The sequence below is a fragment of the Phyllobates terribilis genome, unplaced genomic scaffold (assembly GCF_046119375.1).
Source record: "Phyllobates terribilis strain yellow unplaced genomic scaffold, ASM4611937v1 Scaffold_2__4_contigs__length_985480577, whole genome shotgun sequence".
In the NCBI taxonomy this organism is placed as follows: domain Eukaryota; kingdom Metazoa; phylum Chordata; class Amphibia; order Anura; family Dendrobatidae; genus Phyllobates; species Phyllobates terribilis.
The window spans coordinates 940,388,834-940,639,583 of NW_027362762.1; the positions used below are offsets into that span (position 1 = coordinate 940,388,834).

At 49.4% G+C, this 250,750-nt stretch overlaps 2 protein-coding genes across 4 annotated transcripts; one reads left to right on the top strand and one right to left on the bottom strand.

The window, feature by feature from the left end:
- Window positions 1–13,856: 13,856 nt before the first annotated feature.
- Window positions 13,857–18,442, bottom strand: HMGN1 (high mobility group nucleosome binding domain 1). 2 transcript variants are annotated; one of them, XM_073668433.1, is made up of 5 exons: window positions 18,178–18,442; window positions 16,894–16,959; window positions 16,314–16,370; window positions 15,512–15,637; window positions 13,857–14,729 (listed from the first exon to the last, which is right to left on the bottom strand). In XM_073668433.1, the coding sequence occupies exons 1-5, from the start codon at window positions 18,190–18,192 to the stop codon at window positions 14,688–14,690; spliced, it is 306 nt and encodes a 101-aa protein (XP_073524534.1). In that variant the 5' UTR covers window positions 18,193–18,442; the 3' UTR covers window positions 13,857–14,687. The 2 variants fall into 2 exon arrangements, with proteins under 2 accessions (XP_073524534.1, XP_073524532.1); XM_073668431.1 differs by having other exon boundaries at window positions 15,512–15,640; window positions 18,178–18,439.
- A 528-nt stretch (window positions 18,443–18,970) lies between these two features.
- GET1 (guided entry of tail-anchored proteins factor 1) lies at window positions 18,971–127,220 on the top strand. Of its 2 annotated transcripts, none has more exons than XM_073668427.1 (5): window positions 18,971–19,114; window positions 22,022–22,187; window positions 94,114–94,181; window positions 121,072–121,210; window positions 126,932–127,220. In XM_073668427.1, exons 1-5 carry the CDS (start codon window positions 19,025–19,027, stop codon window positions 127,003–127,005), a joined length of 537 nt encoding a protein of 178 aa, XP_073524528.1. In that variant the 5' UTR covers window positions 18,971–19,024; the 3' UTR covers window positions 127,006–127,220. The 2 variants fall into 2 exon arrangements, with proteins under 2 accessions (XP_073524528.1, XP_073524529.1); XM_073668428.1 differs by having other exon boundaries at window positions 121,072–121,186.
- Window positions 127,221–250,750: the final 123,530 nt, after the last annotated feature.

Consider the following 250,750-nt stretch of genomic DNA (forward strand, 5'->3'; position numbering starts at 1 on the left):
GCTCAAAGGGAGAACCTGTTAATGCGTTTAGCACCAAGTTTAAATCCCAAGAAGGGACCCTAACTGTAGGGACTGGATTGGCTCTACTACATGCCCTCACGAACCTGGAAATCCAAAGGCAGAGATTTGGACCTTTAAGGTGCTCACTGCTGTTATGCACACGCCCGGGCTGAGCGGCGTGTGCGTGTGATTGTAGTGATTCCACTGGACCGTGCCGGAGAGTGAATGCCTGGAGGGGCTTAACTAGGTATTCACCCGATCCGACCAGGGTCGCACGACGGCATACGACGCCAGTGCACCAAGGAGGAACCGAGCAAAGGGACCAGGTGCTACTCCAGGACAGACCCCGGACACGGCTGTTGACCCACACAGGGGAATACAGGAACAGACTGGTAGGCTGGCACACAGACTGGTGGGTATAGGCAGGCACGACTGGTATGCAGGCAGGCGGGTAAGCAGGCAGGGGGGTACAGGCAAGCACAGCTAGAGTGCAGACAGGGAGGCACTAGCAGGTAGGGACACTGGCGGGATAGGACCCAGTACACACTGGGACTCAGGAACAGAGCCACAGATGTGGCGGACAAACACAGCAGAGTGAGGCCGCCCAGAGCGGTGAGCGAGAACAGGGCAGGACAAGGCCGCCTGGAGCGGTGAGCAAGAGTAGAGCAGGACAAGGCCGCCAGGAGCGGTGAACAAAGGATCAAAGCTGAGCGAGACTGCTGGAGCAGTGAGCAAGAGTAAAGCAGGACGAGGCCGCCTGGAGCGGTGAGCAAGAGTGGAGCGAGACTGCCGGAGCAGCGAGCAAAAGGGTCAGAGCGGAGCAAGGCTGCCGGAGCAGCGAGCAAAGGAGTCAGAGCAGGCTAGAACTGCCGGAGCGGTAAGCAAAGGAGTCAGAGCAGACTAGAACCGCCGGAGCGGTGAGCAAAGGAGTCAGCAGACTAGAACCGCCGGAGCGGTGAGCAAAGGAGTCAGAGCAGACTAGAACCGCCGGAGCGGTGAGCAAAGGAGTCAGAGCAGACTAGAACCGCCGGAGCGGTGAGCAAAGGAGTCAGAGCAGACTAGAACCGCCGGAGCGGTGAGCAAAGGAGTCAGAGCAGGCTAGAACCGCCGGAGCAGTGAGCAAAGGAGTCAGAGCAGGCAAGGCTGAGTAGGGGGGACAGGGCTCTGTTCACACGGAACAGACAGGAAGGGAAAGGCAGAGCCAGACACCCACAGGGTACTTGCAGTGAAGTAGCGAGTGGACCACAAACTCACAAACGGGAGTACAGAGACAACAGGCAGGAGTTAGGTACGAGTTCAGACTCTGCAGAAAAAGGAAAGGAACGGACATAGAGAAAAGACAGATGAAAGATAGGAGAGAGTACAGACTGGAACTGAGTGTACGGACGAGACCGACACAGGAGCAGGACACAGAAGCGGGTCTGGGAATACGGCCCCCAGAGAGGCAGGACGAACAGGCAAGGAGCGTGTTCAGACAGAACAGACAAGATACAGGAGCAGGTCTGGGTAATCGGCCCCCAGAGAGGCGGGACAAACAGGCAAGGAGCGTGTTCAGACAGGACAGACAAGATACAGGAACGGATCTAGGTAATCGGCCCCTAGAAGGCGGGAGGAACGTGTTCAGACAGGACAGACAAGATACAGGAACGGATCTAGGTAATCGGCCCCTAGAAGGCGGGAGGAACAGGCTAGGAGCATGTTCAGACAGGCCTGGAAATACAGCCTCCAGGAAAGGCAGCAGGCAAGAGTACACAGACAGGACTCAGTTCAGACACAGGAACTGATACCGCAAGGCAGGAGACATAGACAGGACTCAGTTCAGACACGGGAACTGATACCGCAAGACAGGAGACAAAGAACGGGACCTGGCATCTTCAGAGTGAAGGCACACACTGAATGAAACACTATGCTCAGGCAGGGATAGATGGGAGCAGCTGAGCTATATACCAGGTGACAGACAGCAATAGGCTGAGGACGCACAAGGGGTGTGACCCACAGCAGGTACAAAAAGCAGGAAGTGATCGGGCGCCGCCCTTAAGCAGCAGAAACAGACACAAACAGACAGCATGGAGGGAAGCCAGAGAGACATTCTGGACTGGAGATCAAGTGCGCGCTCTTGCACAGTGGGAGATGGACCACCATGCAAGGACGCCGCCAGGTATGTTACAGTACCCCCCCCCCCTTACGCCCCCTCTTCTTCAGGCCTGCCAGAATCTTCCGCAGGGAATTCGAGGACCAGTCGTTCACTTCAAGGAGATCACTTCCACTGTCCACAGGAAAAACTGATCTCATCTGGTTAGCTAGGATGCTACCTCCTATCCAGCCATCCTCAGCAACAGACGAAACGGGTGGAGTACCAGGAACAGCACACAAGGAAGTCTCTCTCCACATATTTTCAGGTGGCACCCCAGAGGGTACAGGAGACAACTGGAAGTCCTTCACCGGGTTGGAGGGGGACAGATACTTGGGGGTAATCTCTGCTTCGAGGTACATCTTGTCAAGCTCACGGGAAGAAATAGACGGGTTATCAGGTACATAATGAGGAAAAGTCACTGTCTCTTTGTTATCTGGTGGTACCCCGGAGGATTCAGGAAACAACTGGAGGTCCTCCGCCGGGTCAGAAGAGTGCAGAGGCTCAGAGAAAACATCTGCTTCAGAGTACACTAGGTCGGACTCACTGGACGAAGCAGGCGAGGTATCGGGTACCGAGTATAGGAAAGTCTCTGTCCATTCACCACCAGGTGGCACCCCGAAGGGTTCTGGAGACAACTGGCGGTCCTCCGCCTGGTCAGAGGGGTGTAGAGACTCACGGGTAACCTCTGCTTCAGAGTACACTAGGTCGGACTCACTGGACGAAGCAAGCGAGGTATCAGATCTAGGATATAGGAGAGTCTCTGTCCATTCACCACCAGGTGGCACCCAGAAGGGTTCTGGAGACAACTGGAGGTCCTCCGCCTGGTCGGAGGGGTGTAGAGACTCGGGAGTAACCACTGCTTCGGAGTACACTAGGTTGGACTCAGTGGACGAAGCGAGCGAGGTATCAGGTACAGAGTATAGGAGAGTCTCTGTCCTTTCGCTACCAGGTAGCACCCCGAAGGGTTCTGGGGACAACTGGAGGTCCTCCGCCTGGTCGGAGGGGTGTAGAGACTCGGGAGTAACCACTGCTTCGGGGTACACTAGGTTGGACTCAGTGGACGAAGCGAGCGAGGTATCAGGTACAGAGTATAGGAGAGTCTCTGTCCTTTCGCTACCAGGTAGCACCCCGAAGGGTTCAGGAGACAACTGGAGGTCCTCCGCCTGGTCGGAGGGGTGTAGAGACTCGGGGGTAACTACCACTTTGGGGTACCCATTGTCAGGCTCACAGGACGAAGCGGACAAAGTATCGAGTACCGGGTGTAGAGAAGTCTCTCTCCATTTGTCATCGAGTGGTATCCCGGAGGATTCAGGAGGCAACAGGGGGTCCTCCACCAGGTAGTAGAGGTGCACAGACTCTGAGGTAACCACAGCTTTGGAGCATCCTTGGACATGCACACCGGTTAAAGTGGGTGAAGCATCTGATGCCGGGTGCAGGAAGTTCTCCTGTGTGGAGTCTGGATGGGCAGAAGTCTCTTCGGGCAGGAGAACTGGTGCACTACCCACGCACATTACCCGTTGGGGCTTCTCCAGGATACAGGGAGATGAAGCTTCAGTAGGGACTTCAAGGTTGGGGTCAGGAGGTCTCAGGGAGGACAGACCCTGGCGTGACGGCTTGCCTCTACGTCTAGCACGTCTGGACTGCCTCTTGAGGTTGGGAGAAGTATTCCGGAAAGCGTAGTCACCCTGTGAGGATTCTGGGTGGACAGTAGTCTCATTGGGCTGGAGGACTATTGCGCTACCCACACACATTACCCGTCGGGGCTGCTCCGGGATATTGGGAAGTGAAGCTTCAGCAGGGGCTTCAGGGTTAGGGTCCTCGAAGACCATACGAAAGGCCACCAGGAAGGCCTGCAGGTCAAGGACGACAGGATCCCATGCTTCCCATAGGGGGGTGACCCATTTCAAGGCATCACCCGCTAGGTAGTCAATCATAAAGGCCACTTTAGCCCAATCGGAAGGAAAATAGAGAGGGTAGGCCTTAAAGTGTAGCATGCATTGCTCCACAAATGCACGACACTGTCTTGGATCCCCATAGTAACGTGGCGGATCCGCAGGAACGAGAGCTGATAGATCCATCTGGACGGTGCGTAATTCGCCTGGAACTCAGCTAAGGAAAAAAAAATTTATTTATTTATTTTAATGCATGTATTCGCTGGAAAACTTCTCAGAGAGCGAAGGCCGTGGGGCTCAACGGGAACCATGGCCTGAGCATGCTGTTATGCACACGCCCGGGCTGAGCGGCGTGTGCGTGTGATTGTAGTGATTCCACTGGACCGTGCCGGAGAGTGAATGCCTGGAGGGGCTTAACTAGGTATTCACCCGATCCGACCAGGGTCGCACGACGGCATACGACGCCAGTGCACCAAGGAGGAACCGAGCAAAGGGACCAGGTGCTACTCCAGGACAGACCCCGGACACGGCTGTTGACCCACACAGGGGAATACAGGAACAGACTGGTAGGCTGGCACACAGACTGGTGGGTATAGGCAGGCACGACTGGTATGCAGGCAGGCGGGTAAGCAGGCAGGGGGGTACAGGCAAGCACAGCTAGAGTGCAGACAGGGAGGCACTAGCAGGTAGGGACACTGGCGGGATAGGACCCAGTACACACTGGGACTCAGGAACAGAGCCACAGATGTGGCGGACAAACACAGCAGAGTGAGGCCGCCCAGAGAGGTGAGCGAGAACAGGGCAGGACAAGGCCGCCTGGAGCGGTGAGCAAGAGTAGAGCAGGACAAGGCCGCCAGGAGCGGTGAACAAAGGATCAAAGCTGAGCGAGACTGCTGGAGCAGTGAGCAAGAGTAAAGCAGGACGAGGCCGCCTGGAGCGGTGAGCAAGAGTGGAGCGAGACTGCCGGAGCAGCGAGCAAAAGGGTCAGAGCGGAGCAAGGCTGCCGGAGCAGCGAGCAAAGGAGTCAGAGCAGGCTAGAACCGCCGGAGCGGTAAGCAAAGGAGTCAGAGCAGACTAGAACCGCCGGAGCGGTGAGCAAAGGAGTCAGCAGACTAGAACCGCCGGAGCGGTGAGCAAAGGAGTCAGAGCAGACTAGAACCGCCGGAGCGGTGAGCAAAGGAGTCAGAGCAGACTAGAACCGCCGGAGCGGTGAGGAAAGGAGTCAGAGCAGACTAGAACCGCCGGAGCGGTGAGCAAAGGAGTCAGAGCAGGCTAGAACCGCCGGAGCAGTGAGCAAAGGAGTCAGAGCAGGCAAGGCTGAGTAGGGGGGACAGGGCTCTGTTCACACGGAACAGACAGGAAGGGAAAGGCAGAGCCAGACACCCACAGGGTACTTGCAGTGAAGTAGCGAGTGGACCACAAACTCACAAACGGGAGTACAACAGGCAGGAGTTAGGTACGAGTTCAGACTCTGCAGAAAAAGGAAAGGAACGGACATAGAGAAAAGACAGATGAAAGATAGGAGAGAGTACAGACTGGAACTGAGTGTACGGACGAGACCGACACAGGAGCGGGACACAGGAGCGGGTCTGGGAATACGGCCCCCAGAGAGGCAGGACGAACAGGCAAGGAGCGTGTTCAGACAGAACAGACAAGATACAGGAGCAGGTCTGGGTAATCGGCCCCCAGAGAGGCGGGACAAACAGGCAAGGAGCGTGTTCAGACAGGACAGACAAGATACAGGAACGGATCTAGGTAATCGGCCCCTAGAAGGCGGGAGGAACGTGTTCAGACAGGACAGACAAGATACAGGAACGGATCTAGGTAATCGGCCCCTAGAAGGCGGGAGGAACAGGTTAGGAGCATGTTCAGACAGGCCTGGAAATACAGCCTCCAGGAAAGGCAGCAGGCAAGAGTACACAGACAGGACTCAGTTCAGACACGGGAACTGATACCGCAAGGCAGGAGACATAGACAGGACTCAGTTCAGACACGGGAACTGATACCGCAAGAAAGGAGACAAAGAACGGGACCTGGCATCTTCAGAGTGAAGGCACACACTGAATGAAACACTATGCTCAGGCAGGGATAGATGGGAGCAGCTGAGCTATATACCAGGTGACAGACAGCAATAGGCTGAGGACGCACAAGGGGTGTGACCCACAGCAGGTACAAAAAGCAGGAAGTGATCGGGCGCCGCCCTTAAGCAGCAGAAACAGACACAAACAGACAGCATGGAGGGAAGCCAGAGAGACATTCTGGACTGGAGATCAAGTGCGCGCTCTTGCACAGTGGGAGATGGACCACCATGCAAGGACGCCGCCAGGTATGTTACAACTGCTAGACCCTTTTCTAGCCCATTTTGAAGAAATTCTAAAATGGCTGTAATGGGAACCCCCCCCCCCCCCAGGGAAACTCCCTGAGATGACTACAAAAACTTCTTCCAGACTCTACTGTAAATCTTGGTAGTGATTGGCTTCCTACTCTTTAGAAGAGTAGTGACTAGGTTTGATGAGAAACCCCAACCTTCTAGCAATGACCTCTCAAGTTCCAGGCCGCTAAGTGCAATCCTTTCACCTGAGGATGGAATATAGGCCCTTGAACAAGAAGGTCGGGAATCTCTGGAAGAATCCAGGGGTTCGTGATGGACATGTTTCTTAGCCAGAAAAACCACGGCCTATTGGGCCAGAAGGGGGCTATGAGGACCACTCGAGCCTGATCCTCCCCGAATTTTCCTCAACACTGCTGGAATTAGGCACATTGGGGGAAAGGCATAGGCCAGACTGAAATTCCACCTGCACTGGAAGGCGTCTACTACTAGCGGGTTCTCTAAGGAATTCAGTGAGCAGAACTTCTTTGCCTTGCTGTTCTGACGGGTTGCAAACAGGTCGACCTCTGGAGACCCCCACATGGCCACTAGCTGGCGGAAGATCGAGAGATTTAAAGCCCATTCTCCCTGTAATAATGGCCTGCGACTTAGAAAGTCTGACTTCATGTTGTCCTCTCCTCTGATATGAAGGGCCCTTAACGAGAGAACTTTTCCCTCCACCAGCGAAAATATTCTCCCCGCAACCTGCATTAGTGACCTTGAACGGGTTCCCCCCTGGTGGTTCACATAAGCCACCGCAACCTGGTTGTCGGACAGAATCTTCACGTGATGACCTCCTAGTAGGGGCAAGAAGCTGATCAGTGCTTTCTCTACCGCCCGTAACTCCCACAAATTGGAGGACTCCAGACTCTCCTCCTGAGACCAAGTCCCCTGCATCGGGTGGTTGTCCAAGTGCGCCCCCCACCCCCTGGGCCTGGCGTCTGTAGTAATCACCCTGGTGAATTGGGGAACCCAAGAAACGCCTGTCTGGAACGTGCTTGTCTCCAACCACCAATACAGAGACTGAATCACATTCTGGGGGAGAATTAGCCTGCTTTCTAGATGTCCCCTCAGGATCACTTCGTTTCTTAGTACATCCCATTGGAACTCTCTTGAATGATATTGGGCCCAGGGTACAGCGGGGATGCAGGAGGTGAGGGATCCCAACAGAGACATTGCCCCCCTGAGAGTCATGACTGGGTCCGCTATTGCTGCTGAAACTAGATTCTTTATTTTCTCCCTCTTTTGGTCGGGGAGGCGGAATTCTTGCCGAATTGAATCCAGCGTAAGGCCCAAAAAGATCTGAGTAGTGAGAGGGATCAATTTTGATTTTTCTATGTTTAAACACCATCCTAAGTCTTCTAAGATGGTGCATACCTGATCGACCTGGCCCAGACAGTGATCGTATGTTTTGCCCACTATCAGGAAGTCGTCCAGATACGGAATGACCAGTCTGTCTTCCTCCCTGAGATGGGCTGTAACCTCCGCTATCAGTTTTGTGAATATGCGGGGCGCCACTTCCAGTCCGAAGGGAAGCGCTCTGTATTGGAAGTGCTTGACAATTCCCTGCATATTTACGGCTACCCTGAGGTATTTCTGAAAATTGCGATGGTTCGGCACATGATAGTATGCGTCCTTTAGGTCCAATACTGCCATGTAGCAGCCGGGAAATAGAAGGGTTATAGCTGATTTTATTGTCTCCATCTTGAATGACGGAATGTTCAGGAACGCATTTAGCCTTCTCAGATTGAGGATGACTCTGTATGAATTGTCCGGCTTTTTTTATAAGGAATAAGGGGGAATAAAACCCCCCTCTCTCTTCTTGTGGAGACACCTCTAGCAGGACATTCTTTTGTAGGAGAACTGATATTTCTTCCTCTAGTGCCCGTTGTTCTGGTAGAGAGGATCTTGGGGCAATCAGAATAAGCTTGTCTGGTGGATTCATCCGAAACTCTAGCTTTAGCCCTGATTTCACTAAGTTGAGGATCCACCTGCTGGAAGAGATCTTTTCCCAGGCTGGAAGGGAGAGAGCCTCCCCCCACCTGGATTAGAGTGTCACTTCGGCGGCTTGCGACTATCCTGGGAGGTCCCGCCGAACAAAAAATCCTTTCCCTTTCCTGGAACGATCCTCCCATCTAGATTGTTCCCCGGATGCCCTCCTGCGGCCAAATTTCTTCCTCTGAAAGGACTGCTTGAAGGATGGGATGGAAGGCTTAGGGAACCTTTTCTTACTGTCTCCCACTTTCTATAGGATTGAGTCCAGAGAGGTACCAAACAGAAAATCCCCCTCACATGGAAGAGAGCATAGTCTTCCTTTTGCCTGTATGTCCCCTGGTCAACACTTCAGCCAGACCGCTCTACGGCCGGCGTTAGACAGGGCCGCAGATCTTGCCGCTAGTCTGGCGGAATCTGCCGAGGCATCTGATAAGAAGGCCGCCGCTCCCTTCAATACCGGCAGAGAGGCCAGAATGGAGTCCTGTGACTCATTGCTTTTAATCTGGTCCTCTAACCTGTCCAACCATACCATAAGGGACCTCGCTGTACAAGTTGCCGCTATGGCTGGCATCAATGCCACCGCCGACGACTCCCAAGTACCCTTAAGGAAGGTATCTACCTTCCGGTCCAGCGGGTCTCTCAGCATCCCTGAGTCCTCAAAAGGGAGGGAAGATCTCCTAGAAGCCTTGAATACTGCCACATCCAGCTTCGGGGCCTTACTCCAGGAAGCGGTATCCTCCTCACTAAACGGATATTTCCTTTTGAAGGAGGATGGAAGGGGGCCCTTTTTATCCGGCCTATCCCACTCTTTCCTGATAAGACCCTGCACCTTATCATTAACAGGAAAAACTTGTTGTTTCTTGCGATCCAAGGTGCCAAACATAATATCCTGCACTGACTTCTTTGTTTTCTGGTCAACCAACCCCATTGTGGACCTGACGGCTTTTACTAAGCCATCCACACTTTCCAGGGGAAACCAATGACCTGGCCCTGCTTCGCTATCCGAGGAGGAAGAGTCAGTGGAGTCATCCAACATTCCCTCGTCGGACTCAGAGCCTGAAAGTGGGGGTGGAGTTTTTGCTCTATGGGCCTGGGATGGTTGGGAAAGGGATTTTAACGATCTCTCTACCTCAGACCTAACCTTTAAATTTGAAGAAAAAGTTGGGGCTTCCTCCGCAATTGTCTCTTCAATATAGGACTGGCATAATCTTTTGGGCCAATCATTCGTTAGGCCCCGTTCACAGAGGGCACATACTCTATGCTTGGCCTTCTCTTTACACTTCTTAGGGACATCCTGCCCATTACCGGAGGAAGGAGAGGGAGAGAGAGAGACAAAACAGAAAAAGTCTACATTAATACGTCGACTTTCACGTAGCTCACTCACCACCCAGTAAACCAAGACAGGGTACCGGAACGGAAGGCAGGACGGTATCCGATACTTCTCTGGAGACCGCGGAATCATCAACCCTGCTGGAGCTATGCCGGCTGGATCTGGAATCCTTGGCGCTGCGTGTCCCAGAACGTCCACTGCTCCTACTCTGCGCTGGACGCTGCTCCTGCGTACGCTTCTGGCGCCGAGGCTGCTCCATCTCCCTGGGCTGCTGCAGCTGCAGCATGGATTGCTGCTCATGCGGTGGGGAGGGCTGCTGTGAGGCCATTACTTCACTGCGCCGCTGCCTGGCCGGTGATCTACCCTTAAGTACCTCCATTGTGCTAGGGAGATCACCGCCAGCGTCCCCGCAGCTTCCGGTACCGCCCCCTCACAGGGGTCAGGAGGCCCCGACGCGCGTCATCGGGGCCCGACTTCCGGTTTCGTCATCTCCCGTCGTGCCCTGTGACGTCACATCCAGGACGCGGGGTTGCGGGCCACCATGCTGTGCAGGTGCCGCAAGACCACCGCCCGCACGCGGGGAGACCACATGTTGGCGCCCCCCGCGACACTTCCAGGATTCACGGGACCGGCCGCAGCAGAGACTGTGCCCTGCCAAACCAGACCAGCCCCGGTAAGACGACTGTTATTCTTGCGCCCGACGAGAAGGAAGGTCCCCCATCAAGGACAGGAAACCACTGAAGCGGGGAGAGGCGCCGCCCTTTTTATCTTGAAGGTTTCCTGTCCTTGAAGGGCGGATCCCCTCTCTCGTTGTGCCGTCATGGGTGACAGAAAAAGACAAATCTCTCTGTCTAGGGAACTCTGTCGTCTGTCCCAGGCCGAAAGAATTGTTCTCTGCAGGCCTCTTGTGTGGAACGGACCCCATCGGACGCACGATATTCAGGCTGTTAAGGTTCCAAAGATCTTCTTTTCAGTTGTTATAGAAGCTCGATTCTGAAGGAATAGGCAGATCCTGTTTTTTTACTGCTCTCTGCTTTTCCTCTGGCAACAGCAAGATTCTTCGCCTGGAATCCAGAATAATTCCTAGCCTCCTAGCCCCTGAACCTGATCCAAAGAGAGGGGGGAGGGCTCTACCGCTACACACTTTGGGGTGGCTCCACCGACCAGACTTCCCTTTTCCCACCTCTGGAAGCGGCAGGTCCTCTGAAGGGGGGGGTATCTTTTACTTTTCCTCAGGAAACACTTTCTTTTTGTCTGTTGCACTTTCTAGGATACTGTCTAGAACCGGACCCTGAAAAGGGTATGGCACACAGCTTATTCTTAGACTGATAATCCCCTAAGACTTCATCCAAATAGCTCTACGAGGCACATTTGACAAGGAATTGTGTTGTGCTGCAAATCGCTCAGATTCTGCAGAAGCATCCGCTAAGAACCCTGTTGCCAATTTCAATAAGGGGAGACTCTCTAACGTGTCTTCCCTGGAGGGGGTGGCTACATTGGCAATCACTGCTGCGGATGCCTCACTGACTCTCTTAAGGAGACCATCAGCCTTCCTGTTCATAGGCTCTCTGAGGCTTGAAGAATCTTCAAAGGGGATTGAAGTCTTCTTAGACACTCTGGCCACTCAATCTTCGGGATCTCTTCCCAGGTCCTTATCCCCTCAGGTTCAAACTGTAGACCAAGTCTGAAATCCAGAGAGATGACCAAACTTTTTTCTGCGTCCTCCCACTCTTCCAGAATCAATCTCCGGATGTGGCTGTTTACTGGGAAAACCCGATGACCTCAGGCCCCCAAACATTTTGCCCTGGACTGACTGAGGCGTTAGGGTCTCCATCTACTTTGTGCTCCTTTCTGCCCGAAGTAGTTTGTCAGTGTCTTCTGAAGAAGAGGTACATCTTGCCCACCTCTGGGTGTTCTGAGATAATTTCTCCTTCCTTTTCTAGATCTTTACTAAAACCTCATCTGAGGACTGTTCCATCTCCCACTTTGGTCTTTTGACACGAGGGCCCTGTTGAGGCATCTGGGCCAGTAAGAGGCCTGAGATGGAAGCCTGGACCTCCTCTCTGACCATGGTGCGCATCTCCGTTAGGAAGGAGACCTGCTCATCTTTAATGATTAAAGGGTGCAGCCCTCACATAGTTGTTTAGCCCATGAATCAGGCAATTTAACATTACAAATGGCTTATCTGGTTTTTCCAGAGGATCTGCCAGTCCTGAATGTAGATGTCATTGTGGCAGATACAGACTTGTCCTAATGTAAAGACACAGCATATCCAACCTGTGTTTAACCCCATAATTAATCTGTAACTTAAGGCCACTTACAGTCACTAAGGACTCAGTGGGAATGTCTTTCCTGCATCCTCCATACTGATAAAGAGGTGCCCCCAGATCAAGGTAGCTTTATATATCCTACCTTGTCTTCTAAGGCTATGTGCCCACGTTGCAGAAATGAAGCAGAAAATTTCTGCTTCATTTCCGCATGTCCTCTCCCGGAAAAAAGCATGCGGAATTCCACACGCGGAATTGCCTTGCGTTTTTTATGCATTGGACAAAGGCAATTCCGCTTGTGGAAACACAAAATTAATTGACATGCTGCGGATTTATAAATGCTGCGGCATGTGCATAGAACTTGCGGAATCCCATTGGGGACCATGGTGTGCGTAGTTACCAAGCGTTTTACAAGAGTTTCCGCTGCGGAAATTCCGCATCAAAAACGCTTGTAATCTGCAACGTGGGCACACAGCCTGATTGTCTGTGCCGCCCTGGTAGGATGTCCCCTTCAGGAATCCACCGTATCCCTGCTGCATACGCTATGTGGACTCCTTCCCGGCATCTTCATCCGCGTTCCACTGTGGAACGCTCGCCGGAGACCCAAAATCGGAAGCGCAGCACCCTACGACATCACCCAAAGCACTGCTCTGGCCTCCGACGATTCCTGCGTTCCAGCCTGGAATGCACCCAGAAGCACAATACGCGGCGCCACTCCACCATCACAGGAAGTGACATCTCCGTGCCTGCAGCCGCCTTCTGGCAGGCTGTGGAAGCAGAGAGCCCCCACTGGGAGGGAAGTGGCTCCAGGACCAGGAGCCCCCACTCAATTGGACATGCAGCTGGAGGAACCCACCTTGGGGAAGGAGAGGGTGAAGCCCCCGATCCCACAAAAGGTAACTTCTCTGAGAAAGCTCCCACACGTCTGTCTGTCCTTACAGGGACAGGAAAACCACTGGTGGGGGTGAGGGGTCTTTTAACCTCTCCGCTCGGTAGAAGGACAACCTCCATAATGCTGTCAGGAAGAATGTCCTGGAAAACCAGTTTGCGCTTTTATTTAAATTTTTTTTTAACAAACTGCAGCCCGGGGAGGTTGGGGGGTGGGAAGGCTTTTAACCTCTTGTGCTTGAAACCGCAGCAACTGGAACCAGCTCCAATTGCTGCTGTTTGCACCTTTAAATTCTGTTGTCAAAGGGCTGTAATTGTGGGGTGCAGATGGATTTCCTTCTGAAAACATCCCCCACCCCATAACTGCCATCAAAGAGTCAACTGATCTTTCAAGTACCCAAGTTCTCTAAAGGAGACTTAAAATATTTAAAAAAAAAAAAAAAAAAAAAAAAAAAACAATCACACCCTTTCCCAGATTTGAACAAGCTATAGGCCACTTACACAAGACTGTCTGCTGACTCAGTCAACAAGTCTAATGTATATGGCCACCTTCATGTGTAGAAGTTTTAAAGTTTAGAAAACTTTTAAGTGCCCATCAGATTAGAGATCCTCCCTCCCCCAAACGATGAATTTGTCATTACTTATGCACTAACTTCAGCAAGTCAATTCACGATCCAACAAGTCGCTATAATTTTTTTAAACCAGTTTTTATTGGTTTAGTGATCAGTACACAGACACTATGAACAATCTGTACATTTTTTTTTTTAACCTTTAAACTCTAGTAGAATGGAAATCTAGGAATAAAAACATGAATGAAAGTGAGAAAAATCAGAATCCATAAAAACTAGCGGCTTTTACAACTTTAAGTCTCAAAATACAAGTTGTTCTTGTAAAAAAGAACAGAGCACCCCCCTCGTACCAGTATCTTCAACTCGTTAGCTTAAACACTCCCCTATCCTCTGAAAAGGGGGAGATGGTAGAGAAAGTTCTTATGAAAAAAAAAAAAAAAAAAAAAAAAGGATAATGCTGCTGCCCCGGGGAGTGAAGTGGTTGACAAATTTAACCGCTTTTTTTAATTTTAAGTTCTTTTTTTTGTAACTTCCCAGTACTTCACATCACACTCACTACACACTCGAAGGTTTGTTTTTTTTTTTTTAAAAGATTCACAGCACTTTTACATAGTTACTGAAATGAAAATACCACTACCCAAAAATATAGGAAAAAATATGGTAACATCACAGATAAGTACACAATTTTTTTTTAGAGGGGAAATCCAACACCAGGGGATTTTTTTTTTTTATTAGATTGTAAAAATTGTACGCAAGACAATATGGGTACAGAGAACAGGTAAAATGTTAAGACAAATTAAAAAATTTTAAAAAAAGAAAAATGCCATCCATATCAGCCAGTATGGGAACACTGGGCACTGCCACCCCCACGCCATGTCAGGGAATCCGCCAAGAAAAGTAGAAGGCATTAGATCACAAAATAAGGGAAAAAAATAAAAGTGTTTTGTCGTTTATGCATTTAACCGTCTAGACGGGATGGAAGCTCCGCTACTTCCTAGTGCTCCGGTACAATTCGCAGGACTGATCACTGTATAGAATAATGGGCAGAACGTGTCAAATACTTAATAAAAACCACAACTCAAGAAACAAAGACATGGTGGGATTCCCTCCTATTTTAAAAGTGTGTTTTCTAGAATTAAACTACTAAAAAACTTGCATTTACAAAATAGCTGATAAAAATATTCCTCTGAATTGTACAAGGGAGGTACAGGAACCACTGATAAAAGACTTAGAACAGATGTAGGTTATTCAGATTTGGATTCCTTGTCTCCATCGGATCCTGGGGCCTGGAGAAAGAAGAAGAGAAGAATTAGAATAAAAAAAAATAATAATCCCCACCCCAAAAACCAGCAGTTTTGGAGAGGACAAGCCATGAATTTACTTATTTAATTTTTAGAGACTGAACGCTGAATCTGTGACAATGTAAAGTGCACCCTTGGTGTGGTCAAATATTTGGCAAGTTGCACTGGAAAGTTTGGCCACACTAAGGGTGCACTGAGCACCTGTGCTTGGTTTGAACAATCACTCAGTGCTTAAGAGTCCCTTTAAAAAGGGATATAGGGACTAGCAGAACTTTCTGATCACCGCGAGTCAGACAGCTTGGCAACAACCGATCCCAAAGGCCCAGGGATCTGCAGACTACACCACTCAGCTAATCTTGGATAGATGCAGTTGGACAGCCAGCAAGTTGAATTCACTTTATGGTTTGCAGTGTATAAAAAACTTTAAGGCCCTTTGGGTTTTAGGGTGCTTGTCTTGCAAGTCAGCTTCATTGAAGTGAAAGGCCACAAGTAGCAACTTACAATTTCTTATATAGTTATACTGGTAGGAACTATCAAGATTACAGATCCAGATATACAGTGGTGTAAGTTAGGATGCCACAGGCTGCTGGACCAGGTGCAACTGTATCTCCTGCACCCACTATCATGAAGATTAGAGTTCAGCTCCACCTTATGGGTGGGGAGTATATGCGCAAGCAACAAGCTCTAAACAGATGATCAGTTTATACTATGCGCCATTTGTGCAGCTTGTTTGTTGCAATACTAAATAAATCTATCTAGTTACCCACCTCGTCACTTTTTGTCTCTCCATTTTCGGATGGCAGGTCCTCCTTAGCGTCTTCCTTGTTAGCTTCTTCAGTCTGTTTGCCTTTAGCTCCTTTCTTTCCCTTTGCTGGAACTTTTTTGTCCTCCTTCTCCTAAAAGAATACAGGAAGGATAAATATGGGATCTCTAACAGTTGGTGGTTGATCATGTCCCCTCTAAGGAAAAGAATTTAGAGGGGGTGGCCTGATCAGAATAAACCCTTCTTGAAGGAGAGCCCCACTGAAAGTCACCTTCTACTATCCTCCTGGACCAACAGTCACCTGCCAACATGAAGTCTGCAGCCACACACATGGCAGTCACTTCACATCAGCACTGCAGCCACTCACACGTTTAAGAGTAAGCGCAGGTGCTGATGACTGGTAGCAGCACTCAGGCGACCCGATAGAGATGTTGGTTTTGGACCAGGAAGGAGAGTACAGGATTATTTCATTTAACAAGTAATAGATGGCACCCTAAAGCTGCTTTGTCTGGCCAAACATGTTCTGCTATAGCACAGACTGCAAAGATAAACTACTAAAGAATAAAAGGGATTGGCCAACCCTGACCACAGGCCGCTATTGCACATGAACCTCATTCACTTCAATGAAGTAAAGTTGCAATACCACACAGCACCTGTGGACAGAGGTGGCGCCGTTTTAGACTGTCAACTCACTAGAGATGCAGCGATTGGGCAAGGAAGCAGCTAAATGTAACCTGCCCATCACTGTTTACTGCTTCTATTGATTGTGTGACTGGGTCACTTCTGACCGCTGGACATGAACTCACCTTTACGGCGGCCTTTTCCTTTTTTGGCTTTGGTTCGGCTTTTGGTGGAGCAGGTTTCTAAACAGAAAAGAAAGGCAAAAATCATAAAATCTAACAAACCGATGAGAAATCACAGGTGCCACAGAATTACAATATTAAAGAGGTTGTCCACTACTGGTGCCAGACCCCGGCAGATCAGACATGGATATTAGTGGACAACCTCTTTAAGTTAACTATAAACAAAAAAAAAAAGTTGCAATAAAGTTATTGGTCGTCTTTGCCTGCATTTTTTTCCTAAAGAGGAAAATGCCACGATTGCATTATTTAGACACATTTCATTATTGACTTCAAGCTCTAGATAATCTGTCCCTGCTCCAGTCACCCCCCAGTGTCAGTACCAGAGACCCCCCCCTCCCTTCAGGCATTACCTATTAACCAGTGATTGTTTAGTAAATTAATAGTAATTTCTCTTAATAAAGAGGCGGCTCAGGTCTCATCTACAGCCTGGGAGCCACTTTTTATATTTATTGAAAGTGACAACTTGCGGTTTAAAAAAAAAAAAAAAAAAAAAAAACACCCTTTAAAAATGCAGAACACTTACAGCCGACAACCGTGCCGACCTCCTCTTGGGCTCATCCTTGGCATCTCCAGCATCAGCGGCATTAACCTGAAAGATAAGAGGTTTACAATAAATCATTGCCCCAAGTGTAAGATACAAGTAATCAGCAATCACTCAGTGCAGAATTACAGTAGTCACCCAGCTTTCCCAGGCCCCTGAATCATAAGCCAGTAATGCATGGGAATAGTAAAAACAGAAGTCAGGTGGGAGCCAAAATGCATTATGTAAGAAAAAAAAAGCCAAAAATCCATAAACCAAAGTGCTGCAAATCTAGCAGATCAGCACCAGGAATCTCAGATTGCCTGAATAATGCAGTGTAAACAGCTGTGTAGGCAGAGCCCACAGCAGGAGGCGCTAGGACCTCGCGCTGCAGCAGCCGCTAACTTGCAGGACTGCCTTACACTGCTCTAAGACTGAAACATGTTTAGTCCTCCCAGCACTCCTCCGCCAGTAGATGGCGCTGAGCAGACATGCCCACAGGACATGAAATCCATAGTAAAGAATAAATGGGAGGAGGAGGAGAGGGGGGGGGGGTGCGCGGGGAAGAATGTAAGCTGCCTTATAAACAAACAAGAGCCAAAGCCATGGCGCTGGCCGCCCTCCCCCCACCTGGTGCGCCTGAGTGGAACATGCCTCATCTATGGAGACAGTAGCTCCCCCTCCCCTCAGGGTCATCAGCGACATACAACATACACACACGGGGGAACTTGATGGGCTGTGACGTCACCAATTGATCGTGCTCCTATTGGTTAAAAGCTCATCGCCCGGAGTCCTCTGATTGGCTAAAGCGCGTCGTGAACGTTCTAGAACGTCCGGACCTCCCCGCTTTCTGTGACTGACCAGTCGGCTCAGGAGAGCGCAGAGGAGAACCCGCCACCGAGGGCTGCGGGGCGGGCGGGAAGAGGAGAGCAAAAAAAAAAAAAAAAAACCCCACACGACAGAAGCTGCTGAGCCTCTCGTCTTCCACTGCGCGCCATTACCCCCCACCCCACACCGCCGCCATTAACGGAAAAAAAACCGATAACACCGAATGTGGCAAAATGTATAAAAAAAAAATATATATAAATGATTAGAAATCAATGCAAATATAAATAAATGCAAAAATAAAAATTATGAAAAGAGGAGCCAAATATAAGGCGCAACAATGGCGCCACTTTTTGGCGGTAAAACAGGCGCAGTAAGTTGGGAGAAGGTGCAGAGGTGCTCCCATCGCCTTCGTCCTTGAGGAGGATGCCGGCGGCGGCGCAGCGCGGAGGAGCCGCTTACCTTTCTCTTAGGCATGGCGATTGATTTGTGCTAGAAGAACGATGCTAAAAAAAAAATCCCTCAAGTAGAAAGTGTCCAGCAGAGGCGACAGCAGCAGTACTAATGGCCGAGCTGGGTGTCAGCGCTGAAGTCCCCGCTCTCCTCCTGCAGATGGAGTCCTCACAAAGAACTAGCTGGCTGCACAGCGCTCGCAAGCGGTTAATATGCCACCGCCAGGAGAACTAGTTCAAACCGGATAGGATTCCTCCGCCTCTTTATCTATTCAACCTGCTGGAGGGGGGGGGGGGTAGGTAGGAGGGGCATAGCCACAATCCCCGCCCCTTTACCCCCCACTGATTGGTGGAGGCCGCCTAAAGAGCGCCTTTTAAACCATAACACGGGCACCTGTCTGGGTAGGTTAAGCTGTCAGTCATCTGGTAATTGCCCCCTCCCCCATCTTAGGGGGTGGGGTGATAGTAAATCGGCTTTGGGGTTTTTTTTTTGTTTTTTTTTCCCTCCATTGTTTTTTTTTATTTTTTTTTCCAGGTTTGTTTGAATCACTGGTGGTAAATAGAAGGGCGGGCGCTGATTGGTCAGAGCGCGCAGCGGATGGAACGTCACCAGCCCCAACGTTCTAAGCCCTTTCCCAACGTTCCATTCCTCCTCGCGCGCAATAAAGATGGAGAAAAGAAATTGCTTCATTGTTTTCTCCCCTCATGGGTCTTTGGTGAAGTTGTAGTCACCGGCCAGCCATTTCTTCTTCTTCTTCTTCTTCCTCCTCACTGGCGGATAAGGAGAGGAGGGGGCGGGACTTGGTGATTGCTATTGTGTGTGTGTGTGATGTGATGTGATGTGATCCCGGGGAAACATGGCGGAGAGCTGTGCGTGGTTGTTAGTGCTGATCACTGTGTTTCTGTGCAATCTCTTTAAAATCCAGCTTCCTTCCTTATCCTCAATAGTAAGTAAGCAAGCAAAGGTTTTAAAGAGGGCGACTAGTCGTGGAGGGGCCACTATACAGAGATCTAATGGAATGCGCGTTTTTTTTTTTTTTTTTAGGACCCCCCCCACCCACACACACCACCACCATCACCCCTCCATGTGTTACATAAATGCAGCAACTGCTATGGGAATATTTGCAAGGGCTGCAATGCCCCCTGTGCACACTGAGCTTCCTCCTCACCTGACATAACCTCTCAGATCTGCTGCAGATCTATCATCTCCCCCCATGGATGCAGGACTTTAATGCTCAGCTTATAGCAGCAGACGTGTGGGCTCTACATCCCCAGGTCCTAGCCTGCTGCAAACAAATATGGAGCCCCCCCCCCACCCTCCAGTGGATTGCACAGGAGGAGACATCAGTTCCACCATTGTGCCAGCCATGTCTGTACACTCAGTGCCAGGCATATCCATACAGTGTGCCAGCCTTATGTATCTACATAGTCTATGGCTATAATGTATGCATGTGACCTGTGAGAAGGCTGTATACTGGACACTTCAATGTAAATACTATGAAGGACATTGATTATGCGACACTGTGACCTTCAGGGAATATTAGGTGTTTTATTTGTGGTTTATGTTGATGCAGCAGAGTGGAAGGTGTCATTTGAACTGCAGGAATTGCATTGGAGCACATTGGGATGATCTGATTAAGGGCTCATGCAGACGGGTATAATAATCAAACGAGTGCTATCTGACTTGATGGATAGCACTCATCCCCATGTTAGCCTATGAGGCAGTGTCTGTCCAAGGAAAAAAATCGCAGCATGTCCAAGTTTGATCTGATATTCGGATTGCACTCGGCCATGCAAGTCAATGAGTCTGGAAACCATCGAACTGCACTCGGAGGACATAATAATATTTTTTTTATTTCTATATTTCCAATATGTTCCGCAGCACTTTACATTTTAGAGGGGACTGGTACAGACAGTAAAAGACGTTACAGAATAAGACATAACTCAACAGATACCAAGTGAGGTACCTGCTGCTTGCAAGCTACAATCTATTAGTGATGAGTGTTAGTGCTCCTTACTCGAGTTTGGCTAGGGTGCTCTGTGCACCAAGTATCGAGGGAGTTCGAGTCCCCGTGACCGCATGTTTTGCGGCTGTTAGACAGCCACAAAACATGCGGGAATTGCCTGCCATACACAGCCAATCTCTGCATGTTTTGTAGCTATCAGCCACGAAACATGGGGACACGGGAATCGAACATGTCACTAGAGCACCCTCGATACTCGGTGCGTACCCAAGCACCCTAGGCAAACGCAAGTAACGAGCACTTCTGATCATCACTACAATCTATGAGTCTTGAGTGTGGTCTGATTTCCATGGATTGACCGAATGGAGAAATTATTTTTCTCCATCTTCTCATCCAAGAGAATCGGATCAAACTCTGATCAGTGTGTGATTTGCACAATCGGCCCGAATCTCTCGGATGAGAGAATACACAGTTGTGGGACCCTGGCCTAAAGGGGGTTAATCCACAAAAAAGTGTTGCCTATTCATGAGATAGATGATTAATGTATGATCGCTGGTTTACCACTAATTATTAGAATGGGGGTCCTAATCTGGAGAAGTTTAAATGAAGTGGTAGTCATGCTCACAGTCTATGGAATGACGGAGGTAGATGAGGACAGTGTTTAGCTATCTACATCAGTCCCATAGACCCTGAATGGAGACCACTATTCTAACGTCTTCAAAATGGGTCACGGGATCTATTCTAGTGTCCAGGGGGCTCTTATTCTGTGTATAGGTGACATGTTTAAAAGTTGACTGTAAAGATTCATATGACCTTGGTCCAGTGGCCATATCGGTAGTCCTTTGCCACTGGACCAGAGCCCTGCAAACCTCGCTGGGATCCCTGGCTCTTCTTCTGATTAGTAGGCTTCATCATTGCAGCGTGACGTTGTGCCAGGCCTACTAATCTGATGAGGCGTTGGAGATGCTGTCCAGTAGGATGCGGTTCACAGGCCTCTCTTCCGATGGCTGCTGGACCAGTGTACTGGGAAACATGTTGCTCAACCCTATACATTTTATAAATCTTATCCGTTGAAGCCTCTGCTGCTCCAACGCCCTCTCCCCACTGCTCTCTAAAATTCTTAGTAAGGCGGCAGTAGTGACGTCCGATCTACAAAGTGCGACCAGGGATTGGCTGCAGTGGTCACATGTTGTAGACGTGATGTCACTGATGCAGCAGTGTCAATGAAGATCGACACTGGAGCTGCTGGGGCAATAATAATGCATTTTATGTTATTAAAAAAGTCTGGAGAACTCTAATCTGTCATCAAGTTTTGTCACCTAATTTGAGAGCAGCATGATGTACAGACAGAGATCCTGATTCCAGTGATGCGTCACTTACTAGGCTGCTTGCTATAGTTTTGATAAAATCACTGTTTTATCAGTAGATTATCACTGTTTGTAGTCCTCCATATTCATGAGCTCTATATTACCCCTCTCCCCACCACTGATTGGCAGCTTTCTGCCTATGCACAGTGTACACAGAACTGGTAGATCTGCAGCAGATAAAACAGCGATTTTATCAAAACTCCAGCAAGCACCCCAATAAGTGACACATCACTGGAATCATAGTTTCCGTCCCTACATCATGCTTATCTCAAATTGGGTAACAAAAACCTGGTGACATCATTTCAAAATGATGGTTTACACTAGGGCATTGTGTAATCGGTCTGGGTCTGATATTTGGAACCTCCATAGCCGGTAGGATCACCAGCATGTAACGCAGGGCAGATTTAGCAAACTGTAAAGCCCCTATATGATAACGCTCTCCATTTATCTGCTGTCCTGTGAAAAGCCACAGACGTTGCGTCATCTAAACACGGCTCTGCTACATCTGTTTTGTCCGGTGTAGGTGTCCCGGTTGCTGCAGAAGGATGCTGACCAGGAGCAGCAGATGAGGTCCGATATTCAGTGTATGAGACAGGAGCTCAACAGTATCAGTATGATGGATGAGTTCGCAAGATACGCCAGACTGGAGCGCAAAATCAACAAGATGACGGACAAACTGAAGACGCACGGTAATACCATGAGGAGTATACACCAACACTTCACTAATAAAGCTGCCAAATATGGATCACGTTCAAAGTTTCCATTAGGAAAAAACGTAGATTCATATACTGTACTCTTCTTTTTTTCGTTAGTTCATGATTGCAATTTTACTTCAATTCTTACAGTATCACATGCACTTGTCAGACGTGTGGGGCTGCGACCTCTGGAACCAGCATCTTGTTTCAAAACTGAGTTCTGTAACCCATTAGGCAAGTCTGAGGGTTGGTTTACATGACGCGTTTTTGGCACATGGTTTCACCCTAAATATCGTGTTTCCTTGAAAATAAGACAGGGTCTTATATTATTTTTTGCTCCAAAAGATGGGTTAGGGCTTATTTTCAGGGGATTTCTAATTTTTTTTTTCCATGAACAACAATCCACATTTATTCAAATATCATCATGTCATCACGCACATACACATGTATATATGCACACACTACACATACACATGTATATGCACAAACACTTGACATACACATGTACAGTGCATTGTGAAAGTATATGGCCCCCTTGAACTTTTCTACCTTTTGCCACATTTCTGGCTTCAAACATAAAGATATAAAATTCTAATTTTTTGGGGAAGAATCAACAACAAGTGGGACACAATCGTGAAGTGGAACGAAATTTATTGGATATTTTAAACTTTTTTTAAAAAAAATAAAAACTGAAAAGTTGGGCGTGCAATATTATTCGGCCCCTTTACTTTCAGTGCAGAAGTTCAGTGAGGATCTCTGAATGATCCAGTGTTGTCCTAAATGACTGGAAATGATACATAGAATCCACCTGTGTGTAATCAAGTCTCCATATAAATGCACCTGCTCTGTGATAGTCTCAGGGGTCTCTGCTCTGTGATAGTCTCAGGGTTCTGTTTCAAGTGCAGAGAGCATCATGAAGACCAAGGAACACACCAGGCAGGTCCTAGATACTGTTGTGGCGAAGTCTAAAGCCGGATTTGGATACAAAAAGATTTCCCAAGTTGTAAACATCTCAAGGAGCACTGTGCAAGCGATCATATTGAAATGGAAGGAGTATCAGACCACTGCAAATCTACCAAGACCCGGCCGCCCCTCTAAACTTTCATCTCGAACAAGGAGAAGACTGATCAGAGATGCAGCCAAAAGGCCCATGATCACTCTGGATGAACTGCAGAGATCTACAGCTGAGGTGGGAGAGTCTGTCCATAGGACAACAATCAGTCGTACACTGCACAAATCTGGCCTTTATGGAAGAGTGGCAAGAAGAAAGCCATTTCTCAAAGATATCCATAAAAAGTCTCGTTTGAAGTTTGCCACAAGCCACCTGGGAGACACATCAAACATGTGGAATAAGGTGCTCTGGTCAGATGAAACCAAAATCAAACTTTTTGGCCACAATGCAAAACGATATGTTTGGCGTAAAAGCAACACAGCTCATCACCCTCAAAACACCATCCCCACTGTCAGCCATGGTGGTGGCAGCATCATGGTTTGGGCCTGCTTTTCTTCAGCAGGGGCAGGGAAGATGGTTAAAATTGATGGGAAGATGGACGGAGCCAAATACAGGACCATTCTGGAAGCAAACCTGTTGGAGTCTGCAAAAGACCTGAGACTGGGACGGAGATTTATCTTCCAACAAGACAATGATCCCAAACATAAAGCAAACTCTACAATAGAATAGTTAAAAAATAAACGTATCCAGGTGTTAGAATGGCCAAGTCAAAGTCCAGACCTGAATCCAATCGAGAATCTGTGGAAAGAGCTGAAAACTGCTGTTCACAAACGCCCTCCATCCAACCTCAATGAGTTTGAGATGTTTTGCAAGGAAGAATGGGCAAGAATTTCAGCCTCTCGATGTTGAAAACTAATAGAGACATACCCCAAGCGACTTGCAGCTGTAATCGCAGCAAAAGGTGGTGCTACAAAGTATTAACTCAAGGGGGCCGAATAATATTGCACGCCCCACTTTTCAGTTTTTATTTTTTTTTTTAAAAAAAAGTTTAAAATATCCAATAAATTTCGTTCCACTTCACGATTGTGTCCCACTTGTTGTTGATTCTTCCCCAAAAAATTAGAATTTTATATCTTTATGTTTGAAGCCAGAAATGTGGCAAAAGGTAGAAAAGTTCAAGGGGGCCAAATACTTTCACAAGGCACTGCATATGCACACACACTGCACATACACATGTATATACACACACACTGCACATACACATTTATATACACACACACTGCACATACACATGTAGATAGATACACTTTGCACATACACATGCATATACACATGTATATACACACACTGCACATACACATGTATATACACACACTGCACATACACATGTATATACACACACTGCACATACACATGTATCTACACACACTGCACATACACATGTATCTACACACACTGCACATACACATGTATCTACACACACTGCACATACACATGTATATACAAACACACTGCACATACACATGTATATACAAACACACTGCACATACACATGTATATACAAACACACTGCACATACACATGTATCTACACACACTGCACATACACATGTAGATAGATACACTTTGCACATACACATGCATATACGCACACACACTATAAATACACACACTGCACATACACATGATGTATCACACAGCAGCCTGATACTGAAGCTACAGAAGCAAGGACTTGGGGGAACTATATGCAGATGGGTAAGGAATTGGCTAAATGATGGGAAACAAAGAGTCGTCATAAATTGTACGTTCTCTAAATGAGAGATAGTCCGCAGTGGGGGCCGCAGGGATCTGTACTGGGAGCAGTGGGGGCCGCAGGGATCTGTACTGGGAGCAGTGGGGGCTGCAGGGATCTGTACTGGGAGCAGTGGGGGCCGCAGAGATCTGTACTGGGAGCAGTGGGGGCCGCAGGGATCTGTACTGGGAGCAGTGGGGGCCGCAGGGATCTGTACTGGGAGCAGTGGGGGCCGCAGGGATCTGTACTGGGAGCAGTGGGGACCGCAGGGATCTGTACTGGGAGCAGTGGGGACCGCAGGGATCTGTACTGGGAGCAGTGGGGCCGCAGGGATCTGTACTGGGAGCAGTGGGGACCGCAGGGATCTGTACTGGGAGCAGTGGGGACCGCAGGGATCTGTACTGGGAGCAGTGGGGACCGCAGGGATCTGTACTGGGAGCAGTGGAGCCGCAGGGATCTGTACTGGGAGCAGTGGGGACCGCAGGGATCTGTACTGGGAGCAGTGGGGACCGCAGGGATCTGTACTGAGAGCAGTGGGGACCGCAGGGATCTGTACTGGGAGCAGTGGGGGCCGCAGGGATCTGTACTGGCAGCAGTGGGGGACGCAGGGTTCTGTACTGGGAGCAGTGGGGGCCGCAGGGATCTGTACTGGGAGCAGTGGGGACCGCAGGGATCTGTACTGGGAGCAGTGGGGACCGCAGGGATCTGTACTGGGAGCAGTGGGGGCCGCAGGGATCTGTACTGGGAGCAGTGGGGGACGCAGGGATCTGTACTGGGAGCAGTGGGGGACGCAGGGATCTGTACTGGGAGCAGTGGGGGACGCAGGGTTCTGTACTGAGAGCAGTGGGGGCCACAGGGATCTGTACTGGGAGCAGTGGGGGCCGCAGGGATCTGTACTCGGAACAGTGGGGGCCGCAGAGATCTGTACTCGGAACAGTGGGGGCCGCAGGGATCTGTACTCGGAACAGTGGGGGCCGCAGGGATCTGTACTGGGAGCAGTGGGGGCCCCAGAGATCTGTACTCGGAACAGTGGGGACCGCAGGGATCTGTACTGGGAGCAGTGGGGACCGCAGGGATCTGTACTGGGAGCAGTGGGGACCGCAGGGATCTGTGCTAGGACCGATTCTTTTTAACCTCTTTATTAATGACCTTGGGGATGGGATTGAGAGTAAAGTGTCAGTTTTTGCTGATGACACCAAATTATGTAGGATATTAGAATCTGATCTGGACATTACGATATTGTGGAACGATCTGGATAAGATGACTGAATGGGCAAACACTTGGCAGATGAGGTTTAATGTAGATAAATGTAGAGTAATGCACTTATGACGGAGTAATCCTATTGCTACATACACATTAGATGGGAGTGTACTCGGGACTACAGAACAGGAGAAGGACGGGGGATTCTGGTTACAAGTAAGCTGAGCAGCAGTACTCAATGTCAGGCAGCAGCCGCAAAAGCAAATAAGATTTTAGGATATATAAAAAGAGAGAGAAAATCCCGCGATCCCAACGTATTGTTACCCCTTCATAAATCACTGGTGAGGCCACATCTGGAATATGGGATCCAGTTTTGGGCTCCACATTTTAAAAAGGATATTCAGAAGTTAGAGCCAGTTCAAAGGCGGCAACTAGATTATTACAAGGGATGGAGGCCTCTCATATGATGGGAGGTTGAAAAAGTTGAACTTGTTTAGCTTAGAAAAAAAGACGTCTCAGAGTAGATCTCATTTACATGTATAAATATATGTGTGGTCAGTACAAAGCACTAGCCCATGACTTATTCATATGTATATACACACACTGCACATACACATGAAACACTGGATCTCCCTAAGAGAATGAAGACCTCGGGCAATATACTCCCAAACCCCTAACTTTGGCCCTGACTCTACTTAGGGCTTATATTTCCGGGTAGGTCTTATTATTTGCGGTTTTACATGTGAAACATGTTTATTTTACATTCCACCTATAAAAACTTGCTTTGCAAAATCACGGTGGTTCCCGCTAAAAATCTCATATAAACACTCCCTAGACATCTGCTGGCCGGCATAGATAACAGGTAGCCAATTGTACAAGTACCTGCCATTCCTGTATCTCCTATAGGTGTTTGTGAATAGAGCCCTACGCAGACACCTCTAGATTTGACTGTCATTAGAGGCGGATCAGGATGCACCTTGATTAGGAAAGCCACTTTATGTTTGTACTAATTTTCTTACTGCATATCATTACGGCTGCAGGATTAGGCTCTGGTCAATCAAGGATGCAAACCCCGCAGCAGTGCCCAACCGTGTACCATTGTGCAGAATGCCTTCCCACTATACAGGACCTGCATGCATTGTAATATGGAGGTATAGGTATGCACAGTAGGTCAGCCCTTATTACATTACTGTACAATTATAGCACCATCACACCTCCTCACTTCTCCCAGGCAGCAGGGGTCCAGGTGTCCCTGCAGGGTCTGCACTACTTTGCAAATGATGATGCAAATTGAGCTGATTTATTGCAATGATCGGACATGTTTTCCAATGTAAATTTTAGTTCGCAGCATAAGGTCTGAGAATGATGAAGTTTTTCAAATATTCCTGCTTAGTTTTTCCATTTATTGTGCAAAATGTTTATTAAAACTGTGAAATCACCATAATGCAATTAGGGAATTACTGCAGATTAGATACTGCCCCAAAATGTATCACAGGGGCTCATCCTGAATGATATGTTTAATGAATATTTTTAGACTTCCCCTCTTCCTGGTGTACTGCATACACCACGTGCAGGATTATTAGGCAATTTGTATTTTGGTGATAAAAGGGTTTTTTCCCAAGATAAAAGGTTACCTTAAATCAATAGATCTTGTAATAATAATAAGTTCCACAATTGGATGAGTTTAAATAAAATGTTCCTGTGCTGAGATAATCTTATAAATGTTCCCCTGCTGTGTACTGTGTAATGGCTGTGTCTGACCGTACAGGAACATGGTCTGATCATACCACAGCTCCTGGGCAGGGGAGGAGGCAAAAGAGTATACAGACAGGACAGCCGGGGATCACAGCTGATTCTTTTTTTGAGGTAAAATATTGTTTAAAAACAGGAACGGAAATGTTTTACCTCACAAAAAGAATCATTAGCAATCCCCTGCTGTCCTGTCTGTATACTCTTTTGCTTCCTCCCCTGCCCAGGAGCTGTGGTATGATCAGACCATGTTCCTGCATGGTCAGACACGGACATTATACTCAGCCTCCTCACCTCGGCCTTGTCTCTGAGCATCTTGTACTTCTGTGTCTTCCTCAGTGGTGGTCGGGCTCGGCCTACTCACCTTGGCTTTGTCTCTGAGCTCTGAACACCTTGTACTTCTGTGTCTTGCTCAGTGGTGGTCGAGCTCGGCCTCCTCACCTCGGCCATGTCTCTGAGCACTGAACACCCTGTACTTCTGTGTTTTGCTCAGTGGTGGTCGGGCTCAGCCTCCTCACCTTGGCCGTGTCTCTGAGCACTGAACACCCTGTACTTCTGTGTTTTGCTCAGTGGTGGTCGGGCTCAGCCTCCTCACCTCGGCCGTGTCTCTGAGCACTGAACACCTTGTACTTCTGTGTCTTGCTCAGTAGTGGTCGGGCTCAGCCTCCTCACCTCGGCCGTGTCTCTGAGCACTAAACACCTTGTACTTCTGTGTCTTGCTCAGTAGTGGTCGGGCTCAGCCTCCTCACCTCGGCCGTGTCTCTTAGCACTGAACACCTTGTACTTCTGTGTCTTGGTTAGTGGTGGTCGGGCTCGGCCTCCTCACCTCGGCCTTGTCTCTGAGCACTGAACACCTTATACTTCTGTGTCTTGCTCAGTGGTGGTCGGGCTTAGCCTCCTCACCTCGGCCATGTCTCTGATCACTGAGCACCTTCTACTTCTCTGACTTGCTCAGTGGTGGTCGGACTCAGCCTCCTCACCTCGGCCGTGTCTATGAGCACTGAACACCTTGTACTTCTGTGTCTTGCTCAGTGGTGGTCGGGCTCGGGCCTCCTCACCTCGGCCGTGTCTCTGAGCACTGAACACCTTGTACTTCTGTGTCTTGCTCAGTGGTGGTCGGGCTTAGCCTCCTCACCTTGGCCGTGTCTCTGATCACTGAGCACCTTGTACTTCTCTGACTTGCTCAGTGGTGGTCGGGCTCGGCCTCCTCATCTCGGCCTTGTCTCTGAGCACTGAACACCTTGTACTTCTGTATCTTGCTCAGTGGGGGTCGGGCTCGGCCTCCTCACCTCGGCCTTGTCTCTGAGCACTGAACACCTTGTACTTCTGTGTCTTGCTCAGTGGTGGTCGGGCTTAGCCTCCTCACCTCGGCCATGTCTCTGATCACTGAGCACCTTGTACTTCTGTGTCTTGCTTAGTGGTGGTCGGACTCAGCCTGCTCACCTCGGCCTTCTCTCTGAGCACTCAACACCTTGTACTTCTGTGTCTTGCTCAGTGGTGGTCGGGCTTAGCCTCCTCACCTCAGCAATGTCTCTGATCACTGAGCACCTTGTACTTCTCTGACTTGCACAGTGGTGGTCGGACTCAGCCTCCTCACCTCGGCCGTGTCTCTGAGCACCTTGTACTTCTGTGTCTTGCTCAGTGGTGGTCGGGCTCGGCCTCCTCACCTCGGCCGTGTCTCTGAGCACTAAACACCTTGTACTTCTGTGTCTTGCTCAGTGGTGGTCGGGCAAAGCCTCCTCACCTCGGCCATGTCTCTGATCACTGAGCACCTTGTACTTCTCTGACTTGCACAGTGGTGGTCGGACTCAGCCTCCTCACCTCGGCCGTGTCTCTGAGCACTGAGCACCTTGTACTTCTGTGACTTGCTCAGTGGTGGTCGGGCTCGGCCTCCTCACCTCGGCCGTGTCTCTGAGCACTGAACACCTTGTACTTCTGTGTCTTGCTCAGTGGTGGTCGGGCTCGGCCTCCTCACCTCGGCCTTGTCTCTGAGCACTGAACACCTTGTACTTCTGTGTCTTGGTTAGTGGTGGTCGGGCTCAGCTTCCTCACCTCGGCCTTGTCTCTGAGCACTGAACACCTTGTACTTCTGTGTCTTGGTTAGTGGTGGTCGGGCTCGGACTCCTCACCTCGGCCGTGTCTCTGAGCACTGAACACCTTGTACTTCTGTGTCTTGCTCAGTGGTGGTCGGGCTCGGCCTCCTCACCTCGGCCTTGTCTCTGAGCACTGAACATCTTGTACTTCTGTGTCTTGCTCAGTGGTGGTCGGGCTTAGCCTCCTCAACTCGGCCATGTCTCTGATCACTGAGCACCTTGTACTTCTCTGACTTGCTCAGTGGTGGTCGGACTCAGCCTCCTCACCTCGGCCATGTCTCTGATCACTGAGCACCTTGTACTTCTCTGACTTGCTCAGTGGTGGTCGGGCTTAGCCTCCTCACCTCGGCCGTGTCTATGAGCACTGAACACCTTGTACTTCTGTGTCTTGCTCAGTGGTGGTCGGGCTCGGCCTCCTCACCTCGGCCGTGTCTCTGAGCACTGAACACCTTGTACTTCTGTGTCTTGCTCAGTGGTGGTCGGGCTTAGCCTCCTCACCTCGGCCATGTCTCTGATAACTGAGCACCTTGTACTTCTCTAACTTGCTCAGTGGTGGTCGGACTCAGCCTCCTCACCTCAGCCGTGTCTCTGAGCACTGAACACCTTGTACTTCTGTGTCTTGGTTAGTTGTGGTCGGGCTCAGCCTCCTCACCTCGGCCTTGTCTCTGAGCACTGAACACCTTGTACTTCTGTGTCTTGCTCAGTGGTGGTCGGGCTCAGCTTCCTCACCTCGGCCTTGTCTCTGAGCATTGAACACCTTGTACTTCTGTGTCTTGCTCAGTGGTGGTCGGGCTCGGCCTCCTCACCTCGGCCTTGTGTCTGAGCACTGAACACCTTGTACTTCTGTGTCTTGGTTACTGGTGGTCGGGCTCGGCCTCCTCACCTCGGCCTTGTCTCTGAGCACTGAACACCTTGTACTTCTGTGTCTTGCTCAGTGGTGGTCGGGCTCGGCCTCCTCACCTTGGCCTTGTCTCTGAGCACTGAACACCTTGTACTTCTGTGTCTTGGTTAGTGGTGGTCTTGCTCGGCCTCCTCACCTCGGCCTTGTCTCTGAGCACTGAACACCTTGTACTTCTGTGTCTTGCTCAGTGGTGGTCGGGCTTAGCCTCCTCACCTCGGCCATGTCTCTGATCACTGAGCACCTTGTACTTCTCTGACTTGCTCAGTGGTGGTCGGACTCAGCCTCCTCACCTTGGCCGTGTCTCTGAGCACTGAACACCTTGTACTTCTGTGTCTTGCTCAGTGGTGGTCGGGCTCGGCCTCCTCACCTCGGCCGTGTCTCTGAGCACTGAACGCCTTGTACTTCTGTGTCTTGCTCAGTGGTGGTCGGGCTCGGCCTCCTCACCTTGGCCTTGTCTCTGAGCACTGAACACCTTGTACTTCTGTGTCTTGCTCAGTGGTGGTCGGGCTCGGCCTCCTCACCTCGGCCGTGTCTCTGAGCACTGAAGACTTTGTACTTCTGTGTCTTGCTCAGAGGTGGTCGGGCTCAGCTTCCTCACCTCGGCCTTGTCTCTGAGAACTGAACACCTTGTACTTCTGTGTCTTGCTCAGTAGTGGTCGGGCTCGGCCTCCTCACCTCGGCCTTGTCTCTGAGCACTGAACACCTTGTACTTCTGTGTCTTGCTCAGTGGTGGTCAGGCTCAGCCTCCTCACCTCGGCTGTGTCTCTGAGCACTGAACACCTTGTACTTCTGTGTTTTGCTCAGTGGTGGTCGGACTCAGCCTCCTCACCTCGGCCGTGTCTCTGAGCACTGAACACCTTGTACTTCTGTGTCTTGCTCAGAGGTGGTCGGGCTCAGCTTCCTCACCTCGGCCTTGTCTCTGAGCACTGAACACCTTGTACTTCTGTGTCTTGCTCAGTGGTGGTCGGGCTTAGCCTGCTCACCTCGGCCATGTCTCTGATCACTGAACACCTTGTACTTCTGTGTCTTGCTCAGTGGTGGTCGGGCTTAGCCTCCTCACCTCAGCCATGTCTCTGATCACTGAGCACCTTGTACTTCTCTGACTTGCTCAGTGGTGGTCGGGCTCGGCCTCCTCACCTCGGCCTTGTCTCTGAGCACTGAACACCTTGTACTTCTGTGTCTGAGCACTGAACACCTTGTACTTCTGTGTCTTGCTCAGTGGTGGTCGGGCTCAGCTTCCTCACCTCGGCCGTGTCTCTGAGCACTGAACACCTTGTACTTCTGTGTCTTGCTCAGTGGTGGTCGGGCTCAGCTTCCTCACCTCGGCCTTGTCTCTGAGCATTGAACACCTTGTACTTCTGTGTCTTGCTCAGTGGTGGTCGGGCTCGGCCTCCTCACCTCGGCCTTGTGTCTGAGCACTGAACACCTTGTACTTCTGTGTCTTGGTTACTGGTGGTCGGGCTCGGCCTCCTCACCTCGGCCTTGTCTCTGAGCACTGAACACCTTGTACTTCTGTGTCTTGCTCAGTGGTGGTCAGGCTCAGCCTCCTCACCTCGGCCGTGTCTCTGAGCACTGAACACCTTGTACTTCTGTGTTTTGCTCAGTGGTGGTCGGACTCAGCCTCCTCACCTCGGCCGTGTCTCTGAGCACTGAACACCTTGTACTTCTGTGTCTTGCTCAGTGGTGGTCGGGCTCGGCCTCCTCACCTCGGCCGTGTCTCTGAGCACTGAACACCTTGTACTTCTGTGTCTTGCTCAGTGGTGGTCGGACTCAGCCTCCTCACCTCGGCCGTGTCTCTGAGCACTGAACACCTTGTACTTCTGTGTCTGAGCACTGAACACCTTGTACTTCTGTGTCTTGCTCAGTGGTGGTCGGGCTCAGCTTCCTCACCTCGGCCTTGTCTCTGAGCATTGAACACCTTGTACTTCTGTGTCTTGCTCAGTGGTGGTCGGGCTCGGCCTCCTCACCTCGGCCTTGTGTCTGAGCACTGAACACCTTGTACTTCTGTGTCTTGGTTACTGGTGGTCGGGCTCGGCCTCCTCACCTCGGCCTTGTCTCTGAGCACTGAACACCTTGTACTTCTGTGTCTTGCTCAGTGGTGGTCGGGCTCGGCCTCCTCACCTTGGCCTTGTCTCTGAGCACTAAACACCTTGTACTTCTGTGTCTTGCTCAGTGGTGGTCGGGCAAAGCCTCCTCACCTCGGCCATGTCTCTGAGCACTGAACACCTTGTACTTCTGTGTCTTAGTTACTGGTGGTCGGGCTCAGATTCCTCACCTCGGCCGTGTCTCTGAGCACTGAACACCTTGTACATCTGTGTCTTGCACAGAGGTGGTCGGGCTCAGCTTCCTCACCTCAGCCTTGTCTCTGAGCACTGAACACCTTGTACTTCTGTGTCTTGCTCAGTGGTGGTCGGGCTCGGCCTCCTCACCTCGGCCTTGTCTCTGAGCACTGAACACCGTGTACTTCTGTGTCTTGCTCAGTGGTGGTCGGGCTCAGCCTCCTCACCTCTGCCATGTCTATGAGCACTGAACACCTTGTACTTCTGTGTTTTGCTCAGTGGTGGTCGGACTCAGCCTCCTCACCTCGGCCGTGTCTCTGAGCACTGAACACCTTGTACTTCTGTGTCTTGCTCAGTGGTGGTCGGGCTCGGCCTCCTAACCTCGGCCTTGTCTCTGAGCACTGAACACCTTGTACTTCTGTGTCTTGCTCAGTAGTGGTCGGACTCAGCCTCCTCACCTCAGCTGTGTCTCTGAGCACTGAACACCTTGTACTTCTGTGTCTTGCTCAGTGGTGGTCGGGCTTAGCCTCCTCACCTCGGCCATGTCTCTGATCACTGAGCACCTTGTAGTTCTGTGTCTTGCTCAGTGGTGGTCGGGCTCGGCCTCCTCACCTCGGCCGTGTCTATGAGCACTGAACACCTTGTACTTCTGTGTCTTCCTCAGTGGTGGTCGGGCTCAGCCTCCTCACCTCGGCCTTGTCTCTGAGCACTGAACACCTTGTACTTCTGTGTCTTGGTTAGTGGTGGTCGGGCTCAGCCTCCTCACCTCGGCCGTGTCTCTGATCACTGAGCACCTTATACTTCTCTGACTTGCTCAGTGGTGGTCGGACTCAGCCTCCTCACCTCGGCTGTGTCTCTGAGCACTGAACACCTTGTACTTCTGTGTCTTGCTCAGTGGTGGTCGGGCTTAGCCTCCTCACCTCAGCCATGTCTCTGATAACTGAGCACCTTGTACTTCTGTGTCTTGCTCAGTGGTGGACGGACTCAGCCTCCTCACCTCGGCCGTGTCTCTGAGCACTGAACACCTTCTACTTCTGTGTCTTGCTCAGTGGTGGTCGGGCTCGGCCTCCTCACCTTGGCCTTGTCTCTGAGCACTGAACACCTTGTACTTCTGTGTCTTGCTCAGTGGTGGTCGGGCTCAGCCTCCTCACCTCGGCCTTGTGTCTGAGCACTGAACACCTTGTACTTCTGTGTCTTGGTTAGTGGTGGTCGGGCTTAGCCTCCTCACCTCGGCCATGTCTCTGATCACTGAGCACCTTGTACTTTTCTGACTTGCTCAGTGGTGGTCGGGCTCAGCCTCCTCACTCGGCCGTGTCTCTGAGCACTGAACACCTTGTACTTCTGTGTCTTGCTCAGTGGTGGCCAGGCTCGGCCTCCTCACCTCGGCCGTGTCTCTGAGCACTGAACACCTTGTACTTTTGTGTCTGAGCACTGAACACCTTGTACTTCTGTGTCTTGGTTAGTGGTGGTCGGGCTCAGCCTCCTCACCTCGGCCTTGTCTCTGAGCACTGAACACCTTGTACTTCTGTGTCTTGCTCAGTGGTGGTCGGGCTCAGCCTCCTCACCTCGGCCTTGTGTCTGAGCACTGAACACCTTGTACTTCTGTGTCTTGGTTAGTGGTGGTCGGGCTCAGCTTCCTCACCTCGGCCGTGTCTCTGAGCACTGAACACCTTGTACATCTGTGTCTTGCTCAGAGGTGGTCGGGCTCAGCTTCCTCACCTCGGCCTTGTCTCTGAGCACTGAACACCTTGTACTTCTGTGTCTTGCTCAGTGGTGGTCGGGCTCGGCCTCCTCACCTCGGCCTTGTCTCTGAGCACTGAACACCGTGTACTTCTGTGTCTTGCTCAGTGGTGGTCGGGCTCAGCCTCCTCACCTTGGCCATGTCTCTGATCACTGAACACCTTGTACTTCTGTGTCTTGCTCAGTGGTGGTCGGGCTTAGCCTCCTCACCTCGGCCATGTCTCTGATCACTGAGCACCTTGTACTTCTCTGACTTGCTCAGTGGTGGTCGGACTCAGCTTCCTCACCTCGCCCGTGTCTCTGAGCACTGAACACCTTGTACATCTGTGTCTTGCTCAGTGGTGGTCGGGCTCAGCTTCCTCACCTCGGCCTTGTCTCTGATCACTGAGCACCTTGTACTTCTGTGTCTTGCTCAGTGGTGGTCGGGCTCGGCCTCCTCACCTCGGCCGTGTCTCTGAGCACTGAACACCTTGTACTTCTGTGTCTTGCTCAGTGGTGGTCGGGCTCGGCCTCCTCACCTCGGCCTTGTCTCTGAGCACTGAACACCTTGTACTTCTGTGTCTTGCTCAGTGGTGGTCGGGCTTAGCCTCCTCACCTCGGCCGTGTCTATGAGCACTGAACACCTTGTAGTTCTCTGACTTGCTCAGTGGTGGTCGGACTCAGCCTCCTCACCTCGGCCGTGTCTCTGAGCACTGAACACCTTCTACTTCTGTGTCTTGCTCAGTGGTGGTCGGGCTCGGCCTCCTCACCCTGGCCTTGTCTCTGAGCACTGAACACCTTGTACTTCTGTGTCTTGGTTAGTGGTGGTCTTGCTCGGCCTCCTCACCTCGGCCTTGTCTCTGAGCACTGAACACCTTGTACTTCTGTGTCTTGCTCAGTGGTGGTCGGGCTCAGCCTCCTCACCTCGGCCTTGTGTCTGAGCACTGAACACCTTGTACTTCTGTGTCTTGGTTAGTGGTGGTCGGGCTTAGCCTCCTCACCTCGGCCATGTCTCTGATCACTGAGCACCTTGTACTTTTCTGACTTGCTCAGTGGTGGTCGGGCTCAGCCTCCTCACCTCGGCCGTGTCTCTGAGCACTGAACACCTTGTACTTCTGTGTCTTGCTCAGTGGTGGCCAGGCTCGGCCTCCTCACCTCGGCCGTGTCTCTGAGCACTGAACACCTTGTACTTTTGTGTCTGAGCACTGAACACCTTGTACTTCTGTGTCTTGCTCAGTGGTGGTCGGGCTCAGCTTCCTCACCTCGGCCTTGTCTCTGAGCACTGAACACCTTGTACTTCTGTGTCTTGCTCAGTGGTGGTTGGGCTCAGCTTCCTCACCTCGGCCTTGTCTCTGAGCACTGAACACCTTGTACTTCTGTGTCTTGCTCAGTGGTGGTTGGCCTCGGCCTCCTCACCTCGGCCGTGTCTCTGAGCACTGAACACCTTGTACTTCTGTGTCTTGCTCAGTGGTGGTCGGGCTCAGCTTCCTCACCTCGGCCTTGTCTCTGAGCACTGAACACCTTGTACTTCTGTGTCTTGGTTAGTGGTGGTCGGACTCAGCCTCCTCACCTCGGCCGTGTCTCTGAGCACTGAACACCTTGTACTTCTGTGTCTTGCTCAGTGGTGGTCGGGCTCGGCCTCCTCACCTCGGCCGTGTCTCTGAGCACTAAACACCTTGTACTTCTGTGTCTTGCTCAGTGGTGGTCGGGCTTGGCCTCCTCACCTCGGCCTTGTCTCTGAGCACTGAACACTTTGTACTTCTGTGTCTTGCTCAGTGGTGGTCGGGCTCAGCCTCCTCACCTCGGCCGTGTCTCTGAGCACTGAACACCTTGTACTTCTTTGTCTTGCTCAGTGGTGGTTGGCCTCGGCCTCCTCACCTCGGCCGTGTCTCTGAACACTGAACACCTTGTACTTCTGTGTCTTGCTCAGTGGTGGTCGGGCTCAGCTTCCTCACCTCGGCCTTGTCTCTGAGCACTGAACACCTTGTACTTCTGTGTCTTGCTCAGTGGTCGGGCTCGGCCTCCTCACCTCGGCCTTGTGTCTGAGCACTGAACACCTTGTACTTCTGTGTCTTGGTTAGTGGTGGTCGGGCTCAGCTTCCTCACCTCGGCCGTGTCTCTGAGCACTGAACACCTTGTACATCTGTGTCTTGCTCAGAGGTGGTCGGGCTCAGCTTCCTCACCTCGGCCTTGTCTCTGAGCACTGAACACCTTGTACTTCTGTGTCTTGCTCAGTGGTGGTCGGGCTCGGCCTCCTCACCTCGGCCTTGTCTCTGAGCACTGAACACTGTGTACTTCTGTGTCTTGCTCAGTGGTGGTCGGGCTCAGCCTCCTCACCTTGGCCATGTCTCTGATCACTGAACACCTTGTACTTCTGTGTCTTGCTCAGTGGTGGTCGGGCTTAGCCTCCTCACCTCGGCCATGTCTCTGATCACTGAGCACCTTGTACTTCTCTGACTTGCTCAGTGGTGGTCGGACTCAGGTTCCTCACCTCGCCCGTGTCTCTGAGCACTGAACACCTTGTACATCTGTGTCTTGCTCAGTGGTGGTCGGGCTCAGCCTCCTCACCTCGGCCGTGTCTCTGAGCACTGAACACCTTGTACTTCTGTGTCTTGCTCAGTGGTGGTTGGCCTCGGCCTCCTCACCTCGGCCGTGTCTCTGAGCACTGAACACCTTGTACTTCTGTGTCTTGCTCAGTGGTGGTCGGGCTCAGCTTCCTCACCTCGGCCTTGTCTCTGAGCACTGAACACCTTGTACTTCTGTGTCTTGGTTAGTGGTGGTCGGACTCAGCCTCCTCACCTCGGCCGTGTCTCTGAGCACTGAACACCTTGTACTTCTGTGTCTTGCTCAGTGGTGGTCGGGCTCGGCCTCCTCACCTCGGCCGTGTCTCTGAGCACTAAACACCTTGTACTTCTGTGTCTTGCTCAGTGGTGGTCGGGCTTGGCCTCCTCACCTCGGCCTTGTCTCTGAGCACTGAACACTTTGTACTTCTGTGTCTTGCTCAGTGGTGGTTGGCCTCGGCCTCCTCACCTCGGCCGTGTCTCTGAACACTGAACACCTTGTACTTCTGTGTCTTGCTCAGTGGTGGTCGGGCTCAGCTTCCTCACCTCGGCCTTGTCTCTGATCACTGAGCACCTTGTACTTCTGTGTCTTGCTCAGTGGTGGTCGGGCTCGGCCTCCTCACCTCGGCCGTGTCTCTGAGCACTGAACACCTTGTACTTCTGTGTCTTGCTCAGTGGTGGTCGGGCTCGGCCTCCTCACCTCGGCCTTGTCTCTGAGCACTGAACACCTTGTACTTCTGTGTCTTGCTCAGTGGTGGTCGGGCTTAGCCTCCTCACCTCGGCCATGTCTCTGATCACTGAGCACCTTGTACTTCTCTGACTTGCTCAGTGGTGGTCGGACTCAGCCTCCTCACCTCGGCCGTGTCTATGAGCACTGAACACCTTCTACTTCTGTGTCTTGCTCAGTGGTGGTCGGGCTCGGGCCTCCTCACCTCGGCCGTGTCTCTGAGCACTGAACACCTTGTACTTCTGTGTGTTGCTCAGTGGTGGTCGGGCTTAGCCTCCTCACCTTGGCCGTGTCTCTGATCACTGAGCACCTTGTACTTCTCTGACTTGCTCAGTGGTGGTCGGACTCAGCCTCCTCACCTCGGCCGTGTCTCTGAGCACTGAACACCTTGTACTTCTGTGTCTTGCTCAGTGGGGGTCGGGCTCGGCCTCCTCACCTCGGCCTTGTCTCTGAGCACTGAACACCTTGTACTTCTGTGTCTTGCTCAGTGGTGGTCGGGCTTAGCCTCCTCACCTCGGCCATGTCTCTGATCACTGAGCACCTTGTACTTCTCTGACTTGCTCAGTGGTGGTCGGACTCAGCCTCCTCACCTCGGCCTTCTCTCTGAGCACTGAACACCTTGTACTTCTGTGTCTTGCTCAGTGGTAGTCGGGCTTAGCCTCCTCACCTCGGCCCTGTCTCTGAGCACTGAACACCTTGTACTTCTGTGTCTTGCTCAGTGGTGGTCGGGCTTGGCCTCCTCACCTCGGCCGTGTCTCTGAGCACTAAACACCTTGTACTTCTGTGTCTTGCTCAGTGGTGGTCGGGGAAAGCCTCCTCACGTCGGCCATGTCTCTGATCACTGAGCACCTTGTACTTCTGTGTCTTGCTCAGTGGTGGTCGGGCTCAGCCTCCTCACCTCGGCCTTGTCTCTGAGCACTGAACACCTTGTACTTCTGTGTCTTGGTTAGTGGTGGTCGGGCTCAGCTTCCTCACCTCGGCCTTGTCTCTGAGCACTGTACACCTTGTACTTCTGTGTCTTGCTCAGTGGTGGTCGGGCTTAGCCTCCTCACCTCGGCCATGTCTCTGATCACTGAGCACCTTGTACTTCTGTGTCTTGCTCAGTGGTGGTCGGACTCAGGTTCCTCACCTCGCCCATGTCTCTGAGCACTGAACACCTTGTACATCTGTGTCTTGCTCAGTGGTGGTCGGGCTCAGCCTCCTCACCTCGGCCGTGTCTCTGAGCACTGAACACCTTGTACTTCTGTGTCTTGCTCAGTGGTGGTCGGGCTCAGCTTCCTCACCTCGGCCTTGTCTCTGAGCACTGAACACCTTGTACTTCTGTGTCTTGGTTAGTGGTGGTCGGACTTAGCCTCCTCACCTCGGCCGTGTCTCTGAGCACTGAACACCTTGTACTTCTGTGTCTTGCTCAGTGGTGGTCGGGCTCGGCCTCCTCACCTCGGCCGTGTCTCTGAGCACTGAACACCTTGTACTTCTGTGTCTTGCTCAGTGGTGGTCGGGCTTGGCCTCCTCACCTCGGCCTTGTCTCTGAGCACTGAACACTTTGTACTTCTGTGTCTTGCTCAGTGGTGGTCGGGCTCAGCCTCCTCACCTCGGCCGTGTCTCTGAGCACTGAACACCTTGTACTTCTTTGTCTTGCTCAGTGGTGGTTGGCCTCGGCCTCCTCACCTCGGCCGTGTCTCTGAACACTGAACACCTTGTACTTCTGTGTCTTGCTCAGTGGTGGTCGGGCTCAGCTTCCTCACCTCGGCCTTGTCTCTGATCACTGAGCACCTTGTACTTCTGTGTCTTGCTCAGTGGTGGTCGGGCTCGGCCTCCTCACCTCGGCCGTGTCTCTGAGCACTGAACACCTTGTACTTCTGTGTCTTGCTCAGTGGTGGTCGGGCTCGGCCTCCTCACCTCGGCCTTGTCTCTGAGCACTGAACACCTTGTACTTCTGTGTCTTGCTCAGTGGTGGTCGGGCTTAGCCTCCTCACCTCGGCCATGTCTCTGATCACTGAGCACCTTGTACTTCTCTGACTTGCTCAGTGGTGGTCGCACTCAGCCTCCTCACCTCGGCCGTGTCTATGAGCACTGAACACCTTCTACTTCTGTGTCTTGCTCAGTGGTGGTCGGGCTCGGGCCTCCTCACCTCGGCCGTGTCTCTGAGCACTGAACACCTTGTACTTCTGTGTCTTGCTCAGTGGTGGTCGGGCTTAGCCTCCTCACCTTGGCCGTGTCTCTGATCACTGAGCACCTTGTACTTCTCTGACTTGCTCAGTGGTGGTCGGACTCAGCCTCCTCACCTCGGCCGTGTCTCTGAGCACTGAACACCTTGTACTTCTGTGTCTTGCTCAGTGGGGGTCGGGCTCGGCCTCCTCACCTCGGCCTTGTCTCTGAGCACTGAACACCTTGTACTTCTGTGTCTTGCTCAGTGGTGGTCGGGCTTAGCCTCCTCACCTCGGCCATGTCTCTGATCACTGAGCACCTTGTACTTCTCTGACTTGCTCAGTGGTGGTCGGACTCAGCCTCCTCACCTCGGCCGTGTCTATGAGCACTGAACACCTTCTACTTCTGTGTCTTGCTCAGTGGTGGTCGGGCTCGGGCCTCCTCACCTCGGCCGTGTCTCTGAGCACTGAACACCTTGTACTTCTGTGTCTTGCTCAGTGGTGGTCGGGCTTAGCCTCCTCACCTTGGCCGTGTCTCTGATCACTGAGCACCTTGTACTTCTCTGACTTGCTCAGTGGTGGTCGGACTCAGCCTCCTCACCTCGGCCGTGTCTCTGAGCACTGAACACCTTGTACTTCTGTGTCTTGCTCAGTGGGGGTCGGGCTCGGCCTCCTCACCTCGGCCTTGTCTCTGAGCACTGAACACCTTGTACTTCTGTGTCTTGCTCAGTGGTGGTCGGGCTTAGCCTCCTCACCTCGGCCATGTCTCTGATCACTGAGCACCTTGTACTTCTCTGACTTGCTCAGTGGTGGTCGGACTCAGCCTCCTCACCTCGGCCTTCTCTCTGAGCACTGAACACCTTGTACTTCTGTGTCTTGCTCAGTGGTAGTCGGGCTTAGCCTCCTCACCTCGGCCGTGTCTCTGAGCACTGAACACCTTGTACTTCTGTGTCTTGCTCAGTGGTGGTCGGGCTTGGCCTCCTCACCTCGGCCGTGTCTCTGAGCACTAAACACCTTGTACTTCTGTGTCTTGCTCAGTGGTGGTCGGGGAAAGCCTCCTCACGTCGGCCATGTCTCTGATCACTGAGCACCTTGTACTTCTGTGTCTTGCTCAGTGGTGGTCGGGCTCGGCCTCCTCACCTCGGCCTTGTCTCTGAGCACTGAACACCTTGTACTTCTGTGTCTTGGTTAGTGGTGGTCGGGCTCAGCTTCCTCACCTCGGCCTTGTCTCTGAGCACTGAACACCTTGTACTTCTGTGTCTTGCTCAGTGGTGGTTGGGCTTAGCCTCCTCACCTCGGCCATGTCTCTGATCACTGAGCACCTTGTACTTCTCTGATTTGCTCAGTGGTGGTCGTACTCAGCCACCTCACCTCGGCCGTGTCTATGAGCACTGAACACCTTGTACTTCTGTGTCTTGCTCAGTGGTGGTCGGGCTTGGCCTCCTCACCTCGGCCGTGTCTCTGAGCACTGAACACCTTGTACTTCTGTGTCTTGCTCAGTGGTGGTCGGGCTTAGCCTCCTCACCTCGGCCATGTCTCTGATAACTGAGCACCTTGTATTTCTCTGACTTGCTCAATGGTGGTCGGACTCAGCCTCCTCACCTCAGCCGTGTCTCTGAGCACTGAACACCTTGTACTTCTGTGTCTTGCTCAGTGGTGGTCGGGCTCGGCCTCCTCACCTTGGCCTTGTCTCTGAGCACTGAACACCTTGTACTTCTGTGTCTTGGTTAGTGGTGGTCTTGCTCGGCCTCCTCACCTCGGCCTTGTCTCTGAGCACTGAACACCTTGTACTTCTGTGTCTTGCTCAGTGGTGGTCGGGCTCAGCCTCCTCACCTCGGCCGTGTCTCTGAGCACTGAACACCTTGTACTTCTGTGTCTTGCTCAGTGGTGGTCGGGCTTAGCCTTCTCACCTCGGCCATGTCTCTGATCACTGAGCACCTTGTACTTCTCTGACTTGCTCAGTGGTGGTCGGACTCAGCCTCCTCACCTCGGCCGTGTCTCTGAGCACTGAAGGCCTTGTACTTCTGTGTCTTGCTCAGTGGTGGTCGGGCTCGGCCTCCTCACCTTGGCCTTGTCTCTGAGCACTGAACACCTTGTACTTCTGTGTCTTGCTCAGTGGTGGTCGGGCTCGGCCTCCTCACCTCGGCCTTGTGTCTGAGCACTGAACACCTTGTACTTCTGTGTCTTGGTTAGTGGTGGTCGGGCTCAGCTTCCTCACCTCGGCCGTGTCTCTGAGCACTGAACACTTTGTACTTCTGTGTCTTGCTCAGAGGTGGTCGGGCTCAGCTTCCTCACCTCGGCCTTGTCTCTGAGCTCTGAAAACCTTGTACTTCTGTGTCTTGCTCAGTGGTGGTCGGGCTCGGCCTCCTCACCTCGGCCTTGTCTCTGAGCACTGAACACCTTGTACTTCTGTGTCTTGCTCAGTGGTGGTCAGGCTCATCCTCCTCACCTCGGCCGTGTCTCTGAGCACTGAACACCTTGTACTTCTGTGTTTTGCTCAGTGGTGGTCGGACTCAGCCTCCTCACCTCGGCCTTGTCTCTGAGCACTGAACACCTTGTACTTCTGTGTCTTGCTCAGTGGTGGTCGGGCTTAGCCTACTCACCTCGGCCATGTCTCTGATCACTGAACACCTTGTACTTCTGTGTCTTGCTCAGTGGTGGTCGGACTCAGCCTCCTCACCTCGGCCTTGTCTCTGAGCACTGAACACCTTGTACTTCTGTGTCTTGCTCAGTGGTGGTCGGGCTTAGCCTACTCACCTCGGCCATGTCTCTGATCACTGAGCACCTTGTACTTCTCTGACTTGCTCAGTGGTGGTCGGACTCAGCTTCCTCACCTCGGCCTTTTCTCTGAGCATTGAACACTTTGTACTTCTGTGTCTTGCTCAGTGGTGGTCGGGCTCGGCCTCCTCACCTCGGCCTTCTGTCTGAGCACTGAACACCTTGTACTTCTGTGTCTTGCTCAGTGGTGGTCGGGCTCGGCCTCCTCACCTCGGCCTTGTCTCTGAGCACTGAACACCGTGTACTTTTGTGTCTTGCTCAGTGGTGGTCGGGCTCAGCCTCCTCACCTCTGCCATGTCTATGAGCACTGAACACCTTGTACTTCTGTGTTTTGCTCAGTGGTGGTCGGACTCAGCCTCCTCACCTCGGCCGTGTCTCTGAGCACTGAACACCTTGTACTTCTGTGTCTTGCTCAGTGGTGGTCGGGCTCGACCTCCTCACCTCGGCCTTGTCTCTGAGCACTGAACACCTTGTACTTCTGTGTCTTGGTTAGTGGTGGTCGGGCTCAGCTTCCTCACCTCGGCCTTGTCTCTGAGCACTGAACACCTTGTACTTCTCTGACTTGCTCAGTGGTGGTCGGGCTCGGCCTCCTCACCTCGGCCTTGTCTCTGAGCACTGAACACCTTGTACTTCTGTGTCTTGCTCAGTGGTGGTCGGACTCAGCCTCCTCACCTCGGCTGTGTCTCTGAGCACTGAACACCTTGTACTTCTGTGTCTTGCTCAGTGGTGGTCGGGCTTAGCCTCCTCACCTCGGCCATGTCTCTGATAACTGAGCACCTTGTACTTCTGTGTCTTGGTTAGTGGTGGTCTTGCTCGGCCTCCTCACCTTGGCCTTGTCTCTGAGCACTGAACACCTTGTACTTCTGTGTCTTGCTCAGTGGTGGTCGGGCTCGGCCTCCTCACCTTGGCCTTGTCTCTGAGCACTGAACACCTTGTACTTCTGTGTCTTGGTTAGTGGTGGTCTTGCTCGGCCTCCTCACCTCGGCCTTGTCTCTGAGCACTGAACACCTTGTACTTCTGTGTCTTGCTCAGTGGTGGTCGGGCTCAGCCTCCTCACCTCGGCCGTGTCTCTGAGCACTGAACACCTTGTACTTCTGTGTCTTGCTCAGTGGTGGTCGGGCTCAGCCTCCTCACCTCGGCCTTGTGTCTGAGCACTGAACACCTTGTACTTCTGTGTCTTGGTTAGTGGTGGTCGGGCTTAGCCTCCTCACCTCGGCCATGTCTCTGATCACTTAGCACCTTGTACTTTTCTGACTTGCTCAGTGGTGGTCGGGCTTAGCCTCCTCACCTCGGCCATGTCTCTGATCACTGAGCACCTTGTACTTCTCTGACTTGCTCAGTGGTGGTCGGACTCAGCCTCCTCACCTCGGCCTTCTCTCTGAGCACTGAACACCTTGTACTTCTGTGTCTTGCTCAGTGGTAGTCGGGCTTAGCCTCCTCACCTCGGCCGTGTCTCTGAGCACTGAACACCTTGTACTTCTGTGTCTTGCTCAGTGGTGGTCGGGCTTGGCCTCCTCACCTCGGCCGTGTCTCTGAGCACTAAACACCTTGTACTTCTGTGTCTTGCTCAGTGGTGGTCGGGGAAAGCCTCCTCACGTCGGCCATGTCTCTGATCACTGAGCACCTTGTACTTCTGTGTCTTGCTCAGTGGTGGTCGGGCTCAGCCTCCTCACCTCGGCCTTGTCTCTGAGCACTGAACACCTTGTACTTCTGTGTCTTGGTTAGTGGTGGTCGGGCTCAGCTTCCTCACCTCGGCCTTGTCTCTGAGCACTGAACACCTTGTACTTCTGTGTCTTGCTCAGTGGTGGTTGGGCTTAGCCTCCTCACCTCGGCCATGTCTCTGATCACTGAGCACCTTGTACTTCTGTGTCTTGCTCAGTGGTGGTCGGGCTCAGCTTCCTCACCTCGGCCTTGTCTCTGAGCACTGAACACCTTGTACTTCTGTGTCTTGCTCAGTGGTGGTTGGGCTTAGCCTCCTCACCTCGGCCATGTCTCTGATCACTGAGCACCTTGTACTTCTCTGATTTGCTCAGTGGTGGTCGTACTCAGCCACCTCACCTCGGCCGTGTCTATGAGCACTGAACACCTTGTACTTCTGTGTCTTGCTCAGTGGTGGTCGGGCTTGGCCTCCTCACCTCGGCCGTGTCTCTGAGCACTGAACACCTTGTACTTCTGTGTCTTGCTCAGTGGTGGTCGGGCTTAGCCTCCTCACCTCGGCCATGTCTCTGATAACTGAGCACCTTGTATTTCTCTGACTTGCTCAATGGTGGTCGGACTCAGCCTCCTCACCTCAGCCGTGTCTCTGAGCACTGAACACCTTGTACTTCTGTGTCTTGCTCAGTGGTGGTCGGGCTCGGCCTCCTCACCTTGGCCTTGTCTCTGAGCACTGAACACCTTGTACTTCTGTGTCTTGGTTAGTGGTGGTCTTGCTCGGCCTCCTCACCTCGGCCTTGTCTCTGAGCACTGAACACCTTGTACTTCTGTGTCTTGCTCAGTGGTGGTCGGGCTCAGCCTCCTCACCTCGGCCGTGTCTCTGAGCACTGAACACCTTGTACTTCTGTGTCTTGCTCAGTGGTGGTCGGGCTTAGCCTTCTCACCTCGGCCATGTCTCTGATCACTGAGCACCTTGTACTTCTCTGACTTGCTCAGTGGTGGTCGGACTCAGCCTCCTCACCTCGGCCGTGTCTCTGAGCACTGAAGGCCTTGTACTTCTGTGTCTTGCTCAGTGGTGGTCGGGCTCGGCCTCCTCACCTTGGCCTTGTCTCTGAGCACTGAACACCTTGTACTTCTGTGTCTTGCTCAGTGGTGGTCGGGCTCGGCCTCCTCACCTCGGCCTTGTGTCTGAGCACTGAACACCTTGTACTTCTGTGTCTTGGTTAGTGGTGGTCGGGCTCAGCTTCCTCACCTCGGCCGTGTCTCTGAGCACTGAACACTTTGTACTTCTGTGTCTTGCTCAGAGGTGGTCGGGCTCAGCTTCCTCACCTCGGCCTTGTCTCTGAGCTCTGAAAACCTTGTACTTCTGTGTCTTGCTCAGTGGTGGTCGGGCTCGGCCTCCTCACCTCGGCCTTGTCTCTGAGCACTGAACACCTTGTACTTCTGTGTCTTGCTCAGTGGTGGTCAGGCTCATCCTCCTCACCTCGGCCGTGTCTCTGAGCACTGAACACCTTGTACTTCTGTGTTTTGCTCAGTGGTGGTCGGACTCAGCCTCCTCACCTCGGCCTTGTCTCTGAGCACTGAACACCTTGTACTTCTGTGTCTTGCTCAGTGGTGGTCGGGCTTAGCCTACTCACCTCGGCCATGTCTCTGATCACTGAACACCTTGTACTTCTGTGTCTTGCTCAGTGGTGGTCGGACTCAGCCTCCTCACCTCGGCCTTGTCTCTGAGCACTGAACACCTTGTACTTCTGTGTCTTGCTCAGTGGTGGTCGGGCTTAGCCTACTCACCTCGGCCATGTCTCTGATCACTGAGCACCTTGTACTTCTCTGACTTGCTCAGTGGTGGTCGGACTCAGCTTCCTCACCTCGGCCTTTTCTCTGAGCATTGAACACTTTGTACTTCTGTGTCTTGCTCAGTGGTGGTCGGGCTCGGCCTCCTCACCTCGGCCTTCTGTCTGAGCACTGAACACCTTGTACTTCTGTGTCTTGCTCAGTGGTGGTCGGGCTCGGCCTCCTCACCTCGGCCTTGTCTCTGAGCACTGAACACCGTGTACTTTTGTGTCTTGCTCAGTGGTGGTCGGGCTCAGCCTCCTCACCTCTGCCATGTCTATGAGCACTGAACACCTTGTACTTCTGTGTTTTGCTCAGTGGTGGTCGGACTCAGCCTCCTCACCTCGGCCGTGTCTCTGAGCACTGAACACCTTGTACTTCTGTGTCTTGCTCAGTGGTGGTCGGGCTCGACCTCCTCACCTCGGCCTTGTCTCTGAGCACTGAACACCTTGTACTTCTGTGTCTTGGTTAGTGGTGGTCGGGCTCAGCTTCCTCACCTCGGCCTTGTCTCTGAGCACTGAACACCTTGTACTTCTCTGACTTGCTCAGTGGTGGTCGGGCTCGGCCTCCTCACCTCGGCCTTGTCTCTGAGCACTGAACACCTTGTACTTCTGTGTCTTGCTCAGTGGTGGTCGGACTCAGCCTCCTCACCTCGGCTGTGTCTCTGAGCACTGAACACCTTGTACTTCTGTGTCTTGCTCAGTGGTGGTCGGGCTTAGCCTCCTCACCTCGGCCATGTCTCTGATAACTGAGCACCTTGTACTTCTGTGTCTTGGTTAGTGGTGGTCTTGCTCGGCCTCCTCACCTTGGCCTTGTCTCTGAGCACTGAACACCTTGTACTTCTGTGTCTTGCTCAGTGGTGGTCGGGCTCGGCCTCCTCACCTTGGCCTTGTCTCTGAGCACTGAACACCTTGTACTTCTGTGTCTTGGTTAGTGGTGGTCTTGCTCGGCCTCCTCACCTCGGCCTTGTCTCTGAGCACTGAACACCTTGTACTTCTGTGTCTTGCTCAGTGGTGGTCGGGCTCAGCCTCCTCACCTCGGCCGTGTCTCTGAGCACTGAACACCTTGTACTTCTGTGTCTTGCTCAGTGGTGGTCGGGCTCAGCCTCCTCACCTCGGCCTTGTGTCTGAGCACTGAACACCTTGTACTTCTGTGTCTTGGTTAGTGGTGGTCGGGCTTAGCCTCCTCACCTCGGCCATGTCTCTGATCACTTAGCACCTTGTACTTTTCTGACTTGCTCAGTGGTGGTCGGGCTCAGCCTCCTCACCTCGGCCATGTCTCTGAGCACTGAACACCTTGTACTTCTGTGTCTTGCTCAGTGGTGGTCGGGCTCAGCTTCCTCACCTCGGCCTTGTCTCTGAGCACTGAACACCTTGTACTTCTGTGTCATGCTCAGTGGTGGTCGGGCTCAGCCTCCTCACCTCGGCCGTGTCTCTGAGCACTGAATACCTTGTACTTCTGTGTCTTGCTCAGTGGTGGTCGGGCTTAGCCTCCTCACCTCGGCCATGTCTCTGATAACTGAGCACCTTGTACTTCTGTGTCTTGCTCAGTGGTGGACGGACTCAGCCTCCTCACCTCGGCCGTGTCTCTGAGCACTGAACACCTTGTACTTCTGTGTCTTGCTCAGTGGTGGTCGGGCTCGGCCTCCTCACCTTGGCCTTGTCTCTGAGCACTGAACACCTTGTACTTCTGTGTCTTGCTCAGTGGTGGTCGGGCTTAGCCTCCTCACCTCGGCCATGTCTCTGATCACTGAGCACCTTGTACTTCTCTGACTTGCTCAGTGGTGGTCGGACTCAGCTTCCTCACCTCGGCCGTGTCTCTGAGCACTGAACACCTTGTACTTCTGTGTCTTGCTCAGTGGTGGCCGGGCTCGGCCTCCTCACCTCGGCCTTGTCTCTGAGCACTGAACACCTTGTACTTCTGTGTCTTGCTCAGTGGTGGTCGGGCTCAGCTTCCTCACCTCGGCCTTGTCTCTGAGCACTGAACACCTTGTACTTCTGTGTCTTGCTCAGTGGTGGTCGGGCTCAGCTTCCTCACCTCGGCCTTTTCTCTGAGCATTGAACACTTTGTACTTCTGTGTCTTGCTCAGTGGTGGTCGGGCTCGGCCTCCTCACCTCGGCTTTCTGTCTGAGCACTGAACACCTTGTACTTCTGTGTCTTGCTCAGTGGTGGTCGGGCTCGGCCTCCTCACCTCGGCCTTGTCTCTGAGCACTGAACACCGTGTACTTCTGTGTCTTGCTCAGTGGTGGTCGGGCTCAGCCTCCTCACCTCTGCCATGTCTATGAGCACTGAACACCTTGTACTTCTGTGTTTTGCTCAGTGGTGGTCGGACTCAGCCTCCTCACCTCGGCCGTGTCTCTGAGCACTGAACACCTTGTACTTCTGTGTCTTGGTTAGTGGTGGTCTTGCTCGGCCTCCTCACCTCGGCCTTGTCTCTGAGCACTGAACACCTTGTACTTCTGTGTCTTGCTCAGTGGTGGTCGGGCTCAGCCTCCTCACCTCGGCCGTGTCTCTGAGCACTGAACACCTTGTACTTCTGTGTCTTGCTCAGTGGTGGTCGGGCTCAGCCTCCTCACCTCGGCCTTGTGTCTGAGCACTGAACACCTTGTACTTCTGTGTCTTGGTTAGTGGTGGTCGGGCTTAGCCTCCTCACCTCGGCCATGTCTCTGATCACTTAGCACCTTGTACTTTTCTGACTTGCTCAGTGGTGGTCGGGCTCAGCCTCCTCACCTCGGCCGTGTCTCTGAGCACTGAACACCTTGTACTTTTGTGTCTGAGCACTGAACACCTTGTACTTCTGTGTCTTGCTCAGTGGTGGTCGGGCTCAGCCTCCTCACCTCGGCCTTGTCTCTGAGCACTGAACACCTTGTACTTTTGTGTCTTGCTCAGTGGTGGTCGGGCTCAGCTTCCTCACCTCGGCCTTGTCTCTGAGCACTGAATACCTTGTACTTCTGTGTCTTGCTCAGTGGTGGTCGGGCTCAGCCTCCTCACCTCGGCCGTATCTCTGAGCACTGAATACCTTGTACTTCTGTGTCTTGCTGAGTGGTGGTCGGGCTTAGCCTCCTCACCTCGGCCATGTCTCTGATAACTGAGCACCTTGTACTTCTGTGTCTTGCTCAGTGGTGGACGGACTCAGGCTTCTCACCTCGGCCGTGTCTCTGAGCACTGAACACCTTGTACTTCTGTGTCTTGCTCAGTGGTGGTCGGGCTCGGCCTCCTCACCTTGGCCTTGTCTCTGAGCACTGAACACCTTGTACTTCTGTGTCTTGGTTAGTGGTGGTCTTGCTCGGCCTCCTCACCTCGGCCTTGTCTCTGAGCACTGAACACCTTGTACTTCTGTGTCTTGCTCAGTGGTGGTCGGGCTCAGCCTCCTCACCTCGGCCGTGTCTCTGAGCACTGAACACCTTGTACTTCTGTGTCTTGCTCAGTGGTGGTCGGGCTCAGCCTCCTCACCTCGGCCTTGTGTCTGAGCACTGAACACCTTGTACTTCTGTGTCTTGGTTAGTGGTGGTCGGGCTTAGCCTCCTCACCTCGGCCTTGTCTCTGATCACTGAGCACCTTGTACTTTTCTGACTTGCTCAGTGGTGGTCGGGCTCAGCCTCCTCACCTCGGCCGTGTCTCTGAGCACTGAACACCTTGTACTTTTGTGTCTGAGCACTGAACACCTTGTACTTCTGTGTCTTGGTTAGTGGTGGTCGGGCTCGGCCTCCTCACCTCGGCCTTGTGTCTGAGCACTGAACACATTGTACTTCTGTGTCTTGGTTAGTGGTGGTCGGGCTCAGCCTACTCACCTCGGCCTTGTCTCTGAGCACTGAACACCTTGTACTTTTGTGTCTTGCTCAGTGGTGGTCGGGCTCAGCTTCCTCACCTCGGCCTTGTCTCTGAGCACTGAACACCTTGTACTTCTGTGTCTTGCTCAGTGGTGGTCGGGCTCAGCCTCCTCACCTCGGCCATGTCTCTGACCACTGAACACCTTGTACTTCTGTGTCTTGGTTAGTGGTGGTCGGGCTCGGCCTCCTCACCTCGGCCATGTCTCTGACCACTGAACACCTTGTACTTCTGTGTCTTGCTCAGTGGTGGTCGGGCTCGGCCTTCTCACCTCGGCCTTGTGTCTGAGCACTGAACACCTTGTACATCTGTGTCTTGCTCAGAGGTGGTCGGGCTCAGCCTCCTCACCTCGGCCTTGTGTCTGAGCACTGAACACCTTGTACTTCTGTGTCTTGGTTAGTGGTGGTCGGGCTTAGCCTCCTCACCTCGGCCATGTCTCTGATCACTGAGCACCTTGTACTTTTCTGACTTGCTCAGTGGTGGTCGGTCTCAGCCTCCTCACCTCGGCCGTGTCTCTGAGCACTGAACACCTTGTACTTTTGTGTCTGAGCACTGAACACCTTGTACTTCTGTGTCTTGCTCAGTGGTGGTCAGGCTCAGCTTCCTCACCTCGGCCTTGTCTCTGAGCACTGAACACCTTGTACTTCTGTGTCTTGCTCAGTGGTGGTCGGGCTCGGCCTCCTCACCTCGGCCTTGTCTCTGAGCACTGAACACCGTGTACTTGTGTCTTGCTCAGTGGTGGTCGGGCTCAGCCTCTTCACCTCGGCCATGTCTCTGATCACTGAACACCTTGTACTTCTGTTTCTTGCTCAGTCGTGGTCGGGCTTAGCCTCCTCACCTCGGCCATGTCTCTGATCACTGAGCACCTTGTACTTCTCTGACTTTCTCAGTGGTGGTCGGACTCAGCCTCCTCACCTCGGCCGTGTCTCTGAGCACTGAACACCTTGTACTTCTGTGTCTTGCTCAGTGGTGGTCGGGCTCGACCTCCTCACCTCGGCCTTGTCTCTGAGCACTGAACACCTTGTACTTCTGTGTCTTGGTTAGTGGTGGTCGGGCTCAGCTTCCTCACCTCGGCTGTGTCTCTGAGCACTGAACACCTTGTACTTCTGTGTCTTTCTCAGTGGTGGTCGGGCTTAGCCTCCTCTCCTTGACCGTGTCTCTGATCACTGAGCACCTTGTACTTCTCTGACTTGGTCAGTGGTGGTCGGACTCAGCCTCCTCACCTCGGCCGTGTCTCTGAGCACTGAACACCTTGTACTTCTGTGTCTTCCTCAGTGGTGGTCGGGCTCGGCCTCCTCACCTTGGCCTTGTCTCTGAGCACTGAACACCTTGTACTTCTGTGTCTTGCTCAGTGGTGGTCGGGCTCAGGTTCCTCACCTCGGCCTTGTCTCTGAGCACTGAACACCTTGTACTAATGTGTCTTGCTCAGTGGTGGTCGGGCTCGGCCTCCTCACCTTGGCCTTGTCTCTGAACACTGAACACCTTGTACTTCTGTGTCTTGCTCATGGGAGGTCGGGCTCAGCCTCCTCACCTCTGCCTTGTCTCTGAGCACTGAACACCTTGTACTTCTGTGTTTTGCTCAGTGGTGGTCGGACTCAGCCTCCTCACCTCGGCCTTGTCTCTGAGCACTGAACACCTTGTACTTCTGTGTCTTGCTCAGTGGTGGTCGTGCTCGGCCTCCTCACCTCGGCCTTGTCTCTGAGCACTAAACACCTTGTACTTCTGTGTCTTGCTCAGTGGTGGTCGGACTCAGCCTCCTCACTTCGGCCGTGTCTCTGAGCACTGAACACCTTGTACTTCTATGTCTTGCTCAGTGGTGGTCGGGCTCAGCCTCCTCACCTCGGCCGTGTCTCTGAGCACTGAACACCTTGTACTTCTGTGTTTTGCTCAGTGGTGGTCGGGCTCAGCTTCCTCACCTCGGCCATGTCTCTGAGCACTGAACACCTTGTACTTCTGTGTTTTGCTCAGTGGTGGTCGGACTCAGCCTCCTCACCTCGGCCGTGTCTCTGAGCACTGAACACCTTGTACTTCTGTGTCTTGCTCATTGGTGGTCGGGCTCGGCCTCCTCACCTCGGCCTTGTCTCTGAGAACTGAACACCTTGTACTTCTGTGTCTTGGTTAGTGGTGGTCGGGCTCGGCCTCCTCACCTCGGCCTTGTCTCTGAGCACTGAACACCTTTTACTTTTGTGTCTTGCTCAGTGGTGGTCAGGCTCGGCCTCCTCACCTCGGCCTTGTCTCTGAGCACTGAACACCTTGTACTTCTCTGACTTGCTCAGTGGTGGTCGGACTCAGCCTCCTCACCTCGGCCGTGTCTCTGAGCACTGAACACCTTGTACTTCTGTGTCTTGCTCAGTGGTGGTCGGGCTTAGCCTCTTCACCTCGGCCATGTCTCTGATCACTGAGCACCTTGTACTTCTCTGACTTGCTCAGCGGTGGTCGGACTCAGCCTCCTCACCTCGGCCGTGTCTCTGAGTACTGAACACCTTGTACTTCTGTGTCTTGCTCAGTGGTGGTCGGGCTCGGCCTCCTCACCTCGGCCTTGTCTCTGAGCACTGAACACCTTGTACTTCTGTGTCTTGCTCAGTGGTGGTCGGGCTTAGCCTCCTCTCCTTGGCCGTGTTTCTGATCACTGAGCACCTTGTACTTCTCTGACTTGCTCAGTGGTGGTCGAACTCAGCCTCCTCACCTCGGCCGTGTCTCTGAGCACTGAACACCTTGTACTTCTGTGTCTTGCTCAGTGGTGGTCGGGCTCGGCCTCCTCACCTCGGCCGTGTCTCTGAGCACTGAACACCTTGTACTTCTGTGTCTTGCTCAGTGGTGGTCGGGCTCGGCCTCCTCACCTCGGCCGTGTCTCTGAGCACTGAACACCTTGTACTTCTGTGTCTTGCTCAGTGGTGGTCGGGCTCGGCCTCCTCACCTTGGCCTTGTCACTGAGCACTGAACACCTTGTACTTCTGTGTCTTGGTTAGTGGTGGTCTTGCTCGGCCTCCCCACCTCGGCCTTGTCTCTGAGCACTGAACACCTTGTACTTCTGTGTCTTGCTCAGTGGTGGTCGGGCTCGGCCTCCTCACCTCGGCCTTGTCTCTGATCACTGAGCACCTTGTACTTCTCTGACTTGCTCAGTGGTGGTCGGACTCAGCCTCCTCACCTCGGCCGTGTCTCTGAGCACTGAACACCTTGTACTTCTGTGTCTTGCTCAGTGGTGGTCGGGCTTAGCCTCTTCACCTCGGCCATGTCTCTGATCACTGAGCACCTTGTACTTCTCTGACTTGCTCAGCGGTGGTCGGACTCAGCCTCCTCACCTCGGCCGTGTCTCTGAGTACTGAACACCTTGTACTTCTGTGTCTTGCTCAGTGGTGGTCGGGCTCGGCCTCCTCACGTCGGCCTTGTGTCTGAGCACTGAAGACCTTCTACTTCTGTGTCTTGCTCAGTGGTGGTTGGGCTTAGCCTCCTCACCTCGGCCATGTCTCTGATCACTGAGCACCTTGTACTTCTCTGACTTGCTCAGTGATGGTCGGACTCAGCCTCCTCACCTCGGCCGTGTCTCTGAGTACTGAACACCTTGTACTTCTGTGTCTTGCTCAGTGGTGGTCGGGCTCGGCCTCCTCACGTCGGCCTTGTCTCTGAGCACTGAACACCTTGTATTTCTGTGTCTTGGTTAGTGGTGGTCGGACTCAGCCTCCTCACCTCGGCCGTGTCTCTGAGCACTGAGCACCTTGTACTTCTCTGACTTGCTCAGTGGTGGTCGGGCTCGGCCTCCTCACCTCGGCCGTGTCTCTGAGCACTGAACACCTTGTACTTCTGTGTCTTGCTCAGTGGTGGTCGGGCTTAGCCTCCTCACCTCGGCCGTGTCTCTGAGCACTGAACACCTTGTACTTCTGTGTCTTGCTCAGAGGTGGTCGGGCTCAGCTTCCTCACCTCAGCCTGGTCTCTGAGCACTGAACACCTTGTACTTCTGTGTCTTGCTCAGTGGTGATCAGGCTCAGCTTCCTCACTTCGGCCTTGTCTCTGACCACTGAACACCTTGTACTTCTGTGTCTTGGTTAGTGGTGGTCGGACTCAGCCTCCTCACCTCGGCCGTGTCTCTGAGCACTGAGCACCTTGTACTTCTCTGACTTGCTCAGTGGTGGTCGGGCTCGGCCTCCTCACCTCGGCCTTGTGTCTGAGCACTGAACACCTTCTACTTCTGTGTCTTGCTCAGTGGTGGTCGGGCTTAGCCTCCTCACCTCGGCCGTGTCTCTGAGCACTGAACACCTTGTACTTCTGTGTCTTGCTCAGAGGTGGTCGGGCTCAGCTTCCTCACCTCAGCCTGGTCTCTGAGCACCTTGTACTTCTGTGTCTTGCTCAGTGGTGATCAGGCTCAGCCTCCTCACCTCGGCCTTGTCTCTGACCACTGAGCACCTTTACTTCTGTGTCTTGGTTAGTGGTGGTCGGCCTCGGCCTCCTCACCTCGGCCTTGTCTCTGAGCACTGAACACCTTGTACTTCTGTGTCTTGCTCAGTGGTGGTCGGGCTCGGCCTCCTCACGTCGGCCTTGTGTCTGAGCACTGAACACCTTGTACTTCTGTGTCTTGGTTAGTGGTGGTCGGACTCAGCCTCCTCACCTCGGCCGTGTCTCTGAGCACTGAGCACCTTGTACTTCTCTGACTTGCTCAGTGGTGGTCGGGCTCGGCCTCCTCACCTCGGCCTTGTGTCTGAGCACTGAAGACCTTCTACTTCTGTGTCTTGCTCAGTGGTGGTTGGGCTTAGCCTCCTCACCTCGGCCGTGTCTCTGATCACTGAGCACCTTGTACTTCTCTGACTTGCTCAGTGGTGGTCGGACTCAGCCTCCTCACCTCGGCCGTGTCTCTGAGTACTGAACACCTTGTACTTCTGTGTCTTGCTCAGTGGTGGTCGGGCTTAGCCTCCTCACCTCGGCCGTGTCTCTGAGCACTGAACACCTTGTACTTCTGTGTCTTGCTCAGAGGTGGTCGGGCTCAGCTTCCTCACCTCAGCCTGGTCTCTGAGCACTGAACACCTTGTACTTCTGTGTCTTGCTCAGTGGTGGTCGGGCTCGGCCTCCTCACCTTGCCCTTGTCTCTGACCACTGAACACCTTGTACTTCTGTGTCTTGGTTAGTGGTGGTCGGGCTTAGCCTCCTCACCTCGGCCTTGTCTCTGATCACTGAGCACCTTGTACTTTTCTGACTTGCTCAGTGGTGGTCGGGCTCAGCCTCCTCACCTCGGTCGTGTCTCTGAGCACTGAACACCTTGTACTTTTGTGTCTGAGCACTGAACACCTTGTACTTCTGTGTCTTGCTCAGTGGTGGTCGGGCTCAGCCTACTCACCTCGGCCTTGTCTCTGAGCACTGAACACCTTGTACTTTTGTGTCTTGCTCAGTGGTGGTCGGGCTCAGCTTCCTCACCTCGGCCTTGTCTCTGAGCACTGAACACCTTGTACTTCTGTGTCTTGCTCAGTGGTGGTCGGGCTCAGCCTCCTCACCTCGGCCATGTCTCTGACCACTGAACACCTTGTACTTCTGTGTCTTGGTTAGTGGTGGTCGGGCTCGGCCTCCTCACCTCGGCCATGTCTCTGACCACTGAACACCTTGTACTTCTGTGTCTTGCTCAGTGGTGGTCGGGCTCGGCCTTCTCACCTCGGCCTTGTGTCTGAGCACTGAACACCTTGTACATCTGTGTCTTGCTCAGAGGTGGTCGGGCTCAGCCTCCTCACCTCGGCCTTGTGTCTGAGCACTGAACACCTTGTACTTCTGTGTCTTGGTTAGTGGTGGTCGGGCTTAGCCTCCTCACCTCGGCCATGTCTGTGATCACTGAGCACCTTGTACTTTTCTGACTTGCTCAGTGGTGGTCGGTCTCAGCCTCCTCACCTCGGCCGTGTCTCTGAGCACTGAACACCTTGTACTTTTGTGTCTGAGCACTGAACACCTTGTACTTCTGTGTCTTGCTCAGTGGTGGTCAGGCTCAGCTTCCTCACCTCGGCCTTGTCTCTGAGCACTGAACACCTTGTACTTCTGTGTCTTGCTCAGTGGTGGTCGGGCTCGGCCTCCTCACCTCGGCCTTGTCTCTGAGCACTGAACACCGTGTACTTGTGTCTTGCTCAGTGGTGATCGGGCTCAGCCTCTTCACCTCGGCCATGTCTCTGATCACTGAACACCTTGTACTTCTGTTTCTTGCTCAGTCGTGGTCGGGCTTAGCCTCCTCACCTCGGCCATGTCTCTGATCACTGAGCACCTTGTACTTCTCTGACTTTCTCAGTGGTGGTCGGACTCAGCCTCCTCACCTCGGCCGTGTCTCTGAGCACTGAACACCTTGTACTTCTGTGTCTTGCTCAGTGGTGGTCGGGCTCGACCTCCTCACCTCGGCCTTGTCTCTGAGCACTGAACACCTTGTACTTCTGTGTCTTGGTTAGTGGTGGTCGGGCTCAGCTTCCTCACCTCGGCTGTGTCTCTGAGCACTGAACACCTTGTACTTCTGTGTCTTTCTCAGTGGTGGTCGGGCTTAGCCTCCTCTCCTTGACCGTGTCTCTGATCACTGAGCACCTTGTACTTCTCTGACTTGGTCAGTGGTGGTCGGACTCAGCCTCCTCACCTCGGCCGTGTCTCTGAGCACTGAACACCTTGTACTTCTGTGTCTTCCTCAGTGGTGGTCGGGCTCGGCCTCCTCACCTTGGCCTTGTCTCTGAGCACTGAACACCTTGTACTTCTGTGTCTTGCTCAGTGGTGGTCGGGCTCAGGTTCCTCACCTCGGCCTTGTCTCTGAGCACTGAACACCTTGTACTTCTGTGTCTTGCTCAGTGGTGGTCGGGCTCGGCCTCCTCACCTTGGCCTTGTCTCTGAACACTGAACACCTTGTACTTCTGTGTCTTGCTCATGGGAGGTCGGGCTCAGCCTCCTCACCTCTGCCTTGTCTCTGAGCACTGAACACCTTGTACTTCTGTGTTTTGCTCAGTGGTGGTCGGACTCAGCCTCCTCACCTCGGCCTTGTCTCTGAGCACTGAACACCTTGTACTTCTGTGTCTTGCTCAGTGGTGGTCGTGCTCGGCCTCCTCACCTCGGCCTTGTCTCTGAGCACTAAACACCTTGTACTTCTGTGTCTTGCTCAGTGGTGGTCGGACTCAGCCTCCTCACCTCGGCCGTGTCTCTGAGCACTGAACACCTTGTACTTCTATGTCTTGCTCAGTGGTGGTCGGGCTCAGCCTCCTCACCTCGGCCGTGTCTCTGAGCACTGAACACCTTGTACTTCTGTGTTTTGCTCAGTGGTGGTCGGGCTCAGCTTCCTCACCTCGGCCATGTCTCTGAGCACTGAACACCTTGTACTTCTGTGTTTTGCTCAGTGGTGGTCGGACTCAGCCTCCTCACCTCGGCCGTGTCTCTGAGCACTGAACACCTTGTACTTCTGTGTCTTGCTCATTGGTGGTCGGGCTCGGCCTCCTCACCTCGGCCTTGTCTCTGAGAACTGAACACCTTGTACTTCTGTGTCTTGGTTAGTGGTGGTCGGGCTCGGCCTCCTCACCTCGGCCTTGTCTCTGAGCACTGAACACCTTTTACTTTTGTGTCTTGCTCAGTGGTGGTCAGGCTCGGCCTCCTCACCTCGGCCTTGTCTCTGAGCACTGAACACCTTGTACTTCTGTGTCTTGCTCAGTGGTGGTCGGGCTTAGCCTCCTCACCTCGGCCATGTCTCTGATCACTGAACACCTTGTACTTCTGTGTCTTGCTCAGTGGTGGTCGGGCTCGGCCTCCTCACCTCGGCCTTGTCTCTGAGCACTGAACACCTTGTACTTCTGTGTCTTGCTCAGTGGTGGTCGGGCTTAGCCTCCTCACCTCGGCCATGTCTCTGATCACTGAACACCTTGTACTTCTGTGTCTTGCTCAGTGGTGGTCGGGCTTAGCCTCCTCACCTCGGCCATGTCTCTGATCACTGAGCACCTTGTACTTCTCTCACTTGCTCAGTGGTGGTTGGACTCGGCCTCCTCACCTTGGCCTTGTGTCTGAGCACTGAGCATCTTGTACTTCTGTGTCTTGGTTAGTGGTGGTCGGGCTCAGCTTCCTCACCTCGGCCGTGTCTCTGAGCACTGAACACCTTGTACTTCTGTGTCTTGCTCAGTGGTGGTCGGGCTTAGCCTCCTCTCCTTGGCCGTGTTTCTGATCACTGAGCACCTTGTACTTCTCTGACTTGCTCAGTGGTGGTCGAACTCAGCCTCCTCACCTCGGCCGTGTCTCTGAGCACTGAACACCTTGTACTTCTGTGTCTTGCTCAGTGGTGGTCGGGCTCGGCCTCCTCACCTCGGCCGTGTCTCTGAGCACTGAACACCTTGTACTTCTGTGTCTTGCTCAGTGGTGGTCGGGCTCGGCCTCCTCACCTTGGCCTTGTCACTGAGCACTGAACACCTTGTACTTCTGTGTCTTGGTTAGTGGTGGTCTTGCTCGGCCTCCCCACCTCGGCCTTGTCTCTGAGCACTGAACACCTTGTACTTCTGTGTCTTGCTCAGTGGTGGTCGGGCTCGGCCTCCTCACCTCGGCCTTGTCTCTGATCACTGAGCACCTTGTACTTCTCTGACTTGCTCAGTGGTGGTCGGACTCAGCCTCCTCACCTCGGCCGTGTCTCTGAGCACTGAACACCTTGTACTTCTGTGTCTTGCTCAGTGGTGGTCGGGCTTAGCCTCTTCACCTCGGCCATGTCTCTGATCACTGAGCACCTTGTACTTCTCTGACTTGCTCAGCGGTGGTCGGACTCAGCCTCCTCACCTCGGCCGTGTCTCTGAGTACTGAACACCTTGTACTTCTGTGTCTTGCTCAGTGGTGGTCGGGCTCGGCCTCCTCACGTCGGCCTTGTGTCTGAGCACTGAACACCTTGTACTTCTGTGTCTTGGTTAGTGGTGGTCGGACTCAGCCTCCTCACCTCGGCCGTGTCTCTGAGCACTGAGCACCTTGTACTTCTCTGACTTGCTCAGTGGTGGTCGGGCTCTGCCTCCTCACCTCGGCCGTGTCTCTGAGCACTGAACACCTTGTACTTCTGTGTCTTGCTCAGTGGTGGTCGGGCTTAGCCTCCTCACCTCGGCCGTGTCTCTGAGCACTGAACACCTTGTACTTCTGTGTCTTGCTCAGAGGTGGTCGGGCTCAGCTTCCTCACCTCAGCCTGGTCTCTGAGCACTGAACACCTTGTACTTCTGTGTCTTGCTCAGTGGTGATCAGGCTCAGCTTCCTCACTTCGGCCTTGTCTCTGACCACTGAACACCTTGTACTTCTGTGTCTTGGTTAGTGGTGGTCGGACTCAGCCTCCTCACCTCGGCCGTGTCTCTGAGCACTGAGCACCTTGTACTTCTCTGACTTGCTCAGTGGTGGTCGGGCTCGGCCTCCTCACCTCGGCCTTGTGTCTGAGCACTGAACACCTTCTACTTCTGTGTCTTGCTCAGTGGTGGTCGGGCTTAGCCTCCTCACCTCGGCCGTGTCTCTGAGCACTGAACACCTTGTACTTCTCTGACTTGCTCAGCGGTGGTCGGACTCAGCCTCCTCACCTCGGCCGTGTCTCTGAGTACTGAACACCTTGTACTTCTGTGTCTTGTTCAGTGGTGGTCGGGCTCGGCCTCCTCACGTCGGCCTTGTGTCTGAGCACTGAACACCTTGTCCTTCTGTGTCTTGGTTAGTGGTGGTCGGACTCAGCCTCCTCACCTCGGCCGTGTCTCTGAGCACTGAGCACCTTGTACTTCTCTGACTTGCTCAGTGGTGGTCGGGCTCGGCCTCCTCACCTCGGCCGTGTCTCTGAGCACTGAACACCTTGTACTTCTGTGTCTTGCTCAGTGGTGGTCGGGCTTAGCCTCCTCACCTCGGCCGTGTCTCTGAGCACTGAACACCTTGTACTTCTGTGTCTTGCTCAGAGGTGGTCGGGCTCAGCTTCCTCACCTCAGCCTGGTCTCTGAGCACTGAACACCTTGTACTTCTGTGTCTTGCTCAGTGGTGATCAGGCTCAGCTTCCTCACTTCGGCCTTGTCTCTGACCACTGAACACCTTGTACTTCTGTGTCTTGGTTAGTGGTGGTCGGACTCAGCCTCCTCACCTCGGCCGTGTCTCTGAGCACTGAGCACCTTGTACTTCTCTGACTTGCTCAGTGGTGGTCGGGCTCGGCCTCCTCACCTCGGCCTTGTGTCTGAGCACTGAACACCTTCTACTTCTGTGTCTTGCTCAGTGGTGGTCGGGCTTAGCCTCCTCACCTCGGCCGTGTCTCTGAGCACTGAACACCTTGTACTTCTGTGTCTTGCTCAGAGGTGGTCGGGCTCAGCTTCCTCACCTCAGCCTGGTCTCTGAGCACCTTGTACTTCTGTGTCTTGCTCAGTGGTGATCAGGCTCAGCCTCCTCACCTCGGCCTTGTCTCTGACCACTGAGCACCTTTACTTCTGTGTCTTGGTTAGTGGTGGTCGGCCTCGGCCTCCTCACCTCGGCCTTGTCTCTGAGCACTGAACACCTTGTACTTCTGTGTCTTGCTCAGTGGTGGTCCGGCTCGGCCTCCTCACGTCGGCCTTGTGTCTGAGCACTGAACACCTTGTACTTCTGTGTCTTGGTTAGTGGTGGTCGGACTCAGCCTCCTCACCTCGGCCGTGTCTCTGAGCACTGAGCACCTTGTACTTCTCTGACTTGCTCAGTGGTGGTCGGGCTCGGCCTCCTCACCTCGGCCTTGTGTCTGAGCACTGAAGACCTTCTACTTCTGTGTCTTGCTCAGTGGTGGTTGGGCTTAGCCTCCTCACCTCGGCCGTGTCTCTGATCACTGAGCACCTTGTACTTCTCTGACTTGCTCAGTGGTGGTCGGACTCAGCCTCCTCACCTCGGCCGTGTCTCTGAGTACTGAACACCTTGTACTTCTGTGTCTTGCTCAGTGGTGGTCGGGCTCGGCCTCCTCACGTCGGCCTTGTCTCTGAGCACTGAACACCTTGTATTTCTGTGTCTTGGTTAGTGGTGGTCGGACTCAGCCTCCTCACCTCGGCCGTGTCTCTGAGCACTGAGCACCTTGTACTTCTCTGACTTGCTCAGTGGTGGTCGGGCTCGGCCTCCTCACCTCGGCCGTGTCTCTGAGCACTGAACACCTTGTACTTCTGTGTCTTGCTCAGTGGTGGTCGGGCTTAGCCTCCTCACCTCGGCCGTGTCTCTGAGCACTGAACACCTTGTACTTCTGTGTCTTGCTCAGAGGTGGTCGGGCTCAGCTTCCTCACCTCAGCCTGGTCTCTGAGCACTGAACACCTTGTACTTCTGTGTCTTGCTCAGTGGTGATCAGGCTCAGCTTCCTCACTTCGGCCTTGTCTCTGACCACTGAACACCTTGTACTTCTGTGTCTTGGTTAGTGGTGGTCGGACTCAGCCTCCTCACCTCGGCCGTGTCTCTGAGCACTGAGCACCTTGTACTTCTCTGACTTGCTCAGTGGTGGTCGGGCTCGGCCTCCTCACCTCGGCCTTGTGTCTGAGCACTGAACACCTTCTACTTCTGTGTCTTGCTCAGTGGTGGTCGGGCTTAGCCTCCTCACCTCGGCCGTGTCTCTGAGCACTGAACACCTTGTACTTCTGTGTCTTGCTCAGAGGTGGTCGGGCTCAGCTTCCTCACCTCAGCCTGGTCTCTGAGCACCTTGTACTTCTGTGTCTTGCTCAGTGGTGATCAGGCTCAGCCTCCTCACCTCGGCCTTGTCTCTGACCACTGAGCACCTTTACTTCTGTGTCTTGGTTAGTGGTGGTCGGCCTCGGCCTCCTAACCTCGGCCTTGTCTCTGAGCACTGAACACCTATTACTTCTGTGTCTTGCTCAGTGGTGGTCGGTCTTAGCCTCCTCACCTCGGCCATGTCTCTGATCAATGAGCACCTTGTACTTCTCTGACTTGCTCAGTGGTGGTCGGACTCAGCCTCCTCACCTTGGCCGTGTCTCTGATCACTGAGCACCTTGTACTTCTCTGACTTGCTCAGTGGTGGTCGGACTCAGCCTCCTCACCTCTGCCGTGTCTCTGAGCACTGAACACCTTGTACTTCTGTGTCTTGCTCAGTGGTGGTCGGGCTCGGCCTCCTTACCTCGGCCTTGTCTCTGAGCAATGAACACCTTGTACTTCTGTGTCTTGCTCAGTGGTGGTCGGGCTTAGCCTCCTCACCTCGACCATGTCTCTGATCACTGAGCACCTTGTAATTCTCTGACTTGCTCAGTGGTGGTCGGGCTTAGCCTCCTCACCTCGGCCGTGTCTCTGAGCACTGAACACCTTGTACTTCTGTGTCTTGCTCAGTGGTGGTCGGGCTCGGCCTCCTCACCTTGGCCTTGTCTCTGAGCACTGATCACCTTGTACTTCTGTGTCTTGGTTAGTGGTGGTCTTGCTCGGCTTCCTCACCTCGTCCTTGTCTCTGAGCACTGAACACCTTGTACTTCTCTGACTTGCTCAGTGGTGGTCGGACTCAGCCTCCTCACCTCGACCATGTCTCTGAGCACTGAACACCTTGTACTTCTGTGTCTTGCTCAGTGGTGGTCAGTCTCGGCCTCCTCACCTCGACCGTGTCTCTGAGCACTAAACACCTTGTACTTCTGTATCTTGCTCAGTGGTGGTCGGGCTCGGCCTCCTCACCTTGGCCTTGTCTCTGAGCACTGAACACCTTGTACTTCTGTGTCTTGCTCAGTGGTGGTCGGGCTCGGCCTCCTCACCTCGGCCTTGTGTCTGAGCACTGAACACCTTGTACTTCTGTGTCTTGGTTAGTGGTGGTCGGGCTCGGCCTCCTCACCTCGGCCATGTCTCTGATCACTGAGCACCTTGTACTTCTGTGTCTTGCTCAGTGGTGGTCGGGCTCGGCCTCCTCATCTTGGCCTTGTCTTTGAGAACTGAACACCTTGTACTTCTGTGTCTTGCTCAGTGGTGGTCGGGCTCGGCCTCCTCACGTCGGCCTTGTGTCTGAGCACTGAGCACCTTGTACTTCTGTGTCTTGGTTAGTGGTGGTCGGACTCAGCCTCCTCACCTCGGCCGTGTCTCTGAGCACTGAGCACCTTGTACTTCTCTGACTTGCTCAGTGGTGGTCGGGCTCGGCCTCCTCACCTTGCCCTTGTCTCTGAGCACTGAACACCTTGTACTTCTGTGTCTTGGTTAGTGGTGGTCGGACTCAGCCTCCTCACCTCGGCCGTGTCTCTGAGCACTGAGCACCTTGTACTTCTCTGACTTGCTCAGTGGTGGTCGGGCTCGGCCTCCTCACCTTGCCCGTGTCTCTGAGCACTGAACACCTTGTACTTCTGTGTCTTGCTCAGTGGTGGTCGGGCTTAGCCTCCTCACCTCGGCCATGTCTCTGATCACTGAGCACCTTGTACTTCTCTGACTTGCTCAGTGGTGGTCGGACTCGGCCTCCTCACCTCGGCCTTGTGTCTGAGCACTGAACACCTTGTACTTCTGTGTCTTGCTCAGTGGTGGTCGGGCTCGGCCTCCTCACCTCGGCCGTGTCTCTGAGCACTGAACACCTTGTACTTCTGTGTCTTGCTCAGTGGTGGTCGGGCTCGGCCTCCTCACCTTGGCCTTGTCTCTGAGCACTGAACACCTTGTACTTCTGTGTCTTGGTTAGTGGTGGTCTTGCTCGGCCTCCCCACTTCGGCCTTGTCTCTGAGCACTGAACACCTTGTACTTTTGTGCCTTGCTCAGTGGTGGTCGGGCTCGGCCTCCTCACCTCGGCCTTGTCTCTGATCACTGAGCACCTTGTACTTCTCTGACTTGCTCAGTGGTGGTCGGACTCAGCCTCCTCACCTCGGCCGTGTCTCTGAGCACTGAACACCTTGTACTTCTGTGTCTTGCTCAGTGGTGGTCGGGCTTAGCCTCCTCACCTCGGCCATTTTTCTGATCACTGAGCACCTTGTACTTCGCTGACTTGCTCAGTGGTGGTCGGACTCAGCCTCCTCACCTCGGCCGTGTCTCTGAGTACTGAACACCTTGTACTTCTGTGTCTTGCTCAGTGGTGGTCGGGCTCGGCCTCCTCACGTCGGCCTTGTATCTGAGCACTGAACACCTTGTACTTCTGTGTCTTGGTTAGTGGTGGTCGGACTCAGCCTCCTCACCTCGGCCGTGTCTCTGAGCACTGAGCACCTTGTACTTCTCTGACTTGCTCAGTGGTGGTCGGGCTCAGCTTCCTCACCTCGGCCGTGTCTCTGAGCACTGAACACCTTGTACTTCTGTGTCTTGCTCAGTGGTGGTCGGACTCAGCCTCCTCACCTCGGCCTTGTCTCTGAGCACTGAACACCTTGTACTTCTGTGTCTTGCTCGGTGGTGGTCGGACTCGGCCTCCTCCCTCTGCCGTGTCTCTGATCACTGAGCACCTTGTACTTCTCTGACTTGCTCAGTGGTAGTCGGGCTCGGCCTCCTCACCTCGGCCTTGTCTCTGAGCACTGAACACCTTGTACTTCTGTGTCTTGCTCAGTGGTGGTCGGGCTCGTCCTCCTCACCTCGGCTATGTCTATGAGCACTGAAAACCTTGTGCTTCTGTGTCTTGCTCAGTGGTTGTCGGACTCAGCCTCCTCACCTCGGCCTTGTCTCTGAGTACTGAACACCTTGTACTTCTGTGTCTTGCTCAGTGGTGGTCGGGCTCGGCCTCCTCACCTCGGCCTTGTCTCTGAGCACTGAACACCTTGTACTTCTGTGTCTTGCTCAGTGGTGGTCGGGTTCGGCCTCCTCACCTCGGCCTTGTCTCTGAGCACTGAACACCTTGTACTTCTGTGTCTTGCTCAGAGGTGGTCGGGCTCAGCTTCCTCACCTCGGCATTGTCTCTGAGCACTGAACACCTTGTACTTCTGTGTCTTGCTCAGTGGTGGTCGGACTCGGCCTCCTCACCTCGGTTGTGTCTCTGATCACTGAGCACCTTGTACTTCTCTGACTTGCTCAGTGGTGGTCGGGCTCGGCCTCCTCACCTCGGCCATGTCTCTGAGCACTGAACACCTTGTACTTCTGTGTCTTGCTCAGTGGTGGTCGGGCTCGGCCTCCTCACCTCGGCCGTGTCTCTGAGCACTGGACATCTTGTACTTTTGTGTCTTGCTCAGTGGTGGTCGGGCTCGGCCTCCTCACCTTGGCCTTGTCTCTGAGCACTGAACACCTTGTGCTTCTGTGTCTTGCTCAGTGGTGGTCGGGCTCAGCTTCCTCACCTCGGCCTTGTCTCTGAGCACTGAACACCTTGTACTTCTATGTCTTGCTCAGTGGTGGTCGAGCTCAGCCTCCTCACCTCGGCCGTGTCTCTGATCACTGAGCACCTTGTACTTCTCTGACTTGCTCAGTGGTGGTTGGGCTCTGCCTCCTCACCTCGGCCATGTCTCTGAGCAGTGAACACCTTGTACTTCTGTGTCTTGCTCAGTGGTGGTCGGGCTCAGCCTCCTCACCTCGGCCTAGTCTCTGAGCACTGAACACTTTGTACTTCTGTGTCTTGCTCAGTGGTGGTCGGGCTCGGCCTCCTCACCTCGGCCGTGTCTCTGAGCACTGAACACCTTGTACTTCTGTGTCTTGCTCGGTGGTGATCGGGCTCGGCCTCCTCCCTCTGCCGTGTCTCTGATCACTGAGCACATTGTACTTCTCTGACTTGCTCAGTGGAGGTCGGGCTCGGCCTCCTCACCTCGGCCATGTCTCTGAGCACTGAACACCTTGTAATTCTGTGTCTTGCTCAGAGGTAGTCGGGCTCGGCCTCCTCACCTCGGCCTTCTCTCTGAGCACTGAACACCTTGTACTTCTGTGTCTTGCTCAGTGGTGGTCGGGCTCGGCCTCCTCACCTCGGCTATGTCTCTGAGCACTGAACACCTTGTACTTCTGTGTCTTGCTCGGTGGTGGTCGGGCTCGGTCTCCTCCCTCTGCCGTGTCTCTGATCACTGAGCACCTTGTACTTCTCTGACTTGCTCAGTGGAGGTCGGGCTCGGCCTCCTCACCTCGGCCTTGTCTCTGAGCATCTTGTACTTCTGTGTCTTGCTCAGTGGTGGTCGGGCTCAGCCTCCTCACCTCGGCCTTCTCTCTGAGCACTGAACACCTTGTACTTCTGTTCCTTTATCAGTGGTGGTCGGGCTCGGCCTCCTCACCTCGGCCTTCTCTCTGAGCACTGAACACCTTGTACTTCTGTGTCTTGCTCAGTGGTGGTCGGGCTCAGCCTCCTCACCTCGGCTTTGTCTCTGAGCACTGAACACCTTGTACTTCTGTGTCTTGCTCAGTGGTGGTCGGGCTCGGCCTCCTCACCTCGGCCTTGTGTCTGAGCACTGAACACCTTGTACTTCTGTGTCTTGGTTAGTGGTGGTCGGGCTCGGCCTCCTCACCTCGGCCATGTCTCTGATCACTGAGCACCTTGTACTTCTGTGTCTTGCTCAGTGGTGGTCGGGCTCGGCCTCCTCATCTTGGCCTTGTCTTTGAGAACTGAACACCTTGTACTTCTGTGTCTTGCTCAGTGGTGGTCGGGCTCGGCCTCCTCACGTCGGCCTTGTGTCTGAGCACTGAGCACCTTGTACTTCTGTGTCTTGGTTAGTGGTGGTCGGACTCAGCCTCCTCACCTCGGCCGTGTCTCTGAGCACTGAGCACCTTGTACTTCTCTGACTTGCTCAGTGGTGGTCGGGCTCGGCCTCCTCACCTTGCCCTTGTCTCTGAGCACTGAACACCTTGTACTTTTGTGTCTTGGTTAGTGGTGGTCGGACTCAGCCTCCTCACCTCGGCCGTGTCTCTGAGCACTGAGCACCTTGTACTTCTCTGACTTGCTCAGTGGTGGTCGGGCTCGGCCTCCTCACCTTGCCCGTGTCTCTGAGCACTGAACACCTTGTACTTCTGTGTCTTGCTCAGTGGTGGTCGGGCTTAGCCTCCTCACCTCGGCCATGTCTCTGATCACTGAGCACCTTGTACTTCTCTGACTTGCTCAGTGGTGGTCGGACTCGGCCTCCTCACCTCGGCCTTGTGTCTGAGCACTGAACACCTTGTACTTCTGTGTCTTGCTCAGTGGTGGTCGGGCTCGGCCTCCTCACCTCGGCCGTGTCTCTGAGCACTGAACACCTTGTACTTCTGTGTCTTGCTCAGTGTTGGTCGGGCTCGGCCTCCTCACCTTGGCCTTGTCTCTGAGCACTGAACACCTTGTACTTCTGTGTCTTGGTTAGTGGTGGTCTTGCTCGGCCTCCCCACTTCGGCCTTGTCTCTGAGCACTGAACACCTTGTACTTTTGTGCCTTGCTCAGTGGTGGTCGGGCTCGGCCTCCTCACCTCGGCCTTGTCTCTGATCACTGAGCACCTTGTACTTCTCTGACTTGCTCAGTGGTGGTCGGACTCAGCCTCCTCACCTCGGCCGTGTCTCTGAGCACTGAACACCTTGTACTTCTGTGTCTTGCTCAGTGGTGGTCGGGCTTAGCCTCCTCACCTCGGCCATGTTTCTGATCACTGAGCACCTTGTACTTCGCTGACTTGCTCAGTGGTGGTCGGACTCAGCCTCCTCACCTCGGCCGTGTCTCTGAGTACTGAACACCTTGTACTTCTGTGTCTTGCTCAGTGGTGGTCGGGCTCGGCCTCCTCACGTCGGCCTTGTATCTGAGCACTGAACACCTTGTACTTCTGTGTCTTGGTTAGTGGTGGTCGGACTCAGCCTCCTCACCTCGGCCGTGTCTCTGAGCACTGAGCACCTTGTACTTCTCTGACTTGCTCAGTGGTGGTCGGGCTCAGCTTCCTCACCTCGGCCGTGTCTCTGAGCACTGAACACCTTGTACTTCTGTGTCTTGCTCAGTGGTGGTCGGACTCAGCCTCCTCACCTCGGCCTTGTCTCTGAGCACTGAACACCTTGTACTTCTGTGTCTTGCTCGGTGGTGGTCGGACTCGGCCTCCTCCCTCTGCCGTGTCTCTGATCACTGAGCACCTTGTACTTCTCTGACTTGCTCAGTGGTAGTCGGGCTCGGCCTCCTCACCTCGGCCTTGTCTCTGAGCACTGAACACCTTGTACTTCTGTGTCTTGCTCAGTGGTGGTCGGGCTCGTCCTCCTCACCTCGGCTATGTCTATGAGCACTGAAAACCTTGTGCTTCTGTGTCTTGCTCAGTGGTTGTCGGACTCAGCCTCCTCACCTCGGCCTTGTCTCTGAGTACTGAACACCTTGTACTTCTGTGTCTTGCTCAGTGGTGGTCGGGCTCGGCCTCCTCACCTCGGCCTTGTCTCTGAGCACTGAACACCTTGTACTTCTGTGTCTTGCTCAGTGGTGGTCGGGTTCGGCCTCCTCACCTCGGCCTTGTCTCTGAGCACTGAACACCTTGTACTTCTGTGTCTTGCTCAGAGGTGGTCGGGCTCAGCTTCCTCACCTCGGCATTGTCTCTGAGCACTGAACACCTTGTACTTCTGTGTCTTGCTCAGTGGTGGTCGGACTCGGCCTCCTCACCTCGGTTGTGTCTCTGATCACTGAGCACCTTGTACTTCTCTGACTTGCTCAGTGGTGGTCGGGCTCGGCCTCCTCACCTCGGCCATGTCTCTGAGCACTGAACACCTTGTACTTCTGTGTCTTGCTCAGTGGTGGTCGGGCTCGGCCTCCTCACCTCGGCCGTGTCTCTGAGCACTGGACATCTTGTACTTTTGTGTCTTGCTCAGTGGTGGTCGGGCTTGGCCTCCTCACCTTGGCCTTGTCTCTGAGCACTGAACACCTTGTGCTTCTGTGTCTTGCTCAGTGGTGGTCGGGCTCAGCTTCCTCACCTCGGCCTTGTCTCTGAGCACTGAACACCTTGTACTTCTATGTCTTGCTCAGTGGTGGTCGAGCTCAGCCTCCTCACCTCGGCCGTGTCTCTGATCACTGAGCACCTTGTACTTCTCTGACTTGCTCAGTGGTGGTTGGGCTCTGCCTCCTCACCTCGGCCATGTCTCTGAGCAGTGAACACCTTGTACTTCTGTGTCTTGCTCAGTGGTGGTCGGGCTCAGCCTCCTCACCTCGGCCTAGTCTCTGAGCACTGAACACTTTGTACTTCTGTGTCTTGCTCAGTGGTGGTCGGGCTCGGCCTCCTCACCTCGGCCGTGTCTCTGAGCACTGAACACCTTGTACTTCTGTGTCTTGCTCGGTGGTGATCGGGCTCGGCCTCCTCCCTCTGCCGTGTCTCTGATCACTGAGCACATTGTACTTCTCTGACTTGCTCAGTGGAGGTCGGGCTCGGCCTCCTCACCTCGGCCATGTCTCTGAGCACTGAACACCTTGTAATTCTGTGTCTTGCTCAGAGGTAGTCGGGCTCGGCCTCCTCACCTCGGCCTTCTCTCTGAGCACTGAACACCTTGTACTTCTGTGTCTTGCTCAGTGGTGGTCGGGCTCGGCCTCCTCACCTCGGCTATGTCTCTGAGCACTGAACACCTTGTACTTCTGTGTCTTGCTCGGTGGTGGTCGGGCTCGGTCTCCTCCCTCTGCCGTGTCTCTGATCACTGAGCACCTTGTACTTCTCTGACTTGCTCAGTGGAGGTCGGGCTCGGCCTCCTCACCTCGGCCTTGTCTCTGAGCATCTTGTACTTCTGTGTCTTGCTCAGTGGTGGTCGGGCTCAGCCTCCTCACCTCGGCCTTCTCTCTGAGCACTGAACACCTTGTACTTCTGTTCCTTTATCAGTGGTGGTCGGGCTCGGCCTCCTCACCTCGGCCTTCTCTCTGAGCACTGAACACCTTGTACTTCTGTGTCTTGCTCAGTGGTGGTCGGGCTCAGCCTCCTCACCTCGGCTTTGTCTCTGAGCACTGAACACCTTGTACTTCTGTGTCTTGCTCAGTGGTGGTCGGGCTCATCCTCCTCACCTCGGCCTTGTCTCTGAGCACTGAACACCTGTACTTCTGTGTTTTGCTCAGTGGTGGTCGGGCTCAGCCTCCTCACCTCGGCCTTGTCTCTGAGCACTGAACACCTGTACTTCTGTGTTTTGCTCAGTGGTGGTCGGGTTCAGCCTCTTCACCTCGGCCTTGTCTCTGAGCACTGAACACCCTGTACTTCTGTGTTTTGCTCAGTGGTGGTTGGGCTCAGCCTCCTCACCTCAGCCTTGTCCCTGAGCACTGAACACCCTGTACTTCTGTGTTTTGCTCAGTGGTGGTCGGGCTCAGCCTCCTCACCTCGGCCTTGTCTCTGAGCACTGAACACCTTGTACTTCTGTTCCTTTATCAGTGGTGGTCGGGCTCGGCCTCCTCACCTCGGCCTTGTCTCTGAGCACTGAACACCTTGTACTTCTGTGTCTTGCTCAGTGGTGGTCGGGCTCAGCCTCCTCACCTCGGCCTTGTCTCTGAGCACTGAACACCTTGTACTTCTGCTCCTTTATCAGTGGTGGTCGGACTCGGCCTCCTCACCTCGGCCTTGTCTCTGAGCACTGAACACCTTGTACTTCTGTGTCTTGCTCAGTGGTGGTCGGGCTCAGCCTCCTCACCTCGGCCTTGTCTCTGAGCACTGAACACCTTGTACTTCTGTGTCTTGCTTAGTGGTGGTCGGGCTCGGCCTCCCCACCTCGGCCATGTCTCTGAGCACTGAACACCTTGTTCTTCTGTGTCTTGCTCAGTGGTGGTCGGGCTCAGCCTCCTCACCTCGGCCGTGTCTCTGAGCACTGAACACCTTGTACTTCTGTGTCTTGCTCAGTGGTGGTCGGGCTCGGCCTCCTCACCTCGGCCGTGTCTCTGAGCACTGAACACCTTGTACTTCTGTGTCTTGGTTAGTGGTGGTCGGGCTCGGCCTCCTCACCTCGGCCTTGTCTCTGAGCATTGAACACCTGTACTTCTGTGTTTTGCTCAGTGGTGGTCGGGTTCAGCCTCCTCACCTCGGCTGTGTCTCTGAACACCTTGTACTTCTGTGTCTTGCTCAGTGGTGGTTGGGCTCAGCCTCCTCACCTTGGCCATGTCTCTGATCACTGAACACCTTGTACTTCTGTGTCATGCTCAGTGGTGGTCGGGCTCGGCCTCCTCACCTCGTCCGTGTCTCCGAACACCTTGTACTTCTCTGTTTTGCTCAGTGGTGGTCGGGCTCAGCCTCCTCACCTCGGCCGTGTCTCTGAGCACTGAATACCTTGTACTTCTGTGTCTTGTTCAGTGGTGGTCGGGCTCAGCCTCCTCACCTCTGCCTTGTCTCTGAGCTCCTTGTACTTCTGTGTCTTGCTCAGTGGTGGTCGGGCTCGGCCTCCTCACCTCGGCCTTGTCTCTGAGCACTGAACACCTGTACTTCCGTGTTTTGCTCAGTGGTGGTCGGGCTCAGCCTCCTCACCTTGGCCTTGTCTCTGAGCACCTTGTACTTCTGTGTTTTGCTCAGTGGTGGTCGGGCTCGGCCTCCTCACCTTGGCCTTGTCTCTGAGCACCTTGTACTTCTGTGTCTTGCTCAGTGGTGGTCGGGCTCAGCCTCCTTACCTCGGCCTTGTCTCTGAGCACCTTGTACTTCTGTGTCTTGCTCAGTGGTGGTCGGGCTCGGCCTCCTCACCTCGGCCGTGTCTCTGAGCACTGAATACCTTGTACTTCTGTGACTTGCTCAGTGGTGGTCGGGCTTAGCCTCCTCACCTCGGCCGTGTCTATGAGCACTGAATACCTTGTACCTCTGTGACTTGCTCAGTGGTGGTCGGGCTCGGCCTCCTCACCTCGGCCGTGTCTCTGAGCACTGAACACCTTGTACTTCTGTGTCATGCTCTATGGTAGTCGGACTCGGCCTCCTCACCTCGGCCGTGTCTCTGAACACCTTGTACTTCTGTGTTTTGCTCAGTGGTGGTCGGGCTCAGCCTCCTCACCTCGGCCGTGTCTCTGAGCACTGAATACCTTGTACTTCTGTGTCTTGTTCAGTGGTGGTCGGGCTCAGCCTCCTCACCTCTGCCTTGTCTCTGAGCACCTTGTACTTCTGTGTCTTGCTCAGTGGTGGTCGGGCTCAGCCTCCTCACCTTGGCCTTGTCTCTGAGCACCTTGTACTTCTGTGTCTTGCTCAGTGGTGGTCGGGCTCAGCCTCCTCACCTCTGCCTTGTCTCTGAGCACCTTGTACTTCTGTGTCTTGCTCAGTGGTGGTCGGGCTCAGCCTCCTCACCTTGGCCTTGTCTCTGAGCACCTTGTACTTCTGTGTCTTGCTCAGTGGTGGTCGGGCTCAGCCTCCTCACCTCGGCCGTGTCTCTGAGCACTGAATACCTTGTACTTCTGTGTCTTGCTCAGTGGTGGTCGGACTCAGCCTCCTTACCTCGGCCTTGTCTCTGAGCACCTTGTACTTCTGTGTCTTGCTCAGTGGTGGTCGGGCTCGGCCTCCTCACCTTGGCCTTGTCTCTGAGCACCTTGTACTTCTGTGTCTTGCTCAGTGGTGGTCGGGCTCAGCCTCCTTACCTCGGCCTTGTCTCTGAGCACCTTGTACTTCTGTGTCTTGCTCAGTGGTGGTCGGGCTCGGCCTCCTCACCTCGGCCGTGTCTCTGAGCACTGAATACTTTGTACTTCTGTGACTTGCTCAGTGGTGGTCGGGCTTAGCCTCCTCACCTCGGCCGTGTCTATGAGCACTGAATACCTTGTACTTCTGTGTCTTGCTCAGTGGTGGTCGGGCTCGGCCTCCTCACCTCGGCCTTGTCTCTGATCACTGAACACCTTGTACTTCTGTGTCTTGCTCAGTGGTGGTCGGGCTTAGCCTCCTCACCTCGGCCATGTCTCTGATCACTGAGCACCTTGTACTTCTCTCACTTGCTCAGTGGTGGTTGGACTTGGCCTCCTCACCTCGGCCGTGTCTCTGAGCACTGAACACCTTGTTCTTCTGTGTCTTGCTCAGTGGTGGTCGGGCTCAGCTTCCTCACCTCGGCCGTGTCTCTGAGCACTGAACACCTTGTACTTCTGTGTCTTGCTCAGTGGTGGTCGGGCTTAGCCTCCTCTCCTTGGCCGTGTTTCTGATCACTGAGCACCTTTTACTTCTCTGACTTGCTCAGTGGTGGTCGAACTCAGCCTCCTCACCTCGGCCGTGTCTCTGAGCACTGAACACCTTGTACTTCTGTGTCTTGCTCAGTGGTGGTCGGGCTCGGCCTCCTCACCTCGGCCGTGTCTCTGAGCACTAAACACCTTGTACTTCTGTGTCTTGCTCAGTGGTGGTCGGGCTCGGCCTCCTCACCTTGGCCTTGTCACTGAGCACTGAACACCTTGTACTTCTGTGTCTTGGTTAGTGGTGGTCTTGCTCGGCCTCCCCACCTCGGCCTTGTCTCTGAGCACTTAACACCTTGTACTTCTGTGTCTTGCTCAGTGGTGGTCGGGCTCGGCCTCCTCACCTCGGCCTTGTCTCTGATCACTGAGCACCTTGTACTTCTCTGACTTGCTCAGTGGTGGTCGGACTCAGCCTCCTCACCTCGGCCGTGTCTCTGAGCACTGAACACCTTGTACTTCTGTGTCTTGCTCAGTGGTGGTCGGGCTTAGCCTCTTCACCTCGGCCATGTCTCTGATCACTGAGCACCTTGTACTTCTCTGACTTGCTCAGTGGTGGTCGGACTCAGCCTCCTCACCTCGGCCGTGTCTCTGAGTACTGAACACCTTGTACTTCTGTGTCTTGCTCAGTGGTGGTCGGGCTCGGCCTCCTCACGTCGGCCTTGTGTCTGAGCACTGAACACCTTGTACTTCTGTGTCTTGGTTAGTGGTGGTCGGACTCAGCCTCTTCACCTCGGCCGTGTCTCTGAGCACTGAGCACCTTGTACTTCTCTGACTTGCTCAGTGGTGGTCGGGCTCGGCCTCCTCACCTCGGCCTTGTGTCTGAGCACTGAACACCTTCTACTTCTGTGTCTTGCTCAGTGGTGGTCGGGCTTAGCCTCCTCACCTCGGCCGTGTCTCTGAGCACTGAACACCTTGTACTTCTGTGTCTTGCTCAGAGGTGGTCGGGCTCAGCTTCCTCACCTCAGCCTGGTCTCTGAGCACTGAACACCTTGTACTTCTGTGTCTTGGTTAGTGGTGGTCTTGCTCGGCCTCCCCACCTCGGCCGTGTCTCTGAGCACTGAACACCTTGTACTTCTGTGTCTTGCTCAGTGGTGGTCGGGCTCGGCCTCCTCACCTCGGCCTTGTCTCTGATCACTGAGCACCTTGTACTTCTCTGACTTGCTCAGTGGTGGTCGGACTCAGCCTCCTCACCTCGGCCGTGTCTCTGAGCACTGAACACCTTGTACTTCTGTGTCTTGCTCAGTGGTGGTCGGGCTTAGCCTCCTCACCTCGGCCATGTCTCTGATCACTGAGCACCTTGTACTTCTCTGACTTGCTCAGTGGTGGTCGGACTCAGCCTCCTCACCTCGGCCGTGTCTCTGAGTACTGAACACCTTGTACTTCTGTGTCTTGCTCAGTGGTGGTCGGGCTCGGCCTCCTCACGTCGGCCTTGTGTCTGAGCACTGAACACCTTGTACTTCTGTGTCTTGGTTAGTGGTGGTCGGACTCAGCCTCCTCACCTCGGCCGTGTCTCTGAGCACTGAGCACCTTGTACTTCTCTGACTTGCTCAGTGGTGGTCGGGTTCGTCCTCCTCACCTCGGCCTTGTGTCTGAGCACTGAACACCTTCTACTTCTGTGTCTTGCTCAGTGGTGGTCGGGCTTAGCCTCCTCACCTCGGCCGTGTCTCTGAGCACTGAACACCTTGTACTTCTGTGTCTTGCTCAGAGGTGGTCGGGCTCAGCTTCCTCACCTCAGCCTGGTCTCTGAGCACTGAGCACCTTGTACTTCTGTGTCTTGCTCAGTGGTGATCAGGCTCAGCTTCCTCACTTTGGCCTTGTCTCTGACCACTGAACACCTTGTACTTCTGTGTCTTGGTTAGTGGTGGTCGGACTCAGCCTCCTCACCTCGGCCGTGTCTCTGAGCACTGAGCACCTTGTACTTCTCTGACTTGCTCAGTGGTGGTCGGGCTCGGCCTCCTCACCTCGGCCTTGTGTCTGAGCACCGAACACCTTCTACTTCTGTGTCTTGCTCAGTGGTGGTCGGGCTTAGCCTCCTCACCTCGGCCGTGTCTCTGAGCACTGAACACCTTGTACTTCTGTGTCTTGCTCAGAGGTGGTCGGGCTCAGCTTCCTCACCTCAGCCTAGTCTCTGAGCACTGAACACCTTGTACTTCTGTGTCTTGCTCAGTGGTGATCAGGCTCAGCCTCCTCACCTCGGCCTTGTCTCTGACCACTGAGCACCTTTACTTCTGTGTCTTGGTTAGTGGTGGTCGGCCTCGGCCTCCTCACCTCGGCCATGTCTCTGATCAATGAGCACCTTGTACTTCTCTGACTTGCTCAGTGGTGGTCGGACTCAGCCTCCTCACCTTGGCCGTGTCTCTGATCACTGAGCACCTTGTACTTCTCTGACTTGCTCAGTGGTGGTCGGACTCAGCCTCCTCACCTCTGCCGTGTCTCTGAGCACTGAACACCTTGTACTTCTGTGTCTTGCTCAGTGGTGGTCGGGCTCGGCCTCCTCACCTCGGCCTTGTCTCTGAGCAATGAACACCTTGTACTTCTGTGTCTTGCTCAGTGGTGGTCGGGCTTAGCCTCCTCACCTCGACCATGTCTCTGATCACTGAGCACCTTGTAATTCTCTGACTTGCTCAGTGGTGGTCAGACTCAGCCTTCTCACCTCGGCCGTGTCTCTGAGCACTGAACACCTTGTACTTCTGTGTCTTGCTCAGTGGTGGTCGGGCTCGGCCTCCTCACCTCGACCGTGTCTCTGAGCACTAAACACCTTGTACTTCTGTGTCTTGCTCAGTGGTGGTCGGGCTCGGCCTCCCCACCTTGGCCTTGTCTCTGAGCACTGAACACCTTGTACTTCTGTGTCTTGCTCAGTGGTGGTCGGGCTCGGCCTCCTCACCTCGGCCTTGTGTCTGAGCACTGAACACCTTGTACTTCTGTGTCTTGGTTAGTGGTGGTCGGGCTCGGCCTCCTCACCTCGGCCATGTCTCTGATCACTGAGCACCTTGTACTTCTGTGTCTTGCTCAGTGGTGGTCGGGCTCGGCCTCCTCATCTTGGCCTTGTCTTTGAGAACTGAACACCTTGTACTTCTGTGTCTTGCTCAGTGGTGGTCGGGCTCGGCCTCCTCACCTTGCCCTTGTCTCTGAGCACTGAACACCTTGTACTTCTGTGTCTTGGTTAGTGGTGGTCGGACTCAGCCTCCTCACCTCGGCCGTGTCTCTGAGCACTGAGCACCTTGTACTTCTCTGACTTGCTCAGTGGTGGTCGGGCTCGGCCTCCTCACCTTGCCCTTGTCTCTGAGCACTGAACACCTTGTACTTATGTGTCTTGGTTAGTGGTGATCGGGCTCAGCTTCCTCACCTCGGCCATGTCTCTGATCACTGAGCACCTTGTACTTCTCTGACTTGCTCAGTGGTGGTCGGACTCGGCCTCCTCACCTCGGCCTTGTGTCTGAGCACTGAACACCTTGTACTTCTGTGTCTTGCTCAGTGGTGGTCGGGCTCGGCCTCCTCACCTCGGCCGTGTCTCTGAGCACTGAACACCTTGTACTTCTGTGTCTTGCTCAGTGGTGGTCGGGCTCGGCCTCCTCACCTTGGCCTTGTCTCTGAGCACTGAACACCTTGTACTTCTGTGTCTTGGTTAGTGGTGGTCTTGCTCGGCCTCCCCACTTCGGCCTTGTCTCTGAGCACTGAACACCTTGTACTTTTGTGCCTTGCTCAGTGGTGGTCGGGCTCGGCCTCCTCACCTCGGCCTTGTCTCTGATCACTGAGCACCTTGTACTTCTCTGACTTGCTCAGTGGTGGTCGGACTCAGCCTCCTCACCTCGGCCGTGTCTCTGAGCACTGAACACCTTGTACTTCTGTGTCTTGCTCAGTGGTGGTCGGGCTTAGCCTCCTCACCTCGGCCATGTCTCTGATCACTGAGCACCTTGTACTTCGCTGACTTGCTCAGTGGTGGTCGGACTCAGCCTCCTCACCTCGGCCGTGTCTCTGAGTACTGAACACCTTGTACTTCTGTGTCTTGCTCAGTGGTGGTCGGGCTCGGCCTCCTCACGTCGGCCTTGTATCTGAGCACTGAACACCTTGTACTTCTGTGTCTTGGTTAGTGGTGGTCGGACTCAGCCTCCTCACCTCGGCCGTGTCTCTGAGCACTGAGCACCTTGTACTTCTCTGACTTGCTCAGTGGTGGTCGGGCTCAGCTTCCTCACCTCGGCCGTGTCTCTGAGCACTGAACACCTTGTACTTCTGTGTCTTGCTCAGTGGTGGTCGGACTCAGCCTCCTCACCTCGGCCGTGTCTCTGATCACTGAGCACCTTGTACTTCTCTGACTTGCTCAGTGGTAGTCGGGCTCGGCCTCCTCACCTCGGCCTTGTCTCTGAGCACTGAACACCTTGTACTTCTGTGTCTTGCTCAGTGGTGGTCGGGCTCGTCCTCCTCACCTCGGCTAAGTCTCTGAGCACTGAAAACCTTGTGCTTCTGTGTCTTGCTCAGTGGTTGTCGGACTCAGCCTCCTCACCTCGGCCTTGTCTCTGAGTACTGAACACCTTGTACTTCTGTGTCTTGCTCAGTGGTGGTCGGGCTCGGCCTCCTCACCTCGGCCTTGTCTCTGAGCACTGAACACCTTGTACTTCTGTGTCTTGCTCAGTGGTGGTCGGGTTCAGCCTCCTCACCTCGGCCTTGTCTCTGAGCACTGAACACCTTGTACTTCTGTGTCTTGCTCAGAGGTGGTCGGGCTCAGCTTCCTCACCTCGGCTTTGTCTCTGAGCACTGAACACCTTGTACTTCTGTGTCTTGCTCAGTGGTGGTCGGACTCGGCCTCCTCACCTCGGCCGTGTCTCTGATCACTGAGCACCTTCTACTACTCTGACTTGCTCAGTGGTGGTCGGGCTCGGCCTCCTCACCTCGGCCATGTCTCTGAGCACTGAACACCTTGTACTTCTGTGTCTTGCTCAGTGGTGGTCGGGCTCGGCCTCCTCACCTCGGCCGTGTCTCTGAGCACTGGACATCTTGTACTTTTGTGTCTTGCTCAGTGGTGGTCGGGCTCGGCCTCCTCACCTTGGCCTTGTCTCTGAGCACTGAACACCTTGTTCTTCTGTGTCTTGCTCAGTGGTGGTCGGGCTCAGCTTCCTCACCTCGGCCTTGTCTCTGAGCACTGAACACCTTGTACTTCTATGTCTTGCTCAGTGGTGGTCGAGCTCAGCCTCCTCACCTCGGCCGTGTCTCTGATCACTGAGCACCTTGTACTTCTCTGACTTGCTCAGTGGTGGTTGGGCTCTGCCTCCTCACCTCGGCCATGTCTCTGAGCAGTGAACACCTTGTACTTCTGTGTCTTGCTCAGTGGTGGTCGGGCTCAGCCTCCTCACTTCGGCCTAGTCTCTGAGCACTGAACACTTTGTACTTCTGTGTCTTGCTCAGTGGTGGTCAGGCTCGGCCTCCTCACCTCGGCCGTGTCTCTGAGCACTGAACACCTTGTACTTCTGTGTCTTGCTCGGTGGTGATCGGGCTCGGCCTCCTCCCTCTGCCGTGTCTCTGATCACTGAGCACATTGTACTTCTCTGACTTGCTCAGTGGAGGTCGGGCTCGGCCTCCTCACCTCGGCCATGTCTCTGAGCACTGAACACCTTGTACTTCTGTGTCTTGCTCAGAGGTAGTCGGGCTCGGCCTCCTCACCTCGGCCTTCTCTCTGAGCACTGAACACCTTGTACTTCTGTGTCTTGCTCAGTGGTGGTCGGGCTCGGCCTCCTCACCTCGGCTATGTCTCTGAGCACTGAACACCTTGTACTTCTGTGTCTTGCTCGGTGGTGGTCGGGCTCGGTCTCCTCCCTCTGCCGTGTCTCTGATCACTGAGCACCTTGTACTTCTCTGACTTGCTCAGTGGAGGTCGGGCTCGGCCTCCTCACCTCGGCCTTGTCTCTGAGCATCTTGTACTTCTGTGTCTTGCTCAGTGGTGGTCGGGCTCAGCCTCCTCACCTCGGCCTTGTCTCTGAGCACTGAACACCTTGTACTTCTGTTCCTTTATCAGTGGTGGTCGGGCTCGGCCTCCTCACCTCGGCCTTCTCTCTGAGCACTGAACACCTTGTACTTCTGTGTCTTGCTCAGTGGTGGTCGGGCTCAGCCTCCTCACCTCGGCTTTGTCTCTGAGCACTGAACACCTTGTACTTCTGTGTCTTGCTCAGTGGTGGTCGGGCTCAGCCTCCTCACCTCGGCCTTGTCTCTGAGCACTGAACACCTGTACTTCTGTGTTTTGCTCAGTGGTGGTCGGGCTCAGCCTCCTCACCTCGGCCTTGTCTCTGAGCACTGAACACCTGTACTTCTGTGTTTTGCTCAGTGGTGGTCGGGTTCAGCCTCTTCACCTCGGCCTTGTCTCTGAGCACTGAACACCCTGTACTTCTGTGTTTTGCTCAGTGGTGGTTGGGCTCAGCCTCCTCACCTCAGCCTTGTCCCTGAGCACTGAACACCTTGTACTTCTGTGTCTTGCTCAGTGGTGGTCGGGCTCAGCCTCCTCACCTCGGCCTTGTCTCTGAGCACTGAACACCTGTACTTCTGTGTTTTGCTCAGTGGTGGTCGGGCTCAGCCTCCTCACCTCGGCCTTGTCTCTGAGCACTGAACACCTTGTACTTCTGTGTCTTGCTCAGTGGCGGTAGGGCTCAGCCTCCTCACCTCGGCCTTGTCTCTGAGCACTGAACACCTTGTACTTCTGTGTCTTGCTTAGTGGTGGTCGGGCTCGGCCTCCCCACCTCGGCCATGTCTCTGAGCACTGAACACCTTGTACTTCTCTGACTTGCTCAGTGGTGGTCGGACTCAGCCTCCTCACCTCGGCCGTGTCTCTGAGCACTGAACACCTTGTACTTCTGTGTCTTGCTCAGTGGTGGTCGGGCTTAGCCTCCTCACCTCGGCCATGTCTCTGATCACTGAGCACCTTGTACTTCGCTGACTTGCTCAGTGGTGGTCGGACTCAGCCTCCTCACCTCGGCCGTGTCTCTGAGTACTGAACACCTTGTACTTCTGTGTCTTGCTCAGTGGTGGTCGGGCTCGGCCTCCTCACGTCGTCCTTGTATCTGAGCACTGAACACCTTGTACTTCTGTGTCTTGGTTAGTGGTGGTCGGACTCAGCCTCCTCACCTCGGCCGTGTCTCTGAGCACTGAGCACCTTGTACTACTCTGACTTGCTCAGTGGTGGTCGGGCTCAGCTTCCTCACCTCGGCCGTGTCTCTGAGCACTGAACACCTTGTACTTCTGTGTCTTGCTCAGTGGTGGTCGGACTCAGCCTCCTCACCTCGGCCTTGTCTCTGAGCACTGAACACCTTGTACTTCTGTGTCTTGCTCGGTGGTGGTCGGACTCGGCCTCCTCCCTCTGCCGTGTCTCTGATCACTGAGCACCTTGTACTTCTCTGACTTGCTCAGTGGTAGTCGGGCTCGGCCTCCTCACCTCGGCCTTGTCTCTGAGCACTGAACACCTTGTACTTCTGTGTCTTGCTCAGTGGTGGTCGGGCTCGTCCTCCTCACCTCGGCTATGTCTCTGAGCACTGAAAACCTTGTGCTTCTGTGTCTTGCTCAGTGGTTGTCGGACTTAGCCTCCTCACCTCGGCTATGTCTCTGAGCACTGAAAACCTTGTGCTTCTGTGTCTTGCTCAGTGGTGGTCGGGCTCAGCTTCCTCACCTCGGCCTTGTCTCTGAGTACTGAACACCTTGTACTTCTGTGTCTTGCTCAGTGGTGGTCGGGCTCGGCCTCCTCACCTCGGCCTTGTCTCTGAGCACTGAACACCTTGTACTTCTGTGTCTTGCTCAGTGGTGGTCGGGTTCAGCCTCCTCACCTCGGCCTTGTCTCTGAGCACTGAACACCTTGTACTTCTGTGTCTTGCTCAGAGGTGGTCGGGCTCAGCTTCCTCACCTCGGCTTTGTCTCTGAGCACTGAACACCTTGTACTTCTGTGTCTTGCTCAGTGGTGGTCGGACTCGGCCTCCTCACCTCGGCTGTGTCTCTGATCACTGAGCACCTTCTACTTCTCTGACTTGCTCAGTGGTGGTCGGGCTCGGCCTCCTCACCTCGGCCATGTCTCTGAGCACTGAACACCTTGTACTTCTGTGTCTTGCTCAGTGGTGGTCGGGCTCGGCCTCCTCACCTCGGCCGTGTCTCTGAGCACTGGACATCTTGTACTTTTGTGTCTTGCTCAGTGGTGGTCGGGCTCGGCCTCCTCACCTTGGCCTTGTCTCTGAGCACTGAACACCTTGTGCTTCTGTGTCTTGCTCAGTGGTGGTCGGGCTTAGCCTCCTCACCTCGGCCGTGTCTCTGAGCACTGAACACCTTGTACTTCTGTGTCTTGCTCAGTGGTGGTTGGGCTCTGCCTCCTCACCTCGGCCATGTCTCTGAGCAGTGAACACCTTGTACTTCTGTGTCTTGCTCAGTGGTGGTCGGGCTGAGCCTCCTCACTTCGGCCTAGTCTCTGAGCACTGAACACTTTGTACTTCTGTGTCTTGCTCAGTGGTGGTCGGGCTCGGCCTCCTCACCTCGGCCGTGTCTCTGAGCACTGAACACCTTGTACTTCTGTGTCTTGCTCGGTGGTGATCGGGCTCGGCCTCCTCCCTCTGCCGTGTCTCTGATCACTGAGCACATTGTACTTCTCTGACTTGCTCAGTGGAGGTCGGGCTCGGCCTCCTCACCTCGGCCATGTCTCTGAGCACTGAACACCTTGTACTTCTGTGTCTTGCTCAGTGGTGGTCGGGCTCGGCCTCCTCACCTCGGCCTTCTCTCTGAGCACTGAACACCTTGTACTTCTGTGTCTTGCTCAGTGGTGGTCGGGCTCGGCCTCCTCACCTCGGCTATGTCTCTGAGCACTGAACACCTTGTACTTCTGTGTCTTGCTCGGTGGTGGTCGGGCTCGGTCTCCTCCCTCTGCCGTGTCTCTGATCACTGAGCACCTTGTACTTCTCTGACTTGCTCAGTGGAGGTCGGGCTCGGCCTCCTCACCTCGGCCTTGTCTCTGAGCATCTTGTACTTCTGTGTCTTGCTCAGTGGTGGTCGGGCTCAGCCTCCTCACCTCGGCTTTGTCTCTGAGCACTGAACACCTTGTACTTCTGTGTCTTGCTCAGTGGTGGTCGGGCTCAGCCTCCTCACCTCGGCCTTGTCTCTGAGCACTGAACACCTTGTACATCTGTGTCTTGCTTAGTGGTGGTCGGGCTCAGCCTCCTCACCTCGGCCTTGTCTCTGAGCACTGAACACCTTGTACTTCTGTGTTTTGCTCAGTGGTGGTCGGGCTCAGCCTCCTCACCTCGGCCTTGTCTCTGAGCACTGAACACCTTGTACTTCTGTGTCTTGCTTAGTGGTGGTCGGGCTCGGCCTCCCCACCTCGGCCATGTCTCTGAGCACTGAACACCTTGTACTTCTGTGTCTTGCTCAGTGGTGGTCGGGCTCAGCCTCCTCACCTCGGCCGTGTCTCTGAGCACTGAACACCTTGTTCTTCTGTGTCTTGCTCAGTGGTGGTCGGGCTCAGCCTCCTCACCTCGGCCTTGTCTCTGAGCACTGAACACCTGTACTTCTGTGTTTTGCTCAGTGGTGGTCGGGCTCAGCCTCCTCACCTCGGCCTTGTCTCTGAGCACTGAACACCTTGTACTTCTGTGTCTTGCTTAGTGGTGGTCGGGCTCGGCCTCCCCACCTCGGCCATGTCTCTGAGCACTGAACACCTTGTACTTCTGTGTCTTGCTCAGTGGTGGTCGGGCTCAGCCTCCTCACCTCGGCCGTGTCTCTGAGCACTGAACACCTTGTACTTCTGTGTCTTGCTCAGTGGTGGTCGGGCTCGGCCTCCTCACCTCGGCCGTGTCTCTGAGCACTGAACACCTTGTACTTCTGTGTCTTGGTTAGTGGTGGTCGGGCTCGGCCTCCTCACCTCGGCCTTGTCTCTGAGCATTGAACACCTGTACTTCTGTGTTTTGCTCAGTGGTGGTCGGGTTCAGCCTCCTCACCTCGGCTGTGTCTCTGAACACCTTGTACTTCTGTGTCTTGCTCAGTGGTGGTCGGGCTCAGCCTCCTCACCTTGGCCATGTCTCTGATCACTGAACACCTTGTACTTCTGTGTCATGCTCAGTGGTGGTCGGGCTCGGCCTCCTCACCTCGTCCGTGTCTCTGAACACCTTGTACTTCTCTGTTTTGCTCAGTGGTGGTCGGGCTCAGCCTCCTCACCTCGGCCGTGTCTCTGAGCACTGAATACCTTGTACTTCTGTGTCTTGTTCAGTGGTGGTCGGGCTCAGCCTCCTCACCTCTGCCTTGTCTCTGAGCACCTTGTACTTCTGTGTCTTGCTCAGTGATGGTCGGGCTCAGCCTCCTCACCTCGGCCGTGTCTCTGAGTACTGAACACCTTGTACTTCTGTGTCTTGCTCAGTGGTGGTCGGGCTCAGCCTCCTCACCTCGGCCTTGTCTCTGAGCACTGAACACCTTGTACTTCTGTGTCTTGCTTAGTGGTGGTCGGGCTCGGCCTCCCCACCTCGGCCATGTCTCTGAGCACTGAACACCTTGTACTTCTGTGTCTTGCTCAGTGGTGGTCGGGCTCAGCCTCCTCACCTCGGCCGTGTCTGTGAGCACTGAACACCTTGTTCTTCTGTGTCTTGCTCAGTGGTGGTCGGGCTCAGCCTCCTCACCTCGGCCTTGTCTCTGAGCACTGAACACCTGTACTTCTGTGTTTTGCTCAGTGGTGGTCGGGTTCAGCCTCTTCACCTCGGCCTTGTCCCTGAGCACTGAACACCTTGTACTTCTGTGTCTTGCTCAGTGGTGGTCGGGCTCAGCCTCCTCACCTCGGCCTTGTCTCTGAGCACTGAACACCTGTACTTCTGTGTTTTGCTCAGTGGTGGTCGGGCTCAGCCTCCTCACCTCGGCCTTGTCTCTGAGCACTGAACACCTTGTACTTCTGTGTCTTGCTTAGTGGTGGTCGGGCTCGGCCTCCCCACCTCGGCCATGTCTCTGAGCACTGAACACCTTGTACTTCTGTGTCTTGCTCAGTGGTGGTCGGGCTCAGCCTCCTCACCTCGGCCGTGTCTCTGAGCACTGAACACCTTGTACTTCTGTGTCTTGCTCAGTGGTGGTCGGGCTCGGCCTCCTCACCTCGGCCGTGTCTCTGAGCACTGAACACCTTGTACTTCTGTGTCTTGGTTAGTGGTGGTCGGGCTCGGCCTCCTCACCTCGGCCGTGTCTCTGAACACCTTGTACTTCTGTGTCTTGCTCAGTGGTGGTCGGGCTCAGCCTCCTCACCTTGGCCATGTCTCTGATCACTGAACACCTTGTACTTCTGTGTCATGCTCAGTGGTGGTCGGGCTCGGCCTCCTCACCTCGTCCGTGTCTCTGAACACCTTGTACTTCTCTGTTTTGCTCAGTGGTCGTCGGGCTCAGCCTCCTCACCTCGGCCGTGTCTCTGAGCACTGAATACCTTGTACTTCTGTGTCTTGTTCAGTGGTGGTCGGGCTCAGCCTCCTCACCTCTGCCTTGTCTCTGAGCACCTTGTACTTCTGTGTCTTGCTCAGTGATGGTCGGGCTCAGCCTCCTCACCTCGGCCGTGTCTCTGAGTACTGAACACCTTGTACTTCTGTGTCTTGCTCAGTGGTGGTCGGGCTCGGCCTCCTCACCTCGGCCTTGTCTCTGAGCACTGAACACCTTGTACTTCTGTGTCTTGCTCAGTGGTGGTCGGACTCAGCCTCCTTACCTCGGCCTTGTCTCTGAGCACCTTGTACTTCTGTGTCTTGCTCAGTGGTGGTCGGACTCGGCCTCCTTACCTCGGCCTTGTCTCTGAGCACCTTGTACTTCTGTGTCTTGCTCAGTGGTGGTCGGGCTCAGCCTCCTCACCTCGGCTTTGTCTCTGAGCACTGAATACCTTGTACTTCTGTGTCTTGCTCAGTGGTGGTCGGGCTCAGCCTCCTCACCTCGGCCTTGTCTGTGAGCACTGAACACCTTGTACTTCTGTGTCTTGCTCTGTGGTGGTCGGGCTCAGCCTCCTCACCTCGGCTTTGTCTCTGAGCACTGAATACCTTGTACTTCTGTGTCTTGCTCAGTGGTGGTCGGGCTCAGCCTCCTCACCTCGGCCTTGTCTCTGAGCACCTGTTAGTTCTGTGTCTTGCTCAGAGGTGGTCGGGCTCGGCTTCCTCACCTCGGCCATGTCTGTGAGCACTGAACGCTTTGCAATTCAGCGAGCAGGAGCCTTAGTTTCAGAAATATTCACAGGGGAATGGGGAAAAGTCCGAGCAGGGAACGTCAGCCCCAGCAATACATACTGTAGGTGTTTGACCGTTTATTAAAATATTTCAATGGTGAAAAATAATGAAATTCTTGATGAAATCGCATCTATGGACGTCTGGTAAATAACAGGGGTCCTGAGTAGCGAACCACCGTCTGTTACATCTAAGGATCGTAATAGGGCATATGGTCGGTTGTAATTCACGACAGATAACCCCTTTGTGGGCAAGTGGCCATTATTTGTCATCTTATCAGAGGACCCTCTAATTAGTGATAATTAAGATGCCATTAACCCAATAACTGATCCTAGACGAAAGTCAACTCCGAGCGAATGTTCCTGTGATTACTTCTGGCACTGGCCTACTGATAATAAACCATTATTTATGTAACCTAGCGGGAAGAGCCACATCATAACACCGCGTGTACCAACATTAATCCTTTCACTAGGCGCCAGGAAGAAGAAAAACGTAAAGCGCCATAGACATGAAATTATTGTTGGCCAAACCTGTACTCGTAGAACCGTACGACCGACCGTCCATTGTGTCCTGATTTTCCTTAGTGGCAGATATTGGGGAAAAGAAGAATCAGGCTGTTTGATTTCAACTGTCCGATCCTTTTGTCCTTAAAGGGCCTGTCTCATCCCTTTAAATTGGTTCAGTTGCAAAAGTGCTGATAGATACTTTGCAATTTACCTCTTAATTATCTGAAGAACGGAAGGATTTTTTGATTCTTACCGTCTTCCTCCAAGTCCATCAGAGGTGGCCACTCCCCTAGGTGAGGAGTGAGCGCTTACAACCTCTTTGCTTTAGAGCTTGCAAGGGCTTCACTGAAGTTGAGCGGATCGATGATTTAGCCAACTTTTGATTCCTGGCAGCATGGGGGAGCCATAGTTCGGCAATCGGTGCAGCTATGGCGCTGGTCCAAACTGTCAATCTTCATGATTGTTCCTCCCCCCAGCAAGCAGGAGGTGAGATGGCAGGGGAGCAGTGCGCTCCTGAAGACTGGATGTGAGCCAAGTGAGTGGGATATGTATGGGGGGTCTCCGGACTCTCCCCCGACAGATGATGGACATGTTGGATTTCTGGGGCTTGATCCTTTTGATGACCAGGAGATGAGTCATCAGAGGAGATTGCAGCTGAGATAGAGAACTCTGGAGCGCTGGACTGGGTCGAGCGGACCTGTGTACCGGGAGAGGGATCGTTCGGCCGTAACCTATCTTTACTATATGGCAGTCTTGAAATGTGCCAGATTTATTTATTTGCCTGTTTGATACGTTTTCACCACTTATTACTTGGCTTATTTTGTGCCAAAAATTTGCTGCACATGTTAGATCCAGCCCCCTTTTGTGCCAAGCTGTGTCCTTTTTCCATCCAAACCATGCCCCTTCTCAGACGAGGCACAGAAGGCTTCTAAAAAGACTTCTTCTTTTTTTGCACTATTATTATTGTGCATTTAGCATCTGTTATTTTATATGTTTTGTTTTATTTTTACAATAAAAATGTCACATTCAGACATGAAAGTTAGAAATGTGCAAAAAGGAAATGAAAGGCCGAAGTCAATGGATATTAGAGGACGGCGGGCGTCATCCCAGACCACCGACAGAAAACCTTTGTATTCTACATAAACCGTAACGTTTGATCCGGCATTTCTGGGACGTCAGATTATAGATAGTCTGGATTAATGATTGGTTAAGGGCTGAGGGCGTCAAGAAGGGCGACACGGAATAAAGTGCAGATACAAAATATGCTAGCGTCTCTTTGGCCCTCTTTGCTCCATCTGCTGGTTTTATGGTGTCTGGATTATTGGACACCGCATTAAAGGAATTTCCCCATTCATACGTGGGATGGAGGGCCACACTGCATGGACCTGCCACTTATTCTTCCCTGCCATGTTCTTTTCCATGTGAATGGCCGGAGCCGCTCCAGACCTTTTATTCTCGGCGATCTTTAAATCATAAAGGGTCTTTGTCATGCAGGACGCACTCGTCATCAAATCTGAATACCCCATAAATAAATGTGATTGGCTGAGATCTCCTAGTAAACAGGGTTGTGCCCAGCAGTCTGGAGAAGGTGCGAGGTGTCAGCAGGATCATCATGTGAGCCAGCCCCAGGCCGAAGTCATGAGTCAACAATGAGGCCATCCTGGATTTTTATCCTTATTTTCCTAGACATGTAATATGGTTTTCCCACTATACATATTAACCCCTTCATGTTTGGGCTTTTTTTTTTTCTCCACTTTTTCGAAGAGTTATATCTTTTTTATTTTTCCATCAACGTAACCACACAAGGTTTTTTTTTTTGCAGGTGTAAGGCAGCTTTTATTCAGCAACTTACGGGTAAACAGAAAGTCCTCCGGTTCGCAGCCGGGTTAACATGAGTCCATAAACAACGGCTGCTGTGGGCAACGGCCGCGCCTGGCCACTCAGAGCCTGACGGGTGCAGAGCCTTCCCAGGCGTAGGTTCAGCTACACATAGGCCCGCCGAGCTTTCCTGCTGTGCTCCTAGCAGGTCCCAACACTGAACAACACTAATCCTTAATGCAGGGTTTTTAAAGGACCTGTGGCAAGAGCCACTGGAAAACCTGGGTTGGAGGGAGGAGGCCGCCCTACTGCCTTCCTGTAGCCTCCTCCAAGAAATGAAGGCCCTGCCGGGTTTTACTAATCTGCCTTAGCCAGATAGCCTGACCAGGTCAATGCTCACCTTCATTCCTGCATTGCAGCCGCAGGTGTGTCTGTGACTGCAATGCACTCCAATGGATTTAATAGGTCTCTGTACACATTCTGGGGGATATATACCATCCCTCGTATACGATCCCCGTCACTGCCTCACATATCCCCCCCCTCTGTTCAAACTTGTGGGCTTGAAGGTTTGCCATCATACAGGGTGCCTGGGACAGGGCATCCGCGTTTGCCTGCGACTTCCAGGGTGATGTTCTACAGAGAAACTGAAATTTTGCAGTGACAGGAACCACCTGGTGACTCTCACATCCCTCTCCTTGGCATTCCTCATCCATACCAAGGGTGAGTGGTCCGTCACCAAGCGGAACTGACGCCCGAGTAAATAATAACGTAGCGATTCCAAGGCCCACTTAATAGCCAAACACTCCTTTTCTACCACGCTATAGTTTTTGTCTGCCGGGATAAGCTTTCTACTCAAGTAGGTGACCACGTGCTCTTCACCATTCACTTTTTGTGACAATACTTCCCCGAGGCCTATCTCCGAGGCATCTGTCTGTACAATGAAGGTTTCCTTGAAGTTGGGGCTGATGAGGACCGGCTGTCCACACAGGGCCAACTTCATGGACTGAAAGGCTTCTTCTGCCTGAGGGTTCCACCGAACCATTACTGATTTTTTCCCTTTCAAGACATCGGTCAGGGCCGCCGTACTCTCAGCAAAATTAGGTATAAACCAGCGGTAATACCCAAGGATGCCAAGGAACGCCCTCACCTGTTTTGTACTTGACGGTTTAGGCCAGTTTTTAATGGCCTCAATCTTATTGATTTGGGGCTTGATAAATCCTCTGACAATCACATATCCCAAATATCGGGCTTCCTCTAGCCCTATCGCATATTTTTTGGGGTTTTCCGTTAACCCCGTGGCTCTGAGAGAATCCAGCACCGTTTGTACCTGGGATAGGTGCTTATGCCAGTCGGTGCTAAAGATGATGATATCATCTAGATACGCAGACGCATACTCCTGATGGGGCTTGAGCAATATGTCCATCAGCCTCTGAAATGTAGCCGGGGCCTCATGTAATCCAAAAGGTAAGACCACATAGTGATATAGACCCTCCGGAGTTATGAAGGCGGTATTTTCCTTCGCCGATTCTGTGAGAGGTACCTGCCAGTAAACCTTGGTGAGATCGAGCGTGGTAAAGTACTGGGCCTGCCCCAGTCTCTCAATCAGCTCATCCACCCTGGGCATTGGATAAAAGTCAAACTTCGACACTTCATTTAGTTTTCGGAAATCGTTACAGAAGCGTAATGATCCGTCTGGTTTCGGGATCAGTACGATGGGGCTAGCCCACTCACTCAGTGATTCTTCGATGACGCTTAACTGGAGCATTTGTTTTACCTCAGCCGTGATGGCTTGCCTCCGGGCTTCGGGTACCCGGTACGGTCTAATTCGCACCCTTACCCCAGGTTCGGAGACAATGTCATGTTGGAGAACTGTAGTCCTACCCGGTAGCTCTGAGAACACGTCGGTATTCTGCTGCACCAGTGAGCGAGCCTCCCGTCGCTGCTGTTTAGTGAGAGCATCACTTATGCTGACCTCTCCCCCGGACGCATCCCTGACTGAAGGTAGAGAACTCTCTGGCGATCGCGATATGCCCGGGGTGACATCTGTAACTAAACACTCTCAATCTTTCCAAGGTGTTAGCAGGTTTACATGGTAAAGCTGCTCAGGTTTCCTCCTTCCGGGCTGATGCACCCGGTAATTTACCTCCCCCACCTTTTCTCGATCCTCATATGACCCTTGCCACTTGGCCATGAGCTTACTCTCATCTGTGGGTACCAGTACTAACACCCGATCGCCCTTGTTAAAAGACCCGACTCTGGCTCTTTTATTATATGTGCGCCTCTGGGCTGCCTGGGCATCTAACAGATGTTCTTTCACGATGGGCATGACCGCCGCGATCCGGTCCTGCATACTAGCCACGTGTTCAATTATACTCCTATGTGGAGTCGGCTCTTGTTCCCATGTCTCTTTGGCTACGTCCAACAGACCCCTAGGGTGTCTGCCGTACAATAACTCAAAGGGAGAGAACCCTGTGGACGCCTGGGGTATCTCACGGATGGCGAACATCAAATAGGGTAGCAACAAGTCCCAATCCCTTCCGTCCTTAGAAACCACCTTTTTTAACATGGACCTGAGGGTTTTATTGAACCGTTCTACTAGCCTGTCGGTTTGAGGGTGGTACACCGAGGTGCGCAATTGTTTTATTTTTAGCAGTTTGCACAGTTCCCTCATCACCTTGGACATAAAAGGGGTCCCTTGATCCGTCAGGATCTCCTTAGGCAGTCCAAGGCGACAGAATATGGCAAACAGCTCCCGTGCAATCAGTTTCGCCGAGGTGTGGCGTAGCTGTATAGCCTCCGGGTACCGGGTGGCATAGTCGACGACCACCAGTATATGTTGGTGGCCACGAGTGGATTTCACAATGGGCCCTACCAAGTCCATTGCAATCCGTTCAAAAGGTACCTATCACTGGCAGAGGTACCAATGGGCTACGGAAGCTTGCGGTGGGTGTAGTCAGCTGACATTCGGGGCAGGATTCGCAGTACTTTTGGACCTCCACGTAAATCCCCGGCCAAAAGAACCGCTGCAAGATACGTTCTTGCGTCTTTTTAACCCCTAAGTGTCCACCCAACGGATGTGTGTGTGCCATCTCCAGAACCACATGACGGTACGACTGAGGTACCACTAACTGTTCCACGACCTCGTCCCTGATTTTGTATACCCTATAGAGCAACTCATCGTTGACCACCATGCGTGGAAACACAGTATCTGCACCGGGCTGTTGAGCTACCCCATTTATTTCTAACACCCTTTCCTGCGCCCGAGTCAGGGTGGGATCCTATAGCTGAGCTGTCCCAAACGTGCCCCGGGACACTTCCAGCTTGGGGATCGATGGGGTCTCCTCGACCTCTTCTGTCAGCACCTCTAGGGGAAACCTATCGGGGTCACACTTTGACCCTAGGTTGGACACCCCTACGGCAGGTACCCCTGACTCGGGTTCGTCAGGTACTGCGCCCGTAATAACTTTTACCGGGGGAGATTGGATTTTGTTTTTCCACAGAGTCCAAAACAGGGGCAAGTCTCTTCCCAACACAGTCCCATAGGGAAGAGTTTTGACCACCCCCACCACATGTTTTATGTCTCCACATGGCGTGGACAAAACTACCTCCGCGGTTGGGTACTCTCGGAGGTCCCCATGGATACACACAACCCCGACTGTCCATCCTCCAGGGTTGTCTCCTGCCACCAGCGATCCATGTACCAAAGTCACTAGGCTCCCCGAATCTAGGAGGGCCTCCGTGGGGTACCTATTAACCAGTACCTGACACAGTTGGGGTTCACTGTCTGGGGGGTCGGCGCTCGCAGTGCAGACAGTCTGGGCATACATTGACACCCGGCGGTTATACTCACCGTCTATGGGCTCTGTAGTCAGGGGGCAGTTAGCAGCCACATGTCCCGGCCCCTGACACCTCCAGCACCTAATGGCGGAGACACGGTTAGTTCTTTTGACAGTTTGGGAGGGAACCGGTCTCCCGCCACTCTCACTCTGGGGTACCCCTTCAGCACGAGTACGGTGCTGACTGTCCTTAGCAGAGGGACGCGACCCCTTTACCGTTTCCTGGGTTGGCAGGGATCGGCGTGACAGCTGCGAGGGGGCAGAGTCCCGGATAAAGTTCTGAGTGGCCGAGTAGCGCTCGATCAGGCTGACCACCTGGTCGAGTGTGCCCGGGTCCCCTTGCCCAACCCAACGTTGGATAGCTGCCGGCAGAGTCCTCACCAGCCGGTCAACCACCACCCTCTCCACCATCTGGGCGGGAGCCAAAGTCTCAGGCTGGAGCCACCTCTTTACCAACTGCATAAGGTCATAAGCCTGAAACTGAGCGGGTCGGGTCTCCACATAGGCCCATGAAAATACGCGCTGAGCCCTCATGTATGTATTGACCCCCAGTCGGGCAAGGATCTCACCTTTGAGCCTCTGGTAGTCCTGGGCGTCCTCCCGACTGAGGTCGAAGTAGGCCTTCTGGGCAACGCCGACCAAAAACGGAGCCACCACTTCTACCCACTGGCCGGCTGGTGGGTTTTCCCGCTCCGCTGTATGTTCGTCGATGGAGAGGAAGGCTTCCACGTCGTCCTCCAGTCCCATCTTCCTTAATGCTGAGCGAACCTTGTCCCGGGCCTCTCGACGTTCCGGGGCTGGTGCCGTCGGCGTCTCCCGCAAGGCTGTGAGCTGCTGCACGATCAGCTCATTGGTGTGTTGTTGCTGCTTGAGCTGCTCCTGCTGCTGATTAAACTGCTCCTGCTGCTGCCGCTGCATGAGGACCAATTGCCTTAACAGCGCCTCCATTTTGTCCACGGGGTTGGGCTGAAAGGTGGCCGGCCGGATCATGGTCATGCAGCTGCCGGTGGGGTATGCCTCAGTCACATTGCCCGCATTCTCCACCAAGCTGTAAGGCGGCGGTGTTCACACCGTGCAGTAACTGAGGCAGTGACCCAAGCAAGTCCAACATAAGCAGCTTTTATTCAGCACTCACGGGTAAAACAGAAAATCCTCCGGTTCGCAGCTGGGTTAACATAAGTCCATAACAATGGTTGCCGTGGGCAACGGCCGCGCCGGGCCACTCAGAGCCTGACGGGTGCAGAGCCTTCCCAGGCGTAGGTTCAGCTACACACAGGGCGCCAAGCTTTCCTGCTATGTTCCTAACAGGTCCCAACACTGAACAACTCTAATCCTTAATGCAGGGTTTTTAAAGGACCTGTGGCAAGAGCCACTGGAAAACCCGGGTTGGAGGGAGGAGGCCGCCCTACTGCCTTCCTGTAGCCTCCTCCAAGAAATGAAGGCCCTGCCGGGTTTTACTAATCTGCCTTAGCCAGATAGCCTGACCAGGTCAATGCTCACCTTCATTCCTGCATTACAGCCGCAGCTGTGTCTGTGACTGCAATGCACTCCAATGGATTTAATAGGTCTCTGTACACATTCTGGGAGATATATACTGTCCCTCGTATACGATCCTCGTCACTGCCTCACACAGGACAACTACTTTTTTTATTGACTGACACCATTCATTTTACAATATAATGTACAGGAAAACAATACAAAAATTGCAAGTTAAATTGCCTTTTTTTTTGGCAAAGATGCAATGGCTGAAAAAAGTAAATTCTAGTGTTCCATTTTTTACTTACATGGCTAGTTTGGCATTTCGATTTCTTTCTCCTTTACATAGTCACTGCTGTTAGAGGCAGGTGCCGGCTGTATAACGCAGCCGCCACCCGCCACATATGGAGCGCCACACAGCTGCACCGCCTGCTCCTTTATTAGGAATGGATTTATGGCTTATGCACAGGATGTGTAGTCCACAGCTGATTGCTGGGCCAAAATGGCCATGACTATTTATTCTTCCAAAGATGTGCCATGAACTTTCCCAGAGATGAAAAACCCTTTAACCTCTTCCTGCCCTTAGCCATTGACTGTTGAGCGGAGCCCGCGATACCAGCAGCTGTATTGACCAGGATTGATCGACAAGTTCACTCAATGGTTGTGCAATCATCTCCTGCTTTTATCCAATGTGTATGGCCAACTTTACTCCAATCCCAGCCATTAAACCCCTTGAATGCCACAGTAAATAGTGACTGCGGCATCTATGCAGTAAGACAGAGGGAGATACCTTTGTCACCCCATCCGCGTCCCCCAACACTATCCCAACCTTCTGATCAGTTGTCTTTGTAGCCGGCGGCCTAATGTTGTGGTCACATCTCCATGTCATTTTTGGAGGCCTCCTGACTCTACTCTGACAGATGATGTCAGGTGGGTGGGGGGGGTCAGGATCCGGTCCGTTGAGGACCGCCAGTTGAGGTGAGTATCATTGATCTTCATGTTTTATAACATTTGCTGCAGTTTTTTTTTAATTTCTTTTTATTTTAATGTTTTATTGATTTTCCCTCCTTTTCTTTCTTACTGACAGTAAAAGCCAGGACGGCTCAGCTAGCGAAGATCAAGTGGGTGGTCAGCATTGTGTTTTATATCTTGCAGGTAGGTGCACTTCATTTCCAGATATCAAATCACTATTTAAAAAAATAAATAAATAAATATATATATATATCTTCAGTAGGATCAAACCCTGCCTATGTATGCGTCCTGCTTTTTTTCCACCAGCTTTCCCCTCTGCTATCCCTAATTTTCAGTTGTCTCTGAGCTGCTGGGTGGAGACTAGCTGTCATGATGTCTCCCATACACAGCACACACAGAGATGAGGGATTCCTGCTCCCCTATCTCTATGTAGCGCAGTAGCACATATGCAGCAGCATGGATGACATTTTTTTAGCCAGTTTTTGATAACTGAGGCCCATTGTCCTTTTGTGTTCACATATGAGTGCTTGTACTTGTAGAGCTAACGCCTCGGGCCGCTCTGCTCTGAGATTCTGATGTCATGTCTCCTTCTGTTTTCTGTCAGGTGTCATGGAAACTTTGGGTGGATCAATATCAATAGTTAAAATATCCTGCCTGGCTGTAATAGTGACAGTTCTTATGTACGTGTGGACTTTTGTGTGTTTAGTGCTTTGGATCCACACAGGGTCTCTATGATAACACCTGACAGAAAACAGAAGGCAGTATGTTGTCACCATGGTCTCTCCGCAGTGCAGCCTCAGGGTTTAGGCCTATAACACAAGCAATGATAAGTATTAATTCAGATAGTTGACCTATTACAGTGCGTTATCTTTAAACAACCCTCCTTTATAACAGATCTGTTACCAGATCTCACAGTATAAACTGCATGCATAATTAAATTGATATATCAGGCCTGATGAGGCTGGTAGAATTACTTTTATTATCCCCATCAGAATGACTGTGCTATCCTAATGTTAAAATGAGCATTTTATGAATCCAACTAAAGAGTGAGAGTCCAATGTATTCAGTAAAGACTGACTGACACCTGCAGCTTGTACTGAGATGTGTGAGATTTCAGCAGCAGAGAGGAGTTGCATAAGGAGCTGTCAATCAGACTGGGTGGGTGGAGCTTCAGCAGTAAGGAGGAGGGACACTGAGGAGATGTCAGTCAGACTAGGTGGATGGAGATAAAGTAGCAGGGAGAAGGACTCTGAAGAAACGTCAATCAGACTATTGGCAGAGATTCAGCAGGGAGGAGGGACACTGAGGAGTTGTCTGTCAGGCTAGATTGGAGGAGATTCAGGAACAGCGAGAGGGGACACTCAGAAGCTGTCAGTCAGGCTAGATTGGCTTAGACTCAGCTACAGCAGGGCAGAGGGAACACTCAGAAGCTGTCAGTCAGGCTAAGTGAAGGGAGACTCAGCAATGGGGAGAAGGGACACTGAGGAGCTGTCAATCAGACTACGTGGGCAGAGATTCAGCAGGGAGGAGGGATAGTGAGGCGCTGTCAATGAGGCTATGTGGGCAGAAATTCAGCAGGGAGGAGGAATAGTGAGGGGCTGTCAATCAGGCTATGTGGGCAGAGATTCAGCAGAGAGGAGGGATAGTGAGGCGCTGTCAATCAGGCTATGTGGGCAGAGATTCAGCAGGGAGGAGGGATAGTGAGGCGCTGTCAATCAGGCTATGTGGGCAGAGATTCAGCAGGGAGGAGGGATAGTGAGGCTCTGTCAATCAGGCTATGTGGGCTGAGATTCAGCAGGGAGGAGGGATAGTGAGGTGCTGTCAATCAGGCTATGTGGGCAAAGATTTAGCAGAGAGGTGGGATATTGAGGAACAGTCAATCAGGCTATGTGGGTAAAGGTTTTACAGAGAGGATGTATAATGAGCTGTCAATTAGGCTAGATTGGCAGAGATCCAAATAATTTTGATGTGATTGTGGATTTTCACTTCCCCCAAGTCAGTGGGATAAATAAGCGGCGAATCTTTGCTCCTTCTTATATGCTGCGAATGTAAAAACCTCATCACACGTCAATTTCCATGTAGAAAATTGTGCAAAATTTCATCCATTTTGCTGCCCGTCGTGTTCTGCTGATGATTTTCCGTCTGCCTATTCGGATGGAAAATCCACAGAATTTCCGTCTCGTGGCGAAGTACCTGACATGGCTGTATCTACATAGAGGGCAGATATCACACATGTAATATTGGCTACCAATATATACACATTCAAATGCAAAAGTCTTGGCACCCTTTGAGTAAAGCATTTCTACCTAAGGCCTCGTGCACATGGCAGAGCGCTGTGCCGGAGGCTACATGGTGGCACAGAGAGTCTCGTACTACGGAGCACCATACCGCACCATGTTACCAGTGTTATTGCCCTTAGAAGCAATGATATCTGTATGACTTATACTCGTATTAGTTTTACAAAGTGGTTGTAATTCACTGTCCACGATTAGAAAAACATGGCTGCCTTCTTCCAGAAACATCGCCACCCCTGTCTTCTGGTTGTTTCTGGTATTGCAGATCAACTTTGTTGAAGTGATTACTATAGAGGTGCAATACCACACACGACCTGTAGACAGGGGGGCGGCGCTGTTTTTGGAAAAATGTTATTCTAATTCTGGACAAACCCATTTTTGATGAGGCTAGTTGTCTGGGTTAGCTAGTTAAAGGTTTTTTTTTGGGGGGTGAGGTAAGATATAAATTGTTACTTATATGAAATATTAGCCCTGTGCAGTCGAAATACTGCAGACCCTTGAACTTTTTGGGGTTTTTACAACTGGAGTTCATTACACAGGGAATTGACAGACTAAATCTGGCTGCAAACGTTGGGAGAATGTCGTCCGACTAACTGAGGTGTACGGCGGCATCCCAATTCTCTCTTTATATCAGGGTCAGGCATGTTGGACTTCAACATGTCCAATTCTTTTGTTCTCTAGAGGTTTCTGGAAGGGGCAGAGTTTCCGCTGTTGCTCATGACCACCCAAGACATCAGCGGTTATCTCCGGGGGTTGCAGTGGTGGACCTTAGGAGAGTTACTTAACAGGGGGTGTCCTTAACAATGGTAAGGAGATGCTGGGAGTTATTGTTACTAGTCATCATCAGACTGCGAACCATACAACGAAGACGAAGTCAGTATCAACAAGTGAACATTTACATCCAGGTTCCTCATAGGTGACCTCTTCTCTAATAAGAGTCGTTTCTTTCTTTTCGTCTCCATCTTGTCCTGACTCCGTGATGACCTTTCACATCCACAGCTTCCATCTTCTCCGGTCGTCTCCGGAGTGCTATTAAAATGCTTCTGTATAAAACTATCTGCCCATACTATGACCTAAATAAGCCTCCTATGGAATATGGTCTCCACACTGTCCACCTAATAATCTACAACCACCCCCCACTGTCTGCCACTATCAGCTATACCCGACATACCGACCGCCCTTATGAACCACGGCCTATGCCATGGCGATCCCCTCTAATTTTCCTTTATACTCTCTATATTTCCACACTATCCCCCCGCCATGCTAATCTCTCTCAATACTGTGTCTCCAATTCACACTGCACCCTCTCCATATCCATTCGGTGTCTCCCATCACAGTATGATGGTCACCAAACCCACCTGTACAGTATGATACCACAGCAGCCCCCCAATATACACTGTTATGTCCACCACAGCCCCCCATGCACTATGATGTCTTCCACAGCCTCCTATGCAACATGATCACAGCCCTATGCAGTATAATGACCTCCATAGTCCCTTAAACAGTATGGTCACCACAGCCTCTTTTAAAGTATGATGTCTCCACAGCCCACAGTATAATTTCCCCCACAGCCCCAATACAGCATGATGCCCCCCACAACCCTACATATAGTATGATGTCCCACGCAGCCCTCCAGTATAATGTCCTACACAGGCCCCCATATAATCTAATGTCCCCACAGCCCAGGTATAATGTCCTCCACAGCCCCCAATATAGTATGGTCACCATAGACCCCAGTATGTACCCTACAGCCCCTTATATAGTATGATGTCCCCAAAGCCCAGGTATAATGTCTCCCTCAGCCCCCAGTATAATATCCTCCACAGGCCCCTATATAATCTGATGTCCCTACGGCCCAGGTAGAATGTCCTTCATAGTCCCCGGTATAATGTCCCCCACAATCTTCCATATACCGTAATATGATGTCCCCACAGCCCCCAGTATAATTTCCCCCACAGCCCCAATACAGCATGATGCCCCCCACAACCCTGCATATAGTATGATGTCCCCCACAGCCCTCCAGTATAATGTCCTACACAAGTCTCCATATAATCTAATGTCCCCACAGCCCAGGTATAATGTCCTCCACAGCCCCCCTATATAGTATGATCCCCGCTGACCCCAGTATGTCCCCTACTGCCCCCTATATAGTATGATGTCCCCAAAGCCCAGGTATAATGTCTCCCTCAGCCCCCCCCCCCAGTATAATATCCTCCACAGGCCCCCATATAATCTTATGCCCCTACGGCCCAGGTAGAATGTCCTTCATAGTCCCTAGTATAATGTCCCCCACAATCTTCCATATACCGTAATATGATGTCCCCACAGCCCCTCTTTTGTTGTCCCCCACAACCCCTCTTGTGATAGCCCCATTCATTGACAAAATAATATAAGAAAAATAAAAAAAAAAAGCTTCTACTCACCTAATCCAGGCTCCCCGTCCAGCATCGCCTCCGTCTCGCCTTCTGTTTGGTGCTGCAGTGGACGCCGCACTTGTACTCTCCAGCACTACGCAGGCCACAAGTAGCCTTCTTTCTGATGGAGTTCCCGGCGGTGCAGGGAGCTGATTACATCTCCTCTGCTCCTGTCCTGGGTGACGTTCACAGTAATTGTATTTGCATCTGATAGATATGAATGCTATGGAGTGCAGGGAGGGAGCTCACCTCTGTGCCCCGGCCATCAGTGTGCTGAATGTCTGCGGCCGGAGGAAGGTGCCTGTGCCTGTGCCCCGGCCGTCAGTGTGCTGAATGCCTGCGGCCGGAGGAAGGTGCCTGTGCCCCGGCCATCAGTGTGCTGAATGCCTGCGGCCGGAGGAAGGTGCCTGTGCCCCGGCCGTCAGTGTGCTGAATGCCTGCGGCCGGAGGAAGGTGCCTGTGCCCCGGCCATCAGTGTGCTGAATGCCTGCGGCCGGAGGAAGGTGCCTGTGCCTGTGCCCCGGCCATCAGTGTGCTGAATGCCTGCGGCCGGAGGAAGGTGCCTGTGCCCCGGCCGTCAGTGTGCTGAATGCCTGCGGCCGGAGGAAGGTGCCTGTGCCTGTGCCCCGGCCATCAGTGTGCTGAATGCCTGCGGCCGGAGGAAGGTGCCTGTGCCTGTGCCCCGGCCGTCAGTGTGCTGAATGCCTGCGGCCGGAGGAAGGTGCCTGTGCCCCGGCCATCAGTGTGCTGAATGCCTGCGGCCGGAGGAAGGTGCCTGTGCCTGTGCCTCGGCCGTCAGTGTGCTGAATGCCTGCGGCCGGAGGAAGGTGCCTGTGCCCCGGCCATCAGTGTGCTGAATGCCTCCGGCCGGAGGAAGGTGCCTGTGCCCCGGCCGTCAGTGTGCTGAATGCCTGCTGCCTGAGGAAGGTGCCGGGCAGCTTCAGGCATTCAGCAATTGTCAGTTTTTTTTTCCCAAAGTGCGTTACCCTCTGGGAGGCAAGAGATGGCGCCCTATGCAGGTACCTACCCTGCCTACTCGGCCCTATTTTTAGGAGACAAGCTGCCCTTACACCATATTACCGCACCGTGGTTTTTGGCTATGCTGCAGGTACAGGTATTTTTCTGCACAGTCAAAAACCACCAGGCAGCACCCCGGCAATTGGGGTGAAAACTGTGTAAATGATCATAAGAGGAAAATCTGTGGCTCTCCGGTGACGACCTGCGTGATGACACCCGCCGCTAATGAAGTTTGTAAACCGACCCAGCAGGATACAGACTTTATAACGTGACACCACAACATACGTGTTAGGGAAAATGAATACAAGGATTCTGTCAAGTGGAGGAAACAAATTGAGCAATTTATATAACACTTTCTCCAGAGGTGATAAAACCCTCAAACTGAAGCAATTCATACCCTCATCAAACTCAACTGAATCAGTCTATTGGAGACGTCGGGCATTTCCAGAATTGTAGTTAATGTTTAGGAACCTTTTCATTTCGTAGTTTTCCAAAATGGAGTCACTTCTAGGGGTGGGGATGTCTCCCGTACTGGTACTTCAGGGTTTGCGACCGAAAACCATTCCGGTTAAGTTTGCACTCCAAAAACGAAATACCTCTCCTTATCTTCTGAACCCCGCCATGGGCCCAAACAGTATTGTACGATCTCATAGAGAGGATTTCCATACTCGGGAGAAATAGTGGCAATTATAAATTACCTGATACTTTTTTTTTCTTTTTTTACCTCTTGGTAAACATAAAATAATAACTAAAACAAAATATTTTTGGCCAAATATAATTTATAATTTTCATGACAACCCAATGCTATAAATACCTTTAATAAATGAAAAGAGGATCGGTCTGTACTACTAATATTTGCAATCAAATTAATGGAGTAAAATATGGAGAAAAAGATCATTGTTTAAGTCCCGAGTCAGCTATAACGTAGCCACACATGGTGCTTAACAGGAGACAGTCATTCTCAGAAATAGCAGCAAAGAAAGAACTGTGACACTCACCCTATGGCTAAAAAATTATTCCTTTATTACATACCGTGTGGAGGATACAGACAGACAAAAGAGTGATGGCTGTTTCGCGCTGCCAAGCGCTTCATCAAGGATCTCAGAGCCTGGATGAAGCACTTGGCAGTGCGAAACGGCTGTTGCTCTTTGTCTGTCTGTATCCTCCACACGGTATGTAATAAAGGAATAATTTTTTAGCCAAGGAGTGAGCGGCCAACATTTTTTCTTTGTTCCTATTATAAAAATCTTTAAAACACCTGTGGGGTCCAAATGTTCTCTGTAAAGCCTCAAGATGAATTCCTATAGGGGTCCAGTTTCCAAAATGGGGGAGGCTTTTGAGCTGTGTTTCTTGTGTTTTGCCTCCTCAAGACATCTGTAAACTGAAATAGTGCCTGGAAAAAATTGTTAATAAAAAGGAGGCCCCAAAAATCCAGAAGGTGCTCCTTCATTTCTGAGGCCTACGTTTCATTAAAGCTGCACACTAAGGCCGCATATGGGAAATTTCTAAAAAAAAAAAAAAAAAAAAAATACAGAATCAGGGTAATAAATATCATGTTGTATTTCTATGGTTTGTCGCTGCTTTTCAGAAAATATGGATTACAGTTTGAATATCTGCAAACAAAAATATTTCACATTGCTTTTATTCCTGTGCAGCACCTAAAGGGTTAAGAAGCTTTGTAAATATTATTTTTAAACAATTTTAAATACTTTAAGGGGTGAATTAAAAAAAAAAAAAAAGGGGTGATTTTTCAGGAGTTTTTAATATATCGAGCCCTCAGAGGAACTTGAGAATCAGTCCCTAAAAAATAGGTTTCTGAAAGTTTCTTGAAAATGTGGAAAAAGTCCCCAAAAAATAAATGGACGTAATAAAAATGATGCCAATGTAAAGTAGACATAAGGGAAATATTAACTATTTTTTGTATTTTGAGTCTCTTTTAAAGTGGATTCAGTTTTGTTATATGTACATTTATATGTAATTGTATCTCTGATTAATTAGGGCTCAGCCACAATCAGTGACTTTATACATTGTCTGTTGGGGGCTTGTGGAAGTCTAAAATCTTCTTCTTGTTTATCAGAAGCTCATACTTAGCTCTGAGAATACTAACCTAACAAGATAAAGCTCAGAATCACCACTATTAGACAAAATTGTAAGTTATTATTTCTCATCATCAAAATGTAGTTTATTAAATCACAAAATAAAAGAAGGGGATATTTCAAAGCAAATCCACAGTAGATGGTGACCACAACATCGAAGGGGGCAAAAATAGAGATAAAGTAATGAATTAAAAATTTTAATATGTAAACAATTATAATAAAATGTCAGGGTGAAGTACATATTCAACTTTGACAAAAATATCTATAAAAAAAAAGAGTTAACTGCATGTGCAAAAGTAAATATTAATGAGAATCTGTCAGTATGATCATCCCTCCCGAGCCGTCTATATGGTGATGTAGGTCATAGGAAGCTGAACAAAATGATACCTTGATATCTGTGATCCGATGTCTTATTCCAGAGAAATCTATGTTTTTCTTAATATGTAAATGAGCTGTTAAGATCTATGGGCTGGACATAGATCTTCCCGAGACTCGGCCTCCAGATCTTATTTTAAATGAAAGAGGAGGTGTTACCAGTGTGAGGCATGTAGATCAGGAGAGCAGACTGTTAGTCATTATATGTCTTACACTAGTAACTCCTTTTCTGGAGGCAGATTCTCAGGGAGATCTATGTCCGGCCCATAGATCTTAACAGCTCATTTACAAATTAAGAAAAACATTGATTTCTCTGGAATAAAACATCAGATCGCAGATATCAAGGTGTACTTTTATCCAGCTTCCGATCACATACCTGCCCATGTAGACGGCCTAAGAGGGACTATCTTACTGACAGATGCCTGCCCTTTAAACTTCACGTAAGTAAAATATGCAGAAAGTAGAAAAAAAGATGCTGAGTTGTATGAATGCAAAGAAAAAGTTGCGGTTTTCCTCATTTGCAGTAGGCACTTCATATAACTTCATTATATACTTTATGGATCGTTCAGTTTGTAGCACTTTGCTCTTACTTGTTTCTATAGATCCATCTTTCACAATTTATTCAGTTCTATAACTCTTTCTTGGTATTTATACAAACCTCTTTTTTTCGGTTTGTGCATATTTTACTTACTGTAAGTACCTTTGTGCATGCACTTTAACTTTTTTTTTATAATATTTTATCTGTCGACGTGGGTATATTATTTCGCCCTGACACAATCTCTCATTATAAATGTTTACATTTTCAAGTTTTCTATGTTTGACATCATGATTATAATTTGGTTACTTTATCTCTATTTTTGTCCATGTGATGTTGTTGTCACCATCTACTGTGGCTTTATTTTTAAATACCTCTCTTTTTATCATGTGATGTAAAAGGGAATCTGTCAGCAGGTTTTGCTACTTAATCTGACAGCAGCAGGTTGTAGGGGCAGAGACCTTGATTCTAGCAATTTATCACTTAGTTTATTGGGTGCAGCAGTTATGATGGGATCACAGTTTTCTCTGCTGCAGATCTAGCAGAGCTCAGAATGCTGAGCTGTGTACAGTGCCTTGAAAAAAGTATTCATACCACGTGAATTTTTCCACATTTTTTCACTTTACATCCACAAATATAAATGTATTTTATTGGGATTTTATGTGATTTACCAACCAGGGAGTCGGTGTCCATTTTGGTGGATTCGGTATAAAATGGACCAACTCCGACTCATGTGATTTTTTTTTATAAGAATTTGGGAAAGTTATGAAATGTCCTATTCCTGATCTAAGGGTTTAGACTTTTAGCTGAGATGAATCTGTGCTACAGTAAATTTATCACTTAAACATGAGCCGTGTATGAGGGAGTCGGTGTCAAAGAAATTGAGGAGTCAGAGGTTTGGTTTACCGACTCCACAGCCCTGATACCCAGACAAAGTAGCAAGTATTTGTGAAGTGAGAAGGAAATAATATATGTTTTTTTTTATATTTTAAAAATATAAATCTGAAAATTGTGACATACATTTGTATTATGCCCTATGTAGTCTGAAACGCTTAAATAAAACCCAGAGTGACCAATTACCTCCAGAAGTCACATAATAAATACATTGAGTCCACCTTTGTGCAATTTATTCTTAGTATAAATACAGATGTTCTATAAAGGCCTCAGAGGTTTGAGAACATAGGGATCAAACAGCATCATGAAAACTAAGGTGCACACCAGACAGGTCAGGGATACAGCCTCAGAAGTTTGAGAACATAGGGATCAAACAGCATCATGAAAACTAAGGTGCACACCAGACAGGTCAGGGATAAAGCCTCAGAAGTTTGAGAACATAGGGATCAAACAGCATCATGAAAACTAAGGTGCACACCAGACAGGTCAGGGATAAAGCTGTGGGAAGGAGCATGGTACAACTGCAAACCTACCAAGACATGGCCGTCCACCTAAACTGACATCCCAAGCAAGGAGAACTAATTAAAGAAGCAGTCAAGAGGCCCATGGTCACTGTGGAGGAGCTGCAGAGACCCACAGCTCAGGTGGGAGAATCTGTCCACAGGACAACAGTTGTATACTCCACAAATCTGGCCTTTATGGAAGACTGGCAAGAAGAAAGCCATTTTTGAAAGCAAGCCATAAGAAGTTCAGTTTACAAAAAGCTATGTAGGGGACAGAGCGAGCATGTGGAAGAAGGTGCTGTGGCTAAATGAGACCAAATGAGAACTTTTTCGGCTAAATGCAAATCGCTATGTGTGGAGGAAGACTAACACTGCACATCACCCTGAAAACACCATCCCCACCATCACACATAGTGGTGGCAGCATCCTGCTATGGGGAGGCATTTCTTCAGCAGGGATAGGGAAACTGGTCAGAGTTGATGGGAAGATGGATGGCGCTAAATACAGGGCAATCCTGGAGGAAAACCTGTTACAGGCTACAGAAGACTTGAGATTGGAGCGTAACTTCACTTTCTAGCAGGACAACGACTCTAAACATTTTGCCAGAGCTACAATGGATGGTGTAGATCAAAGCATATTCATGTGTGTGAACAGCCCAGTCAAAGTCCAGACTGAAATCCCATTGGAAATCTGTTGTCACACTCGAAAATTGCTGTTCACCGACGTCTCCATCCAATCTCACTGAGCGAGGGCGAATATGTATATTCATTGTTTTTCAGCATTTTCTTCTATCCTACTTTTTGAAAAACCATTGTGGTGCTTTTTAGTTCTACTAAGTTTGTTATAAAGTTCGAGAATCAATTTTTCAGAAGAGCCGGACATCTCGCTCGCAGCTGGAAGAGATGGTTTATTTAATGCCCATGCCCAGGATGAGGCCCTTGACTTTCTTCTATAGCTCTACGTTATTGCTAATTGATGATATTTTCTTATAGAAATCTGTAGGAACTCAGGAGAAAAAAGCTCTAGGAAGTTCTTTTTTTTTTTTTTTTTTTTTTGTAGCTAACTTTTTGAAGTTGAGCAAAAAATTTGGCTCAGTTACGATCTATAGGAGGTGGATTGAGATCATCCTCAGCCACCAGGATACACTTTGGATAGCATTTATGTCTATGTCTTATGTTTTGTTTTCTTTTTACAGGACATTAAATTCCTGTGCTTAAAGGGGTTGTCAAGTTGATACAACTTTTTTTTTAATTTTACTTTTTTTTTTTATTTTAGGCAAAAAAATATATTGTCTTTTTTTTTTTCATTTTAAAAATTACAAAAAGGAAAATGGGCAGATGCAAAAGTTTGGGCACCGTTGGAGATTCGTGTGTTCAGATAACTTTGACCAAGGTTTCAGACCTTAATTAGCCTTTTGCGGGTTATGGCTTGTTCGCTATCATCGTTAGGGAAAGCCATGTGATGCAAATTTCCCAGCTTTATAAAAACCCAGCCTCCTCTAATCTCGTGCCTAAAAACAGCAGCCATGGGTTCTTCTAAGCAGCTGCCTAGCATGCTGAAAATGAAAATGGAGGCCCACAAAGCAAGAGAAGGCTATAAGAAGATAGCAAAGTGTTTTCAAGTTGCCTTTTTTTTCAGTTCGAAATGTAATTAAGAAATGACAGTTACCAGGAACAGTAGAGGTTAAGATAAGGTTTTGAAAACCAAGCAAAATTTCAGTGAGAGCTGCTCGTAGGATTGCTAGAGAGGCTAATCAGAACCCCCGTTTGACTGTAAAAGACCTTCAGAAAGATTTAGCAGACTCTAAAGTTGTGGAAGATTGTTCTACTGTTCAGAGACACCTGCACAAATATGGTCTTCATGGAACAGTCATCAGAAGAAAACCTCACCATAAGATTCAGCATCAGAAGTATGCAAAAGAACATCTAAACAGCCTGAAACATTTTGGAAACAAGCTCTGTGGACCGATGAGATTAAAATAGAACTCTTTGAACACAATAATCAAAGGTTTGTGTGGAGGAAAAAGGGCACAGAGTTTCAGAAAAAGAACATCTCACCAACCATTAAGCATGTGGGTGGATCATGCTTTGGGGTTTTGTTGCAGCCAATGGCATAGGGAACATTTCACGGGTAAAGGGAAGAATGGATTCAATGAAATTTCAACCGATTCTTGATGCAAACATAACACCATCTGTAAAAAAGCTGAAGTTTAACCCCTTTACCCCTGAAGGCTGTTTGCACATTAATGACCTGGCCAATTTTTACAATTCTGACCACTGTCACTTTATGAGGTAATTATTCTGGAACGCTTCAACGGATCCCCCTGATTCTGAGATTGTTTTTTCGTGACATATTGTACTTCATGATAGTGGTAAAATTTCTTCAACATCACTTGTGTTTATTTCTGAAAAAAACGGAAATTTGGCAAAATTTTTTGAAAATTTTGCAATTTTCATAATTTTAATTTTTATGCCATTAAATAAGAGAGATATGTCACACAAAAAAGTTAATAAATAACATTTCCCACATGTCTACTTTACATCAGCACAATTGGAACCAATTTTTTTTTTGTTAGGGAGCTATAAGGGTTAAAAGTTGACCAGCGATTTCTCATTTTTCCAACAAAATTTACAAAACCATTTTTTTAGGGATCACATCACATTTGAAGTGACTTTGAGGGGCCTTTATGACAGAAAATACCCAAAAGTGACACCATTCTAAAAACTGCACCCCTCAAGGTGCTCAGAACCACATTCAAGAAGTTTATTAACCCTTCACGTGCTTCACAGGAATTTTTGGAATGTAGAAGAAAAAAATGAACATTTAACTTTTTTAACAAAAATGTTAATTTAGACCCCAATTTTTTTATTTTTGCAAGGGTAACAGGAAAAAATAGACCCCAAAATTTTTTGTTCAATTTCTTCTGAGCACGCCAATACCCCATGTGTGGGGGCAAACCACTGTGTGAGCGCACGGCAGGGCTTGGAAGGGAAGGACGCCATTTGACTTTTTGAATGTAAAATTTGCTTGAATAATTAGCGGACACCATGTTGCGTTTGGAGAGCCCCTGATGTGCCTAAACAGTGGAAACCCCCCACAAGTGACCCCATTTTGGAAACTAGACCCCTCAGGGAACTTGTCTAGATGTGTGGTGAGCACCTTGAACCCCCAGGTGCTTCACAGAAGTTTAGAACATTGAGCCGTAAAAATAAAATGTTCACATTTTTGCAACAAATATGTTTTTCAGCCTCCAATTTTGCGTTTTCATAAGGGCAACAGGAGAAATTGCACCATGCAATTTGTTGTGCAGTTCCTCCTGAGCACGCCGATACCCCATATGTGGGGGAAAACCACTGTTTGGGCACACGACAGGGTTCGGAAGGGAAGGTGCGCCATTTGACTTTTTGAATGTAAAATTTGCTTGAATAATTAACGGATGCCATGTTGCCTTTGGAGAGCCCCTGATGCACCTAAACAGTGGAAACCCCCCCACAAGTGACCCCATTTTGGAAACTATCCCCCTCAAGGATTTTATCAAGGGGTATAGTGAACATTTTGAACCCAAAGGTGCGACACAGAATTTGATAACATTAGGTCATCATATTGAATAAGTTGTCATCAGTCTTGAGAGCAAGTGCTCGCTACTTGAGTTTGCATCGGGTACTCGGGTATGCACCATGTATCACGGGTGCTCAAGTGACATGCTCGAGTCCCCGCCTGCATGTTTCATGGTAATTAGACACCCAAAAGAAACAATATGCGGGGATTAGTTGTGCATGGCAGGCAATTCCCATGAGGTTCTTTTGGCTTTATAACAGTTGCAAAACATAAGGGGAGGAGACTCGAGCATGTCACTCGAGCACCCGCTATACTCTGTGCATACCGAGCACCCGATGCAAACTCAAGTAGTGAGCGCTTGCGCTCAACATTAGTAACCATATCGTCGTCGTTTTTTTCTTTACTTTTGAAAAAATCCCAATCCTAACCATAGCCCAACCCCATCCCTAACCCAACCCTAACCCTAGAGTTTATTTTTTACGCCGTTCCTCGTGCAGTATAAGTGATTAGACGACTTTATTCTTCGGGTTGGTGCGATTACAGTGATGCCAGATTCATATCAGGTTTTTATGATTGACAGCTGTCACACACTAAAAGACGATTTTTTGCAAAGACTAGTTTTTGCATCACCATATTTTGAGAGCTATAATTTTTTCCGTATTTCGGCTGACACAGTCATGTGACGGCTTGTTTTTTGCGGAACAAGTTGACTTTTTATTGGTACCATTTTTGGGCACGTGACATTTTTTGATCACTTTCTATTACGATTTTTGGGAGGGCGAATAAACAAAAAAACAATTCTAGAATTGTTTTTTCTTTTCTTTTTTTTTTTTATACCGTTTCGCGTGTGCTAAAATTGATAAGGCAGCGTTATTCTTCGGGTCAGTATGATTACAACGGTACTACATTTATATATTTTTTTATGTTTTGGCGCTTTTACACAATAAAAACTATTTTATAGAAAAAATATTTTTTTGGTATCGCTTTATCCTGAGAGCTATAACTTTTTTATTTTTCAGCCGATGGAACTGTATGGCGGCTTGTTTTTTGAGGGACAAGATGACGTTTTCAGCGGTACCATTTTTATTTGCATTTGTCTTTTTGATCGCGTTTTATTGCATTTTTTTGTTTGGCGGTATGATGATAAAGCATGTTTTTTTGCTTTGTTTTTGTTTGTTTTTTTTACCGTTTTCACTAAAGGGGTTAACTAGTGGCACAGTTTTATAGGACAGGTCATTCTGGACGCGGCAATACCATATATGGGTACTTTTATTGTTTTTTTGTTTTTTTTCCACAATATTTATTCATGGGTACAATATATTTTTATTTTTTAAAAAAATATTTTTACAATTTTTTTTCCATATTCTGATTTTTTTTTTTTACTTTTATACCATGTCCCACTATGGGACTCTCACATTTTATTTTTAGATCGCCTGTATAGCATAGAGACCAGCAGCAGCTCCCTGTGCTATACAGGCTGTCACTGCTGCAGAGGGAGAAGATACTTTGGTCATGCACTGCGCATGATCAAAGTATCTTCCTGCTGTCTGGTGACCCGGATGTTGTCATGGCAACATCCGGGGGCCGTGGCAGACAGCGTCTGACGCCGGCAGGAGAGGTGAGTATCAGCGATCACCTCCCCTTGCCCCCGCCAGATCGCAGCATTGAGGGGGTTAATGTGCAGGGAGCGGTGCAGGACCGCTCCCTGCACATAGCACCGGGTGTAAGCTGTGACATTCAGCTGACATCCGGCGGCGATCGCCCCGCACCCCTTGTGTGCGGGCGCGATCGCCATATGACCTAATAGTACGTCATTGGTCCAATCGGCCCAGGTCACCATGACGTACTATTAGGTCACACGTCAGAAAGGGGTTAAAAGAGGATGGCTTCTACAAATGGATAATAATCTTAAACACACATGAAAATCCACAATAGACGACCTCAAAAGGCTGAAGGTTTTACAATGGCCCTCACAGTCCCCTGATCTAAACATCATTGAAAATTTGTGGCTAGACCTCAAAATAGCAGTGCATGCAAGACGACCCAGGAATCTCAAAGAACTGGAAGAATTCTCCAAGGAAGAATGGAGGAAAATCCCTCAAACAAGAATTGAAAGACTCTTGTCTGGCTGCAAAAAGCGTTTACAAGATGTGCTACTAGGTACTAACCATGTAGGGTGGCCAAACTTTTGCATCGTCCCATTTTCCTTTTTGTCATTTTTAACCCCTTTACCCCCGAAGGTTGTTTGCACTTAAATGACCGGGCCAATTTTTACAATTCTGACCACTGTCACTTTATGAGGTAATAACTCTGGAACGCTTCAACGGATCCCCCTGATTCTGAGTTGGTTTTTTCGTGACATATTGTACTTCATGATAGTTTTAAAATTTATTTGATATGACTTGCGTTTATTTGTGAAAAAAATCGTAAATTATATAAAATTTTGAAAATGTAGCAATTTAGCAGCACAATTTTGGAACCAAATTTTTTTTTTTGCTATGAAGTTATAGGGGTTGAAAGTTGACCAGCGATTTCTCCAACAAAATTTACAAAACCATCTTTTTTAGGGACCACATCACATTTGAAGTGACTTTGAGGGGCCTTTATGACAGAAAATACCCAAAAGTGACACCATTCTAAAAACTCCACCCCTCACCGTGCTTAAAACCACATTCAAGAAGTTTATTAACCCTTTAGTTGCTTCACAGGAAACTTTGGAATGGGGAAGAAAAACATGGACATTTAACTTTTTTTCACAAAAATTTTACTTAGACCCAAATTTTTTTTATTTTCGCAAGCGTAACAGGAAAAAATAGACCCCAAAATTTGTTGTGCAATTTCTCCTGAGTAAGCCGATACCCCATATGTAGGGGAAAACCACTGTTTGGGCGCACAGCAGGGCTCGGAAGGGAAGGACACCATTTGACTTTTTGAATGTAAAATTTGCTTGAATAATTAGCGGGCGCCATTTCGCCTTTGGGGAGCCCCTGATGTGCATAAACAGTGGAAATCCCCCACAAGTGACACCATTTTGGAAACTAGACCCCTCAGGGAATTTAACTAGGTGTGTGGTGAGCACCCTGAATCCCCAGGTGCTTCACAGAAGTTTATAACGTAGAGTCGTGAAAAGAAAAAAAATCAAACTTTCTCCACAAAAATTATCGTTTAGCCCCAAATTATTTTCACAAGGGTAAGAGTAGAAAATGGACCCCAAAAATTGTTGTGCAATTTCTCCTGAGTACGCAATACCCCATATGTGGGAAAAAACCACTGTTTGGCCGCATGGCAGGGCTCGGAAGGGAAGGAGCACTGTGTGACTTTTGGAACGTAAAATTGTCTGGAATCGAGAGCGGATGCCATGTCGCATTTGGAGAGTCCCTGATGCGCCTAAATATTGGAAACCCCCCACAAGTGATCCTATTTTGAAAACTACACCCCTCAAGGATTTTTATCAAGGATTATAGTGAACATTTTGAACCTAGAGGTACGACACAGAATTTGATAACATTAGGTCATCATATTGAGTAAGTTGTCATTAGTCTTGAGCGCAAGTTCTCGCTACTTGAGTTTGCGTCGAGTACTCGGGTATGCACTATGTATCACGGGTGCTCAGGATGGAAGTGGCCATGAACCAACCTGTCTCAATAGCATTTCCCCCGATGTTTGCGTAGAATCAAAACTATCTTTTCTGACTGGTTATTAAAAGGTTCTATGATTCTTATCAGTTGTGATGAAAGGGGTCTTTTTCCATATGTAAAGAGTGAATGTCTATCCTTCTTGCTGCATACAGTGGGGGAAATATACTATCTCTCAATGTTAAAATTAACCTACCCTTAAAATTATAGACTGTTCATGTCTTTGTCAGTGGGCAAACTTACAAAAACAGCAATGGATCAAATACTTATTTCCCCCACTTTATGTATAAGCATAGTTCAAAACAGTGAAAGGCTATCCTCTCCTAGAAAGCCTCCATTTCATATCTTTGGCTTATAGATGGAACTGATCATCCTAAAACAGTTCATATTAATACATAAGTAGTGTGCTTTAGGAATACCATTTTTTATGGGCTCTGGATGGTGATTCTCCCACATTAACAGGTTATTATTGGCGGTGGGTTTTCTGGCTTTTAGGGGGATCCTTTGTAATGTAAAATATCAAAAAGGACAGCTAGATCTTATGGGTTTTATGGATGAATCTTCGATCAACTGCATTTATTTTCAAGAGGGAAACAATATCCCTAAAGGTCCTCTCATCACGAGACCCTTAACACAAAGATCTCATTGATGTAGTGCCCCTAAAACAAAATCCAGGTGCACCACACCAACACATCCTGAAAAACTTGGGTAAACTAGCATATGATGGGGCACAAGGATTCCCCATCGCTGTGCCCTTGAGTTGGGGGAAGAACTGGCTATTAAATAAAAATATTAAGGAATTGTGACTATGGAACTATATGCTCTTAGTTTTCAAAAAGTATACCGCAGCATTAATATTTATATTGTGAAGGATGCTACTATATAATGCCTCGACATCAGTTTACACTCTTACGACTCTGTCAACAATGACAATGTCCTCCAGTTTGGTAAGTAATTACGCAGTATGTAGTATCGGCGTCTCTGCCCCCTGACAGGCAGAGACGCCGTCCCCCTTACCGCCGCGCTCCCGGCCCGGCGTCTTCCGGCTCTCCTGCTGCTGCTGCCGGCACGCGCAGCTTCCCAGGCACTGTGCTTAGGGCGCGCGCTCTCCCTCCCTCTTGAAGGGGCCGCGCGCGCCATCCTAAGGAGTCCCCGGCCAATGACCAGAGGACCTCTCATATAAAAGGCACCTCCTCCAAAATGGAGGTGCCCGTGCAAGGTTGTAGCTTTGTGTCCTAAACTCTGCTTCAGCCCTCAGGTCCCGCTGCTAGTCTGACTACCAGTCCGCGAGCCTGACCATCAGTCCAGTCCACAAACCTGACTACCAGTCCAGTCCGCCAGCCTGACTACCAGTCCTGTCCACCAGCCTGACTACCAGTCCTGTCCGCCAGTCAAGTGTACTCTCCAGCCCGACGGTCTGTCTACGATCCAAACCTGCCAGTCTGTCTATGGGCCAGGCTTGCCTGCCTACCCGGAGAACGTAGCAGTTACCTGACGTGCCTACCAGCCAGCCTACCTGGAGGCTCCTGCCAGTTACCCGTGGTGTCTGCCAGTCCGTCTACCCGGATCACCCATCAGCCTGCCTGCCGTGCTCATCTGCTGTACCGGTCTGTCCCTGCCTTCTGACCCGTGGGAGTCACCTGCTCTCATACAAGGACAGGCCCAGAGTAGCACCTGGTCCCTCTGCTGGGTCCTTCCCTGGTTCACTGAGTCGTTAGCCGCCGTGCGACCTTGGTCAATCCGAGTTGATACCTAGTTACGCCCCTCTGTCCCTCCTTGCACCGCAGCACAGAGGTTCCACCACCCGGATTCGTAACACAGTATCACTCACACAAGAGGGAAAAGATAGTCCAAATTGGATTAAAATCTGACCAAGATAGATACTTACCATACATAAAGACCCCCCTCAGTGGGGGGCCTCCAGTCATCACCTATCCTGAGAAGTGGAGTGCTTATGTGAATTAAGTGGGGTATTGTAAATGTGCGATCCTTACTCCATAAATACAGGTGAATACAGGGCGCCCATATTTGAGATCGGTGACACTCATCATCAAAAATACCACACAGTCGTAAAATGAGGTCTGTCAGAAAGATCCCTGCATAGGATGACATCACTACATAATCCCCGGAGGGCGGAAATGTCACCGCAGGTTCTCACCGCGGCTTATCATAACAAAGGATTAGTGCTGTTTATCCATCCTATATACCGAAACGCAAATCATTCAGCAAGACTGACAGCCATATAATCACCTCACTTTTACTTTTGGCCTCTTTTTCCTTCCTCTATTACACCTTTTTTTATTTGTTCCAATCTATCCAAGAAAATAAAATGATGTCAATTTGAAATTGGTCTAAAAATTCCTTTGACAAACTATGTCTCCATGGTAACAGACTACAAATAAACCTTGAACCTGTAGTCAGACTTTCTTCCAACTGCCCGTTACTTTTTTGCTAATAAACCATACAGAACAGTAGGAAACGGACATCAATGAGTATGACTGTGAGATCAGACTACACAGCGATGGATATTCCTTTTTTTTTTTTTTGCTGGAAAAGTCATAGTTTGTACTTGCATCATTTGAAATACTTAATTTTTTTTTGAGGTGGTAGAAGACCCAAGATATTCTGCAATTTTTTGGGGAATTTTCTTTTAGTATTTCAACAGTGTTCATCGCACAGTTTAAATGTATTTAGTTTTTATAATATATATATATATATTTTCTTACTTTTGCACAATAACTATACTTTAAAAAAATGTTTGTTTTTGTGTTAGAACCATCATTTTCTTTTTTCCTCTCAATGCTTCTTCATGAGGGTTTGTTTATTGGGGACGAGTTGACTTTTCATTGGTATACTTTTGGGGTCCATGTAACTTTTTAATTGCTTCTTCTGTTTATTGAAAAGCAGGATAAATTTGCGGTTTAAGTAACTCAATAAGATTATAGTTCAGGTCATGACTAGTGATGGGCAAACCCGAACAGTAAAGTTCGGGTACCGTACTGAACACCTAGTGTTTCGGACACAGACCCTGAACATGGACTTCTCCAGGAAGTCCGTGTTACTTTTTAGGTTCGGCAGCCTGAACATCGGCTGTTTCCCATGCTGTCATATGTGTGACAGCGCGAGAAACATTGACGGCTCTGATTGGCGGGTCAGAGAGCTGCAGTTCCCAGCGGCCATAAAACAGCTGACATCAACACCACAACAATTACCCCACTTGCCACCGCACCAGGGTAAGTGGGAAGAGCTGGGCAAAGCTCCAGAATTGGCGCATCTAATAGATGCGCCTTTTCTGGGGTGGTTGCAGGCTGCTATTTTTAGGCTGGGGAGGACCAATATCCATGGCCGCTTTCCAGTCTGAGAATACCATCCCCCAGCTGTCTGCTTTAGCTTAGCTGGTTGTCAAAAATGGAGGTAACCCCACGTTGTTTTTTAAATTATTTATTTAAATAATTTAAAAAAATGGCATGGGATCCCTCAATTCCTGATAACCAGCCATGATAAAGCTGTGGGCTGCAGCTGTCGGTTTTGCCTGCGCTGGTTGTCAAAAATAGAGGAACCGCAAGTCATTTTTTTATTATTATTTATTTATAGCACAGGCGCCAGCTGATGAACACTCTCATCAGCAGCGCCTGCTCTCGTTGCTATCAGTGAGACCGGGCATACACTGATAAGAGAATTGCTCTCATCAGCCGACGCCTGTGACCGGCGGTAACCTTTTAACCGCCAGTCACAGCTGCTGGCTCACTGTCAGCGTGGAAACTGCAGCTCTCTGGCCGGCGGGTCATGGTAGCACGGTCAGAGAGCTGCAGGTCATGGTAGCACGTTTAGGCCACACAGGCAGCTCACAGTAGCACCAACAACATGTGGTCTGGCATTCTCTCAGACTGCAATCTGTGTTCCAGAATTCATAAACTCTTGATCACTTCCTTCAGCATTCAGTTCTGATTATAGTCGGCACCATTAATTTCTTCTTAAAGGAATTGTCCACTTTTTCTACTTTTTTAATTAGATTTGTTCCCTGAATATATGCTGATAGTACAACGTCATGCTGCCGAGAGTCCCAGCAATCACTTGTAAACAGTGAGGGAATTCTCCAGAAAATGGTGAGTCCCCCTTTAGCCTCTCTACAGGAGAATTTAATTATACAACTCCTACTGTAATATAATGTTCAATGTTCTTAATCTTCAATGAATAGAGATGAGAGAGACCCTCTGCGCTAGAATACTAGAATAGTGTCCATGACAAACTTTTTTTTTTTAACCTGAGAAATCCCTTAAAAAGATATTCTGTCAGCAGAAAATGACTGGTTCAACTAAGCTCAGGCTCTAGGTGCAACCTTGCCGTGGCCAAAAAGTTCAGTGCACCTTTCTAACTACTTCACTAAACTGTTTGGCAACGACAGTGGTGCACAGAGTGCTCGTGCTTGGTTTGAGCAGTCATTTTCTGTTGACCGACTCCTTTTCACTCGTCACTACAAAAACTATAAGTAACACACAGTTCCACGTTGGTGTGGAGGTCGACGGTTTCAAACCCAACATTATGGGCTCTCTGGATACTTTGGTGCTATTTATAAAGAGCAATTTACATGGACAATGATTGCGTGAACCATCGTTTGTAGGAACGATCATTCCCAATCATGCAGTTCAGTGCGCAAATGATCATTGATCACTGATGGTAAAAATCAGTCTACGCCTCTAGTGCATCCTCCCATGAAACTGCCTGTATAAAATGTCGCTAAATCCCTGTTATCAGATTGTGTTAACTTAAGACCCCCCATACTCATTAGATCACTCTTGGACGAACAGTCATCTCCTCCGAACTTCCCTACACAGGAAAGTTTGGCCCGGCCGAGCTCTCCCGTGTTCTCTTTGAGAGAGCCGATGCTGGACTCTTCTGACGGCGGCTTATTCCTCAAAAGAACAAAAGGATCAGCCTGGATCCTCCTCTCCCCCAAAATAATTTGTTGGAAGGAAAATATCATTGAAGACATCCTCATCCATAGTCTCTTAATCCTCTGGCAAGTCCACTAAATGCGGAGCATGTCCTCGAGTAGGGAAACAATCGTGCAAATCATTGGGAGGATAGCCCAAGACATCTAAGGGAAAAAAACGGGTGGAAATCTGATACCATCTGGTTAAAATTTGTAGACTTGTTTAGATGATGAGTGTATTTAGATAAGTGATAGAGGAAGATATCCACACTTGGACTCACTGGAAGTTAGAGAGTGGATCCACAAATCTGAATCCCATTTGGTATCATCATATATGGTAGTGGAGTGGAGAAAGGATCAGGTCAGTATAAAGGGACGAGATAAGACCTGGAGAGCAGAAAGATGGTCTACATCTTTGTCCAAATGGCATGAGTATAAAGAGGTGGAGGAAAATGAATAAATATGTCCTGAGACACAGTCTCTTGATCCTCGGGCATGTCCAATAATTGGGGAGAATGGCCTGGTGGTGCAACAACCTGGAAAATAGTTGGAAGGATAGCCCGAGAAAAAAAACAGGTGGGCGTCAGATACCATCTGGCTAAACCTTTTAGCTTTGAATGTTCGAATCTTCACCATACAAATTAGACTTACATCTGATCCCGTCGTTGTCAGCGCATTTGGCCAACTTTAGTCCAATGTGCACAGGGACCTAGAACATTCAGAGATAAAGGTTTATGGTATCTGATGCTTACCTGTTTTTTCCCGCGTTGTCCCGGGCTATCCTCCCAATTATTTTCTTGGCTGTTTCACCCCTGTGAACGTGTCTCAGGAATAAGAGATGATGGATCAGGACATATTCAATGGTATTTTCTTTGATTGGATCTAATGCCTCTAAATCCCCTTTATGATCACGTTATTTTATACGGAACCTCTCACGTGAAAAAAGTCTATTAACCTGCAGATATGGGGTTAATCTGCAGGTTAATAGCGTTCTGAACCTTCCCGGCGCCGACACATAGAGCCCAGCAGCCGGGAGGAAATGAACTTTATTCCTCCCGGCAACGTTCCGTTTTCAGACATAAGAATGACGCCGACGCGGGTTCAGTCACCGATCACTGACTGACAGCAGGCTCAGCATTCGGGCTGGCTGTCAGTCAGTGCGGGGGACATGGTTACAACCTGTTCTGCCCTTATTCACATTGAGGTCGGCTAACACATGGTAAGGTTTTAATACTAGATACAGGCTAGGACTGTCCCAACTGGGTACACCTTGTCGTGGTGGGATGGCATTTATTCATTTTTGATCAAATTAGCTTTAACTAAGTCCCCTATGTTATTTGCATGAACTATTACTTATTTACTTACTACAGGGTATATGCTCATTTTGTTTTTTTCTTCGGTATTGAATGTAGAAGATAATGTATTATTATTTTGGGCACTTCTTTAATAGTACAATAAGTATAGTAATATTTAATTTAAAAAAAAATGTTTGCATTGTTTTTTTTTTTCTGTACCATTTCGCGATAAATCTTCATTTTTCAATTTAGAGAGGTAATTTTTTTCCTTTTTACTTATTGTTTTTGCAAGAAAATATATTTACATTTTTATTTTATTTTTTTAGGGCGAGGATCATCAGGTATGATTCTGATTCAGCAACGTGCCGGTATATTACACTCCTATCTTGGCTATGCCAGTAGGAGTGATGGCACTTCTTTGTATCAGGTGTGATGTGCCCGCGTGGGACATATACTGCATTAGCAGCCCGAGACTCGATGGCTCGGTGGTTTACAGTCTGGCGTTTCTTTCTCACCACACCCAGTGTACACTTCTGTAGGAATAGTTTTGGTGGATTCCCTGTAGCTGTAACACAACTCATGCCCGGGCAGCTGCCCCTCCCTGACGTTAAAGAATTCATGCATAAAAAGCATTGGGACGGCTGAAATTGTTGCCCTTGGCAAGATCTGACTTACAAAACAGCATTTCGGATTACGAATTTTTTTTTTTACCTCCTCTATTATTGCTGGTTTGTACCAATCACAAGCCGAGATGTCATGTCCTTACATTCCGGGGGGAAGCGCACACCTGCTCCTGCTCCCTTTGTTTTTTTAGCATTGGTTTGCTCATGTGTATCATGGGGAAAACTAAAAGATCCCTGCAAAAATGTATTGTTCTGCCGCTCATGTTATTTTTATCATGCTGTGAATCCATGCCGAGAAATTCCCCCCGACGACATACAGAGGGTGAACGGCCGGAGGCGTCTCCTGCTTGTGATGAGTGCACCCGCTTCATATCTGTCAGGGTTGTCCGGTAATACAGATGCAAGTCACTGCTTGTGCCCGGCACCATTTTTTTTTTTTTGGACAGACCTTGTGTAAATAATACTGGAGGTGCAACGACTTGGAAAGAAGTTTATAATATTTTATTATTGTTTTGCTATGTTTTCCCTTGTTGCAACTTTATGCTTTTTGAGTCCTAAAACAAGTCTGTGCAGCATGGAGAAGCAGTCTGCTGCAGTGGCGTAACTACTGTCCGATGGGCCCTTGTGGCAAAATGTGGACCTGAACCCCCACCTGCATGTTGGTCAGATGTATGGGCACTTGTAACGTTATAGATCTTATAAAGATATGTGTGTTTGCCCCCATGTAATAATGTCCCCCCACCCTGGCTCCTTCCTGCAATAAGCTCCCCCATCCTGCACCTTCCTGTAATAAGCTCCCCCATCCTGACTGCTTCCTGTAATATTGGGCCCCTTCCAATAATAATGTCCCCTATCCTGGGCCCAATTCTATAACAGTGTCCCACATCCCGGATCCCTTCCTGGTATAATGACTCCTTTCTGGGCCCTTTCCTGGTATAATGCTCCTTGTCATGTAGTAATGTCCCCTGTGCTGGGTCCTTTAATATTCTCCTCGCCCCCTTCCTATAATAGTGTCTTCCATCTTTGCCCCTTCCAGTAATCATGTCCCCTGTCCAGTAATCATGTCCCCCGTCCTGGGTACTTCTAGTAACGATGTCCCCCATCCTGGGCCCCTTACAGTAATAATGTCCCCATCCTAGCCCCTTATAGTAATATTGTCCCCCGTCCTGGCACCTTCCAGTAATAATGCCCCCGCCATCCTGAGCCCCATTCTATAACAGTGTCCCACATCCTGGATCCCTTCTTGGTTTAATTACCCCATTCCGAGCCCATTCCTGGTATAATGTTCCTTGTCATATAATAATGTGACCCTTTAATAATTTCCTGGGTCCCTTAAGATAGTGTCCTCCATCCCAATCCTGGGAAATTCCAGTAATAATGTCCCTCATCCTGGGCCCCTTACTAGTAAAATGTCCCCCATCCTGGCCCCTTCCTGGTATAATGTCCCCATCCTGTCCATCTTACATTCTTTTTCAGCACATTTTAAAAATAAACAAATGATTATTCTACCCTTTTCCTGCTCCCATGATGTACGGCGTCCTCCTCTATAGCCAGAGCATAAGCTGGCAGCTGACTTCGGTGTGCCAGCACGGGTAACCCATGATGTCACTGCAATGAGCCGCCCATCACTGGCAAGCCGTCGTCTGCTCCCGGCCTTTGATTGGACGGTAGCGTGTATTGCGGTGCAGGGAGTCGGTGGCTCTCTGCACTGCGGTACATTTCGGGCTGAATGTGTGTCCAAAGACGCACATCCAGGTGAGATTGGCACTCGCGTCGGCGGGCCCGGTTGCACCTGTTACACCTCTAGTCTGCTGTACACCACATGCCATAATATGCTTTTTTTACGTTCACCTTTACGTTGTTATAAAGATTTTTCTTCATTGATTTGATCTTATCTTACAACTGAAGAATGGAGAGAATTTTCTATTTAATTGTTTACTGCTCGCTGTCTAGGTTACCAGCCACCGCTGGCAGATCCTCTGTAGTGCTTACAAGCTCTTTCTAATAAAGCTTGTAAGCTATTTTCCATATCTGGCCAGCTCCAATGCCGCTGTTCTTTTCCAATGCTGCAGAAGCAAAGCTCCCTCTGCTTGCAACATTGAAAAGTGCACAGGTTGGGCCAGTGGTACAACGACAGGTAGAGCCGCTAAGCTCAGTGATTGGCTGCAGCGCTGTTTACACGACTTTAGCACTGCAGACAAACAGCAGAGTGGGACAGCGGCAGAGAACCAGCGCCGGACCTGGGTAGAGTAATACTCAGTGTGTAATACCTACTGCGGAAAGTTTTCTGAAAGTGGACAACCCCTTTTAAGGATTAATTCACACACTGCAGATTTTGTTGCAGAAATATTTGCGGTGACTGAAAATCAATTTCATTCATAAGAATCGGATTATTTCAGGTGATCAGACAGTTTCAGGACTTTCTGCAACAAAATCTGCAGCAAATACGCTGTGTCTGAACATACCCTGAGAAGCACTGACCTAGAATAATGACCGTGACCGCGGCTCTAGAGTCATAACCCGCCAACCGTGAGGACTGTAGAATAATGACAGCACAAGGCTCACAAGACAGCTGCCGACACCTGGAATGGCGGGTCTATAGTCGAGGCTTCAGTGGACATTTCCCAGTGGAGTCCGCATTGTCTCTATGTGGGGAGAACATTATTGGAACATACATTTCTAATCAAACTGATGGAAATAATATTGTTAATTAATAAGTATATAATGTGTGAAGATTACTGGGCTCCTCTAATTTTTAGTGCCAAGGACCAAGAGTTCGACTGGTCCTAATTCCAGGACTAATGGCACGTCCGGGCAAGCAGCCATTATGTTTTGATGTACGGAGTAAATGACATAAGCAGAAAATATGACATTTGTGCTTACGCTTTTTTTTTTTTCTAGGCTGCTTTAATGATCTCTCTTATATGGAAATACTACTCCGAACCGGTGACCGTGCTGCCTAGTAAATGGATTGCACCCCTGGAACGTCTTGTAGCTTTTCCCACTGGTATTGCAGGTAACTGCACATTCAGCACATTGAGTAAGTATTCAACGCTTACTCCTGGAAACACTGATTCACAGCTGCAGAATAAGAAGCCATTCCATAGATACATTAACCCGGTACTGATCCTGAGTTACATCCAGAGCTGCACTCACTATTCTGCTGGTGCAGTCACTGTGTACATACATTACATTACTGATCCTGAGTTACATCCTGTATTATACTCCAGAGCTGCACTCACTATTCTGCTGGTGCAGTCACTGTGTACATACATTACATTACTTATCCTGTACTGATCCTGAGTTACATCCTGTATTATACTCCAGAGCTGCACTCACTATTCTGCTGGTGCAGTCACTGTGTACATACATTACATTACTGATCCTATACTGATACTGAGTTACATCCTGTATTATACCCCAGAGCTGCACTTACTTACTATTCTGCTGGTACAGTCACTGTGTACATACATTACATTACTGATCCTGAGTTACATCCAGAGCTGCACTCACTATTCTGCTGGTGCAGTCACTGTGTACATACATTACATTACTAATCCTGAGTTACATCCTGTATTATACTCCAGAGCTGCACTCACTATTCTGCTGGTGCAGTCGCTGTGTACATACATTACATTACTGATCCTGTACTGATTCTGAGCTACATCCTGTATTATACTCCAGAGCTGCACTCACTATTCTGCTGGTGCAGTCACTGTGTACATACATTACATTACTGATCCTATACTGATACTGAGTTACATCCTGTATTATACCCCAGAGCTGCACTTACTTACTATTCTGCTGGTACAGTCACTGTGTACATACATTACATTACTGATCCTGAGTTACATCCAGAGCTGCACTCACTATTCTGCTGGTGCAGTCACTGTGTACATACATTACATTACTAATCCTGAGTTACATCCTGTATTATACTCCAGAGCTGCACTCACTATTCTGCTGGTGCAGTCGCTGTGTACATACATTACATTACTGATCCTGTACTGATTCTGAGCTACATCCTGTATTATACTCCAGAGCTGCACTCACTATTCTGCTGGTGCAGTCACTGTGTACATACATTACATTACTAATCCTGAGTTACATCCTGTATTATACTCCAGAGCTGCACTCACTATTCTGCTGGTGCAGTCACTGTGTACATACATTACATTACTGATCCTGTACTGATCCTGAGTTACATCCTGCATTATACCCAAGAGCTGCACTCACTATTCTGCTGGTGCAGTCACTGTGTACATACATTACATTACTGATCCTGTACTGATCCTGAGTTACATCCTGTATTATACTCCAGAGCTGCACTCACTATTCTGCTGGTGCAGTAACTGTGTACATACATTACATTACTGATCCTGAGTTACATCCTGTATTATCCTCTAGAGCTGCACTCACTATTCTGCTGGTGGAGTCACTGTGTACATACATTACATTACTGATCCTGAGTTACATCCTGTATTATACTCCAGAGCTGCACTCACTTTTCTGCTGCTGCGGTCACTGTGTACATACATTACATTACTGATCCTGTACTGATCCTGAGTTACATCCTGTATTATACTCCAGAGCTGCACTCACTATTCTGCTGGTGCAGTCACTACTATTCTGCTGGTGCAGTCACTGTGTACATACATTACATTACTGATCCTGAGTTACATCCTGTATTATACTCCAGAGCTGCACTCACTATTCTGCTGGTGCAGTCACTGTGTACATACATTACATTACTGATCCTGCACTGATCCTGAGTTACATCCTGTATTATACTCCAGAGCTGCACTCACTATTCTGCTGCTGCAGTCACTGTGTACATACATTACATTACTGATCCTGAGTTACATCCTGTATTATACTCCAGAGCTGCACTCACTATTCTGCTGGTGCGGTCACTGTGTACATACATTACATTCCTGATCCTGAGTTACATCCTGTATTACACTCCAGAGCTGCACTCACTATTCTGCTGGTGCAGTCACTGTGTACATACATTACATTACTGATCCTGAGTTACATCCTGTACTATACTCCAGAGCTGCACTCACTATTCTGCTGGTGCAGTCACTGTGTACATACATTACATTCCTGATCCTGAGTTACATCCTGTATTATACTCCAGAGCTGCACTCACTATTCTGCTGGTGCAGTCACTGTGTACATACATTACATGACTTATTCTGACTATGGAGCACGAGGCTGAGATATCAGGAGCTGTTTGGGGGAGGGGGGGGGTCAATAAAATAAAAGTTGTGATGTGATTGGTTGATATGGGAGATACAGGCAGTTTTTCTTTTAGCCAGTTCTGATAATTCTGCCCCACACTCTTGTATATGTAATATGGCTTGTGCAGAGCTGTACTCTGCCTGATCTGTAGTATCCGGGTATTATTGTGCTGTTGTAGCTCCTGGCACCGCCGCACACACGTCCTAATGGATAAAGCCAACACTGCGGCTGAGATCATTGGTTTCTGGCTACAATAGTAATCTGTTCCAGTAAACACATAATGCTCCGCCAGTTCCTTCACTTTCACATAGATCCTTAAAGGCAGTGTGTCATCAGAAAGTGATCTGCTGTGGAAATCAGAGGTGTATATAGAGATGTTACCATCTCATAGTAAAGGAGGAGGAGGTGAGCTGTGACATCACCTATTATGAATGGTTGATCCTGTATCTACTGTATATAGAGGTGTTATCAGTCATTGTACAGGAGGAGGAGGTGAGCTGTGACATCACCTATTGTGAATGGTGGATCCTGTGTAATCTACTGTATATAGAGGTGTTATCAGTCACTGTACAGGAAGAGGAGGAGGTGAGCTGTGATATCACCTATTGTGAATGGTGGATCCTGTGTAATCTACTGTATATAGAGGTGTTATCAGTCATTGTACAGGAAGAGGAGGAGGTGAGCTGTGACATCACCTATTGTGAATGGTGGATCCTGTATTATCTACTGTATATAGAGGTGTTATCAGTCATTGTACAGGAAGAGGAGGAGGTGAGCTGTGACATCACCTATTGTGAATGGTGGATCCTGTATTATCTACTGTATATAGAGGTGTTATCAGTCATTGTACAGGAGGATGAGGAGGAGGAGGTGAGCTGTGACATCACCTATTGTGCATAGTGGATCCTGTGATATCTACTGTATATAGACATGTTATCAGTTATTGCACAGGAGGAGGTGAGCTGTGACATCACCTGTAGTGAATGATGGATCCTGTGTTATCTACTGTATATAGAGATGATAGCAGTCATAGTAAAGGAGGAGGAGGTGAGCTGTGATATCACCTATTGTGCATAGTGGATCCTGTGATATCTACTGTATATAGAGGTGTTATCAGTTATTGTACAGGAGGAGGTGAGCTGTGACATCACCTGTAGTAAATGATGGATCCTGTGTTATCTACTGTATATAGAGATGATAGCAGTCATAGTAAAGGAGGAGGAGGTGAGCTGTGACATCACCTATTGTGAATGGTGGTTCCCCTGTGTTATCTACTGTATATAGAGGTGTTATCAGTCATTGTACACGAGGAGGAGGTGAGTTGTGACATCACCTATTGTGAATGGTGGATCCTGTATTATCTACTGTATATAGAGGTGTTATCAGTCATTGTACAGGAGGAGGAGGAGGTGAGCTGTGACATCACCTATTGTGAATGGTGGATCCTGTATTATCTACTGTATATAGAGGTGTTATCAGTTATTGTACAGGAGGAGGTGAGCTGTGACATCACCTATTGTGAATGATGGATCCTGTGTAATCTACTGTATATAGAGGTGTTATCAGTCATTGTACAGGAGGAGGTGAGCTGTGACATCACCTATTGTGAATGATGGATCCTGTGTTATCTACTGTATATAGAGATGATACCAGTCATAGTAAAGGAGGAGGAGGTGAGCTGTGACATCACCTATTGTGAATGGTGGATCCAGTGTTATCTACTGTATATAGAGGTGTTATCAGTCATAGTAAAGAAGGAGGAGGTGAGCTGTGACATCACCTATTGTGAATGGTGGATCCTGTGTTATCTACTTTATATAGAGGTGTTATCAGTCATTGTACAGGAGGAGGAGGTGAGCTGTGACATCACCTATTGTGAATGGTGGATCCTGTGTTATCTACTGTATATTGAGGTGTTATCAGTCATTGTACAGGAGGAGGAGGTGAGCTGTGACATCACCTATTGTGAATGATGGATCCTGTGTTATCTACTGTATATAGAGATGATACCAGTCATAGTAAAGGAGGAGGAGGTGAGCTGTGACATCACCTATTGTGAATGGTGGATCCAGTGTTATCTACTGTATATAGAGGTGTTATCAGTCATAGTAAAGAAGGAGGAGGTGAGCTGTGACATCACCTATTGTGAATGGTGGATCCTGTGTTATCTACTTTATATAGAGGTGTTATCAGTCATTGTACAGGAGGAGGAGGTGAGCTGTGACATCACCTATTGTGAATGGTGGATCCTGTGTTATCTACTGTATATTGAGGTGTTATCAGTCATTGTACAGGAGGAGGAGGTGAGCTGTGACATCACCTATTCTGAATTTCTCAAGAAGCTTGTTTGCTACTTATACACAGTCACTAATTACAATGTGACAAGGTTGTGGTGAGGACACCTCCCCTGCATCGCTATAAGCTTAAACATTTAAGTGTATGTCGGCTTTAGATCAGTGCAATCTGTGGAGTTTTAGTTGTCGCTTCGATTACCAGAGAATTTTGTCCTGATTAATCTCAGGCCAGCAGTGTCCTCTAAATCACTAATGCCGGTTTGCAGGAGCACTTCCATACATGTCAGCTTTCTTACAAAAAAGCAAAATGGTACAGTATATGGCAGTATTATAAGAATGCAATTTGGTAGTATTATATGGAGACTGTTTTGGGGTATTATTTAGACATTGTAAGGAATTATTTTATGTGACATTGTATGGAAGTATGTAGTATTGTATGTGATTATTATTATGGGACGATGTTATGTAAAAACGATTAGCTGGCATTGTATGGAAGTATTATATAGCATTGTATGGAAGTATTATTGCATGGCATTTTATCTACTTTTTATCTACTTTTTACTGTTATGTGGTAATGAATGGAGTTATTGTGATGGTATATTAAAAGCATTTTGTAACATTGTATGGAAGTATTATGTGGCATTTTATGGAACTATTATTATGTTCCATTGTATAGAATTACTATTATGTGGCATTTTATGGAAGTATTATGTGGCATTGTATATAAGTATCATGGAGCATTGTATTGAAGTATTAAGTGGCATTGTACAGAATTACTATTACGTGGCATTGTATGGAAGTATTATGCGGCATTGTATGGAAGTATTATATGGCATTGTACCTAATTACTATTATGTGGCATTGTTTGGAACTATGTTGTGGCATTGTATGGAAGTATTATTGTGTGCCATTCTATGGAAGTATTATGTGACATTGTACACAATTACTATAATGTGGCATTGTATGGAAGTATTAGGGTCTATAAGTGATCATTTTGATTGTGATTATATCTCTATCTCAGTTTCTGTAGTGGTTGTTACCCTGTTTCTACAAGATCACAGCTGTCTTGTTGTAGCGATCTAGTAGAATGCGGCGCAGCGCTCCATAACCAGACAGATTTGCTGTGTGACAACTCCTGTGTAGTGGAAATGTCAGCCACATTTTATACCTGCTAGACTCTTCTATACACAGGTTATTCACTATACATGTATTTCTAATTTCAGGTGGTGTAGGGATTACATGTTGGCTCGTGGTGTGTAACAAGGTGGTAGCCATCATGCTGTACCCCATCAGCTGAGACGTACAGTGAAGGCCGTGTTCTTACCAGCCCGACTCCCTTTATCCATCCATTGTTTACAGTCTAAGGGAAGTCCAGGATCTATTTATTCATTTCTATACTATGTGATGACTTATTGTGCTAGTCCGTCCTGTGTGTGATATCATGTCCCTCTACATGTTCAGGTCATTATGTGTCTTATTACATCACATCCTGAATAAAGCAAAACAACAAAATCTGATATGCAGTGTTAATTTCAGCTTTTTTAATATGGTACTAACTAAAAAGAAACAAAAATTACTCTTTCTATACATCTACACAGCAGTATTATAGTAGTTATATTCTTGTACATAGGAGGCAGTATTATAGTAGTTATATTCTTGTACATAGGGGCAGTATTATAGTAGTTATATTCTTGTACATAGGGGGCAGTATTATAGTAGTTATATTCTTGTACATAGGAGCAGTATTATAGTAGTTATATTCTTGTACATAGGGGCCAGTATTATAGTAGTTATATTCTTGTACATAGGGGGCAGTATTATAGTAGTTATATTCTTGTACATAGGAGCAGTATTATAGTAGTTATATTCTTGTACATAGGGGCAGTATTATAGTAGTTATATTCTTGTACATAGGGGCAGTATTATAGTAGCTATATTCTTGTACATAGGGGGCAGTATTATAGTAGTTATATTCTTGTACATAGGAACAGTATTATAGTAGTTACATTCTTGTACATAGGGGCAGTATTATAGTAGTTATATTCTTATACATAGGAGCAGTATTATAGTAGTTATATTCTTGTACATAGAGGCAGTATTATAGTAGTTATATTCTTGTACATAGGGGGCAGTATTATAGTAGTTATATTCTTGTACATAGGGGGCAGTATTATAGTAGTTATATTCTTGTACATAGGGGGCAGTATTATAGTAGTTATATTCTTGTACATAGGGGCAGTATTATAGTAGTTATATTCTTGTACATAGGAGGGCAGTATTATAGTAGTTATATTCTTGTACATAGGAGGGCAGTATTATAGTAGTTATATTCTTGTACATGGGGCAGTATTATAGTAGTTATATTCTTGTACATAGGAGGGCAGTATTATAGTAGTTATATTCTTGTACATGGGGCAGTATTATAGTAGTTATATTCTTGTACATAGGGTGCAGTATTATAGTAGTTATATTCTTGTACATAGGAGCAGTATTATAGTAGTTATATTCTTGGACATAGGACCAGTATTATAGTAGTTATATTCTTGTACATAGGAGCAGTATTATAGTAGTTATATTCTTGTACATAGGGAGCAGTATTATAGTAGTTATATTCTTGTACATAGTGACAGTATTATAGTCGTTATATTCTTGTACATAGGGGGCAGTATTATAGTAGTTATATTCTTGTACATAGGAGCAGTATTATAGTAGTTATATTCTTGTACATAGGGGCAGTATTATAGTAGTTATATTCTTGTACATAGGAGCAGTATTATAGTAGTTATATTCTTGTACATAGGAGCAGTATTATAGTAGTTATATACTTGTACATAAGAGCAGTATTATAGTAGTTATATTCTTGTACATAGGAGCAGTATTATAGTAGTTATATTCTTGTACATAGGAACAGTATTATAGTAGATATATTCTTGTACATAGGGTACAGTATTATAGTAGTTATATTCTTGTACATAGTGGCAGTATTATAGTAGTTATATTCTTGTACATAGGAGCAGTATTATAGTAGTTATATTTTTGTACATAGTGACAGTATTATAGTCGTTATATTCTTGTACATAGGAGCAGTATTATAGTAGTTATATTCTTGTATATAGAAGCAGTATTATAGTAGTTATATTCTTGTACATAGGAGCAGTATTATAGTAGTTATATTTTTGTACATAGTGACAGTATTATAGTCGTTATATTCTTGTACATAGGGGGCAGTATTATAGTAGTTATATTCTTGTACATAGGAGCAGTATTATAGTAGTTATATTCTTGTACATAGGAGCAGTATTTTAGTAGTTATATTCTTGTACATAGGGGCAGTATTATAGTAGTTATATACTTGTACATAAGAGCAGTATTATAGTAGTTATATTCTTGTACATTGGAGCAGTATTATAGTAGTTATATTCTTGTACATAGGGGCAGTATTATAGTAGTTATATACTTGTACATAGGGGGCAGTATTATAGAAGTTATATTCTTGTACACAGGAACAGTATTATAGTAGTTATATTCTTGTTCATAGAAGCAGTATTATAGTAGTTATATTCTTGTACATAGGGGCAGTATTATAGTACTTAAATTCTTGTACCTAGGAGCAGTATTGTAGTATTTATATTCTTGTACATAGGGGACAGTATTATAGAAGTTATATTCTTGTACACAGGAACAGTATTATAGTAGTTATATTCTTGTACATAGAAGCAGTATTATAGTAGTTATATTCTTGTACATAGGGGGCAGTATTATAGTAGTTATATTCTTGTACATAGGAGCAGTATTATAGTAGTTATATTCTTGTACATAGGAGGCAGTATTATAGTAGTTATATTCTTATATATAGGAGCAGTATTATATTAGTTATATTCTTGTACATAGGGGCAGTATTATATTAGTTATATTCTTGTACATAGGGGCAGTATTATATTAGTTATATTCTTGTACATAGGGGGCTGTATTATAGTAGTTATATTCTTGTACATAGGGGCAGTATTATAGTAGTTATATTCTTGTACATAGGGGCAGTATTATAGTAGTTATATTCTTGTACGTAGTAGCAGTATTATAGTAGTTATCGTCTTGTACATAGGGGCAGTATTATAGTAGTTATATTATTGTACATAGGGGGCAGTATTATGGTAGTTATATTCTTGTACATAGGGGCAGTATTATAGTAGTTATATTCTTGTACATAGTAGCGTATTATAGTAGTTATCATCTTGTACATAGGGGCGGTATTATCGTAGTTATATTCTTGTACATAGGGGGCAGTATTATAGTAGTTATATTCTTGTACATAGGGGCAGTATTATAGTAGTTATATTCTTGTACATAGGAGGAGTATTATAGTAGTTATATTCTTGTACATAGGGGCAGTATTATTGTAGCTATATTCTTGTACATAGGAGCAGTATTATAGTAGTTATATTCTTGTACATAGGGGGCAGTATTATAGTAGTTATATTTTTGTAAATAGGAGGTGTATTATAGTAGTTATATTCTTGTACATAGGGGCAATATTATAGTAGTTATATTCTTGTACATAGGAGCAGTATTATAGTAGTTGTATTCTTGTACATAGGGGCAGTGTTATAGTAGTTATATACTTGTACATAGTGGCAGTATTATAGTAGTTATATTCTTGTACATAGGAGCAGTATTATAGTAGTTATATTCTTGTACATAGGAGCAGTATTATAGTAGTTATATTCTTGTACATAGGAGCAGTATTATAGTAGTTATATTCTTGTACATAGAGGCAGTATTATAGTAGTTATATTATTGTACATTGGAGCAGTATTATAGTAGTTATATTCTTGTACATAGAGGCAGTATTATAGTAGTTATATTATTGTACATTGGAGCAGTATTATAGTAGTTATATTCTTGTACAATGAGGGGCAGTATTATAGTAGTTATATTCTTCTATATAGGAGCAGTATTATAGTAGTTATTTTATTGTACATAGGAGCAGTATTATAGTAGTAATATTTTTGTACACCTCGTGGGGTATCCTTGATCATGAGGTAGGTGAGAGATCAACCTAAAACTACATGGGGGGAACTTGGTAATGATTTCAAGGCAGCTGGGACCACAGTCACCAAGAAAACCATTGGCAACACATTATACCTTAAAGGTTTAAAATCCTGTAGTGCCTGCTATGTCCCCCTGCTCAAGAAGGCACATGTGCAGGCCCGTCTGAAGTTTGCCAATGAACACCTGGATGATTCTGTGAGTTATTGGGAGAAGGTGCTGTTGGCAGATGAGACAAAAATTGAGCTCTTCGACATTAACTCAACTCGCCGTGTTTGGGGGAAGAAGAAGGATGAGTACAACCCTAAGAACATCATCCCAACTGTGAAGCATGGTGAGGGAAACATTATAGTTTGGGGGTGCTTTTCAGCAAAGGGGACATGACGACTACACCGTACTGAAGGGTAGGTGGATGGGGTCATGTATTGCGAGATTTTTGCCTACAACCTCCTTCCCTCTTTAAGAGCATTGAAGATGGGCCGTGGCTGGGTCTTCCAGCAAGACAATGACCCAAAACATACAGCCAAGGCAACAAAGGAGTGGCTCAAAAAGAAGCACAGTAAGGTTATGGAGTGGCCTAGCCAGTCTCCAGACCTTAATCCCATAGAAAACTTATGGAGGGAGTTGAAGCTCTGAGTTGCCAAGCGACAGCCTCAAAATCTGAATGATTTAGAGATGATCTGCAAAGAGGAGTGGACCAAAATTCCTCCTGACATGTGCGCAACCCTCATCATTCTCATCATCAACTACAAACAACGTCTGACTGCTGAGCTTGCCAACAAGGGTTTTGCCACCAAGTATTAAGTGTTGTTTGCCAGAGGGATCAAATACTTATTTCTCACTGCAAAATGCAAAAAAATTATCTAATTTATACAATGTGATTTTCTTGATTTTTTTTTTTGCATATTCTATCTTTCAATGTTAAAATGAAGCTACCCTTAAAATTATAGACTCTTCATGTCTTTGTCGGTGGGCAAACTTACAAAAACAGCAAGGGATCAAATACTTATTTCCCCCACTGTATATATATTTTTTACATTTCCCCCAAATTGTAAAAAATCTTAAAAAACTATATAATTTAATTTTGTTATCGCCATAATCATAATGACCTGGAGAATCATGTTACCAGGTCATTTTACGGCACAATTAACACTGTAAAACCAAAACCCTAAAAAACAATGGCTGATTTGTGTTTTTTCTTTTTTTTGACCATTTCATTGCACTGTAGGGATTTAAGCTCTCAGGTAGGCATTAGGTAGCATTCACACAGGCAATGCAGTTTGGTCCAAATTTGTGCAGTTTTATTGCTTTCATAAAACGCCAAGGGATTCAAAACCAAAGCAGAAGTATTCAACTCATTGCACAATTCACACTAAACAGGCTGCAGGTTCCACACTTTAGGCTATGTTCACACACGTTGGGTTTTTCAGCATATTTTGCTGCAGATTTTTATGCAAATTTTCAGCTGCGTTTTGCAGTACCAGCAAAGTCTATGAGAAACCAGAATTCTCTGTTCACACATCTTGTTTTTCTTTTGTTGCGTATTTTGTGCCTTGGTTGGGTTTTTGGAAAATAGAGCATGTCACTTCTTTCACCCATTTTTTTCACCCATAGGAAGTAATGGGTGGTGAAAAAAATGCTGACAAAACGCACCAAAAAACGCAGGTAAATTTTTTTTAGCGGTATTTCAGCTTTTTTGATGGCAAAATAGAATGGTTTTTTTTTTCCACAAAACTTTATGAACATGCATAAATAGAGACAGAAGGACAGTGAAAAAACACATAAAATAATGCTGCAAAACCTGCGTTTTTGACGCATCTGATTTCCTGCCAGAGATCAGTTTTGCTGCAGATTTCTGAAGTAAAAAAAAACACAACAAATGGGAACATAGCCTTACTCTGCAGCTCCATCACACAGACTGCTCAGCTTTCCTAGCTGACCCATGCAGTCTCCATTCAGAGAGAGACTCTCACATGTCTCTTTCCCAGCTATAGCTCACATTTTGTATGGTCGCTCACCAGCAGCACACTCGACTTTGCTTCATCCAGCAGACGTACACCCCTAATGAACACAGGCCCTGGTTCTTAGTTAAAGCTAGTCAGGTGCATTTAATCAAGACCTGCAGTGCTAGGATTTAACCCAGTCCTACCTTACTTTGCTACAGCACATAGAATTTTTTTCATCTTTTACTGTACATTATATGGTAAAATATGCTGTCATCTACTGCAACTTCTCTTGAAATAATCTAAATGGTACCATATTTCTGCTTGCTGTCTGTCACCTACTGCAACTTCCCTTGAAACAATCTAAATAGTTCAATATCTCTGCTTTATAAATCTTTGCTATGTCACCTTTTACATACCATTCAATACTCACTGATACATGTCTGTCCCCCCCTTCATTGCAGACACTATCTGATGGTGGAGGGTGTTATATTGTGTAGCCGGGCATGGTGTTAGTTCTGTCTTTGATCAACTGGCCATCTCCTGGTGATCTGACCAGCTGCTAATTTATCCACAAGCATCTCCCACAATGCTCCTCACCTGATGATTTAGTCTCTACTATAAATTTAGAAGCTGCTTAAGGGGTGCACGTGTGTGGGGTTCATGTACATGTCTTCTTGAGCTAAGTGTCATCGGTGCCAAGTGTGGGCAGTTATTTCATTTGGCAGGAGTCAGGTAACCACACATTATACCCTCTTTAACTACGCACCGAAAAGATAGTACACATTTACCCTAAGCAATGTTTCTATATATTTTCACTCTCTCCCCTATAGTCCTTCACTTTCTAGTAATCCCCCTAATATCTACACCTCGTAGTGAACTGTTCATCTCACCCTCCATCCTCCCCATCCATTTCAACTCCTCCTCAGAATTGTTCTTTAATATTCAATCCTGTGTCTCCAAACACAGACAGCCACCTCATTCTCTCTCCTGCTCCCACCTACTAACACTTTCTCTTCTCCTCACTGCTGGCGATATCTCACCAAATCCTGGCTTTCCTCACCACATCCCCACAGTCACGTCTACCTCCTACCCAGGACCTACCACAAATTTCCGTAACCTCTCTAACCTTATACCCATCCGCCCAGCCCCCGCTTCCCCATTCCCACTAGCAGGAGCTCTCTGGAATGCGCGCACTGTCTGCAACAAACTTTTGTACATCCATGATCTTTTCATTACTAACAAATTCTCCTTCCTCGGCATCACAAAAACCTGGCTCACTGCCTCTCCAGTTGCACTTTCCTATGGTGGATTCCATCTTTCCCACACACCCCGCTCCAGCGGCAAGTATGGCTGAGGAGTTGGTATTCTCCTGTCAGATAACTGCTCTTCCCCAATTCCACTGCCGCTCTCTGCTATTTTCCCCTCTTTTGAGGCACACTGTGTTGGCATCTACTCCCCCTCCAACTAGCGGTCATTTACCTCCCCCCAGGGCTAGCCACCACTTTCTTTGACCACTTCACCACCTGGCTGCTTCACTTCCTTTCTGCTGACATCCCCACTATCATCATGGGTGACTTCCACATCCCCATTGACACTTCCCTATCATCTGCCTCTAAGCGTCTATCTCTCAGTACCTCCTTCAGCCTTGCTCAATGGTCTTCCCAGCCACCCACAAAGATGGAAGCACACTGGACCTCATCTTCACCTGCATCTGTTCCCTATCTAACCTCTCCAACTCACCTCTCCCTCTATCTGACCACAACCTGCTCACATTCTCTTCCCTCTCCTCCCCAGGTGCACAATCCCCACTCCATAAACTTGAATACCCTCGCAGAAATCTCAAACACCTTGACCTACACTCACTCTCTGAATTCCTTCTTCCCTCTTACAGACATAAGCTCCTTACATGATAAAGCTGCCGCTTTATATAACACCACAACAGCTGCAGCCCTCAATTTGGTAGCCCCCCTCACACATACCAAAGCTCGCAAAATCAACAGGCAACCCTGGCACACCAGCCTGACTAAAGAACTGAGACGGACTTCCAGGGTTGCTGAGCTTAGATGGAAAAAGTCCCACTCCAACAAGCACTTCATCGCCTTCAAACAGTCCCTCACTACTTTCAAGTCCACACTCACCGCAGCAAAACAAACATACTTCTCATCAATTCTCTCCTCTGTCCCCCAGCGCCTCCTCCCTCTCCTTTCAGCCGAGGACTTTGCCTCATTCTTCAAACAGAAGATTGATACCATCAGACAAAGCTTTTTCCTAAAGTCCCCACAGCCCCTTCTCATATCTACTCAACCCTCCTCCAAAACCAGCTTCTCCGCCATTACGAAAGATCAACTTTCCTCCTTACTCTCCAAGTCACACTTCACCACCTGTGAACTTGACCCTATCCTGTCCCACTTCATCCCTAACATTACTACATTCTTCATCCCAACCCTAACCCACCTCTTCAACCTGTCACTAACAACTGGTGTCTTCCCCTCATGCTTCAAACATGCCTCCATCACACCCATCCTCAAAAAACCCTCCCTTGACCCATCCTCTCTGACTAGGTATCGCCACATATTACTTCTTTCCTATGCCTCAAAACTGTGCGAACACGTCCATTTTGAACTGTTCTCCCACCTCTCCTCCTGCTCCCTGTTTTGACCGCTTACAGTCTGGCTTCCAACTGCACCATTCTACTGAAATTGCGCTGACTAAAGTCACCAACGACCTACTAACCGCCAAATCCAAGCGACACTACTCTGTCCTCCTCCTCCTAGACCTGTCATCTGCCTTTGACACAGTGGACCATTCCCTCTTACTACAGATTCTCTCATCTCTTGGCATAAAAGACTTGGCCCTATCTTGGATCTCCTCATACTTAACAGGACCTTCAGTGTTTCTCACTCACACACCGCCGTCTCACCTCGCCCCCTATCTGTCAGTCTCCCCCAAGGTTCAGTCCTAGGACCACATAGAAGTGAAGTATGCCGGCACCAATTCCCAAATCTTGCCTGTTTAGTCAAAAAAATCTCTTTGACGGTCTTTCTAGCCCTCGGCTATCCACATAAGGAGGTGCTATGTCTAAATAAGCAGTGCTAATTAAATGTCCAAGGAAGTATGAGAAAGACAGCACTCACCAATGGATGCCAATAAAAGATCCTTTTATTTCAGATCCAGCATACAGACATTGCGGCTGGTTTAGGGTGCGGGTGTGAAAGAATGACAACATCCTTTTCGCGCACGAGCAGCACTTCCACGGGTCCAGCTGCAACATCTGTATACTGGATCTGAAATAAAAGGATCTTTTATTGGCATCCATTGGTGAGTGCTGTCTTTCTCATCAGTCCTAGGACCCCTGCTGTTCTCAATCTATACCCTTGGCCTGGGACAGCTCATAGAGTCCCATGGCTTTCAGTATCACCTCTATGCTGATGACACACAGATTTACCTCTCTGTACCTGATACCTGACCATCTATTACTAACCAGAATCCCGCAATGTCTGTCCGCTATCTCATCCTTCTTCTTTGCTAGATTCCTAAAACTTAATATGGATAAAACTGAATTCATCATCTTTCCGCCATCTCACTCAGCCCCCCATCTGACCTATCCATCAAAATCAATGGCTGTCCTCTTTCCCCAGTTCCTCAAGCTCGCTGTCTAGGGGAACCCTGGACTCTAACCTCTCCTTCAAGCCACATATCCAAGCCTTTTCCACTTCCTGCCGACTCCAACTCAAAAATATCTCCCGGATCCACACATTCCTTAACCAAGAATCTGCAAGAACACTAGTGCGCACCCTCATCATCTCCCACCTCGACCACTGCAACCTCCTGCTCTGTGGCCACTCCTCTAACACTCGCACCCCTCTAATCTATCTTAAACTCTGCTGCCCGACTAATCCACCTGTCCCCCCGCTATTCCCCGGCCTCTCCTCTCTGTCAAACGCTTCACTGGCTCCCCATTGCCCAGAGACTCCAGTTCAAAACCCCTAACCATGGTATATAAAGCCATCCACAACCTGTCTCCTCCATATATCTGTGATCTAGTCTCCCAGTACATACCTGCACGCAACCTCCGATCCTCACAAGATCTCCTGCTCTACTCCCCTCTTATCTCCTCCTCCCACAACCGTATACAAGATTTCTCCCGTGCATCCCCCCTACTCTGGAACTCTCTACCCCAAAGCATCAGACTCCCGCCTACCGTGGAAACCTTCAAAAGGAGCCTGAAGACCCACCTCTTCCGACAAGCCTACAACCTGCAGTAACCACTGCTCCACCATACCGCTGCGTGACCAGCTCTACCCTCACCTACTGTATCCTCACCCATCCCTTATAGACTGTGAGCCCTCGCAGGCAGGGTCCTCTCTCCTTCTGTACCAGTTTACCGTTGCGTTTTTGTTTTTGTTTTGTTTTTGTAAAGCGCCATGGAATATATGGCACTGTAATAATAAATAATACAATAATAATATTAAAATGAATGGTGTCATTCAAAACTACAACTTGTGCCACAAAAAAACAAGACCTCATAAGGTTATGTCTACTCAAAAATGAAAAAAAGTTTTGGCTCTTGGAAGAAGAGGAGGAAAAGTCAATTTACCACAAATAAAATAAAGATGGTGTATGCAATATTTTTCTGTTGCTAAAGGAATGGCTTAGGCTGGGTTCACACAGCGTTTTCTCTTACATTCAATGACTCCGTTGGGGCTTACATCTGAACACCCCACCAAACGGGATTCAGGCTTGTGCGCCAATGGGGCCATTGACTATAATTATGCAGACGGAGTCACCGTGTGCTCTGTCATGCATCATTTTCTGCTGTGTATGTCTATTGGAGGTGGACACCAAGACCATAGTATGGTGGTACAATTTGTGCACTGAGTATTTATGTAAGTATAGTATGGCGTTATTATAGAAACGCTGTATATACAGTGACTTGAAAAACTATTCATACCCCGTGAACTTTTCCACATTTTTTCACGTTACACCCACAAACTTAAATGTATTTTATTGGGATTTTATGTGATATACCAACACAAAGTAGCCTACAGCAATTTAAGCTACAAATTCTCAATGGGATTTGGGTCTGGACTGTGACTGTTACAACCTCTAACATATTTTCCTCCATAATTGCCCTGTGTTTAGCTCCATCCATCTTCCAGTCAACTCTGTCCAGCTTCCCTGCTGCTGCTGAAGAAAAGCCTCCCCACAGCATGATGCTGCCACCACCATGTGGGGATGGTGTTTTCAGGGTGATGTGCAGTGTTAGTTTTCCATCACACATAGTGCTTTGTACTTAGCCCAAAAAGTTCTCCTTTGGTCTCATCTGACCAGAGCACCTTCTTCCCCATGTTCAGGGTGTCCCCTATATGGTTTCTTGCAACCTGCAAATGGGACTTCTTATGGCTTACTTTCAAAAATGTCTCTCTTCTTCCATAAAGGCCAGATTTATGGAGTATATGACTAATAGTTGTCCTGTGGACAGATTCTCCCACCTGAGCTGTGGATGTCTGCAGCGCCTTCAGAGAGACCATGGGCCTCTTCCTGCTTCTCTAATTAGTGCTCTCTTTGCTTGGGACGTCAGGTTAGGTGGACGGCCATGTCTTGGTAGTTTGTAGTTGTGCCATACTCCTTCCCTTTTTGGATAAACAGTGCTCCCTGAGATGTTGAGAGCTTGGGCTATTTTTTATAACCTAACCCTGCTTTACTCTTCTCCACAACTTTATCCCTGACCTGTCTGGTGTGTTCCTTAGTTTTCATGATGCTATTTGATCCCTAATGTTCTCACACAAATTTCTGAGGCCTTCACAGAACAGCTGTAGTTATACTGAGAATACATTATACACAGGTGGACTCCATTTACTAATTATGTAACTTCTGGAGGGGATTGGTCACTCAGGATTTTATTTAGGGGGATCAGACTACAGGAGCTGAATACAAATGCACGTCACAGTTTTCAGATTAATATTTTTAAAATAATTATAAAACCATGTATTACTTCTTTTACACTTCACAAATACTTGCTACTTTGTATTATTATATCACATAAAATCCAGATAAAATACATTTAAGTTTGTGGGTGTAATGTGAACAAATGTGGAAAATTTCACGGGGTATGAATACTTTTTCAGAGCACTATATGTGGAATATCGGTCAAGAATAACAAATTATATTTCACACTGTTTTTTTTTATGTTTTGCATGTCATATACTGCATGAAGTAACTCAGAGTGAGGTTCGTTATGTTATGTCATGTAATGGAGCTCAACTGTACAAAATCACTGTGTTATCGTCTATGCGAACAAAGGATTGGACATGTTGAAATCCAGACTGCCCCATCCTTCTTTCACCTGTCATCGGGATGGAGACAGGACAACCTCATACATATAAGATAGTCGACCATTCCTTCTGAAATCAATGTGTATGATATAGTGTATGGCCAACTTAATGAGGTTTTCCTCTACGGAATGACCCCTGATGAATAGCACCAGAGTGCTGAATAGAATAAAAAAAAAAGTATACTCCTGCACCTGTGCCGCTCCTTCGATGTTTGAAACAAATTGGTCTCATGACATAGACAATGTCAGGTAACTACTGCAGCCGCTGTGACGGAATTGTGAAGGTGAAGGAATTATTTTTTTTATTTTAAGCAGCATCTTGGGGCCATTTATAAGGGGTTGTCCAATAGTGAAAGAGTTTGATATAGATATATATCATATATATCATATATATATATATATATATATATATATATATATATATATATATATAAAGCAGATGAGTTGTTAATTGTGGGCATAGTCTTTACTATATACCCATCAGCAGTGGTCATTGCAATATTCGATGTATACACATGGGATTAGTTTCTTCCATTCTTCTCTCAGAATTCCTCTGATATCTACATTTATTTTATTTCTGTCTTTTCTTCTTAATATAATATTATACCGAATTGTTCCTGAAATATCACAAATGCAGATTTCTTCATTTTTATGCCTAGAGAAATGCTCGGTGCAGAATAAAAAAAAAATAAAAAATGACTGAATTCACTTTATGACAGTCTGTTAAATTGCCTAAACCCCCTCCTCCTCCTCCTCCCTCCCTCTCCTCCTCCTCCTCCCTCCCCCTCCTCCTCCTCCTCCCTCCCTCTCCTCCTCCTCCTCCTCCCTCTCTCTCCTCCTCCTCCCTCCCTTTCCTCCGCTCCCTGTTTAATCTTCGCCTGTCCCTTGGTTATGCGCTATGTATGAGAGATCGCCTTCTATCAACTGGACAGTCTGGGGCTTCATATGGCAAAAAAAAAAGGTTAAAGAAAAGAAGAAATAAAAAAAAAGCAAAAATAATTACAATTAGTGCTGAAACGTCCAAATTAAATCAGAGAGCGGCTGCGATATGAGACGAGACGTCGCTGCTTCATTAACCAGAGGCTCCAGGATTTCATACAAAGGCAGATTGTACAGCTTTGTCTGTAGTGGTGTCAGTGGCCATTCCATATGGTATGTAAGGATTTGGTGAAGCCGGAGGTATGGATGTATATATAAGCAGCACTATAAACATGACGTCCCCGCAGGCTGCCCAGGCACAGAGCAGCACTTTATGCTGCAGGGAGAATATAAAGGCATAGAAAATGCAGATTATTTTTATAATTCCCAGCCCGGCATTGGCATTTCTTTATGTCTACGTGACATTTGTGATTATCTTCCTGCACGGATTCTATTTCCAAACGTCCATTTTAAGGCAAGGATGGCTCGATGCCAGGAGGCGGCTCAATGCCAGGAGGCAGCTCCATTCAGGATGGATCCACCAATCAATGGAGTGCAGAGGGCTGAACACTCTCATTAGAAAGGCACACAAACAGCACGGACGACGCAGACAAACCTTTCTGTAACCCAGCAGATGTTTGCTCGTGTTTCTAGATTTTTTTTTTTTTTTTGCATTTTCCAGGCAACGCCACAAGGCTTTGCTCTGCCCATGCAGTATTTAGACGGTGCCATCCTAAATTATTTTTGCAGCTTTGCAGATAAACATATTTGCACTCCTCCCAAACCAACGTCATTATAAAAAGGAGGCCGTCTAAACCTGTATTAGGCTCGTCTAGGCACATATGCTTTTATTTTTATTATTGAGGGGTTTTTATATTTAACTACAACTGCAGAGTATAACCAAAACAATATAGATATATATTTATTGGAGGTTTTTTTTACACATTATTTTGCATTTAATTTTTATTGTTTTTGTATATTTTTTTGGCTTTTTTTTATTGAACTGCATTTGCAACAGTTTATATCTAAAATATATATATTTTTATTATTTTTGTATATATATTTTTTTTAGGCTTTGCTTGTATTTAACTGCATTGGCTACAGATTATAACTAAAATAATATATATTTATTTTATTTTTCATTATTTTTGTATATTTTTCTTTTCTTTTTTAGGAATTCTTTGCATTTAACTGCATTGGCTGCAGATTCTAACTAAAATAATATATATTTTTTTCATTGTTTTTGTATATTTTTCTTTTTTTTAGGCTTTGTTTGTATTTAACTGCATTGGCTACAGATTATAACTAAAATAATATATATTTATTTTATTTTTCATCGTTCTTGTATATTTTTCTTTTTTTTTAGGAATTCTTTGCATTTAACTGCATTGGCTGCAGATTCTAACTAAAATAATATATATATTTTTTTGTATATTTTTTCTTTTTTTTAGCCATTTTTTTCTATTTATTACATCGGCTGCAGATTATAACTAAAATAATATATATACTTTTTTATTTTTCAATATTTTTATACATTTTTCTTTTTTTAGGCATTTTTTGAATTTAACTGCATCGGCTGCAAATTATAACTAATATAATATATTTAAATTTTTTATTAGTTTATTTTCTTAATATTTTTTTAGTCATTTTTGGTATTTTACTGCATCGGCTGCAGATTATAACCAATATAATATAATATTTATTCATTTTATTTGTTTACTAATTTTTGTATATTATTGTGGATTTTTTTTGCCATTTTTTGTGCATAACTGCATCTTCTGCATATTGTATCCAAAATAATATATTTATTTATTTTTATATAGTTTTTATTTTTTTAGGCATTTTTTTGTATCTCACGTCATCAGATGCAGATTATAGATAAAATATTTTTAAATTTTTTTTTTTTTTTTACTTTTAATATATATATATTTTACAGTAGGCTATGGATATAATCTAATGACGCACAAACACTCAAAATGAATGCAACTGTATTAATACATTCTAAAAAAAATAAAACATGCAAAAAATAAGGTAAAAAAAAATAATTTAAAAACGTCAATAAAAAAAAATAAACAAATAATAGTCTGAAAACCTAGTTAATAAAAAGAAAAAAAGAACATCCAAAAAATGGAATGAAAGGAATAAAAAAAATCTATCAACCTAAAAATAAGTAAAAAAAAATGTACAAACATAAAAGGAAATTTAAATATAGAAATAAAATGAATAAATAAATATATAAAATATCCAGTAGAATGATGTTGAATATCCTGTTGATGAGGTTGATTTAAACATTTTGGAATAAACAAAAATGGAATATTGGGGTCAAGATCATTATAAAAAAATCAAGCTTTTACTCTAATCCACGCTGTACATGGCAGAGGATTAGAATTCTGTTAGTGTTTGTGGTTCTAGTCTAATTGTGGCAAGGGTTTGCCCGGCAGTGCCCTACTAAGCAATTTGTGACTACAACAGAGTTAAAAATGGCTAGTGAATAAAATGTTGATTTTGCGTTTTGCCGCCAGCTGCTGCTCTCTATCTGACAACAGACAACAGGGGAGAATGATTCAGAACAAAAGACAACGCAGATCAGATGTTCTCATGGAGTGACCCATATTTTATGTGTCGGTGTGGAAGCTGCAAGTGGAAATTTTCATGGAGACTGTTAAATTATTGCTAAGAAAGTAGCTCAAGAGACGAGAAACTAAAGATGTATTGTTTTCTATTTTATTACTAGTTTTTTTTTTATTATTCTTTTATAATTTATATTATTATTCTATTCATTTTTTTTTAGATTTTATTAGGTTATTGTTTTACCTATTTTTTTTTTTTTTTTTTAGAAGAACATCAGTCTGACCTACATTTCGAGATGGCTGTGTCGTCTCCGTGGCACAATGGCATTTCTTTATGATAATTTCCAGGATGTGGGCTACTCTGTTTCTAAATTATAAAATTCCACTGAATTTCTTTCTAGAATAATTTCCGCAGACACTGGGATGTTGAACTTTTTTTTTTTTCCATTTTAATCCCCTTAATCACAAGGGACTTTGGGACCGTAATGAACAGACTCAATTTAGCAATGTTTGATATGTTCTGGCTTAAAGGGGTTGTCTGGTATGAAAAAAATTTCATTTTCCATTGCCTCATTATAAAATTCTGAATTAGTAAGGGGCAAGGATCCCTATTTCACAATCCTTATCTTTTAACTAAATTAGTTACAAAGATTATCTCCCATTCTGGAGGACCCTGCTTGCCTGTTGATTTGAATAGGAAATGTGTAATGCTTTATTTCCCCTGTGGTGGCGCTGCAGCGGAACTGAACACTTGCTGCCAAGTTTCTACACTGATCATTAGTGAGAAAGTAGTGGGTTCTCCAAAGCCACAATCTGATCGGTACTGGCTGAACCGGGGCGAAAAGTTTAAGAGACTCCCTAATACTCAAACTTTAACCAGCTGCAGTGAATACTTAGATTTGTGAAGTGATCTCAGATAATTATTATTGGATGACTTGTTAATCAGGATGAGCAGTACAGACCAGAGCCATTGATGCCGTGGAGTTCGATAAGCCGGACAGCTTGTGGAACAGTGAGGCTCAGTAGAGCTAGATATGCTGGATGGCACTAAGATTAGTGGAACTGGATATGTTGGATGACACTTAGATTAGCGGAGTTGGATATGCTGGATGGCATATGTACCAGCAAGGATCAACAGTGAAGGAGATGTGAACAGGTGCCTTGTTGTAGCATAGTCAAGTGTGGGGCAGCAACTTAGGGCAGTAGAGTCATATTTAGGCAGAGTTACCTTGATGCAGCAGAGCCGGGTGTGCAGGCAACATACTGTAACAGAATAACCACGTAGACAGACAAGTAAGGGCATAGCCAAGTGTGTGGACAGCACCTTGGAACAGCAGAGCCTAGATAGTCTTATGGCTATGCTTGTGGTAGTGTTATGTGCTTCGCAGAGGGACCCAGCAAGACTGGTACCAAACCAGCTAAGGCGCAGCCACAGACGCACTTGGCACAAGCTGACCAGCTGGGCAAGCTCTTGAGGGCCGGGAACACTCTTCACCCAGCTTGCAGTAAATGGAAGGGGAACTTTGGCCCACTTTCACTGCACAGCTGGCGTCTGGTGATGCGGCTGGTGCCTAGTTAAGAACCAGGTGAGACCCTCCCCAAGAACTCCAGGAAATGAAACGAGAAGAGAAAATTAGAAAACCCCTAAAAAGATAACAAGACTAATGCTAGCACCACCACTCACCACCAAGCACATAGGTAACTGCAGTCAACAGCAAAGGACTGAGCAGGAAGCAGGATTATATAGCCTGCCTAATGATCTTTTGTGGATTATCTCCCAATCATCCCTAGACAGCCACTCCCTACCTGGCATCCCATCTTCCCCGGGCAGAAAAATCAGTGTGGCACCAGGCGTCCCGCATCCGCACACAATGTGACACTTCACAAGATTGGGACAGTTTCCCTGCACACGTGGTAACTCTGCCTCCTGTGTCAATACAATGACGGCTCTTACAACCGGAGTAGCGTAGCATCGGACCTTCTCCATTCCCAGGTGGGAGCACAGAACCATGATTCGTAACAGTACCCCTCTCACGTGGAGAGACCTCCGGGCTCTCACCACCCACCTTGTCTGGAAACCTCTTATGGAACTCAGCGATGAGACGATTGCCATGTATATTACGTCTGGAGACCCAGGACCTTTCCTCAGGACCGTACACCTGTCACGCTGGGTATGAGGGGAACCCAGCGTATAACGACAGGAAAAGGGAAGGGTGCCCTACAAGTAAGGAAAGGGGAGGTGGAGACCCCTAAACAGCTCAAACAACAAACCCTGTCTCCCCTATGGACCCTATATAGGTTCTGCACCTATCGCCGAGGAGGAAACCTGGCCCTAGCTGACCCTAAAGCTAGGCCCTAGCTAGAGAGGGGGAGGGGTGAGCACTAATCAGCTCAACTGCAAGCTAAAGTACACACAAGGGAAACAAACAAGGGAATACACTTAGCTTTAAGCTGACACTGGAGAGAACACAACAACAATCCACAAAGGAACTCCAAGGAAATTCTAGCCTGAATAGATCAGAACATTCTATCACCAGCAACTCTCTGGAGAAACTGAGTGTATTTAAAGGTACAGAAAGGATGTGGTAATTAGCAGCAGAAGGTGTGGATCACCACTGGGTCCTAAAGGTATAATCCCCAAGCAAGGTGAGGATCACCACTGGGTCCTAGAGAGAGAGGGATCATGAAAGGATCAGGAAGATGTTTGCAAGGCCAAATGCAGTGACCTTCTACAGCTGGACCCCTTATTACTATGTTAAACCTGACACACCCATGACAACACCTTCCAATGAATCAAATACTGAATGGAGTTCTGAACTCTACGAGAGTCCACAATGCTTTCTATCTCAAATTCTTCAGTATTATCAACCAGAATAGGAGGAGGATCCTTGGTCACAAGTGGAGTAACTACCTTCTTTAATAATGTCTTGTGAAAAACACTGGGAACCCGCATAGAGGAAGGCAGACCTACACGAAAAATCACTTTATTGACAACCTCGATAATAGGAAATGGTCCTATAAACCTGAGTGCGAACTTAGGAGAAGATACCGTAATCTTGAGATTCTTAGTAGACACCCAAACTCTGCCCGCACTCTGAGTTTGCAACCTTGCTGACGATGCTTATTGGCCTGCCTCTTCATGCTCTCTCCTGCATTGTTGAGATGGATACGGGCTTCCCCTCAAACCTTCCGGAGGCGGTGGATAGTCGCAGAGACTGCCGGAAGGACAGTCCCTCAAATCAAGGGGACCTAGGAGAAGGGACACATCCTTAAACCATCGTGATGTCTATTGTTTAGGGCGAACTCTGCCAATGCTAAGTATGATCCCCAATCTTGCGGAGTATGGGAGCAAAAACATCTTAGGACTCAAGACACTGGTTGGTTCGCTCCATTTGCCCATTAGTTTGAGGATGGTATTCAGATGAAAATGAGAGTTCCGACCCAAGGCGTTTACAGAAAGTCCTCCAGAATCTGGAGATAAACTGGGACCCATGATCGGAGACAATATTCATGGGAACAATCATGTTATCTTACCACCTGAACAATGAACAAATCTACCAAGTCTTGCGCACTGGTCAATTGAACCAAGGGAACCAAATGGCATTGTTTAGAAAATCAGTCCACAAAAACCCACACCGTAGTCATACCCTTGGAGTCAGGAAGATCTGTAATGAAGTCTATGGATATGTGAGACCAAGTACGTACAGGAATGGGCAAAGAGAGAAGTTTCCCTGCCGGGGAGACGCAAGGCACCTTGTTCCTGGCACAAATCTCGCATGCCTTATCGTAAGCCTCAACATCCTTACCCAAGGACGGCCACCAATACTTTCTGCTCAGCAGGTGACAGGTCCCCTTAATGCCTGGGTGGCCCACTGTGACCGAGTCATGACACTCTCTGAGTAAGCCCAACCAAAACATATAATTTATCATGAGGTTTGCTGGGCGGAGCCATCCCCTGAGCCTTAACCACCTCCCAAGCTAAATTGTCAGAAGAGACTACAATGCCCTTTGGAAGAATGAAATCAAGTTCTGTAATTTCAGACTCACTAAGACAAAAACTTTTAGAAAAAGCATCTGCCCGAACATTCTTGGTTCCAGGGAGTTAAGAGATTGAAAAATTTAATTTGGTAAAAAATAAGGCCCATCGAGCTTGTCTCAAGTTCATCCTCTTAGCATTCTCTAAAAAAAACCATGGTCTTATGGTCAGTAAGCACCGTGAATGGGTGCTTAGCTCCGTCAAGGTGATGCCTCCAGAGCTAACTTTATGGCAAGAAGTTCACAAACGCCGATGTAATAATTGAGCTCTGGAGAGAATTTCTGAGAAAAAAATGCAGAAGCCCTCAAATGCGTTAGATAGGGGTGGTAGAGCACCGCTCCCACCCCTATCTCAGAGGCATCCACATCCACCACAAAAGGCTTATTAATATCAGCCTGGACCAAAACTGGAGCAGAGGAAAAGGCCTTCTTAAGTGTATTAAAGGCCTTAATGGCCTCCAGTCCCCAATTAGACATGTCTGCCCCCTTATGGGTAAGATCGGTGAGAGGTTTCACTAACTTGGAAAAACCATTAATAAAACTCTGGTAACAATTGGCAAAACTCAAAAAACGCTGTAATCCCTTGAGGTTAACCGGTTATGCCAACTCCAACACCGCCCTCACTTTCTCAGGGTCCATCCGAAACTCCATGGGGGACAGAATGAGTTCCAAGAACCCCAACTCCTGCACTTCGAAAACACATTGTTCTTTTTTGACATAAAAAAAATAATCCTTCAATCTTTTCAGGATGGTGCTCACATGGTACCTGTGTGCAGCCAGGTCCCTGGACAAGATGAGGATATCATCGATGTAAACAATAACACAAATACTCAAAAGATCACGGAAAATATCATTTACAAGCGATTGAAACACAACTGCAGCATTACAGAGCCCAAAGGGCATGACACAATACTCCTAATGACCCTCAGGAGTATTGAAGATCATTTTCCACTCATCCCCATCCTTGATGCAAACAAGATTATAAGCCCCTCGGAGATCCAGCTTAGTAAACCAACTTTTCCCTACCAGTTGGTTATAGAGGTCAGGGATGAGTGGGAGAGGGATTGAGCTCATGATAGTCAATACACGGTCTCAAACCGCCATCCTTTTTGGCCACAAAAAAGAACTCTGCTCAAACCGGGGATTTAGAAGGGCGGATAAACCCATTTTTCAAATTTTCCTAAATATATTGCCTCATGGCTTGCCTCTTCACTTTGGTAACTTTGTCACCTCAATGAGCTGGATGGAACAGTCAAAAGTTCTATGTGGAGGTAATTTCTGAGAGGCCTCTTCGGAGAATACCTGTGGGAACTCTGCCACAGCACTGAGACCTAACACCACAGCAGTAGGAAGATCCTGTAAAATAAAAAGCATGCCTCTTCCTTATGCAGACGCCCTGTGGTGATAGATACCAGTTCAGTGGTGCGATACCCAATACTTTGGGCAAGGGGACAATTATCAAGAGAAGATAATGCTATAGAAGCATCCAAGGAGATAAAAGGAACCTCCGACTCCTTGGCCACGGCAGCATTTAAAAAACTTATCTCAGCTCCGTAATCAACCAAAGCTTAACCCTCCACACTCTTACCGCTAAAAGTGATAACAATCGGTAAAAGTAATTTCTTTGCTAGGGGTACCTGAGCACTTAACTGGGGATCTCTGAACCCAGCTTGGCGCGTTCGTTTCCCACCTGCTCCAGACGTGGACATGCACGAACCAGATGGCGCAAGAAACCGCATAAAAGATACTGTCGCTGACACCATCTTTGTTGCCTTGACTCCCAAGAAGTACCAACTCCACAAAGCTGCATGGGTTCTCTCTCAGCCTCATGACTGACAGAGGGTGTGGATGAACTGCGCCCGAGGGACAATTTTTCCCGACATCTCTCCCTTCTTCTCCGATCAAGTCGCACAACTAAAGCCATGGCAGCCTCCAACGACCAGGGAGGAGAGTGGTGCACTAGCATATCTTTAATATGTTCATTAAGCCCAGACAGGAAAGTACTAGGAAGAGCGGTATCGTTCCACCCAGTCTCTATGGCCCACCTATGAATTTGGGAGCAGTAGTCCTCCACAGTAAGGTCTCGCTAAGACAATGCTTTAATATGGGATTCAGCTAAAGTCACCCGGTCTGGTTTATCATAAATCTTCCCCATAGCCTTAAAAAATTCATCCATTGAAGAGAGTTTGAGTGAACCTGAGGGTAATGAAAATGCCCAAGACTGGGGATCCCCTCTAAGAAGGGAAATGAGAAGACCTATCCGAGTACCTTCATTCCCAGAGGAAACAGCAAAGTTGTAAATATAATTTGCATCCCTCCTTAAAATTATTAAACTGTTTCTGATCTCCCCCAAAAAAATCAGGAAGGGGCACCTTAGGTTCTATGGCAATGACCCCCACTGCAGGATTGGGGTTAGAATTTTCCTGTGTCAGGGGGACCCTGTGAGCCAGGATCTGGCTATGCTGGTTCACAGTGCCCACCAAATCCTGGAATATTCCTAAAAGACCCTGCATCTGGTCAGTAAGCTGCTTGACCGGATCCATTTTTTTAAGTTTTTTTTTTATATATACAGTGGTGGCCAAAAGTATTGGCACCCCTGCAATTCTGTCAGATAATACTCAGTTTCTTCCAGAAAATGATTGTAATCACAAATTCTTTGGTCTTATTATCTTCATTTAATTTGCTTGCGAGGAAAAAACACAGAAGAGAATGAAGCAAAAATCAAATCATTGATCATTTCACACAAAACTCCAAAAATGGGCCAGACAAAAGTATTGGCACCCTCAGCCTAATACTTGGTTGCACAACCTTTAGCCAAAATAACTGCGAACAACCGCTTCCGGTAACCATCAATGAGTTTCTTACAATGCTCTGCTGGAATTGCAGACCATTTGTAACGGGTCTGGGAGGTGGAACTTCTGAGCAACTATACAAGTGGGCGGTCCTTGTAAGGAAGCGGGTGGCTCCCAGGGAAGACGGGCAGGTAGTCACGGCAAGTGACAGGGACAGTCTCTGGGTAGAAGGGCAGGTAGTCACGGCAAGTGACAGGGACAGTCTCTGGGTAGAAGGGCAGGTAGTCACGGCAAGTGACAGGGACAGTCTCTGGGTAGAAGGACAGCAGGCAGGTGGCTGGTGAGCGCTCCCAGGTGAGCGGGCGAGAGTCTCTGGACAGGCAGGTGGTCACGGCAAGTGACGGCAGAACCTCCAGGTAGACTAGCAGACAGGTAGCAGGTGGATGCTCCCAGGTGAGCGGGCAAGAGTCTCTGGACAGGCAGGTGGTCACGGCAAGTGACGGCAGAGCCTCCAGGTAGACAGGTAGCAGGTGGACGCTCCCAGGTGAGAGGGCAAGAGTCTCTGGACAGGCAGGTGGTCACGGCAAGTGACGGCAGAGCCTCCAGGTAGACTAGCAGACAGATAGCAGGTGGACGCTCCCAGGTGAGCGGGCAAGAGTCTCTGGACAGGCAGGTGGTCACAGCAAGTGACGGCAGAGCCTCCAGGTAGGCTAGCAGGCAGGTAGCAGGTGAGCGCTCCTAGGTGAGCGGGCAAGAGTCTCTGGACAGGCAGGTGGTCACGGCAAGTGACGGCAGAGCCTCCAGGTAGGCTAGCAGGCAGGTAGCAGGTGAGCGCTCCCAGGTGAGCGGGCAGGCTGGTCCATAGACAGACTGACAGGTGTCGGAAGGCAGACCGTCGGACCGCAGGCTTGCAAGCAGGTAAGCGGATATCAGGCAGGTATCAAGCAGGAATCTGGCAGGTAACAGGCAGGAATCTGGCAGGTGACTGGCAGGTAACAAGCAGGAATCTGGCAGGTGACTGGCAGGTAACTGGTAACGGGACCTGAGGGCTGAAGCAGAGTGAAGGCTTTGCAACAACATTGCTCGGGCACCTCCATTTTGGAGGAGGTGCCTTATATATGGTGAAGTCCTCCGGCCATTGGCCGGGGACTCCTTAGGACGGCGCGCGCGGTCCCTTTAAGAGAGGGGGAGCGTGCGCCCTAAGCACCGTGGCCAGGAAACAGCGCGCACTGCCAGCAGAGCGGGAGGAAGACGCCGGGCACGGAGCGGAGAGGTGAGGTGAACAGCGTCCCTGCCTGGCAGGAGGCAGGGACTCCGACGCTACAGTACCCCCCCCTTTAGGCCCCCCCTTTTTTAGGCCAGAGAGAAATTTATCAAGGATGAGAGGGGCATGGATGTTCTCCCGGGGCTCCCACGTTCTCTCCTCAGGACCAAACCCCTTCCAATCTACCAGAAAAAAGGTTTTTCCTCTTACCCTTTTGGTGGCCAGAATGTTCTCTACCTCAAACTCGTTCTCAGCGGAAACCGGAGCAGGGGGCGTACCTGTAGACTTGGAAAAAGAGTTAAGTACCACAGGTTTGAGGAGAGATACATGGAAGGAGTTAGGGATCCGTAAGTTGGCCGGGAGTTTCAATTTATAGGCCACCGGATTGATTTGTTTGATAACTTCCAGTGGGCCGATGAACCGAAGCCCTAACTTGTAGGAGGGAATCTTGAGCCGGACATACTTGGACGAGAGCCAGACTTTATCTCCAGGACGGAATTGTGGAGGATCCAGGCGTTTTTTGTCAGCGTGTTTTTTCATCCGCTCGGACGACTGAAGGAGTGCGGATCGGGTACTCTCCCAAATGGAGGAGAATTCGCTAATGAGAGATTCCGCAGCCGGATTGTCCACCGAGGTGGAGACGGGAAATGGGATCCGAGGATGCTGACCGAAGACTACAAAAAACGGGGATTTGGAGGAAGATTCGCTCTCGTGATTATTGTAAGAGAATTCGGCCCATGGTAGGAGATCCACCCAGTCCGAATGGTGGGCATTAACGAAGTGCCGGAGGTAACTGGTCAGGATCTGATTGATCCGCTCCACTTGACCATTGGACTGTGGGTGTTAAGCGGAGGAGAAGTCCAGGGTGACGTCAAGCAGCTTACATGTGGCTCTCCAGAAGCGTGAGGTGAACTGAACCCCACGATCCGACACGATGTGGAGGGGCAGGCCATGGAGACGGAAGATGTGGCGGATAAAGTCTTTAGCCAGTTCGGGTGCAGACGGGAGACCCGGCAGGGGAATGAAGTGCGCCATCTTGGAAAAGCGGTCAGCGACCACCCAAATGACCGTACAACCGGCAGAGACAGGGAGATCCGTTATAAAGTCCATAGCTATATGCTGCCACGGGGCAGCAGGTACTGGAAGAGGTAGGAGGCGACCGGCTGGCAGGTGTCTCGGAACTTTGTTGCGGGCGCAGGACACACAGGCTGAAACAAAGTCTATTACATCCTTGTGCAGGGTAGGCCACCAGTAATGCCGGGTAATAAGCTGGAGGGTCTTTTTCTGACCGGCGTGGCCAGCTAGCTTAGACGAGTGACCCCAGAGTAGGACCTTCTTCCGATCAGGTACTGTTACGAACGTCTTACCGGGAGGGAGACTATTTAGATTCACAGGAGCCACCTGCATTACTCTGGCGGGATCAATGATGTGCTTCGGTTCCTCCTCTAGATCAGACACCAGGAAGGATCGGGACAAGGCGTCAGCTTTGATGTTTTTGTCTGCCGGGCGAAAATGAAGAACGAAATCAAAGCGGGCAAAAAACAAGGACCACCGGGCTTGGCGCAGGTTAAATCTCTGGGCGCTCTGGAGGTAAGCCAAGTTCTTGTGGTCAGTGTAAATAATAACCGGGTGAAGAGCCCCCTCGAGCAGGTAACACCACTCCTCCAGTGCCAGCTTAATGGCCAATAACTCTCGATCTCCTATAGAATAATTGTGCTCAGAAGAGGAGAAGAGTTTGGAGAAGAAGCCGCAAGTTACCATTCTTCCGGAAGGCGACTTTTGGGTAAGTCCCGCTCCGGCTCCAGAGGAGGAGGCGTCAACTTCCAGGAAGAATTGTTTGTTGCCGTCCGGACGATGCAGCACCGGGGCGGAAGAGAAAGCCTGTTTTAAGGAAAGAAAGGCTTCCTCTGCTTTGGCCGGCCATTCTCTGGGATTAGTGCCCTTACGGGTGAGCGCAGAGATTGGGGCTGTCCGGTAAGAGAAGTGCGGTATGAAGAGGCGGTAGTAGTTGGCGAAACCCAGGAACCGCTGAATAGCTTTCAATCCCTCTGGTCGGGGCCACTTCTGGATGGCAGACAGTTTCTCAGGATCCATTCGTAGGCCGGTCTGAGAGATTATGTAGCCCAGAAACGGAAGCGAGGTCTGCTCAAAGAGGCACTTCTCATATTTAGCGTAGAGGTGGTTCTGCCTGAGCCTGAGCAGAACCTGACGAACATCCCTCCGGTGTGTGGGGAGATCCGGAGAGAAGACCAAGATGTTGTCCAGGTACACCACTACGCAGGAGTAGAGAAGGTCCCGGAAGATGTCATTGACCAACTCTTGAAAGACGGCGGGAGCGTTACAGAGACCGAAGGGCATTGCCAGGTATTCATAGTGGCCGTCCCGGGTGTTGAATGCCGTCTTCCATTCATCCCCCTGACGGATACGGACCAGGTTATACGCCCCACGGAGGTCCAGCTTGGTGAAGATTCTAGCCCCCCTCAGACGGTCAAATAATTCCGGAATGAGCGGAAGGGGGTATTTATTCTTCACCGTGATCTGGTTAAGGCCTCTATAGTCTATACAGGGACGGAGTGAGCCGTCCTTCTTTTTGACGAAGAAGAAGCCTGCTCCCGCCGGGGAAGTAGATTTCCGGATGAATCCCCGGGCCAGATTCTCCTCAATTTATTCTGACATGGATCGGGTCTCAGCAGCGGACAAAGGGTAAATGCGCCCACGGGGAGGAGTAGCGCCGGGCATCAGGTCCATTGGGCAGTCGTATGGTCTATGAGGGGGTAATGTCTCTGCCTCCTTTTTATTAAAGACGTCCGCATACGACCAATAAGGAGCCGGAAGACCAGGTAGATTGGCTGGAGTAGGAGAAGGTCGGACAGGATGGACGGGAACTAAACAAGTCTTATGGCAGTCCTGTCCCCAGCGAAGGACTTCTCCGGTCTGCCAATCAAGCACGGGTGCATGTCTCTGAAGCCAAGGTAGGCCTAGTAAGAGGGCGTGAGAGAGTCCAGGCAGAACATGAAAGAAGATGCTCTCAGAGTGCAGCATTCCCACCTGCAGGGTTATGGATTCGGTGATGAGCTGGATGGGATGCGGTAAGAGGCCCCCATCCACTGCAGCGACAGATAAGGGTACAGCTAGAGGTTTGGTGGGAATGCGGTATTTCTCTACCAGAGACTGAGAAATGAGAATTCCGGCAGCTCCAGAGTCAAGTTGGGCTAGTTCAAAATAACGGTTCTCCCCGCAGATGATAGAGACCGACAGCAACAGAGATGGAGAGGGTTTACTCTTGTCTAGGACGACCTTTCTGAGCGATCCTAGACACAGGCGTTTCCCGACCTCTCCGGGCAGAAACGGATCCGGTGCTCCTTACTGCCACAATAGAAGCAGCTCCCCTCGGCTCGGCGTAACTCTTGACGGGTTTTGACCATCTTGGTCTGGTCGACCTGCATAGGCTCAGGTGAGTGCGCCTGGGTAGTAATTGGAGAAGTGACAGGTTTCTGGAAGGTAGGGGCTAGACGTGGAAACCTCCTCTCACGGGTGACCTCTTTGGCGCGCTCCTGGATCCGGATGTCAATCCGGGTGGCAAGTGTTATTAAGTCGTCGAGAGTGGTAGGAATGTCCCGACCGGCGAGTTCATCTTTAATACGGCCGGACAGACCCTCCCAAAAGACAGACACCAGGGCGTCGTTATCCCAGGTCAGCTCCGAAGCAAGGGTACGGAACCGTATGGCGTATTGGCCCATGGAGAGATTTCCTTGACGGAGGCGTAGCAGAGATGATGCGGATGAGGTCTTCCGTCCTGGTTCGTCGAAGACTTTCCGGAAGGCCGTGAGAAAGGCTGGCAGGTTGGACACCAGGGGGTCTCCTCTCTCCCATAGAGGATTTAGCCAAGCCAGTGCCTCTCCCGTGAGATGGGACATGATGAAGGCTACTCTGGTTCGGTCGCTGGAAAACTGGTGTGTCAACAGTTCGAAGTGCAGAGTGCACTGGTTAATGAAGCCCCGTGCCTGGCTGGGATCTCCGCCAAAACGAGGAGGGGCGGAGAGGCGGGGACCGGGAAGAGATGCCATGGTGTTGATGGGCTACGGCGGTGCCGGGGTAGTAAGTGTGCGAGTGGAGGCAGCTCCCGAAGAGGTAGTCAATGTGTCCAGGCGGGAGTTAACACCACGCAGGTGACTCAGGATGGACTCCTGTTGGGACCTCTGACGGGAAAGTTCATGACATAGGTCTGAGAGCGAGGGAGCTTGGGTGCCACCGGGTTCCATGGCCCGAGCAAACTGTAACGGGTCTGGGAGGTGGAACCTCTGAGCAACTATACAAAGGGGAGGTCCTTGTAAGGAAGCGGGTGGCTCCCAGGGAAGACGGGCAGGTAGTCACGGCAAGTGACAGGGACAGTCTCTGGGTAGAAGGGCAGGTAGTCACGGCAAGTGACAGGGACAGTCTCTGGGTAGAAGGTCAGGTAGTCACAGCAAGTGACAGGGACAGTCTCTGGGTAGAAGGACAGCAGGCAGGTGGCTGGTGAGCGCTCCCAGGTGAGCGGGCGAGAGTCTCTGGACAGGCAGGTGGTCACGGCAAGTGACGGCAGAACCTCCAGGTAGACTAGCAGACAGGTAGCAGGTGGATGCTCCCAGGTGAGCGGGCAAGAGTCTGGACAGGCAGGTGGTCACGGCAAGTGACGGCAGAGCCTCCAGGTAGACTAGCAGACAGGTAGCAGGTGGACGCTCCCAGGTGAGCGGGCAAGAGTCTCTGGACAGGCAGGTGGTCACGGCAAGTGACGGCAGAGCCTCCAGGTAGGCTAGCAGGCAGGTAGCAGGTGAGCGCTCCCAGGTGAGCGGGCAAGAGTCTCTGGACAAGCAGGTGGTCATGGCAAGTGACGGCAGAGCCTCCAGGTAGGCTAGCAGGCAGGTAGCAGGTGAGCGCTCCCAGGTGAGCGGGCAGGCTGGTCCATAGACAGACTGACAGGTGTCGGAAGGCAGACCGTCGGACCGCAGGCTTGCAAGCAGGTAAGCGGATATCAGGCAGGTATCAAGCAGGAATCTGGCAGGTGACTGGCAGGTAACAGGCAGGAATCTGGCAGGTGACTGGCAGGTAACAAGCAGGAATCTGGCAGGTGACTGGCAGGTAACTGGTAACGGGACCTGAGGGCTGAAGCAGAGTGAAGGCTTTGCAGCAACATTGCTCGGGCACCTCCATTTTGGAGGAGGTGCCTTATATATGGTGAAGTCCTCCGGCCATTGGCCGGGGACTCCTTAGGACGGCGCGCGCGGCCCCTTTAAGAGAGGGGGAGCGCGCGCACGCGCGCCCTAAGCACCGTGGCCGGGAAACAGCGCGCACTGCCAGCAGAGCGGGAGGAAGACTCCGGGCACGGAGCGGAGAGGTGAGGGGAACAGCGTCCCTGCCTAGCAGGAGGCAGGGACGCCGACGCTACACCATTCTTCTTTGGCAAACTGCTCCAGGTCCCTGATATTTGAAGGGTGCCTTCTCCAAACTGCCATTTTGAGATCTCTCCACAGGTGTTCTATGGGATTCAGGTCTGGACTCATTTATGGCCACCTTAGAAGTCTCCAGTGCTTTCTCTCAAACCATTTTATAGTGCTTTTGGAAGTGTGTTTTGGGTCATTGTCCTGCTGGAAGACCCATTATCTCTGAGAGAGACTCAGCTTTCTCACACTGGGCCCTACATTATGCTGCAAAATTTGTTGGTAGTCTTGAGACTTCATAACGCCATGCACACGGTCAAGCAGTCCAGTGCCAGAGGCAGCAAAGCAACCCCAAAACATCAGGGAACCTCCGCCATGTTTGACTGTAGGGACCGTGTTCTTTTCTTTGATTGCCTTTTTTTTTTTTTCCTGTACACTCTATGTTGATGCTTTTTCCCAAAAAGCTCTACTTTTGTCTCATCTGACCAGAGAACATTCTTCCAAAACGTTTTAGGCTTTCTCAGGTAAGTTTTGGGAAACTCCAGCCTGGCTTTTTTATGTCTCGGGGTAAGAAGTGGGGTCTTCCTGGGTATCTTACCATACAGTCCCTTTTCATTCAGACACCGATGGATAGTACAGGTTGACACTGTTGTACCCTCGGACTGCAAGGCAACTTGAACTTGTTTGGATGTTAGTCGAGGTTCTTTATCCACCATCCGCACAATCTTGCGTTGAAATCTCTCGTCAATTTTTCTTTTCCGTCCACATCTAGGGAGGTTAGCCACAGCGCCATGGGCTTTAAACTTCTTGATGACACTGCGCACGGAAGACACAGGAACATTCAGGTCTTTGGAGATGGACTTGTAGCCTTGAGATTGCTCATGCTTCCTCACAATTTGGTTTCTCAAGTCCTAAGACAGTTCTTTGGTCTTCTTTCTTTTCTCCATGCTCAATGTGGTACACACAAGGACACAGGACAGAGGTTGAGTCAACTTTAATCCATGTTAACTGGCTGCAAGTGTGATTTAGTTATTGTCAACACCTGTTAGGTGCCACAGGTAAGTTACAGGTGCTGTTAATTACACGAATTAGAGAAGCATCACATGATTTTTCAAACAGTGCCAATACTTTTGTCCACCCCCTTTTTAGGTTTGGTGTGGAATTATATCCAATTTGGCTTTAGGACAATTCTTTTTGTGATTTTTTCATTGAAGACAAATTAAATGAAGATGATAATAATACCAAAGAATTTGTGATTGCAATCATTTTCAGGAAGAAACTGAGTATTATCTGACAGAATTGCAGGGGTGCCAATATTTTTGGCCAGCACTGTATTTAACTGATTATTCTGTTATGCACTTTGCAGAGGGACCCAGCAAGACTTGCACCAAACCAGCAAAGGCGCAGCCACAGACGTACTTGGCACAAGCGGCCCAGCTATGCGAGCCCTTGAAGGCTGGAAAATACTTTTCACCCAGCTCCCAGTAAATGGAAGGGGGACTTTGCCAGAGCTCTTCCCAGGCCCACTGTTGCCGGACAGCCAGACAGCCACTCCCTGCTAGCTTCACCAGCAGACTGGACAAATTCCCACCACTGCTCAGTGTCAAACAAAGCAGAGTCCTGCATTTCCTGGCAACCAAGGAAGACTGGGTCCCATCTTCCCCAGGCAGAGAAATCAGTGAGGGACATGGAGTCCCGCGTCCTCACACGTCCCACAGCACCATAACGCGACGCTCCACAAGATTGGGACCGTTTCCCTGCACGCATGGTAACTCTGCTTCCAGGGTCAGAACAATGGCGGAGCTTATGACCGAAGTAGCGTAGCACCGGACCTGCTCCATTCCCAGGTGGGAGTTCAGAGCCACGATTCGTAACAGGTAGCAGCATGTACTTACCATCTGAATACTCAGGCGACGTGCAGCCACGTGAGCCAACCTTAAAAGGTGATGACAGAAGAGAGATCTGACTCCTGAAGAAGGAAGGCGCATGGCCCACTTCTAGAGCAGGTGAGTGACATTAATGAATTGTAGTGCTGACAGGAAAGCATGGTCAAGGACCAAGTAGTAAGACAGGTAGTGACAGGCAAAGGGATGATCAGATGCATAGTCAGGTCTAGCTAGGGATAAGGATCAACTAACAATATTCAACAAGGTATCAGGAACAAGAGAGGTGCATGCTCAGGAACGAACCGGGGTCACAACCAAAACCAGGCAGGCAATGCAGAAGGGCAAAGGCAAGGATGAGGTCAGGAACAGAGCAGAGGTGAGGAGTAAATAACAGATGTAGCACAACGCTGAGCAACAAACTGACAGGAGTGAGGTTTAAATGCTGAAGACCTGTCACTTACCATAAATATGTCATTTCCTGATGTAAATGCCGCTGTTCTCCTGAATCCGGTGTTATTTTTCTTTTCTTTCTACACCTCTTCTTTCTGGAGATATGGTCCTCTCTTCCCTGTATATAAATCTAGTGAGTTTTTTTTGCCAAAATGGGTGTGTCTTTGGAAGTCTTCTTTAGGACCTCACCCAGTTAGATATTTTTGTTACTTCTCTCAATTTTTTTAGACGCTCAGTTTATGCGCCTTTGTGTACTTTAGAGCATTTAAACACAGTTATGAAAAATGTTGTTGATTTTAGTGGTTTATTTCAATAAAAATCGTTAACTTAATAATTTCTTGAGATTATACACTTGGAAAGCATCTTTCCTCTGTTATCTGAGGACCCAAGCAATTCCTAGGTTATAGCAGCAGTTAGCGATCAGTGACTGACATATGAGCTGATATGTCCCCTATAAGACATACAGCGCCTTCAGTACTGCATAATAGCTGCCACCAGGGATGTCAGGCGTTTCCTTTAACCTTGGATCTCCGCTAATTAGCAGCAAGGGGATTGAGGGTAAACAGGGTTTGGTGTTATTGTGATTTGTGCCGCATACCTGAGGCCTATAGCAAACAGGAACATGGCATGAGGATTGGAATGTGTGTAATAGCTCTTCAATATCTAGGTATACAGGGATGTAGTCTCGGGGATGTGAAGGCTTCGGTTTCACCCAGATCCTTAAGGGGCCAAAATTTCTCTATGCTACATAAGAGGATATCGGTATTACAAATGGCACTCGGGAGGTTGGGACCATAAGAATCATCACACCTTATGCCAAAGAGTCACAACTTCAACTATGCAATCCCAGCTCAGGGAGGTACTTTAATGTGCTTGATTCATACTTTAATTGCACCTCATGACAAGGGTTGCGTGGTCTACAAAGACAGCCCATCTGTTAGGCTCACCAGGTGTGGTGGATCCGCGAAGCCCAAAGTCCGGGTGGACACTTGGGCAACAGGCATCGGTACAGCAAACGGATGAGGCACGTAGAACACGGATAGTTGCAATACTGGAAACCGCAGGCAGGCGGGAGACATCTAGGAGACCACCGACAGGCAGAAGAGATGCTTGAAACTGCAGGCAGGAGACCATGGACAGGCAGCTGGGATGCTGGAAACCACAGGCAAGCAGAAGACATCCAGGAGACCACAGCTAGGCGGCTGGGATGCTTCAAATCACAGGTAGGCAGGAGACCACGGACAGGCAGCTGAGATGCTGGAGACCACAGGCGGGCAGGAGATGTCCAGGAGAATGCAAGTAGGCAGCAGAGCAGGTCAAGGAGCTTAGAGCAACTCAGAGTTTTAGAAGCACTGAAGTCCTAATACCCAGAAACGAGTATGTCTTGCTGAGCCTTATATAGGCTCGGACAGTTGGGATCACACGGGCCATCTGCAAAACCTGACGTGGAGCACAACAGTCTAGTGGACTGAGGTGAGGGAAGCAAAGCCCAGATCTGGGACAGCTGTGCAACACAGTCACTTTTATTTGGGGTGTAAAGGTGCCCATTCACTAAAAAGTGAGTTGTACCCGCTTATTTTGTCAGGACCAACTGGCTACCTAGTGTGGATGTGGTTGGTGCCGTACTCTGAAAAAGTCTAGGCAGGTGTTGATAAAAGGCTGGAAAGTACGAATACTTTTTAAAAAAAGAAATGTTAATAGTTTATTTTTAACTTTTAATAACGATATGCAAAATATAAAATGTGCCACTCAAAAAACATGGAACGAGTCACTAAGCCAAACTGATAACTACCAGAACTATAGCTCAGAGACCGCCCCTGTGTATTTAAAATTAGTTTATGAATTAGCCCTGCAGTATGGAGATCAAAAAACCTTTTGGATAGATTCTATAACCGGGGGGGAGTAGATGGACAGGGATCAATGTAACAACCCTGTGTCAAACAAACACCCTCTGAAATATAGATTTTTTTCATAGGTATAAATAACCAAGATAATCACTAAACATGTACTCATAGACCACGCAACTTTGCAGTCCTTACAAAGTAATTTTCCTCCTATTGAAGCCCCTTAGTGTCCCCCATGCATTATAATACCCCTTCCATGACCCCTCATAAAGTATGATGCCAACAAAGGTGCCCCCCGAACACAGTAGGATATCCTACACAGCATCCTCCAGATGCATAGTTTAATGACCTTACATTACCTCCCCCCCCTACAAATTATGATACCCACAGTGATCCCAACACAGTATGATGGCATTCAGAAAACACTCCATACAGTACAATGACCCTTCATATAGTATAATGGCCCTTATACCCCACCACATAGTATGATGGCCCCACCATATCTCTCCACACTGTATAATTGCCCGAACACAGTATAATTAACCCCATTAGCCCTACAAAGAATATAATGGCCCCCGCAAGGCCCTCCAGTCTAATGGACTACACATAGTCATCCAAATAGTATAATATATCCCACATAACTCCCCAAACAGTATATAAAGGCACCCACCTACCCATCCAAACAGTATAATGGACCCCACAAAGTCCGGCTAACTCTACAGGAGTCTAATGGTCAATGCATGATTTCAGAAGGAGTAGGAGACGGCTACCTCCACTGTCCAGTTTCCTCAGCACAAAGCAGAAAGATCCCAGTAAAGGATGTTCTCTATGTTCCCAGTCTTGAAAGCAATCTTCTGTCAGTAAAGAAGCTTACGCAAAAGGGAATGTAGTTACTTTTAAAAACAGCAATTGAATTATATCAAAGAAGGATCACACTCTTGCAGAAGGAAAAATCCAAAATGAACTTTATCAGCTAAAATGCAAAGAAAGAGCGTACAGTGCTAGACAAGATCTGCATAAGAACTGTATCCATATATGGCACAGACGTGTTGGGCACAGAGACCCAGAAGCAATAAGGAAGCTAGGTCAACTTGCAAATGGTGTGGAAATCAAGCAATGTAGTCAAATGATGAAGTGCACTAGCTGTCTTAAAGGGAAAATGTCCAGAAAATCCTTTCCTAAAGTAAACACCACTAGATCTGCACAGCCACTGGATTTGATACACACAGATGTTTGCGGTCCTATGAGTGTTCAAACTCCAAGCAAGAAGAGATATTTTCTCACATTTATTGATGACTACTCCAGAATGCGAAAAGCCCTGCATGCAGATAATGGGGCTGAATATACAAGTGGTAAGGTGCAAACCATTTTGAAAAAGAATGGAATCGTGTCCCAGACTACCATCCCATACAACCCATAACAGAATGGCATTGCAGAGAGAAAGAACCGCACTCTCTGTGAAAGTGGAAGAGGTATGTTGTTTGATGCGAATCTACCTACAACATATTGGGGAGAAGCCATCACGACAGCTTGCTATCTTCAAAACAGATTGCCAGGTAAAGCCACAAATAAAACTCCATATGAGCTATGGAACCGTGAGAAGCCTAACCTGAAGCACCTAAGGAAATTTGGAAGCAAAACATGTGTGTATGTTCCCAAAGAAAAACGTTCCAAGTGGGAATCACATGCAAAGCAAGGAGTCCTGGTGGGCTATAGCGAAACTCTAAATCCCCTGGGAAGAAAAAATTGTTGTTTAGAACAATTGGGTGTTACGTAATCTATAGGTACGTACCTGAAGACAAGGTTACCTGGTTATTAGTATTGTAGAAGCCAGGAAGTAGATCCGGCCTAGTATGAGGTCTCCAGGGTGAGGTGAGGCTGCAGATTAAGGATAGAAAGTTGAAGCCTTCAGATTTGAGGATACTGGGATTATCTGGGGGTACCTAATGTACCTGTTAATTTGGTAATCCTGATAAAAGGATACTGGTCTGGTAGAGTAGTGAAGAACCATCAAGGACCCTTATGGGATGGTGAGGTCCTGTGGAGAGAGAGGTGGCGATAGTGGGAATTAGTGTTGACGGGATCAATCTATAGGAGGAGAGAGCAAAACCTGCTACGGGGAGCAGGTGTGCTACAGATGGCAGGTGATGGATTTACCTGCAATGGTCATGAATTGGATGATAGCCACTGGGGCCAATGCTTCCCAGGTAGATTTTAGGAGTAAGGGGGCATAGGTTTAGTCAGAATGCGAGCATATGTGATACCCGTAAGTGACTGTGCCCCGATAGGCTCCCTGATGGTCAAGGTCGTCAAAGTGCATAAGCTGCTGCAGCGTAGGTGAATCGCTGCAACTGTGCCCGTCTTGGCAATAAGTAATGGATCTTCGGACTTAAGTAGGGAACTCCTACATCAGTTGGCTGGATCCCTTGTTAGAAATACAGTTGCGGTGAGCTTGTCCCTTCAGGAATAGATGCCCAGTGCTGGAAGGCCTGCGTGAGATGTAGTCCAGGTGGAAAAGTACCTTTCTTTGTGGTGCTTGGCGTAGGGTAGGTAGCGCGGAGCAGGGAGGTTGAGGGACAGAGTCCCGGCCGGAGACCTGCTGTTCCTACCCGCTCTCTGTGTGTCGGCGTGTGTGAGAATCTGTGCTATGCGCTCGACAGCGGAGCAGGACCAGCGTGATGTCACGTGACGTGATGGGACCGGTACGGAAGCCTAGATAGACGAAAATGACTGACGCGTTTTGGAAACGGCGGTTTTCTTCCTCAGAGTTAGATATGTGAGTTTAGTTCATGATTGCAAAATATTTCTTGTAGTTGGGAAATATATTGCATTCTCCCACAAAACTGGGCCAGTAATTGCGAACACGATTTGTTATTTTGCACATCCAAAAAAGTAGTTTTTCTAACAAATTCATTCAAGACCATGTTGCAAAAATGAGTACACCCAAAATGAAAGTCTTAGGAGCAAAGCTAAAGTTTAAACTACAAAATTCTAATAAACAATAATTTAAAATCAGGTAAGTCTAATTCCAGCAGACAGGTGTCTATTAAAGGGGCGTTGACAAAGAAAACCCCTTCCCATTTCAATGGCACCCCATGGAAGAGAAATGTCACAAGATCTGAGAAAGAAACTATTTTCTTTACACAAGAAAGGTGAAGGCTACAAGAAGATCAGCAAATCTTTACTTAGTCAGAATACTGGAGCAAAAGTGATACAAAATGTAACAAAGATGTAACCACAACCATCTCACAGAGGAGTCCAGGCTGACTGCAGAAGTTAACACCTAAACAGGAGAATCTTCTGATGAGAAAGCTAGAAAGCTTGAAGAAAATCAGTATGGTAATTCACTGCAGTTAGCTAAAGCAGTAGAAAGACAAACTGGGGTGAGTGTTTCCCAAAATGGCGTACACAATGGATGCAAAATATGTGAAGGTGATATCAAAGAAGGGGTCCTATGCTAGCATGTAACTTGGCCTGTTAAGATGTTTTTGATTGGAAAAGCTTTTGATTTCAGTAAATGTGTCCTCTTAATGCTGCAAATCCAACAAATGACCATGTCATGTCACAAAATAGCGTACACTGCAGAGGAATGGTATGCTTGGTTGTCGTCCACAAAGGAAGCCTTTAATAAAGCCCATGCACAAAAAAGTCGCCTACAGTTTGCCAGGGCCCAGACTGAAAAATATGAAGACTTCTGGGACTCTATTCTCTGGAGTGATGAGACAATGATAAATGTTTTTGGAACTAATGGCTTCTAAACTGCATGGCGTTGCACAGGTGAGGAGTACGAATAAACATGCATGGTGCCTACAATGAAACATGGTGGTGGCAATGTCCTTATGTGGGGCTACATGAGCACTGCTGGTGTCAGAGAGCTACATTTCATTGATGACATTATGAATTCACAGATGTACTGCTCTATAGTGAAAGAGAAGATGCCGCCATCACTCAATGTCCTTGATAGACGTGAACTTTTTCAACATGACAATGATCCAAAACACACATTTAAGGCCATTGGTGCATTTCTGAAGAACAGGATGAAAGTATTCTGTGGCCAAGTGTCTCCTAATCTGTACCCAACTAAACACCTATGGGGAATTCTGAAGAGACAAGTTGTCATCATTCTCTGTCCAGCATCCAGGCTCTAGAAGAAATCGTTCTTGAAAAATCAAAAGCGATAGATTTTGCAATAAGTTGCCAATTTGTTTATTCCATGCCTAAAAGACTTGGTGCTGTCCTTAAAAGTCATGGAGTTCATACAAAATCCTAGGTGTAAGCTATGGGTGGAGTGGACTTATCACTGTTTTTTTCTACATATGCCTGGGGTGTTTCGAATTTTGTTAGACGTTCTCTAAATTTACACTACATGACCTTGAAATCGACAAAGAGGGCAGACACGTGTATATATACTAGCTATTGAACCTGTTCTACGCCCGGGTGGCGAGCATTTTTATTGGTTTATGGTCCCCTATCCTGTTATGTGCTGCCCCCATCCTGGTATTTCTGGCCCCCATCCTGGTATTTGTGCTATCCAATACTGTTCCCCCATCCTGTGATTGTGCTGCCACCATCCTATCCTGGTATGCATGGCACCCCTCATCCCAATCCTGGTATGCATGGCACCCCATCCCTCATCCTGGTATGCATGGCTCCCTCATCCCCAATCCTGGTATGTATGGCCCCCTCTGCCTTATCCTGGTATGGATGGGCTCCTCACCCCCATCCTGGTATGCATGGCACTCCTCATCCCCCAATCCTGGTATGTATGGTACCCCCTATCCTGGTATGCACGGTACCCCATCCCTCATCCCTATCCTGGTATGTATGGTACCCCTCATCCTGGTATGCATGGCACCCCATCACTAATTTTGGTATGCATGGTACCCCTCATCCCTATCCCGGTATGCATGGTACCCCATCCCTCATCCCTATTTTGGTATGTACGGTACTCCTCATCCTGGTATGCATGGCATCCCATCCCTCATCCCTATCCCGGTATGCATGGTACCCCATCCCTCATCCCTATCTTGGTATGCATGGTACCCCCTCATCCCTATTCTGGTATGCATGGTACCCCTTCATCCCTATCCTGGTATGCATGGCACCCCTCTTCTCTATCTTGGTATGCATGGCCCCTCATCCTGGTATGCATGGCACTCCTTATCCCTATTCTGGTATGCATGGTACCCCATCCCTCATCCTGGTGGGCATGGTACCCCCTCATCCCCAATCCTGGTATGCATGGTACTCCATCCCTCATCCTGGTATGCATGGTACCCCCTCATCCCCAATCCTGGTATGCATGGTACCCCATCCCTCATCCTGGTATGCATGGTACCCCCTCATCCCTAATCTTGGTATGCATGGAACCCCATCCCTTATCCTGGTATGCATGGCACCCCCTCATCCCTATTCTGGTATGCATGGTACCCCTTCCCTCAACCTGAAATGCATGGTACCCCCTCATCCCTATCCTGGTATGCATGGCACCCCATCCCTCATCCTGGTATGCTATCCCGGTATGCATGGTACCCCATCCTTCATCCCTATCTTGGTATGTATGGTACCCCATCCTTCATCCCTATCTTGGTATGTATGGTACCCCCTCATCCCTATCCTGGTATGCAAGGTACCTCCTCATCCCTATCCTGGTATGCATGGCACCCCTCATCCTTATCTTGGTACGCATGGCCCCTCATCCTGGTATGCATGGCACCTCTTATCCCTATTCTGGCATTTATGGTACCTCATCCCTCATCCTGGTATGCATGGTACCCCCTCATCCCCAATCCTGGTATGCATGGTACCCCATCACTCATCCTGGTATGCATGTAACCCCCTCATCCCCAATCCTGGTATGCATGGTACCCCATCCCTCATCCTGGTATGCATAGTACCCCCTCATCCCTATCCTGGTATGCATGGTACCCCATCCCTCATCCTGGTATGCATGGCCCCTCATCCCCAATCCTGGTATTTATGGTACCCCCTCCTCCCTATTCTGGTATGCATGGTACCCCATCCCTCATCCTGGTATGCATGGTACCTCCTCATCCCCAATCCTGGTATGCATGGTACCACATCCCTCATCCTGGTATGCATGGTACCCCCTCATCCCCAATCCTGGTATACATGGTACCCCATCACTCATCCTGGTATGCATGTAACCCCCTCATCCCCAATCCTGGTATGCATGGTACCCCATCCCTCATCCTGGTATGCATGGTACCCCCTCATCCCTATCCTGGTATGCATGGTACCCCATCCCTCATCCTGGTATGCATGGCCCCTCATCCCCAATCCTGGTATTTATGGTACCCCCTCATCCCTATTCTGGTATGCATGGTACCTCCTCATCCCCAATCCTGGTATGCCTGGTACCCCATCCCTCATCCTGGTATGCATGGTACCCCCTCATCCCCAATCCTGGTATGCATGGTAACCCATCACTTATCCTGGTATGCATGTAACCCCCTCATCCCCAATCCTGGTATGCATGGTACCCCATCCCTCATCCTGGTATACATGGTACCCCCTCATCCCTATCCTGGTATGCATGATACCCCCCCTCATCCTGGTATGCGTGCCCCTCATCCCCAATCCTGGTATGCATGGCACCCCTCATCCCTATCACGCTGCACACACACAAAAAAATAAACACTTATACTCACCTTTCTTCCCTGTGCTCCAGCGCTGCGTCCCGTTCTGCCGGGGAGGAGTGCGGCGCCGGAGTACGCGCATGCCCATACTGCGCTGTCCGGCGCCATTTTGCTGAAGACACACTGCAAATGTGTCTTCAGTAAATTGGCGCTGGATAGCGTGCTATGCGCATGTGCCGTTTCCAACGCCACACTCCTGCCCCGGTCTCCGGCCAGAGCAGAGGCGCCCCGGCAACGCTCCTCCCAGTCAGGTAAGTATGGCGCCGGAGTTCGCAGTATGCATTCAGTGCCTATGCATACCGCGATCTCCGGCACCCCTCACCCCCAATCCTGGTATGCATGGCACCCCTCATCCCCTAATCCTGGTATGCATGGCACCCCTCACCCCCAATCCTGGTGTGCATGGTACCCCATCCCTCATCCTGGTATGCATGGTACCTCCTCATCCCCAATCCTGGTATGCATGGTACCCCATCCCTCATCCTGGTATGCATGGTACCCACTCATCCCCAATCCTGGTATGCATGGTACCCCATCACTCATCCTGGTATGCATGTAACCGCCTCATCCCCAATCCTGGTATGCATGGTACCCCATCCCTCATCCTGGTATGCATGGTACCCACTCATCCCCAATCCTGGTATGCATGGTACCCCATCACTCATCCTGGCATGCATGTAACCGCCTCATCCCCAATTCTGGTATGCATGGTACCCCATCCCTCATCCTGGTATGCATGGTACCCCCTCATCCCTATCCTGGTATGCATGGTACCCCATCCCTCATCCTGGTATGCATGGCCCCTCATCCCCAATCCTGGTATTTATGGTACCCCCTCATCCCTATTCTGGTATGCATGGTACCCCATCCCTCATCCTGGTATGCATGGTACCTCCTCATCCCCAATCCTGGTATGCATGGTACCCCATCACTCATCCTGGTATGCATGGTACCCCCTCATCCCCAATCCTGGTATGCATGGTACCCCATCACTCATCCTGGTATGCATGTAACCCCCTCATCCCCAATCCTGGTATGCATGGTACCCCATCCCTCATCCTGGTATGCATGGTACCCCCTCATCCCTATCCTGGTATGCATGGTACACCATCCCTCATCCTGGTATGCGTGGCCCCTCATCCCCAATCCTGGTATGCATGGCACCCCTCATCCCTATCACGCTGCACACACAAAAAAAATAAACACTTATACTCACCTTTCTTCCCTGTGCTCCAGCGCTGCGTCCCGTTCTGCCGGGGAGGAGTGCGGCGCCGGAGTACGCGCATGCCCATACTGCGCTTTCCGGCGCCATTTTGCTGAAGACACACTGCAAATGTGTCTTCAGTAAAATGGCGCTGGATAGCGTGCTATGCGCATGTGCCGTTTCCGATGCCACACTCCTGCCCCGGTCTCCGGCCAGAACAGAGGCGCCACGGCAACGCTCCTCCCGGTCAGGTAAGTATGGCGCCGGAGTTCGCAGTATGCATTCAGTGCCTATGCATACCGCGATCTCCGGCACCCCTCACCCCCAATCCTAGCATGCATGGCACCCCTCATCCCCCAATCCTGGTATGCATGGCACCCCTCACCCCCAATCCTGGTGTGCATGGCACCCCTCATCCCCCAATCCTGGTATGCATGGTCCCCTCATCCCCCAATTCATGGTATGTATGGTCCCCTCATCCCCCAATCCTGGTATGTGTGGCCCCCTCACCCCCCAATCCTGGTATGCGTGGCCCCATCATCCCCCAATCCTGGTATGTATGGCACCCCTCATCCCTTTCACACTGCACACATACAAAAAAAAAAACACATACTCACCTTTCTTCCCAGAGCTGCAATGTCCTGTTCTGCTGGAGGCCAGGGGAGGAGTGCGGCGCCGGAGTACGCGCGTGCCCACACCGCGCTGTCCGGCGCCATTTTGCTGAAGACACACTGCAAATGCTATGCGCATGCGTCGATTCCGACGCCTCACTCCTGCCCCGGTCTCCAGCGAAGAGAGGTGCCGCGGCAACGCTCCTCCCGGTCAGGTAAGTATGTAAGTATGGCTCCGGAGATCGCGGTATGCGTTCAATGTCTACGCATGCAACGATCTCCGGCACCATACACTCATCTTACCTGTAATGGCTCCATGCGTTCTTCTGTCTGGTGCCAGACTGCGCAGGTGCGTCGCGCTTGCGCAGTCTATAAAGGCTTCAGACAGAGGGATGCATCTCCGGTTATATTATAGATATACAGTGCCTGCAAATAGTATTCAACCCCCTGCAGATTTAGCTGGTTGACACATGCGGAATTAACTTGGCATTGTGACATTTGTACTGTAGATCAGCCTGGAAGTGGGAAATGCACTGCAGCAAATTTTGGTTTTGTTTTGTTTTTTTTTGTTTTTTTAAAACGTTAAAAGTTAATTCAGAGTGTCATTTATTATTCAACCCCTCAAACCACAAGAATTCTGTTTGGTCCCCCTAAAGTATTAAGAAGTAGTTCAGGCACCAAGAATAATGAGCTTCACATGTGTGGATTAAAGATCTCTTTTGCCAGCCTTTTCTGACAATTTAAGACCCTCCCCAAACTTGTGAACAGCACTCAGACATGGTCAACATGGGAAAGACAAAGGAGCATTCCAAGGCCATCAGAGACAAGATCGTGGAGGGTCACAAGGCTGGCAAGGGGTACAAAACCCTTTCCAAGGAGTTGGGCCTACCTGTCTCCACTGTTGGGAGCATCATCCGTAAGTGGAAGGCTTATGGAACTACTGTTAGCCTTCCACGGCCTGGACAGCCTTTGAAAGTGTCCTCCCGTGCCGAGGCCAGGCTTGTCCGAAGAGTCAAGGCTAACCCAAGGACAACAAGGAAGGAGCTCCGGGAAGATCTCATGGCAGTGGGGACATTGGTTTCAGTCAATACCATAAGTAACGTACTCCACCGCAATGGTCTCCGTTCCAGACGAGCCTGTATGGTACCTTTACTTTCAAAGCGTCATGTCAAGGCTCGTCTACAGTTTGCTCATGATCACTTGGAGGACTCTGAGACAGACTGGTTCAAGGTTCTATGGTCTGATAAGACCAAGATCGAGATCTTTGGTGCCAACCACACATGTGACGTTTGGAGACTGTATGGCACTGCATACGACCCCAAGAATACCATCCCTACAGTCAAGCATGGTGGTGGCAGCATCATGCTGTGGGGCTGTTTCTCAGCCAAGGGGCCTGGCCATCTGGTCCGCATCCATGGGAAGATGGATAGCACGGCCTACCTGGAGATTTTGGCCAAGAACCTCCGCTCCTCCATCAAGGATCTTAAGATGGGTCGTAATTTCATCTTCCAACAAGACAACGACCCAAAGCACACAGCCAAGAAAACCAAGGCCTGGTTCAAGAGGGAAAAAGTCAAGGTGTTGGAGTGGCCTAGTCAGTCTCCTGACCTTAACCCAATTGAAAACTTGTGGAAGGAGCTCAAGAATAAAGTCCACATGAGACACCCAAAGAACCTAGATAACTTGGAGAAGATCTGCATGGAGGAGTGGGCCAAGATAACTCCACAGACCTGTGCCGGCCTGATCAGGTCTTATAAAAGACGATTATTAGCTGTAATTGCAAACAAGGGTTATTCCACAAAATATTAAACATAGGGGTTGTATAATAATTGACCCACACTTTTATGTTTAAAATTTAATAAAATTCAACTGAGCAACATAACTTTTTGGTTTGTAAGATTTATGCTTCTGTTCATAAAACCTACTCTCGTTTGCAGTTTGAAGGCTCTAACTTATTTGCATCTTATCAAACCAGCTAAATCTGCAGGGGGTTGAATACTACTGTATATATATATATATATATATATATATATATATGTATAGTGGTAGATCGCTCACTCGGCTGCACACGAAGGAAGACACAGGTACGCCGTCTCTTTAAATCTTTGGTTGGTTTATTATAATATAGCATAAACCAACCTTTAGACCGTGAAAATAAACACAGCCTGCTGGGCAAACAGGAAAACAAAGCAAAAATGGTAACACAAAGAACACAGTCCTTGTAGTGGCAGGGATTCAGCAACTCCACATGGTTCAGGAACAGACACCAGCTCCCTTCTGGAGCTTACTTCTCCAGACATTGAACTCTGAATGCCTCAGCTGACTGAGTATTTAAACTCCCCCAGAACACACCCTGAGATATGGTGAATGACCTCCCACCCTTCACAATGGTCATTCACAAGAAAATACTCCCTTTTACTATGGACTTAACCACTCTCAACAAATAAAATGCTGGAGGAAACTTAATGGTTTCAGTTCACTGAAGCCAACAGCCTCAGGGAAACATATCTCCCCTCCAGCACTTTGCCAGTGACTTCGTCACATGTCCCCCTCCCCTGCTCAAAGCCGGGAGTTTTGGCACCTTCACTCGCTAAACGGGGAAGTCTGGACAGGTCATCTGGGTTTCCATGTAGTTTCCCAGGCCTGTGCTCTACATGAAAATTAAAAGTCTTGGAGTGCGAGGAACCACATAGTTAACCGGGCATTGCTCTGACACTAGCCTGAACTTTCGGCTTAACAAGTAGTATCTTAGGGTCTCAATGGCCCACTTGATGGCTAGGCACTCCTTCTCTTCGATGGCATAGTTCTTTTCACAGGAGGAGGGTTTCCTACTCAGGAATAAGACTGGATGTTCGTCCCCATCTATTTCCTGGAACAACACAGCTCCCAAATCGACCTCGGAGGCGTCAGTCTGAACCACAAACTCCTTAGTGAAGTCAGGTGCTACTAAGACTGGCTGCATTCATAGGGCGAGCTTCAACTCCTGGAATGCCATCTCCACTTCAGGGGACCACTTGGCCATCGATGTTTTCGTGTTTTTAAGAAGATCAGTCAGGGGGCGGCTATCATGGCGAAATTTGAGATCAATCGCCGATAATACCCCACAATTCCCAGAAACACACAAACTTGCTTCTTGGAGTTCGGTTGCGGGCCGTTTTGGATAGCCTGCACCTTCTTTACTTGTGGCTTTATTTCGCCTCTTCCAACAACGTAGCCCAAGTATTTTGCTTCTTCCTTTTCGATTGCGCACTTCTTCGGGTTTATCGTAAACCCTGCTTTCCTTAGCGCATCCAGTACCGCCTGGACCTTCTGTAAATGACTTCCCCAATCCGGGCTGAATATTACAGTGTCATCCAGGTAAGCTGCGGCATACTTCTTATGAGAGACTAGGGTCTGGTCCATGTCCCTCTGGAAGGTAGCTGGGGCACCCTGCAGACCGAAAGGCATCCTGGTGTACTGAAAGCCCCTGTCAGGAGTAGAAAAGCCCGTCTTCTCCTTGGCACTTGGGGACAAGAGAATCTGCTAGTACCCTTTCATTAGGTCCAGGGTGGTGATATATCTGGCTGTCCCTAGCCTCTCAATCAGCTCATCGACGCAGGGCATCGGATACGTGTCGAACTTTGACACCTCATTCAGCTTCCTGTAGTCATTACAGAACCTCCATTCTCCATCCGGTTTCGGCACCAGGACAATGGGGCTGGACCAACCGCTCTTTGACTCCTCGATGACGCCCAGGCTCAACATTTTCCTCACTTTGGAGATCACCTCGCGCCGGGCTTCAGGAATCTGATACGGCCTTTGATTCACCCTCACATGCGGCTCTGTCAGTATTTCATGTTAGACCAACTGCGTACAACCTGGCAGCTCTGAAAACAGGTCCCGGTTCCGCTGAAGCAGCTCTCGGCACTGTTGCTTCTGGGTCAGTGATAGTGTCTCCGCCACTGTGACATCCTCGACTTGGGCTTTAGGATGGGCCCCCAGGCATGTAGCTTCCATCGGCTCCCTGTCTCGCCAAGGTTTGAGCAGGTTAAGGTGGTATATATGATACGGCTTTCTTCTTCCTGGTTGGTGGACCTTGTAGTTGACGTCACACAACTTTTCGACCACCTCTTATGGCCCTTGCCATTTGGTCAGGAATTTACTCTCCACCGTTGGGATCAACATCAACACCCGATCTCCAGGGCTGAACTGTCTCAGTCTCGCCGATCAATTGTAGACCCTTGCCTGGGCCTCTTGTGCTTGTAGGAGGTTTTCCCTTACAACTGGCATCACCTTCGCCATCCGGTCTTGCATTTGGGCCACATGCTCAATGACGCTCCGGTAGGATTTTGCCTCGGCTTCCCAGGTCTCTTTCGCAATGTCCAAAAGTCCCCGAGGGTGAAGTCCGTATAGTAACTCAAAGGGTGAGAACTCTGTAGAGGCCTGGGGGGACTTCTCTAATGGAGAATAGCAGGTAGGGGAGTAGGCAATCCCAGTCTCGGCCATCCTTCTCCACAACCTTTTTAAGTATGGACTTTAGGGTCTTATTGAACCTCTCCACCAGACCGTCCGTCTGTGAATGGTACACTGACATCCTGAGTTGTGTAATCTGGAGAGCCTTACACAACTCCCTCATCACCTTCGACATGAGCAGAGTTCTCTGATCTGTCAGGATCTCCTTTGGCAGGTCCGTCCTGGAGAAGGTATGGACCAGTACTCGCGCTATACTCTGGGCAGAGGAGTTTCTCAGTAGTACCACCTCCGAGTACCGTGTCGCGTAGTCCAGCACCACCAGGATGAATTAGTGTCCCCTGGCGGACTTAACTAAGGGCCCTACAAAGTCCATAGCAATTCGGTCAAACGGGACCTCTATAATGGGTAACGGGACCAGGGGACTACGGAAATGGAACACGGGAACAGTTAACTGACACGTAGGACAGGACCGACAATAGCTGACCACCTCCCGGTGACAACCAGACCGGTAAAATCTTTGAAGGACCTGCTCCTGGGTTTTGTTTACACCCAGATGCCCACTCAAGGCATGAAAATGGGCTAGGTCTAGTACCCTACGCCTATAGGGACCTGGTACCAACAGCTGTTCTAACACTTCCCCTCTCTGTTTAGTGACCCGATATAGCAAATCCTCATTCACTGGAAAATAAGGAAACCTGGTATGAGTCCTCGGCTCTAGGTCAACTCCATTTATCACAGTCACATTGTCCCATGCCCCTTTTAACGTAAGGTCCTCCATTTGAGCAGTCCCAAAATTCCCCCAGAAACTCCCAATTCAGGAATCTCACTCTCTTGGGTCACCGTCTCTTCCTCGTCACCAGCAAGGACACTCAGGGGGAATTCATTTGCCTCTGACTGTGCTGAGGATTCAACAAGGTGGAATTGTCTCTTATCTACATCACATGGTACATCTGCTTTCTGCCATAAGTTCCAGAACAGGATCAAGTCCCGTCCTATTATTATTGGGTGTAGCAGGCCCTCAACCACACTGACCTCATGAGACTCAGCCCACACAGACAGTTTTTATTATCACACGGGCGATGGGGTAGTCCTTGGCGTCCCCATGGATACAACGGACGCCCACATACTTCCCTGGGATCAACTGGTGGGGGAGTGTGGCCTTTATCAGTGTCACAAAACTTCCTGAGTCCAGAAGTCCCGACAACAACACTCCATTTATGGTCACGGGACATGACTGGGGCCCCTCACAGGGCTGATAGTCCACACAGCAGGCGGGGTAGGCATAGTATGAACAGCGGCTTCCTACGCTGCAGTCCATCTGCTCGGAGGACATAGGACAACAGTGGGGCTATGTGTCCAGGACCGTGACACCTCCAGCAGATCAAGTCCTTCCCAGATGCTTTTGGCAGACCCTCAGCAACCCCCTGGGACCTCTGACTCTCCCCAGTGGTGGCTCTAATACCCCTCTTTTGAGACTCTGGATCCCTCTGAGTACCCCAGTATGGGGATGCAGCACCTCCCGGCTTCCATAGGGACCTCTCGACCACTTGGTATCTTTCTACGAGGCCAACCAGGTCATCTGCATTCTGGGGGTCTCCCTGGGCAACCCAGGTCTGCACCGGCCTAGGTAGGGAGTGAATAAACCTGTCCATCACGACCTGTTCTACCATCTGGGCTGGGGTGGAGGACTCTGGCTGCAACCACTTCTGTACAAGATGGAGGAGATGGAACATTTGGGAGCAAGGGGGTTTATCACTGCAATATGCCCAGTGGTGGACCCGTTGGGCTCTCACTGACATAGTCACTCCAGCACGTGCCAGTATCTCAGTTTTAAGTTTAACTAGCTATTGAACCCATTCTACGCCCAGGTGGTGAGCATTTTTATTGGTATATGGTCTCCCATGCTGGTATGTGCTGCCCCCCTCCTGGTATTTGTGCTGGCCCCATCCTGTCCCCACCATCCTATCCTGGTATGCATGGCACCCCTCACCCCCAATCCTGGTATGCATGGCACCTCTCACCCCCAATCCTGGTATGCATGGCACCCCTCACCCCCAATCCTGGTATGCATGGCACCCCTCATCCCCAATCCTGGTATGCATGGCACCCCTCACCCCCAATCCTGGTATGTGTGGCACCCCTCATCCCCAATCCTGGTATGTGTGGTACCCTATCCCTCATCCCTATCCTGGTATGTATGGTATCCCTCATCCTGGTATGCATGGGCCCCTCACCCACATCCTGGTATGCATGGCACCCCTCATCCCCATCCTGGTATGCAGGAGCCCCTCATCCCCAATCCTGGTATACATGGTACCCCTCATCCCCAATCCTGGTATACAGTACAAGGTACCCCTCATCCCTATCCTGGCATACATGGTACCCCTCATCGCTATCCTGGTATGTATGGTACTCATCCCTATTCTGCTATGCATGGCACCCCTCACATCCCTATTCTGGTATGCATGGCACCCCTCACGCCCCAATCCTGGTAAGCATTGTCCCCTCACCCCCAATTCTGGTATGCATGGTACCCTCACCCCCCAATCCTGGTATGCATGGTCCCCTCACCCCCCAATCCTGGTATGCATGGTCCCCTCACCCCCCAATCCTGGTACGCATGGTCCCCTCACACCCCAATCTTGGTATGCATGGTCCCCTCACCCCCCAATCCTGGTATGCTTGATCCCCTCACCCCCCAATCCTGGTATGCATGGTCCCCTCACCCCCCAATAATGGTATGTGTGGTACCCCTCATCCTGGTATGCATGGTCCCCTCACCCCCCAATCCTGGTATGTGTGGTACCCCTCACCTCCCAATCCTGGTATGCATGGTCCCCTCACCCCGCAATCCTGGTTTGTGTGGTACCCCTCACCCCCCCAATCCTGGTATGCATGGTCCCCTCACCCCCCAATCCTGGTATGTGTGGTACCCCTCACCCCCCAATCCTGGTATGCATGGTCCCCTCACCCCCAAATCCGCGTATGTGTGGTACCCCTCTTCCTGGTATGCATGATCCCCTCACCCCACAATCCTGATATGCATGGTCCCCTCACCCCCCAATACTGGTATGTGTGGCCCCCTCATCCCTTTCACACTGTACACACATACAAAAAAATAAACAGTTATACTCACCTTTCTTCTCTGTGCTCCAGCGCTGCTGCGTCCTGTTCTGCCGGAGGAGGAGTGTGGCGCCGGAGCACCGCGCTGTCCGGCGCCATTTTGCTGAAGACACCCTGCAAGTGTGTCTTCAGTAAAATGGCGCCGGATAGCTCTATGCGCATGAGCCGATCCGACGCCTCACTCCTGACCCGGTCTCCGGCGAAGAGAGGCTCCGCGGCAACGCTCCTCCTGGTCAGGTAAGTATGGCGCCGGAGATCGCGGTATGCGTTCAGTGTCTACGCATACCGTGATCTCCGGCACCATACACTCCTCTTACCTGTAACGGCTGGATGCGTGATTCTGTCTGGAGCCAGACTGCGCGTCACGCATGCGCAGTCTATCGAGGCTTCAGAAAGAGACACGCTTGCAGCATTATATTGTAGATATACTCATGGGCATCTTGCAAGGCCAGGTCGTAATAAGCCTTTTGGGGCTAACCAGTCAGATAGGGGGCCAGCACCTCCAACCACAGCTCCGGCAGTAGCTTCTCTCTCTCTGCCACCCGCTCAAACACAGTCAAGAATGCCTCCACATCATCGCCCGGGATCATTTTTTGCATGGCTCACCTTACTGCTTTCCGGGCGCTTGAGTCATCACCTGGAGTTAGGGGAGGGGCTGTCAGCCTTCCACGAACCGCCTCTGCGAGCAATTCCATCAATTGTTGGAGCTGGTCCTGTTGGTGCTGCTGCTGTTGGTGGATCTGCTGCAAGAGTAGCTTGCTTGTCTCCTTCTGGGCTAGTACCAGATGCTTGACCAGGTCCTCGATACTGTCTGTCTTCGTTTCCTGGCTTGTGGCCGCCTTTGCCCAGGACATGCGGTTTGTCCTCAGCCGTTACACGTGCCTCCTGGGGCTCTTGCCCGCACTTCTACCACCACTTGTGGTAGATCGCTCACTCGGCTGCACTCGGAGGTAGACACAGGTACGCCGTCTCTTTAACCCCTTTACTACCCAAGGTGGTTTACATGTTAATGACCAGGCCAATTTGTATGGGTTCCGCTCCACAGGCAGGCCCTGTCAGGAGGCCTGAGCCTGGGAGAGGAGAGGAGAGAAGGAGGCTCCAGGAAGAGGAGTGAAGGGACCCCAGGGGTGCGGATCGGCCAGTCGCCACCGCACGCCCGTCGCTACCGGAGTAGGGGGGTCAGGCCAAGGGGGAGACCGGTCCCCGAAACTAGTGGAGGCGGGGAACTACCTTCAGCTAGAAACCGGGGGCTGCGACATTTCAAGTGACGCAGCCCCTCGCTACACCCGCTAGGAAGGCACCACATAGGGTCAGGGAAACGGCACCAACGTTTGCCCGAGAAGGCCCGAGGCAGCTGGACAGAAGCGAGGTCACTGGCGGGGTATGACAGGCCAGAGAAAGGACACACAATCAAAGGGGGTCCTGTGAAACGCTCCAAAGTTATCTGGGAGTAGGCCAAGCCCCTCACCTGGTGAGCACAGTGCGACGTGGGCAGCCGTTACCTGCAGAAGTGGTCTGAATAATAAGAACTGTGAGTAAAGACCCTTGACTACATCACTGACTCTGTGTCGTCACTGCTACTCCTGCACCATCACCCCCATCCTCCGCATACACTGCCCTGAGGCTACACTCCTCCCGTGGGGAGTTGTACTACACTCTGCTGCACCCACAACACCAGCCTCAGCGGTCTGCCTTGCAGCAGCGGTTTATCCTGACCGCAATCCACGGGTGGCGTAGTCGGAAATTTAACTGCCATTTAGTTTGACCACCCAGAGCCACGGACCGGAGACTACAACCCCCAGCATCCCACAAAAGGCCCGGTTCTGGGTTCCCCACACGGCCCAGGGGGCGCGTCACAACCCTAACCCTATCCCTAGAGTTTATTTTTTTACACCTTTCCACGTGTGGCATAAGTGATTAGACGACTTTATTCTTCGGGTCAGTAAGATTACAGCGATACCAGAATCATATCGGGTTTTTATGATTGACAGCTGTCACACACTAAAAGACGCATTTTTTTGCAAAATCTAATTTTTGCATCGCCATATTTTGAGAGCTCTAATTGTTCCATATTTTGGCCGACAGAGTCATTTGACAACTTGTTTTTTATTTGTTTTTTTTTCATTTTTTAACACTTTTTTTACTTTTATACTTTGTCCCACTATGGGACTTTCACTTTTTTTACTCTGATCGCCTGTATAGCATAAGGATGGAGCACTATCCCTGTGCTATACAGGCTGTCAGCGCTGCAGATGCAGAAGGTACTTTGGTCATGCACTGTGCATGATCAAAGTATCTTCCTGCTGTCTGGTGACCCGGATGTTGTCATGACGACATCCGGGTCACCATGACAACCACGGAACCCGGCCTCAGACAGCGCGGGACGGCGGGGAAGAGGTGAGTATCGGCTCTTACCTCCGCAATGCTGTGATCGACTTCAATCTCAGCATTGCGATGCGCGACCGCTCCCAGCACATAGCACCGGGTGTCAGCTGTGACAATCAGCTGACACCCGGCATAGATCGCGCCCTCACAACCTGTGCGGGCAAAATCAACAGGGCATACTATTACGTACCTGGCTCTTAAAGCCCAGGGTACAGGAACGTATTAGTACGCCCTGGGCTTTAAAGGGGTTAAATCTTTGGTTGGTTTATTATAATATAACATAAACCAACCTTTAGTCCATGAAAATAAACACAACCCGCTGTGCAAAACAGGAAAACAAAGCAAAAATGGTAACAAAGAACACAGTCCTTGTAGTGGCAGGGATTCGCCTGCTGAGAGTTCAGCAACTCCACATGGTTCAGGAACAGACACAAGCTCCCTTCTGGAGCTTACTTCTCCAGACATTGAATTCTGAATGCCTCAGCTGACTGAATATTTAACCCCTTTACACCCCAGGGTGGTTTGCACGTTAATGACCAGGCCAATTTTTACAATTCTGACCACTGTCACTTTATGAGGTAATTACTCTGAAACGCTTCAACGGATCCCCCTGATTCTGAGATTGTTTTTTCGTGACATATTGTACTTCATGATTGTGGTAAAATTTCTTCGATATCACTTGCGTTTATTTGTGAAAAAATCGGAAATTTAGCGAAAATTTTACAATTTTCAAATTTTAAATTTTTATGCCCTTAAATCAGAGAGATATGTGTGGCACCCTGCTGCGTACAGGTACCACAGGACCCAGGGTGCATGGACGGACTTCTCCACAAGTGGCCCTCACTACATACAAACACATCCACCCTTCCACCTCATACCAGCAGAGGGAGCCCGTTAGGGACATATATATACACTGTGTTCCAAATTATTATGCAAATAATATTTTCTCAGATTTTCCCAAATTACCTGTATGAATTGCAGTCATTATAATTTTCCAGTCAAATAACTATTAGAGTACAATTGAAAGGTTTTTGTACAAACTGCCTATAATAGCAGTATATTTTTTAAAAAATAAAAAACTCAAACTGCACTCAAAATGCATGTTCCAAATTATTATGCACAGCAGAGTTTTCAACCTTTTCATTTTAATAAAGAACAAAAAAATGGTCATTTTGGAAATTATAAGCATTAGCAGGTTATTACAAACTGAAATCAAACAGTTTTCAACTCAAAACTTTATTCTAGGTGATGTTACATTTGCACATAGGACCCCTTGTTCGAAAGGAGCTTCTGAACTCTCTCGTCCATTGAATTTGTCAGGTTTTGGATGGTTTCTGCTTTAATTGATTTGCATGAGGACAGAATACCCTCCCAGAGCGAACTGTGAACTGCCTCCCGCCATCATAGACACTCCTTTTGATGATGCTCCAGAGGTTCTGAATAGGGTTGAGGTCAGGAGAGCATGGGGGCCACACCATAAGTTTGTCCCCTTTTATGCCCATAGCAGCCAGAGATGCAGATGTGTTATGTGCAGCATGAGACGGGGCAGCTCAGTTTAGAGATCAGTGAGACTGAGAGAGACTCTGAGAGCGTCTGCTGCTGAGTTCTGAGGGCCCCGAGTGTGGCCAAAGGCAAGAGGAGAAAGGAGAGAGGAGTTGAGGGGACAGAGGAGCATCATAGGCTCACCCCAGTATCGAAACCGGACACCGGGTCCGCGCCTACAGGGTCCCTTTATACCCAGTCGTGATCACCGGCATTCCAGGAGGACTATAAGTCCCTGGACGACCTGAAGCTAGACCCATTACAGGACCAGGAACCACAAGGCCCCAGCGTCCAGGGAGAGTGGTTACCAGCAGAAGGTCCTACTACCGAGCGACAGGTGAAGGAACAGCATGACACATAAGCTAGGCCCAGTTGCAGGCTGGCCAGGAGCATACAGAGAGGCAGACATGGACCAGGAGGCCTTATACCCGCTCACTGGGGAGAAGTCCTGAAGTGCACCCATCCTACTGAGTAGCCTGGACCGTACCTGACATCCGCACCAGTAAAGGTATTGAAGCGAATCCCCTGTCTCTGTCAGTTACTCCTGCTGCGCCATCCCGCCTGCACTACACCATCAAACTCCACACTGCCAGAGGGGCCCGCTCCACCTGTGGGGAGCAGAAACACCTCAGCTGCCATCCCATCACCCCCCGGAGGTCTGCAGCAGTGCTGGTAAACCTTACCAGGTACCACAGGTGGCGTCACAAACTATTTATTTTTCCTATCCAAGTTACAATCCCCCTTTTTGGTTGACCGCCCTGGGCCACGGACCGGGCCAGCCACTGTGACATACGCCCCCCCCAGCATCCATAGGCCCGGCTGCCGAGTACCCCATTGCCCCTGGGGCGCGTCAACTTCTGGCGTCACGAACAGCATTCCGTGCCCGTTACCACCGGGTACTGTGCGTCTTAAAAGACTGTAACACTTACTGTGGTGAAGATTTCCCGCCATTCCCGAGGTTTCCCGCCATTATCTGCCATTTTCCTGTCGCCGCGCGGGAAGAAGAGGGGCATAACAGCGGGAATCGGAGAGGCGTAACCGCTGGAAGCGCGCGAAGCCCAGGCCCCGCCTCGCGCCTTGACGCCGAACCAGGAAGCGTCAGGTCCCAGAAGGAGACCGTTGTCAAGCGCACGGTCTGACGTCAGCCGCAAGGGAGACACAAGGTCCTGGAAGGAAACCGTCGCCTGCGGAGCTGCGGCCTACCCGATCCAAGTAAAGAAGGTAGGCTACGGTTTACTAGGGGGGCACAACCATGGCCGACGACCAGCAAGCCGCCGGAACACCGGTTAACGCTCCTGATGCTCAACTTGCGCCCGGCGCTGCACAGGCCGGAGCGGCCGCCCCACCAGCAGGGGTCTTGACTCCGTTAATACCCATGGCCCTGCCGTATATCCCTGGAGCGAAATGGCTTCCCCAGTATGATGGCAAACCAGACACCCTGCCTGGGTTCAAGAGAAAAATATGCGGTGTACTGGACATGTATTCTATGACTGGTAAGCAGAGAGCCACTGTTGTGCTGGGACAATTGACTGGTGCCGCAGAGTGGGAAGTTGAAACCTGGCCAGCCGCAGACCAGGAATCAGTATCCATTATCTTTAAGAGACTGCAAACTGTCTTTGAAAACCGCACTGAGACAGATCTCCGGATGAGGTTCTACCACTGTACCCAGAAACCTGAGGACAGTATCCGGGACTATGCCTGGCGCTTACAGGAAGCCTTGCAGGCCCTGAAACAGGTTAGTCCAGCCAGCGTACAAGGTGAGAATAAAATGCTGACGGAACGGTTCATCCGGGGGTTGAGGTCCCAGGAGGAGAGCAGATCTGTACGGTGGTGGGCTTTAGATCATCCAGACGCCACCTTTGACACCCTGAAGGACATGGCTATTAAGGGTCTACAGCCCCTGGAAACATCAGGGACTGCTATCCAGAGTTACCAGGGTGGGGCCACCCCAGTGCCCGCAGCACCCACTGCTCCTTCATTAACGGCTGAAACAAAAATGCAAACAGTGCCTCCTAGCGAGCTGGACAGCCTGCCCTCTGAAATGCGTCAGCTAAGTAAAACCCTGGCCACTGTCCTGAGCACCCTGCAGCTACAGACGGAGCCCGAGCCGGAAGGAAGGATCCTACTTGCCGACAGCCCTGAGGATGTCCCCTGGATGAGGAGAAGAAGGAGGACAACGCCACCCCGTAGGAGGACAACGCCACCCCGGAGGAGGACATCGCCACCCCGTGGGAGGACCAACGACCAACGTCGCCCTCCAGGAGACTTCATCTGCTACCGTTGCCACAAGGCCCATCAAGCTGGTACCATCGGTTTGTAGGAGGAAGGCCTTTCCTGTCCATCGTGCTGGACGGTATAGCAACACCTGCATTACTGGACACCGGCTCACAGGTAACCATCATACCTGATGTCCTCTACAATAGGTACTGGACCGTAGATGAACTCCAGCCACCAGCCCCGAACCTCTCTGTGTATGCCTCTAACGGCCTTCCTCTTAACCTAGTAGGGGTTAAGGACGTGACAGTGAAGGTGGGGAGAGTGGAACTAAAGGACCAAGGACTAATTGTCATAGAATCTAGCCCTGGTGATACAGACTTGTATATGATACTTGGTACAAATATTGTTGGTAACTGTTTGGGAGAAGTGTTGTTTTTGCTCCAACAGCTTGCTGACACTGCCAAACCAGGGCAGAGGAAGGTGCTCCAGAGAGAGATTCGAGCCCTCCTGTACCAGCAACAGGTAAAGCTAACAGGTGGTGAAATTGGTAATGTACGGGTGACAGACCCGATACCCATTGTGATTCCCACAATGAGTGAGATGCTGATTTCTTGCAGGGCAGCAATAGGTCTCAAGGGACAGAACTACCAGGCGGTAGTGGAGCCCATTAGCTCAGAGCACAGACCTACACTCCTAACTGCTAGTTGACGTACGCAATGGGTGGGTGCCCGTACGACTCCTAAATTGTGGGGAGGAGGAAGTCAAATTGCCAAGGTATGCCACTGTTGCTAGATTGTATACTGTGAATGATGATGCCATACACACAGTGGAATCCTTGACTCCACCAGATGCAGTGGAGGACAATGACTCCGAAGCTCAGCTGGAGGATTGGTGTCAACAGCTCCATGTTGGGACTGACGTCACTCCTGTCCATCAGAAACACGGTGTTTACAGAGTGGTTCAGGAATATGAACAAGTGTTTAGTAAGCACCCACTTGATTTTGGTAGGGTCAAAGGGGTACAACACCACATACCCACCGGTAACCATCCACCCATCAAGGAGCGTTACCGACCCATACCACCAGCACATTATCAGAAAGCCAAGGAAATGTTACACGACATGAAAAAGGCAGGTGTAGTAAGGGATAGCTGTAGCCCTTGGGCAGCTCCCCTGGTCCTGGTCAGGAAAAAGGACGGTAGCATGAGGATGTGTGTAGATTATAGACAGATTAATCGCATAACACATAAAGATGCATACCCTTTGCCCCGTATAGAGGAATCCCTGGCTGCACTAAAATATGCCAATTACTTCTCTACACTGGATCTCACTAGCGGGTACTGGCAAGTCTCTGTTGCTGAGGAAGACCGGGAGAAGACGGCCTTCACCACCCCGATGGGACTGTGCGAGTTCAACAGTATGCCGTTTGGACTCTGCAATGCACCCGGAACATTCCAGAGGCTGATGGAGTGTTGCTTGGGACATCGGAACTTCGAGACAGTGCTGCTGTAAATGGATGATGCTATCGTGTAGTCGAGGACGTATGAGGACCATCTGAAGCACCTGGCGGAGGTATTTGAAGCATTGTCCTGGTATGGGATGAAACTAAAGCCTTCTAAATGCCACTTGCTCAAGCAGAAGGTTCAGTACCTGGGGCACGTAGTCAGCTCGGAGGGAGTAGCACCAGACCCGGAGAAGGTCACTGCCATCCAGAAGTAGCCTGAGCCGAGAAGCATCAAAGAAGTACGGCAATTCCTGGGACTGGTCGGGTACTACAGGAGGTTCATAAAGGACTATACCAAAAAGGTAGCACTCCTACAAGACCTCCTGGTAGGAGAGTCCAAAAGAGGAAAAAGTCACCCATTCCAGTGGGGCAAAGAACAGGCTGAATCCTTTGCGGTAATGAAGGAAATCCTGACTGGTGAAGAAATCCTGGCTTACCCTGACTACAGCCAGCCTTTCCTGCTGTACACCAACGCCAGCAACGAGGGACTGGGAGCTGTGTTGTCCCAGAAGTAAAATGGAAGAGAGAAGGTAATTGCGTATGCCAGCAGGAAGCTTCGCCCTACCGAGAGGAACCCGGAGAACTACAGTTCCTTCAAGTTGGAGTTCCTGGCCTTGGTCTGGGCTATCACTGAAAGGTTCAAGCATTACCTAGCCTCAACGAAATTCACAGCCTTTACTGACAACAATCCCTTGACACAACTGGAGACAGCCAGGTTGGGAGCCATGGAAGAGCGTTGGGTGGCCAGACTGTCAAATTATCAGCTCACCATCAAGTACCGGGTAGGTCACAAGAACACCAATGCTGATGCCCTGTCAAGGATGCCTCACCAGTCAGACACCGAGGATGAAATGGATGATTTAGAGGAAGTTGAATTACCTGCTTTCCACCGAAGCGGAGTGGTCTACGAGCAACACGTCACCAGAAGACGTCAGGGAAGGACGCTGAATCCTCTACCCCACCACAGTTGGAAGGAGACTCAGGACAGTGACCCGGTTGTCAGCCTTATCAAAAGACTGATCACCCAGGAAGGTTCTCACCTGGAGAAGGATGCTCCTCCACAAGCCAAGCAAATGTGGAATGAAAGAAGCCGGCTGTTCATCTACAGAGAGAAACTGTGCAGAAGATATGTCAACTCCAAGACCCATGAAATGGTGTGGCAGATTGTTGTACCCAGGACGGATATCCAGATGGTGTTGGAAGCCTACCACGATCAGGCAGGTCACTTTGGCTGGAAGAAGCTGGAAACCCTGCTGAAGGACCGGTTCTATTGGGTTGGAATGCGGAGCTCCATAGAGAGGTGGTGCCGGAATTGTGGGCCCTGTAGCCTCAGAAGAAAAGACTATGGCAGCCAGAAAGCACCCTTGCAGTCCATCAAGACAACCCAGCCCCTGGAGATCGTCGCTCTGGATCACGTCAAGCTGTCACCCAGCAGGTCAGGCTACTCCTATGCCCTGACCATGGTGGATCACTATTCCCGGTTCCTGGTGGTAGCCCCTGTCAAGGATATGACAGCAGAAACTGCAGCAAGAACGTTCCAAGCATACTTCTGCAGGCCCCATGGATACCCGGACAAAGTGCTGACGGATCAAGGCCCTGCTTTTGAAGCCGAGCTGTTTAAAGAATTCTGTCATCTGTATGGGTGCAAGAAGATCCGGACTACGCCGTATCACCCTCAGACTAATGGTTTGTGTGAGAAAATGAACAACATCGTCATAGGCCTGCTGAAAACCTTACCTTTGGAAGAAAGGAACCAGTGGCCAGACAAACTACCTGACCTGGTAGATCTGTACAATCACATACCTGTGAGTTCTACAAATTGTACTCCAGCATACCTCATGAGAGCAAGACCCGGAAAGTTGACCATGGACCTGGAACTCGGAGTGGTAGAACCTGAAGCAGATATGTCCACTGAAGACTGGGATACGAATCGGCAAGAGCAGTACAGGAGAGTACAGGCCTGTGTCGAAGACAGTCTAAACAGAGTAAGTGAAAGACAGGAAGAATAGTACAGTCATGGCCAAAAGTATTGAGAATGAGAAAATAGTAATTTTTCCAAAGTTTACTGCTTCATTTTTTGTAATGGCAATTTGCATATATTCCTGAATGTCAAAGAGTGATCAGCTTAACAGCAATTACTGTACTTGCAAAGTCAATATTTGCCCCGAAAATGAACTTTAACCCCCAAAACACATTTCAACATCATTGCAGTCCTGCCTTAAAAGGAGCAGCTAACATCGTTTTAGTGATTGATTCATTAACACAGGTGTGGGTGTTGATGAGGACAGGGCTGGCGATCAATCAGTCATGATTAAGTAAGAATGACATCACTGGACACTTTAAAAGGAGTCTGGTTCTTGGTATCATTGTTTATCTTCAGTTAACCATGGTTATCTCTAAAGAAACACGTGCAGCCATCATTGCACTGCACAAAAATGGCCTAACAGGGAAGAGTATCGCAGCTACAAAGATTGCATTGCACCTCAGTCAACAATCTATCGCATAATCAAGAACTTCAAGGAGAGAGCTTCCATTGTTGTCAAAAAGGCTCCAGGGCGCCCAAGAAAGACCAGCAAGCGCCAGGACCGTAACTTAAAACTGTTTCAGCTGCGGGATCGGACTACCAGCAGTGCCGAGCTTGCTCAGGAATGGCAGCAGGCTGGTGTGAGTGCTTCTGCACGCACTGTGAGGCGGAGACTCTTTGAGCAAGGGCTGGTTTCAAGGAGGGCAGCAAAGAAGCCACTTCTCTCCAGAAAAAACATCAGGGACCGACTGATATTCTGCAAAAGGTACAGGGAGTGGACTGCTGAGGACTGGGGCAAAGTCATTTTCTCTGATGAATCCCCTTTTCGATTGTTTGGGACATCTAGAAAACAGCTTATTCGGAGAAGAAGAGGTGAGCGCTACCACCAGTCTTGTCTCATGCCAACTGTAAAGCATCCTGAAACCATTCATGTGTGGGGTTGCTTCTCAGCCAAGGGAATCGGCTCACTCACAGTCTTGCTTAAAAACACAGCCATGAATAAAGAATGGTACCAGAATGTCCTCCAAGAGCAACTTCTCCCAACCGTCCAAGAGCAGTTTGGCGCCCAACAATGCCTTTTCCAGCATGATGGAGCACCTTGCCATAAAGCAAAGGTGATAACTAAATGGCTCATGGAACAAAACATAGAGATTTTTGGTCCATGGCCTGGAAACTCCCCAGATCTTAATCCCATTGAGAACTTGTGGTCAATCATCAAGAGACGGGTGGACAAACAAAAACCAACAAATTCTGGCAAAATGCAAGCATTGATTATGCAAGAATGGACTGCTATCAGTCAGGATTTGGTCCAAAAGTTGATTGAGAGCATGCCAGGGAGAATTACAGAGGTCTTGAAGAAGAAGGGGCAACACTGCAAATATTGACTTGCTGCATTAACTCATTCTGTCAATATAACCTATTGGTACTCATAATATGATTGCAATTATATTTCTGTATGTGATATAAACATCAGACAAACACTAATAAAAACCAGAGGCCAGCAGATCATGAGAAAATATAATTTTGGTGTCATTCTCAAAACTTTTGGTCATGACTGTACAATAAACATGCCCCAGCAGAACCCTTGGCACCTGGAGAGATAGTGCTAAAGCGGAAGAGAAGAAGTCACAAGCTCGATGACCAGTGGGAAAGAGAGCCCTACAGAGTGCTGAACTCCAAATTTGACAACAGAAAAACCTGCCTGATTAGCAAAGATGGAGGTAAAACAACTGCAACAGTCTCAAGAGACCATCTGAAAAAGTGCCAAAGTCTACTGAAGACAACGGAGGAAGAAGTAACTCCTACAACACCGGAAGAACTCAAGGAAGAAGTGCTTCACACAGTTCTAGGAGATTTCCCTGCGGACTGGCCTCAACTTGATGGAGCAGTGATCATACCCGTGATACACTTCTATCAACAACCAGGAGAACCTGTAAGCGCCCTGGAAGAGCCTGCTCAGTAACAGGAAGAGTCCCCAGTAAGAGGAGGATCACCCATTGAAACAGAGTCTGAAGGCCCAGTGGACAGTGTACTTGCCAGTCCCATAGAGAGATTAAGGCAGTTCTATAATCTACCAGCACGTACACCCCAGTGCTACGAAGGTCCACATGCAGCACACAAGGACAAATCCCTGCCCGGTTTAGGGAATAAGCATGAAGTGCCTAAATTGTAAATAGTTACCCAGTTGGGTATTGTCCATTGTTTATTGTATAAACTGAAATTTATGTGTGCATTTAGTTACCCGTAAGGGTATAAAGACTTGTAGGCTGAGGACTGTGAGCAGCCAAAAACTTTGTTTGTAAATAGTTTGCACCTATAAAAGTGCCCTATAAATGACCACAGAACAAAAACCAGTTTGGCGTGGCCGAAGACGTGGTCCAGCACCTGGATCACTTATGCCCTGTAGCCACGCCCAGGGCCTACATTGAGGGTTTTCAGGCGGGTCCCTCATGTTCTTTCATTGGTGAAATGGACACGAGGTTACAGGACTTACTGTAACTTTATTAATGTTATTATACTTGTTGTTATTATTATAATTGTTATTATTGTTGTAACCTGTTAAAAAAATGCTTCAGTCCAGGAGTACTGAATTGTACTAGGGGGGAATGTGGCACCCTGCTGCGCACAGGTACCACAGGACCCAGGGTGCATGGACGGACTTCTCCACAAGAGGCCCTCACTACATACAAACACCTCCACCCTTCCACCTCATACCAGGAGAGGGAGCCCGTTAGGGATATATATATATGGAGGGTGGAGCCAGGCAGCTCAGTTTAGAGATCAGTGATACTGAGAGAGAGTCTGAGAGCGTGCTGACGCTGAGAGCAGTGAAGACGCAGCGAGTCTGCTGCTGAGTTCTGAGGGCCCCGAGTGTGGCCGAAGGCAAGAGGAGAAAGGAGAGAGGAGTTGAGGGGGCAGAGGAGCATCATAGGCTCACCCCAGTATACAAACCGGACACCGGGTCCGCGCCTACAGGGTCCCTTTATACCCAGTAGGGATCACCGGCATTCCAGGAGGACTACAAGTCCCTGGACGACCTGAAGCTAGACCCATTACAGGACCAGGAACCACAAGGCCCCAGCGTCCAGGGAGAGTGGTTACCAGCAGAAGGTCCTACTACCGAGCGACAGGTGAAGGAACAGCACCACACATAAGCTAGGCCCAGTTGCAGGCTGGCCAGGAGCATACAGAGAGGCAGACATGGACCAGGAGGCCTTATACCCGCTCACTGGGGAGAAGTCCTGAAGTGCACCCACCCTACTGAGTACCCTGGACCATACCTGACATCCGCACCAGTAAAGGTATTGAAGCGAATCCCCTGTCTCTGTCAGGTACTCCTGCTGCGCCATCCCGCCTGCACTACAAGCCCCAGCATCACCACCCACCATCAAACTCCACACTGTCCCGGGGGCCCGCTCCACGTGTGGGGAGCAGAAACACCGCAGCTGCCATCCCATCACCCCCCGGAGGTCTGCAGCAGCGCTGGTAAACCTTACCAGGTACCACAGGTGGCATCACAAACTATTTATTTTATTTTTCCTATCCAAGTTACAATCCCCCTTTTTGGTTGACCGCCCTGGGCCACGGACCGGGCCAGCCACTGTGACATACCCCCCCCCAGCATCCATAGGCCCGGCTGCCGAGTACCCCATTGCCCCCGGGGCGCGTCATATGCTACACAAAATAATTAATAAATAAATTTCAAACATGTCTACTTTATATCAGCACAATTTTAGAACCAAACATTTTTTTGTTAGGGAGCTATAAGGTTTAAAAGTTGATCAGCGATTTCTCATTTTTACAACAAAATTTACAAAACCATTTTTTTAGGGACCACTTCACATTTGAAGTGACTTTGAGGGGCCTTTATGACAGAAAATACCCAAAAGTGACACCATTCCAAAAACTGCACCCCTCAAGGTGCTCAAAGCCACATTCAAGAAGTTTATTAACCCTTCAGGTGCTTCACAGGAATTTTTGGAATGTGGAAGAAAAAAATGAACATTTAACTTTTTTCACAAAAATGTTGCTTTAGACCCAAATTTTTTATTTTTGCAGGGGTAACAGGAAACAATGGACCCCAAAATGTGTTGTGCAATTTCCCTTGAGCACACAGATACCCCATATGTGGGGAAAAAACACTGTTTGGGCCCACAACAGGGCTCGGAAGGAAAGGAGCGCCATTTGACTTTTTGAATGTAAAATTTGCTTGAATAATTAGAGGACACCATGTTGCATTTGGAGAGCCCCTAATGTGCCTAAACAGTGGAAACCCCCCAGAAGTGACACCATTTTGGAAACTAGACCCCTCAGGGAACTTATCTAGATATGTGGTGAGCACCTTGAACCCCCAGGTGCTTCACAGAAGTTTATAACATTGAGCCGTAAAAATAAAATTTTCACATTTTTCCCACAAAAATGTTTTTCAGCCCCCAATTTTGCATTTTCATAAGGGTAACAGGAGAAATCGCACCATACCATTTGTTGTGCCATTTCTCCTGAGTAAGCCGATAGCTCATATGTGAGAGAAAACCACTGTTTGGGCGCACGGCAGGGTTCGGAAGGGAAGGAGCGCCATTTGACTTTTTGATTGTAAAATTTGCTTGAATAATTAGCGGACGCTATGCTGCGTTTGGAGAGCCCCTGATGTGCCTAAACTGTGGAAACCCCCCACAACTGACACCATTTTGGAAACTAGACCTCTCAGGGAATTTTTGTAGAAGCATGGTGAGTACCCTGAACCCCCAAGTGCTTCACAGAAGTTTATAACATGGAGCCGTGAAAATAAAAAAAATCTAACTTTTTCCACAAAAATTATGTTTTAGCCCCAAATTTTTTATTTTCACAAGGGTAAGAGGAGAAAATGGACCCCAAAAACTTTTGTGCAATTTCTCCTGAGTACGCCAATACCCCATAAGTGGGGAAAATACAATGTTTGGGTGCATGCAGGGTTCAGAAGGAAAGGAGCACTGTATGACTTTTTGAACGCAAAATTGGCTACCCCAGATGTGTTTAAATAGTGGAAACCCCCCACGAGTGACCCCATTTTGGAAACTACACCCCTCAAGGATTTTATCAAGGGGTATAGTGAACATTTTGAACCCAGAGGTACGACACAGAAATTGATAACATTAGATCATCATATTGAATAAGTTGTCATTAGTCTTGAGCTTAAGTGCTCGCTATTTGAGTTTGCATCGGGTACTCAGGTATGCACCATGTATGGCGGCTGCTCGAGTGACATGCTCGAATACCCACCCCGCATGTTTCACGGTTATTAGACCCCCCAAAAAAAATATGCGGGGATCGCTCGTGCATGGCAGGCAATCTCCGTGAGTTTTTTTTTGCCCGCAAAGCATATGGGACGGATACTAGAGCATGTCGAGCACCTGCGATACTCGGTGCATTCACGAGCACCCGATGCAAACTCAAGTAGCGAGCACTTGCGTTCAACACTAGTCGCCATATCATCATCATTTTTTTTTTTTTTTTTTACTTTTGAAAATATCCCAACCCTAGCACAACCCTAACCCTAACACAACCCTAATCCTAGCACAACACTAACCCTAACCCTAGCACAACCCGAACCCTAACCCTAGCACAACCCTAACCCTAGCACAACCCTAACCCTAGCACAACCCTAACCCTAGCACAACCCTAACCCTTGCACAACCCTAACCCTAACACAACCATAACCCTAGCACAACCCTAACCCTAGCACAACCCTAACCCTAGCACAACCCTAACCCTAGAGTTTATTTTTTACGCCTTTCCTCGTGCGGTATAAGTGATGAGATTACTTTATTCTTCGGGTCTGTGCGATTACAGCGATACCAGATTCATATCGGGTTTTTATGATTGACAGCTGTCACACACTAAAAGACGCATTTTTTTGCAAAGACTAGTTTTTGCATCGCCACATTTTGAGAGCTATAATTTTTCCATATTTCGGTCAACAGCATCATGTAACGGCCGGACAAGCTGACGTTTTTATTGGTACCATTTTCAGGCACGTGACATTTTTTGATCGCTTTCTATTCCGATTTTTGGGAGGCAAAATAAACAAAAACCAACAATTCAGGAATTGTTTGTTTTGGTTTTTTTATGCCATTCCGCGTGTGGTGAAATTGATAATGCAGCATTATTCTTCGGGTCAGTGAGTTTACAGCGGTACCGCATTTATATAGTTTTTTTATGTTTTGGCTCTTTTACACAATAAAAACTTTTATAGAAAAAAAGAATTGTTTTTGTATCGCTTTATTCTGAGAGCTATAACTTTTTTATTTTTTGGCTGATGGAGCAGTATGGTGACTTGTTTTTTGCGGGACAAGATGACATTTTTAGCAGTATCATTTTTATTTACATTCGTTTTTTTGATCGCGTTTTATTCCATTTTTTGTTTGGCGGTATGATGATAAAGCATTGTTTTTTCCTTCGTTTTTTTTTTTTTACTTTACCGTGTTCACTAAAGGTGTTAACTAGTGCAACAGTTTTATAGGTCAGGTCGTTCCGGACACGACAATACCAAATATGTGTACTTTTATTATTATTATTATTTTTTTTTTTTCATAATAATATCTATTGATGGGTACATTATATTTTTATTTTTGGGGGATTATTTTTTTTAATATTTTTACAAATTGTTTTTTTTTTTTTTTTTCACTTTCTGATTCTTTTTTAACTTTTACACTATGTCCCACTATGGGATTTTCACTTTTAACTTTCAGATCGCCTGTATAGCACAGGAATGCAGCACCATCCCTGTGCTATACAGACTGTCACAACTGCACAGGGAGAAGTTACTTTGGTTATGCACTGCGCATGACCAAAGTAACTTCCTGCCTCCTGGTGACCTGGATGTTGTCATGACGACATCGGGTTGTCATGACAACACCCGGGATCTGACTCAGACGCCGGGGGAGGAGGTGAGTATCGCGCTTAGCTCCGAAATGCTGCGATCGACTTCAATCGCAGCATTGCGGGGGTTAATGTGCAGGGAGCGATGTGGGACCGCTCCTGGCACATAGGACCAGGTGTCAGCTGTAACAATCAGCTGACACCCGGCAGTGATCGCCCCGCACTGCTTGTTTGTTGGCACGATCGCCGCTCGCATAATAGTACGTAGCTGGTCCATAAGTCCCAGTGCGCAGCTACGTACTATTACTGACGATGTCGTAAAGGGGTTAAACTTCCCCAGACCACATCCTGAGATATGGTGAATGACCTCCCGCCCTTCACAATGGTCATTCACAAAAAAACACTCCCTTTTACTATGGACTTAACCCCTCTCAACAAATAACATGCTGGAGGAAACTTAATGGTTTTAGTTCACTGAAGCCGATAGCCTCAGGGAACCATATCTTCCCTCCAGCACTTTACCAGTGACTTTGTCACAATATATATACAGTGGGTCAGTAAGTATTTGATACACTGTCGATTTTGCAAGTTTTCCCACCTACAAAGAATGGAGAGGTCTGTAATTTTTATCGTAGGTACACTTCAATTATGAGAGACAGAATCTAAAAATAAAAACCAGAGAATCACATTGTATGATTTTTAAATATTTAAATTACATTTTATTGCATTTAATAAGTATTTGATTAACTGCCAACCAGCAAGAATTCTGGCTCTCACAGAGCTGTTAGTTTTTCTTTAAGAAGCCCTCTTACTCTGCACTCATTATCTGTATCAATTGTACATGTTTGAACTCGTTACTTGTATGAAAGACAACTTTCCACACACTCAATCAATCACACTCCAACCTCTCCACCATAGCTAAGACCAAAGAGCTGTCTGAGGACACCAGTGACAAAATTGTAGATCTGCACAAGGCTTGGTGAGAAGGCAACAACTGTTGGCACAATGACTTGAAGAAAGCTGGGACCACAGTCTCAAACATTACCATTAATAACACATTACGCCGTCATGGATTAAAATCCTGCAGGGCACGCAAGGTCCACCTGCTAACGCCGGCATATGTCCAGGTCCGTTTGAAGTTTGCCAATGACCATCTGGATGAGCCAGTGGAGGCATGGGAGAAGGTCATGTGGTCAGATGAGACCAAAGTAGAACTTTTTGATACCAACTCCACTCACCGTGTTTGGAGGAAGAAGAATGATGAGTACAACCCCAAGAACAGCGTCCCAACAGTGAAGCATGGTGGGGAAAACATCATTCTTTGAGGGCGCTTTTCTGCAAAGGGGACAGGACGACTGCTCATGTATCGTGAGATTTTGGCAACAACCTCCGTCCCTCAGTAAGAGCATTGCAGATGGATCATGGCTGGGTCTTCCACCATGACAATGGCCCGAAATAGAAAGCCAGAGAAACTAAGGAGTGGCTCTGTAAGAAACATTTTAAGTTCCTGGAGTGGCCTAGCCTGTTTCCAGACCTGAACCGAATAGAAAATTTTTGGTGGGAGCTGAAACTCAATGTTGCCCAGCGACAACCCCGAAACCTGAAAGATCTGGAGAAGATCTGTATGGAGGAGTGGGCCAAAATCCCTGATGCAGTGTGTTCAAACTTGGTCAAGAACTATAGAACACGTCTGACTTCTGTAATTGCAAATAGAGGTTTCTATACAAAATGTTAAGTTCTGTTTTTCTATTGTATCAAATACTAATTTTATGCAATAAAATGCAAATTAATTATGTAAAAATCATACAATGTGATTTTCTGGATTTTTCTTGAGAGTCTGTCTCTCACAGTTGAACGATAAAAATTACAGACCTCTCCATTCTTTGTAGGTGGGAAAACTTGCAAAATGAGCAGTGTATGAAATACTCATTTTCTCCACTGTATATATATAGGTGCATCTCACTAAATTAGAATATCATCAAAAAGTTAATTTATTTCAGTTCTTCAATACAAAAAGTGAACCTCCTATATTATATAGAGTCATTACACACAGAGTGATCTATTTCATGTGTTTATTTCTGTTAATGTTGATGATTATGGCTTACAGCCAATGAAAACACAAAAGTCATTATCTCAGTAAATTAGAATAATTAACAAAAAAACACCTGCAAAGGCGTCCTAAGCTTTTAAAAATGTCCCTTAGTCTGTTTCAGTAGGCTCCACAATCATTGGGAAGACTGCTGACTTGACAAATGTCCAGAAGGCAGTCATTGACACACTCCACAAGGTCCCAGAGTTCCAATTTTCATTTGGAAATCAAGGTCCCAGAGTCTGGAGGAAGAGTGGAGAGGCCACAATCCAAGCTGCTGGAGGTCTAGTGTGAAGTTTCCACAATCAGTGATGGTTTGGGGAGCCATGTCATCTGCTGGTGTAGGTCCACTGTGTTTTATCAAGACCAAAGTCAGCGCAGCCGTCTACAAGGACATTTTAGAGCACCTCATGCTTCCCTCTGCCGACAAGCTTTTTGGAGATGTAAATGTCATTCTCCAGCAGGACTTGGCCCCTGTTCACACTGCCAAAAGTACCAATACCTGGTTTAAAAACAACAGTATCACTGTGCTTGATTGGCAGCAAACTCGCCTGACCTTAACCCTATAGAAAATCTATTATAGAGAATCTATGGGGTATTGTCAAGAGGAAGATGAGACACCAGATCCAACAATGCAGACGAGCTGAAGGCTGCTATCAAAGCCACCTGGGCTTCCATAACCCCTCAGCAGGGCCACAGGCTGATCGCCTCCATGCCACATTGCCGCATTGATGCATTAATTAATGCAAAAGGAGCCCCGACCAAGTACTGAGGGCATTTACTGAACATATATTTCAGTAGGACAACATTTCGGATTTTAAAACATTTTTCAAGCTGTTGTTATAAAGTATTCTAATTTACTGAGATAATGACTTTTGTGTTTTCATTGGCTGTAAGCCATAATCATCAACATTAACAGAAATAAACGCTTGAAATAGATCACTCTGTGTGTAATGACTTTTTGTATTGAAGAACTGAAATAAATTAACTTTTTGATGATATTCTAATTTAGTGAGATGCACCTGTACATACACTGCACAGTGTTTACATCTCCTATTAGTATATTAGGATTATCCATTCTCCCTCCATTTACACTCAAGATTGTACACAAAGCTATAGCATTTATGTTACATCCTAACACTTCGCTGGTGATCTGTTTTGGGAACTTTAATTGTGTCTGGGACGAGAATAGGGACATGACTCGGATGTTGAGCCCCACCATTAACGTGGATGCCCCCTCGTCTTTGTAGGGTATGGTCACTGACCTAGGGCTCACTGATATATTGCACTCCCTTAACCTCTCAGCAAGGGCATACTCCTGCTACACTTCTAATCACAATTCCTCATCACGCATTGGTTTTGCTCTTCCTCTACAAGGTCATTTATAAATATGTTAAAAAGAAGTGGGCCCAATACTGACCCCTGTGGTAACCCACTGTTATCTGTGACTCAAGCCAAGTGTGTTCCATTAATAACCACCCATGTTTCCTATCAATGAGCCAGTTGTTAATCCAGTTACATGTATTTTCCCCTAGTCTCATTACTCTCATTTCATGTTCCAACCTTTTATGTGGCACTGTAACAAACACCTTTGAAAAGTCCATGTATACTGCATTCCAAATTATTGTAGAAATTGAATTTAAGTGTCATGAAAATTTCATTTTTTGTTAGATAAAGTCAAGAATGGTATTGGATCTTGGCTCTTTAGATCACTGAAATCTATCTCATGCACCTGTGATAATTAGATTGCCAGGTGCCCAATTAAAGGATGTTGCACATTATTAAGCTGGCCACAGGTTTCAAACACTATGGGAAAGATAAGAATCTCTCTGCTGCTGAAAAGTGTCAAATAGTGCAGTGCCTTGGACAAGGTATGACAACATTAGAGATTTGAAAACGTAAGCTTGATTATCGTACTGTGAAGAAATTTGTGTCTGATACTGAGCACAGATGGGTTCATGCAGGTAAAGGCATAATGTGGAAGGTTTCTGCAAGACAAAATCATTGTATTAAGAGAACAGCTGCTATAATACTATAGCAGCACAGCAAACAGTTATTTGAAATGCTGGTGTCTCTGAAGTCCAGCGAAAGTCAAGGTGTAGGACCCTCCAGAGGCTGTAGTTGTGCATAAGCAAACTATTCAGCCACCCCTAAAAAGTGCTCACAAGCAGAAACATTTGCAGTGAACCCACACTACACAGTGTGCAGAATTATTAGGCAAATGCGTATTTTGATCACATGATACTTTTTATACATGTTGTCCTACTCCAAGCTGCATAGGCTTGAGAGCCAACTGCCAATTAAGTAAATCTGGTGATGTGCATCTCTGTAATGAGGAGGGGTGTTGACTAATGACATCAACACCCTATATAAGGTGTGCTTAATTATTAGGCAACTTCCTTTCCTTTGGCAAAATGGGTCAGAAGAGAGATTTGACGGGCTCTGAAAAGTCCAAAATTGTGAGATGTCTTGCAGAGGGATGCAGCAGTCTTGAAATTTCCAAACTTTTGAAGCGTGATCACCGAACAATCAAGCGTTTCATGGCAAATAGCCAACAGGGTCGCAAGAAGCGTGTTGGCCAAAAAAGGCGCAAAATAACTGCACATGAATTGAGGAAAATCAAGCGTGAAGCGGCTAGGATGCCATTCGCCACCAGTTTTGCCATATTTCAGAGCTGCAACGTTACTGGAGTATCAAAAAGCACAAGGTGTGCGATACTCAGGGAAATGGCCAAGGTAAGGAAGGCTGAAAATCGACCACCTTTGAACAAGAAACCTAAGATAAATCGTCAAGAATGGGCCAAGAAATATCTTAAGACTGATTTTTCAAAGGTTTTATGGACTGATGAAATGAGAGTGACTCTTGATGGGCCAGATAGATGGGCCAGAGGCTGGATCAATAAAGGGCAGAGAGCTCCACTCTGACTCAGTCGCCAGCAAGGTGGAGGTGGGGTACTGGTATGGGCTGGTATCATCAAAGATGAACTTGTGGGACCTTTTCGGGTTGAGGATGGAGTGAAGCTCAACTCCCAGACCTACTGCCAGTTTCTGGAAGACAACTTCTTCAAGCAGAACATAGAGAACCTGTGGTCCATCATAAAATGTGAGATCTACAGGGAGGGAAAACAGTACACCTCTCGGAGCAGTGTCTGGGAGGCTGTGGTGGTTGCTGCATGCAATGTTGATCGAAAACAGATCAAGCAACTGACAGAATCTATGGATGGAGGCTGTTGAGTGTTATCATAAAGAAAGGTGGCTATATTGATCACTAATTTTTGGGGTTTTTGGTTTTGCCTGTCAGAAATGTTTATTTCTACATTTTGTGCACTGATGTTGGTTTACCTGGTGAAAATAAACAAGTGAGGTGGGATTAGGCTATGTGCCCACGTTCTGCAAGTCCTCTCCCGGAAAAACGCATGCGGAATTCCGCATGCGTTTAATGCGCGTTTTTCGTGCGTTTATCGCGCGTTTTCCACATTCGGAATTGCCTTGCGTTTTTAATGCATTGCACAAGGCAATTCCGCTTGCGGAAAAGCAAAATTAATGGACATGCTGCGGATTTTTGAACGCAGCATAAACGCTGCGGAAAAATCCGCAGCATGTGCATAGAACTTGCGGAATTCCCTTGGGGACCATGGGGTGCGGATTACCTAGCGTTTAACAAGCGTTTATGCTGCGGAAATTCTGCAGCATATACGCATGAAAAACGCTACGTGGGCACGCAGCCTTATATTTGGTTTTTATTAAGTTGCCTAATAATTCTGCACAGTAATAGTTACCTGCACATCCTCCTAAGATAGCCAAATCTAAAAAAAAAAAAAACCACTCCAACTTCCAAAAATATTAAGCTTGGATATTTATGAGTCTTTTGGGTTGATTGAGAACATAGTTGTTGATCAATAATAAAAATAATCCTCTAAAATACAACTTGCCTAATAATTCTGCACACAGTGTAATTTTGAAACAGTTGTTTATTGATGAGTGCTGTGCAACACTGGATGGTCCAGATGGATGGAGTAGTGGCAAGACTGTGACATCAGCAAGTAAATGGAGGAGTCATTTTTGGGCCGGAATCAAGGGTAGAGAGCTGGTAGGCTCCTTTAGGATTCCAGAAGGTATGAAAATGACCTTGGAAAAGTATATAGAGTTTCTGACTGACTACTTTCTTCCATGATACAAAAAGAAGAACCGTGCCATCTGTAGAAAAATCATCTTCATACTGACGATGCACCATCTCATCATGCTGCAAAGAAAACCTCCGAATCATTGGCTGCTCTGTACATAAAAGGAGGGAAACTCATGGTGCGGCCATGATCCTCCCCTGACTTCAGACCTATTGAGATCCTTTGGCGTATCCTCAAGCTGAAGATCTATGAGGGTGGGAGGCTGTTAACATCAAAACTGCAGCTCTGGGAGGCTATTCTGACATTCTACAAAAAAATTCAATCAGATACTATTTTAAGGGATCAGCTTTCTGGTAGACGCTGGTGCACACACAAGGATCCAGTTCTTTGGTGCAAAACAAATGAACGTTTTATTAAATGTCCATAAACGGTTCAGGTTAACAAAACATAACAGCTTTTTTCCAGCACAAAGGGATAACATAAAACTGGTTTAGACACACTCACTGCTTGTCAGGATCTGACTAACACCAACAGAGGTGTTTCCACCTCTATTCCCAGACACTGAATGAGGCAGCTGAACTGCGTTATATAGCCCGTTCCAAATCCTGGAACTGGAGGTAAGAAAATGGCCCGTCCCACCCAGTTCTATGACCGTTCTTAAAACCCGGACCCAAAATCCGGGGGTATTAAAAAACAACTCTGAGCACTATAAGTGCTGGAGCCTGCTTCTCCAAGTCCTACATCACCAAGGCTTGGCACCTCGGTGACACATACCTCCAGTCCAGGACCTGCTCAGCTGTCACCTTACACTGTCCAAAAACTCACAAGTCCAATGTATGCAAGAATTGTGAAGGTAACATCAAAGCAGGGGTCCTACGCTAACATGTAACTTGGCCTGTTAAGATATTTTTGTTTGGAAAAGCTTTTGATTTCAGTAAATGTGACGTCTTAATGGTGCAAATTCAACAAATTTACAACTTATAAAATGTTTGGAGACTGTTGTGCAAAATAATTTGAAAAAAGTACTGTTACCATTGGGAGGTTTGTCCAATAAAATGTGATTTATCCTCTAATGATTAATTTACTTGAACATACAGACTCATTTGCATTGACCATTTAGGAAAATCTGAGAAAAACAGTATTTGCATAATAATTTGGAACTTGGTGTAGACAACATCCACAGCGTGTCCCTGTTCCAGTCTGGAACTTACCTTCTCATAGAAGCTGATCAGATTAGTTTGACAGGACCGATCCCTCAAAAACCCATGTTGACGCTGGGTCATGAGGTTATTCTTAGTGAGATCCTCCAGGAGACCATCTCTTAGAAAACCCTCAAAGATTTACCCACAGTAGAGGTTAAAGTTACCACCAATAGCTGTTTGGAGAAGATTGAGTCTGAATGTGTCTTATCGGAGCCTGTTGGCCGCTTGGGCAAGGCTTTTGTGCCGCCTTCTCTAGTTGGGGGTGGTAATAAAATGTAGCTAAGCAAATGGTTTTACAGGCCCAAAGTGGCCCTTCTTCTCATGCATCTGTTCAGATACCTTTCTCGTATTTGTCTCTGGAAGCACAATGTGCCAAGTAATGCCCTCCTGTTCGAAGGGCCAACCGGTTGGCATCCATCAATGAGCCATTTTCTCATGATAGCAAGACGTTAAAGGGTTATTCCCACAAATCGCACTATTTTTCAGAAACCAAAAGTACTGTACATACTTATCGTTAATATAAAGACTAAGCCTAACATAATATTTATTTATTGTGCCTCTGTGTGTTTTTTCATTTCTATCTGCCCTTTTTTGCATCCAGCTTCACAAAGGTGAATAGGCAGTCATATTCTTATACTGCTAAAATGACATTTCCCAGCAGCACATTGCTTCTACTCAGTACTGCAGACCCTTTACTTCTTCTCCTATGTGCTCCTGACTAACCACACCTCTCTGAGAAATCATCAAGCTCATCTAAGGGTGTGTTCACACTGACATTTTTTGCTGAGTTTTAATTGAAGAGTGGAGAGACTCTGCTCCGAAAACTCATAAAAAAAAAACGAATTGTAAGTACACCCTTAATGAAGAATTCACCTTATGCTTCTGTGCATACCCTGCCTGACTGATTTTATCTTTTGCCATCTACATCAATATAGCTGCTTGTGTGTTTTTACTTCATTGCTAGTCTCACTCTCCTGCACTTCTCCACAACGGAGCTTGTAATAACTAGGCAGTGTATAGCTGAATTGTGTTTATTGCAGGCTGCTGATAAATCAGTGATGTGAAACTGCAAATGCCGCTCTATTGATGCTTATGGCAAAAGTTTATCTTGTAGCCCTTATATAAGTGTGGCTGCACAAGTGACTTGTACAGAGGTCAAACTATGTCCTTGTCATGCGCATCTGTGCCTCTTTTAATACATCCAATGATTTTATTGGCCTTGACAGAAACTTCCTGACACTGGTCACTAAAGTTGAGTTTCCCATTAACCAATACGTCTAAGACATTTTGAATGACAGTTTTACCCAATGTTTTACCATTTAGTACATAATTATACATTTTATTTCCTCTGCTCAAGTGCATAACCTTACATTTAAACATATTAAATTTCAATAGCCATTTCTCAGTCCAAGCCTCCAGCTTACATATATCCTTCTGTAATTTTCAAATATCCTCCTATGTGCTGATTACCCTGCAGAGTTTGCCATTATCTGCAAAGGACTTTTCACCAAATTTTTCATGTTGAACTAGACACACGATGTAATAGTGGCTGTAGAGCAGAATAATATATGTTGTTTTTTTTTGCTTTAATTTCGCCTTTCTGATACAAGTATTTTGCACATAATGAGTTAATTTTTGTTAAGACCAAGTAGGTGTTATTAGCTAGCAACTCAAACAAGGAAAAAAAATACACCCCCCCCCCCACTGAAAAGTATTTAAGAACACCTACTTGGACTTAATTAAAGTTAACTCATTAGGTGCCAAAAACTTTGATTGCTAATACAATATTTCCCCAATGGAGTGGTGAAATAAAAAAAAAAGTTATATTCACTCTGCGGCCACTATTATATTGTGTGTCCAGCTGAACATGAAGAATTTGGTGAAAGGTCCTCTTTAGAATTCTATTTTCTATTCTGCATGCCCTCTACAATATCATTAACCCCTTAAGCCCCGAGGGTGGTTTGCACGTTAATGACCAGGCCAATTTTTACAATTCTGACCACTGTCACTTTATGAGGTAATTACTCTGGAACGCTTCAACGGATCCCCCTGATTCTGAGACTGTTTTTTCGTGACATATTGTACTTCATGATTGTGGTAAAATTTCTTTGATATCACTTGTGTTTATTTGTGAAAAAAATGGAAATTTGGCGAAAATTTTGAAAATTTTGCAATTTTCAAAATTTGAATTTTTATGCCCTTAAATCAGAGCGATATGTCACACAAAAGAGTTAATAAATAACATTTCCCACATGTCTACTTTACATCAGCACAATTTTGGAACCAAAATTTTTTTTTTGTTAGGGAGCTATAAGGGTTAAAAGTTGACCAGCGATTTCTCATTTTTCCAACAAAATTTACAAAACCATTTTTTTTAGGGACCACATCACATTTGAAGTCACTTTGAGAGGTCTTTATGACAGAAAATACCCAAAAGTGACACCATTCTAAAAACTGCACCCCTCAAGGTGCTCAAAACCACATTCAAGAACTTTATTAACCCTTCAGGTGCTTCACAGGAATTTTTTGAATGTGGAAGAAAAAAATGAACATTTAACTTTTTTCACAAAAATGTTACTTTAGACCCAATTTTTTTTATTTTCACAGAGGTAACAAGAAAAAATGGACCCCAAAATTTGTTGTGCAATTTCCCCTGGGCACGCAGATACCCAATATGTGGGGAAAAAACACTGTTTGGGCGCACGGCAGGCCTCGGAAGGGAAGGAGCGCCATTTGACTTTTTGATTGTAAAATTTGCTTGAATAATTAGCGGACGCCATGTTGTGTTTGGAGAGCCCCTGTGTGCCCAAACATTGGAGCTCCCCCACAAATGACCCCATTTTGGAAACTAGACCCCCCAAGGCACCTATCTAGATGCATAGTAAGCACTTGGAACCCCCAGGTGCTTCACAAATTGATTCGTAAAAATGAAAAAGTGAAAAAAAAAACACTTTTTCATTTTTATGAATCAATTTGTGAAGCACCTGGGGGTTTCAAGTGCTCACTATGCATCTAGATAGGTGCCTTGGGGGGTCTAGTTTCCAAAATGGGGTCACTTGTGGGGGAGCTCCAATGTTTGGGCACACAGGGGCTCTCCAAACGCAACATGATGTCCGCTAACAATTTGAGCCGACAATTTGTTAGCGGATACCATGTTGCATTTGGAGAGTCCCTGTGTGCCCAAACATTGGAGCTCCGCCACAAGTGACCCCATTTTGGAAACTAGACCCCCCAAGGCACCTATCTAGATGCATAGTGAGCACTTGGAACCCCCAGGTGTTTCACAAATTGATTCATAAATATGAAAAAGTGTTTTTTTTTTCACTTTTTCATTTTTACGAATCAATTTGTGAAGCACCTGGGGGTTCCAAGTGCTCACTATGCATCTAGATAGGTGCCTTGGGGGGTCTAGTTTCCAAAATGGGGTCACTTGTGGGGGAGCTCCAATGTTTGTGCACGCAGTAGCTCTCCAAACGCAACATGGCGTCCGCTAACAATTTGAGCCGATTTTCCATTCAATTTGCTAGCGGACACCATGTCGCGTTTGGAGAGCCCCTGTATGCCCAAACTTTGGAGCTCCCCCACAAGTGACCCCATTTTGGAAACTAGACACCCCAAGGCACCTATCTAGATGCATAGTGAGCACTTGGAACCCCCAGGTGCTTCACAAATTGATTCGTAAAAATGAAAAAGTGAAAAAAAAACACTTTTTCATATTTATGAATCAATTTGTGAAACACCTGGGGGTTCCAAGTGCTCACTATGAATCTAGATAGGTGCCTTGGGGGGTCTAGTTTCCAAAATGGGGTCACTTGTGGGGGAGCTCCAATGTTTGTGCACGCAGTAGCTCTCCAAACGCAACATGGCGTCCGCTAACAATTTGAGCCGATTTTCCATTCAATTTGTTAGCGGACACCATGTCGCGTTTGGAGAGCCCGTGATGTGCCTAAACAGTGGAGCTCCCCCACAAGTGACCCCATTTTGGAAACTATACCCCTCAAGGATTTTATTAAGGTGTATAGTGAACATTTTGAACCCAGAGGTACGACACAGAATTTGTTTACATTAGGTCATCATATTGAATAAGTTGTCATTAGTCTTGAGCGCAAGTGCTCGCTACTTGAGTTTGCATCGGGTACTCAGGTATGCACCATGTACAGCGTGTGCTCGAGTGACATGCTCGAGTCCCTGCTCCGCATGTTTCACGGTTATTAGACACCCAAAAAAAAACATGCGGGGATCGCTCGTGCATGGCAGGCAATCCCCGTAAAGTTTTTTTGGCCGCGAAGCATATGGGGCAGAGACTCGAGCATGTCACTCAAATACCCACGATACTCAATGCATACCAGAGCACCCGATGCAAACTCAAGTAGCGAGCACTTGCGCTCAACACTAGTCGCCATATCGTCATCTTTTCTCTTACTTTTGAAAAAAATCCCAACCCCATCACAACCCTAACCCCAAACCTAACCCCAACCCCAGCCCTAACTGTAGCACAACCCTAACCGTAGCACAACCCTAAAAGTAGCACAACCCTAACCGTAGCACAACCCTAACCCTAGCACAACCCTAACCCTAGCACAACCCTAACCCTAGGACAACCCTTACCCTAGCACAACCCTAACCCTAGCACAACCCTAACCCCAAACCCAGCCCTAACCCTAGCCCAATCCTAACCCAAGAGTTTATTTTTGACGCCGTTCCTCGTGCGGTATAAGTGATTAGACGACTTTATTCTTCGGGTCGGTGTGATTACAGCAATACCAGAATCATATGGGGTTTTTATGACTGACAGCTGTCACACACAAAAAGACGCATTTTTTGTAAAATCTAGTTTTTGCATCGCCATATTTTGAGAGCTATAATTTTTCCAGATTTTGGCAGACAGTCATGTGACGGCTCGTTTTTTGCGGGATGAGTTGACGTTGTTATTGGTGCCATTTTCAGGCACGTGACATTTTTTGATCGCTTTCTATTCCGATTTTTGGGAGGCAGAATAAACAAAAACCAACAATTCAGGAATTGTTTTTTTTTCTTTTATTCTGTTCCGCGTGTGGTAAAAGTGATAAGGCAGCTTTATTCTTCGGGTCAGTACGTTTACAGCGGTACCACATTGATATCGTTTTTCTATGTTTTGCACTTTTACATAATAAAAGCAATTTTATAGAAAAAAATATTTTTTAGCATAGCTTTATTCTGAGAGCTATAACTTTTTTATTTTTCGGCTGATGGAGCAGTATGTCAGCTTGTTTTTTGCGGGACAAAATGACGTTTTCAGTGGTACCATTTTTATTTATATTCGTCTTTTTGATCGCGTGTTATTCCATTTTTTATTTGGCGGTATGGTGATAAAGCATTGTTTTTTGATTCGTTTTTTTTTTTTACCGTGTTCACTGTAGGGGTTAACTAGTGGGACAGTTTTATAGGTCAGGTTGTTCCGGACGCGGCGATACCAAATATGTGTACTTTTATTGTTTTTTTTGTTTTTTTTTATAATAATATTTATTGATGGGTACATTATATTTTTATTTTTGGTGGATTATTTTATTGATTTATTTTTTATATTTTTGCAATTTTTTTTTTTTTTTTTTTTCACTTACTGACAGTTTTTATACTTTATTACTTTGTCCCACTATGGGACTTTCACTTTTTTTTCTCTGATCACCTGCATGGCACAGGAATGCAGCACCATCCCTGTGTCATACAGGCTATCAGCGCTGCACAGTGAGAAGATTGTTTGGAGATGCACTGCGCATGTCCAAACAATCTTCCTGCTGTCTGGTGACCCGGATGTTGTCATGATGACATCGGGTCGTCATGGCAACACCCGGGAAGCCTTTGCAGACAGCGCTGGAAGCCGGAAGAGGAGGTGAGTATCTGCGATCACCTCCCCTTGCCCCCGCAATGCTGCGATCGGCTGCGATTGACTTCGATCGCAGCATCGCAGGGGTTAATGTGCTGGGAGCGGTGCAGGACCGCTCCCTGCACATAGTACCGGGTGTCAGCTGTGACAATCAGCTGACACCCGGCGGCGATCGCGCCCGCACAGCCTGTGTGCGCGCGCGATCGCGATGACGTACTAATACGGGTCTGGCTCTTAAGTCCCAGGGCACAGACGCGTATTAGTACGTCAGATGTTATTAAGGGGTTAATAAATATGTTACAAAGAAGAGGGCCCAATACTGACCCCTGTGGTACCCCACTGTTAAATAATACCCAATCAGTGTGTGTTCCATTAATAACTACCCTCTGTTTCCTATCATTAAGCCAGGTGTTAATCCAATTATACATATCTTACCCAGTCCGATTGCTCTTATTTTGTATACCAACCTTTTACTTGCACTATATCAAACTCCTTTGAAAAGAGGACATTCTTGGTCTTGGAATGATTAAGTCTGGAACTTACCTCCTCATAGAAGATGACCAGATTAATTGACAGGACCGATTCCTCATAAACTCATGCTAATACTTGGTCATGAGGATGTAATAGTGGGGAAGGACGTAGCCTTCCTTTGGCACTGAAGTAGTTAAGGAAAGTGTTCCCTTAATCAGTCCTCTCTGAACTGTGGTAGGCCAAGCTAAGGGGTTAGCTCTGGCATAGTTCCTTGTGGGCTGCAGTACCTGTAATCAGCCACAAGATGCCACTGTCCTGGGTGCAGATGTCAGGTTGAGTCTGCTAGCAGTGTTACAGACAGTGATGGGTTAATGTTGTGTGATGACAGCTCACAGAGGGTGGGCACATTAGCAAATTCCTGCTTAGCTTCCAGAAAGCAGGAAGTGAAGTCCAGTAAGAGATTGGACAGTGAATTGTTCAGGCAGCCTGACTATAGTGGCTGCTAGGGTAGATGGGAGCTCCATACCCTCAGACAGTGGGATCACTAGTGTTAAAATCTCCCTACGAAAGAGCAAGAGTCCTGTTAGCCGGCCGGAGAAGCTCATCAGAGGTAGTGAGAACCCAGGGCACTTCTAGTCTGCAGGAAGCAGGAGAAGACAAATAGGACTCCAGGCTAAGACGTGGGGGAGAGATATTGTATCCAGAAGAGTCTCTCTTGGGCTAGAGATTAGAGCCACAGAGATGCTTCACTTAAAGAGGGAACCAGGGCTGAAGGAGTTACCAGCGCCTGTGAGAGAGATGATAACCTGTTGGGCCTTATCCATTATATCTGTCTGTAAATATTGTACATATTCCTCTTCCCCAAGTAAAGTTCAAGTTCTGGTTAAGAACCTCATGTCCTCTGAATTTATTGCTGCCCTGGAGACAGCCGCGATCGGATGGCTTGAAGTAAGTGAAGAGCACCACATACACAGCCACACTTCAGAGGGAGGACACGTATTGTCTGTAGGGTGCCAGAGCGAGAGGGGGCTACAGCTCGCCCACGACTACCTCGCTGGGGCACTTTACAAGGATATTCTTATTTAGATACTCCAGGATAGAATTTTTTAGTAAACCCTCAAGGATTTCACCCACAGTAGAGGTTAAACTTACCGGTTTATAATTTGCAGACAACGTGACCGCTTTTTGAATATTGTGACCGCTTTTTGAATATTGGCACCACACTTGCTATGCGCCCATCCTGTAGTACAGACCCTATTATTATAGAATCTTTGAATATTAAAAATAACAGTCTGCCTATCACAGTACTTAATTTCTGCAGTACGTAGGTATGCATGCCATAGGGTCTGGAAATTTGTCTACCTTAGTGATTTTGAGGTGCTGCCATATGTTCTGCTGGGTTAAGAAGGTGACTTTTAAAGAAGCACTCATTTCAAAATGTTTATTCTCTTAATATATTGCAATCATCATATTATACAGCAAAGTGTACGGTGACAGAGTCACTGGTGAAGTATATGAGGGGAGGTATGTTTCTCTATGACTGTTAGTGACGCGCCCCCTGGGGCCGTGGGGTACTCGGTAGCCGGGCCGGTTCAGTTGGGGTAGTCACGGTGGCAGTGACCTGGTCCGTGGCCCAGGGCGGTCAATAAGGAAAGTCAATTTGGGGAATAAAGATTTGTGACGCCACCTGTGGTATGCGGCTATAGGTAGCCGCCACTGCTGTTCAGATCCACTGGGGCTGTTGGTGTCGCAGCAAAGATGGATCAGCTCTCCACGGGTAGAGCTAGGTCCCAGGGCAGTTAAATAGGAGATTTAAGATGTTGATGTTGTGCAAGGCAGGTGACTCAGCAATTAAGTAAAGGACACCGCGGGGTGCAGTCTTCAAGTTTTTACTCACTGTTCTTATGGTGTTCCAGGTCACAACGGCCAGATTATAACAGCCCACCAAGTCCTGTGTCCTCCGGGAAAGTGATCCAGCCAACTCTCATAACTTGGGTGCACTTGAACAGGACCCCCTTCTTGTGTACCTTCCCAGATTGTCTCTCTGCGCTGGCTCTAGCCCTCCTGCCCTGCGCCTCACAAACAGTGTCCCGTGCCAGTGGCCACGGGCCTTGTTGGGCGACATCCTTTCTGTCCCCTTTGTCCTATATGGCCATCTTTTCAGCGAATGTGTGTGGTTGTTGGCTACGGCACTTGAAGATACCGCAACCTCCGGTTTGCTAGCTGAGTCTTGCAGTCCTCCACTAGTCTGGGGCCGGTCCCCTACCGCGACCTGAACCCTTCACAGTCATCGTGAACTCGGGCGCACAGGTGGACTCCGCACTTCCCGTGCCCCTAGGATCCTCTATGTCACTGGAGCCCTTCTCACTGCTCCGGTCCTCTCTCACTGGGTCTGGACTCAGGACTGGAACTGGAACCCTCTAGATCTTTCTACCCTTCCTTTTATACCCTCTGTCATGTGACCCACGTCACCAACTGTCACTCTATGTGGTCCCCTCTACCTTCAGTCCTTCCTTCAGTGCTCCCCTAAACTACTTCCTCCACCCACCTCCTCTACTTAGTTCCATCCTCCAGACAGGGACCGGGTCTGTGCTTTCCCTCAGGAGCAATCTCGCCCTTCCCTACTGGAGTGGTGTAGTGTTGGATGTGAGTGTGTGGGTCCCGGGTAGTGCTCCCTCCTTACCTGAGAGTGGGATACCACACCTCTGGCTGAGATGCAGTACCTCTGTGGCAACTGGACCCGCAGGGGCGCCACATTAGCCCTAGTGAACTGAACTACAACTTTTCTCCAGCAGATTATATGTTGGAGGGTTTAATCACCATTTTGATGGGAGTGGTTTTGTGTGAATGACATAGAGATGGGAGGGAAGTTATTCACCCTACCTCCCCTCAGGGTGTGGCTGAGCAAGGTTAAATGCTCAGTCACTATTTTTTTTCTCTGGTGTGGTCTGGAAAGTGAAATCTCCAGGTTGTGTGTTGTGAAGCCAAAGAGCTCCACCGAAGGACTTGTGTTTGGTGGGGCTTCACTGTGTTACCCGGAGTGGACGAAACCCCACTTACTTATGGACTGTGCTATACTTTATCTTTTGTTTTTCCGTTATCCCAGAGAGGACTTGTTTATTTTTTGTGGAACCCTGCTGGAGTTTATGCTGTATAATAAACCAGCAGTACTTACAATTTCTCATTTTGCCTTTCTACCCAGCTAATTCTTCTTTTCTCTGCTCTTTGTAGAAACAGGAAGTCTCTTCTTCTTCCTGCATTTATCATCAACTCTTGACCCAGCTGCTCCCTCCTCCCCTCTGCCATTGACTTTTGCAGTGACTTATGAGTTGTGCAGAGAAAATTGACCTCCTGTCTCTACATAGAGCTTAGAAGAATTCAACTAGTCAGTTTCTAATCATAGACCTAATGGAAAACAGAAGAATTAACTGGGTATAAAGCCAAAGTGAGCAATTGTCAGTACATAGTGCTGTATAATATGTTGATTGCATTGTTTTAAGAGGATAAAAACTTGGATGGGAAGAGGAGTGCCTCTTTAATTGAGAACTTCTGGTATCCCTGATCATGTCATCTGTCGTGGGATTTTCATGTATAAATACTGAAGAAAAAAAGTGTTTAGCAAATTGTCCTTTCCCTCATCCACTTCCACCATTTCTTACAGATTATGTTTGAGGGGGCCAACACTATAATTTTTGAGTTTATTACTGCTTATGTAGTTGAAAAATATTTATGGATTATTTTTACTTTCTTTGGCAATGACCAATGACTCTTTCCGTCTCAATCTTTGTTTTTCTGATCTGCTTTTTTACACAATTTATTTTTTTCTCTATAATTATTTAATGCCTGGCCACTACCATCTTGTTTTAATTCCCTAAACACTTTATTTTTGTCATTTATTGTAGCCTTACAACTCTATTTAGCCATAGTGGTTTCCTCCTATTTCTATATATTATGTTGTGCACATGTCATATTCAGGATTCTTATAAAAGTGGCCCATTGCCTTTGCGTAGTTTATTTTCAAGGTTATTGTCCCAGTTTATGGCACCTAGTCCCAGGTCACTACACTATCTTCCCCTCCTGTGTAGTAATTGCCCTTCCTCCGAGTCCCTAGTTTAAACACTTCTCCAACCATCTAGCCATTCTTTCCCCCGGCATAGCTGCACACTCCCATTGAGGTGCAGCCCATCCCTACTGTTAGAGTCACCTGGTGAGGTGGATTCACTAAGCTTCAGGTCCGGGTGGGCACTGGGACCTCGGGCGTTGGTGTGGCATGTACGAAGGCACATGTGGAATGAGGACTTGAAACACTGGCAACCACAGAAGGGCAGGTGCCGAAAGGATGCAGGAAAGTTCTAAGTAACTAAGGCAGAAGGTATGCAGGGTCACAAGGCAGATGCAGACCACGAGCTGATAGAGGATCACAGCAAACCAACAGTACACAGGACTAGGAGTCTTAATACTAAGACACGGGTGTGTGTCTTAATGGGCCTTGAATAGGCCTAGACAGATGACGTCATAGTGGCATGCTGGGCCACTTTTTAAACTTGACGTGGAGCACAGCAAAAGTCAATGGCCATAGTGGAAGGTAGTGAAGCCCTGCCGAGCTGGGGAAGTTGCATAACACCTACTATAGAGCCTGTAGCCAACAGAGAAGTCGGCCTAGTTGTCTAGGAATCCAAAACCCTCCTTCTGCCACCTATTTTTGAGCCACTTATTGATCTCCCTAATTTTTCACTCTTCCACTGCCAATCTAGTGTGGTGGGTGGTACAGGAAATTTAAAAAAAAAAAAATACTACCTTTGAGGTCCTTGCCTTTATCTTTTGGCCTAATTCCCTAAAATCATTTTAAAGACCTACCTCTAACTTTTTTAATGGTGCCGATGTGCACCATGATTGCTGGGTCATCGCAAGCCATTCCCAGTAATCTGTCAACCCAATCCGCAGTGTGTTGAATTCAAAGGCAACAACAACATACCATCCAATGATCACTGTCTTTGTGACAGATTGCCCTGTCTGTTCCTCTAATAATGGAGTCCCCCACTACCAACCTGTCTGGTCTGCCATCCTATTTCCCCCTTTACTGGAGCCGACATTCCGCTGCCTTTCAGAGGACATGTCTCGCTGCAACAATTTTATCTCTGTACTGACACCCTCTCATCTGCCAATTTAGCAAACTTGTTAGGGTGTGCTAGATCCGGACTAACCTCCCTGACACTCTTCTCTCCACCACACCTTCTGTCACCCGGCTAGCTGCCTCACTGTCCGGCGACTCCATGCTACCATGCTCCCCCACATCTACCCCAGAGAGCAGTAAACTCCTTTACATATTGTCAATGGATCTCAGTGTTGCCAGCTCGTCATTTAGATGCAGTACCTGGATTTCCAAATGTACAACGTGCACACATCTCACCCTCACACGGCTGGTCAAAGATTGCATACATGCGACAAGATAGTCACTGAATGGCATTGTCAATAATGCAGCACATATTGCTAATGGGGATGTCACAGAACAGAAATATTACAGTGCATTAATACAAGTCTATCCTTTTTAAACTCCTTGAACCCAGAGTCACTGAATCTCAAGTCACACTTAAGCCAAACTAAACTTAGAATAAACCACTCCCAAGCTCAGAATTGAGGCAAAACTTAGCCATGCACAGAAATGTTTTCTGTGAGGTTATGGATGCCAGCATGTCTAGACTGTAAGTTGTGCTGCAGTTTGCTTTAGATAAAAAGGAATTTAAATTCTGTTTTCTGAGGCTTAGCTTTTAATTTTAGTATAGGGACTCGCAAGACAATGAGGACCCTTGACGTGGGTTGCGATCTTGCATATTTTAACCAAAATATCAACCAATACCTCATATATTATATATAGTCTTCTGCATGTTATATTTATTTTTATGCAGGATGCAGCAAAGCCCATCAATGGTGGTCTTGTAAACTAGGGCGTCTGTCCCGGTGGGGTGCATTTATATAGTGCTGGGCAGCCCGCCTAATCGAATATTAGGGGAATGACTAATTGACTTTAAGACAGACACTGTGCACTATCTGTGTGTGACCAGAGCCCTATACAAGCCTTATTTGTGTACAAATTTAATACTAAGCAAGCACTCACTCCGTGAATCGGTAGGTCGCAGTAGCGTAGCTACCGGGGGGGGGCAGAGGAGTCAGTGGCCCCGGGCCCCGCGCTCTGCTGTGCAACTGTATCCGGCATGCTGCGCTGGATGCAGTTATACTCCAGGCAGAGCAGGGAGACTCTGTCCATGCACTGCCCGGCGGCTGCTATGCAGGAGGATGGGGGGGCCCCTAGTGCCAGCATCAGGCCCCTCCGCTCGTCACCGCTAATGCTCCCCCTCTTCCATCAGTCCCCTCTGAGTCTGACGTCAGTGACGTCATCACTTGGCGCCCGGCCCGCTGTGCTGAGATGTGAAGGCCGGGCGCAGCACGCAGAGCAGCGAGGGAACGAGGAGGAGAGGTGAGTATCGTGCTTATTCATTTTTTTGCGGGGGTAGGGGCTGGGCGGGAGGCTGACATTATACTACAGACTCTGCCTATGAGGGGGGCACATTATACTACAGACTCTTCCTATGAGGGGGGGCACATTATACTACAGACTCTTCCTATGATGGGGGGGCACATTATACTACAGACTCTTCCTATGATGGGGGGGCACATTATACTACAGGCTCTGCCTATGGGGAGGTGCACATTATACTAAAGACTTTGCTTATGGGAAGGGGGGAGCATTATACTACAGACTCTGCCTATGGGGGGTAATTATACTACATAATCTGCCTATGGGAGAGGGGGAGCATTATAGTACAGACTCTGCCTATGGGGGGGCATTATACTACAGACTCTGCCTATGGGGGGGATTATACAACAGACTCTGCCTATGGGGGGGATTATACTACAAACTCTGCCTATGGGGGGCATTATACTATAAGTAGGCTATTTGTACAGGGTGGGGATTACAGTTAGGGTCATACAGTGTGGGAGATAATGTGGGGTCTTTGCACAGTGTGGGGGCCATCATACAGTGTGGGAGATAATGTGGGGTCTTTGTATAGTGTGGGGGCCATCATACAGTGTGGGAGATAATGTGCACAGTGTGGGGGCCATCACACAGTGAGGGAGATAATGTGGGGTCTTTGCACAGTATGAGGGCCATCATACAGAGTGGGAGATAATGTGGGGTCTTTGTACAGTGTGGGGGCCATCATACAGTGTGGGAGATAATGTGGGGTCTTTGCACAGTGTGGGGGCCATCATACAGTGTGGGAGATAATGTGGGGTCTTTGCACAATGTGGGGGCCATCATACAGTGTGGGAGATAATGTGGGGTCTTTGTGACGCGCCCCTGGGCCTGTGTCGCGCTGCGTAGCGCACGCGGGAGCTTACCCGGAGCCGGATCTGTTGAGGGTTGTAGTCTCGTGGCGGTGACCCGGTCCGTGCCCAGGGAGTCAAACTGAGCGGCGATGTATCAGCGGTAGATGTTGGACGAGTACGCCACCCGTTGAGTACAGCTAAGGAGCTGCTGCTGCAGGGCAGACCGCTGAGGCCGGTGGTAGGATTGTGCAGCGTGATAGTATAACCCCCAACGGGAGGGGTATGGCCTCAGGGCAGCCGACGTGGATGATGGGGGTAGCAGGAACCACTCGGAGACGGTACGGTGTAGTTCAGGGTCTTTACTGGTGACAAAGATAGACCCTCCCGGAGTACTGGCTAGCGATTGGGGCCTGGTCAGTCCTTGAGCAGATGGGATCTCCCCTGGCCAGGCGGAGTTGTAGGCCTCCCAAACTAGCTGTACTCTTCTGGCTACCTTGCTAGAGGCGGGTATAAGTAGCCCACGTCCCTGAGTGTACCGTGTGGTGCTCACCCGTATGGCCGGTGACTCGGGGCCTTCTAGTAGCTTCCGCTCCACGACGGCGGTGCTGGTCCCATGCGTGTGACTGTGCCTTCGGGTTTCGTGGCCAGAGGACCTGGAATCCCCTGCCTGACGGATTCTGCTGCTGGGTAGGAGTTAGTCCCCACAGCCTCGGACTCCGGGTCCGGTAAGAAATCTTCTCAGTCAGGGCGAGCTCTGCAGCTGCCAGCCCCTGACTCCTTGTAACACTGCTCCCACAGAGCTCCTGATGTTCTGTTCCTATATTTGCTTCTTTTCTCTGTCTCTACTTCTTCTCTACTCACTAACCCTGCCTCAGCCCTAGGTTTATATAGGGGAAGTTCTTCCCCTCCCAGGACTGGGCAGGAGGTGTGGCATGCATAGGATTCCTGACCAAGAGACCTCCCACCTGCTCTCAGACGTAATATCTCTATCACTGTGGCAACCAGACCCCTGGGGTGTCACATTCCCCCCTAGTAAAATTTAGTACTCCGGGACTAAACATATTTTAGAAAAACATAACAAGATATAACAATAACAATACAATAAAGAAACACATAAAGGTGGTCACGGCATGTCCGTAACCGGGTGCAGTCTTTGAAGAAAGCAAGGTGTCCATTTCACCAAAACAGGGAGACGTAACCAGGTAGGGGTCTGTCCTGCCCCGAGTCCTTAACAGTCTTTAGTCCGTCCTGGGTTATGCTCCAACTATGTACACATGATTCCCGGTAAATCCACCAAAGACTCCTATAAACAACTAGAAACACATAATTATACACAAGCAACAAGAAAAACAGGTAACCACAAATAAAACAATTTATACACTTCAAATCCTCCAACGTGCGGGTAACTGGCCTCTAGTGGACCTACGGAGCTGACTGTCTGGCCCTGAACTACAGGGTGTAGGAGCTGTCAAGGGTAAATTGGGCAGCTGTCTACGGGCCCTTTGGCTCACTAGGGATATGGCAGGCTCACTGCAAGCAGAGGGTTGATCCTCCTGATCTGCTGGTGTGGGGTCTTCTGCCTCCTGGACCGGCTGTTCTTCCAGCTCTACCTGTTGCTCCGTAGGTGCTTGGGATGCTGGTTGGAGGAAGATGAGTACGGGTACCACAACTGCACCATTGACTTGAGTCCAAGACCGAGGGAAGTCTCCGAGCACAGTACTAACCATATTTTCCCTTTCCTCTACGGGTCGATGGTCTTCTTGTTCCTCTTCAGGGTTCCGTAGCTGTTCAGGACACTTCTTCAGGTGATCCCGGGATACAATGGCTGTGGTCTCCCCTCCGTCTTTACTGATGGTACAGACCTTCGGGTTCTCGTGGCTTGAGGGCAGTACGGTGTACGGGTCCTTCTCCCACTGGTCGTCCAACTTGTGGAGCCGTCTTTTCCTCTTCAAGACCTGCTCTCCGGGCACCAGGGGAACAGCGGGAGCATACTGGTTGTAAGTTTTCTCTTGTCTCTCCCTAGCCTGACAGAGACTTCGCTCCACGCTCTCCTGTACTTGCCGGTACTGCTGCTGCCTCTCTGTGTCCCAGTCTGCTTCTGGTGAAGTGTCCTCGGGTGTCAGGACTCCCATTTCCAGGTCAACAGGTAACTTACCAGGTCTCGCCCTCATTAGGTAAGCCGGGGTACAGTTGGTGGAACCTACCGGGATGTGGTTGTATAGGTCCACCAGATCGGGCAGCTTCTCAGGCCACAGACTGCGTTCTTCCAGGGGCAACGTTTTCAGAAGATCCATTACCACCTGGTTCATTTTCTCACAAAGTCCATTAGTTTGCGGATGATAGGGTGTCGTCCTTATCTTCCGGCAGCCATACAGATTGCAGAATTCCTGGAAGACCTCCGCTTCAAAGGCAGGTCCCTGGTCCGTCAGCACTTGGTCCGGGTACCCGTGTGGACGGCAGAAGTGCTGCTGGAAGGCTCTAGCTGCTGTTTGAGCCGTTAAGTCCTTGACGGGGACGACAACCAAGAACCGGGAGTAATGATCCACGATGGTTAACGCGTAGACGTAGCCACTTCTGCTTGGGGTCAGTTTTACATGATCCAAGGCTACCAGTTCCAACGGCTGCCGGGTGACGATGGACTGCAGGGGAGTCTTCTGGCTGGCACAGTCCTTCCTCCTCAGGTTGCACGGGCCACAGTCTCTGCACCACCTCTCGATGGTTCCCCTCATGCCTACCCAATGGAACCGCCCGCGCAGCAGGAACTCCAGCTTCTTCCATCCGAAATGCCCAGCTCCATCGTGGTATGCCTCCATCACCATGGCTGCGTCTCGTCGTGGCACCACTACTTGCCAGATTAGTTCATGCGTCCGGGAGTTAACCATCCTGCGGTACAACTTCCCCTTGTAAAGGAACAGTCTACTCTTTTCTGCCCACAGTTGCTTGGCTTCCTCCGGAGCGTCTGGGTCAAGGCGAGCCTCTGGCCGAGTCAGCATCTCCTTCACCAGCCGGACGGCAGGGTCACTGTCTTGCGTTTCCGCCCAGTTGTAGTGAGGTAAGGGGTTAAGCGTAGCGCCTTGCTTACTCCTTACCCGATGGGAATACTGGATAGTCCCATGACGGTGAAACGCGGGGAGTTCGACTTCTTCCAGTCCCTCTGGATCTTCTCCTACGTCCGGTAGGTTTGGCATCCTGGACAGGGCGTCCGCGTTGGTATTGGAGTGTCCTGCCCGGTATTTGATGGTGAACTCGTAGTTGGACAGGCGGGCCATCCATCTCTGCTCTAGGGCACCGAGTCTTGCCGTGTCCAGGTGTGTCAACGGGTTGTTATCCGTGTACACGATGAACCGGGAAGAAGCGAGGTAGTGCTTAAAGCGTTCGGTGACTGCCCACACCACTGCCAGGAACTCTAGCTTAAATGAGCTGTAATTCTCAGGGTTTCTTTCGGTGGGTCGCAGTTTTCGGCTGGCGTAAGCGATTACTCGCTCTTTCCCCTGCTGGATCTGGGACAGCACGGCTCCTAGCCCGATGTTACTTGCGTCGGTATAGAGGATAAAGGGCTGGCTGTAATCCGGGTACGCCAGGATTTCATCCCCCGTGAGGGCCATCTTCAGCTGGCGGAAGGACTCTTCTTCCAACTTCTCCCATCTGAAGGGCGGCTTCTGGTTCTTGGCCTTCCGGGACTGGCCTATCAGGAGGTCCTGCATAGGAGCTGCCTTTTTGGTGAAACCGGGGATGAACCTGCGGTAGTAGCCTACCAACCCGAGGAACTGCCGCACTTCCTTTACACTGGAGGGACTTGGCCATTCCTTAATTGCGGTGATCTTATCAGGGTCGGGAGCCACTCCGTCAGCGCTCACCACGTGTCCCAGGTACTGCACCTTTGGTTTCAGGAGGTGACACTTGGAGGGTTTCACCTTTAGGCCGTAGCTTGCCAGAGCTTCGAACACTTCCGCCAGGTGTTTCAGGTGGTCCTCATAAGTCTTAGAATATACGATGACATCGTCCAGGTACAACAGGACCGTCTCGAAGTTTCTGTGGCCCAGACAGCACTCCATTAATCGTTGGAAGGTTCCTGGTGCGTTGCAGAGTCCGAACGGCATACAGGTAAACTCGCTAAGTCCCATCGGGGTGGTGAATGCGGTCTTCTCCCGGTCCGCCTCTGCTACAGGAACCTGCCAGTACCCACTAGTGAGATCCAAGGTAGAGAAGAAGTTAGCAGATCTTAAAGCAGCCAAAGACTCCTCTATCCTTGGTAAGGGGTACGCATCCTTGTGTGTGATACGGTTGATTTTCCGGTAATCTACACACATCCTCATGGTGTTGTCTTTCTTTTTGACTAAGACTAGTGGAGCTGCCCAGGGGCTACAGCTATCCCTGATCACCCCAGCCTCCTTCATGTCTCTAAGCATCCCCTTGGCGTGTTGGTAGTGTGCAGGGGGTACGGGTCGATACCTCTTTTATGGGAGGATGGTCTCCCATGGGGATGTGGTGTTCTACCCCCTTGACTCGCCCGAAGTCTAACGGGTGTTTACTAAACACTCTCTCGTACTCTTGAACCACCCGATAGACTCCCTGTTTCTGGTGTGAGGGAGTGGAGTCAGTACCCAAATGTAGTTGCTGACACCAGTCCTCCATTGTTTTCTTAGAGCCGTTACCTTCCTCCGGGTGAGATGGAGGCAAGGGTTCCACAGATTGTATAGCATTTTGGTTAATGGTATATAATTTGGCTAGCGTGGCATACCGGGGCAGGTACACTTCCCTCTTCCCGATATTGATTATGCGAACGGGCACCCTCCCATGGCGTACATTAACCACCCCCCGTGCTGTCAAGATGGTGGGCCTACTGTCTGAGTAAACTGGTTCTACCATTGCCTGGTAATCTCTACCTCTCAGACCAATAGCTGCCCGGCACCAAATCATCATTTCACTTTTTGGGGGCATGGCAATAGGGAAAGGGTCACACATTCTCACGCTACCAATCTCACCGCCGGAGAGTTCCACCTGTTGCCGTCGCATCAGTGCCCGGATCTCTTTTTGGAGCACTCGCTGCTCGCCGGAGCTGGCGTTCTTGGCAACCTGCTGTAAAAGGAAAATCACCTCTGCAAGACAATTTTCAATTACATTAGTTCCTAGAGTTATCTTTGGGTGACTCTCGTGTTTGTCAATGTCTACAATGATCAGTCCCTGTGCTGCCAGTTCAACTCTACCAATTTTAATGGTCACCTCTTTAAATCCGATCTGTGGCACGGGCTGATCATTGCTGGCGATGATACTCAAGTCGTCGTCAGGGTAGCGGGTAATATCCGAGTCATTCCAGTACTGCTTGAAGAGCACGTACGGGATGGTGGTGACCTGTGACCCGGTGTCCAGTAGGGCACTCATAGGAATGCCATCCAGTACCACAGGCAAGACTGGACGTCCTCCCACATATTTGTCGCGCCAGTTCGATGGGCCTGATGATCTTTTTCCTAGGGGTTGGCCCTCTACCCTAGGTTGTGCCAGTTTAAAGGACAGTACCTTGCCATATGTCCGGGTTGATTACAGCGGCGGCAGATGGGTCGTCCGTCCTCGTTGTATCGGTCGCTGGGTCTTCCTCTGGCCGGTGGGGTCCTCCTTGGTCGACGCCACGGGATGTCCTCCGGTCCGGATGCCAGCTGGATCTTCCCTGGAGTAGAAACCTGTAAAGACTGCACAGTTCGGGTTAGCGCAGCAACGCTTTTAGCTAGCTCTTGGACCTGATGGTGCAGGTCTGGAGCCGGGTCATTGCTCAAAGCCTGCGCATCAGCTCCCACAGGCCCTGCCGACAAGGGCGCCGCCTCCTGGTGGTAAGTAGTAGTGGGGCGTCTGTGGGTCACAACGCCACCTGGTGCCGGTTCTCGGAGCACCCGGATGGCTCTGTCCTTGAACTGTGCAAATCCCAGATGAGGGTCCTGTAAGGCCATTGCCCGCAACTGGGTTCGGTGGGCATTGCAATATAAACCCTCTATAAATTGTTCAGTCAACAGCCTGTCCTCGTCTCCCACGCCGTCAGGGTCGGTCTGCTTAATGTAGGTTTAATGCATAGTCCCTTATACTCTCATGTGCCCGCTGTTTGCACCCGTAGAATCTGAGCTTGATCTCAGCTGAGGTGCGGGTATCAAAGGTGTCCCTCAGCCGGGCCAGTATCCCTGCGACAGTCCTCCCCCCAGGTGGCCAGGACTTTACCTCCCTTTGGGCTGCCCCGGTTAATTGGGCCACCAGGATGCTCACTTTTTGCTGTTCTGTAAGGGGGTACACCTGGAAGAGGCTATCCAGCTTTTCTCTAAAGTCATGCAGGGTATGCGATTCCCCTGAGTACTGGGGTAGCCAGGCTGCCCCCGGGATATAGGGCATGGTGAAAGGCATGACCGCAACAGCGGTGGCGCTGGCGGGGGTTGAAGCGGTGAAGCTCTCCTCCGTATCAGACATACTTCTCCCCCCTAGTGGACCGTGGCCTACCTTGCGATGATCCTCTTCCGTAGGCCGCAGCTCCGCAGTGGATCGTCAGGGTTGAGGACCTTCCGTCGCGCTCCTGTGACGTCGGCGTCTGCTGGGCTCCTTCCAGGACCTTACGCAACGTCCTGACGTGAGGCGGGGCTTCAGTTCTCGCACGCTTTCGGAGTCCACGCCCCTCTTCTTCCCGCGCGGCGTCCTCAAGATGGCGTCCAATGGCGGGAAAACTCCACGTATGGCGGGAAGAAGGCTGAAGATGGCGCCGGATGGCGGGAAAACTCCACCGATGGCGGGAAGGAAGCGGAAGATGGCGCCGGATGGCGGGAATCTTCACCACAGGTAAGTTTGAACAGTCTTTTTCAGGCACGCAGTACCCGGTGGTTGCGGGCACGAAATCCTGCCGACTACGCCAAAAGTTAACGCGCCCCTGGGCCTGTGTCGCGCTGCGTTGCGCAAGCGGGAGCTTACCCGGAGCCGGATCTGTTGAGGGTTGTAGTCTCGTGGCGGTGACCCGGTCCGTGCCCAGGGAGTCAAACTGAGCGGCGATGTATCAGCGGTAGATGTTGGACGACTACGCCACCCGTTGAGTACAGCTAAGGAGCTGCTGCTGCAGGGCAGACCGCTGAGGCCGGTGGTAGGATTGTGCAGCGTGATAGTATAACCCCCAACGGGAGGGGTATGGCCTCAGGGCAGCCGACGTGGATGATGGGGGTAGCAGGAACCACTCGGAGACGGTACGGTGTAGTTCAGGGTCTTTACTGGTGACAAAGATAGACCCTCCCGGAGTACTGGCTAGCGATTGGGGCCTGGTCAGTCCTTGAGCAGATGGGATCTCCCCTGGCCAGGCGGAGTTGTAGGCCTCCCAAACTAGCTGTACTCTTCTGGCTACCTTGCTAGAGGCGGGTATAAGTAGCCCACGTCCCTGAGTGTACCGTGTGGTGCTCACCCGTATGGCCGGTGACTCGGGGCCTTCTAGTAGCTTCCGCTCCACGACGGCGGTGCTGGTCCCATGCGTGTGACCGTGCCTTCGGGTTTCGTGGCCAGAGGACCTGGAATCCCCTGCCTGACGGATTCTGCTGCTGGGTAGGAGTTAGTCCCCACAGCCTCGGACTCCGGGTCCGGTAAGAAATCTTCTCAGTCAGGGCGAGCTCTGCAGCTGCCAGCCCCTGACTCCTTGTAACACTGCTCCCACAGAGCTCCTGATGTTCCTTTCCTATATCTGCTTCTCTTCTCTGTCTCTACTTCTTCTCTACACACTAACCCTGCCTCAGCCCTAGGTTTATATAGGGGAAGTTCTTCCCCTCCCAGGACTGGGCAGGAGGTGTGGCATGCATAGGATTCCTGACCAAGAGACCTCCCACCTGCTCTCAGACGTAATATCTCTATCACTGTGGCAACCAGACCCCTGGGGTGTCACATTTGCACAGTGTGGAGGCCATCATACAGTGTGGGAGACATCAGTTTGGAGGTTACTTAGGGGTCAGTATACTGTGTGGGGTTATTATACAGTGAGGGGGCGTTATACTGTGTATAGGAGAGCATCATACTGTGTATAGGGGAGCTGTACATAGGGGGAGACTCAGGACATTATTAAATTTTAAGTGGGCACTTATCGTTATAGGGGAACTCAGGTTATTATGACTGTCAGAGGGGCACACAGAGGGCACTATTACTTTCTAGGGGGCACAATGTGGGCACTGTTTTCTAGGGCACTTGCACGTGGCATTACTATGGTCTAGAGGGTTGTTTTACCATCCTGAGAGCACACAGCAGGTGCAGAAATAGGAACACGTACAGCAACAGAGGCTCAGTATTGGGGGATCAGCAGGATGAGGGGTTTGTGCAGGTTGGGAATAGATGGAGACGAGGCCTGAAATGTAAGGAGTCAAATGTGTCTTTGTTGTGATCTCTGCAGACCTGAGACTCTGAGTCCTGGATGGAGAAGTCGTCGCGTCGGTCTGGGCCAGATGGAAAAGACGGGAAAAGTAAACAATTTAATCAGAAAGAACGTCAGCTGTAAGTCACTATATATAATTGTGCTGTGATCTCTTATATGTTCTGCAGGACTGGTATCTATCAATATATGTCACCATATGGCGGTAATATCAGTGCTGTATAGAGATTATTTTCAGTAACAGAGCGGTCATCTGCTGAGGTTTCCCTACATCCACTATCTGCGTGCGCCACCATAGCTGTAATCAGGGTTACCTGGTTAGGGGCCCACTCAGAAGTTTTGCCCCCCCTGGACCAAAACCCTAGCTACGCCTTTGGTAGGTTGAGAGTGGTTTCTCATCAGTATGTTGCACCTGTGTTGCCTTCACCTGTATCAAGAGAGTTTTCCGCCTCCTGTTAGTGTATTAATTTCTGTGACCCGGGCAGGAAAATACTGTCGCCCTTTTTCTTTCAATGTTAATTTTTTAAGTTTTTGGGGAATTTTAATTTCTTTTTCTGTGGCTTTGTTTTGAATCTCACGTTACACTTAAGCCAAACTACACTTGGGACAAACCACTCGCAAACTCAGGATTTAGGCGAAACTCAGCTGTGCACAGAGATGTTTGCTGTGAGGTCATGGATGCCCATTTGAAAGCATGTCTAGACTGTAAGGTGTGCTGGAGTTTGCTTTAGGCTGGGGAAGACAAGCCACAGGACTGCAAAGAATATGTGATAACTTGCAGATCCGTGTGGGGCCAACCAGCAAAACCCCCTCCAATCTCAACAACGAGGTCCTGAAATGTCCCTTGGAATGAAGCACCACCCCCCCCCATTCACTCTCTACAGGATTACCAGAAATAGCTGCTGGTCTCATCCATCTTTGATAGTGAGGGATGGTGTGCATGATGGACTGTTCCTGCATTTCAATGAGACACTGCAAAAGGATCAATGGGGGTCTTAGCAGTAAGACCCCGCTAGTGATTAGCAAGTTATCACACACATGAATGTTGTACCCATAACTCATTCTGTGAAAAACAAGCCCTCATATAGAAAAGTGGAAAAAAAAAGAGTCAAAGTTATTGCTCTGAGAATGTGGCAAAAACCCCAGAAAAATACTAAATCCTGAATGCCAAAATATACCTGATCCTTGAAGGGTTAAGAACATTTTTAAATTGAAGGGTTGGGGGGGGGTGTTTTTTTTTAGATTCCAACTGTTTATTGCAAGACGTGAAGGATGATGATGATGGGAACGGGGTGGTCTGCACTGCAGCAGGGGAGCACAGTCTGGTGTCATGGATGTGCCGGATGTGCCGTCTCTTGCAGTCAGTGATGGAGAACTAACAGGCTGAGCTGGAAATGGCTCTGATCTACACAGACTTCATGCCGCTGCGGTGACGAGATTACAGCAGCTCGGGCTCAAAAATCATCCTTAATGCTGCCCTTCTGATGCCTCACACACCGGTACCCGAATATCGAAGAAATGATCCGCTCTCCTGACAACAGGGGCGATTAGAGATAAAAATAGAACGATGCGGGGAATGGTCAGACTGCCGGATCCGAGCCCAATTATCTCGCTGCCATAATTACAAAAGCTCGCTCCCGGTGATAACATGATGGACGGCGGACGAGGCCTCGTTTACTCTAATTGTGCAATACCGTAATTCTTATACTGTAAAGCACAAACCACATCGGGTTGATTCGGGGCCTCGAGGATGGGGTTAAAAAATGCTGCATCCATCTCGTTAATTACAGTATAAAGATGGGAGTCTATCAGTTCATGAAGCGTAGAAGAAGACAATGAACGGTAGGGAGGGTCTTAGAGAGGATGACTCCGTGGCTCTAGAATAACTGCATGCAAGACCAGCCTTAGGTGGGCTTCGACTCCTACGTTGTGCCAAACAATGCTCAAAAATACAATACAATGTGCAATAAAACACTGCCAAATGTAAAAGAGGAAAAATGTAGGCTCGGGAACCAAGTATGAGATCACGTGTACCAGCTCTGTGTGCCAACGTACCAGTGATGTCCCCTTTAGTAGTAATAGGTTCAAAATTCTGTGCTAATGAAAAGTGGTTCGAATTCATAAAAATAATTAAAAACAAACAAAACAAAAAAAAACATTGGCCACATTTTTCACAACATTGCCTTGGCTTCCATGCGATCCCAATCCCAAGCCAATCTTTGCTGTCTCGTTACATGTCTACATGGCCACCACTGGCCGATTCTGCGCATTCTGTTCCAAGCACTGAATTCAGGATTCCCGATTCCTGGCAATGTGCTCATTTTATTTTATTGAGTCGTTACAGTGTTAAGCAGAATTTCCACATCAAGATTTTTATTTTTGTACCCAAAAAAAAACCCCACAACCATTTTCATCAGTGTGCCGAATCCGATTTACATCTGGTTTTAGTCCTTGTAACCATTTTTACTCTTATGAATAATAAACATGATGGAGGCTTCTCCTATTAGTCAGTGAAATCGGTCGACCCACGGATGTAACACGTGTGGTATGATGACTGTGTCTGTTTTTTTGTTGACCCAATCGCATAAATTGGAGCAGACTCGAACACGTCTCCATTTTTTTATTGTGGACCCGAGAAAAAGGCCATAGATGATAATGTGTCCATGTACTATCTGTTAGCACATGTATGTGTGGCGCCCTGCTACGCACTGGTGCCACAGAACCCAGAAGGGTGCATGGATGGACTTCTCCACAAGAGGCCCTCACATATTCACACATCTCCACCCTACCACCTCAGACCAGCAGAGGGAGCCCGTTAGGGATATATATAGGGAGGGTGGAGCCAGGCAGCTCAGTTGAGTTCCTGCTTAGAGACAGAGAGGAACAGAGCTCTGAGTGAGCTTAGAGCGTGCTGACGCTCAGAGAGCAGTGAAGAGAGCAGCAAGCTGGCTGCTGTGCTTAGGCGAGCCAAGGCCTACAGCACGTGTGGAAGCCTAGTGAGGGCCTGAGTGTGGCCGAAGGCAAGAGGAGAAGGAAGAAGTAACAAGGGGGCAGAGGAGCATACCAGGCTCACCTCGATATATATACCGGACACCGGGTCCGCGCCTACAGGGACTATTTATACCCAGTAGGAAACACCGGAACCCCTGGAGAACTACAGGTTCCAGGTTCACCAAATGCTGATTGTAGTACCAGGGCTAGGAGTCACGGAGGCCCCAGCATCCAGGGTGAGTGATCTCCAAAGAGAAGGCCCTACCACCAGGTCAGTAGGTGCAAAGAGCGACAGTAACCAAGCTAGGCCTAGCTCCAGGCAGGTCAGAAGCTTAGAGAGCCATGGATCAGGAGGCCCTATACCCGCTCACTGGGGAGAGTCCAAAAGTGTGCCCTTCACCTGGAGTACCCTGGACCGTGCCTGCAGCATCACCAGAAAAGGTACTGAAGCTTACCCCTGTGTGAGTGTCTGTCTTTCCGCCGGGACCGTCCTGCCGTCTCTCCCCTGCACCACGATCCATTACACCCCCACGCTGCCCTGGAGCTAGCTCTACCTGTGGAGAACCACACCATCCCTGCTGCCATAACACCAGCTCCAAAAGACTGCTCCGCAGCGGCGGCACCCCTTAGCCGCATTCCACAGATGGCGTCACAAACTTTCCCAAATCCCCTATATATATTTCTCCATTTGACTGACCGCCCTGGGTCCCGGACCGGGCCAGCCACCGTGATATCCCCCCAGCAGCCAGAGGCCCGGCTGCCGAGTACCCCACGGCCCAGGGGGTGCCTCAGCTTTGGCGTCACAAACAGGATTGTGTGCCCGTTGCCACCGGGCACTGTGCGCCTTAAAAAGACTGTAGTACTCACTGTGGTGAAGTTTTCCCGCCATTCCCGAGATTTCCCACCATTGTCCGCCATCTTCCTGTCGCAGCGCGGGAAGAAGAGGGGTGTAACCGCGGGAATCGGAGAGGAGTAACCGCTGGAAGCGCGCGAAGTTGAGGACACGCCCCGCCCCTGACGTCGAACCAGGAAGCGTCAGGTCTGGAAGGAGCCAGAGGTGCTCTGACGTCAGACGCGAGCGACGCAAGGTCCTGGAAGAAGACCGTCGCCCGCGGAGCTGCGGCCTACCTGGTAAAGAAAGTGAAGAAGGTAGGCTCCGGTTCACTAGGGGGGCGCAACAATGGCCGACGACCAGCAAGCCGCCAGAGCACCGGTTAACGCTCGTGATGCCCAACCTGCACCCGGCGCTGCACAGGCCGAAGCGGCCGCTCCACCAACAGGGGTCGTGACCCCGTTATTACCTATGGCCCTGCCGTATATCCCTGGAGCGAAGTGGCTCTCCCAGTATAACGGCAAACCGGACACCCTGTCCGGATTCAAGAGAAGAATATGCGGTGTGCTACATATGTATTCTTTGACTGGCAAACAGAGAGCTGCTATCGTGTTGGGACAATTGACTGGTGCCACAGAGCACAGTTGAAACCTGGCCAGCCGCAGACCAGGAATCGGTGTCCATCATCTTTAAGAGACTGCAGACTGTGTTTGAAGACCGCACTGAGACAGATCTCCGGATGAGGTTCTATCACTGCGTCCAGAAGCCTGAGGACAGTATCCGGGACTATGCCTGGCGCTTACAGGAAGCCCTGCAGGCCCTGAAACAGGTTAGTCCAGCCAGCATACAAGATGAAAATAAAATGCTGACGGAACAGTTCATCCAGGGGTTAAGGTCCCAGGAGGAGAGCAGGACTGTACGGTGGTGGGCCTTTGATCATCCAAATGCCACCTTCGACACCCTTAAGGACATGGCTATAAAGGGTCTGCAGCCCCTGGAAACATCAGATACTACTATCCAGCGTTACCAGGGTGGGGCCACCCCAGTGCCCGCAGCACCCTCTGCTCCTTCACTAATGGCCGAAACAAAGATGCAAACAGTGCCTCCTAGCGAGCTGGACAGCCTACTGTCACGGGTGTGTTGCCACGAAGATCGTCACGAGTACACAGCCTGACTTCTCGCAGCTGACTTGTTGGTGCTTTGTGTTTTCTCGGCAGTGAAGGAGTTAATTCTCTCTCTCTCTGGGCTAGCTGAGGTCCAGCCTCGCCCAGCTGCAATCAATGCTTCGTTAGTGAGACTCCTTTATATTCCTGCAGGTCTGTTTGTGAGGTGTCGGTGAAAGCTTTTCATTCAGACTTACAGAGCGGATCGTGGTGTTTGGAGTTGCTGAGATAAGTGTATTTGAAAGTGTTATTTCCCTTTCCTCGCTTTATCATTTATCTCCTTTCCCGTTGGTGTTCCCTCTGTTGTAGTTTTGTTGAAGTTGTATGCAAGGTGGTTTTGGTTTTTCCCTTGTACTGTCTCGTTCGTCTAAATACTGTGTGTGGGCATATTATCGCTGGTTCCCAATTGTTGTGATCGGGGTCCTTCTCAGGACTAGATTACTGTGGTGCAGGGATCCTCAGGAGGTAGGGGTTACGCTGGCGGCCTGGACCTCTGTACCTTTAACAGTACCTCCAGGATGAGGGATTAGTCAGGGCCCCAGCTTAGGGTCAGCTTAGGCCCCCTACCTCCAGTATTCTGTGACAGTGTGACACCTACGCTCTGAAGTGCGCCAGTTAAGTAAAACCCTGGCCACTGTCCTGAGCACCCTGCAGCTACAGGAGGAGCCCGAGCCGGAAGGAAGGATACTACTCGCCGACAGCCCTGAGGATGTCCCCTGGATGAGAAGAAGAAGGAGGACAACGCCACCCCGGAGGAGGACAACGCCACCCCGTGGGAGGACCCACGACCAACGTCGCCCTCCAGGAGAATTCATCTGCTACCGCTGCCAGAAGGCAGGCCACACAGTGCGGAACTGTCCTTTAAACGAGCAAACCCTGGGGCTGAGGGCCGACACCCAGGAGTAAATCAAGCAGGCCCATCAAACTGGTACCATCGGTTCGTGGGAGGAAGACCTTTCCTGTCCATTGTGCTGGACGGCATCGCGACACCTGCCCTGCTGGACACTGGATCTCAGGTAACCATCATGCCAGATGTCCTCTACAAAAGGTTCTGGTCCATAGACGAACTTCGCCCGCCAGCTCCAAACCTTTCCGTGTATGCCTCCAATGGCCTTCCCCTTAACCTAGTCGGGGTTAAGGATGTGGCAGTAAAGGTGGGAAGAGTGGAACTGAAGGACCAGGTACTAATTGTAGTAGAGACTAATCCTGATGATACAGACTTGTATGTGGTACTTGGCACAAATATTGTTGGTAACTGTTTGGGAGAAGTGTTGTTCTTTCTCCAACAGATGGCTGACACCACCAAACCAGGGCAGAGGAGGGTGCTCCAGAAAGAGATCCGAGCCCTTATGTACCAGCAACAGGTAAAGCTATCAGGTGGTGAAATTGGTAATGTACGGGTGACAGACCCGATACCCATTGTGATCCCCCCAATGAGTGAGATGCTGATTTGGTGTAGAGCAGCAATAGGTCTCAAAGGACGGATGCTACCAGGCGGTAGTAGAGCCCCTTAGCTCGGAGCATAGACCTACACTCTTGACTGCCAGAGGGGTAGAGGATGTACGCAATGGGAGGGTGCCCGTACACCTCCTAAACTATGGGGAGGACGAGGTTAGATTACCACGCTATGCCACTGTTGCCAAACTGTACACAGTAGATAACAACTCCATACACAAAGCGGAGTCCTTAACCTCACCAGACGAAGTGGATGATAATGACCCGGGAACCCAGGTGGAGGATTGGTGTCAACAGCTCCATGTTGGGACAGACACCACTCCTGCCCATCAGAAACAGGGTGTACACCGGGTGGTTCAGGAATAGAGCAGGTATTCAGTAAACACCCACTAGACTTTGGGAGGATTAAAGGGGTACAACACCATATACCCACAGGTGACCATCCACCCATCAAAGAACATTACAGGCCCATACCACCAGCACACTACCAGAAGGCGAAGGAGATGTTGCACAACATGAAAAAGGCAGGGGTAGTAAGGGATAGCTGTAGTCCCTGGGCAGCTCCCCTGGTACTAGTCAGGAAAAAGGATGGAAGCATGAGGATGGGTGTAGATTACAGACAGGTAAATCGCATAACACACAAAGATGCATACCCTTTGCCCCGTATAGAGGAATCCCTGGCTGCATTAAAGTCTGCAAATTACTTCTCCACCCTTGACCTCACTAGTGGGTACTGGCAAGTAGCTGTTGCTGAGGAGGATCGGGAGAAGACGGCCTTCACTACCCTGATGGGACTCTGCGAGTTCAACAGTATGCCGTTCGGACTCTGCAACGCCCCCGGAACGTTCCAGAGATTGATGGAGTGCTGCCTGGGACACCGCAACTTCGAGACTGTACTGCTATACCTGGATGACTTAATAGTGTACTCCAAAACGTAGGAGGACCATTTGAAGCACCTGGCAGAGGTATTTGAGTCGCTGTCCCGGTATGGGATGAAGCTGAAGCCCTCCAAGTGGCACCTGCAGTACAGTACCTGGGGCACATCGTCAGTCCAGAGGGAGTAGCACCGGACCCGGAGAAGGTCACTGCCATCCAGAAATGGCCGGAGCCGAAGAGCCTCAAGGAGGTACGTCAGTTCCTGGGACTAGTCGGGTATTACTGGAGGTTTGTGAAGGACTATACCAAGAAAGCGGCGCCTTTGCAAGATCTCCTGGTAGGACAGTCCGGGAGAGGCAGAAACCCCCCGTTTCAGTGGGGTAAGGAGCAAGCTGAATCCTTTGAGGTGATGAAGAGATCCTGACCAGCGAAGAGATCCTAGCCTACCCTGACTACAGCCAACCGTTCCTGCTGTACACTGATGCCAGCAACGAGGGATTAGGAGCTGTGTTAAGTCAGAAGCAGAATGGCCGAGAGAAGGTGATCGCCTATGCAAGTAGGAAGCTTCGCCCGACCGAGAGGAACCCAGAGAACTATAGCATCTTCAAGTTGGAGTTCCTGGCCCTGGTCTGGGCCATCACTGAGCGGTTCAAGCACTACCTAGCCTCCAGTAAGTTCACTGCCTACACTGATAATAACCCCCTGACTCATCTAGAGACAGCCAAGTTAGGAGCCATGGAACAACGATGGATGGCTCGGCTGTCAAACTACCAGTTCACCATTAAGTATCGGGCAGGCCGCAAGAATGCCAACGCCGATGCCCTGTCCAGGATGCCTCACCAGTCGGACACTGAAGAAGAAGTGGATGACCGGGAGGAGATTGAGCTACCTGCCTTCCATAGAAATGGGATGGCCCACGAGCAACGCACGTCCAGGAGGTATCGTGGTAAGACACTAAACCCTTTGCCTCACCACAGTTGGAAGGAGACCCAGGACAGTGACCCAGTTGTCAGCCGTATCAAAGAACTGATAACCCAGGAAGGTTCCTCCCTGGAGAAGGACGCGTCTCCACGAGCCAAGCAACTGTGGAACGAGAGAAGCCGGCTGTTCATCTATAGAGAGAAGCTGTGCCGAAGGTATGTCAACCCTAGGACCCATGAGATGGTATAGCAGATCGTAGTGCCCAGGACAGACATCCAGATGGTGTTGGAGGCCTACCATGATCAAGCGGGGCACTTTGGCTGGAAGAAGCTAGAAACCCTGCTGAAAGGTCAGTTTTATTGGGTTGGAATGCGCAGTTCCATAGAGAGATGGTGTCGGGATTGTGGACCCTGTAGCCTCAGAAGAAAAGACTACAGCAGCCAGAAGGCACCCCTGCAACCCATCAAGACAACTCGACCCTTGGAGATCGTGGCCCTGGATCATGTCAAGCTGTCACCCAGCAGGTCAGGATATTCCTATGCCCTGACCATGGTGGATCACTACTCCCGGTTCCTGGTGGTCGCCCCCGTCAAGGATCTGATGGTAGAAACTGCGGCAAAGACGTTTCAGGCGTACTTCTGCAGGCCCCACGGATACCCGGAGCAGATGCTGACAGATCAAGGCACTGCCTTCGAAGCCGAATTGTTCAAGGAGTTCTGACATCTGTACGGGTGTAAGAAGATTCGGACTACACCGTACCACCCACAAACCAATGGGTTATGTGAAAAGATGAATAACATCGTCATTGACCTGTTGAAGACCTTACCACTAGAAGAAAGAAACCAGTGGCCAGACAAGCTACCTGACCTGGTAGATCTGTACAACCACATACCTGTGAGTTCCACCAATTGTACTCCAGCATATCTCATGCGAGGAAGACCCGGAAAGTTGCCCATGGACCTGGAGCTTGGTGTAGTAGAACCCGAAGCAGATATGTCCACTGAAGACTGGGATATGACGCGACAGGAGCAGTACAGAAGAGTACAGGCCTGTGTCGAAGACAGTCTGAATATGGTAAGAGACAAGCAGGAAGCACAGTACAGTGCACCAGCAGAACCCTTTACACCTGGAGAAGTTGTGCTAAAGAGAAAAAGAAGAAACCACAAACTTGATGACCAGTGGGAGAGGGAACCATACACTGTGTTAAATTCAAGATTTGATAACAGGAAGACCTGTTTAATTACCAAGGACGGAGGAAGAACGACTGCAACGGTATCTAGAGACCATCTGAAGTTGTGTCCAGGTCTGCTAAAGCCCCAGGAAGAAGTGCCTCTCATCGTACCGGAGGAGCCTAAAGAAGCAGTAATACATACTGAATTAGGAGATTTCCCGGCAGATTGGCCCCAACTAGGAGGAGCAGTGATAATACCTGTGATCCACTTCTACCAACAGCCAGAAGACCCTCCACAGCAAGTAGAACCTGTAGGTGCCCCAGAAGAGCCTGCTCAGGAAGAATCCCCGGAAGAAGGATCCCCGGTTGGAGCAGAGCAAGAAGGCCCAGCCAATGGTACACTTTCCAGTCCCGTAGAGAGGTTAAGGCAGTCTTGCAGTCCCTCCACACCTAGAACTGACAGAATGGGAGGTAGTACAAACACCAGTACCACACGCATCCCAGTACTACTTAGGTCAACACGTAGCATGCAAGGTCAGACCCCTGTCAGATACAGAGAGTAGAAAGAGAAACTCTGACAGTATAAATAGTTGCCCCTTGGGGTATGTTATTCTTGCGTAATTTTCAGTTATTGACTTATTTTTGCCTTACAAAGGACACTTTTCTTGTTGCATTTAGTTACCCGTAAGGGTATATATATAAAGGACTCTGTGGCTGAGGACTGTGTGCAGCCCCAAAAACTGTTTATTTGTACATATTGCACTCCCTGGAGTGCCCCTTTTAGGTAACCACTGAACAAAAACCTGTTTGGCGTGGTGGAAGACGTGGTCCAACTCCGGATCACCTATGCCCTGCAGCCACGCCCAGGGCCTACGTGGAGGATTTACGGACAGGTCCCTCAAGCTACCATGTACTTTGCAGTGAAATGGACACCCTGTTAGGGGACTCACTGACAATTGCTCAAAAACTCTAACCATTGTACATATATTTATTGTTTATTACGTTTTGTTACCGGTAACGTTCAAGACAAAGTGCCTCCCGTAAAGGGAAGAAATGTTATTGTTAATCTGTTTTGAAAAATGCTTCAGTCCAGGAGTACTGAGTTTTACTAGGGGGGAATGTGGCGCCCTGCTACGCACTAGTGCCACAGAACCCAGAAGGGTGCATGGATGGACTTCTCTACAAGAGGCCCTCACACATTCACACACCTCCACCCTACCACCTCAGACCAGCAGAGGGAGCCCATTAGCGATATATATATAGGGAGGGTGGAGCCAGGCAGCTCAGTTGAGTTCCTGCTTAGAGATAGAGAGGAACAGAGCTCTGAGTGAGCTGAGAGCGTGCTGATGCTCAGAGAGCAGTGAAGAGAGCAGCAAGCTGGCTGCTGTGCTTAGGCGAGCCAAGGCTTACAGCACGTGTGGAAGCCTAGTGAGGGCCTGAGTGTGGCTGAAGGCGAGAGGAGAAGGAAGAAGTAACAAGGGGGCAGAGGAGCATACCAGGCTCACCCCGATATATATACCGGACACCGGGTCCGCGCCTACAGGGACTATTTATACCCAGTAGGAAACACTGGAACCCCTGGAGAACTACAGGTCCCAGGTTCACCAAATGCTGATTGTAGTACCAGGGCTAGGAGTCACGGAGGCCCCAGCGTCCAGGGAGAGTGATCTCCAAAGAGAAGGCACTACCACCAGGTCAGCAGGTGCAAAGAGAGACAGTAACCAAGCTAGGCCTAGCTCCAGGCAGGTCAGAAGCTTAGAGAATAAAGCCACGTATCAGGAGGCCCTATACCCGCTCACTGGGGAGAGTCCAAAAGTGTGCCCTTCACCTGGAGTACCCTGCACCGTGCCTGCAGCATCACCAGTAAAGGTACTGAAGCTTACCCCTGTGTGAGTGTCCGTCTTTCCGAAGGGACCGTCCTGCCGTCTCTCCCCTGCACCACCATCCATTACACCCCCACGCTGCCCTGGCGCTAGCTCTTTCTGTGGAGAGCCACACCATCCCCGCTGCTGTAACACCAGCTCCAGAGGACTGCTCCGCAGCGGCGGCTCCCCTTAGCCGCATTCCACAGGTGGCGTCACGAACTTTCCCAAATCCCCTATATATATTTATCCTTTTGACTGACCGCCCTGGGTCCTGGACCGGGCCAGCCACCGTGATATCACCCCAGCAGCCAGAGGCCCGGCTGCCGAGTACCCCACGGCCCAGGGGGCGCGTCATATGGGAGAAACAAACACATGAATGGGGCTTGGCAGGGTCTTATTTTCCCCTTTCTTCACTGACTTTATATGGGCAAAAAGGGGATTCTCTTTTTATTTTTGACTTGGATATTAAAAAAAAAAATCCCAAAACTTTTTTTCGAAACCTTTTTTATATTCTACTAGGAGACTTTTCTACCTGCTATAGTCTCTCATTATCCACATGATACACTGAAATATTCCTGTATTACGGTGTATTAGGTTTGTTTGACTTTCATACATTGCAGGAAGTTATTGGTAGACCTCCAGTTTTACAGTTCTGTTTATCTGTATGTCTATGGATTGTGACAATTACTGTACATAGTTGTAGGATGTAGATACAGCTTCATCTGTGCGGTTAGATGCTCCAAGCAGTACGTGCGGTGCTATCAATACACCTGCCGTGGAGTGGGCTATGCTCGGCTCATCATGGGAACAGGGCTTGGTGAGGCGCTGTGGGGACGTCATAATGTGTAAGGGAGGCACTAAGGGGGTATCATATGTAGCGGACATGGTGGGGGCATCATATTGTACAGGGGACACACTGTTGGGGCATTATACTATGGGTGGATACACTGTGGAAACTGTGTGGCAGGAGCACTTTAAGGGTATCATAATGTGTATGTGAGGGCATCTTTGTGACAAAAACATTTTGGATGTGCATCCTGAAGGCATCATATTGAGTACGGGCAATAACAGGGGTGTAGAATTCTGTGGGTACTCTAAGGCAGTGGTCCCCAACCTTTTTTGCACCAGGGACCGGCTTGAAGCAAGATCATTTTTCCATGGCCCAGCAAGGAGGGGGTGGGGTGGGCGGGGCTTTGGTCATATGGGGGCGGGGTAATGGAGGGATTTGGAGTTTAGTGCATACTTATCATATAGTTTAGACCAGGTCCCCGCCAGGAGCTATGCCAGGAGCCCCACATAATGTGCTGTGCCAGGAGCCGCATCACTGAGGCCCCATCACGCCCTGCAGCAGGACAGGGCAGCTGTCCTGACAGCTGCTGTTCAGCTGCATTTACTTCATCCCAGGGGTGGACACAGACTGTAGTGGGCCCCTGTGCAAGAAATTTTTGGGGGCCCCCCCGCCCTTCATAAGGCAACAAAGTTATGTAAACATAACCCCCCCATGTGCATCTCTCACCCCCCCATGTGCAGCTCACCCCGTGCATCTCTCATCCCCCTCCGTGCATCTCTCATCCCCCTCCGTGCATCTCTCATCCACCCCCCGTGCATCTCTCATCCCCTCCGTGCATCTCTCATCCCCTCCGTGCATCTCTCATCCCCCCCGTGCATCTCTCACCCCCCCGTGCATCTCTCACCCCCCCGTGCATCTCTCACCCCCCCCGTGCATCTCTCACCCCCCCGTGCATCTCTCATCCACCCCCCGTGCATCTCTCATCCCCCCCGTGCATCTCTCACCCCCCCCCCGTGCATCTCTCACCCCCCTCGACCAACGTCGCCCTCCAGGAGAATTCATCTGCTACCGCTGCCAGAAGGCAGGCCACACAGTGCGGAACTGTCCTTTAAACGAGCAAACCCTGGGGCTGAGGGCCGACACCCAGGAGTAAATCAAGCAGGCCCATCAAACTGGTACCATCGGTTCGTGGGAGGAAGACAGTTTTGGCGACTTTGCCAATTCTGGTGTTCTGTGGCAAATGCCAAGCGTCCTGCACGGTGTTGGGCTGTGAGCACAAACCCCATCTGTGGACGTCGGGCCATCTTACCACCCTTATGGAGTCGGTTTCTAACTGTTTGTGCAGACACATGCACATTTGTGGCCTGCTTGAGGTCATTTTGCTGGGCTCTGGCAGTTCTCCTCCTGTTCCTCCTTGCACAAAGGCGGAGGTAGCAGTCCTGCTGCTGGGTTGTTGGCCTCCTACGGCCCCCTCCACGTCTCCTGGTGTACTGGCCTGTCTCCTGGTAGCGCCTCCAGCCTCTGGACACTACACTGACAGACACAACTATGGCGCCCCGGCTGCGCTTGAGTGCCACAGATCCTAGAGGAGTGCATAGAAGGATTTCTGCACAAGAGGCCCTCATAGCACACACACACACCTCCACCTTCCACCTCAGACCACCAGAGGGAGCCCAAATAGGGATATAAATAGGGAAGGTGGAGCTAGGCCGTTCAGTTCCTAGCCTGCTAGAGTACAGAGAAGCTAGGGAGTTCCTGCTCAGACACAGAAGGAGTCAGTGTAGTCGAGCCAGAGCCTAGCAGTTCCTGCAGAAAGAGTTCAGTACAGTTTGTAGAGTGAGTCCAGAGTAGAACTCACAGAGCTCAGGATAGAGAGCTAGGAGTGTGTCGACACTCTGAGAGCGGCGAAGAAGAGCAGCGTCCTGGCTGCTGTGTGTGTAGCCTAGTTAGGGCCCGAGCGGTGCCGAAGGCAAGTGGAAGAAAGTAACATAGGGGGCAGAGGAGCTTTACAAGCTCATCCCAGAAGCATATACCGGACACCGGGTCCGAGTCTACGTGGATCTTCATGACCAGTAGAAAACAACCGGAACCCCTGGTGAACTACATGTCCCAGGATCACCAAAAGCTGATACGTACCAGGGTCAGGAATCACGGAGACCCCAAAGAATAGGGAGAGTGATCTCCAACAGAAGGCCCTATCACCAAGTCAGCAGGTGCAGAACAGAAACAAAGTTAGGCCTAGCTCCAGGCAGGTCAGAAACTTACTACACAAAGGCAAGAAACAGGAGGCCCTACACCCGCTCACTGGGGAGAATCCGGACGTGCACCCCTCACCGTACAGTGCTCTGGATTGTGCCTTGAATACCACCAGTAAAAGGTACTGAAGTGACTATCGTGTGTGTGCCTATCCTTCTTCAGACCCGGCTGGGTCACCTCTGTCCTGCATCCCCTCTACCTACGCTGCCCTGAGGCCCAGCTCCACATGTGGGGAGCTACACCATCTTAGCTGCCAGAACACCGGCCTCAGAGGACTGCTGCAGCGCTGGTGATTCTCACCAGAAACCGCAGGTGGCGTCACGAACATTTACAAACCTATTATCCCAATATACATTCCCCTCTTTTCAGTTGTCTGCCCTGGGCCACGGACCGGGCCAGCCACCGTGATATCCCCCAAGCATCTGAGAGCCCGGCTGCCGAGTACCCCACGGCCCCGGGGGCGCAACACAGCAAATCTTCTTGCCACAGCTCGCATTGATGTGCCATCCTGGATGAGCTGCACTACCTGAGCAACTTCTATGGGTTGTAGAGTCCGTCTCATCCTACCACGAGTGTGAAAGCACAACCAACATTCAAAAGTGACCAAAACATCAGCCAGAAAGCATTGGTACTGAGATGTGGACTGTGGTCCCCACCTGCAGAATCACTCCTTTATTGATGGTGTCTTTGATAATTGCCAATAATTTCCATCTATTGTCTATTCCATTTGCACAACAGCATGTGAAATTGATTGTCAATCAGTGTTGCTTCCTAAGTGGACAGTTTGATTTCACAGAAGTTTGGTTTACTTGGAGTTATATTCTGTTGTTTAAGTATTTCCTTTATTTTTTTTGAGCAGTGTATATACCAGGGGGCCTTTGCTATAGATGTCTGATCCTGAGACACAAATTCTGATAACTTGTCTGTTCATAGGCTCCTTTAAGCTCTATTTGTCAGTGGTTACTCTGGTCTTTGTCCGAACCTGAAATTTTGCTGCCAGTACTTTGTACTGTGGCCAATAGGACATAACTCCTCTTCTCGTGGTTCCACTCTGACTGCTCCAATATCTGTACTCAGTATTGACCTGCACTCATGATCTCAGTACATATGATTTCCGTGCACACAATCTCCACACTCACGATCTCCGCGCACACGATCTCCGCGCACACGATCTCCGAGCACACATGTACTTACAGGCACAATTCTGCACACACTCCTTCCATGGTCTTGGCTGGATGTTACAGTTGATTGTTATGCCAGCCACTCACGTGCCTTCTAAGCGCTGCCCTATTCACTGCGTGTTTTGCATTGCTCCATTCCTTGCTTGAACTTAGGTTCTAGTAGCTCAGTCTCTAGCTTCCTGTATTAATGTATTCCTGTTTTGTCTCACCTCTCATCGACCAGACTTGCCTTCTCATTTATTCTCTCTTCGCTCCTGACCTCAGCTACGAATTCTGAACCAGTGCTGCCTGCCCCAACTTTGGACTGTCTGACTATGCTTTTGTCTCGCACACCTGTACTCCGTACCTGAGTCTCTGACCCTCCGGCCAGCTGCTGCAGTCTTGGGGACTGTCCTGGAATGGTACCTGGTGTTTACTGGTGGCTTGGCCTATCCTCACCATCAGAGGCTCTAGTGAATACACAGCAGACACTTAGTTATGCCCCTTCAGGATAAGTGTAGAGAGTGGTGCAGTGAGTCCACAACCACCAGCATTGCAGTAAGTTCAGAGTATGCACCCCACTGACAAATCGGGACCCAGAGACCCCAAGTCTAACATATAAGTGCTGTACGAGGAGGTCCGTTTTCAACGAGACCATCAAGACCAGCTGATACAGGCTATCAATATGGTGGCAACTCAGTTGCAGGATCTGATCACTGTAATGTCCTCCCTATCCCTCGCCTCTTCCATGTCTGACCATCCTACTACAGGACAGACTGCTTTTCTGAAGGAATCACCAATGGCTCCAGTTTCTGGCGGAACAGCTGTGCTCAAGCTTGAGCTCCCGTCCCGCTACAATGAAGATCCCAAGGAGAGCCACGGCTTCATTAACCAGTACCAGATACACTTCTCTCCCCACGCCCACCAGTTTCCAGCAGACCAAACCAAGATAGCTTTTATGGTCTCTTTGCTGTCTGGACAAGCCCTGGCTTGGGCAAATCCCATATGGGAGTGTGGAGGTCCAGAGACCCTGACTTAGAGAGGTTCCTGGAGCAGTTCCGAGCAGTGTTCAATGTACCAAGCCGCACCTGCTCAGCCGCTTTGTCCCTGTTGAACCTGAGACAAGGCGCTAATGCCATGGCACAATATCCTCTATGGTTCCATATTCTGGCTGCGGAGCTAGCCTGGAATGAAGAAGCCCTGGTGGCATCCTTCTGGCAGGGCCTGTCTAGTTGATAAATTGGCAGGCAGGGATCTACCATCTTCCCTGGATTCTCTTCTAGGATTGATTGCCGCTTTCACGAGCATGCTCAGGTACAAGGTACAAGTATCATCCCGTGCCAGAGAACCGCCCAGGCTAGCCCCAGCCTTCCAGTATTCCATGCTGCCGCAAGTCATACCTCCAGCTGTTGAGCAGATGCTAGTGGAGCGGGCCAAACTTTCTGTACAGAGGCATCAGCGAAGGTATAGTGAGAACAAATGCATGTATTGTGGAGGCAAAGGGCATTATGTTTGCCAGTGCCCAGTGAAGCCGGTAAACTCCGGCACCTAGAGTTGGTTGAAGAGATGACCCTAGGTGAGAAAGATTGCTCTCTGAAACTAGTGACTGAAGTCACACTGGTCTGGGATGAGAAGTCTCTCTTCACGGCAGCACATATTGATTCCGATTCTGCTGTTAATTTCAACTGTCAGAACCTGGCTCTTGAGCTTCAACTTCCGACACAACGGCTTGATTAATCCCTGGCTATTGCTTCTATAGACGGGCAACTCCTTGCTGAGTCTATCTGATTCACCATGTGGCCCATCACATTGCGGATTGGAGCCCTACATTCAGAAAGGATTCTACGTGCTGTCAAAATCTGTGAGCTCTTCCTGCTGGGTCTACCATGGTTGCGTTTACACACGCCTGTTATCGATTGGTCCTCCAGTCAAGTGCTTCAGTGGGGACCGTTGCTACCACCTGCCTTGCCAAGGTCTCGCCCAAGTCTCCGCTTCCATGCCTACAAACTATTCTTCTCTGCCAACCTATTGTCAAGCCTTTGCAGCCTTTGCAGACTTCTTTTGTGAGAAGAAGGCAGAGGTTTTGCCACCTCGTGGAACTTACAATTGCACCATCGACCTTCAGCCTGGCACCTCTCCACCCCGAGGCCGAGTATACTCTCTATCCCTGCCAGAGACTCCGGCCATGTCGGAATATATGCAAGAGAACCTTCCAAAGGATTCATTTGTAAGTCCTCTTCTTCTGCCAGTGCCGACTTCTTCTTTGTGACGAAGAAAGATGGTTTCCTATGTCCCTGTATTGACTATTGGGACCTTAACAAAATCACCGTCAAAAACAAGTACCCTCTGCCCTTGATTTCAGAACTTTTTGACAGAATCCGTGGGGCTAAGATTTTGACCCAGATCCACAAGGGCGATGAGTGGAAGACGGCCTTTAAAGCTCGTGACAGTCACTAAGAGTATCTCATCATGCCTTTTGGCACCTACCGTGTTCCAAGAATTCAGTAATGACATCTTTAGGGACCTTGTGTTTGTGGTTGTGATTTTGGACGACATCCTGATATGCTCTTCCAGTTCTACCTACCCAGAGAAGGTATATCCGTCAGGTTCTGCAGCACCTATGGGAGAACAATTTATTTCCCAGGGTGTCCAAATGTGTCTTTTAAAACTCTTCCTTGCCATTCCTTGGTTACTCCTTGGTTACATCTTGAGAAGTTTTCTGTGGTTCTCTCCTGGCCTCTCCCTCAAGACAACTGTGCCATCCAGCGCTTCATGGGGTTTGCCAACTTTTACAGGCAATTTATCCCTCACTTCTCATCCCTCATGGCACCCATCTCTGCTGTAAGCAAGAAGGGGGCAAATGCCAGGATTTTGCCTGAGTTTGCTATGTCATCCTTCCAGCACTTGAAAGATGTCTTTGAGAGAGATCCAGTGCAGCATCACCCCAACCCTAACAAACAGTTTCTTCTAGAAGTGAATGCCTTTTCTATCGGTGGTGGGGCAGTTCTTCTGCAAAGAACAACTTCTGGGAAATCTGTCTCCTGTGGGTTCTTTTCTAAACTGTAATAACTGTAGAAGAGCTTAATTACTCTATTGGGGATCACGAACTACTGTCTGTTAAGATGGTGCTAGAGGAGTGGCATCATCTACTGGAAGGCGTCAACTCTCCAGTAATAATTGTAGCATCGGCGTCTCTGCCCCGTTCTAGGCAGAGACGCCGTCCCTCTCACCTCCCCGCTCCTGGCGCGGCGTCCTCCAGCGCTGCTCTCCCCGCTGCTTCCGGCACGCGCTCCTTCCCCGGCAGTGTGCTTAGGGCGCGCGCGCGCGCTCCCCCTCTCTTAAAGGGACCGCGCGCGCCGTCCTAAGGAGTCCCCGGCCAATTGCCGGAGGACCTCCCATATAAAAGGCACCTCCTCCAAAATGGAGGTGCCCGAGCAATGTTGTAGCACTGTTCACTACTCTGCTTCAGCCCTCAGGTCCCGTTGCCAGTTACCTGCCAGATACCTGCCAGATTCCTGCCAGTCTGTTGTCTAATTCCTGCCTGATATCCTGCTACCTGCCAGCTAGCCTGAGGTCCGACGGTCTGCCTTACTTCTCCTGTCAGTCTGTCTAAGGACCAGCTTGCCCGCTCACCTGGGAGCGCACATCAACTACCTGCCTGCTTGCCTGAGGTCCGACGGTCTGCCTTCCAACTCTTGTCAGTCTGTCTATGGACCAGCTTGCCCGCTCACCTGGGAGCGCACATCTGCTACCTGCCTGCTAGCCTACCTGGAGGCTCTGCCGTCACGTGCTGTGACCACCCGCCTGTCCAGAGACTTCTGCCCGCTCACCTGGGAGCGCTCATCTGCCGCCTGTCTGTTGGTCTTCCTGGAGGCTCCGCCGTCACATGCTGTGACCACCCGTTTATCCAGAGACTCTCGCCTGCTCACCTGGGAGCTCACGTCTACCATCAGCCGCCACAGGTCGTACCAACCCTTTACCCAGAGACTGCCCCGGTCACTTGCCGTGACCATCTGCCCGTTCACCCAGAGACTGCCCCGGTCACTTGCCGTGACCATCTGCCCGTTCATCCAGAGACTGCCCCGGTCACTTGCCGTGACCTCCTGCCCGTTCTTCTAGAGACTGTCTCGGTCACCTGCTGTGACTGCCTGACTGGTCGCCACCCGCTCCCTTACAAGGACCGCCCCCTTGTATAGTAGCTCAGAGGTTCCGCCTCCCAGACCCGTTACAGTTTGCTCGGGCCATGGAACCCGGTGGCCCCCAAGCTCCCTCGCTCTCGGACCTGTGTCATGAACTGTCCCGTCAGAGGTCCCAACAGGAGTCCATCCTGGGTCACCTGCGGAATGTCAATTCTCGCCTGGACACTCTGACTGCTCTGCCTGCAACCACCGCCAGTGCCATGACTCGCAATCCGGCAGCTCCACTGCCCACTAATAAAATGGTATCCTACCCCGGACCCCGGCTTTCTGCACCTCCTCGTTTCGGAGGCGACTCCGCCCAGGCTCGGGGCTTCATAAATCAGTGCACCCTGCACTTTGAACTCCTGTCTCACCAGTTTAACTCCGACAGGGCCAAAATTGCCTTCATCATGTCCCATCTCACCGGAGAGGCCCTGGCCTGGCTAAATCCTCTATGGGAGAGAGGAGACCCCCTGGTGTCCGACTTGCCTGCCTTTCTCACGGCTTTCCGGAAAGTCTTCGACGAACCTGGACGGAAGACCTCATCCGCATCATCTCTGCTACGCCTCCGTCAGGGAAGTCTCACCGTGGGCCAATATGCCATACGGTTCCGTACCCTTGCCTCGGAGCTGGCCTGGGATAATGACGCTCTGGTTTCCGTCTTCTGGGAGGGTCTGTCCGGCCATATAAAAGATGAACTTGCCGGTCGGGATATTCCTACCACTCTCGATGACCTAATAACTCTTGCCACCCGGATTGACCTGCGGTTCCAGGAGCGTGCCAAAGAGGTCACCCGTGAGAGGAGGTTTCCACGTCTAGCTCCTACTTTTCAGAAACCTGTCACTCCCTCCGTCTCTCCTCAGGTACACTCTCCTGAGCCTATGCAGGTCGACCAGACCAAGATGGTCGGTTCTCGCCAAGAATCTCGCCGAGCCGAGGGAAGCTGTTTCTATTGTGGCAGTATGAAGCACTTCATCCGTTCCTGCCCGGAAAAGCCGGGAAACGCCAGTGTCTAGGACCACTCGGAGAGGTTGTCCTAGACAAAAGTAAGCCCTCTCCGTCTCTGACTTTACCGGTCTCTATTGCTTGGGGAGAAAACCGTCTCTTTGAACTCGCCCATCTGGATTCTGGAGCTGCTGGAAACCTCATCTCCCAGTCTCTGGTAGAGAGATACCATATTCCCACCAAGTCCCTGGCTGAACCATTGTCAGTCGCCTCCGTGGATGGAAGACTTCTCTCGGAGACCATCCTGCTCGTCACCGAACCCATAACCCTGCAGGTGGGAATGCTGCACTCTGAGGAGATCTCATTCCATGTGCTGTCCGGACTTTCTCACTCCCTGTTGCTAGGTCTACCTTGGCTCCAGACACATGAACCCGTATTGAACTGGCGGTCCGGTGAAGTACTCCGATGGGGTCCTGACTGCCATAGGACCTGCCTGGTCCCGGTCCGTCCACTTCGCCCTCAGCCTACTCCAGCTAACTTACCTGGTCTCCCGGCTCCCTACTGGCCCTATGCGGACGTCTTCGGTAAGAAGGAAGCTGAGACGTTGCCACCCCATAGGCCATACGATTGCCCGATCGACCTGGTACCTGGCACCACTCCTCCCCGTGGGCGTATCTACCCGTTGTCTGCAGCCGAGACCCGAGACATGTCTGAGTACATTGAAGAGAATCTGGCTAGGGGATTTATCCGAAAATCTACCTCCCCGGCTGGAGCCGGACTCTTCTTTGTCAAAAAGAAAGACGGCTCGCTACGTCCCTGTATTGACTACAGAGGACTCAATCTCATCACGGTAAAAAACAAATATCCCCTGCCACTCATCTCCGAATTGTTTGACCGTCTCAAGGGCGCCAGGATCTTCTCCAAGCTGGATCTACGAGGAGCGTATAATCTGGTCCGTATCCGTCAAGGAGATGAGTGGAAGACGGCATTCAATACCCGGGACGGTCACTACGAGTACCTTGTGATGCCCTTCGGTCTCTGTAATGCTCCCGCGGTCTTTCAGGAACTAGTCAACGACATCTTCCGTGACCTCCTGTACTCCTGCGTAGTGGTATACCTGGACGATATCTTGGTCTTCTCTCCGGATCTCCCCACACACCGGAGGGATGTTCGTCAGGTCCTGCTTAGGCTTCGGCAGAACCACCTTTACGCCAAATACGAGAAGTGCCTCTTCGATCAGACCTCCCTTCCGTTCTTGGGCTATGTCATCTCCCAAACAGGTCTGCAAATGGATCCCGAGAAGCTCTCTTCCGTTCTAAAATGGCCTCGTCCTGAAGGTTTGAAGGCGATACAGCGATTCCTGGGCTTCGCTAATTATTATCGTCTTTTCATCCCACACTTCTCGTCTCGGACTGCTCCCATATCTGCACTTACCCGTAAGGGGGCTAACCCCAGAACATGGTCGCCTGAAGCCGAGGAGGCCTTCCTTTCCCTAAAGAAAGCCTTCGCCTCTGCTCCCGTCCTGCACCGTCCGGACTGTAATAAACAATTCTACCTGGAGGTTGATGCCTCCTCTTCCGGAGCCGGAGCGGTGCTCACCCAGAAGTCTTCTACTGGGAGAATGGTAACGTGCGGCTTCTTCTCCAAAATCTTCTCCTCGTCGGAGCGCAGCTACTCCATTGGAGACCGGGAATTGCTAGCCATCAAATTGGCACTGGGAGAGTGGCGCTATCTGCTTGAAGGGGCTCTCTACCCGGTAATTATCTACACGGATCACAAAAACCTGGCATATCTCCAAAATGCCCAGAGACTCAATCCTCGCCAGGCCCGGTGGTCGTTGTTTTTTGCCCGCTTCGACTTCATTCTTCATTTCCGTCCGGCGGACAAGAACGTCAAAGCTGATGCCTTGTCCCGGTCCTTCCTGTCCTCCGATCAAGAGGAGGAACCTACGCACATCATCGACTCCTCCAAGGTGATGAATGTGGCCCCCTTGGATCTGACTCGTCTTCCACCCGGTAAGACGTTCGTAGCTGTGCCAGATCGGGAGAGGGTTCTTCGCTGGGGACATTCTTCTAAACTAGCTGGCCATGCTGGCCAAAAGAAGACCTTCCAACTTATTACCCGGCATTACTGGTGGCCTACCCTGCGTAAGGACGTGGTAGACTTCGTCGCGGCCTGTTCATCCTGTGCCCGTAACAAAGTTCCCCGACATCTACCTGCCGGCCATCTCCTGCCCCTTCCCGTACCTGCTGCTCCTTGGCAACACATCGCTATGGACTTTATCACCGACCTTCCAGTTTCTGCCGGTTGCACTGTCATTTGGGTTGTCGCTGACCGTTTTTCTAAGATGTCCCACTTCATTCCCCTGCCTGGTCTTCCGTCTGCACCCGAGCTGGCTAAAGACTTTATCCGCCACATCTTCCGTCTCCATGGTCTGCCCCTCCACATCGTGTCGGATCGTGGGGTTCAGTTCACCTCTCGCTTCTGGAGAGCCACATGTAAGCTGCTGGACATTACCCTGGATTTCTCCTCCGCTTACCACCCTCAGTCCAATGGTCAAGTGGAGCGGATCAATCAGATCTTGTCCAGCTACCTCCGGCACTTCGTTGATGCTCACCACTCGGACTGGGTGGATCTCCTACCATGGGCCGAGTTCTCTTATAACAACCATGAGAGCGAGTCCTCTTCCAAATCCCCGTTCTTTATAGTCGGTGGCCAACATCCCCGGATTCCACTTCCTGTCTCCGTTTCTGTGGACAACCCTGCTGCGGAGTCTCTTGTCAGCGAATTTTCTACTATTTGGGAGAGCACCAGGTCCGCTCTTCTTCTCTCCTCTGAGCGGATGAAGAGATATGCTGATAAGAGACGTCTGGATCCGCCCCAATTCCGTCCGGGAGACAAGGTTTGGCTCTCATCCAAACATGTGCGGCTCAAAGTATCCTCCTACAAGTTGGGTCCTCGATTCATCGGCCCCTTCGAAGTCCTCAGGCAAATTAACCCTGTGGCCTACAAATTAAAACTCCCGGCCACCCTACGGATCCCCAACTCCTTCCACGTATCTCTCCTCAAACCCGTTGTCTTTAATTTTTTTTCCAAAAATCCAGGTGCCCCTCCTGCTCCAGTTTCCGCTGATGACATCTTTGAGGTAGAGAGTATTCTGGCCTCCAAGAGGGTAAGAGGAAAAACCTTTTTTCTGGTAGATTGGAAGGGGTTTGGTCCTGAGGAGAGAACTTGGGAACCCAGGGAGAACATCAACGCCCCGCTTCTCCTTGAGAAATTTCTTTCTGGCCAAAAAAAGAGGGGGCCTAAAGGGGGGGGTACTGTAGCATCGGCGTCTCTGCCCCGTTCTAGGCAGAGACGCCGTCCCTCTCACCTCCCCGTTCCTGGCGCGGCGTCCTCCAGCGCTGCTCTCCCCGCTGCTTCCGGCACGCGCTCCTTCCCCGGCAGTGTGCTTAGGGCGCGCGCGCGCGCGCTCCCCCTCTCTTAAAGGGACCGCGCGCGTCGTCCTAAGGAGTCCCCGGCCAATTGCCGGAGGACCTCCCATATAAAAGGCACCTCCTCCAAAATGGAGGTGCCCGAGCAATGTTGTAGCACTGTTCACTACTCTGCTTCAGCCCTCAGGTCCCGTTGCCAGTTACCTGCCAGATACCTGCCAGATTCCTGCTAGTCTGCTGTCTAATTCCTGCCTGATATCCTGCTACCTGCCAGCTAGCCTGAGGTCCGACGGTCTGCCTTACTTCTCCTGTCAGTCTGTCTAAGGACCAGCTTGCCCGCTCACCTGGGAGCGCACATCAACTACCTGCCTGCTTGCCTGAGGTCCGACGGTCTGCCTTCCAACTCTTGTCAGTCTGTCTATGGACCAGCTTGCCCGCTCACCTGGGAGCGCACATCTGCTACCTGCCTGCTAGCCTACCTGGAGGCTCTGCCGTCACGTGCTGTGACCACCCGCCTGTCCAGAGACTTCTGCCCGCTCACCTGGGAGTGCTCATCTGCCGCCTGTCTGTTGGTCTTCCTGGAGGCTCCGCCGTCACATGCTGTGACCACCCGTTTATCCAGAGACTCTCGCCTGCTCACCTGGGAGCTCACGTCTACCATCAGCCGCCACAGGTCGTACCAACCCTTTACCCAGAGACTGCCCCGGTCACTTGCCGTGACCATCTGCCCGTTCACCCAGAGACTGCCCCGGTCACTTGCCGTGACCATCTGCCCGTTCATCCAGAGACTGCCCCGGTCACTTGCCGTGACCTCCTGCCCGTTCTTCTAGAGACTGTCCCGGTCACCTGCTGTGACTGCCTGCCTGGTCGCCACCCGCTCCCTTACAAGGACCGCCCCCTTGTATAGTAGCTCAGAGGTTCCGCCTCCCAGACCCGTTACAATAATATACACTGATTATAAGAACTTAACCTTTCTGCAGTCAATCCAATTGTTAAATCACATTCAAGCCAGGTGGGCACTCTTCTTCGCTCATTTTGATTTCAAGCTACGCTTCTGTCAATCTGAGAAGGATGTTTAAGCGGATGCTCTGTCTTAATCTTGTGACGTGACTGATTCAGTGGAGGAGGCTCAGCACATCATAGACCCAGCCAGGATAGTTGAAGCCGCCCCTGTCCTCTTGAAAAACATTCCTCCTGGGAAAACCTTTGTTCCTACTGCTAAGAGGAGAATACTGTCCTGTGGACACGAATCCAAGCTAGCCGGCCATGTGGGCATACACAAGTCTACTGAACTAATTGCTCACCGCTTTTGGCTCTCGCTGGCCAAGGATGTTAGGGACTTTGTGACTGCTTTTCACAGTGCGCCAGGAACAAGTCTCCCAGGAACAAGCCTGCTGGTCTCCTTCAGCCTCTGTTGGTTCCTTCCACCCCCTGGCAACATACTGCTATGTATTTCATCACGGGCCTGCCTCTCTCAGAGATTTGTAACACCATCTGGGTCGTGGTGGACCGGTTCTCTAAGATTGCTTACTTTATCCCCTTGGTCAGCCTGCCTTCCGCTCCCAAGCTTGCCATACAGTTCTTCCAGCATGTGTTTCGTCTCTATAGTCTCCCTCTTCACATTGTCTATGACCACGGAGTCCAGTTTACATCTAAGTTTTGGAGGGCTCTTTGCAAGCTGCTGAATGTTCAACTGGATTACTCCATCCACAGAACAATGGACAAGTGGATCGGGTTAACCAGACTCTTGAAAACTATCTTTGCCACTTTTTTTCTGCCAGTCAGGATGACTGTGTACAACTACTCTCCTGGGCGGAGTTCTCTTACAACAACCACATTGGAGAGTCTTCCGGAGCATCTCCGTTCTTCATTGTTTACTCCTAGCATCCTCAAATGCCTTCTCCTATGTCTGCTTCTTCCGGTGTACCAGTTGCTGATTCTTCTTTTAGCGACTTCCTCCAGATTTGGCAACCGGTGATCCTGAATCGCGTCCAAGGTCCATATGTAGCACCCTGAGGATTCGGCTGCTACAGGAGTATTGCACCTCAACCCAGAGGTGTGATATTCCACTCCCGGGTAAGGATGGAGTGTGGAACTGAGCTCGGTAGGCTGCATGCACTACATACATCCCATTTCCGAGGAACAGGCCGACGGTACTCCCACTTAGAAATGTGCAGGTACGACCGAATCTGTTCCTGGCTGGAGTGGGAGGGGGGTGGTACATCCCAAGTAGTGTAGGGGCAGATAGGGGGAGCAGCCTGGGTAAAGATAGGAGCTCATTGGGTGCTGGTCACCTGAGCTCACACATAGAGGGTGTATATAAGGTGGGCACCAACTAAGAACAGGGTCAGATGCAGAGAGTCAGTCAGTTGCAGAGAACAAGTCAGGAGCAGAGGAGAGAATAAAGACCCAGAGTGAGAGAGGAGAAAAGAGAGAGACCCAGAGGCACAGAAGAAAAGGACTCTGAGATCCCAACTAAAATCCCCGGGTGAAGAGTCGGCATCAGGGTACCGGAACCCAAGCTGGTGGGGGTAAAACATTCCCCAGCCAGAGACCGGAGACCGTGGGCAGCGTTTGCCACGGTCACCCACCACATCCACCCCGAAGGCACACCACATGAAGGGTCAGGGAACCCAGGGCCAAGGGTGTCCCAACAGAAGACCCGAGGGAGCTGGACCTAGGTGGATCACTGGTGGGGACGGCCAGAGAACGGGACAGAAAGAGAGCTCAGGGCCACGCTCCGGACTTGTTTGGGGGTTGGCTGGATCCAGGACCTGGTGGACGCAGCACGGCTCGGGTGGTCACTCACAGCTGGAGTGACCAGTACAACATCTGCAGTAAGTAAACACCCTTAACTGCACAACCCGACTCTGTCTTCACTGCCGTCTGCACTACACCACCACAACCCCCATCCTCTGCACCTGTCCCCTCTGAGGCTATACCCCTCCCGTTGGGGGTTATCCCACCAAGCTGCGCATCCACCATCAGCCTCAGCGGACCCTGCTGCAGCGGCGGCCACAGTGACCGCATCACAACGGGTGGCGTAGTCGACACAAAAGAACTCTTAAGAACATCTGTAGGACTGCCACATCACACTGAGCTTGACGCCCTGGGCACGGGCCGGGTCACAGCCGCTCGGAGACTACAACCCCCCATCTGATCCGGTGCCGGGTATTCCCCTCAAAAAGGAATATGTCCCAGGGGGCGCGTCAACTTTGGCGTAGTCGGCAGGATTACGTGCCCGCAACACCCGGGTACTGCGTGCCTGAAGAAAAGTGCAAGTTTACCTCAGAAAGAAGTCTCCCGCCGGTTCCGGAGGGTCCACGCCATCGGACTCCATCACCAGTCGTTTCCCGCCGATTGTCCGCCATTTCCAGCTTGTTCCCGCCATCTGCAGAGTTTCCCGCCACTGGGCGACGCTTCCCGCCAAATCCGAAGATTTCCCGCCTTGGAAGAGCAGCGGACGCCATTATGGGCGTGCCAAAGGAGGGCAGGAGGCCGCCTCCCATCGTGGGCCAGGACAGAAAATGGCGCCAAAAGTGGAAACCGCCCCCACCAACAGAGACTGTGATGCTAGAGGTGTCTGTCAGCGTGAAAGAACTACCCCTGGAGCTGACAGTCACCGAGTTGCCCCGGGACCGCCCTCGAAGTGGGAGGAGACGAAAGAAAAGAGCGAAGATGGGTGCCGCCTGGAGCAGTCTGGAGCGAGCGCACCCGGAGGCAAGAAGTCTAACGAGGAGTAGCGGAGGAGCTTACCCGGATATGGAGAGAAAGCAGAACAGCACCGGCCCGCTGGCCAGGAGTCTGCTAAAGACCGAGGAAGGAGAGCAGAGCAGCACCGGCCCGCTGGCCAGGAGCCTGCTGGAAGAAGAGCAGAGCAGCACCGACCCGTTGGTCAGGAGCCTGCTGGACACTACGACCCCACTAGGCCTAGTGGAGGTCCTTGCACAGCTCCCCCGAGACCGGGAGTGTGCACAGACTGCCCTGGAGGGCCTCGCACGGAGGATGGCCCGGGTACAGCGAGAGACATTGGCGGAGTGGAGCCGGGAGATGGCCCAGCAAACCAAGACCCGGAGCACGCCAGCCGAGATGAGGAAGCAGACCGCCTCTGAGGATGGCGCGGGAGGACCCAAGGCCGGAGACGGCGCCGAGGAGGGAGCCGAACGCATGGAGGCAGGTAAAGGGGACGCCTATACCCCAAGCCGTGACACCGCTTACTTGCCCCAGCTCCCCGTCGCAGAGCCCGAAAGTCCCCCTGCTGTGCCCGAAAACGCCATGTCACCGACGCAGACTAGGCCCCAACCGGAAGCCGCCGCCGCAACCCCTGTGACGTCACACGCCTCGACCCCGAGCGTGACCAAGCAGGAAGTACCACCAGCCTGGTCGCAGGGCCTAGAATTCCCGGGCGTCGCATCACCAACAGCGCCCCCTACCTCCGCGGAGCCTCCGGCCTGGTCGCAAGGCCAGGTAGCCCAGGGCGCCGCC

Bases quoted from the DNA above. Each gene is read 5' to 3' on its own strand.
- HMGN1 (XM_073668431.1), bottom strand. The intron at 16,371-16,893 runs GTAAGTGTTCTG...TTTTCTGTTTAG, and splicing joins GGTCGGCACGGTTGTCGGCT to AAACCTGCTCCACCAAAAGC. The intron at 15,641-16,313 runs GTGAGTTCATGT...GTATTCTTTTAG, and splicing joins AGGAAAAGGCCGCCGTAAAG to GAGAAGGAGGACAAAAAAGT.
- GET1 (XM_073668427.1), top strand. From the start codon at position 19,025: ATGGCGGAGAGCTGTGCGTGGTTGTTAGTGCTGATCACTGTGTTTCTG. The intron at 94,182-121,071 runs GTAGGTGCACTT...TTTTTTTTCTAG, and splicing joins TTGTGTTTTATATCTTGCAG to GCTGCTTTAATGATCTCTCT. The intron at 121,211-126,931 runs GTAAGTATTCAA...TTCTAATTTCAG, and splicing joins CTGCACATTCAGCACATTGA to GTGGTGTAGGGATTACATGT.